Raw genomic sequence first — 288,358 nt, forward strand, 5'->3', positions numbered from 1 at the left:
TTCCACATTTTGTTATGTTACAGCCTTATTCCAAAATGGAATAAATTCATTTTCGTCCTCAAAATTCTACACACAATACCCCATAATGACAACTTGTAAAAAGTTTTTTTGAGATTTTTCCAAATTTAATAAAAAAAAAACAACTTAAGGTTCGTACACACGCATCGATTTTTTTTTTTGAACGAGTTAACTATAACAACGTCGTTATCGTTCAAAAAATTGTTCAGTGTAAAACGAACGATTATCATTCATGCACGGTCACGTTTGTCGATTGTAGTTTGTAGTTCAGTCAGATTGGCCAACTTAACGATTTTCAATAGAAGTTGCAACAGTTTTCCTTCAACACACAGAAAATCATTTATTAAGTAAAGTAAAAACCAACTACTTTGTAAAACGATTTTCGTTCACTTTTTCAAGGGAAAAACTGAACGAAAATTGTTCATTACTTACATCGTTGCGTGTGTACGCACCTTAAGAAATCACATGTACATTAGTATTCACAGCCTTTGCCATGAAGCTCAAAATTGAGCTCAGGCGCATCCTGTTTCCACTGATCATCTTTGAGATGTTCCTACAGCTTAATTGAAGTCCACCTGTGGTAAAATCAGTTGATTAGACATGATTATGAAAGGCATACACCTGTCTATATAAGGTCCCACACTTGACAGTGCATGTCAGAGCACACACCAAGCACGAAGTCCAAGGAATTGTCTGTAGACCACCGAGACAGGATTGTCTCGAGGCACAAATCTGGGGAAGGGTACAGATAAAATATCTGCTGCTTTGAAATTCCCAATGAGCACAGTGGCCTCCATCATCCATAAATGGAAGAAGTTCGGAACCACCGGGACTCTTCCTAGAGTTGGCCGGACATCTAAACTGAGTGATCGGGGGAGAAGGGCCCTAGTCAGGGAGGTGACCAAGAACCCAATGGTCACTCTGTCAGAGCTACAGAATTCCTCTGTGGAGAGAAGAGAACCTTCCAGAACGGACAACCATCTCTGCAGCAATCCACCAATCAGGCCTATATGGTAGAGTGGTCAGACGGAAGCCACTCCTTAGTAAAGAGCACATGGCAGCCCGCCTGGAGTTTGCCAAAATGCACCTGAAGGACTCTAAGACCATGAGAAACAAAATTCTCTGGTCTGATGAGACAAATATTGAACTCTTTGGCGTGAATGCCAGGCGTAATATTTGGAGCAAACCAGGCACCGCTCATCACCAGGCCAATACCATCCCTACAGTGAAGCATGGTGGTGGCAGAATCATGCTGTGGGGATGTTTTTCAGTGGCAGGGACTGGGAGACTAGTCAGGATAGAGGGAAAGATGAATGCAGCAATGTACAGAGACATCCTGAATGCAAATCTGCTCCAGAGCGCTCTTGACCTCAGACTGGGGTGATGGTTCATCTTTCAGCAGGACAACGACTCTAAGCACACAGCCAAGATATCAAAGGAGTGGCTTCAGGACAACTCTGTGAAAGTCCTTGAGTGGCCCAGCCAGAGCCCAGACTTGAATCCAATTGAACATCTCTGGAGAGATCTGAAAATAGCTGTGCACCGACGCTTCCCATCCAACCTGATGGAGCTTGAGAGGTGCTGCAAAGAGGAATGGGCGAAACTGGCCAAAGATAGGTGTGCCAAGCTTGTGGCATCATATGCACAAAGACTTGAGGCTGTAATTGCTGCCAAAGGTGTATCAATAAAGTATTGAGCAAAGGCTGTGAATACTTATGTACATGTAATTTCTTATTTATTATTTTTTTTTCTAATTAAATTTGCAAAAAAACTTTTTACACGTTGTCATTATGAGGTATTGTGTGTAGAATTTTGAGGACAAAAATTAATTTATTCCATTTTGGAATAAAACTGTAACATAACAAAATGTGGAAAAAGTGAAGCATGGTGCATACTTTCTGGATGAACTGTGTGTATATATATATATATATATATATATTTATATATATTTATTTTAAATAGTTTTTTTTATATCTACACCCTCAGTAGCTCCACCCACAGTTCCTGAACCTGTTTTTTTTTTAATAGCCCTGACTGCACCCATCTCTGAACCAAGCCCACGATGCATTAACACTTTAACAGTGACAAAATTATGATGCAAAAACAGGTTTTAGTGCATGTGTACCATGGAATGGATAATACAGTATCTTGCTTGTCAACAGGTTATTTTTAGGCATATGACTTCTCAAGTGTTTCTTGTCAGGTGTATATTCAATCTCCCACAAAAGAAAAAGAAAAATCAACAATACTCTAGTATGTTCCAAACAGGTATTATTCTGTGATGATACATTTGTGTTCTAGTTACCTTTAGAATGATATTAGGGTGCTTTAATAACAATCTAGGAGTTATAACAAACCAGCTCCAAGATGGATGACACCTCTGTTAACTAATGAGTTCCAATATACCCTAAAATTAAGAGAAAAGTACCATAGTATAATATTGTAAGCATAAACCATTTATTTAAGCAAGCAATATAAAAATACCCATACATGTGTAAAATATTCAAAAAGCTTATCTGAGATCTTTAGGATTAACCAAACAAGTGGAAGAGCCTCTGGCCAGAAAGCGTCTCACACCAGCTAGTTTGTGCACATAAATTATCCAGCGGAACAGTATCTCCAGGGAGCAAGAACCACCCAAAGCGTTTTGTCAGTTCAGACTTACTGTATATCTATTTGAAAGTTTTGGTGCAAAATTGGTTCTGTAACAGTCGAGTTCGTTGGTAGGAAATGTCTTCAGTGTACAAGTGATAACCAATCAAAGCTGAAACAAATTAATATATACAGAAAAGAGAGTTATATTTTTTCAGCTAGGCAATATTGGACCAAGATTGTGCTTAGAGTGGAGAGACGAAAAAAACAACTATTTAATATCAAATCTAAAAGAAAAGAAAAATATGCAAACATACTGGAATAAACAGCAGAGGTGAAAAAAGGATAGCGCACAGTTTCTCAAACTCGGTGCTGAGGACCCCAAACAGTACATGTTTTCTAGGTCTCCTCACAGAATCACAAGTGAAATAATTAGCTCCACCCTTGGATCTTTCAAAATGTGTCAGTGAATAATGAATACACCTGTGCACAGGGGTGGATCCAGAACAAAAAGACAGACGGGGCACCACGATAGTGGATGGTGTGGGGTGTTTTCCGAGCGCCTAAGGAAAAGTGCGTGTGGCCTCATAGCAAGGGGCATGGCCTCACAAGGAATGCCATACCTATGAGCCACGTCCTAGTTTTCATCACACTGAGGGCATGGAGTACATACAATAGCCAAGGCCATGACAATTTATGTCCTACCTGCCAGCTGGTGGTCTAAGCTCCGTTGGTCGTTATATAAATCTTGGAAACTGTCAGACCTGTCTGGAAAAGAGATAGGGAATAAATACCTGCATCTAAAAGTGTCACAGAATTTAGATCAGTCCCCCTGAATCTGCAAATGTCAGCCAACATAAAGCATTAGAATGCATGAATCTCTCTCATTGTCCCCTCCATTGTTGTCTCATTGCCCCTTCATAGTTGTCTCTAGTCTTCCCTGCATATATCCCTGATTGCCCCCTCCATAGCCATCTCTCACTGCCAGTTCCTTCCATATAACACTGAACCCTTTGCAGCACGCACTGACCCCTTCACAGCTCATTCATTGACTCCCTCAAACAGCACTCACTGTCACTTTCATTCTCCACCACACAGCACTCCCTCCTTCACTGCCACCTCACAGCACTCTCCTCCCCTGTCCACCACACAGCACCCCCCAGCCCCTTTAACAACCACCTCAAATCACCCCCTCGGCCCATCCAACGTCCACCTCACAGCACACTCCACTGACTAGCACCCTGTGTGAGACATTTTTGAGCGCCCCCTTCCAACTATATCCATAATTAATACTTTTACTATTTTTAATATTCAAAAACACACACATTAGTTCCCACAGAAAAAATAAACAAACACATTGACTCTCACAGGAAAAAAATAAAACACATTTGCCCCATAGGAAAAAAAAATTGGCCTCACAGGAGTAAAACACACAAAAAAAATAATATGCCCCAGCCCAGCCCCTACGCAAAAGACTACCTGACCTGTCAGTAGAAGAAGCCATGGGTGGCACAGGTCTGGGGTTTGGCAGGATGAGAGTCTTTGGGTACAGGTGGATGTCTAGGTGAGTGTGCGGGGACAAGTCTGATAGGTGACAGGGTGAGTGTCTGTGGGGCAGATGTTGTGGGTGACAAAGGTGAGAGAGTCAATAGGCAGGTCTGGACACAGTACCCTTCCCCTTCAATGTTCTCCTCTCACAGCACTCCCCCACTTCAATGCACTCTCCCCCCTTTATCATATCACAGCACCCCCCACCTTCCTTCAATATTCACCACATCAGAGCACCCAACCCTTCCTTCAATATTCACCTCACAGCGTTCCTCCCCACAGGCAGCACCAGCAAGCTGCTTACCTTCAAACTAACGCCCCTGCAGTATCGCTCATAGTAGCCTGTCCTGACGTGACACTGCTGAGGAAGAGGGGAGCTCTGGTTGTTTAGGGCTCCCGGGGGGGACTTAGGGTTAGGCACCCCCCCGTGAGAGTTAGGGTTAGGCTAGGGGGAGGGAGGGTTAGGGTTAGGCACCCCCTGGGGGGACTTAGGTTTAGGCAGCGGGGAAGGGGGTGGTTAGGGTTAGGCACTTAGAGGGGGGATTAGGGTTAGGCACTTGGGGGGGAAGTTAGGGTTAGGCACCCCTAAGGAGGGTTAGGGGGGTTAGGTTAGGTGATACTCACCTATCCACGATCGGGATTTCCAGCACTGTCGGGCTTCCGCTGCTCCGAACTCTGCTCATGTGGCCGGCGGTATTTCATACCCATTCCTCACATACTGCCTCAAGTAATTCTAAGGGGTTGTGGACGGATTGCATAAATTGCCCATTTGGGTATAAAAGATAAATAGCAAACCAGGTGTGCCTCTGAGTAATCCCGAACTTGTAACCAAAACCTGCGTATTAATGGACAATGCCAAAGGCAGTGAAATAGATCAGCATATGGTTACCCACATTTAAAACAGTTGTGCGTGGTGGATTCTCCTATAGGAAGACACCTGTGCGGAAAGAGGTAAGCCGGCCCTATGCAATATGTTTAGAAACATTCCTGAATACATCATAGAGGACAGAAGTTTACATGATCTAACATATGTTTAGGGTCGGACTGATCCAGTGGGGAGATCGCGGTTGCTGACAGCTCCGTTCACTGATTATGCTAAAACCTCTATTTATTGCAAAATATATTGTATATAATTAGTAATTTTTAGTTGTGCACTTGTAATTTGTCTTTTTTGTGTCTGCAATAATAGTCTCAATAAGTAGCACCTCCCATTATATATTTCAGGGTGTGCAGTCTAGGGTCCCTTTTCCATAGGCTCCATTCACTATAGCGGCTGCCTGCTGAGCAGTCACCAGAGACTGTTGTGAGTGACCCATCAGAGGACCCATCTGAGCCATCCCAGAGTCTGCAGCACTGATTGCCGGAATCAACAGGTGATGCCACACGGCATCAGCAGGGGGGGGAGGGGCCCAGTTGCAGGGGCTTCCGAGGAGGAAGACAACAGGGGGTAGAGACCTGAGCCCTAGGTTATTTCAGATATGTCTTTTGAGAGAGAAAGTGTTCTTCTTTCAACTTTCTGACAAAACATAAAAATATACATTTCAATTGATTATCTGAAGAAATGGTAAGTTGGACAGAATTTGCAGAGGAAAATGTTATTCCTATACTACGCATGTGCGCAGGAGAGTATCAAGCATGTATTAAGGGTTAATCTGCTGGGGACCGTATGGTCTATACCCTGCGGTTGGTATCATATATGGGAACTTCCTGTTCCCAGGGTAAAGGTATAAACATTGATGGTTATACTGTGCGCATGCGCAAAGCATTTAGTGTGCATTAGCTGAGCTACGGGACTCCAATTCCAGGACTGCATTATAGGTGTAAGCCATCGGATGGGCATCAGAAAGTTGCATCTGATGGCTGGCAACCATCGAACACTTACAATTTGATTGGAAAAATACTTCCATCATCATTTGGGAACATCGACGGTTGCTAACCTTCAGCTGCGGAAGTTGGAAGAACAGAAGGGGAGTCAGTCAGATCAAATTGGATCTGTACAAGTCCCTAACTGGCAGTACGCCCGGTCTTAGCCTAAGCATCCTGCTCTAGGCTGACAGAGGGCCTGATTCAGAGCCGCTCGTTCGCTCCGAGCGATGTTCGCACATCTGCGCATGCGTATGGGTTGTAATGCGCATGCGCCAACCAGTCAGTGCGGTCGGAAATCGTGTGCTCGCAAAATAGCGAATGCCTGCTAATTTGAGTGACAGGATGAGGCGTTTGTGGGTGGTAACAGGGGAAGGGACTTGAAAACGGGGAGTGGAGATCCGAACGCAGGCGTGCCAAACGGTCAAAACGGGCGTTTTAAGGGTGTGCATAATTAACAAAGCATCATCGACCACGTCACTTGGTTGTCTTTTAGCCTGAACTGCTCGCATGATTGCGGTAGGTAAATGCAACCACAAGAATAGCGAGCAGTTCATAAACCTTTCGATGTACTCGTTTAATCTAATAAATAGCGGAGACGACGTATGATGCGAGCGGCCAAGGGGTGTCTTTACAAAATAGCGAGCGCATGTTTCGTTCGCTCGCTCAGACATAGAGGCATCAACAGACCGCAAAGAGCGAGCGCTCAATTTAAATAGCCAGCCCCTTTTTCTGAACGAGTGTCCGCAAATAGCGTCCGGCTCTGAATCAGGCCCAGAGAGCGGAGCTTGTCAGGACATGGGGATGATCCACTGTAATCAGGGGTACATTTAATATGGTGGCTATCCGTCTGGCTTATACGAACCAGAACAGGACCCACCATGCCAGTACAACTGTGGGTGCAGGATGGGCCCCATAAGCAAGGGGCTTGTACTGAGAACCCCTAACTTTTGAGCCCATGTGTTTTGACCACCCTGCACCCATAGTGGATAGCCACAGAGTGTAGCTGTTACTTACTAAACGACAAAATAGACTGAAGGGACATATACAGTATAGATCTATAAAGGGGCCCAGACTATGCACTCTCTAATTGTTTAGGCTCAGTGACTGCTGGCAACACCACTTAAGCATAGGCCCTTTAAGTCACAATCTGACACTTCATGTGCTTTAAGTAAGTCATCAATCTGTAGGTATGGTAACTTTGAGAGCCAAAGGACAACCCCTGTTTGAGAGGCTGTTACATGCTGTTGAATGGCTTTTGCCATCAGCAACAGCAGCAGCAAAGTTTCTAATTGTGGTACTAATATAGCGTTGGGCTAAGAGAAATGCTACAACCAATATTTAGCACTTCTCCAACCCGCCATAAATTGAATGGGTAGGAAGCCTGTACTTCCTGAAAGTCAGCATTTGAAAGGAGATAGTGGTACAATGATTTATGGGCATTTAAGCCATGTTTATGCCTGACTAAATGCCATGCACTTCTTAGTAGTTTGGAGTAATGGATTATCCTGAAGTGAGACCGATATCTCATGGTCATGAAGATGCAAAAAGGTGATAGGGGCCCTTCCCTCAAAGAACTCCCTCTCCAGAGATGCAATTCTAATGCTGGTCACACACTATACAATTATCTGTCAGATATCTGTCCAATGTGGCTATTTGGAATGAAAATCTGGTAATGTATGGGAGCCAATGACAATCGACCATATGGTCTTAAACACTGGAATATGGGCAAAAATGATTGGTCAAATTGGTTAAATTCATTTGATTTAAGCAATTTATCTGGATGACCATTTTTGTCTGTTTTTCAGGGTTTGTGAGTAAATTGTCGATTGTAATTGGCTCCCATACATTACCAGATTATCATTCCAACCAGCCAGATTGGACAGATGTCTGACAGATAATTGTATAGTGTATGCCCAGCATTAGTAATGTAACCAGATTTTGTATCATGAAAGTAGCACAGACCATTAGGGAAGGTAAGACTCCTGTTGGTTTTGAATTATTGTAACTTCTGCAGACCTATGCATGATTTCTTTCCCTGCCATATAATTCTTCAAAAAAGAAAATTGTCATATTGGATATCCTTGGTCAAGAACAATAGAGGCAATACCTATATATATATATACACACATATATATATATATATATATATATATATATATATATATATATATATAAGATTTGCTCTACCTAGATTAATGGAAGGTTTTTCCAACTCTCCAGCTCAGTTGAGATCACTTGGATATTGGGTGTAAAGGTAAGTCTTTGAAGAAGCCTCGGGTTTCTAGGAATCTGATCACCCAGATACATATAGTGATTGGATTTTCAAGATATAGGGATGCTAATTGATGGGATGTAGTCGGCATCCTGGCGTGCGGGCTGCCGACAACCCAAATACCGGCGATGAAATCCCGACAGGTCAGGATCCCGGCACCAGTATCCTGACCATTGGCACCCCGAAGGTAAGCATCAGGGTGTTAGCGTTAGTTAGCCGGGTTAGGCACCAGGGAGGGAGAGTTAGAGGGGTATTCAATATGAAACATTAACTTCACTGTCGAAGTTAACGTTTCATATCGGAGTTTTTACCTGCGTTAAAGTATCGGGCACGCTCCCGCTTATCCCCGTATTCAATATAAAATTAACGAAAACGGGAAACTCCGAAGTTGGATTTGCGTAAAATTACGATTTTTTCCTTAAAAAAATTGTAAGACCCCCCTAAAGTTGTAAAAACATGGAGGATCACTATGGGTACCCCCGTTTTAGCCTTTAATTGAAAGTTGGGGATTTAAATAGCCGCAGCAGGTGTTTTTTTCCGACATTGAAGAAGTGTTCCAGAAGAGCACTTAGGTTATTTTTTTCGTTTTTTTAAGTGGTCCCATCAAATTTGGGGTACATGAAAATGGGTGCTAGCATATTTTTATGTCCCTAAAGTAAGTTTCTAAAAATTCTGCATTTGTGCACCTGCCGCTATAATTCTATTCTTCAAAACACCTGCCGCATACATGCAGAATAGCCCTGAACCTATTTCCCTATTGTTAAACAATTTTTTCCCATTTTTTTTTTTTCACCCCAATTTTTAAATCAATTTTTTGGGGTGTCCCTATTTTTTTTAAACTTTTTTTTGGCACAGTTCTTTTTTTAAATGTCATTCCCAGGGGTGCAGGCTATTTTTTTTAAGCCTGCACCCCTAAACCCCAATTCTGCACTTTTTTTCGACACCTATTCAATAGTGAAAAGTTATCCCCGTTTTTTATCAAAGACTTTTCAAACCTGCGATAAGTCTTTGAAATTGAATATGGTGTAAAAGTAAAACCTGCGATAATGACGTCATACCTCCGATATTAACGCAAAAACGATGTTATCGCTCCCATATTGAATACCCCTATATGTGTTAGGATGCGGGGAGGGGGAAGTTAGGTTTAGGTACTAGGAAGGGGGTTAGGTTTAAGCACCGGGGAGGGAGGGTTAGGGAAGACATAGGGAAAATACTTACCTTTAGTTCCTATGGGTGTTGGGATTCTGGCTGACGGGATGCCACTGTCGGTATTCTGAACAGCGGCATCCTGACAGCCAGGATTTCATACCCAACCCCTAACTGATCTATAACCATGAGTGTCCTATGCGAAGGGTAACAGATTTGGCCAGGTTGACAACAAACCTTAAGACTTCCCCCAAATAATCTTATGACAGCAAAAATGAGGTCTAGAGACTTAAGGGGGGCATCCACTACACGATTTTAGCAGGCGATTGAACGATAACGACTTCGTTATCGTTCAATCGTTTAAAAATCATTTATAAATCATGCAGTGTTTGGTTGTTAACGATCAACGATGCGCGCTCTCGCTGGGGTCTCATCAGTCGACTGAACGTGCAGGTCAATTTCACATGGTGATAGTTTGCAAATTGTTTAGACTGAAAGTTAAAATTTCAAGGGAAAATCGTTTAGAGATTGGACAGGGAGTAGATCGTCTAGTGGATGTGCCCCTTAAGAGGGATTTGAGACATATAAAAGAATGTAATCTGCAATAGCGGTTAAATTAATTTATGTGTTGCCAACTCTTATTCCCTGAAATTTAATTATTCTATAAAATCCGTACAAGTGGGTCACTTGCTAATTTAAATAGAAGTGGAAAAAGGGGGTAGCCCTAGTGCATACCCCATGTCATAATCCATGAGTCACCACAATAACCATTAATTGAGGGGTGGATTGACACATGACATAATATTGAACAAATCTATAAAAGGTGAGACTAAAACTGCTATGGTGTAATACAGAATACAAAAGTGGCCAGAGTACTGTGTTAAAGGCTTTGGTGATATCTAAGCTTTGTAGGATGTTATGCGAGTTCTTTGCTTTAGAGCAGAGGTTCCCAAACAGTTCAGGTTTAGAGATATCCATGGTTGCGCACAGGTGGTTAAATCAAATTGATTGAAATATTAATTTAAGTCAAGTGGTCAAGCATGGCTATCCTTAATATCTGGACTGTTAGGGTGCCTTGAGGACAGAGTTTGGGAACCTCTGCCTTAGAGGATGCAATTATTGTGGCAATAGTTGCTCTCAACCATTTGACAGAATGTCTGTTGTACAAAGCAATGATTTGTGCAGCAATTTTATGTCAGTGTTGAGCAATGTGATAGGCCGGTAGGAATCAACTGGTTCAGTATCGTGCTGGGGTTTATTGAGTAACACAGCGTGAGCCAAATTGAAATATGGGAAGTGGGTATGGTGTTTGAGAAAGTTATTAAATAATTTCAATAGGGCAGGTGCAACATGGGGTTGTAGTAATTTAGAATACTCATTAGAAAGACTGATCTCATCTGATCCAGGGAATTTGTGCAGTTTGTTTGGTGAAGGCCTTGGTTATCTCTGAAAATTTTACATCATGACTCAAAAACTCAGAGAAAGGGTAAGGGAGGGTAAGTTAGTGACTGCCAGCATCCGATCATGTTTGACAGGGTTCAAAGGAAGGGCACTACACTGTATATAAATTAGCGTAATAGGACTCAAGAAAAAGCATTATCAAATTATTCTGTTTAAGAGTCTTTACTGGTCATAATAAACCGCTTAGGTGACGGACATTGTGGCTAAAAGACAACCCACTTTTTTTTGTCTGGAGATAGTCATTTTATGATCATGCAGGACAGTCTTAGACGCTCCCTAAAACAGAGTTGGTCTGTCCCAATAGCCGGGATTATCATCTACATTGTTCATCCATTTATCAAAGAGGAACTCATGAAAGTCTTCAAAATTAAAAAGATATATCCCACCAGCCTGGACTAAATGAGCAAGCATTACAGATACTGGAGCATGACTGAAATTAGTATGTTATGGATGTCGGCATGCCTAACCTGTGTCACTAAGGAGACATCTATTAATAGTGTCAATACATGACCGGAATAAAAGTTAAAGTTTTGAGGTCCATACATCACTGAGCTCTACAGTGGTTCTTACAAATTGGATTTGTTTCCAAGAAGAGAAGATACTTAAATTTTGTAGATAATCCTTCACAGCTATGTTTTACCATGAGGTGGGTACGTTCGTTCTAGAATTCAGGCATGGATGTATTGGGCGCATAAATATTCACCAAACTGTAATTGGCACCCCCCACTTCCATATCCAGAAGCAGGTAATGACCATTAGTGTCCACCACCTCATTCAGAATGGTGTAATGTATATGTGGAACAAAATTGCTACCTTTTGGTAGTCAGCTGAAATACACTTCCCCAGCCAAGGGGCTCGAAGAGAGGACCAGTGACTAAGTGCCCAGCGGCTCTGTTATAAGAAGGTACTATTGGGACAGAACCACATCTAATGTGTTGTTACCCTTTCTCTTTTCAAATAGGAATTGAGGCCTTCCATGTTTCATAATAGTAATTCACCGCTGATATCTGGAGAATAAGAGACTGCCAGAGATGAATGTGCAAAAAAAACCTGCGGTATAAAAGAATCACCGTCTCAGTGAGTAGGGAAGATGCAACAGCTTGTATCGTAATGTGGTATTGACTTGCGCCAATGGATAACTTGGGGATGACAATACAAGTATGCTACCAAGATCTACAGGAATCAAAACAGTTCCTCAAAGCAGATAAGACAAAAGAAATGGGTGTTTCTGGCGCTTCATAAATGTCTGTATGGGTTTCAGTGTGGTGTCACTCAATGTATATATAAAATAGAATTTAAAAAATATAGAATGACAATAACATATTGTACCATAAAAAGCTACGCATTTCACGGAACATCCATCCACTTCCTCAGGTTGGTGGGTGGAGAATGAGCAGACAGGCTTTAAATAGGGATAGTAGAGTGATCTAATAATTGACAGGTAATTTCACTTAATTTTTTTTAAATTGTAGTAAGACTGAATATATAGGATACATAATATGTGAGCAAGAATAAAAGGGAGAATGTTTAAAACTAAAATACTAAGCTTAGAACATGACACATAATTAGGGAGTGTGTCACTGTGGAAATGTGTGTGCAAGTGCTTAGTGACATAGTAATTGATATAATCAGTGTAAAGTTATAAGCTCCTTGATTTAGAGCTACCCAGTTCATCAGATCACCGCACCAGTTTACCATGGAGGCCACCCACCTATTTGAATTAATAGGACAGTGTAAGAACTGTACCAATGCCTGTATATCATCCTAACAGGGTGAGTGTTTTTATATATTAAAGGTACTCAAATTATGCCTCAGTGTACACTATATATTTTTATTCTGTTGTAATTACACAATGAGTGATGCCACACTGAAATACATATGGACATTCAAGAAGCGCCAGAACCACCAATTTAATTTGGCAACAGCTTGTATGAAAATGGGGGCACCGCTGGACTCCAAATTAAGGAGGGTTGAGTGAGCCAAAGACAAAAAAATTAAGTTAACCACACATTGCCTCTTACAACTTTTCATAATTTTCCAAATTAACCTAGGGAACACCATAGAAAGCAGTAGTGTAAACGAACAGTAGTGAGACACAAGAAATTAAATGTTACTCAGTATTCAGTAGCCCCAACATAATTATGTAACCAATAATAAGACACAGTTTGTCAAAATAAATGTGTTCAACCATTAGGAGATCTATTCGGCATAACACTTGGGTGTAATGGCTTTCAACCATTTCATTGAAGCAGAGTGTTCGGCCATATTCCTGGACTTAGCCTGGTATTTCAGAGCAAATCTTTTATTGTTCTCGTGGAGTAATTTGCATACATCACTCCTTGAACATTTTTTTTTTTTTTTAGACTGAGGCAGAGTTATCAGATTAGTATTGGTGAAGAATCAACACTCAGGTGTGGAATTTTCGATAGGCATTAAGTACGTGTGCTTTAATACAGATATCGAGGAACTTCGGCATGACCGGTCTTGGTCTAGTGGTGGTATCTGATCTATCAGGGCTTAGTCTGTGTGCTTGTTCAATATATTGTTTAAAGCTCTTTAAAGATCTTTGATAGAAAGTGCGGGGTTGTGGGCCCTTGACACTTCCAGGAATGCCTATAGAGCAGAGATTATTTCTCCAGTGTCTGTTTTCTAAATTATCTACCTTACGCTTGTAAGGATTGGAGAGAACTGGCCTGAGTACCAGTTCAGTTTTGGAGGACATGAAGTTGATCTTTGGTATCATGGACTCTTAGCTCTAGGGAGCTCTAAAGGCATTTTCCTATTTTGTCAAATGCTGTGTCAAATAGTGTTTGCAAATTTTCTTCCACCACCGAGGAATACCCTGCTGGAAAGTCCTCAACTAGTAAGGGGGATTACATCTCCCAGCAACTTGCTTTGCCCATCCTGGTGAGGGATTTTTATTGAAGTATCTGTCCATATCACATCCACTATAACATAGTGAAAAAATAAGGAAAATAAACCAAAAAATATGTATTTTACATTCTGACTCTAACGGTTATGTGGTGGGTGGCAATAAAACTTGGTGATGTTATGTAAACGCAATCAATATGCTGCCTGGACTGTAGAACTTGTACACACTAAAAGAAATAATTAGATGGCGGCAAAAGCCTATGTGAGTATAGGAATAACAACTATGCTAGTGAGCACCAAAATAAGTGAATAGCAGAATCCACTGCCAGAGAAAGGACAAATAACAATCCTATACCAAGAGGAAAGGTACTGTACATCATACCTAGAATTAAACCTAAGCATGGTGCAGCAGTGGTTTACAACCACTAGATGGCAGCAGAATGATAACAATACAAGCAGTAATGTGTTGCAATTATACTTCTGAAAAATAGTGTAGAAACTTAGGTAATCTTATGTAGGATTTTTAAAACACAAACATTTAGCCTTTACCTGTGAATAATTAAAAAAAGGTCAGCTTTATAAAAGACGTCCTAGCCATGTGAAACTCTGGGGTATGTTCAGGATTTAACAGACCATACTGATCCTGCATGTTTCGTTGAGAATAGGCTTCATCAGGGATATGGCTCTTTTGGAGTTTTTATAGAGCTTGAATGAACACAAACCTAAAGTCTCCTATATCCTGATAATGGAAAAGGGTTTTCCCAAAATGGATGCGTGTAACGTAGTGTAATACTCTAATATAAATTTCTAAATCTGATTAGTATTCACTACAATTTTGCTAACCTAAATCCTTCATAAACGTAAAATTAAAGTCCCCTATATTTATAGGAATTCCTCTATAAAATTGCGGTTTCAATAGGGCTGATGAAAGAGTAGAAGGCTAGCAGTGTAAAGGCATGTGGACTGTTTAATTGTATGTACTCGTATTAACTGGTTATGTTCCACCATGTATTTGTTAGAATACATTTGAAAATGTTAACACACACACTTTTGTACGAGAATATTTATTTTTATCATAAAGATCTTACAATATGGTGTTTTTCAATTTCATCCAAAGAAATATATATATTCTTTTTCTGAAGCGACACAGTTTTAGGCAAATACATATATATATTTTATATAAAGGCATTTCACTTTTAAGTAACATAACAATCAAAATAACTTAACCAAACTGCTCTCATTCTCTGACACTTGGAAGCATTAAACACTGAGAGACAATGATATAAAGCATAAATAAATGTTTAAAAACAACATTTTTGCTTGCTTGTAAGAATATTGTATTTTTTTTTTTTTTTTTAATTAAATTTTTTTTTTTTTAAATGAGACCAGTAGATGACCAGGTGAGAAATCACACTTACCAGGTAGTGAGAGATGTATCCATATATATTGTATATATTATTTGTGGTCTTTTTATTTTTCTGTTAAGGACAAATTATTCTGAATGTGTGAGTGTGTATAATCCTTATCCCCATAGTATAAACAATGGCTGAATTACTCCAGATAAGAGACAAATCAAACATTGGCCATTGGTAGCTTCACATCCGTGGACTCAAGACAACTGTAGAACAGATCAAACATTGGCCATTGGTAGCTTTATATAAGTGGACTCCAGACACCTGTAGAACAAATCAAACATTGGCCATTGGTAGCTTCACATCCATGGACTCCAGAAAACTGTAGGACAAATCAAAGATTGGCCATTGGTAGTTTCACACTGATAGACTTCAGACAACTGTTGGACAAATGAAAAATTGGTGGCTCCAGGTCAGTAAAAAAAACAGTAATGAGTCTAATATCATGAAACATCACTGTTTGACAGCTCTATATTCCAAGAAAATTGGTTGCATCTTCTTCATCCTAATCCCTTGTGTTCCTTGGGTCCAAGCCATTAAACAATCTCCCCTGAATATATCTCCTTGCACAACCATGGTCCTCAGCGTAGAGCAGAAAGCACTAAAATGGTAATGGGCCAGGTCTTGTTACAGTGCCACCCTATAAGACAAGAAACTTCATCCTCTGCTATATTGGTCAGCCCCAAACAGCATCCGTTTTGGTAAGGCAGTCTTTTTAGTGATATTTTTTCAGCCCCCAGACCAATTATCACTGATATCCAAGAACAACATTTTATGACCTCAATGTAATTAGGATTTACATATAAAAAAAACCACAAAAATCAAGTATTTAAGGAGTCGACGATGAATAATATATTTCTCAATATAGGTTGGTGAAAAATGAAACTTTCCTTTACACGAGCTTAATTCTAATCACAGCATATTCCTGCTCAGAACGGGAATGTCACAGGAAATATCAGTTATAAATTAAGGCGTGTGTTGTAGATTTCTTAAAATGTATATAGCACGTCGTCATTCCTTTTTCTTGACGGTAGAGCCTAAATCATTCCAAAATCACAAAAATGTGAGGGGAAAAAAATTACTTTAAATAACTCAAGATACATAAAATAATTAAAAAGTAATATTTAAATTAACAGGCTTTGCTCATCGAATGACTGGGGCGGAACGGTCATTTGTTACAGTTGGTCGGAGCTTGACTGTAATAAATGGATTTTCTCCACTGCAACAGAAATACAGAAATATTTTATTTTACAAAGCGCGTGGTGACAGTGGCAAGCACAGCAACCAGACTCACTATCAGCACAACTAATAAAATCTACCACATAAAAAGAAGTCTTGCCATATAAGTGTTTGCATACAAGTTTCAGTTTCGTATTTAGGGGCATATGTATCAAAGCTTGATGTGAGATAAAATTGTGAGATATAGATCACCAACCAATCAGCTCCTAACTATAATTTCTTAAACACAGCCTGCAAAATGAAAGTTAGAAGCTGATTGGTTGGTGATATATCTCACAATTTTAACTCACATCAAAATGTTTTTGTTAATTTTTCACACTTTAAAAATATAACATTTACAAGTATATACTCTAATGGAATAGAAATATGCATAGCTTATAATATTATTGTAAACTATCGGAACATCTACGCATTGTACATATTTTACGAAGAAATATTAACAATACAAAAATTATGGGGGCGACACTGCTAAATGTGAAATTCGGTCTTGAAGGAAAGAAAACCTGAAGTCATAAGGTGGCAAAACATTACGTATCCCAGGGGTATTGTACAGTCTGCTATAATGGTAATGGCATTGCCATGTAAGTATTAACCCTCGGGCGCAGGTCGGCTAGATTATCGGTTACTTCATATTAGGACCAATAGTGGTGAAAGGGAATGGTCTGACAAAGGTTTATGTGTGTGTTTGTGTGTATGTATATATATATATTTTTTTTCACACACATACATATATATTCCAAAAATATTTATTTATTCATAAAATGTAGATATTATGAACAGGTAACATCTTATAGGCTTATGTAAATTTCCGTTTTCAATGTATTACGCATTTCACGGATCGCTGCCCACTTCTTCGGATATGGAGACGTGCTGATAATGACAGTGGTAGAGCTGGTTGTGTTTCAGAATTAGGCCAGGAGTTTTCTATTTGTTGCAGTGAAACAACCAGTGTCCTCTCTGCTGGCAGCATTTGGTATAATATTATGGCATTGCTAGAAAGCTATGCGGACTATAAAACGACCTAATACCTGCCTGCCCCAAACATTAGAAGGGCCTCTCCTTAACAAACTGAGGGTGTAATGCCCAGCACAGTAACAAGAACTCCCCATCATAGGATTCCACAGGCTCTCGCAGGTCGGCTTCCCCTTGTCTGAATATATGCAGCTTTTGTGAAAGGCGATGTTTTAGCAATAAATGGTTCACTTTGCACTATTTTATAGCTTGTTATAAATACAAAAGGTCACATCTCAAAATCACTCTCTCGGGGGGCAATTGTAATAGGGTACGATTCGGCAAAATTGGTGATTTTTCGCGAGTTTGCTGCGGGATTTAAAGTGGCAAAACCAATCGGCAAAATTGGCACATGAGCCCTGTTCGAACCAATCCTTTTGTACGAAACTCCACCAACTTTCACATTTCAATTGGGACTGTCCCATCTGTTTGCAACAGGCCTGGATTATTGCTGGCGGAAGGTGGTATTTCCCAGCAGACCTTTCTGTCTCTAGCAAGGAAAGGCTATTACAGACGGAAGTGGGCTTAATCCACTGAGCCAGTCTTTTTCTAACAGAGGATGGTTAGTTATTTGCATCGCTAATTTTGTGTTATGTATGAGCAAAAGACTAAAAAGTGCCGTTTGTGGGTGGTAACGTGGGGGTGGTCAGCCGAACGAGGGTGTGCCAGTGCATTTGAACACCGTTGCAGGGGCGTGCATAAATTATCCACTGCGATTTCCCTGCGCAGCCTGAGGCCTGATAGCGTGCGATGAAGTTAGCAATTTCTGAGTAAGGTCAGACCTTGTGCAAGTGTGCGTGAGGCTGCGATGCTACTCGATTGCACCGATGGTTTCGCAGTCTTGCTAAACATTACGGATGTGTGTACGGTAAAGTGGGCGTCCCTATGTTGTGCTGAGATTGCACTGCGATCGCAATGAATTAGCGTGCGTAATCGCTATTGCATTCGCAGTTGCGTTCTGTAGTGAATCAGACCCTTAGCATACAGTTATTCAGGGCTACTAAGTGCATTATGTCATGGTGATTTTGGTTCATTCTCTGAGCAGATTAAACAAGTGCAATAGTTGGTATTAAACAGTTTTACATATCTATGCTCTCTCTTTTCTTCTTCTCTAGTTGCACATAGTTCTGATTAGTCCACAATGAGTGTTTAATGGATAATTTAAGAAATAAAATTAATGACATACCTTAAAAATGGATGTTTCGCAACCCCATTTGGTGTTGGTTTCTGTAAAAAAAATAAAAATTTATAAAACCCCAGCCAAGAAAGGTTTTTCTGCTTTTGATTAACAATCTGTAATTTTATGACCTATTTGGACACTTGTATAACAGAAATTACTGTAGTTCACACTAATATAGTTTATTAATGATCTATAATGCAAGGTAACTTGTGGTAAAGCAACAGTATTTCTATGTGCAATAAAGCAGTGTGGCCACCAGGTGTCAGTAATGTGCCACATAAATGTGTGATCAACAGATTTTGTGCCTGTTTTACAAGACCAGAACTTCATAGCACAAGTATTCATTGCCTACCAATAATAATGCCTGCGTAAGATCAATTTGTCTCTGCTTATTTTATTTTTTTTCAAATGAGAGTAAGCAGTTCTTTCAGTAATGGTGTGACACAAATCTATAGTATTTACATAAAATGCTAATTATGTAAAAATGAACAAACACTGAAACATTACCTATAAAACGTAGTCTTCGACATAGCTAAAAACGTGTTATGCAATTTTCCATGACAGCTTGGAGACTAAGGTGTTGATTCAGAGTCAGATTTTGCGATTCTTAGCACAGCGCATGCTGCGTAGTGGCGTGCAGGCATGTACGGGCGAATCTGAGTCACATGCAACTCAGTCAGAACGCCACTTGTGAATGCATGGGAGTAACTGAGGGGCACTAGGGTGTTTGATGGCTTAGTTTAGTGATAGCGTGTGTAGGCGGAATTGCAGGCAATGGAGAGATCAGCCTACTTTCACCAAGGATAGAAAGGTGCCTGTGCAAGCTGATAATGACAAGCGTATGGACAGGAGCTGTGTGGTTACATAGATATATGCAATTTGGCATATTGGAGGGGTGCAGTATATTCTGTTAACATGGTCTTACTGTTGACATGACCACATAGTCACTGATGAAACGTCGACATGATTAGAATGTTGAGAATACATTCTTGGTGGTCTAGCGGTAAATTACCTTGTTCAGTGGTTCCAGTTGTTCAGGTCCAGAAGTCAGCAGACGGTGACTTCCAGCTGCTCCTGCTGTGAGTAGTGCTAGTCCCTAAAACTCCCCCAGTACCTAACAATAACCTTCCCCCCTGTAGCATAACCCTAACCTTCCCCTCTGTGCCTAACCCTGACCCTCCCCTCTTGCAGCCTAACCCTCCCCCTCTTGTGCCTAACCCTGACCCTTCCCTCCTGTAGCATAACCCTAACCTTCCCCCTTGTGCCTAACTTTGACCCTCCACTCCTGCAGCCTAACCCTAACCTTCCCCTCTGTGCCTAACCCTGACCCTCCCCTCCTGTAAGGATAATCCTGACCCCTTCCTCCTGCAACCTAACCCTTCCCTCCAGTAGCCTAACCCTCCCCTTTGTGCCTAACCCTGACCTCCTCTACAGCAGCCTAACCCTCCCCTTCCATAGCCTAACCCTAATGCTGGATACACACTAGCAGATATATTGGCCGATCAATTGATCTGCCAATATATCGTGTGTGTGCGTTGGCCAATGTGTATCAGCATTATGTCTGTGAATTACGTCGTTCACAGACCTATATCTGCACATCGTGCTGTGTGTACGGGCGGTCATCTGACCGCCTGTACACTTGCTGCAGAGACGCCGTGATGGTTGGTCAGTGTGTATGAACAAACATCACTTGCAGATATATCTGCAAATCAGTCGATCTGCAGATATATCTTTTAGGTGTGTAGCCTGTGAAGAATGGCGACATTCACATGTCAACACGTGAACATGTCGACATAATAATTGTCAACATAATGACTGCATCCCAAACTGGAGTTTAATTCCAGCTGACTTGCATGAAACTCTGAATCAGCCCCTAAGGAGGAAGTTCTTGTATGCAATCCAACATTTACAGTTACAAACGCTGTGTTCCTTTTATATGCATATACATACTTTTATATAATTCGCTTATAGAATTGAACCCACTGCAGTATAGCAGCTCCCATTCGTGTGAAAGAACACATCGAAAAATTGTGTTCTCAATGCAAAATGGTTATATAGTGAACAGACTTGCATCATGATCAACAGAGGCATGTCTTATCTATGGAGCCTGTGAGTCAAAGTACACTGGGGAGTAACAGGCCATGACTTCTGTGCTGCAATAACCTGTACTGCACATTTAAGCTTATGATCCTTGGAAAACAAACACGTGGCAGTGTCATAAAGGGATACAATGGGGCGGATTTAGAGTTGGATGCCATTCTTTGTATGTGCACATGTGTTCTGTGCTGCTGCTGCAAGATGGGTGGTGCACGTTTTGCCCCTTCCTTGAGTAGGCACACAATTTACATAGAGACACAAATGAAAACACAACAGAAAGGGCGTAACTAACAATCTGAGCCTTAAAGATTCTCATGGGCTTATATTTTTGTTCACGGTACAATACTATTTCTATTGTACTAGATTAACTCCTTCATTGCTGTGGGATTCGCTCACCCGTGTGCTGAGCCTACCTTATGTTGCTTTTTTGTGCTCGTCACATTTAAAAGGTCACTATCAGTAATTTCTTTTATGCAGAACCACACAAACTACTACTTTTTTTTTTACAGAATGAATTTTCAGAAAAAATATCCTTATATTGTTTATAAGATATAGATACAATCTACTCCAATTTTTATTTTTTGAATTGCAACAAACTGAAATTAAAACACATTTTATGTTATTATTTTTTATATATATATATATATAACACCATAAAAAATAAAATACTTTGCAGTTCTTGCTAATGGCATTAATCCATTTTCGCCAAATAACAAGAAGCCACATTCTACACATTGGTTTTCATAATAAAATCTGCAATTGCTAATGTATTATTATTTTTTAAATGTATAGATTTCTGCGTCCAAAGGTGGGTAGACATTAGACAATATGTCAACTGATCTGACGAATTGGGCCGACATATCTCTCTATGACCCCATGCAGCGGGATACGGGTGGTGTCGACATATTGGGCGGTCGGGCACCGGATCGTGTAATGTGTACCGGCCGGCCTATATGTCGGCCTGTCGCATCACTGTGTACACACATCGTTTAGTGTGTACCCAGCTTTAAACTAAACGTATACAATGTGTAAGAATAATACGGTAGCCCAGCAAGGCATACCATTTTTAAAATGAGAAAACCTACTGCATTAAACAAGAAGAATTCAGTCTTTATTTGACACAAGATGGGGGGAGATCTGGGCATTAGACCCATCCAAATCTGTGAACATTTGCCTTTTACTGTGTCACAGCAAATACAAAATATATACATAGAATATACAGGAAATGTGGTGTGCCTAATAACAACTTTACATGAACTAAGTTCAGCTCTGATAAGCTCCGGAAACTTTTATACTGGTTACACAAGGGCCGATCGTGCACCACAGGATTACTGTCCAATTTAGAGACAAATGTGGGTGTCTAAACTGAACAACTCCTAAGGCACAATGATGGCTGAGCTGCCAGATCACTGCCATCTGGAGAAGAGAGCTCACACAGGTGTATATCAGACATGTCTGATGATGAGCGGATTATGAATGCCTATCACGGATTCTCGGGGCAAACACGCACCACAATATTGAGCCAGCCGGGCCATATCACATAATAAGAAAAACAAGCATTTTAGATTTAGTGGCTTTTTAAGTGAATGAACAATTCACCACAAAGTATTATTAGTAAAGGCTGTTTGTGGTAATAAATGTAAAGACAAAACACAATCGCACAATTTCTCGCTTTCTTCAGGTGGCTGTTAGTGGTTGTTTTATGGTTTTAATTGCTGTCATTTCTGATATATCTCACAGGGCTTCCACTGAATTATTATTGGTGCATTTAATCAAAGCTGCTGGGACAAAAGTAGCCGCTTGGTATGTGTGTGCACAATTGTTTTTACTATTCCCAACAAACAATACTAAAAGGTATTCTACGCTGAGTGCAATGACAGCCTGAAGTGCGCAGAAAGGTTACAGTGTAATGTCGGTGATAAATGATCAAAAAGTAAATCTTTGTAGTGTGTGAAGTGACACAGAACACCACTAGGGGGCAGTATCTGTTACTAAGGAATCTGAAGTCCACGGCGGGGTTTTGCACAAAGCTTAAATAGTTAATCCAGCACTACCCAATGAGGATAACCTTCGGTACCTTGTGACAGATGAATGATTAGCTGTGAATAGCTTTGGATCTTTACGTTAAAATCTGTGCAATGGGTGTGCTATTTGCTGCCATAAATACTCCAACATCTGATGAGACTTTAACCCAGGTACTTGCGGTGAGAATTCTGTTGCAGGTGGTTAGGTGAAATTAACATGGTTCAAGTGGCAAATACGGAGCTAATGTTTTGCTTTTATTGGACTCAAAATGTGATTACAGAACTCAATGTACAGTTGCAGTAGATGACTCAGAAATCGCTATGTAAAAATAGGCAGTCACCTGAACAAAATATTTATAGCGCAGAGTCTTTTCAAGAACTTTAGCAATTTCTAGGTATGTGACAAAAAGATCAAATGCACAGTATTCTGGTAAGATTACCGGTCCTCAAAGCATACAACAGGAAAAGGATCGGATGATAGCATGAAGCTCAATTTACTTACCGGAGATCCGTTGTTCGCCACAGGTTCTTTGGCAATATATGGGGTGTATGGAGCTTGCTCCTGGTCAGAGGAACTGCTAAAGGAAGATGTTTCTAAGTAGTCCGGCTCAGGAAGAACCATGTTATGTCTGTCAATTAAGTTGGCTGTGCTGAGACTTCTTACTGAAACGGGGCTGGGAGTCGTACTGAAAAAAAAATAAAAATACAGTAGAGAGCAGATGTAAGCGAGATTAATGCACATTACAGTGCAGTTTGGCACATTCCAATAGCAGTGTCTGAATCACTGCATAAAGGGCCAAGCTGCGCCAAAGATACACAGTCATCATCTCGCCGCTGCGACAACAGTCAGCTTTCCCATTCAAACAGCCACAAATGTTTGGCAAAAAGCCATATCCTGCAGGTTAGCATGTTCTAGGTGTGGTCACGGAACAGACACGCTGCCTATATGTTATTAAATGTCACATTAGTTCCCACATTTGCTGTCTTGCAGCGTGCTTGTGGTTGTGTAAAACAAGGCAGTGTATACACCGATAAAGCCTAGACTGCTTATGTTTGGTCATTAAACTGGGAGTGCTCTGCACCAAACAATAAACAATGCAGCTGAAAGTACACGTAATGTGCCTCAAGCCTCACCTTGGCACCTGCACCAGGTCTTTTCCATTCACTTCCAGGGGTCTGGTGTATGATGAGGGGAACCAGCCTTTTCTGTATAGTGGTAGAGAATGAAAATTAAAGTGATTATTAAACAAAATGGCCAGACTGTGCGTTTTATTCGCATAAATAAACTAGAAGCATAAATAACACTAATATATTTGATGTGCGACATCTGTACATCTGTGTGTGCATGAGTCTGAATCTGTATACAAAGTGCTACGATGCAGCCACCACGGCTTTTTCTCACGCCAAGTTCCCGTGCGCTACATCTACGACTTCGTACATGCTTAAAACTAATCCCTGTGCGGTTAAAGTCGCAGCCCAGTCTCTCTCGTACACTTTGAGTGGTGTTGTGCTGCGTCTGCGATGCAAAATGTAAAGAGAAAGTCAGTAAGCCACACCACCCAGCGCCAGGCGTCTCGTGGCAAATAGACGCTCGGTGTATGAGGACACATCTGTAGTTCTATGAAACAGTTTACAAATGGAATAAGATTATTAAAATAAAATGGTGACATATTTGGGTGTGTTACTTTCTCCGCCGTCATTTTCTACATACAAATGATTTATGAACCAGCTCTGGATATTGGGTCTCTATCCCTTGGGAATAATTTCCAGATACGCGTCAGCAAAGAAACTAATCTCTAATCGTCAAAGTCTTCACAGTACCTGTATTTTGCAATAGGCAATCAGTATAGAAAAAAAATAGTGCCAATAGTGGCCTTGTAACATTACACAGATTTTATTAGATGATTTTAATAAGCTTGGCTTATAGAAATAGACCAGCACTGAAATGATGCATATGGCCCTATCAGTGGCATTAGTTCAGTACACATGCATCTATCTTCATCTAACACCTTTAGGTCACACAGACTGTAAATCAATGTAACTTATGCTTATGTGTTCTTATTCTGGCCCCTCGTACTGCAGTGTCTGTAACTTTGTAGAAAACACTTACAATCCTGATGCGTCGTGCTCCCCGTACAGCCAGCCATCTTTCTCTTCTGGCAGAAGAAGAGTGATAATGTCGCCCTGTGTGAAGCTGAGTAAAGTTCTGCCGTTTCCGGTGTGAGGGAAGATTGTTTTGACTTTTGCCTTTTTCATTAGATTCAATCCTGTTGCAACAGACATGGACCGTGGCAGGCTGCCCTCGTCTGTGGCCTCTGCGGATGAGAAACAATGGAACTGGTGACATGCCTGGCTATTTAGTAGAGTCTGCAGGGTGCTATGATGACTGCACAGCTTCCGGTGTCTGTAAGCAGACCGGTGTGTGGTCTGAGGCTATCAGCAGCTCTTTATAAACTACCCACAGATGCACAGACCCATTTTAACATACACACATTAGTTAGTTGGTTCCCACCTATCTCCACTTCACCCAACCCCTATATCGCAAGGGCTGACCACCAGTAGCTACGTTATGTATTATCTTTGACTGATATTGCAGCTACGGTGGGCCAGAAAGCATTACTACACTGCGGCCTATATAGTCCACATTTGAACCAGGGCTCTGATTAGGCTTTAGGTTTATAACAAGAATCTGTTGTTTGCTGAAACATCTGACTCCAGAGAAGAAGAAAACCCTTCAAGCAGACGTGGTGAAATGAAAAAGTTGTGAGAGAACATCATTATTGTATTTGCTTGGAACAGGTTTCCCTGGAGTGATAGGTGTGAGGTGATCTCATTACACATCGGAAGAAGACATTAGTTTGATTTTCCAGTTTCTCCTCTTGCTCGCTATGCAAGTTCTTTCATGTTATCCTTCCAGGACATCAATCAGGAGCAGGTCGGCAAATGCTAATAAAACCGCCAACTCTAAATGGATGCCATTCCTTTTCCATTCTTCATAAATTTTACGTTCTCCGAAACGGACATTGACAGCGTGCAACATATTCAGGAACTTGAAAACCAAAGTGCTATATCTACAGTTATTGATCTGTAGAGCTCTGTCTCTTGATAGTTTGCCACATAAAACTATGCACAAGCTACAATAGGATGTGAAGTAAAGGATAATGTTTTCCGTTAGTGTAAAGCTGGTCACCGTATATAGAATTGGTTATCCAATGTTGGTCATTTTTGTGGCCTGGTTGTAAACAATCCAGAGGCTAAGCTATTCATCCCCACAGCACGTGTGTGATGTCGCCGGCTTAGGTGGTTGGCGGAGACCTTGCAGATGAAATCAGATCGGGGGGTTTATTTCGCTGGGTTGTAAAACCTGACACTTCTGTTTGTATCTATCCCAGATATTTAAAAGGGCGGTGCTTTTACTAGCAAGACAGGGATACTAAAAGCATTGCCCTTTTAAATATCAGGCATAAACATGAACAGAAGTGTCAGGTTTTACAACCCAACACTTTGTAAATAAACCCCCTGGTCCATGCAGTGAGGCTCTCTACGTGTGGGGCCAAATTCCAGATCCAATGTGATCTGATTGATTAGATCCATAAATAATTCTTAAGTATTCAAATCAAGCCTGCCTTGAGTTATCTGGCAGGAAAAGCCCCACTGAAAGTCAATGTACAAATTAGCAACCAGACAGCCAGATCGCGGAGCCAGGAAAATAGCATTTAATAACATCCATAACATGTATTACTAAGATATAGACACTAGCAGTAATTTGTACGTGCATTGGCTACTTAGCTCCTGGCATTTGAGAGTTACAGGCTATGGTTGCTGCAAACTGACATAACATGTCTGGGGAATACTGCTTTTATTATTAGGTAATATGGCGAGAGTATTATTTTACTAAATGTCCGTTTGTTGGAGACGTCACTTCAGAACCTGATAAATTGACCCCTGTACCTAAAGGCACTGATGTGGCAGCACACACCAGAGTCCTAATGCCACCAATTACACTTATCCCATTACAGCGCAAGTATCACCTGTTTAGTGAACAAGGTATTTTTTATACAATGCCGGCAAAAACCAATGTCGACCAGTTGCTGGCAATGGCTTCCTTCTCATTTTATTACTACAAATGAAACATTTATTTTTTAGATTGCAGTTCCTCGCTCAGCCTTTATATATCATGGATCTGTCAGTCTTTGCTGTTTGAGAGCGGGCTGCTATGGTAATGCAGGTTTAGGCAAGCCAGAGACCTGGTACTGCAAACTCTCTAATGCCTTGCCAGACCTAGCTCCACAACAGCAGACGACCTGCAAACTGCCGACTGTATACACTGTACCAGAATATGTGACTTAACTAGTCCTCCCATATCAGCATCTGTAGTTCTCACTCACCTTGCGATGATTTTAGTCTGTCATATGACACTATTGTAGCAGCTGATGGGTTATTGAACATGTCGACCAGGGGACTTGTCTGTGCACGGCTTGGGGGTGCTGGTGGCATCCTCAGCGTGTTCCTAGAGATTTTGTCATCTGCGGCCATCTGCAACACATTGCCAGTATTAAAGAAAAAACAAAACAGAGGTAGCCTGAACGCAATATCCAGAGAGGTTCAAGCAAAGATCATCAAGCTCCTTACTGCAGTATTATTGTCTTACTGTAGTATTGCATTAATGCATGCCATTCCCCCCCATTACATCTGTCACACATCCTTCTTGAAAAGTATGTATATAAATATGTACTCAGGCTGAAATCGGGACAATTCCATCCATTATTTCCCCAAGGTGGAATCAGTTAGTGCGGAAACAAAAATAGCTTTGGGTTCACCAAATGAACAGTCCTAATTATGGCTGAAAGCTTAATGTAATGTAAAATGGCCAATATTTAGCTCTAAGCCGGCTTTGACTCTGATGTTTTCACCACAAAAGGCGGCCCTTAACAAAATGCATTAAATACAGAGCTTTTTTACACTACTACGCAATGAATACAACAGGACAGAGAGATGTATACATTAAAATGAGGCATGACTCAATGCAGTACAAGGAATTTGGCTCCTGTGGGTAAGGCTTGGACTAATTAAAGCAGGTAATTTTCTTGTGGTGGCTACAACCTAGTCTGGGAGGCATCTCCATAGCACATTCCATTTATCGGGTATCAATACTGACATAACCCATTCCAATTTCTCACAAATAATATTTATTTCACAAAAGAAGGTTATGCTGTATCTACATGGACACAGTAACTGAAAACACAAAACAAAGTGGAGCCAAGTAAGCAAAGGTCTGGCCTGTAATGAATTATGGGGGAGATGTATCAAATCTTGGAGAACGATAAAGTTGAGAGAGAAAGTACCAACCAATCAGCTCCTGTCATTTTTCAAACACAATCTACACAATGACAGTTAGGAGCTGAATGGTTTGCACTTTATCTCTCTACAAGATTTGATACATCTCCCCCTATCATCTTTAAGACCTGCACCTCTCTCACCTCAGCAACACACATCTATATATTTATTATCGCCAATGTCACCAGTATGTGTTAGAAATGCATATAACATTTAGCATCTATCAGGAAGCAGGACAGGACACATCTATTCTGGGGAGAAGTCACCAGCCAATGATGTACAGTGCGTGTTACGGTGGTTCTGTACCAGAGCTTTCTTGTCCATAAGTGGAGATGGTTCGGGGGTTCCAGATATCGGCGTTGTTCCGGGAGTCTTCATATCTTGGATTATACTATTTACGTTTTCCGGAACTTGGGAGACGTCACTGCATGTTTCCTGCCACTTGGGGATTTTAACGGTCAGTAAATCCGCAGCCTGACAGGAAAACAAAACAGCGTTGCATAAACAAGTGAGGATGTCATTTCATAAATGATCATTTCAGGATGGCCATAGGAGGGCATGATGTGCATGCCCAGCTGCAGCTATTCCTCATGGCTCCACCTCCATCAGCCGCCCAGCGCCCCTCACGTGCAGCAGGGACGGTCCAGGAGCTGGAAAACAAGCAGGGGTGGCCACGACTGCCTCCCTGGACCTTAAGAGAGTGAGTCTAAGAGCCCCATTTATTAATGAAGCTAAACACCAGCGGCATTTTTCATTTAGTATCGCAGTGATACAAACGAAAATGTCACTGGTGTTTATCTATACTTATCCCTCCGGAAAAGTCCAGCGATGTCTTCCTCGTGGGCAAGGTCTTCCGCTGAGCTGCTGGCAGCCTAACGCTGCCAGCAACGACCTTCTGTGTAATGCACATGTGCAACGGTCCGTCTGCGCATGTGCATGCCACTTAACCCGACGGGGATCTGGCAGTGTAATGGGGACAGCATGACTGTCACCATCTAAAGATGGCGATAGCGATGCTGTGACATACGGCTGTAATCTTAGATTACCGCTATTTTTTGAATACAGAAAGGATGATATAAGCCATTTAGCGAGCGCTAATGGGTTTATGCATCGTTGATAAATGGGGCCCTAAGTCAGCTGAGCTCTCAGTTGGTAGAGGGGCGCTGCTGGATGACAGAGGTGCTGACTGTGCTAGGAAAGGGGTGCATAGAGGCCATCCTGGCCGGGGGTGCTGACTGTGCTGGGTGACTGAGGGGTGCTGTGCTGAATGAGGGGAGCTGACTGTGCTGGATAAGGGGTGCATAATGTGGTCAAGGGTGCTGTGCTGAGAAAGGGGTGCTGTTTTGGATGAGGGGTGCTGTGCTAAAGCAGCCCATACACGGTGCGATATAGCAGCCGATCCGACGGATTGGATCGATATTGCTGCTGTATCGCACCGTGTATGGGCATGATATCGGCCAGTGTGCGCTCCCGTGGGGTCGTATATCGCACCCCCAGATCTTACTGCAGGTTCAGTTGGTCTGGGGATGCGATGTGCGATCCCATGCAGCGATATATGGGTGGGGAAGGGGGGAGAAGTCATATTGGGTGGTCAGCCCCCGGATCGCTTCGTGTGTGGGGACTGCCTGATACGTCTGATGTCGGATCCCGTCACGTCGCACGGTGCATATTGCACAATGTATATGCCATGTAAGAGGGGAGAGGGGTGCTGTTCTGTGAGGCTGGCAGTGAAGGTGGCAGTATGTGGTGATGTGAGGTGGGTAGTAACTGGATCAGTGCAAGTTCTGTGTTGTACGTACATGTAGTTACATATCTGTCGAGAGAGAGAGATACGATAGATAACTTAAAATGGAGGCAAACGAATCACAATTATATGTCCTCTGCCAGACTCCTAAATTAAGAAAGAAGAGGAAGAAAGAAAAGGGAGGAACACCTAAGAGGTAAGTGAAAATTCGGTATAATGTTTGAAGAGGTGGTGGAGTGTGTCTGAAGAGTGCAGTCTTGTGGGATTATCTGCTAGGGGGCACCAGCCAAAGTCTTGCCTAGGGCACCACATTGGTTAGGGCTGGCCCTGATCATCATGATGAAAATGCCTTCTAGGTACAGATGTGGTCACACAGACTTTGCAACTTGCTGTAGCTGCGCCAGACCACTTTTTCCTAAAATATGCATTTTAGTAGCGACAAAGGTACAATGCAAGGGTACACTACTGGGGCTGGCATTAAATGTTTTTCTGTATGCGACTAAGGGGGAGAGTTATCAAATCTTGGCGAGAGATAAAGTATCAAATCAATCAGCTTCTGACATTTTACAGACTGTGCTAGAAAAATGACAGTTAGAAGCTGATTGGTTGCTAAGGGCTTTATCTCTCTCCAAGTATTGAGAAATCTCTCCCTAAACTGCAAATCTGGGTGCAGACCGCAAAAGACAAGTTCGACATCCAGTGGACGCGCCATGCCTCCTTATTATGCTTAATCTGCGACTTTATAACAATTCCTATGCAGCAAAAGTGTTCTCTCTAGAGTCCCTGGTAAACATCTTTATGTGCGGCTATGACGCAACTCAAGGACATATCGCTACCCGTGGTGGGGCGTCAAAGTAGCTCCATATGGTGTAAAGACACTAGGTGAATGAGGACACATATGTATTCAAACATATTTCTCAATACCCATAAAATATGTATTTCACTCTACAAATTGTGCTCGGTTTGCAAAACACATTATTTGTAAACTTCAGAAAATGTACAGCAATGAAGGGTGTTGGGATATGGGAAGTAATGGTCATTTCTTAAGCTGGGCACACACTATACGATGTATCGTACCGATATATATCGTACACATCGTATAGTGGCGATCATTCATTGCATCATCCCATCTTCTGTGCTGCACAGCAAATTGGGCGCTGCGCTGAACGACGTGGCACTGTAAGATGCAGAGTGTAACAACACATTGCGCCGTCGTACACCACATCGCGCCGTCGCTGGGTCGCACCATCGTATGGCGCGAACCCAGCTTAAAGTAATAAAGTTCTTTTGCCACAAACAAACATTATTAGCCATCTTACCTGTATGTGGTAGTAATGAAGATAATTAGCAAAATTACAATGTTTGTCCACTAGGAAGCAGAAACGCCTCTTCTCCTCCAGCAATGCTTCCCTGCAGCCCTCAGCTATAAATTTCTGGACGTCACTCTGACGGGAAGTAATGGTATTCAAGTACTAAGAGTAGAGAAGATAAAGATTTATAGCTCAACGGCACATCATTCAGAAGTCTAGCTAAGATCTATGCTCCCATACATACAGGGAAGATCAACTAACTGCGAGATGCGGACGCAATACGCGACTGTGCACATTGTGGGTAAGACCTTGCTCTACCAAGTTTACTTCTGGATAACCAGAGTTCTATAGTGTGCACAGTTCTGACGGAACCTTGTTGCTAACTGAATCTCCCTCACTAGTATTCTACATATAACCTACACAATCAGCTTTACCGAGATCAATGACAAGACTGTGGAAGAAAAGGTGATTGAAGAGGTCATATTGATCAGCAAAGTTTTGGTTATACGTGAATGAGTTAACATGTTTATGTCGGTACATGCCCAATGCTGGCCATCTGATAATCACTGATCAGATCTTATTTGCCCTACAGGCAACTACAGCATAGACCTTAATTTAGTAGACTGCAGCTCTCAAGTCCCGACCAGTCGGCCCTTGTACTATACAGAACGTTACAGCAAGGACATGGGGCATGAGTAATCTGCTTCCTCGTACAGGTGAAATATAGCCTCCCTCACTTTCTGTTCTATACAATAGGTGTGTAAGAAAATTAGTTCCTGTATGGAGACTAAATTGTATTTGTGAGGGTTTTCATCATGAGGAATGCCCAGAAAGGGAACATCATCCGTATTAGGTCACAAACCTCTGTTTCCTTCATATCATATTTATTAGCATTTTTCGTCCCTTGGCTCTTTCTCCTGAGTTTCTTCAGTTCTGCCTCCGATTTCTCCAGCGAGTCCATTTTATGTCTATGTTCCGTCTGGTATCGTTTTAGCGTTGCCTGACAATAACAAAATAATAAGCTTGGGTCAGCTGTACAGTTAAAGTGCAGATCCATACCACAAATGTCTGTTTTGGCCCCAGGCATTTTAAAGAGCTTATGTCAACAAGTCCTCTGATGTCATGTAATGGTTTTACTACTTCTGTCATCTGATTCAGTATTGTTTGTGCTAGTTGCTGGACTGACAACAACAGAATTATAGAACAGCCGTCAAGCAGGTACTACAGAGTGTTCTAGTTACTTTCAAAATCAATTAAATTTAAAGAGTCACCAGGGCCTCTGATGGCATTTTATAAAGTGCTCTGTGCAGCATGTAGTTAAAAAAAAACACCCTGACAAGAATCCAGTTTGTTCACCAGAGGGCAGCAAATTCAGTTTGTATAATCTATATTCTCCAGGATTAGCATCACCCTGACCGCACAGCAGAGGAAGGAGGCACACAAGTGACCATAGTGAGGCAGGATCAGCATCACCCTGACAACACAGCAGAGGAAGGAGGCACACAAGTGACCATAGTGAGGCAGGATCAGCATCACCCTGACAACACAGCAGAGGAAGGAGGCACACAAGTGACCATAGTGAGGCAGGATCAGCATCACCCTGACAACACAGCAGAGGAAGGAGGCACACAAGTGACCATAGTGAGGCAGGATCAGCATCACCCTGACAACACAGCAGAGGAAGGAGGCACACAAGTGACCATAGTGAGGCAGGATCAGCATCACCCTGACAACACAGCAGAGGAAGGAGGCACACAAGTGACCATAGTGAGGCAGGATCAGCATCACCCTGACCGCACAGCAGAGAAAGCAGGCACACAAGTGACCATAGTGAAGTCTGATCTGCTTGACTTGGAAGGATGAGTTGGACTATTAGACTAGAGAGAGACAGATTTCCTTTAATATATTTCTCCATAGACAGAGCACCTGATTGATGGGAGACCTGCAAATGCTGCAATTCTGCTACTCACAATATGCAACTTCAAGAATCAATATTGGGAGACAGAAAATAACAACTGTCACCAACTCTTAGGTGTATATTAGTAAGTGCAGGTTTTTAGAAGTGGAGATGTTGCCCATAGCAACCAGTCAGATTCTAGCTATTATCTTCTAGAAGGTGCTAAATAAGTAGAATCTGTTTGGCTGCTATGAGCAACATCTCCACTTGTAAAAACCTGCACTTTAGTAAATATACCCCTTATTATACTATTCAGCTGTACTGTATATGGGCAGGAGCGGCCCAGAGCTGAATCACTGCCAGTCACTGAGGTAGGTCCAGCGTAACCGACGTATAAAATCCCCCAACTGTCAGTGAACATTACGGCACAGACACTAAAAACTGCAAAAATATATTGAGAATCCTTTAACCATTGGAAATGACCTACAAATGAGACCCCCTGCTCCGCAACAACCAGCCGACTCTGCCATAGAGCTAGAACTTCAAGCATTGCTTTTAAATAAAACTGGACACAACACAAAGCTTACTGTAACACAAAGCACTAACATGTACAGCATGGTCGTATAATTCAGCAGCCGGAGAGAAGCTGTTGGAAGCAAACATAATAATGCAGAGAGTTCTATACATATTGAAGGGAATGGAGAGCAAAGAGTCCATGTACTGTTCAGGATAATAGATGACTTACATTCATATATTTTACATCTTGTTCTGTCTTCTTTTCTAACTCTGCAACGATTTCTCTGTGGAACTTCCGGAACTGTAAGAATAGGAAATATCGGCATTATTGCTTCAAAGACTGCATTGCATCTACGACAAAAACATTTACAGTTGTAATAGCAAAGAGCAGGTGAAACAAAACCGGGGAAATGTACTAAGCCTTGAAAAGTGATAAAGTGGAGTGTGGTAAAGTACCAAACAATCAGCTCCTGACATTTTTCAAACAGTCTGTAAAGTGACAGGAGCTGATTGGTTTGTACTTTATCACTCTCCTAGGCTTAGTACATCTACCCCAATGTACTGTACAGCATGAAGTCAGACATTACCTTGGATTTAGATGAGGGCAACATTATAAATAATAAATAAAATATTCAGGGTGTCAAAATGCCACCGTTTTTGGACCCAAGAAGAGGTGTACTGCATACTGTATATGACAATCTGGGGACCCCAAATGTTGCACACCTCTGGTCTAGTGACCGTGTGACTGGTTACTACAGCAATAGCATTAGGGTATGCACCATGCTATTATGTAAGCCTGCTTAGGGAGAGGAACTGACATGCTGTAGAACAGAAAGTTCATAATATAACAACACCAAGTTACGTACATTTTCTTCGAGGCTGTCATTTAACTTTTTGTGTACACTAGAGATTTCCAGAAGGACCAGACCTGTTAAAACAAACAAAAAAATAAAAAATTATATATAATACACACACAAACTGTATCATTCACAAATAAAATAAATCAATAAATAAATATATTTTGTTTTTATCTGGAAACTACAGTAACATATTTATATACATTGTTCCTATAATTCAGGTTACATTTCTATGATGCAAGTAACTAAACCAGCATTTGCATGCCTGCAGTTAGGCTATGCAAGATACAAGTAACCATGCTGCATTAAATGTATATTCCATACTTCTCTGGATTTACATGGGTCATATGATACCCTTATAATGTATACACCGATCAGCCATAACAATAAAACCACCAGCCTCATATTGTGCAGGTTCCCTTCGTGCCGCCACAACAGCTCTGAGACATGGGCTCCACAAGATCTCTGAAGGTGTCCTGTGGGATCTGGCTCCAAGACGTTAGCATCAGATCCTATAAGTTGCGAGGTGGGGCCTTCAAGTCTGCACCTAGAACTCTGTCATGTTACTTAAACGGGGATGCAGTCAGGAAGCCGACAGTCGAAATGCCGACCGCCGGCTTCCTGACTGTCTAATCCCGTCAGGGGTCCAATGATAGGCATCGAAACCCGACGCCTATCATTATCCCTACGCCGGGAGCCCAGCATACCGGACAAAGGTAAGCTGGGCGGCGGGTGTGGACAGCTGCAGGGGAGGGGGGGGGGGGGGGACTTAGTGTTAGGCACCCCCCAGAAGGGTTAGGCTAGGGGAAGGGAGGGTTAGGCACCCACAGGGGGAGGTTAGGCACCCCCCCCCGGAAGACTTAGGTTTAGGCTGCGGGGACCAGGGGTTAGGTACTTAGGGGGGGGATAGGGTTAGGCACTAGGGGGGGAGGTTAGGGTGGGGGACAGGGTTAGTTTTACTTACCTAAATCCCCTTTTGGAATCCTCACAGCTGCCAGTCTTTCGGCGTCGGGATTCCCTCAAACCATCCCTGAACAATGTTTGCAGTGTGGAGGGCGCATTATCTTGCTGAAAGAGGCCACTGCCATCAGGGAATGCATTTACCATGATGGGGTGTGCTTGGTCTGCAATAATGTTTAGGTAGGTGATAGGTGTCAAAGTAACATCCACATGAATGGCAGGACCAGAGATGTTTCCCAGTAGAACATTGCCCAAAGCATCACACTCCCTCTGCAGGCTTGTTTTCTCCCCATCCTGGTGTAATTTTTTCCCCAGGAAAACTAAGCACACACCCAGCCGTCCACATGATGTAAAAGAAAATGTGATTCATCAGACCAGGCCACCTTCTTCCATTGCTCCATGGTTCAGTTATGATGCGCACGTGCCCATTGTAAGAGCTTTCTGCAGTGGACAATGGATCAGCATGGGAAATCTGACCAGTCTGCGGCTATGCAGCAAACTATGATGTACTGTGTGCTCTGTCACCTATCATAGCCAGCATTAACTCTCTTCAGTAATTTGTGCTAGAGCTGTGGGATTGGACCAGATGGTCTAGCCTTCGTCCCCACACGCATCATTGAGGCTTGGGCACCCATTACCTTGTCGCTGGTTTACCAGTTGACCTTCCTTGGACCACTTCATAGGTACTAATCACTGCATACCGGGAACACCCCACAAGACCTGACGTTTTGAAGATGCTCTGACCCAGCCGTCTAGCCATCACAATTGGCTCTTGTCAAAGTCACTCAGATCCTTTACACTTGCCCATTTTTCCTGCTTCCAACACATCAACTTTAAGAACTGAGGGCCTGATTTAGCGAGGAACGCAACTGCGAATGCAATAACGATTATGCATGCAGTTCATCTGCGATAGTATGATAATCCATTGAGATCACTATGCCACCGCTGCACTACACAGAGATGCCCACTTTTCCTTACACACATCCGTAATGTTTAGCAAGACTGCGAAACCATCTGTACAATCGAGTACCATCGTAGCCTCACGCACACTTTCACAAGCCCTGACCTTACTCAGAAATTGCTAACTTCATTGCACACTATGAGGCCTCAAACTGCGTACGGCATCGTAGTGGCTAATTAATGCACGCCCCTGCAACAGCATCCAAATGCACTGGGACATCTGCATTTCGCAGACTACTCCATCACCTCCCCCACACGGCACTTCCTGTCAATCACTCTGTGATGGGTCTGCGTGCGCAGTGGAGCGTCTGCGCACTGCGACGCATGCGCAGTAATTGGCCGTTTGCGTGCATATTCGCAGTTGCGATCCTTGCTGAATCACGCCGAGTGTTCACTTTCTGCCTAAAATATCCCATCCCTTGACAGCTGCCATTGTAACAAGATAATCAACTTTATTCACTTCACCAGTCAGTTATTGTAATGGTATAGCTGATCGGTGTATATAGTAAATTGAAATGCGTGTCTAATAACAGATTCTACAATAGTTCTACGTATATAAATTTGGACTATAGGGCATTGCACTAAAACACAAATGATACTTCCATTTCTGAGATACAATACTGGGGGGGTCTATTTACTAAGCAGTGTTAGGAGACAGAGTGAAAAGTGATAAGGTGCCAGCCAATCAGCTCCCAACTGTCATTTTTCAAACACAGGCTGTGAGATGACAGTTGGGAGCTGATTGGCTGGTACCTTATCACTTTTCACTCGGTCTCCTAACACTGCTTAGTAAATAGACCCCTGGGTCTTGCAGCCTGAACTTAGCCACTATCGGCACTGTTTCATGCTAGCAACAGGTCTCATGATAATAGAAGAGAGGTTAGTAGTCTGTGGCTATCCAGTTGCTGATCAATTATAGTATAAAATAAAAAAGTCTTATTAAATGTCATGGCATCATTATTCTCAAATAATAATTACAGGATTCTAGAAGATACATGTGTGCTCTACAGGAAATAGGAGTGCCCATACTAATGCAAGAGGATTAAGTGAACACTTCCTTTTGTCCCCTGAATCCAGTTACAATAGTTTATGCCTAGAACCAGAGCAGGGACATGCAGTCAGGGTAGGCAAACTCTGTCATACTCCCTGGCAGACTACAAAGTTTTGACTATAAAAATAATTAGAATAATACAAAGAAGATATTTATAACTGATAAGTTTCTTCTTGGTATTATTCTGATCGTTTTAATAGGCAAAAGTCACTAAAATCGCAGCACTCCCTGGAAACACAGGGAGAGATGAAAGATGAGACAGTAAGAGCTCAGCCTCATCTGATAACTCAGACACTGCCTGGAGCTGAGGGCTGGGCCACAAAGCAGCCAATAAAACACAGAGAAAAAGAGCTAGTGGAGGCATGCCTCACTGTGAGGGGGTGTGCATTGAGCTCTAATGGACACCTCTGACGATCAGGTGACCAGTCTAGGAAGTACTCAGGCATCGGGGCTCAGCAGACGCAGCACTGAGGGGGGGAAGGAAATTGGAATATGCAGAGGAAATACACAAAGGAGAATAAGGTGAGGAGGGGGCTTGTAAATCACTGTGTAACAGCAGCTAGCACCGCGTCACAATGCAGGGACCGTCACCTTCTGTGTAAAGCTGGGTACACACTACACGATTTAAACCCAGTACAACATTGCTCTGATAATAGCCAGTGCCTCCTCAGCCATTGACCTTACCACATGTCCCTGAACCAGAGATATATAAGGTATCACAATAGGGTAGGCAAAGCAACAAATAATAAATAACCATGGCTATATGAAAGGATAACTCCACCTAGAACAGAGAATCTTCTGACCTGGCAGGCCCACAATGACTGCAGGGTGTATTTGTAGAATGTTCTCGAAGAGCTCCCCTTTCACCCCACAGCAATGCAGTTACTGTGACATATCCATCAAGTCACTGACTACATGGGCTGGGAATGCACTGCACCCTCTCTAAGACATGGGAACCAATGAGAAAAAATCTCCCCTCCCCCCACCAAAGTCTCCAGAACAGCAACAAAGCAACATACATAGCAAATTATTAGTCACATTGTGAGTCAGTTTGGTGGGGTTTTCACTTTTACCATAAGGTTTTTATTACTCTCTATTATACAAGATCACCCGCAGCAATAGACCGAAGTACACTTCTCTGCTCATTTGACACCTGCTACAACAGTAACAATAGCGACCATTATAACAAAATGTACAAAAGTAGATAGATGACTTCCCCTGCCGCCCAGAGGATGGAATGTGACAGACCCATCACCTGCTTTGTGGCATTTATTTATATTTCCTCTATGACCGCACCTGCTGAAAATGGAAAGGTGTGACCTTGTTGTACTAAAGTGATCAGGAAGTCAAGTTGCTCATACTGGCTCAGCTGCTTCTTGGCTTCTTTTACCCATTATGTATTTTTCCATTCAACTGAATGCAAGACGAATATTTAAGGACATGCTGGCACATGGACAACTCTTGGCGTCCTGTGAGCTTCATTTCACATAAGACATTTCCTAAAGCCAACACAACTATTTATTATATAGAGAAAATGAAGAATACTGCTGTATGTACCTGTCAGGCTACTATCCAAGCATCTAAACACCATTTGCTGTGCACATCAGGCAGAAACCAGGTCATGTTTAACCAGGTGTGTGGCACTAAAAGTCCCAGCAAGCCCTGATAATGTGCTTTTCCTCAGATACTTTGTTCTTTAGGGCAGAATGTATTAAACTCCAAAATGAGCTAAATATCATACAGTAGTACAAATCATCCCATCCCAAATTGCAAAATCACAATGGTCCGTTGTATGGCATCTGTGCACTGTAAGATACTCAAAGAAGCTGATAAAGGTGGCACCAGCCATACCATACCAGGGGCAGGATATAGGGGTCAGCATCCCTCTATTACGCAGTGTGACTGTCAACACTTTAATCAAATTGATGCCCCCAGAATGCCATCTAAATTTTATGGTCAGAATTTTGACAAGAGATGAAGGGAGTATAATCATGATTATTGTCTTTCTGCATTTTAAATACTCAACACCACTTGCTGATAACAGCATAGTGCCTTAAGCATAGTGATGTGTCAATAACCGCAAAAACAACATTTAAAACCAATAAATACACTTATATATCCGTCACTAGTTAGGGCAGCCAGGCCCATAGGAAACTACAGCTTACTCCTGTCCTTCAGGATTGGTCCCAGAAAGAGCTACAACCACCAGACATTAAAGTGGACCAAGAGATCTCTTTGTAGTGTAATAAGATGCTACACTCAGTTGTCCCAACACTATTCGGCCTCTCGCTAGCATCTGACATCAGTATAGGCCATCATTAAATGCATTTGGTCATGGAAGGTACATGACCATTAACTCTACAACTATTTGCACCACTGGAGATACTCTCCCCTAGCATCTGATCAACGATCAATCATCCTGTCATCATCAGAACGCCGATACCATACGTGTCAAGAGTACTGATTGTACAGCAGTCCAACAATTCTCAGAGTACTCTGGAAACCTATCGCTGAGGTGTATGTAGCACTTGAAATTCAGAGGTCTCCTCTTTCCTTAGGCATATATAAAAAAATGTAAAATAATATTACTATGCTACAAAAGAATATGATAATGTGCAATTTTGGTGTCAAGCAGACAGAGAATAAGATATGTTTATGAAGAAAGAGGATACATATACAAACCCCCTCTAGATGCTATCCCGCCGCTTGTCCTCCATATTGTTTTTGTGATTCCCAGCTCCCAGGGAACCTTCAATCATTTTATAACAACTATTTTTTAATGCACATCCAAGGGGACACCACATTGTGTGCATTCATTGCAATTAGAGCTTCATTCATATAATATACGCTGATAATTCAAACACATGATTGCGTAACGGCAATTTCTGTGTTCCAGTCATCCAACAACAATTCACAGTTTAATTTCAGTACTGCACATTCAGAACCTGTTTACCTAGCAACTGAGAAGTAAAAATGGAGGTATAATGCTTTAAGAAGCAAGCGGAGTGATATTTGCTCTTTTATTAACTCAGATATCTTCTTCATTCAACGTCCCAGGCTCACAAGAAACAAAAAGCCTATGGAGGTATCTGACTATACTACATTCTAATAATGGAAATTTAGAGGTAAGCATTGTTTATATCTACAAAGAAAACCACAAAAGTAAATATCTGCTGAAAGGACAATTGTGTGTGGACAGTACAGCATCTGAGTAATCACAGAGCAGAGTATACTTCAGCATCAGACCAGCTGTAGGTTTAATAAAATGTAAATACATCACCTGGGGATAAGCAATGCAGCTTCTTGAGTAACCTCTAGTCCATAATCAGATTAAACAGTTAGAATGGGAATTAAAATCTTTCATGAGATTAACATTATGAGCAGGTTGTAAAAATGTTCCACCGCTTTCTACCCACCTACTTATATACATGCATTTTATTAACCCTTCTAGGTGCCAACATGCCGGTTTAGGGGTCCAGTCTAATCACCAAGACCATAATGAAAGGTGAGGAACCTTCTGTGAGAGATTACTTCAGTCTTATGAATGACCTTTGTCCACAGTTTACTGCTGCCACTAACAGGCCAAGATTCGCTGGGAGTTTTTGTGCTGGACAACATCAATTAAAGTGAAAAAATTATCCGCTCAGTGGAAGCAGCCACTTTGTGGGCTCAGCCAATAGTGACAATGCAGTCTACCGATTCCCTAGAAACGAATGTCACTGAGGCATGAGGCACAAGTGTCTGTATTCTCATGAAAGTTGGTTTAGTAAATAAAAATCTCATGCCCAGTGAGGGTGGCAAGGTACAGACTACCCAAGTCTGTCAGGGAGGTATAATCATTCCCCAATGTGGCATGGTCTCACTCCCACCACACTCAGTGTGCATTCCCGATCCGGGCAGAGTGCAGCTTCTTCAGAAGGAAGGCCCAGTATTTGCAACAGGACTTGGCCACGTCTCCTCTAGTACCAGGGCCTAATTGATCTTTTCCTGGCATAACTGTACTTGTCTCAGTGGATTTCCCTGCAATCTGGTAGCCAGCAATCTCTTGGCTATCGACTCGGGCCACAAAATGTCTGTCTCCATTATTTGTATGTGAAGGATACAACGTAAATCTGGCTACACACATTCATTTTTATTTATTTTTTTCAAATCTCACCTAAGCCAAAAACTAAATAATTGCGTCACACACACATTTCAATTTTGATTTAAAAAAAATATATTTTTAGTGCATATATCCTGTAGGACAAGCCTTCAATCATCCTACAGCAGTGATTCTCAAACTCGGTCCTCAGGATTTTTTAAAAATGTGTTAGTAAGTAATGAGTACACCTGTTGGGTAACCTGGAAAATGTGATCTGTGTGGGGTCCTGAGGACCACTGCTGTAGTATGATTGAAGGCTTGTTATGACTATTACTATTATCACTAATACTAGTACTAATACCGTATTACTATTAGATGCTTGCGGCATATTTTTAGTATATTGTTATAGGGGGATACTATTTTGTCCTGTCCTTCAGGTTTATATTTTGTTATGGTACATGTCCGGGGCTGCCCATCGTCATAGTTGACGCTATCCAGGTGCATCTACACCGTTCGAGGTCAGGTGACGCATTGGTGGTTGCTGGGCTTGATGATGTCATCAGGATGCGACTCGCCCCCGGGCGCTAGACATCACGCGGTAGGACGCAGGTATAAGTAAGTTGTCAATGTATGTATGTATTTGACCTTGATGATAGGGCATTAAAAGGGTTCCGAAAACGTTAGTGATATTAACCTATTTTCCTGATTGATTATTTACCCGAGTGCTGCCGAATTGGTATTGTATTGTGGACCATCAGTTGATAGTCCTAACGGAGGGCACCAGGGACACATTGTGCTACTTGTTGGGAATGCCGCCCGAGTGGATATATATATATATATATATATATATATATATATATATATTATTGAATAATAGGATTAAGACAGTTTCTTTCTGGTCTATATTCATTTTCTACACTTTTATAGGTTTAGACATATTGAGAGAACCTTCAATACCACAGAGCATGACTGTAATCTATACGAATATAATAAGAACGTTGTGTCTGCTATTTGTTCCAAGTTGGCGCAAATACGACTGACCCGATTTTCATGAAAACTGCCTCATTGTGTAGTGGAAACTCCTAGAAATAACCTGCACTTTGCGTCATCTCGATCCGTCAAGTTAAAGCTAAGCAATAAAAAAACCACAACATTTATTAACATAATCAATGCAACTAATAGGTGTGAAATGCGCGCGGCTGGTAAGGGGTGGGGGAGAGGTGCTTTGGGGCTTTGTCCACTTGAATGGTATCCAGATGGAAGATAGGCAATGTAAAGGTCAATGGGTCGACACCAAATGGTCAACATGCAATAGGTCAACTGACAAAAGGTTGACAGGTTCAAATGGTCAACAAAATGGTCGACTTATGGTTTTTCAACATTTAAGGTTAGGGTTAGGCACTCGGGGGAAGGTTAAGGTTAGGCACCAGTTAGTGTTAAATTACAAAAAAAAACAAAAAACGTTGACAATTTGAACCTGCCAACCTATTGCATGCTGACCATCTGGTGCCGACACATTGCATGTCAACCTTTACATTGTTGATCTTTTATACCGCACACCACTTGAACAGGGTAAGCTACATAGCAGCCTGTCGGTGACACAGCTAGTGTATGTATAAATGTCCAGGGCAACTGCTTACAGATGTTGATAACTATGACCAGTAAATCCATTAAAATAAGTAGAGTCCAAGAACTTTCCTGAAGTCATGAAAGCGTTAAATTAATTTTGCGCTTAAAGTGCTTACTAGGAAAGAATATGGATTATCACAAGAGCCAGCCGCACAGCCAGTCATACACTTTGCTAACCATAAACCCTACAGAGGAATGGCAGAAATGACAAGAATGAGTTTTTCCTATTGTTACTTTAAATCTTGCATGAAAGAAATTCACGAAAGCTATAAACATTCAGAGCAAAATAAACTAGTTACTAGTAAACCTTGAGGCGGAGTTAAGAGAGTTTATGACATAATGGAAACAGAAAAAAGTGTGGTACTGTGATCGTATTAGTCAGTGGCAGATGATGAATGCATTGTGGTACCTTGCAGATGTCCGAAAAAGCACTTGGGTGGGGGGTGTATTTATCAAAGTCCTATTGCTGACTAATCGGGGTGTTCTTTCTGGCTCCAGTATGGGCCTGATTCGGAGGTGGGAGTAAAGCAAAAAAAGCGTGATTAAGTTTAAATCCCGGCTGTCGGGATGCTGGCGCTCAGAATGTCGGCGCCAGAATCACTACACAGTTCAGAATCCGGCACCAGCATCTCGACTGTCGGCATCCCAACGGTAAGTAGTGGGGTTAGGCACTAGGGGAGGGGAAGGTTAGGTTTAGGCTATGGGGGGGTGGGGTGGGGGGTGGAGAGTTAGGTTCAGGGGTAGGATACTTACAGACAGGCGCTGGTATCCTAACCCGGTCACGATGCCGGCGTCGGGATTCTGACCGCAAGCCAACTCAAAAGAGCAAGTAACTGTGCATCTGGACAAACCATGTTGCAAAGCAAGGGGTGCAAACACATTTATTGTTTTGCATGCAGGGTAGACACTGGCTATTTTCGCATGTAGCCCACAAATGCTGAGCAGCTTTATTGTTACACTGCAATTTAGATGTGAGTTTAGACTTTCCTCTTCCAAATCAAAATCTCTGTACATTTTACATCTGGCCTACCTGATGCGCAACATGGTTTTACCAAGGTTACAAGTTACTTGCTCTGTTTTTTCTTTATTCCCACCTCTGAATAAGATCCTATAGTTCTTCTCTTTATGGATCAAGGGGTAATCACCTGCGATCAATAAGACTTGCTGAGGATTGCCAGCAATAACTTAGAAATGCCAACCATAGGAAGGCCCATTTACCAAGCCAGGACGTGTATTGCTGCAACACTAGACCTGCATCTCAGGGTGGCGATAACAGAAGAAAATGAATGAAAAAGGAGATTTATGTGCTTACCTGTTAAATCCTTTTCTTCGATTCCATAGGGGACACAGGCTCTACTCTGGTGGGATGGAGTCTGGGCACCACACAGTGAACTTTGTTCATCACAGCCCAGGCTCCTCCCTCCCCTATACCTTGCCCCCAGCCACTTCTGTTAAGTTAACAAGCCTAAAGCAAGAAGCAAAAAGGAAGACCTGCACGCACTTCAGTCCAAACACACAGGAAATGTGAACAGGAAAACCGGAAGCAGCGCAAAGCCCCACAAGCCAGGTGCGTCAGGGTGGGAGCCCTGTGTCCCCTATGGAATCGAATAAAAGTTTTTAACCGGTAAGTACATAAAATCTCCTTTTCTTTTTCCTACAGAGGCTTTATGCTGGGACGTCCAAAAGGTAAACCCCTAAGGGAGGGGACGCTCCTGGGCTGCAAAGCTGCATCAGGGGTGGTGAAGGTGTCAAAGGAATAGAACTTCAGGAATGTTTTGGCAGAGGACCACGTGGCCGCCTTACACAGCTGTTCCGCAGAAGCACCACACCACACTGCCCACGAAGTTCCCACCGAACAGTTTGAATGAGCCCTCACCACGGATGGTGCAGGAAGGTCCACCATAGCATAAGCATGGCGAATAGTCAAATGGATCCATCTGGCCAGCGACTGCTTAGTAGCCGGCTAGCCCCGTTTTGCAAAGATCAAACAGGACAAAGAAACCATCTGTGTTACGCAAGTCCTTTGTCCTGTCCACATAAATCCGGAGAGCCCGCATGACATCCAATGAGGCCTCCTCTGGAGAAGAATCCGGAACCTGGAAACAACTCTAGGAAGGTAGCCTAGTTGTGTTCGAAGGACCGCTCTGTCCTGGTGGAAGATTAGAAATGAAGAGCGACAGGACAATGCACTCAAGTCCGACACCCGCCGGGCAGAAGCTATGGCAAGAAGGAAGACAGTCTTCCAAGTAAGCCAACTAATGTCCACCGTCCTCAAAAGGGGGAGACTGAAGGGCCCCAAGAAACAAAGACAAATTCCAAGAAGCCACCGGCTGTACAAATGGAGGTTGTACGCTGAGGACACCCTGAAGAAAGGTCCGAACATCAGGCAACAGTGCAATCTGTCTCTGATAGAGAATAGAAAGGGCTGAAACCTGCACTTTTAGAGAAGCAAGGCAGAGGCCTCAATCCAGCCCAGTCTGCAAAATGGAGAGAATGAGAGAGAGTCGGAATGACCTGGGGTTAAGATTCTTAGCCGAACACCAGTCAAAGTAAGTCCTCCAAACCTGATGGTAAATTCTAGTAGAAAAGGGCTTTCGGCCATTGAGCATAGCGTTAATAACAGTCCTGGAGAACCCCTTAGCTCTCAAGTCGGATGTTTCAAGAGCCACCCCGTCAAAGCGAGACGGGCCAGATCCGGATAAAAGCACGAGCCCTGAAACAGAAGATCTGGCAACAGTGGAAAACGCAGAGGAGCGTAAATGGAGAGGCCCTGAAGATTTGAGTACCGCGCTCTTTGCTGCCAATCGGGACCCATCAGGATCACCGTGCCGCCCTCCAACTTCAATTTGCGGAGTACCCGGGTAATTAGAGAGATTGGAGGGAAGTTGTACAGGAATGGGAAGGTCCACTGAACCGCCAGAGCATCCACCAGAAAGGTCACCGGATCTCTGGTGTGAGAGCAGTACCTCTGAACCTGGTGATTGTGTCGAGACGCCATCATGTCGATGTCCGTCAAGCCCCAGCGAAGAACCAGGAGTTGAAAGACGTCCAGATGTAGGGCCCATTCGCCCGAATGAACATCCTGGCGGCTTAGTAAGTCTGCTTCCAAATTTTGAACTCCGGGAATGTAAACCACTGACAGGGACAGAAGATGCCTTACCACCCACAGGAGAATGTGACTGACTTCTCTCATGGTGGGGTGACTGCGAGTGTCTCCTTGATGGTTTTTGTAGGCGACAGCCGTCGCATTGTCGGACTTTACCTGGACAGGGTGACTAAGAAGACGCAAAGCCGGACACAGAGCCTAGTAAACCGCTCGGAGTTCCAGAAAGTTGATCGGCAATTGGCTCTCCTGAGCCGACCACTGACCCCAAAAAGTCTGCTGACAAGATACCGCTCCACACCCCCGGAGACTAGGTCAGCGGTGAGGAGGACTCAGTCCTAAACCTAAAAGGGACGTCCCCTGGTCAGATGAGAATCCTGAAGTCACCAAAAGAGGGAGTGACGCACTTCCTGAGCGAGAACAATCATCTGGGACCTGAGCAGTATATGGGATTTGTCCCACCGGTCTAGAATCTCCAACTGGAGAAGCAGTTAATGAAACTGGACATACTACACCATGTAGAAAGTAGAGACCAGAGAGCCCAAAATCTGCATGCAAGAGTGAATAGACACCTGGCGGTGATGCAGAAACAAACAAATTTTGGGCTGTTAGTCCCAAACAATGTCTGCCGGGAGGAACACCTGCTAAGCCCTGGAGTCCAGCAAGGTCCCCAAATGCACCATTTCCTGAGAGGGAGTCAGAGAGGATTTTTTCCAATTAATGACCCAACTGTGAGCCTGGAGAAAATTCACTGTGACCCGAACATGCTCTCTAAGAACCTCCTGAGACTAGGCCAGGAGAAGCAAGTCGTCCAGATAAGGAAATATTTTGATTCCCCTGCTCCAAAGATGAGCCGCCATGACCTTCATGAAGACACGAGGAGCCGTGGAAAGTCCAAACGGCAAAGCTAGAAATTGGAAATAATCCTCCTGGACCGTATACCTGAGGAATCGCTGATGACAGATGTATGGGAACATGCAAATAGGCATCCTGGATGTCTAAGGAGGCCATGAAGTCCCCTGGCTCCATAGCTAGTATGATGGAGCGAAGCAATTCCATGCGGAATTTGGAAATTCTCAAGTACCTGTTGAGTGACTTTAAGTTGAGAAATGGCCAGAAGGAACAGTTTGGCTTCCTCACCAGGAATAGGTTGGCATAGAAGCTCGTGGCCCGCTGAGACAAAGGAACCCGGAACAATGAAGTTGGAGGCCAGAAGAGCATGAAGACAGTCCCTCAGTGCTGCTACTTTTTCTTGATCCAAAAGGAAGACCTGTGGAAAAAAGCTAGGCTGGAGGGTGCTCCCAAAATGTCAACGCGTATCCCTGGGAGACTACCCCTTACCCAGGCGTCCGTCGTACTCACTCTCCAAATTTCGAAAAAAATAAGAAGCCAGCCTCCCACGCTGTTGTCCCCCAGGTGAAGGCCCGTCCCATCATGCAGCAGGCTTGTTGGCTGGCTTAGCAGCCGTGCGCCTGGTAGACCAGGGTTGCTTACTTGCTGGCTTAGAATCTTTAGCAGAAGATCCTTGGGACCTAGTGAATGACAGGCCCTTGGCTTTTCCCTGCAGACAAAAGGAGCAAAAATTAGAAGATCGCCTAGGGGCTGCACCAGAAGGATGACGAGCAGTCTTAGATGCTGCAACCATAGCCACTATCTTGCCCAATTCCGGACCAAGGGCTTTTCTTAAAATCAGCATCAGCACGCCAGGAGCTGGGGTAATGGAGCAGCAGCGCAGGCGTCCTTCAGGATGCCTAGCGCTGCTTGCTCAGAAAAATAAAAAAAAGTAAATAACTTTAAAACTGTCTGCAAAGTTTTCACAGTGTGCCACATGCTGCAGGTACCAACACTAAAATGGAAGTGCCTGTGGCTGGGGGCGGGGTATAGGGAAAGAATGGACTATTTTTTTAAAATTATATTTATTTCTTTAAAAAAATGTTTTAATCTATGCGTCTGATTCAGAGATGGACTCTATTCCGAACTTCATGCAGTTGAGTGATGTTTTGCTAGTGCGCATGAACAAAAAGTCTAGAAATCGCTCATGCGCAGCCTAAGTGTACTATGCCGTTTGCAATTGCATGCGGAATCGCTAACACTTGAGAAGGGGTTTGCGATTCCTGGACGTATCAGGGTGGAGACTGGGAGGTGACCTAAAGTGTTTGCAAAAAGGGGCCGTTTCATGGGCGCATTATGGGAGAGTTACAGGTGTGTTTGCGGACACTGCTGTCTTCCCAATCACAAATACACATATTTAGCTACATTTGAGGAGAGTAGCTAGAGTAGACTCTAGGCTACCACAAATGTTGGTGGTCCGACCGATGTTGGTGTTTTAAAGTGCGTGTCTCACCGCTCGTACACTACATTGCACTGTGGCGCACAAAGGGAAGGCTGAGATTACCATTTGCATATTCCCAAAACCACTATTGCGAGAGCGGCTGTGGCCTCATCTGGATTAGTTACATTCTCTGAGTCAGGTCCTTTGTTATACAACCAAATTTATTGGTTTTTAATTGGTGGAACTAAAGCCTAAGCCTAGTCATTCAGTTCCTTTGCTCATGTAAGAATCAGCTAGCTGGGTCCCCTGCTATCCCAAGAATGGACCAGTGAAGGGATACATTAACCGTTATTGCTCCGGGCCAATTATGGCAGAGGCAGCTTAGTATCGCTTATACCCCTTTCAGATATACATCCCGGAAAATTTCCTGCTCAGACCCGGGAATTTCTCCTGTGCAAATTCCCGGGTATTTGGTCGAGACCCCCCTTTCACACTACAGTGTCTACCCGGGAAATTCCCAGGTAGACCCCTTTCAGACAAGAGCAGGGCTTTTCTGCTCACCTGCCTCTTCTCTGCCGTCTGCTCCTCCTAGCCTAACCCCTCTCTGGGTGATGATGATGTCATCATTCAGCAGCCAAAAGCCGGCCAATCGTAATGCAGTTTTTTTTTTATTATAATTTTTTTAACATTTATTTTAATTCCCTGGTGGTCCAGCGAGAGTGCGGGCGGCCCGCTGTGGCACAGCCGGCCGTTGCTGGGGGTGGTGAGCAGCAGCGCTGAGCGTCCTATAGGACGCTCTGCGCTGTCAACTCAAAGCAGCAGCACTGAGCGTCCTATAGGACGCTCTATGCTGTCAGCTACATGCAAAAGCTACTTGGTGCTGCCCGGGAGTAGTAAACTCCCGGGTAGCACCATTCAGACAGAAGCAGGGTAATTTCCCGGGACTTAAGTCCCGGGAAAAACCCTGGTCGATTGCAGGGACGGCTACCCGGGAACGTGTTCCCGGGTAGGTACCTTTCACACATACATGAGACCCGGGAATTTTGGCCGAGGCAGGCCAAAATCCCGGGAATCAGTATGTCTGAAAGGGGTATAAGTTACCTTGACTATATGCTATCAATAAAATTGTGGCAATACCACGACTTTCAAAACAGAACAGAAACATGTAATTCTGCAAGTGATTGCAGAATTTTCAACCAGAAATTTGTAGATGGCAATCAGTTTTTCATAGGCATCAATAGCGAAACACGTGCTAATAATCACATGCAAGTCTAATATATCAGCTGCTAATTAATAGTGATGATAACTTTAAAACTGTGTGTTGTAACCTTAATCCTTTTGATGGTTAGCTCTTCATCATGTTTCTAAATACGATTGTGCTTTCACATTTGTGAAAATATTACAGTTGTGGAACTATTATTCCCTAGATGTACAACTTAGATTGTTAAAGCTGTTGATGCTATAATTATTATTAAATGCAAAAGTTATGCTAATGTATTTATATACTCCTACAACTAATACCTGTATAAACAATGCATTCTGATGTCAGTGCTTCAGTGTTCATTAGGAAAACTTCTGTATTGAACAAGTTAAAAAAAAGTACCCATTTACATTATTACAGATATTAAAAGCCGCCACAGATTTCTGTGAACTGTATAAAAACAATCAACTTACAGCCCTGTGCTCTGAAGGTGCGTACATACTAGACGATATTTTACACGATTCGCCCGATTTCAACGCATCGTAACGACAAATCGTGTAAAATATGTCCAAATCGTGTCCGATCACGATGCATATACCTGCTGGTTGTACATAACATCTTCAGATCTTACCTACTGCAGGCAAGATCTGCCAATCTCGTACACGATCCGGCAACATATCGTACAGTCTTTATGTCTGTATGATATGTCGTTCGGATCCGCATACAATAGCTGCATGAAGACACAGATGCACGGACGGATCTTCGTCCGTGCATCTGTGTTTTAAAAATGAATAACCGGTGAAAAAAATACGGTGTTTCCCCCCCCACCCCCCCGAAAAAAAATGCATCAACCTGAGCGCTAGTCAGCCCAGGCCCGGGATTTCGTAATTTTTGTCCTTCGTATTTTGCAAAACCAGCACTGGGCCACTAAAGCCCGGGACTGGTTGCTATTTGGGGGAAAGGCACGCTGATTTTTTAAAAAAAATTTCACACAGGCTTTAATTTTTTTTTTAAGACACAGCAGCACAGACGGATCTCACTGATCCGTCTGTGCATCTGTGTTTATTTTTTTTTTTTACAGACAAATGCATGCATCACGGATATCCCTGAACCGTGTAAGTATCTGCTATATTGCATAATCTAAAGATTGGCAAATCTTTAGATCCTACACGATAGATCTTGTGACACATCGTGCAGCTTTCGCTGCAGATCGTGTCCCGGAGTGCCGGGGAGAGTTCAAGGGAAATTGCTCACGATATCGCATTGTGAGCACATCGTCTAGTGTGTACGCACCTTATGATCAGTGATAGGCAATGGCATAACTCCCTGGACCACATGAAGGGTACAGGGAGTGCAGAGATGGATGGAGTGTCCAGGTACAAAATACTGCAGCTCGTGCTGGGAAAATATCATCTTCCCCTTCCCCAGACCCCATTCCCTGCTTTTTCTTACCGCCCGTCTGGGTGAGAGTTCTGCCACTGGTGATAGGCCCCGAAGCACATTACATTTACCCTAAGTAATAGATTAAATCTATACATTTAATAAATGAAACCAACATCCATCAACAAGAATTTTAAACAAGTGTTACCAACTATAATAAACAAATGTGACACCAAAGCAGGAAGGAGCCGGGGGGCCACAGGGGAAGACTTGGGGGTAAATTTACTACAGTGAGTTTTTTTTTAGAAGTGGGGATGTTGCCCATAGCAACCAATCAGATACTACTTAACATTTAACTAGCACCTTCTGGAAGATAATAGCTAGAATAAGATTGGTTGCTATGGGCAACATCTCCACTTCTAAAACTCTCACTTTAGTAAATATACCCCTCAGAGAGCAGGCTTTTCCCATCTCTGTTGGAGATTATGCATCTTCTAACATTCATACAGTTTACAGCGGGAAGAACATTATTCCATATTATAATGACTGTATATCAGATTTACTCTACAATAAAAGACTCAAACAGATCATTTAGAGTAAATGAGTGGATGTTTAATCTCCTATTAGTTAGGCAATTAGATCACTCTGCAGCTCGCTCATTACCCAAGTGTGCATTAGAATCACTTTTGCCAAGCCCCATGTTTAACAGAGAAGCTCGCAGTTTTACAAATGCTCCAGGGTAAAGAATGGCTCATCGGAAAATAAGAACTAATCCCTCTTTCCCGTCAGCAACGCCTACTCCAGTCTATACTCGCTCATCCGTGCATTGTGTGTATGTTACTAACGGTTTCTGTGACCTTTTGTGAACACTAAAAACTGTTTATGCTGCAACAGTCTAAGCAAATATTGGCTCCTGGCCTCCGCCATGTCACACTTTCAGCAGGCTGTGCTGGGCACCATCTGTCTGGCACTGCAGGGACCAAGCAGCTAGAGGTAGAAGTGTGGAGTACAAATCCCAAACACAGGATTACATGAATGATGAGAAAACATCCATATTATACAAGTTATAGTTGAAGATAGATATATAAAATAAAGTCTACTTTATCCTGATAATCATACATTAGGGTGGCATTTATGGAGAATAAAATGGTGAAGAACATATTGTTTTACAAGTGTGCAAAACGTAGATGTTTCTCTTACAGTGTTTAGAATTTGTAAGAGCCAATCACAGTGTGCCGTGATCTATCAGGTCACAACTTGTTTCCTGCCATGGTATCTGTATTGCATGTTGAGCAGTGTGAATTATAAATACAGGGGTGTTTTAATTAAAATGTATTATTGAAAAGTGGCACACTATTACTAATAGCTCACAAGTTAAGTGTATATACAGTATAAATATATGCATAAGGATCTAAGCCAGTGGTGGAACTTCCAACAGGGTACACAAGGGCATAGTCCCAGGTGCCGCCCCTTAACCACCTCATACTCGGACCTTATAGATGAAGTATGGTGAAGGGGCAGCGACATTTACGTGGTGCGGTCTATATAAATGCATCATCTTTAAATGGGCCCGCAATGCCTGTAGCACACAGTCATTTACATAGGCTGCATTTACACTGTTTGCACAGTTTAAAAAAATGCAACTGACCCTCCTGATAATCTCCTTGGCGCCCTCCTGACAGCTCGTGTATGGGGGCCAATGTTTCCATAGCCTCCGAGAGTTATGCAACTGATCTGAGTGACTTTGGCAAGTACCAAATTGTGATAGGTAGATGACTGGGTCAAAGCACCTCCAAAAAGACAGGTCTTGTGGAGTGTTCTTGGTATGCAGTGATTAGTACCTACCAACATTGGCCCAAGGAAGGTGAATTGGCAACGGATCATGGGTGCCTAAAGCCAGTGGTGGGCTGGGCCGGAGGGCAGGTGCCATGTGCCCCCCGGGCCGTCTGTGTGACACAGCTGCACCGCGCGTGTAGCGCTGACCGGACGGAGTTCGGTGAGCACTACACTGACTAACACACAGCCGCCGGCTCCGGCAGCTGTGTGCTTGTTTTGATCAGCAGCCAATGAGAGTCTGACAGACTCTCATTAGCTGCTGCTGCGCCCACTGCGGGAGCCGCTCCATCCTCCGGCTCCCGCAGTGGGTAATGGGAGAGGCGTCACGAAATCATGACTTCTCTCCCATAATGCAGAGTGGTCCGGCCCGGGAGGACAGACGGAGGAGTGGATGGCGGCGGCAGGAGCGGGGATTCAGGTGTTTTTTTTATTATTTCTTTTTATTACGTATGTCTACGGGGGGTGGGGGTGGGGGCTGGCACTACAAGGGGGTGACCACTACTGGGGGCACTACAAGGGGGAGACCACTACTGGGGGCACTACAAGGAGTGGGGGGGGGGGGGACTACTACAACTGGGGACTACTACTACTGGGGGATCTACTAGGGGAGGACTACTACTACTGGGGCCACTACAAGGGGGGGGGGACTACTAGTACTGGGGACTACTACTGGGGGCACTACAAGGGGAGGACTACTACTACTGGGGCCACTACAAGGGGGGGGGACTACTACTACTGGGGGCACTACAAGGGGGGGGGGGACTACTACTACTGGGGGCTACTACTACTGGGGGCACTACAAGGTGAGGACTACTACTACTGGGGCCACTACAAGGGGATGACTACTACTACTGGGGCCACTACAAGGGGGGGGGGGGGACTACTACTACTACTGGGGACTACTACTACTGGGGGCACTACAAGGGGAGGACTACTACTACTGGGGCCACTACAAGGGGGGGCTACTACTACTGGGGGCACTACAAGGGGGCTACTACTACTGGGGGCACTACAAGGGGCGGACTACTACTACTGGGGGCACTACAAGGGGAGGGGACTACTACTAGGGGCACTGTATAGGGGGAGGGGACTACTACTAGGGGCACTACTACTGGGGGCACTACAAGGGGAGGGGACTACTACTAGGGGCACTGTATAGGGGGGAGGGGACTACTACTAGGGGCACTACAAGGGGCGTCTACTACTGGGGGCACTTCAAGGGGAGGGGACGACTACTACTAGGGGCACTGTATAGAGGGAGGGGACTACTGCTAGGGGCACTACAAAGGGAGGGGACTACTACTGGGGGCACTACAAGGGGGGACTACTACTGGGGGCACTACAAGGGGGGACTACTACTGGGGGCACTACAAGGGGGGACTACTACTGGGGGCACTACAAGGGGGGACTACTACTGGGGGCACTACAAGGGGATTGGACTACTACTAGGGGCACTGTATAGGGGGGAGGGGACTACTACTGGGGGCACTACAAGGGGCGACTACTACTGGGGCACTGTATAGGGAGAGGGGTCTACTACTAGGGGCACTACATAGGGGAAGGGGACTACCACTGGGGGCACTGCATCGAGGGACCACTGCTTGGGGCTCTATATAAAGGGCAATACTGGGGGTACTGCATAGGGGGGAGACTACAACTGGGGCCACTATTTAAGGGGCACTGCATAAGGGTTACCACTATTGGGGGCACTGCATGGGGGGTGGACTGCTACTGGGGGCACTATATAAGGGACACTGCACAGGGGGGACCCCCACTATTGGGGGCACTATATAAGGGGCTTACTACTGGGGGCACAAGGGGCACTGCAGAGGGGGGACCACTACTAAGGGCACTATATTAGGGGCTTACTACTGGGGGCACAAGGGGCACTGCAGAGGGGGGACCACTACTAAGGGCACTATATTAGGGGCTTACTACTGGGGGCACAAGGGGCACTGCATAGGGGGGACCACTACTGGGGGCACTGCATAAGGGGGATCACTACTGGGGGCACTACTGGAGGCCTGCATAAGGGGGTCCTCTCCTGGGGCACTGCATATGGGCACCACGACGGGGCTGCCCCTAATCTTTATTTTTACTTTACATTAATCCCATATATACCCGCCTCCTCCCTGGAACACTTGGGGGGGGGGCGTAGCACGCACGTTCTTCGGGCACCCTGGCTACACGCTACTCCTCTGCCAGGGCCGCCTGCATGCATTTGCCCCCCAGGCTAAAAGTTGCCAGCCTGCCCCTGCCTAATGCTCTTTGAATGGTGTGGTGAGCGAATGCTAGCCTGTCTAGTCCTATCCCACAGTAGTACAAATGTATTGCTGGCTATAATAGAAAGGTAACAGAACACACAGTGCATCACAACTTGCTGCGAATGGGGCTACATAGCCGCAGACTGGACAGAGAGTCCATGCTGACCACTGTCCATTGCTGAAAGCACCTACAATGGCCGGAGAGCCAGAACTGGACCATGTAGCAATGGAAGAAGGTGGTCTGGTCTGATTGATCAGATTTTCTTTTATATAATGTAGATGGGCACGTGCGTCGTTTATCTGGGGAAGAGATGGCACCAGGGAAAAATGTGAGAAAAGCAAGCCGGTGGAGGCAATGTGATGTACTAGCAATGTTCTGCTGGGAAGCCTTGGGTCCTGCCATTCATGTTAATGCTACAATGACATGTACCACCTACCTAAACATTGTTGCAGACCAAGTACACCCCTTCATGACAGTGTTCCCTGATGGCAGTGGACTCTTTCAGCAGGATAATGTGCCCTGCCACGCTGCACAAATTGTAAAGGAATGGTTGGAGAAACATGACAGAGATCAAAGTGTTGATTTAGTCTCCAATTCCCCAGAATTCAATCTGATAGAGAAACTGTGGGATGTGCTAGAAAAACAAGCCCTGCTGCTAACGTCTTGGTAAGTGGGTACACACTAGGATGACAGGCAATCGGGACTATGGACGGGATGAATTCCCTTCATCCCGGACCAAGCAAGACTGCCCGTACACACTGTGCAATCCTATGAACGACGGAACGATATGTTGTTCTGTCTTTCATTGGACTGCACCACATTGTACTCGATATCTTCTGATCTGCCATGCAGCACAGAAGATGTCATATACTACCCGTGGGTGCGTGCAATCAGACGCGCACACTGTGTGAACCGCACAATATTTTGTTCAAATTTGCCTAGAAAGGACATATTGTGCCGACATCGCTCTAGTGTGTAACCACCCTTGGTGCCAGATACCATAGGACACCACCCGGTGGAGTCATTGCCTCAATGGGTTACATCTGTTTTAGCAGCATGAGGGGGACCTACACAATATTAGGCAGTTGGTTTAATTGGTATGGCTGATCAGTGTATACATATATATATCTCAGTTATAGCACAAATACCCCCCTTCCCCCTCTGCAAATCCTGCATTTGACCCAGGGTACTATAGATGGTTTGAAAGTCATAGTGCATTATATACCATGCCTGCTTTGCTATATGCTCACTGAGGGTGGGATGTACTAGGCATCACATTAGTGAGGCGGTACATCACGCCTGTCTTCGGGTACATACTGCGGTTGATTACCGCGCTATGTACCTAGAATATTGTGAAGGACAGCTCTCCTGATAAGAACTGTCCTTTGAAATGGCTCTGGACAGAGGGACTCCCGGCTTTAACGCCCAGAAGTCCACCTGGTGTCCTTCTGCGCATGCACAGAAAGACGCGGCCGCAGGGGGTAATGGGAGGGATCCGATGCTTTGTACATATGGTGAATAGCGTAAAACTCCCGAAAATTGCATTTTCGGGGGTTTTACCGCATTTTCCCCTTTAGCACATCTCGGCCTCTATGACATAAGAGTAACCCAACTGGCAGCTCATACTGTTGATATGGAGCTCTATGCACCCAACCTCTGACTCCTGCATGTAAACATGCCTCTCTGCTACTCTACGCTGCCCCCTGTTAGTGCTGAAAATATCTGTTAAATTGGATTTTGGGTGTTCTATCTACTTGCAGGAAAGAAGATTAAATTGACATAAAAATTCTGTTTCAGGTGCCTTTGTTGTACAAGTTAACTGTGTGTAAACGGCTGTGTTAAAAATAATAGTACTTCGTTATACCGTACATATATATATATATTTTTTTTTTCTAACAATTCTCAAGTCAGCTGATAATGGAGTCAATGGAGTTGAACATTGCATCCATCTTAATTTGGAGCACATTGTAGGTGCAGTGAGATGCTGGTAAGGAATGGTTACATATTTGCTTTAATAAGAGTTTGGCTTGAAAAAAAATGTAATGTCCTGCTTTGTCAGATTGCACACATCTTAGCCATTGGGCCCATAAACGCAGTGCAAGTGGCAGTGTACAAGCAGCCTAACAGTGTATAGGCCAAACCTGCACTTCTATACGACTGAATACATTAAAGTCTTCTCAATGAATATCTCACGGATATACAAGGGTTACATATCAACATAATGAGTGCAGTCTCGTGAAGTGGTTTGTTGTGTCCAATTGCCACTAAGACACAGTTTCAAGCTTTAAAAACATGCAAAAAAGACGCCACACCATTTGCGCGGCTCACTCACGTCAGGCGTCTCGCACAGCGTGATGTGTTCAGGGCACATCTGTTTGCTCTGGTGCTCTGATCCCCCTCCCTCCAATACAGGTAAATAAAGGAGCTCCTGGCTAGACTATGCCTAATGTGTAGGCGAGCGTGTACTGGTTGAAGAGAAATTAGATTGCCATCTCTACTTTAGTAGACTGATGCAAATATTCTGACTGTACTGTATACAGTAGTATGTTAACATTATCCCTAAAGACAGTCATTTAAGGCATATTTATTTTTACATTTTTTAATGCAAATAAAACATTATAATTACTCTGTAGAATACATTGCTGCTACTTCATTATTTGTGGGTTAACAGCCAGTTTGTTGATAACCTGCTAGAACATGCCAACCACAGTATACTATAGACTATGACATGTTGGAACTGCTTGTAGAAGATGTCAAGCAGGTTATTTAAGGAAGAGGTGGGAGATTTTATATATATCGAAAGGCAGGCCTTAAGTAATAATAATAATGAATAATTCAAATCAATGGAAACAGCATGACAAATAAGCATTGTATTATTTTGATAACTTGAAATGTTTCCATGTCAGCCAGCAGATAATCCCTATTTTTATGCAAGCGAAATTGCAGGTCCCATTAAAAAAAAAGTTTGCATACTTTTAATAAACTAGTTTTTGCATTACTTAACATGGATCAAGACTGCCTGTCTGCATGCACACCAACACCAAAGCAAACCAACTAGTTTTCTATTTACATATACTTACAATTATATAAGATTTGCCTTGCACAGAACCATGGAAACAATATCAGAAGATTATATTAACACTTCTCTTAAAAGGGAAAATATGCTCAAAACATAATATAATGTATACTTTGACTTAACTTTTAAAAACATGTTCAGCAAAACATGTAACCCATACTATGTAGTGATCTACATCAGGGCTCGACAAATCCCGGGGACCAGGTTGCCATGGCTACCAGATTTTGCTGCCTGGCTACTAGATTTTGCAGTGAGGGAGGAAGCAGATCCTCATCAGCTCTGGCGGAGATTCATATCTATAGTATTGCGGTGTTCATATCATGCACAGGAGTGCACGTGCTGAGTGTCGCCTGCAGTGACTGCTGTGCCTCTGTCCGTCCCGGCCTGCGCTGACGACTCCTCTCCATCCTGGCCTGCTCAGGTCCCTGCTGTCTGTCCCAGTCTACGCTGATCCTCCTGTACGTCCCAGCCGTCTACTGTCTCCTATCTCCGGCTGCATAGAGCTCTCCAGTAGTAGGGTCTATGCATAGCCAGGGATTGCGGAGCGGCTTCAGAAGGATAGTGGTGTGACCAGGAGGGGAGGGGGGTTTTGTTGTACTTTCTGACACCATTATTTTATGTAAAATGTGGTCCGTTATTACTGGGGGGTGGAGCAGGAGAGCTGTATTCATTCAACTGTGACCATTTTGTGGACTAGTATAGTGTATATAACAGTTGCATAACACACAGAGCTGTGCTCCTCACTTTTTTTTCTGGGGGGACGATGGTCTGGCTCCTACACTTTCATCCTGGCTCCTAGATTTTAGAAAAATTTGTCAAGCCCTGATCTACATTTAGCAACATGAGTAGGACCTGTCTCACGTCAAAACATCCAATACAGAAAGTCTAGACTGAGCAAGACTGAATGAATTATCAAGACGGTCTTGATCCTAAATTTACTATAGTCTATATGACGCTTTTCTAAGATGAGGTGTTGTTTGCAATTTTGGCCACTGGACAGAAGGGGGCAAATACATTCAATACAAAACCGGTTTGGTCTTGCATTGAATAGAATTGCCTTTTAAATTAAGCGGGCAAAAAACAGTTGAAGATGCCCTGGCTTTGAAAATCGCCATGTAGTAAACTCACTGCCAGGGAAGAGACGCCAACCCAATCTGTTACAATTTGAGCCCAGGATAACTTCCTGATGTAGTAGTTAGCATTTGCCTCAGATGGGTAGTGCATTTAGTACTCTTAGCAAAGGTTAAAAAATGAATCTAGGGAGGGGGTTATCAAACCAGATAACTTTCAAAATCGGTTTCTCCATTTGATGCCGCACATAGTTTGTGACAATACAGAAGTTCTCTGAAGTAATACAAAATTGTTAGTAGGATATTCATCTTAATTGGCACCAGCCTTCGGAATGATGAGATCATGTGCTGTCGTTATGCAAATCTGGTTTTATCTTGGCAAACAGAAGGGGAAATTCTCTCTATATTGTAGATTATAGCTACTCATAAAAATACCTAAGTACTTATTCTATTCTTGTCTTTTCAGATTATGGCTCGTATTCAATTAGTTTTGCCTCGGCTAAAAAGTTCTGCCTACCTGACTTTTCGCCGCCTTCGCCTGTTTTGGAGGCGAAAACTTTTCGTGCACGCTCCCGATTTACTCCGTATTCAATTCCCAAACAGGCGAAAACGGGACCCGGCGAATGTGAAACAGGCAAAAAGTGCAAGATGAATTGGGGGAATCACTCTGTACCCCAGAAAAAGATGGGCGGACTTCGGAAATCATTATGGTGGTTTAGGATTAGCACTAATTGAACTAGTTAGGGTACTTAAGTGATAGTAATTGCTTGCTATTAGCATCTGGGTAAAAGTGATGTAGAATAGCATTAAGCAGTATTTTTTTGAGAAAATAAGTAGCCCCATCAAATTTGGGGTGCTTGAAAATGGGTGCTAGCATATTTTTATGTCTCTAAAGTGAAGTTTTAGAAAAAGTGAAATTCCTCCTTCATACAATACCTGCAATCCCAATAACACTTGGCTCCTTCCCAGAAGCTTATTTTGCTAGTTTTTGAAGTTGTCCCCCCACTTTTTTTCATTTTCGCCCCAAATTTCAAATACTTTTTTCCCCTTTTTTGGGGTGAATTGTCCTTTGGTATGGAGGTCGGGGGGTACCAAGGGTTCTGGGTGGTTTCCCAACATCTGCACCCCAAAATATCGATTTTGCACTTTTTTTCTCCTGGTATTCTGTGGAGATAAAGTTTTGTCTATTTCAGTGCATTGACTTTTTTGGCTTAGGCGAAAACGGACTGGAATGGAATACGGAGATTACTTTTCAGGCGAAATTATCGCCAAAAAAATCAGCTCTAATTGAATATGGCCCTAAGTTGTCATTATGAGCCAAAATGAGTTTCTCAGAGTCTGTGATATGAATGGGTTATTAGCACTTGCAGGATAACAACCCACCAGGTCTTAATGAATAATTGGCAGGAGAACCTTATTCGCTCAATAATAAACTAAAAGATATTGGTCTATACTATAGTTTGAGCAGCACGGATGGTGTAATGGTCTGCCTCACAGCACTGAAGTCATTGGTTCCATTCCCATAAGCGGTGTGGAGTTTGTATATTCTCCCCATGTTTGCGTGGATTTCCTTTTGGGTACTCCAGTTTCCTCACATAATCCAAAAATATACTGGTAGGTTAATTGGCTCCCGACAAACAAATTTACCCTAGTGTGCAAGTATGTGCATGTACATGTGGTAGGGAATATAGATTGTTATCTCCACTGGGGTAGGGAGTGATGTAAATGGCAAAATAGTCTCTGTGAAGTGCTGTGGAATATGTGTAAGCTATATAAATGACTCATAGTTATAATAGCTATTTGGTGTAAGAGGAGGGATAATTGCTGGCTTCATGAATTAAACTTATTCTGGCCTCATATTTGTAGGAAGAGGGGTTTACCCTTAAGAAGGTCATTAATACCCCTTTTACATCGTCCTGATAATCACGGATTGATTCACGTGAACGCTTACCAACCGGAGATTTTTGTCAGTGTAAATGGATCCACCCAGGTCCAGGGACCCGGGGATCCAACTCGTGTAGTTTGCAGGGTTGACTACGGGTCATTCCCGTGTCACCCTTCAGTGTAAATGGCGCGAGCCGGGTCACAATGGCTCGGATCGTGCCACATGCTGCCCAATTGGCCGGGTTCAGTGGTGCTTGGAGATGACATCATCTCCAAGCTTCCACTGCTACCAGGGCCGGGCCGACCAGCACAGAGAAGTGCACCCCACCTGCCATCCCTGCCTGGACCGCTGCAGAGTGAGGTAAGAGGGGGTGGGGGGGAAGAAGCGATACTCACCAGTGCCGGTGTGGACGGCGCAGTGGTGTAAAAGGGGTCTGTACCGGGTCTGATACAGGTTGGAAATGTGTTCCAAATCCTGGGTCAGACCCGGGACTTTGGTATAAAAGGGGTATAAACAAACTACACAGATATGGAAATATAATATTTTAAAATAATTAATATGTAGCTGAAAAGCCAACTGGACTAGAGGCCTTTCCAGATGTCTCTCTGCCCCCAATTGTTTGTCACTATTGTGTTCTAATCTTGGGGTTGGACTTGCTTTATTCTGTAGGTAGTCCAAGCAATATGGCATGTACAATAATCACTCAACCTGGTTACAATTCTGCTGCAGAGGAGTTACCAGAAATGGTACATTATGTATCATAAAATTGGGATAATTCTCAGAGGTTACCACTGCTGCTTTGCACCATCAGGGCTTCCAACCAATGTGTCTTATAGATTTATAAATGCCTCTGTATATTTTGGGACCATATGTCCCTAAAACAAGAGACACACAACAAATGGCCATTTCAGAAGCTTTATGATAAATGCCTGGAAACATGAAGGACTTCATATTCAGCCCGAGCTGTAGTTGCCTAACAGTATTTTGTTGTTTGGTAACTAAGGACACAGAACATACACACCCATTGTGAGCTTCAATGCACTGCATCTACGTAATCATTACTTTACATGGTTTCTTCTATGGCTGAACTTCACATTTCCCACAAACAAAAAAAAGTATATATCATTAAAAGGGGCCATAACAAAAATGGCACACCCAGAAAACAAACATTCCTTCAGCATTAGATTCTGCACAAAACTAGTGTAAAAAAAAAGTGTACAGAATATCAGAATTATCCAACAAATGCAGAACTACAAGTCTCAGCATATCCTACATCTGTAGGGCACCTGCTTGATTTTGTCTAATTTGTGTTAACAGAACAACCAATAAAAAGTTAAGCATTTCCCCTGTACACTTGCCTTTGCGGCGATTATTTAACCCATAAAAGGTATAATTTCTTATCCCCACATAAAACAAAGTATTTTCAGGACTCTTTATGCAAATTCACGTGCCGAGACAGCAGCTCTGACAAAAGCCTGTCCTGTAAGAGATCTAAAAGTAAAGCAATAGCTTGGAGCTGGCTTATGTGTTGTGCATAAGCGGCCTGTGCACAGTATAGGCTATAAGATCACTTTCCCCTAAAAATGTAGCCAATATAGAACAACGGCTAACAGCTAAGCTTTCAGAGTTTGGTAAATTACTGGAATCTTCTGTCTACACAGAAAACTATTGGGACAGTGGTAGTTAGCAATGGTACTGAGGGAGGAACGGATTACCTAGGCCCAAGCTTGTCTGTCAGGGAGGAGCAGGAAAGCCCCCACACAATCCCCTGTAAATGCATAGTATTCATAGTTAATAGTTTCTAGAATGGTCAGGCCCGCGTTTGGCCACTCCTCCTCTATACCTGGGCATGCACTCTGTCTTGACGTGCCAGGTAGTGAGTGGCAATTGGTTAAAGCTTTAACCTATTGTTACATTTCCCCATTACTGTTTGCCTTATTCATGTGTAAACAGCCATTTCTGCATGATGTAAGACACATATTTAGTTGACAGACAGGCCCCTAAGCCACCTAATACAATTCTCGGTATACACGAGTGATCAATGAAACAAAATCCAACACTCCCTGGGTGAATGGGAACGACTATACACATGGCATCACACCTCCACAATGAGGAGCAGAAGGTTAAACCCTTGCACAAAACTAGACTAATTATAGAGTGGAGAACTTTTTTCAAGACATGAAACCTACAGGAAGTGGGAGATTAACTAAACAAAAGTCATGGACTGACTGTGGAAATCATTACTATGGCTGATGTGTTGAAACCAATTGTTAGTGAAAGACTATATACATGATATGTTTTATGTAATGGTGGGTACACACTACACGATATGCTCCCTGAGCGATATCGTGTAGTGTTGTCCCCGGCAGGCTGTGCTCAATGTCGTTCATGACATTGAGCACAGCCGCTGAACGATATCATTAACGATATCGTTCAGCACCGGGCTCTCTCCCCCATTTCCTGACATGCAGCAACCTGACGAGATCGTCAGGTTGGCCTGCATGTCAGCCCGATGAATGATGACGAATGACCCGCGGGAACGCGCGTCATCGTTATCGTTCATCGTTTTGTTGTTAAAAATGGACGACTGAACGATAACGATATCGTTATCGTTCAGTCGTCCACTTTATCGCCCAGTGTGTACGCACCATAAGTGAATGCCTGATTCCTGCTGTATCCAGTGTGCTGCTTTCCTGCTTCTTGCTGTATCAGTTGTAAAAATGCAGCAACAGCCCTCTAGCACCAGCACGTGTTGATGTAATTGGGTCTCATAATGTATTTCTTTCCTGATGTAGGGAATGGCTACCACAAAACGTGGATGCAGACAGGTGGTCCAAATACATGTTTATAGGTAACATCTGTTACATCACATTGCCCAAGGGCAGACAGCACCATTCTTTCATTCACAATGTGCAAACACTTTAGTTTCACCACTAAAATGTATGCTGCTTCGGCACAGCTACAAAATGCTGAAAACATAGCTGTGCTAGTCTAAAGCCGCGTATCCACTAGTAGACATGTAAACGACATTGTAATCGTGCTGTCGTTTCCATGTCTAGTGATGTGCCTAGACTGAATGTTCATTCGTTCAGTCTAGGCACATCCATCAACCCCGCACATGCTGAACCTGATGGGATCGTCAGATTGACCAGCATGTACGGGCGATGATAGCTGTCGGAAACGACCAGTGGGCACGCGCATCACTGGTCGTTTCCGACCATAACATGCCAAATGCATGCGCAATTTGCAAGCGATTGCACGATAACGACGTAGTTATCATGCAATCGCTTGGTAAAAGCGCTAAGTGGTTACCCCCCTTAAGACAGCACTAGAGTGAGCCTGACCACACAACAGCTCTCAGTAACGAAACAAAGTTATTTTTAAATATTAACAGTGTGCATGTGTGTGTATATATATTATTTATTACCAGTTATTTATATAGCGCACACATATTCCGCAGCGCTTTACAGAGAATATTTGGCCATTCACATTAGTCCCTGCCCCAGTGGAGCTTACAATCTATATTCCCTAACACATGCTCTCACACATACACACTAGGGTTCATTTTTGCTGCGAGCCAATTAACCTACCAGTATATTTTTGGAGTGTGGGAGGAAACCCACACAAGCACAGTGAGAATATACAAACTTTGCACAGTTAGGGCCGTGGTGGGAATGCTAACCATTACACCGTCTGTGCTGATTATATATCTATAAATATATATATATATATATGAGATATATAATATGAGATATGGTAAGAACTTACCTTTGTTATCTCTATTTCTACGAAGTCCATAGGGTTCCACAGGATACCTTGGGGTATAGGTGTGACGTCAGTCATCGGGCACCATAGAGTTAAGCTTTCAACCTCCCAGGACGCACTAGGGTCCCCCTCCTATACCCCGCCCCCGAGCCAAGGCACCTCAGTTAGTTACCAAGCCATGGGCCGGAGGAGGAGAAGGAAGAGAGAAAGAAGATCTGGATACACACAAGAATCACACTCTCACCAGAGGGAGACGGAAAAACCTGTGACCAGAACAAAGCCCATCTGCAGCACAGGTGCGACAGGGCGGGAGTCCTGTGGAACCCTATGGACTTCGTAGAAATAGAGATAACAAAGGTAAGTTCTTACCATATCTCATATTTTCTACTTCAGGGTCCATAGGGTATCCACAGGATACCTTGGGGATGTCCCAAAGCAGTATCCTTTAAGGGTGGGGACGCTCCTGTGCTGAAAGGAGAATCCGCCGCCCGAAGGAAGCATCCTGAAAGGCGAAGGTGTCAAACCTGTAATACCTCACGAAGGTATGGACAGAGGACCACGTAGCAGCCTTGCAGATCTGGACTGCAGAGGCACCACGTCGAGCTGCCCACGAAGGACCCACAGACCTAGTGGAATGAGCCTTCACAGAAGGAGGAACCGGCAGACCTTCATGAAGATAAGCTTCAGAAATAGCCATACGGATCCAGGCTGCCAAAGTTTGCTTTGAAGCAGGCCAACCCTTTTTACGGAAGCCATAGAGGACAAACAAGGCGTCCGACTTCCTAAACGAAGAAGTGCGGTCAACATAAGTCCTTAAGGCCTGCACAACATCCAAAGTGGCCTCACCCACTGAAAGACCAGGTGATTAAAGGCCGGAACAACTATTTCCTCGTTAACATGAAACTGGGAAACAACTTTGGGAAGAAATTCAGGCCGAGTGTGGAGCACTGCCCTGTTCCCATGAGAAATCAAGAAAGGGGGTCTACAAGAAAGAGCCCCTAAATCAGAAACACGTCTGGCCGAAGCTATGGCCAGAAGGAAAACAGTCTTAGCTGTTAGCCATTTAAGATCCACTGAGCCCAGTGGTTCAAACGGCGGTCCCTGGAGAGCCCTCAGGACCACAGCCAAATCCCAAGGCGCCACAGGTGGAACAAAGGGCGGCTGAATGAGAACACCTTGCATAAAGGTGCGCACATCCGGGATTGTAGCAATCCTACGGTGAAACCAGACAGACAGGGCCGAAACCTGTACTTTCAAAGAAGCAAGGCGAAGCCCATGATCTAGTCCCGCTTGAAGGAAGGTGAGTATCCGAGACAGACGAAACTCCCGCGGTGCATAACCTCTCGGACGACACCACTGGAAGAACGTATGCCACACGCAATGGTATATCCTCGCTTAAGACGGTTTCCAAGCTCGTAACATGGTACGCACTACAGAGCTGGAAAACCCCCTGGACCTCAACATGGCTGTCTCAACAGCCACGCCGTCAAAGACAGCCGAGTCAGGTCCAGGTGAAGACAAGGACCCTGTGACAGAAGGTCCGGTCGTAGCGGCAACCGCAGAGGACTGTCCACGGACAGACCCTGAAGGTCTGAGAACCAGTGCCGTCTGGGCCACGCGGGAGCTATCAACAGGAGCATCCCTCCTTCCTGTTTGAATTTCCGGATTACCCGTGGAAGAAGGGAAACCGGAGGAAACAGGTAAGCGAACCGGAATGTCCACCGGACGGACAGAGCATCCACCAGAGACGCCTCTTCGTCTCTTGTGCGAGACCCGTACACCGGCAACTTGTTGTTGTGCCGGGACGCCATGAGGTCGATCTCTGGAAGACCCCACTTGTCCACCAGCAGTTGAAAAACGTCCGGGTGCAGGGACCATTCCCCCGGATGAACGTCCTGGCGACTAAGAAAGTCCGCCTCCCAATTTAGCACTCCCGGGATGAAGACAGCTGATATGGCCGGCAGATTGCGCTCCGCCCATACCAGGATCCGAGACACCTCTACGAGAGCCGCCCGACTTCGGGTTCCTCCTTGCCGGTTTATGTAGGCCACGGTGGTAGCGTTGTCTGACTGGACCTGCACTGGGCGACCCTGGAGAACCCGATGTGCCTGCTGGAGAGCAATGAAGACCGCACGGAGTTCCAAGATATTTATTGGAAGTTCCGCTTCTTTCGGAGTTCACCTGCCCTGGAACAAGTGTGGACCCGAAACTGCTCCCAACTGCTCCCCAGCCCCGAAGACTGGCGTCCGTTGTCAACAGGACCCAATTTGGTACCCAGAACGGACGTCCCTTGCTGAGATGGGTCGTCTGCAACCACCAGGCAAGGGACAGGCGAACCTCCGGGGTAAGCACTATCGTCTGGGACTTTAGAGACTGAGGCAGCCCGTTCCACTTGGACAGGATCAGGTGCTGCAGAGGTCTGGAGTGAAACTGGGCATATTCCACCATGTCGAACACCGACACCATGGAGCCCAGTAACCTCATCGCCGAGTGTAGAGACACCCGGCGGCTGTGCAGACAACTGTGCACCCTCGACTGTAAAGCAGAGATCTTTTCCCCCGTCACAAAGATCCTTTGCTGTCCCGAGTCCAATAAGGCCCCGAGGTGCAGAATCTGAATAGAAGATACAGGCAGCAGCGCTAGCACAGTCACAAACAATGCAAAGAAAATCAATTCCTGCACTAACCAGCGCAGATTAATCAACTACGCAGACAGAGTCTGGTAGGACACAGCGCTGCATACACAGACCTGACCACAGCGGAGGAGAGGTATGCGGGGGACCCAGACCACGATGCCTCCGTCCAGGCTTCCAGCAGCGTTCACTATGCGTTCAGGAAGATGGCCGCCGAGGAGCAGAGAGGAGGCTGGCCTGGGGGAGGAGCGCTGCCACAGGGCCAGTCGGCAGTGTGCAGAGAGGGCTGTGTGCAGGGCGGGAGGCGCCGGCTGTGAGACAGGGAAGGCGCACTCCCCTGGCATGCATTTAACCCCCGGGACGCCGCAGCGCTACCGCATGCTGCGGACCGCTGTCCCAGGGGGGTAGTGGAAGCGCAGGTTACATACCTGGCTCCACGCTGCAGCCAGTCCCCAGGGAGCCCCTTGCCTGGGGACTCTGGACCATGTAACAGCGGGGACCCACCGCGGGACCCCGCTGCTTACCTTGCTGTCCCCCTTGATTCTGGCCATGGTCGGAACATCTGGGGTCACCGCTAGCTGTGACCCCAGATGCTCACCAGCATCCCCGGATCGGTACCGGCGTTCTGGTACCGGCGGGGGTGTAGGGAAGACAGCATGGACGTCAGGACTGACTGTCCATGCTGTACATCCAGATGTGCAGCCACAGCTGCATGCAGGAGAACTTCAGGGGCTCTTCTAGCCCCCACTCCAACAGGATCACCCGACTCCGGCCGGGCACCAAACTAAACTGAGGTGCCTTGGGTCGGGGGCGGGGTATAGGAGGGGGACCCTAGTGCATCCTGGGAGGCTGAAAGCTTAACTCTATGGTGCCCGATGACTGACGTCACACCTATACCCCAAGGTATCCTGTGGATACCCTATGGACCCTCAAGTAGAAATACACACGCATTGTGTATATGTATGTATGTATGTATGTATGTATGTATGTATGTATGTGTATGTATATATATATATATATATATATATATATTATATATACACACACATATACATATATATATGTATACACATACACACCGTACTGTGCAAAAGTTTTAGGCAGATGTGGAAAAAATACTGCAAAGTAAAAATGCTTTAAAAAATAGAAGTGTTAATGGTTTATTTTTATCAATTAACAAAATGCAAAGTGAATGAACAGAAGAGAAATCTAATGCTGGCCATACACCTGCGCGACCAACATCAGATCAGATTAACCATCCGACTCCCGGAGCTCCCTGGCAGTCCCGGCAGCATATTTGTTGTTTTTCTTAGCACAGGATCTGTCGGACGATCGATCCTGTGCCTCACACGCTATCAGGGGAAAAGTCATTGAAATGACTTGAATGAACGCACGATGCATCGCATGCACAAAATAAATGGTCCGATCTACACACGATAGGATGGAACGTATGTGCTACACATCTGATCATAAGATCCGATTATAGGAGCTGCGGGAGCGCTCATCGGATCATATCTTACTCCAAAAATACACGATTTCCACAGGATCCATCGCAAGACTCGTTGAAAATTGGGCAATCAGCCCGAAATCGTGCAGGTGTATGGCCAGGATAAATCAAAAATATATCTGGTGTGACCAGTCTCATGGGGCACATTCACTAGCAGACCAAAAAGTGACTGCACCATTACGACATTGTAATCGTGCAGTCGTTTCACAGTCTGTGCTGTGCCCACACTGAACGATTGATCGCTCAGTGTAGGCACCCTCCATCATCTGTGAACATGCCCAATCTGTCGTTATCGACAGATATTGACCAGCATGTTCACCCGATGATAGATGTTGGAAACGACCAGCGGGAGAGAGCATCGCTGGTCGTTTCCAACATAAAAGCGATGTCGTAATCGTGCAATCGCTCAGTAATATCGGCATGTGGATGTGCGCCCTCAGCCTTCAAAACATCAATTGATCTAGGTACACTTGTAGGAATATAGTCAGCTGTATGATTGACCAATCATACCAAACAGGTGAGAATGATCATTATTTTCATATGTAGGGTGAAACAGCCATTAACTAAAACAGAAACAGCTGTGTAGGAGTGTGTAATTTCTTATCTCATAATTAACCCTTTTTTTATATAAACAATTTTTATTTTACTTTCCATAGCAAATAAATTCCAATACAGTAATACATACATATCAGGGAATAGATATTAGAAATTGATCAACTGAATAAGACAACATTACAGCTACTGGAGTGAATACCACTTACAAAATGACAGTAGTAATTATAAATTCACAAAATAGTATCTAATAATAATCATATCAAAAACATATACAATAACAACAAAGGAAAATTAAAGGAATCACCATTTCAACGACCCGAGTCTCGGTGTGGTATTACAATCATTCTAGCGAACGAAGAAGAATACAAAATGTTCCCTCAAAAATCTTAAACACGTGTCTGAGTGGGTTGGGTATGAAATGCGGATAGCCGGGAAGCCGTCTGACAAAATCCCGATGCCGCAAGCACGAACGCTGAAAATCCCCACTGGGGCTGGTATTTACCCTAACCCTCCCTTAGTGGTGCCTAACCCTAACCTCCCCCCCAGTGGTGCCTAACCCTAACATCCTCTACCTGTACCCTAAACCTAACCCGGCCGTCAGCATTTTGACTGCATCCAGTCTTAGTTTTGTCTCATAATTTTCTTAGATATATCCATCAACACTGTTGATCGCCCACCTATCCTGCACAAGGAAACGCAACTATATTAAGGGTGGGTACACACCTGAACGACTTGTAATTTTACATCCAATTTCCCTTGGGGCCAGAACATTCGAAAATTGAGCGTATACACTGTCCAATATTGTATATGTCCGAACGATATATTGTATAGTTTGATTTTATGCAATTTATCGCTGCTCCCATACACACTACAACGATCACTGGTCGTCCGTACACTCTAAACGATTGGCACCTAATCACATGAGATATCTTCAGGCTGGCCATGCAGCAGGGCCGACCGGAAGATGTCACATACAACCTGCGGGAGTGCGCAATAATGCGTACACCCTAGCCGATATGTAGTGTTCCCGCTAGGCTGTTTTAGCGGGGCGCGGCACCCTGCCATCCTTCTGGAGGGCAAAAACCCTTGGCTGTCCCAATGTTCTTTCAGTCCTGCCTTTTTACCACAGTACTGTGCGCGCTCACATAAGCAGGGCACTTGTTCTTACCTTTTGTTTTCAAAAGTGCCGATAACAAACGTGGTGCTCGGCCAATCGGGCTGCAGTGCTAAAATGTCCTGCGGGAGGCATTAAACAAAAAATGCGGTAAAAACTCAGTTTCCGGGGTATTACCGCATTTTCAAACAAGCCAGATTTAACAGGAAACCAAGAAAAATTCAGCTACCTTCAAGGTTGCCCTTCATCCCCACTGAACACAGTTCCAGAGCGCATCAAAATGAATATATGTTTTCACGGACAAGTAACCATGAGGAAAGATTTACTGTAAGCTATCTCTGGTCCCTTTACGGAGAAGATCTTAAATATAAAATTAAATCAATGTCCTAAGATAAAAGGAAATAATATGGTTATAAAACATTTTCTTCTCCATACAGGAGCAAAATGTATTTTAACTAAAATTTGTTCCCAAAGACAATTTTTAAGTAACACTGTTATGGAACTGTGGGGTAGGTGTACTAATGTCTGTGTGTACCCAACCAATGCACAATGCGATAAACGACATAGTGCGGTCATATGACACCGCACGATCTAGCGAACGACCGCACAACATGTAGTTCACCAGCTGCCTCCACAAGCATGGGGTCATTCATCAAATTGACAGATTGAGCAGCATGCAGGCTCGATCTGTCGATGTGATGAACGATCCCGCGGGAGCACGCATGGTCGTTCATAGTGGGTGCACACTGGCCGATGTGGACGATATGTCGTCTCGATCCGCCAGATCGGGTGATATATCATTTAGTGTGTACCCAGCTTGAGCCTTGGAGAGAGATAAAGTGGGGAGAGATACCAGTCAATCAGCTCCTAACTGTCATGATACAGGCAGTGTTTGGAAAATGACAGTTAAAAGTTAATTGGTTGGTACTTTCTCTCTCTCCAAGGCTTAAAAACTGAAAGATATATCTGCAGATTGACTGATCTGCAGATGATGGTTGTTCATACACACTGAACAATCACTGCAGTTGCGCCCCCCTCTTTGCCGGCCTCTGCAGCAAGTTGTTACGGGCAGTCGGCTGACCGCCGGTACACACAGCGTGATGCACCAATATATCTGCAAATATATTGGGCATCGGCTGTGCAGCACAACCGATGTGATAGGTCTATGGATGACGACTTTCACAGGGAATCGGTATGACATACCGCCGGACCTAAGCGCGGCGGATGAAATACCGACGCTGGAAGTCCGGCAGATGAAGATCCCGACGGCGCCTGGTAAGTATCCTAACCCTCCCCTCCCCCCCCTAACTCTCTCTTAGGGGTGACTAACCCTAACCTCCCCCCTAGTGCCTAAACCTAACCTCCCCCCTCCAGGGGAGCCTGACCCTAACCCCATCCCCTAGCCTAATCCTGGTACACACTGGCCAATGCACACACAATATATAGGGCATTCGATTGAACGGCCAATATATTGGCCAGTGTGTAGCCAGCATTAGTACATCTACCCCTGTGTTCTGCTGTCACTCCACATAAAATCAGCAGAAATTAAAATATTTTAAATGTTGAGTCGGTTCTTAGATTTTCTGAGGCTTCCACACAGAGCAACATCTGAGATAACTCAATTGAATCCATTGAGGCCATTCATGTAAAAGGATAAACAGACTGGAAATAAACTAAGAACAGAGATGGCTCCTGAAAATCGGGTGGTGCTCTTGGACAGTCTCCCAGAGCTGTCCACCACTGCCATCAGCCCTTTACTTACAAGGTGATGTGGGTGGTCAAAGTGCCAGATTGCACGATTCGCGCTGAATCACTTCATCATGGCAACAACTCTCCGCTGTACAATGCAGGTAATCTCTGCATTGTATAGCGGGGACCTGGCTTTGATGATGCCACCACGTCCCCACACTGCCTCCAATGCCGTGCCTCATGTCCCGTACCACCCCCTGTCGCACGACACTCACCGCACTACTTCTCAATCTGCCGACCTGGCTGACCCCCTTCCTATGCCTTAAAACCTGGACTGTAATATCGGAGTATGGGAAATCCTGTATTGCAGACTGTTCTCTTACTGCACACTTCAAATCCTTGGACAACCCAGAGGACCAAGTGTGAAAGATTAAGGCAGTGGTTCCCAAACTGTGCCCCCCCGGCACCCTGGGGTGCCTCGGGACACTTGCAGGGGTGCCTCAGGTTGGTGGTCCAGCACCAAATCAAATTATTTACGATCAACGTAAGTGCAAACTTGTCTACCACTACATAACTGAACCTAAGCATGACAGGTAATCACAATTTACTTCACTTTACTGTTTTACTAGATTTTTTTCTGAATTTCTCAATAACAATCTTAAATTTAGGAGTGCCGTGAAAACAATGCTGATACTCTAGGGTGCAGTGATTCAAAAAAGTTTGGGAACCACTGGATTAAGGGCTTGTCCCCAACCATTGCCGTCACAATTTGAACACCTCGTTCATAATTTCATAACACAGCCTACTTCCAGGGGGATCAGTGTCCTATGAACCTATGTCTGGCGGTTCAAACCCGATGCCGGAAGACCGGCAGCAGTGAAGACCTCCACAGCTAAAAAGGTACGTATTTACTAACCCTACTCCCCCCCCCAAACCTCCTTTATGGGGTGCCTAACCCTAACCTCCCCCGGGTGGTGCCTAACCCCCCCCTTCCCCTAGCCTAACCCTCCCAGGGGGGTGCCTAACCCTAAGTCCCCCCCGGGAGCCCCTAACGGGTTCCGGTCTAAAGATCTACAGTAAAATGGTAGACAATGTCTAGATCATCGGTTTTCAACCGCTGTGCCGCGGCACACCGGTGTGCCGTGGACGTTGTTTAGTGTGCCGCGCCGCCGTTGGAGTCTGCTGTCAGAGCCGCCGATCAGATTACTGCAGTACAGTCATTGCGGCCCGGGCAGCGCTGCCGCTGAGCTCTTCTGGGAAACTCAGGCGCGGCGGCGTGACATCACAGGTCATGCCTGCCCGCTCAGCCAGCCAGTCATCCCGCCTGATCCCCCCAGCCCTCCCTCCCTCCCGCTCCACCTGTCCTCTAGTGTGCTTACCGGCCCGCTCCACCCCACGGCTGCACTATGCTGCACTGACAGCTCTGCACTGTCAGCAGATTAGGCACAGCCTGGTAGGTGCCAATAAATCTTTATTTGTTCTTAACGTGGGAGCAATGTGGGTTTTTTTCTGTAGGGGTCAACCAGTGTTGTTGTATTTTTGTGTGTGGGGAGCATTGTGGTTTATACTTATTCTGTGTGGCCAGCCAATGCAATTGTTTTTTCTGTGGGGAGCAATGTTTTGTATTTTTCTGTGGGGGCCAATGTATTGGTTTTTTTTTTCTGTTTGGGGCCAATGTAGTGTGTTATTATTCTGGGACCAATGTATGTGTGTTTATTCCTGCGGAGGCCAATGTATGTGTTTTATTCCTGCGGGGGCCATTGTAGTGTGTTTTATTCCTGCGGAGGCCAGTGTGTGTGTGTTTTATTCCTGCGGAGGCCAGTGTATGTGTGTTTTATTCCTGCGGAGGCCAATGTATGTGTGTTTTATTCCTGCGGAGGCCAGTGTATGTGTGTTTTATTCCTGCGGAGGCCAGTGTATGTGTGTTTTATTCCTGCGGAGGCCAGTGTATGTGTGTTTTATTCCTGCGGAGGCCAGTGTATGTGTGTTTTATTCCTGCGGAGGCCAATGTATGTGTGTTTTATTCCTGCGGAGGCCAATGTATGTGTGTTTTATTCCTGCGGAGGCCAATGTATGTGTGTTTTATTCCTGCGGAGGCCAATGTATGTGTGTTTTATTCCTGCGGAGGCCAATGTGTGTGTTTTTTATTCCTACAGAGGTCAATGTATGTGTGTTTTATTCCTGCAGAGGTCAATGTATGTGTGTTTTATTCTTGCGGAGGCCAATATCTGTGTGTTTTATTCCCGCGGAGGCCATTGTAGTGTATTTTATTCCCGCGGAGGCCATTGTAGTGTGTTTTATTCCTGCGGAGGCCATTGTAGTGTGTTTTATTCCTGCGGAGGCCATTGTAGTGTGTTTTATTCCTGCGGAGGCCATTGTAGTGTGTTTTATTCCTGCGGAGGCCATTGTAGTGTGTTTTATTCCTGCGGAAGCCAGTGTATGTGTGTTTTATTCCTGCGGAGGCCAATATATGTGTGTTTTTTTTTTCATTGTCTCGCACCCCGCATTGCCGGATGGTGTGCCTTGGCAATTTTAAAATCTTGAGCTGTGTGCCTCAAGTTGAAAAAGGTTGAAAATCACTGGTCTAGATAGACAACAGATGTTAGACAGTCAATAGGTCAACAGGGACAAAAGGTCGACACACTAGAGATCGACATGTAAGAAGTTCAACCGGTACAAATGGTCGACAGGGTCAAAAGGTCGACATGAAAAAGGTAGACACAAAAATGGTCGACAAATGTTTTTTTGTTTTTTAAAGGGTTAGGGATAGGTTTAGGGTTAGGCACTTACCAGGGGGGTAGGGTTAGGCACTTATCCTGACGGTTAGGGTTAGGCACCAGGAGGGAGGGTGAGGCACTTACCGGAGGGTTAGGGTTAGGCACTAGAAGGGACGGTTAAGGTCAGGCACCTACCCCAACGGTTAGGGTTAGGCACCAGAAGGGAGGGTTAGGCACCAAGGGGAGGGTTAGGGTGAAGATTAAGATTAGAAAAAAAAACACGTGTCGACCATTTTTTGTCTACCTTTTTCATGTCGACCTTCTTACATATTGACCTTTAGTGTGTCGACCTTTTGTCCTTATCAACCTTTAGTCCCTGTCAACCTATTGACTGTCTAACATTTGGTATCTATCTAGACAATGTCTGCCTTTTTACTGTAGATCTTAACTAACCTAACCTAACATCTCCCCCTTGCGGCTGTCCGCGCCCGCCGCCCGGCTTACCTTTGTTTGGTATGCCGGGCTCCTGGCGTAGGTATAATGACAGGCGTCAGGATTTCGACGCTTGTCATTAGTACCCTGCCGGGATTTGACAGTCGGGAAGCCGGCGGTCGCCATTTCGACCATTGGCTTCCTGACTGTATCCCATGCACATAGGGTTCAGCTGTGTTATGTAGGTGGACTAATTAACTGCACACAGAGAAAGTTGCACAAATCCAACAATTTGATTTATAAGCCAGTACTATTCCACTTGCCAGCTCACATATATTGTTCAGAGACACTTTACATTACAGAAATACCTATGTGAAAGTAATGGAACATGCCTCTTTAAATCAAAGGAAACAATCCTATTGCAATTTATCAAATAAGCAAATGAAGAGATGATAGGCTGGGATTTATGGAAAGCAGGGGCACCGCAGTACAAAGAGCTTCACCGCAGTACAAAGAAACCAAGAACATACACACATCATATTCTGCCCATTGGTTATGCTCAGTCGCCCTAAACAGAATTCTTAGCTTAATGCATCATTATTTCCTGCGAATATTAAAACCCAGGCATTCAGGTATATGAGGAAACTGCATATGTAAATATTATAGTCATTAGTATCTAGTACAACTTAATCATTTGCTTCCGGTACCACAAGCACAACCTGATTGATCCAGCATATCAGCATGAAAATCTTAAAAGGTGACATTCATTTGCACTTGCAAGAATTCTGGAACTGAGCAGGTTCTCAATTCATAGGCACTTTGCCATAGCAAGCCATTTGCCAGGCAGCGGGTGCTGTCTTTGTTAAAGTGGCAGGATAGTAGCCCATCGTAGGTGCATAACAAAATCTACCAAAATATTTATCATGTTTGGTAAAGTATGTTCCATGGTGCAATGCATGAACCATAAGTTACAATGCAGTTCAGTGGACCAAAGATTATACATAAAAGTCCATCGTTTATTGGTGTTGGCTTTGGTAAACATTTGGCATTATTAAGAACATAGAGTTAGGCCATTTCCTGAAACATTCATTTATTTTATTGGATATCAATAAAGCGAAAGGTTTTAGGTTAACGGATAATTTTCAACAGGCTGAATTTTATCATCTTGAAGCAATTAATTGTTGCAGTGTATACAAGCTATAGGTGGCAATTCAATTGTTTTAGACGCCTCCCCGATGGTCGTATATAAAGTGCATCCGGAAAGTATTCACAACGCTTCACTTTTTCCACATGTTTTTATGTTACAGTCTTATTCCAAAATGGAATAAATTAATTTTTGTCCTCAAAATTCTACACACAATACCCCATAATGACAACGTGTAAAAATTTTTTTTTAGATTTTTGCAAATTTAATTAAAAAAAAAAAAAAACTAAGAAATCAAATGTACATAAGTATTTACAACCTTTGCTCAATACTTTGTTGATGCATCTTTGGCAGCAATTACAGCCTCAAGTCTTTTTGAAAATGATGCCACGAGCTTGGCACACCTATCTTTGGGCAGTTTCGCCCATTCCTCTTTGCAGCACCTCTCAAGCTCCATCAGGTTGGATGGGAAGCGTCGGTGCGCCGCCATTTTCAGATATCTCCAGAGATGATCAATTGGACTCAAGTCTGGGCTCTGGCTGGGCCAATCAAGGACATTCACAGAGTTGTCCTGAAGCCACTCCTTTGATATCTTGGCTGTGTGCTTAGGGTCGTTGTCCTGCTGAAAGAAGTCCCAGTCTGAGGTCAAGAGTGCTCTGGAGCAGGTTTTCATCCAGGATGTCTCTGTACATTGCTGCATTCATCTTTCCCTCTATCCTGACTAGTCTCCCAGTTCCTGCCGCTGAAAAACATCCACACAGCATGATGCTGCCACCACCATGCTTCACTGTAGGGATGGTATTGGCCTGGTGATGAGCGGTGCCTGATTTCCTCCAAACATAACGCCTGGCATTCACGCCAAAGAGTTCAATCTTTGTCTCATCATGGTCTGAGAGTCCTTCAGGTGCATTTTGGCAAACTGCAGGCGGGCTGCCATATACTTTTTACTAAGGAGTGGCTTCCGTCTTGCCACTCTACCATACAGGCCTGATTGGTGGATTGCTGCAGAGATGGTTGTGCTTCAGGAAGGTTCCCCTCTCTCCACAGAGGAATGCTGTAGCTCTAAAAGAGTGACTATCGGGTTCTTCGTCACCTCCCTGACTAGGGCCCTTCTCCCCTGATCGCTCAGTTTAGACAGCCGGCCAACTCTAGGAAGAGTCCTGGTGGTTCCAAACTCTTCCATTTACGGATGATGGAGGCCACTTTACTCATTGGGACCTTCAAAGCAGCAGATATTATTCTGTACCCTTCCCCAGATTTGTGCCTCGAGACAATCCTGTCTCGGAGGTCTACAGACAATTCCTTGGACTTCATGCTTGCTTTGTGCTCTGACATGCACTGTCAAGTGTGGGACCTTATATAGACAGGTGTATGCCTTTCAAAATCATGTCCAATCAACTGAATTTACCACAGGTGGACTCCAATTAAGCTGTAGGAACATCTCAAGGATGATGAGTGGAAACAGGATGCACCTGATCTCAATTTTGAGCTTCATGGCAAAGGCTGTGAATACTTAAGTACATGTGTTTGTTTGTTTGTTTTTTTTAAATTTGCAAAAATCTAAAAAACAAACAAAAAACTTTACAAGTTGTCATTATGGGGTATTGAGTGTAGAATTTTGAGGACAAAAATTAATTTAATCCATTCTGGAATAAGGCTGTAACATAAAATGTGGAAAAAGTGAAGAGATGTTAATACTTTCCGGATGCACTGTAATAGGTGCCCAACGGAGCAATTCAATTGTTGCTCCGTTTGGATGCCTAAAGCTGCAGGGGGGGGGCACATTTCTTCTCACAGCCTCCTGGTGCAAGAAGAAATGTGTGTAAAGTCCGATTTTTTTCGGTGCCCAAACAGCAGCCAAACCACTTCTTTAGACGGGTTTAGCCATGTTAAGTACTAACAGGCGCCCAAAGGAGGAACAACTGAATTGCTCAGTCAGGCGCCTATTCGTATGGAAGCCCAGCAAGGGAAAGCGAAAAACATTTGATTCGCAGCCATATAGTTCATTGCAGATCTAGAATTATGCATGACACTACAGATAAAAATCTCTTAACAGTCAGTGACCACGTGTATGGTATCACATGCCTTTATTGCACTAGCCCTGACCCTTCATATCAAAAGAGCAGATATTGGAGAATACGGTAAGTTAAGGGACACCTAGTTTAACCTGTTGGGTCTTCAAAAGTAACTTGTAATGTAATTCAGGCAGACCCAAAGAAAAACAATGGGATTGATGCAAATATATGCAGACTCTGGACAAACCATGTTATAATGCAAGGGGTGCAAATACATTTAATATTTTCTTTTCACATGCAGGGTAAATACTGCCTGCTTTTGCATTTAGGGCCTGATTCAGAGATGGACGCAACACCGATGTTTACGCAGTTGAGCGATTATCGGTGATCTTTGCATGCAGCAAGTTTCATTACAGCTGTCGCTCACAGTGAGGGCTTAATCGCAGTGATTGACAGGCAGAGACTGTTTATCGGCGGCAATGGAGGAGCTGTGACCCGACCGCTTTCCGGGCTGTGTAATAACCTGCGGCTGCGATCCCATACACAGTAAAAATGGCTCCAGCATATTTACTTCCGATCGCCATTTTGCACAGCTATAGGGTTATCCAGAACTCCAATAATCGACTGATCTGTGACCAATGCTGCATCTTTGTACACAATCAATTGGATTTGGGCAGCCGCCGGAGGGCGTCTCAAAACAAATCCTGGCGGATACCACAGTCACCTATTTTCGCACAGCCACAGAGTACAAATTTGCAGCTGTGGGCGGCATTCGCGTCCATCTCTGAATCAGGCTCGTAGCCCAAATATACTGGAGAGCTAGAACACACCACTCCCAACTCTAAATCTCTCTGCACATTTTAAGGTGAGGTACACATCAGAATGACGTGTATGCCAGCTGATCCGACGCCCGATGGAAGGAAATATCGGCCAGCCGTACACACTGCATGATCCAGTGTACGACCGCTCGATATACCCTTCCATCAAGCATTCACCTACATGCCCTCGTCAGCGTGGTCAGCCCATCTGCCAGTGCAGCACATCAGATGGGACCACCCCACTAATGACGCACGTGAACGCGCGATTCAGCGTACACAATATGCGATGTGTATGATACGTCATTCCAATTCGCCTGAAAACGACATATAGTTCTAAATATCGCCTGATGTGTACCCAGCTAAATCTCCCCTGCAGTTCCTCTTTCCTGCCTTGGGTGTCGCTCTCTGCTCTGTAGCACATTTGAATGGCATTATTAAACAATATCCTCTGACCTACAAACCTCACTTACACATAGTGGAGGCAGCTGTGTTGTGAGCTTGCAAACATGCAAATGCAGCAGGAGGTGTATGACACCCCCTGCTGCATTTGTGATCCCATCACTGCGAATGAGGTCGCAGGCTGGGATAATCATCGGTCGCAACGGTGGACAGAGCTGGACTGCTGGCTGAGTAATGGTGGCCATACACGGCAAGATATAAGTGGCGATCCAACAATCAGGCTAGGCGACTTGCGAGGTCACAGTGTTCTCCCCAGACTGTTTTCTGCGGGCGCATTGCCCGGCAGAAACAGCCTACTGCCCAGCACTTTTTCCCACCGACCTCCGCTGTGGATCGCTGGCCTCTGAAGTGACAGGAGGCTAAAGAAGCCTCCGATCGCTTCAGAGGCAAGCGTTCCCATTGATTCAGTGCGCGGGTGACGTCATGACGTCACCCGCAACGTGAGGAGCCTGCCCCGCGCGCCTGCTGGATCTACTTAGATCCAGTCAGAGCGAGGCAGCGGGAGTGGGAGCACGAGCGGCGAGTAAGTAAAGGTAAGTTCTGTCCCGTGGTGCTGCACTCCCCTATGACACTGCTGCCTGTCTTCTGTGCTGAGCTTGCCTGACTGTGTGTCTTTTCTAGAGGGCTCCCAGTTACTCTGATCACATTCAGCCGGGTTGGAAGTCTCCTGCTCACTGCCATTTTCTGTTCCCGTCCTCTGGTTCTGCTGCTGTTATTTGCTGGGCTTATTCCTGGCAGGCTAGGCTTAGTGGTGCCCCTGGGGACTTGGCTTACTGGCCCCTGCTGCTGTCTCCTATTCATCTGGGAACTTTAGACACTGCATAAGGTACACAAAGCCTGGGGGCACTGCATAAGGGACACCATTTAAGCCTGGGGCACTGCATAAGGGGCCAGTCTGGGGGCACTACATAGGGGCACTACCTAAGCCTGGGGGCACTGCATAAGGGCAAAGCAAAACTACAGGGGGCAATGTATAAAGGGGAAAACTACAGGGGGCACTGCATAGGGGCACTACTTAAGCCTGGGGGCACTGCATAAGGGACACTATTTAAGCCTGGGGGCACTGCATAAGGGGCCAGTCTGGGGGCACTACATAGGGGCACTACTTAAGCCTGGGGGCACTGCATAAGGGCAAAGCAAAACTACAAGGGGCAATGTATAAAGGGGAAAACTACAGGGGGCACTGCATACTGGGCACTTTTGACTGAGAGCCAGTGGGGGAGCAGCCTGAGACCTGTCTGGCTGGAATGGTAAGGGAGATACCCCTTTTCCTGGTGCGCGCATAATTGCAAAGGCCCCCACCCGGCTACTTTTTGATGCCACCCGGCTGGAAAAAAATTCTGGGGAGAACACTGGATCAGGAAACTGCATTAGTGGACACAATCCCTGGCTTTGCCACTCCTGTAAGACGGGACAGACACGCCCACACTTCAGGGAACGCCGGCTGCCCCTGCCCCTGCACCACCCCTTAAATGCCTCTGCCTGTCAATCGGGCAGAGACAAATAAGGGGCTGTGGGCCTGATTCAGAGCCGGACGCTATGACCAGAGCGCTCGCTCTGAATCAGGGCTCTCCTAAATGAAAATGGAGCGGTCTCTTGGACGCTCGCATAGCTGTGGGTGACCACCCACAGCTATAGCGAGCGTCCATGATGATAGTCGCGATGGTCAAGACCATCGCGACCATCGGGCTTGCGACGGAGACCCTGCGGTAGGGTCTCGCTGCCGCAAGCCCTGGAGTGATTTTGGCTCTATCAGAGCCAAAATCACTCCCACTGACATCACTACTGATGTCAATGGGGCCGGCTTCAGACGGTAACCGTTCCCATGGGAACGCCTCCATCTGGCAGCCACGCCCCCGGCACGCCCACCAAAGGTCAAACTCAACATCGACAGCACGCCCCCTTCGGTGCGAGACCCGGAGCGACGGCTATCCCGTCGCTAGCCGGGTCTCGCGCATGCGCAGTAGGGCACCAGCGTCCTGCGCTCGCGAGCGGGTCTGAATGACCCCCGTGTTCAGCATGGCTGAATTAGCCCCATTGTGCCTTATAACAAATGCAGAGAATAGGCACTGATGTTATAATTTGAATGTATATATCTCCGATTTCTTTTTCTTTTTTTCAAGTATATAACAGCTATATAATAGGGCTAAGGTGCAATCAGGGAGACTGCTAGACTCTTCATGGAGGCAGGGAGATTGCTACTATCGCAGGGAGTCTCCCTGACAATCAGCGAGAGTTGGCAAGTATAAGCTGAACCAAAATCTCAATAAGGTACTACACTATTAATATCTTAGTTCTTCCCAATTAGTTAGTAGGGCAGCATTCTTTAGCAATAAGCTCAGCTCACAAAATGGCTCTCTCCATTGTGTGCGGGGGCACGAGGTGCATTTTAAAGTTAGAACAATCCAAACTATTTGCAATATTTGCACTGGTTCGTCAGCCCATGCTTTGAATTACAGGAGTTAATTTACAATCCTGGCAGACTACACTTCACATATCTTGGCGCATCACACCAGAGATACCGGTTTTGTCACCGAGAACTCATCTTCTGCTCAATTAGAGAACTACATTTCTGCAGGAGGAAGGTAACACTGATCACAGCAATTAGGGTATATCCATGCGTGACTGCAGCTGGTTCAATCCAAGGGGCTGAGTCACTGATTCATCCACTTGTAGCCATGAAAACTCAGAGGCACCAAAACACTGCACTGACTAGTCATGTACAAAAGGGGCATGTTTTTATACTATGGATCATGCTCTGAAAGCCATTTTAGAAGTACATTTTGCCAGAAGTTACTCTCATGTATGTTAAGTAGCTTCAAAGAAGGGGTTCAGCATTCTCTGCCATTGGTTGAAAATAACGCAGACCTCAAGAACCAGCCAATGAAATCTAGATGTGTATCTATTGATGTCATTAGGCAGGACTCAAAATATTAGCAGCAAGCAGTCTTTATATGTACATTAGGTATCTGGCTTCTGCAATATGATCAGTTCTAATCTCTGCTCATCTATGCTAAATCATTATCAGTTACCAATATATCCTATTATCCTATAACCTATATGTGATTAGGGAGAAACTGAGTGTAAAGGAGAAATCTTTCATTTTTATTAGATATATTATTCCAAATTTAAGTGTGGCATAATAAGAATTAGCCTCCTCATCTACTGGCAATTTACATCCCCCCAATTGAGAACATGCAGGGTTCCATTTATAGTGGGAAAAGGTCAGAAATACAGAAGTCAGAGAACCAAAAAGGAAAAAAAAAAAAAACACCAACATCTTAAAAATAAATACAATTACTAAATGTACTTCTCACCCCACTCACCCCACAACACAGCTCACCCCTGTAATATAGCCAGCTACTAACCTATAGGCTGGGCTATTTGGAGTACACCGGTCATCTCTTCCCAAAAAACTGTGATAGAACAAATAAAAATACAGGTATAACTAGTTTCTCCTTCCTGCAACTTCACTGACAGGTGATCCATCCAATTCCAATTTGCACATTTAATCATTAAGATAGGGAAAAAAAGCTATACACTGCATTTCAGAAAATAAAGTCAAACATTCCAATGTGATTCAGTAAACAAATGACAAGAGAAGCCCAGACTAATATATGCTATTATAGCACAAATCATATTTAGTCAAATAAATTCATTTTTGTTTACGGAAAATTAGTGGTAAAGAAAATATAATACACAAAGCTCTTCTTAATCCTTCTATTGGAGTTCTACTGACTTGCAGATTTTCCAGACAAATAACAGGCATTAAATGGGATCCTCATGCATGCTCTGAATGGTTCAGGTCACAGTATTTCAAATATTTCACAATAGTACAAAAGGTTCCACAGTAACCACACCTCCGTAGTGTCTTTAGCCCTACAAAACAAGTGATGTCAGGAAAGCTAAAAACTGGATCTCCACTGCAGATAATCTCTTTTTAACTAAATCCCTTTCCCCATAGTAGTAGCATAGTGGGTGCCTTTCCGCTAGGACCGATGCCATTCCCCTTCGGCACTCCTAGGCAGGGGAGATCTGCCCGCAGAGGCTTCAATTGATAGAGCCTTAAGCACTGTAACTGGGAAACATGTCCAGTTTTAAAAGGGAATAAGCCCTTTTATACAATAAGTACATTTATTTATTTGAACACACAGAAAGAGAGCAAAAAATGGCATTAAAATATATGCAAGACTTAAATACCTCAATAATAGGATAGAAGATGGATCATTAAAGAAAAACACTCTCCTCTTCATATGAAATATGATTACTCACAGACATGGCTAAGGCTAAATTATTGTGAAAAATGTCTCCCACAATACGTCAGACTTCAGTCTATAATGTCGGGTACACAGTAGACTATAAGTGGGCGGATCGGACGACATATCAGGCACATCGGCCAGTGTGTACCTGTCATGTCGCTGACGATGGGCGCTCTACCACCTATGGGGACGATTAAGAGGTGGATGCAGAAGCAGCTGCATCTATTGACGGTCATCAGTCTGCGACTTTGTGCGTCCGACCGTGCAAGGATTGAGAAGTCTACTGTTAGCGCCCGTAGACCGATGCATGACTAGATGCAACATGGAAACTTGCACCAGCATTATGGCAGTTTCTCCGTCCGAATATGGCCTATGTCAGTGGTTCAGCATATGGGTACGCAAAAACCACTATTACTGACAAGTCGGCAACACCCCCAATAACAGGCAAATAAGACGGACCATCTCCAAGCATGCTGCCCGTAACCAGCCAGGAATGCCCATCACTTCTCCAAGACATTTCCGATACTGTGCATCTCAATCGCAGCAGCGCCATTGTGCGTACAGTCTGGATTTGTGCGACACATGCACCATAGGAGTTTGCAGGAACTTTCACAGTTACAAAAAAAAAAAAAATAGCTTAACTATATCATGATATAATGTTAAGCCTGAAGTAAGGCTACAAAATGAAATGTGGCCGTATATATATATCTAGTTTAGGACGCTTTTAGCTACCATGTTTCCCCGATAATAAGACCTACCCTGAAAATAAGCCCTACCCTTACTTTTGTAGCCTGGTCTAAAATAAACCCTACCCCGAAAATAAGACCTACCTTATTCTCTTTTTGAGCTGGGAACGCTGCAGAGACCAGCGTTCCCAGTCATGCAGTGCGCGGGTGACGTCATGACGTCACCCGCGCGCTGAGGATCCTGTGCGGCCGCGCCTGCTGGATCATATTAGATCCAGTCAGCGCGCAAGTGAGAGGGACATCCCGGACGGCGGCGACTCAGGTAAGTACCGTACTTGCACTGCAATAAGGGGGCCTGCATAAAGGACACTGCTACAGGGGGGGGCCTGCATAAGGGGCACCGCTACAGGGGGGGGGGCTGCATAAGGGGCACTGCTACAGGGGGGGGCGTGCATAAGGGGCACTGCTACAGGGGGGGGCCTGCGTAAGGGGCACTGCTACAGGGGGGGGCCTGCGAAAGGGGCACTGCTACAGGGGGGGGCCTGCGAAAGGGGCACTGCATAAGGGGGGGGCGTGCATAAGGGGCACTGCTACAGGGGGGGGCGTGCATAAGGGGCACTGCTACAGGGGGGGGGCCTGCATAAGGGGCCCTGCATAAGGGGCACTGCTACAGGGGGGGGCCTGCATAAGGGGCACTGCTTCGGGGGGGGGGGGCCTGCATAAGGGGCACTGCTACAGGGGGGGGCCTGCATAAGGGGCACTGCTACAGGGGGGGGGCTGCATAAGGGGCACTGCTACAGGGGGGGCCTGCATAAGGGGCACTGCTACAGGGGGGGGCCTGCATAAGGGGCACTGCTACAGGGAGGGGGCCTGCATAAGGGGCACTGCTACAGGGGGGGGCCTGCATAAGGGGCACTGCTGTCAATGTTAGTTAAAATAAGACCTACCCCGAAAATAAGCCCTATCGTGTTTTTTGGAACCAAAAAAAAAATAAGACAGTGTCTTATTATCGGGGAAACACGGTAGATGGCAGCGGTTTCTTAGTATCAGTGGGCGGTTTAATGGATATTAAGCCCTTCTTCCCAAACCGATAATGTATATGAATCTGATCCCATCACTGACATCCAGCAGAGGGAGGAAGAAGACTTGCTTTTCAATTTTATGCCATACTGACCAAGCAGACATTAGCCAAGATCCTCCAAAGATTCTGGTGGGTTCTCCCCCTTACGGAGAGGGAGGAAAAATAAGCTAGGTTTATATTTTTAGAAAGTGTTGGAGTGGGCAGATATCTCGTCTTGTAATCCAATCTTCTATGTCAGTGGTTCTCAAACTCGGTCCTCAGATAATTATTTCACTTGTGATTCTGTGAGGAGACCTGGAAAACATGCACTGTTTGAGGTCCTGAGGAGTTTGAGAACCTGTGTTCTATGTAATAGCCAGATAGTTATGTGGTTATACTGTATATGGAAAAGTTTATACCCCTCTTACTTTATTTTCCTGAAGAAATTTAAGACTACTGTTTTTTTTCACCATTCCCCATGAAATCCTTAAAGACTGTAGTAACATTTTTATGCGGTTGGCACTTTCCATATACAGTACAATAATTAAGTGTTGCCATTTTCTAAATGCTGAAACTGCCTCATCAAGAATAGATGCAATGATTAGGTTATAGAAGTTCGCTAAAGGGGTTATGCCACCCTTTCTGGATTTAACAAACAGCCGTAATCGAAGATTACCGCGGTTTGTCACAGCATCACCGGCAATGGAGACCCAGCGGTGCCTTTCTGGCTTCAGCGAGGCCTTCCAGACACTGACGGGTCCTCATGTCATGCACATGCGCATTTTGCTGGCAGTGTTAGGCTGCCAGCAGTCCAACGGAGGACCTCGCAGACGAGGAGGACTTCGCTGGACCTCACCGGAGGGGTAAGTATTGGTAAATACCAGTGGATTTCTTGCTTGTATCACAGTGATACTAAACGAAAAATTCCACTGCGTTTACCTTTGTTGATAAATGGGGCCCAAGGTAGGGATACTTTTTTCACTAACTGTAAGCCATGTGCCTCACCGCACAGTGATTGCATTCTATTTCCTAAAGCCAGGATAGTGACATTTTTTGAGTTATATTTGTGAAAGTTGAAGCATGTGCAGGAGACTGACACTGTAGCAGAGTCTTTGGATCTTCCACGCCCTCTTTCTGAAAATATTGTGCCACACCAGGTGCAGTGGGTGTGGCACAATAACCTAATCTGTAGAGTGTGGGAAGAAACCAGAACAGAAGGAAAGCCACACAAACACAGGGAGAACATACAAGCACCACACATATGGTACCTTGCTCTGGAATAGACATCCTGTCTCCAGTGCAGTAGGGCAGTAATGCTAACCACTAGGCCACTGTGTTGTAGCCCAATTCTGCTGCCTTACAGCATACAGTTTACGCTTCCTCTTATTTTACAGGACTCTACCTTTGTTCTACATACAGTATTATAATATAATATATAGAATTATTATGTAGCATTGCACCATTGAAGACAAAATGCGGAACAGGGATTAGTGTCCAAATGGGACCCACAAACAAAGCAGTTTTATTTCTAGAGAACTGAACCAACTCTACATAAAACAGACACGGAAGTAAGCAATCTTTCATATCATTACAGGGGGTGTAACCAAAGTGAATGGCTGGTTATACAGTCCCTGTTTCACAATCAATTGAAAATATATTGTCTACACTAATTGTGTTACTGTAGAATGACAATCCGGATCTAGTACACTTCCCTCTGCCTTTGTCTGAAAATAACTTCCCAGTAGCCAATACTGTTTTTTTCCATCAACAGAATTACTAATTAATTACATTTCAAATGGACCGAGATGGAATTCTTTACTTGTGTCCACTAAACCACGGCTTTATGCTGCCCAGACTACATGCGGAAACTTGAAAGATCCAGATGTTTGTCTTGATGACCATACCACCGGCTGCATACCTTATGTGGCAACATGTTATGTAGTCTTATAGTTGTCAGAGCCATTAGTTCAATGCATAAAATTAATTAATAAGCTTTCAGGGATCCTTGTTATCCGTCAACCAATGACGGCGCACACAAATTGATGTTGACCTTGTTGGTTTTTGGGGCTCACAAACTTGTAGTGAAGGTAGAATAATGTTTGAGAAATCCACACAAAATTGGGTGACAACCTCCAGGATACTGGAGCACTGAGTTATGGGGTGGTCCTTGTAAGTTTATTTTTGGCCATGGTGGGGGTAACGTAGACATTTTATTTCCTTCAACCCTCAATCTGAAAAATTCTTAACCACTGGATTTCTTGCAAGTTTTTGGCAATCACATTTTGAATGGACTTGAAAACAAAATAAACTGTTTAGTGGTGAAATTCCAGTTAACGTAGAACAAAAAAGAAAGAAAAAGGAAAACTGAATGAAAACTTCTGGATGGACAGCAACAGAGCCACCACTGTAATATATTGAGCGCAAATATAAATGGTGCTTCTTTACATATCTTCAGCTCTGCCAATCGACAAAAATTTGCATTTTCATGTAAAACCCCATATACACTCCAGTACTTGAAAAAGCATTAAAATATCAGAGGATATTTAACCTTGGAACATATTTCCCTGTCTGATAGGTATCTTTCTCTTTCAGTCTGACCAAACCAACCTTGCAAACAGTGATATACAGTTTCTGAATGTGTACTCTTGTCTGTTTGCTCCAAGCCACACCTTCAGCTGGAATGCTTGGTGAAAGCTCTCTATAGTTAAACTGGCAACCATGAACTCTTTAAAACCTGGACCATTGACTGTAGTCATCACAGACATCCACTTTGTTCTATTTTCTTTTTAATGTTTTCTTAATTACCAGTGCTTATTATTTTTATATAAAGCTTAGCACATACAAGGGATAGTTTCATGCATAACTTACCAAGCTCCTTTGAAACAGGAGAGACGGTTGTCATTTCTCCCACCTTGGCCACTCCATCGTAGTAAGCTTTCCCGGCTTGTACCATTGCTGGAAGTAAAGGAAAACATTCAGTAAAAACAGCAATTCAACTGCACATAAAAAAAAGGAAATAAAAGCAATGTTATATGAATGTTCCAATGCAATAATATTTCAAGTCATAGTAAGTGAGCCATATATGAGAAAGATACCATAACGCACTCTACTAGAGACCACAAAGATGATAGGTTAAAGATTCTAATGTTTCGAAACAGTTCTTTCTTCATATATACATAAAAGTATAATCACGTGCATCTCTATTCAATTATCTTCGGACCAAAGTGGAAGTCTCTCCAAAGTCACACAGGCCTCACGTTACATGCATTTTATCAGTAATACATGACACAAAGTTAAACCCGGTCACCAAGTTTAGTTAACAAACTTAAATAAACTTAATAAAGGTTGCAGCAGACTTTGGTAACAATGGGAATACTTTTTGTCAAAGTGCATCACAAAGCTGCTGCAATCTAACCTTTAGCAACCACTGAACATGGTAATTGCGGACTATGTAAAGGTAAAGAAAAGGGAAGGAAGGGGCTTCCTTTTCAAATGAAAGAGGTACTCAGCCATGCGACGTGTGTATAGGATTTTCATACCCACTTCCCTTTTCATTAAGTATTTTTTCCAATGAAAACCCAGTAAAACTCCTTAAAAGTGGATCAATCTCCTACACAAAACAACTGTTTGTGGGCTGATCCAATATTCTGCCAATCAATGGAAAGATCAGTTTGTGCCTCATGCCCCTGTTATGTCACTAGCTTAAATCTAATATTCATAGACTGATATTGATTCATCTACCATACCGAGGGGCCTACCTATTCATCAACGTGAATATATCCATTACACTTGTGGAAATAGAACTGCCCTCCTCCAACCCTTGCAGTGCGCATACATGAACTATGGTCACGCATGTTCAGTAACAATGATGGAATGGAAATGTTTGCCGCTATATTAGCAGCGAAAGTGGTAGTATTAGGGTCATACTTAACAACTTTGTAAAGTTGCTTTATGGGAGAGGACTCGCTTCTGGACAGTTTGAGGGGACGGGGCCTGGCTGTGGACGTAATTAAGCACCGCACATTTCCCCGGAAAAGTCTGCGATTCGTGGGTTCGTGAACGGGGCTAAACACCACAATTTGCTTTGTAGTAGCCCAGCTCACTCCCTACGGACCCACAAATTCCCCATTAAATTCCCCCATCCTTCCCGCTTCACTAGGAAGTGGGCAGAATTCGGGAGATCTGCATACGCTTCCGGGGGTGCAGAGGGATACCCGAAAAATAGGGAGCCTTCCGGGAGTATAGGCAAGTATGATTAGGGTTTGCAGTAGCTTTCAGATCAGCTGTCCCAGCATCGGAGTAATGATAAATTGCTCCAGTAAATTTGAGTTTAGTTTGATCTTTAATTTGATTTGGGCAATCATGATCATCAATGAATAGGCCCCTGAGAGCTGGAAGATAAATGATTTGCACCTATTGCAGGGTGGGTTTTATTCACAGCAGGGTGCTCAGAGAACTGTACAAGTATACAAGTATGGCACCAAACACGTAATAGGAAGTTTGGGAACAGAAGATCTGTGGCTTAAACACTTACCCGATGATTTTTTTTTCGTCAAAACCCCACAGAAATTGCCATTTTTTTTTTTAAAGTTTAAAAAGTACTTTTTAAAGTATATTTTAAAAAAATATACCTAGGGGATGTTTTGCATCCCCTCCAAGCCCTCTGTCCATAGGCCCCCATTGTAATTTACCGTCCCACCACACATCAAAAATAGCCCCCCCAGTGTCAAAAGATCCCCCACAGAACAACCCCCACCCTCCTGGATATGATAGATACCTGTGACAGAGCCGCACCCCCAGGGACAATGGGTGCCAAATTTATTGTCCACCCCCCCCTCCCCATGTGTCATACATTTTATTTATTTATATATATATATATATACGTATATATATATATATATATATATATATATATATACACACACACACACACACACACATATTACAGAAATATATGGATACTGGCGCACAAGTTGTGAGTTCCTTCTGTGAATAGTCTTATGACAAATTGTTTCTTTATGACCCTCGTGAACAAAAATGAGAAAAGGGGGAATAAAAAAAAAACACACTCCTGATAACAGGTGGCAGCAATCTTCTAATGGTCCGTGTGGCAACGGGAAAAATGGGTGCTGAAAAATAAAAGACGTGCGCCTAATAGTGCAGTATTTAAAGTAAAGCAATCTGTGCTCAAATTAAGCAAAGTGCGTACCAAAAAATAGGATTCAAAAAGCTTATCTGATGTCCAGGTCACACTCCTATATATCATTTTAGAGAAACTCACACTTAAAGTACATATGGCGATGCTATTATTAGCTTAATGCGATCGCATATTTCACCATACCCCCATACACACATTAAAATACGCACATTAGCGAATGCATAATATCCCGCATGCGAACGCTATTTATTAGATTCATGCGTACGCATCTTCCCTAACTTAAAAGTCCTCACTACATAAATCTAACTAGCATCTTTTCCCCAACCCCTAATACTTACACATTGCACACTCACATAAAAGGTTCCATAGCTTCAAAGTATAATATTCAAGGTTTATTCATTTATTACTAATGTTGTGAAATAAAGATTATTTGATATCTAAGGTTTAGTACATGATAAACAAACTGTGTTTGGTGTTGTACTGATCTACTCTATCTCAACAGCTTTCCGGTGTCATCGGTGAGAAGCTCGCAACATGCGTTTGCAACTTATGGACTGTAGAAAGTTAAAACACTAAAATGTACTATGTAATGTTAGCAGCTTAGATTTGCATGCGGTGGGAAAAAGGAGACAAAAGGCTGTTGGAGGCTGACCTGTGTCCATTTGAATCGACCTGTTAAATGCCCTCTAACAGAAGCACCGTGATGGAGAACCAATGGAATCATGCCAAACTTGCCTATTGTATTGCTTATCCCTGTAAGGGTATATATGTGCGTTCAGACCCCAATCTGGAGTCTTCTTGCGGATGCTGTTGACTGAGGTTTCTTGTTGATGCCGGTAACTGGTCTCAGAGCGCGTGCCTATGTAATAACTGTACCTTGGGTCTGTATGATTTCTTTGCGCTAAATTGTCTTTAGATCACAGCGTGTAACCTACTGTTTTTTTATGTTGAATAATAACCTTTGTGCGTTAGAAACACATTTCAAAGTCTGAAGGCATTTATTTACTGTATGACTGCGTACGCAAATAGCGACAATTCTAGAAGGTATAGGCAGGAGCGTATAGAGGTTTAAATCCAGTATCGTTAATAATATATATATATTACATTATATATAATAATAGAACTTCAATGCCGGCACTCGCTGAGTCTGATGAAATACTGCACCGGTGCCTCCCTCGATCGATACATCCAAAGATGGAGGGACCCAACATACACATACAGGTAGGTGGCACTCACAGTGTCTAACGTATAAACAGGTACAGGACCCCAGTATTATCAACGTTTCAGAACTTTTAATCACGTTCTTTCGTCAGGATACAAAAGACTAAACAATAAAGACATACCTTTATAGTAACACCTCGTTTGAACGTCCATCTGACGCCCGGAAGCGGAAGATGACTTAAGAGTATCAAGATCAAAGTCAACCATCATCATGGCAACATTAAAAGTGGGTATCACTAAAACCCGTAGGAGTTTGAACACTTTAAACAATGTGTTTGTTACAAAGGACTAAATAAAGCTGAAATATAAACACAGCATTAAACTGCATTAATAAACATGGGATGACAAAAATAAACTCTAAGGTAGACTGGCGTATAACAGTCAGACTAAACGCTGCCCTTTAGTCCTTTAAACAATGTGTTTGTTACAAAGTGTTCAAACTCCTACGGGTTTTTGTGATATCCGTTGAAACGTTGATAATAATACTGGGGTCCTGTACCTGTTTATACGTTAGACACCGTAAGTGCCACCTGCCTGTATGTGTGTATGTATGTATGTGTGTATGTATATATATATATTTATTATTATTTTTTATTTTAAGATAACCCCGCCCCAAACAAATATTATAATAGTCTATATTAAATTCCCCCCCCAGGGCCAAAAAAATGCCCTCCCCTCTCCTCCCTGACTTCGCCTCATCCCCTCACCTTGGCAGAGCGTGAGGCAGGAGTGACCGATCATCGGCCCCCCTGCTCCTGCTGATCTCTGTACACGCAGAGACCAGCACAGGGGTGCACGGAGGAGAACTATATTCCCCTCCTCGCACTTTTACTATTTGCGTCCCAGAGTGCCACTCGCACGGCATTCTGGAAGTAATATCAGCAGTCCCAGATACCCGCATCACTTCCTGGGGGTCCGAGGAATGGATCTCCCCTGTAAAAAGCCGGGGGATGGAGCGGGCTGGCGTGGCCGCATGTAATGCGACCTTACCAGATGAAGCACTTCTAGCTCCGGTAGCATTACATGCCACCACGTCAGTTAAGTGGTTAAAATAAGTTTATGGAACATATCCATAGTATGAAGAGTTTGTCACCTAATCACTGACTACAGTCTGTGATACCATTTAAAACAAAATTATGATCACCTAAAAAGGAGAAACCCCGTAAATGAAAAAAAAAAAAATCTTTAAAACAGTTTTCCACTTTCACTTAAATTTCTGGTTTGTACAAAGTCTCTTACAACTATTACAGAACAGATTTCTTTCTTATCCCTTCTGTGCTTTTCAGCAATGTATTTTTATACACAGACGTATGTTTAACATGTGGATACGATTAAACTCAAAGCAAACAGCGGAGCAGGGCTGTGTTACACACAAGGTCTACGCCTGATGGATGTAAAGGTCTTCAAGAAAAGAAAAAAAAGAAAGAACACTGAAGGAAAACAATGTACTTCAAACAGACTCTCAAGACCCACTTCATTATCATAGGCTCCCAGCTCTCTTCCTAACCCACTACTCCATTCTCCTTGTCTCTGTCCTCTGTGTCACCAACCCTGTCTGTCTGCCACTGCCCTTTAGACTGTAAGCTCTCAGGAGCAGAGCTCTCTTCCCTATGTGATTTTCTCTCCCTCATTTATGCAATCATCTCCTGCCCACTGCCTTTAACGCCACCAAACACTTGGATTCTGGCACCATATAAAGGATGATAATAAATATTTAGCACAAATTGCAGGAGGGCAGGGACCAATCAATGAAACTAGTTTGAAAGCAGATTATCAATAGAAAAGGATTTGATACATTTAAGGCCGTATTCAATTAGCGGCGAAAAGCCGCTTTCGGCTAAAAAGTTTCGCCGATGACGTCATTTCACCAGCGGAAACTTATCCCCGTATTCAATTGTGGAGACTTTTTGCCGGTGCGGAAACTCAATGCAATGAACCCGGCAAAAAAGTTTCACCTATGAATAGCAGTCGAAAAAAAGTGCAGAATTGGGGTTTTGGGGTGCAGACATCCGGAAACCACTCTGCACCCTTGGGACAGCCCCCAAAGGTAAACACTGTAAAAAACAAATGCTTAAAAACACCCCAAAAAAAAGCACTTTCATTTTGGGGGCGAAAAAAACACCAAAGTTGGGGGATAAACTTAAAAACTAGCGAAATAAACTCCAGAGGGGTCCCCAATTATGGGGCAGGCGTTTTTAAGTTTGCAGGTGCTTGCGGCAGGTGGTTTTTTAAAACTTCACATTAGCAACTTTTAAATATGCTAGCACCCGTATTCATGTAGCCCAAATTTGCTGGGACTAGTTATTTTGTTGTAAAAAATATTGCCTAATGCAATTCTTCACCACATCTACAAAGACGCTAACAACAAGCATTGCGGGAAAAAAACCCAGATTAGATTTATTAGGGGTACTAGAAGACCCCTATAGTGATCCGCCTATGTTAATGCAGCTGTTCAGGGGGGGGGGGGTACAGAGTGTTTTCCTCATTTTTGACAGTACTTTTCACCAGGTCCGAATTCGTCGGGTGCCGTTTCAGCTGATTTCTAATTGAATACGGCAAAAAGCGGGGGCGCGCGCGATACTTTTCCACATGGAAAACCAGAGATGACGGCGAAAAGTCCGGCATGCGAAAAGTTTGACTTTTCGCACCTAATTGAATACGGCCCTTAGTGATAAGTAAATGGCATAATGAATAATATGGATAACATGCATTTAATATTAAAAAAAAACAGCGACTTTGAAAACTTGCTGCGTGGTAAATAAAACCCTATGTGTGAGGGACATCCATTATGTTCTAAAAGAAAAAAAAAAAAAAACATGTAAATTTAAAAGTGGTCAGAAGATACAAGACAATCTCAGAGGGCCTGATTCATCTTGGATGGCAACTGCATCTACAAATCCCAACGGAACGCAGCTGCTGAAATATGCAGATGCAGCCACAACCTTATCCGTGCATAGAGACGCCCACTGCTGCCAACTCTTCTGCGAGCGCACACGCAGACCAGCGTACAATCGGGAATATCAACCGCTTGTGGCTAGTCAGACCTGTCTCTAATTCTGCGAGTGTCTGCACGAGAGCTCTTGGAGGTGATCGCACTTGTTAAATTATGGACGCCCATTAAACGGTGTCCAACGGCAAGACTCACCTGTGTTTTTAGGACCATGCCCCCCTCACCTCCCCCAAATGCTTGCTTGCTGTTGATCAATTCTGTGTGTTTGCAGGCTTGCGAGTGCCATTGCAATGTGATCGGCACGCATACGCTATGCTGCATACGCACAGGATAAAATTTGATTGTCTGCGTTGATGTTTGCAATTGCGATCCAAGCTGAATCAGGCCCAGTGTTTTCAGGAGGGAGACCAGACATGGAAACAGGGATATATAGGGCCCCATTTAACAATGATACATAACCCCTTTAGCACTCATTAAAGTGGTTATGTCATCCTTTCAATATTTAATAAACAGCGGTAATCTAGATGGCAAGAGTAATACGGCAATGGGGACCTGGTAGCAGCCTTTCCGGCTTCAGTGAAGCCTTCCAGGCACTGCCGGGTCCCTGCCAGGTGAAACTGTCATACACATGCGCAGACTGACCATCGCACATGTGCATGATATAGTAGCCGGTGCTGGCAGCGAAGGACGCTGATGACGAGGGGGACTTGCTGAAAATCGCTGGCGAGGTAAGTAATACTGAGTACCAGTGGCATGTACATTTGTATCACTGCGATACTAAACAAAATCTGCCGCTGGTGTTTTAGGTTCATTCTTAAATAAGGCCCATAGTAAGGGTCCCTGGCTGGAGCACAGTGCTGAGCCATGACTATTCTTAATCTACCACTGCTTATAACAATGATAATACTGCTCAAATAACATCTGGAAGATCCCGCTGGCTCCTTAATTTGACTACCTGCTCCTATGCTTAGAACTGTGGAATAGACCAGCCACATCCAGTGTAAAATTAGAAAGACAGCTCGAAGATGTAAATCAGCCAAAGCCTGCAATCATATGTCCCTGAGCGGTGGATACTGGCATTGTATCTCTGAAATATGTAATTTGCAGGTTTCGGGTAATTCTGTGACAAGTACTACTACTTATAGATTGTATTCCTAAAGCGCACACATCAAATAACTTTCATTAAGGTAAACCTTCCCTTAGAACACAGACAGTAACTAAGGCTCTGAACAGTGTTGTTTTAGAAAGTCCTGGCTAGCAGCACTGTACATTTAATATAGCTAAACTGCTCAGGTATTTGATACTGCACATCAAATTTCACCCCACTTCCTCTATCTGAGGAGCATAGGATGGTATCAATAATTTAGAGTAACTTTAATTAGACTCAAGCTTGTTCTGTACTGCACATAGGAATTACTGTAAAAGGCTAAAACAAAGACAATGTAAAGCATGCCAGTCACCAGAGAAAAAAAACTGTAGGGGATTTTATAGAATTTACAATGCTGATATTGCAGAAATGCAGACCTAGGCCATTCTCTCTCCTCTGCCTCCTTCCTATCGTTCTGGCACTTCTAGCCTTATTGCCAGTGACTTTAGTATGTAAATGAGAGAAAAGTGGCAGCAGGAATGAGCAAGATATTATGAAGGGGAGATTCCAAATTTGCCTGGTCATATTATATATGCATACATAGCTATCAAAATACAGGTACGCCACAGATTTTCCGGCAAAATATCTTGACGGTATGTAGTCAGGATCCCTCACAATGCCGACTGTCACAATTCACTGTACTGACAGCGGCATCCCATAGCAAAGTACAGAGTTAGGCTGCAGGAGGGTAGTGTTAGTCATCAGGATGCCACTGTGTATTACTAACGTGACCACTGACAGTCCTGCAAAACTGATAATACGGCACAGTGCTGGAACCAAGGGTGCCGGAAAATCGGTGGTGTAGTATCCAGTATTATAAAGACATCTTGCTCTGCAGAAGCCTACAAATCACACAAGTGCTGGCGCAGTTGAGCAAATGGAGTTGGGAGATTTGGTCAGGATTAATGGTGTCCTCAATGCTGAGAAATACAGGCAGATACTTATCCATCATGTAATACCATCTGGGAGACGTCTCATTGGCTCCAAATTTACTCTGCAGCAGGACAAAGACCCCAAACATACAGCCAATGTCATTAAGAACTATCTTCAGCTTAAAGAACAACAAGGAGACCTGGATTTACTACCTTATGCTGATGCGAGTGTCTGTACGTCTAATGCAGGGGTTTGTACGTGTGCAAGCAGTAACCAGCGGCAACCAGCAGCAGTCATCATTAGTATCAGCACTTGCACCAGCCCCATGCTCGGAGCTTTAGATACACGCCACAGCACTCCCACAAGTCAGGGGGTTACATGCGATCACTTTGCCACCAACCAATTCACATCCTATTTCGCAGAAATACAGATCCGGCCAAATTCAGTCAGACTCCGAACAGGACGTAGATACACAAAGATGCAGATTTGCTTCTGCGCATGCGCTGTATTCACAAACTAATCGTATGCGTCTGTGTGACTCAGAATCATTATGCTTATACTGAAGAGAGGAAATAGTGTTATACAGTAATGGGATATACTGCATTTTGTGGTGCACTACTAATTTCAGATTACCAGAACAACTATATACAAGGTGCTTACTGCACTGGGCAAATACATACTGGGTGGCCCACTGGTCCTTAGGGAAGGACTGATAGTTTTGAAAAAAGTTCCCTGTACAGCACTGCAGAATACATCACAGCGATATAATTAATGTATAATAGGACTACTAAAGTCTACATCTGCACAAAATAATATTTCATCCATTTTAAAATTGTCACAATGTTTTTAGATGTATATTTTGATGAAAGAAAGGACAGATGTTATTTAAAAATGAAATCCTGAAAAATGAAGATTGGGATGATATACGCAATTATTTCTATTTGTGTACGGTTAAAAGAAAATGCTTGTAAACATCTTTATAGGTGGTATTTCCTTCGGTATGCAATCAGGAAGCCGACTGCCTAAATACCGGCAGCCGGCTTCCCGACTGTCATATCCCGGCAAGGGTGAAATGCCGGGCGTAGATGTAGACGCCCGCATTTCCCCGACGCCGGAAGACCGACATCCCGATCGTAGTGATGCCGGGCGCCGCGGGGGGGGGGGGGGGAGGGTTAGGTTTAGGGCTCCCGGGGGGGACTTAGGGTTAGGCACCCCCCCGGGAGGGTTAGGGTAGGCTAGGGGGAGGGAGGGTTAGGGTTAGGCACCCCCGGGGGGGACTTAGGGTTAGGCACCCCCCGGGGGACTTAGGTTTAGGCAGCGGGGAATGGGGTGGTTAGCGTTAGGCACTTAGAGGGGGGATTAGGGTTAGGCACTTGGGGGGGAAGTTAGGGTTAGGCACCCCTAAGGAGGGTTAGGGTTAGGGGGGTTAGGTTAGGCCATGCAGCCGGCGATATTTCATACCGATTCCTTTCCTTCTGTAGAGACTGAATAAAGTGAAGAGACCTCTAGCTTATGCTGGAGGATGCGCTACTGATGTACTGTAGTACTGTAGGAACGTTGCTGCATACATAGTGGAGCACCCTGAAGCTCTCCCCCTTTTGGAACGAAATTTGTTCTCTGGTTCACTCAATTATTGACATGAATATCCCCCTAACTTCTAAATACTTTCTCTTGCATCCCCGACACCACTCATCATCAATATAAACTTATCAGACACATACTCTCAGCGGCCATGTGTCATTTGGCAGCAAACTGGAAACAAACAGTAACTCCTCATATATTATAGCCAAAGTATGGCACATATATGCTATGGAATACATTACTAGTATTCTGCACGACTCCCCTGGGTTTATGCAAAACATGTGAAGCATGGGCCGCACATTTTCATGCCTCTCCAGCATTTTCATCATATTTCACCAGCCTCACTACATTTTGGTCTCTGCATTTTCACACCTGTTTTGGTAGTCCGATAGAATTTTTGGATGGGTCCAGTTGAGCCGAACCTGCCATTCTCTTCTCCCCCTTTTTTCCCCCTTCCTTTTCAAGCAGATGGCCACCCCGCACCTTTTCTTTGCTTCCTTATATCATGTGCTTTTATCCATTTCTTTGTTTGTTTTTTTATTACATCTTTTAAAAAAAATAATGGGTGACTCTCTCTCCCGTAATGCCAGAGTGAATTTGACAATGTTTAACGTTTTAATTATTCTATTCCTTACTTTTTGGATTGGCATTATCTAGCTCACTTCACCATGTATAATATATGTTGACTTCTTTATTGTATGTATTGCTGTAATCATAGAACGCTATGTAGATCTGTTTTGCATTGTCTCTCATTAAAATTAAATAAAATTTATCTTAAAAAAAAAATATATATATTATCCCAATTCCTGAAAAGCTCTTCACTAATGAGGGCCAGCTTAGCAGGAGAGTTAAGGGCCTGGGTTTCTTTCCAATTTCTCAAAAAAGAGCGGCTACTCTAACAAGTGGTTACAAAAACACTTCTGTAAAAAAAAAAAAAAAAAAAATCCTCAGAAAGGGCTTGTTTGTACGTTGTACTGATGCATTTTCCATAAATGCTGACTTTTAACAAAATAACCTGCTGTTCTAGGTGCGCACATTAGATATACATCATGCTACATTCTAAAAAGTTTCCATTGTGTCAAACAAGTACCAAAAATACAATATAAACATTGCAAAACAATTGTAGCATATCGTACAATAAACACATCATTTTCTTACAGTAACTAAACTGCGTAATCCCTGTGTTGCCAGTCCTGAGTATATAAATAACCATTCTAAACTTTTAAACACAGACTTAACATTTCAAAAACACAATTGTGAGAACAAGCTCATAATAATCCATTAATCCCAGTTTTAATACACTTTTTAGCCTGTCAATAACGACTGAAAAGCAGAAGTGTGAACAAGCGCTATAGGCAGCCTTATTATAGCTTGTTCTGTGTGAAGGAAGTAATTACAGTGGTCTATACATTGACACTTCCAGTATCTATATCTTAAAAACAATAAATTATGTTTGAATAACATTTTGTCACAGTGCAATGCCCAGCATGGGGTAACTCAGGAAATAAACAAAAATATGCAAACAAGATGTGCCAGATACACAGAGTCATACTGTAATACTGACAGATATGCAAGCCAGGGAGAATATCACTTTTACTGAGGGCCCTTTCACACGTGCATAAACACGTGTATTTATAAATATGCGTACTGCAAATGATGCACATTAATTATAACAATTAGACATTCCTGCATTATAGCTAATGTGCATCTCAGCGCTATGCAGAATGAGGGTTTATGTACGGGTGTCCTAATATATGCAGGATTTCGGAACTTGTCATTTCAGATTTGAAAGTCCCAAAACGGATGAGCTGAGAATGTTGTGTGGTTGAGTGGACGGAGTTGGGGGTGAAAAATAAATACAATAGGAATTCTATTAGCTCTACTATTGCCATACCAGTGTGCATTAACAACAAGAGAAAGCTTAAATAAACATATAAAATTATTTGTTAATTTTTTTTTTTTTTTTTAAATGTATAGTGATATTGTTCCGCCCCTAGAAAATAAGAGTTTTCCAAGGGAATAGAAAAAAAAAAAACAAGACATATATTACATATACAATATGGGATGTGATTCAGAGTAGTACACAAACCTGATGGTTTGCGTACTACTCCGATGTTAGAAACTCGGCGCATGCGCGGGATCTGTACTGTGGATGCGCCGTTCTTCTACTGTAAGATCTCTCGCAGTTCCCCAAAGCCAGTATTAGGGGTGGGGCCGGCCTGTGTTCCCAGAAATGGCAGCGTGTCACACCCGTGGGAGTGCCAAGGGCGAAGCCTGCGCACTCCTATGCAGACGTCCTCAGATGGATGAATGTCTCGCAGATAATCCGATACAGTGTTTAGAACGCTGCAATCGGATCTGCGATGCTGACAGGCGGTGTCCTTTTTCCCTTCTGCAGCATTAGCATATTAGTTGTACGGTATGCGTCCCTGCGGCTATGCAATACCGCACAACTCTAAATCAGGCCCATGGAGCGGTAGAGTGTGACCAGACATCCCTACTGCCCTGAATAGTTATCACTGTGACAGCGGAGCATAGAACTGCCACAGCAATAAAATAGTGTTAAATGCCTGTTTATAAACATGCTCATATGTGTTAAACATGTCCACATTATGGTAAAGGCATTCTGCATCCATGTAATCGTTATATTGTGTTTATGAACATAGACCTTCAATCTGTATAAGTACCAATAACGCTCGTTTCCTGTATTCATCTCTGTTCTGTCACCACTCTATGAGCAACAGAATAGAGGTTACACAGATGCAAAGCTTCTATGTAAACAAGCATCAATGTTTCTTTTTTTTTCCCCATTTACATGATCATCTCTTGCCACCTATGCATTGTACATCAAGCAAGGGCTGTATTACATTCTAGCTCTCGTAAATATTTGTCTATATCTTTTGCACTTTGGCGCTCTGGTCAACTTGGCCGTTGCCCAGAGAGCCGTAGCCTGTGCCCCCAGCTCATCTGCCAGCTCAGACATGGCTTGGAATTCCCCAGACACTCTATAATGAGCAGCAGTGTCCGGAGGGTGGTGGTGCCTGATCGAATCCAAAGGCACTGTAACGGCGATGCCACGGTCAGTATGTCACCGGCCAGACTCTCTGGATCTGGGACTGGGTCAGCTGCAAGATGAGATACCCGAGCGTGAGGCCATGTGGCAACAATTGCGTGAGGCTATGGCGGCTGTGTGTGTTTGAGGATACGGCGGCTGTGTGTGTATGTGAGACTATGGTGGCTGTGTGTGAGGTTATGGCACCTGTGTGTGAGGTTTTGGCGGCTGTGTGTGAGGTTTTGGTGGCTATGAGTGTGGATGGAGGGGGAAAAGGAAATTCTCACTCTGGACTCCAGATCCGGCACTGTCCCACTGTAGCAGAATTCCTCTTAGGATCTACAAAGTGTCTAACAGGGCTGGCCAGTCACTGGAGCATTAGTAGACTCTGGGCACTAAAGTGTGCCCGGAGTCTACTGCGCATGACGCCGGAAAAATGGTCACGGTGGCCATTTTTCCAGCTTTTTGTACAGCGCTGACACCTGGCGCGGGACCTCGGAGAGGTAAGTTTTAAGTAATATGGGTGCAGTGTGGACTCGGGGGCTCGTGTGCACCGCACACCCTGCACCCATTATAGATACGCCCCTGGCTGTGTCGCACTTATGGCTCCGATGGATTCGCAGATTTTTTTTCCGCAGCCTCGCAGGGCTGCATCCAAAAACGTCCTGTGCGAGATCGGGCCATGAGGGGGCGAACTGCAGTGCCAATGCCGGCGTTTCTCTGCTATTGCATCGGCAACTAACACCCTTCACACCTAAATGGATTGAGTCCTTAGAGCAATGTTACAGTATAACAGGGGAGCTGTCCAAATGATATATGAAATCCTACTCATCACCTGCTATGGCAGCAGAAAATCAGCTCATGTCTGTCACTTGGTCATAAAACATTGATCAATTATGGTAGAAAACTTACCAGAAACTGCTTTTTCATAATTTTTTCCCAAGTTAACAAGGTTCCTTAGTCCAGGGTTGAACTGGTCCATAACATTCTGAAAACATATTAAATAGATAAGAAATATAAACATTTAAAATAAAGTGGAAAATTATATTGATATTATGATGACTATATTTAATGTGATATTGCTAAAAAAAACAATGCTACAAAATACAACATAACTCCTTACTACAGAAAGCCTTTTCCACAAGAGAACAGCACAGAACAGCCGATAATAAAAAGGTGATCTATATTTTACCACAGTGGTTATCCACGTTAACTACATGCAGTTCTACATATCCACTTTTTTCTCCTGCGATTGTAAATCATGGAACAAGAAAGGAGCAGTGCATTGTCCTGCCTACTCACCAATAGGCTCTCAGACCGTGTGTGTGTGTGTGTGTATATATATATATATATATATATATATATATATATATATATATATATATATAAGAATGTGGGCGTATTAACAGCCTTAATAAAAACAGAAAAAACCCATGGTCAGGTTCCAGGATTATAATATGTATCAAACAGTAAGACATGTAGAGGTAAAGCCACAAGGATGCATGAGATATACAGAGGTTTAAATATAAAGAAAATAAAGAGGGCTTCAGAGACCCCGACCAAATGAATGTGTTTCAAAATGTTCTTTCCAAACTGAACTGGAGTCCTGCCGCTACCCCTTATACATCAAATTCCCAGATCCAGCCCAGGTCACAGAACACGGGTTTCAAGCCGGGTCACAGTGGCTTGAAACCCATTTACACTGTAGGCTGGGCCCGGGTTATTGGCGGGGCTTCTCCACTGCCAGCACTTGGCGATGACATCATCCCCAAGCGCCGGTGAGCCGGCTCTCCATAGGCTCTTAACAGGACACAGGTCATTCCTGTGTCCAACCCTGATCGCTACCTGGGTTGGCTTGCTGGGTCACTGGACCCTGGAATCCAACCATGGCCCTTTTTACACTGAGCCGTGACCACAGTTGACTTGGCAATAACCCGGGTTATTTGGCCAGTGGAAATAGTGACACCCAACAAAAAGGATTTTGTAATGTGGAACTTCAGCACCGAGCAAGACTTTACTAATTAAACTGAATGGAGGCCTGCTCGAAGCATGAACAGATATCTTTGCACAGCTGGAACCTGGGAACACATAGGGGGAGATGTATCAAACCTTTGAGACAGTAATTAGTTAGACAATATCTAGATAGACACCAGATGTTAGACAGTCAATAGTTAGGCAGGGAAAAAAGTTAGACACAAATAAATGTCAGACACATTAGTTAGACATGTAAAAAAGTTCGACAGGTACAAAAGGTCGACAGGGTCAAAAGTTCGACATGAAAATGGCCGACACAAAAATGGTCGACAATTTTTTTTATTTTTTTTAGCCCTAATCTTCACCCTAACCCCCCTAACCGTGGGGGTAAGTGCCTAACCCTAACCAAAATTTTTTTTTTTTAAATGTGTCGACCCTTTTTCTGTCGGTCTTTTTCATGTCGAACTTTTGACCCTGTCGATCTTTTGTACCTGTCTAACTTTAGTGTGTCTGACTTTTGTCTGTGTCGAACTTTTATCCTTGTCTAACTATTAACTGTCTAAAATCTGGTGTCTATCTAGACATTGTCTGACTCACAGGTTCTCAAACTCGGTCCTCAGGACCCCAAACAGTGCATGTTTTCCAGGTCTCCTCACAGAATCACAAGTGAAATAATTAGCTCCACCTGTGGATTTTTTAAAATGTGTCAGTGAGTAATGACTACACCTGTGCACCTGCTGGGTGACCTGCAAAACGTGAACTGTGTGGGGTCCTGAGGACAGAGTTTGAGAACCACTGGTCTAACCAATTACTGTCTGTCTATAGTCCGGAACCCACTGCACAGCATAAACACACCTTGTGTAACACCTAAAAATAACCTGTCCACTGAGAATTTCAGCAGATTTAGAATATGTATAAAAATTTCAATTGGTCATTCTTAAATGTAGCAGAAAGCTTTTGCTTTAGATTACTAACTGATGGAGATGGATGCTCAGGAACACGGCTTGTCACATAACCACAAAACACTCTAAGATACAGGGAGATGGGTGGACCGCTCTCTGGACAGTGATGTTCTATTGCCAGGTAAATAGATTTTCTCACTATCGACTGCCAAGTGTTTTACGGACACATTTTATAGTGCTGCCCAACCATTACCAGCCTTCTGGACGACAGTGGTATTTAGAACCAATAATAAAGAAGTTTACTATTTTCATCAACAATTTATAAAGCATCAAACCAAGATGATTCTAATTAGTGGAATGCAAAAAACATCTGCTGGTTCACACAGGCATTTTGGGCCATGAAGCAGATAAGTGTTGGCGACCTTTGGCACAGAGAGGCTGACAAGCCCTTGTAAGCATATGTGAGCGCTTCTGTACCGTGGTGCAATGTACATTAAAATCTATCAACCAAATACATAGAAAAGCTGGGTTAAGCCAGCAGCAGTGGCTGTATGACAAAGGCCCTCATCATTAAGAGCTGCCCAGATGTCATCTGGCAAAGTGAAAAGACTAACCAGCTACAACTAATGTTCCATAATCAGTAACATGACAAGCACTATATGATCAGCATGGAGACTCTACCCAACCTCCAAGTAACCAGTAGCACCACTTGCTTGTAGTGAACTTGGCACATTCAGCAAACCAGTTAAATGTACAACCTTTATTAAGCCCGAGGCCATGCATGATGTACACAAAACATGTCATTAGTTTGTGGTATGTGATACATTAAGTATGTGCCTGATGCACTGTGACTGTATGTTCATTTTATTTAATTGCCACTAGGCTTAATAAAGGAAGTTCATTTAATCCAGTTTGTTTGATGTGTCAACTTTCTACAAAGAAGTAGTGCTGCTCCTTGCTTTCATTACATTCCCAGGTGTCAATTGCCCTCCTGCCCGCCCTTTCCTTTGCCTGTGAGCCTTATTCCACCTGGATGCACCTTTGCCAAAACCACAGTAGCAAATAGCTTAAACTTGCATTTGTAAAGAACTGTGCAGAATTTCCAGGTTTCTTCCCACAGTCCAAAAACATACTGTTAACAAGTGTGTGACAGAGAATGAAGAACTGCAAGAATCACTGGGGGCAGTGACTGATGTATATTATTACATCAATTGCTTCTGTGTCTCTTAGCTATGGCCTGGTATAGATGCCCAGGTACTCTGTTAGGCATCAAGGTGTCCCCAGTAGGTGATGGGTCATCTCCTGGTCCAAGTGGCCATTTGCCGGATTCCCAAGGTGCTATGTCCTCCTGGTGGTGTCTGAAAATGCTGGAGTGATGGCCACAGACGCTGCACAGTATAAGACAATTCCTTCTATATACTTTTACTTTTCATGCAACACAATTTTTCTATAGCCCTGTGACCAGGACAAGGACAATTTTATATCCTTGGTTGAAAGCCTTAGGCCTTCTGACATGGTTTACTTATTTATGTGTTGCACATATGTTTTGCATCTAGACTAGGTTTTTTTTTGTCGGGTTGGGGAGACCAGTATGGGTGACCCTCTCACCAAGTTACTGGAGGCTCCTTCCTCCTGGGTGGATTTGAACATCCAGTTTTCAGGTGGAAACTTCATACGACTTCAGGGAGGAAGGGGTACAACTGAGCCTTGCGGCAGAGCTGTGCCAGAAGACCCTAGCCCTGTAAATAGCCTTATGGTTCTGGGGGCTGAAGATGTGAACCTCTCCCCCTACCCTCAGCAACGGGGACTTGAAGATACATTTTCCCCCCTGAGAGGCCTTATGGCTCTGGGGAAGTTGGGAGAAACTGGTCCCTCTCCTTTTGGCGACTGTCCAGAGACCCTATCCAACAGCACATCACTTTAAAACAAACTCTGTAAAGTGCTGCGTAATAAGTTGGTGCTACACAAATAAACTAAACTAATAATAACAACCATTTCAGAAGTCACCGACAACCAGAACACAGTTAAGAAGGAATAACAAACAGAGTGAGACGATACCCAGTGAAAGATCCTACGGAAAACTTTAAAAAGCTCCCAACAAATAGAACATAACAACTTAAACTATTTTCCTGTTTAAGAACATATCATTAGCACTATAAACTAATGCGGTAATAAGGTGGAAAATTGGTCTAAACCCCAATAACTTATACACTTGATTTTATTATCTAAATAGCAATTGATTATATATACACACATACATACATACATACACACTTATTGCTGCTTTCTTGTTTTGCAGAGGTTCTGGAATATTAGTAAATGAGCCCCAGTATCTGATTGAATTTCTATCCAATTCAAACATTATGGAGAGTTGCTTACTTCTCATATCTGGTAGAGCAAGCAGAGAGCTGGTTGCAAAACTTGTCTACTCCAAATAAAACTGGCAGGAACAGTGTTTGCACTATTTAACAGGTAAAACACAAAGCAGCCAACTGCAAACTGCTCATTTACATACCAAGCCCAGGTATGTTTGAATAAAATTAGATATAATAAAATAAAATTAAAAAACTACACACGTTTCATTGTCTTGCCCTGGATAGTATTATGCAACAATTTCTTAACGTTTATACTCATGACAGAAAACCTATTATGGGCAAATAATGCCACTTACAATAGAATGAATGCTGAGCCTCCACTTAGCACCTTGTTGTAAATCTGTCCTGCAGTACTTGCTAGGAACATTGGTTGGCAAGAGGTGGGAGAAACAGGTACGTTTTACATAACACACACAATCAGGTCTGTCATCACTGTCCTAGGGGACCTGGCAGAGATTTATATTTTCAGATTAAGGAGTCAAATAGACCGCAACTAGCCCCCTTCGTGGCCTGATCTCGTCCTGCACTTGTGTATTTTTCTACACAGCCCTATGAGGCTGAAACAAAAATCTGTAAGCCTGAAGAAATGACAAGTCATATAGCCACACTTGTTTGCTGGCGCAAGTAAGTCACGTCTAATTGAATTGACCTCTTAAAGTGAATAATGTCCCTATTAAACAGAAGAAAAAGATAGAAGCATTTGAAAGGTGTTTTACATGGTTGTAAAAACAAAGATATGAAAAAGCAGGTTATATGCGTTGTCATAAAATATTTGCATATATTATGATGGGTAAATTAAACTTGCCAGGCAAGGTTTTAATGCTCACTTGTACAGTACATGCAATGGTCTGCCATACCGCAATTTCAGACTCTTCCTGTCACAACTGCGAAAATACATATTTATAAAACACAGATTTTGACTTGTAACTCACGGACATAATAAATACTAATATATATATATATATATATATATATATATATATATATTCCTTTTTCCAGATGGATCTCTAGCATCAGGGATAGGATTGATTTAATTGTGCACTAACTGGTGCAAATATGAAACCATGCCTATGGACTGGAGCCATTCGGCCATAAAGATGTGTGAAAGTCTGCTTACGGGGGAATATCCATATTTAGTTCCATTGACACATTGCCGCTGCATTGATGGCCAACCCGAGTTCAACGCTACATCTGCCCCTATGTAACATATATATATATATATATATATATATATATATATGTATGTACGTGCAATTCTGCAAAGCTCACAATTCCATCAACATGCCAAACTCAGCCTACGTGTAACTGCCCCTATACACCCACGTATGCTCTTTTACAGATTATACAGTATTATTATTATAAATTTATATGGCGCCACAAGTGTTCCGCAGCACCTTACAAAGTACATAAATAACTTACACTACTATACAAAGCAGGACACGGACATGTATAATAAACATTGCTATATTAGCGACCGTAACACCCACAAAAGCAGCCAAGTGTTAGTTGCCCTAGTGGGGAGTAATAGATAAATTAAATTACAGTAGGGAGAAGCACAAGAGGGTAGAGGGCCCTGCTCAGAAGAGCTTACATTCCTTAAGGGAGGGGCAGACAAACAGGAGTGACACAGATGGGGTAGGTGGGGAGAAAGGAAGATGAAGCAGCAAGTTAGGATGAGAGCTGGAAGGCTTTAATGAAGTAGTGGGTATTAAGAGCTCATTTGAATGATTGTAGAGAGGTTCAGAGTCTGATGGGGAGAAGGAGGAAGTTCCAAAGGTGGGGAGCAGTGCAGGCAAAATCTTGGAGGCGGGAGTGGGAGGAAGTAATCATTTGGCATGAAAGGGGGCGTGTATTAAGTGAACGAAGACGGCGGACAGAAGAGTGACGGGAGAGGAGATCAGATGTAAATGGGAGAGGAATGGGTAAGGGCTTTGTGAGTGAGTGCGAGAACCTTGAATTGGGTTCTGAAAGGGAAGGGGAGCCAGTGGAGGGCTTGTAGGAGAGGGGAGGCAGATGTAGAGCGTTTGGAGAGGAAGATGAGCCGAGCGGCAGCACTGAGCACAGACTGCAGAGGAGAGAGATGGGATATCAGTCTTACACATCAGTTGTTGCTGCTGTTGCAGTAGAGCTTACAATCATTATTCCCTATCATATAAACATCACAGCTAGGGCTTTTTTTTTGTGAGTATTTTTGGAACGTGAGAGCAAACCCACAAAAAAGGAGGAGGACATACAAACTCAACACAGATTGTGCCTTGGCCAGAAACTGAACTCATGACTTCAGTGCTTTTTATCAATTATTTTGTAAATATAAATACCTATGTTTCTATGAGGCCCTAGAGCAGTGTTTCCCAAAGCCGGAGCTCATGGCCCACTCACAGTCCAGGTACTAAGGATATCCATGCATGAGCACAGGTGGCTTAATTATTACCTCAGTTTGTGTTACCCACCCATGCTGAAACAGAAATATCCCTCATGTCTGGACTGTGAGTGAGCCATGAGAACTGGGTGGGAAATACTGCCCTAGAGCATGGTAAAAGTCCCCCTACCACCTAACAGAAATAATGGAAGTAGTATGAAACTACATTCACACTGTCTAGGATCCTTCCATCTCTCCAAAGCTATGGAGTGACCAACAATTACATTGAACAAACTATATAGTCCACCAAGACTTTGGCGAGAGATAAATTGTGAGAGATAAAGTTCTAACCAATCAGTTTCTAACTTACATTTTAACACTCTGTTTGAAAAAGGACAGTTAGGAGCTGATTTGTTGGTCATTTATTTCTCACAATTTTATCTCTCTCCAGGCTTTAATAAATACCCCCTTACTGAAAAGAAACAAAAAAGCAGTAATATCATCCCCACTGACAGTATACTGGGAATGGCATCATATTATGGAGATGATTTGGACTGATCAAGAAACTCCACTCATGTAGCCTCACTAAGCACTTTTTCTATTGCAATCTGAGTCAACCAATATTTGAGATTTAACCTCATATAACAAACCTCTATTTCCGGTACATTGTAAGGTCATGAGCAGCAGGGCCGGATTATAGGGAGGGCGATAGGGGCGATCGTCCTGGGGCCCCCACACATAGGGGGCCCCCACACACTGTCTTCAGCCCCCAGGGCCGGCGCAACCCGCTCTGCAAGTCCTGCACTGCAGGGAGACGCCAGGCTGGAGAGGCGCTCTCCTTGCAGCAGTTCTTGCTTCTGTCGGCTGCCGCTGCGTCTGTCACACTGAGACTGGCAGCTGCAGACTACTGCTGAGCTCTTCATAGATGATGGGGGAGAGGGGTGGGGGGGGCGCTAGAGGCAGGGGGGCTGATTAACAAGCCGATCAGCCTGAACTGAAGGAGGCTAAGCCGCCGGGGTGGATGGCTGAGCTTCTGCTCCTCCTCCTCTCATCAGCTCTCTCCCTGCCTGAGAGATCCTCATGCTGGGAACAGGCAGGGACAGTCTGCAAAACATTTGCCAGTTTACAAGTGTTTTCAGACACTTGATTACACATGTATAGTGGCAAGTAGTTTGTACACTGTCCCTGCTTGTTCCCAGCATGACCCTCTGACCTCCCAGCCAGAGAGGATGTAGAGAAGGGACTGGGAAACAGCATGAGTGCAGCAGCAGCCAGCACAGTAACTATGTTCTACTATGAATGTGTGTCTCTCTCTCTCTCTCTCTCTCTCTCTCTCTCTCTCTCTCTCTCTCTCTCTATATATATATATATATATATATATATATATATATATATATATATATATATATATATATATATATATATATATATATATATATATATATATATATATATATATATATATATATATATATATATATATATATATATATATATATATATATAGGGCCCCCACATGTTTGTTGCCCAGGGGCCCCCACAGACCTTAATCCGGCCCTGATGAGCAGGGCCCCATTACCTTGTTTTATCCTGAGTTTGATCCCATTTTTTAGATGATGGGCATTCATTGGTTTCTATGTTGCGCAAGAAGGTCACCAGTATTTTGACAAAGTTGCAATATGTAAAATTGCCATTGCTCAGCTCAATAGTATATATTATGCTTATGTACGTCATTTGCTCCACTTAGCAACATAACACAGGCCTCTTCCTGCAGCTCCCAGTCACTTACATAAAATTAATATAGTTTGTAAAAATGATATATGACAATAACACAACATATATAAACTTGTGATCAGCACAACATTCCTTAGGCAGATAAATTGCTGCTTTATCTGCCGACCTAGAAAGGTTTCTTAGCTACTTAGCAAGGACAAGTGTGCTGCTTTACCATTAAGTGCATTTCTTTGCTTCACGGTTCAAATTCCAGGTACAAGTTACATGTACAGGAGACTCCTGCTACACACGGCTTTCTAGCTGCAAGCAGACCTGCAAGGCACATGTCCCCTAACTTTCGGGAATTAAATAAACATGAATAGGAGTCGAAGGAGAATAATTTTGGGATAAAAATAGAAAACCTTAAATTAATGAGGGATGGAGGCGAAAAGTGATAGTAGGCAAGGTACTGTGATTAGGTTTCACAAGACAGAACTATATAAAAGCCCCTATACATCTGCCGGCGTTTTGCTGACTTCCAGATTAGACTGGAAACACAGATTGTCTGATATTGATGATCGCCGATCCGTCGGGGAAACAGTGAAATTCTTCATGTTAAAAATCAACGAATTGCTGATCCCCCGGTTTGGGTATTGGGGACTTGCCCCAATATAGCAAAGATATATGGAGGCAAAGATATATAATTTGCCACATTAGGTGCACACATACAGCCCATATAAAATGAAGAATTTAAATTAGTAAAATCATAATCCTCTAGAACATATTCGGATTCAGGCATTATATTTACGTCCTTTCCAGGGATTGGTCAATGTGATTTTGTCTCTCTCTCTCTATTTGTTCAGTACATACCAGTCTTATCGCAGAACAAATCCTGCAAGGGTCATCTATAAAATTGCAAAAGTGCATTTTACGGTGCAGGACCAGTCTCTGGTGTTACCATAAATCCCAGTAGAGAAAGATGCAGAATTATGGGTCCAACTGAAAATGCGTATAGAGTAATGAGTGAAACGTCACTGCAAAGTCCATCATATGACATGGGGTGCAGAGAGGGTACAAATTACCTGGCCAGGGTGCCCATAGGTGCCCAGAAGTGAGGTGTGGTGTTACCAGGCTCCCCTGTGATGCTGTGACCACACTCTCCTGGTGCAAAGCAGCAAAGGAATGCACCCCAGTATAGGGTATATTCACGCCCCCTCCAGTGGCCACACACCGTCTTCAGTACTTGGGTACACCTGATATCTCAGCGGCCCTGCATATGACAGACTACATAAATACCACAGTTAGGCCTCATTTGCTTCCTGCAAGTGAAGGGACTTTCTTTATTACATATCACTTTTGTGTTTTTGAATATTCCCATTACTTTGGTCAAAGTGCACCAACAAAAGTGCAACTGATAACGCAAAATATTTTTCATTAAAAGGATGATGTTTGAAAATTGCATTGGATATAATTTTCAATCTGATGACCATCTATTCCTGTCAATGTGCCTGTCACTCAAGTTTGTAATACAAGAGTTTTTCAATCAAAACACAGAAAAGGATGGTGTTTGGTTGCGCAACTATTCGGCAAAAGGCAAATCGCGATCCACTCAACTCCGACCATCAGAAGGTGAACTGACATGACTTCCTTGAGACGTCTCCTTGCAGGATAGGGAACATTGTGGAGTTAAACTAAGCGGGTTGTGAATGCGCACCTCATATGGTCATGCATAGATCATTGGATTCTAGATTGACCAAAATACGCAATGTCTTACAGGTATACAGAGACCAGTAGATATCAGGAAATCCAGAAACATTGGTCCTACTGTAGAGATAAATGTTACTCCATACAAATGTACAATATCTGCCTTTTTAGTTAATAAGTACAATATCAGTGAGCTACAAAGCAATTACCCAAGCACTCAAGCCATGCTTTAGAGGCCCTTTAAAGCTTGGGGCCCATGGATGTGTTCTTTGGAAATGTCAATGGCCAGTAAGAGCCTTTGGCTGCTTCTGTAACAATAATGTCCGCTAAGTATCAAAGTTAAAAATTCACTAAAAATCCAAAACTTAGTACATGTAAAAGGGAGTAAAGGAAAAGCCATAAAGATTACAGGTACACTCAGGAAATTTGCCCACGCATTCTTTCTTTGTCCTTATCATACCTGGCATTTTTACAATGTCATAACACACTTAAACATCGACAGTTTATTGTACTCGGTTACCAAAACAGCTCAATTTAAAAATACTTAATTGTAGTCCTAACTGTTCAAGTCAGGGGTCTAACTAGCAATCATCATGCATATCTACTTACCTTATTAATTCTTAAAAATCATTACATTTAAACAGAAAGCCCAAACGTGGGCTGACTGTGCATGCGCTGGCCTGGATTCAAGTAGGGCATCCCAAGTGGAAGCAGACAGGATCCATGACTTCTGGGTCCCACAATAGCCAGTTAGGTCTAGTAACGCTGCTGTAGAACACTTACAGATGTGTCCTCATACCCCTTTGCTGAAGTCACGCCAAACAGTCCCTTTTGGTGAGCCAGGTCCATTGAGGCTCTGCTAGTTCCAGGTGTCTACTAAATGCTACAATGCGCCAAGTTCCATTGTGCTTTGTATACAGACTCCGGGCCCGATTCAGAGATGGATGGAATTGCAGAGCCGCACACAAGCCAGCTGTGCAATTCCGTCCATCTAAAATGCTAATGCAGTGGTGTCTGTAGGAAACAGACACCTCCTTGCTGCATCTGCGATCACAGCATTGAGACCAAGGTTGCAGCCTGGAATCACGATCAGGACAATCGGTCGTGATGGTTGCCCCTTTGGCCAGGCTGCGGCAGCTGAAGCTTACTGCAGCCTGACTGGGTTCCCGTTTCTGGCAATGGTGGCCAGCCACGCCCCCAAACGCTGCAGCATGTCAATCTACTGTGACTTGAGAGGAACTGCGGGTGCAATCGAAGGATCCGTTCTGTACAACATGCGCAGACCATTCACCATTGGAGAAGTACCCTAACCATTGGGTTAGCGAACATCTCTGAATTAGGCCCTCGGTCGCACACAGATGTATCGCATATCAAATTAATCAGCAGTCTCCTGGTGCGTCCTAGTCATATCACATTGTGAAGAAGACACATTTTCAGGCGACAAAGACGACTAGCACTATCATAGGCGCTCAGCACCTGGCGGCTCACTCACTCCAGGCGTCTCACACCACATATTGAGGCTAGATGTAGGAGGATACGTCTACATGTCTCCAGAGTAGAGACTTGACCTTCAGTCTACCTTTAGGTTTTTCCTTCTCTTTTCCGGAAACCATCTGTTGTTCTCTGGGCCTGATTCAGAGCCAGATGCTCTGACAGAGTGCTCGCTCTGAATCAAGGCCGGGCTTATGTTTTTTTAGAGCGGCCTCCTGGCCGCTCGCATAGCTGTTGGTGACCACCCACAGCTATAGCGAGCGGCCAGGAAGATGGTCGCGATGGTCAAGACCATCGCGACCATCGGGCTTGCGACGAGACCCTTGTGGTAGGGTCTCGTTGCCGCAAGCCCTAGAGTGCTTTCGGCTCTAACAGAGCCGAAAGCATTCCCTCTGACATCACTTGTGTTGTCAGTGGGGCCGGCCCCAGACGGTAGGCGTTCCCATGGGAACGCCTCCATTTGGGCAGCCACTCCCCTGGCCCGCCCACCACAGGGGGCATGCTGTCACTCAACATCGACAGCACGCCCCCTTTGGTACAAGACCCGAAGCAACGGTTTGCCCGTCGCTATCCGGGTCTCCCGCATGCGCACGATGGAGCCGGCTCAGTCGTGCGCATGCGCACTGGGCCACCATCGACCCGCTTGCGAGTGCACAGTGCTCACGAGTGGGCCTGAATCAGGCCCTCTGTACAGAGTTCATTATCTTAATTTCATTTTAGAAGAATCACGATTCATTAAGTTCTTTACTTCTGCACTCCAGAGGCATACAGAAGGCATGGATACTAATCACAATCTGGCTGGAAAGAATAGAGCGCACACATGGAATCGGACAACATCAAATCTAAAAATATATATTTCATCTAGCAATCCCACTAGAGAAACAACATTAAAGTGGTTTTCCATCTTTAGAAGATTTTCTGGCTTGCACATGGCCCCCTGCCACGTTTACTAAACACATCACTTCTTCTTTCAGCCCGCTGACCCGTCACTCAAAATCCCCTTAATTGCTGAGAACGTAGATTCTACTCTCTGAAGCAGGGTTTACATTTTCTGTTCATTATTCATTTGCAGTATCTTTTGCAAATAGCTTGTGTTTGGCTACAGCTTTGTATGTATAAATACAGATTCATTTCTTTCAGAAACCGAACAAGTTTCCACTACGTGCTAAATCAGATAGATGTCGATTCACCATCATTTTCTCCTAAGAGATAAATAACACACACTTTATGAACTTGCCATTTCCATTAAAAACGATGCATTCATTTGACACTTCACCGAGATAGATTACATGACACAAAGCAATACTGCCTTTATTTGCCAGAAACACTATAGTTACAGATTACACTTACAAATCCAACAATAGTGCTGGTTGAGATTTGAAGAGATTTCTGGAACCTGTTGATAGTGAGAAGGCAATACGATATCTGATTGGTTGTCTGCTCTTTACACTGAAAATTCTCCCCAGCGCAATCTCAGACTGTGAGGCCTTGTTATCAAACCTTAATATGCCGTCAATCACTCACAAGCTCTGACAGCTTACAGTTCAGTATTCATGTCCCTATCAGGAGTAAGTACATTTACCAACTCGCATTCAAACTCAGAAATCAATTTATTTTTGTATTTTTTATCTATGGTTTTCCAAAGTCTCTTAAGCTCCGTACACACGGAGCGATTAGACAACGATCAGATATCGTTGTCTGATCGTCCTGCATGTGCTGGATGTTTGATATCGAACATCCAGCACATGCACCAACCCCCAAACTATAACGACCCGCGATCGATGATCGCGGGTTCCTATAGTAACCAGGCTAAACAGGTCGATATAAACCAGGTTGGCCTGCATGCACAGGCGATGGTCGATATCGACAATACGTGCCCGCGCATCGACCATCGTTTGGGAGTTGGAAGGGCCCAAAAACAGGTCGATATGAAAAATAACGATATGATCAATAACATTAAAGTCCTGTAATAACTGACCGTGTGTACGCACCATTATTTTTACTATTACTAGCTCTGTATTTTTTTTTATTTTTTAGATCAAGTATTTTTTATTTAAAGTTTTGAAAATACACCCAATAAAAAAATAATAATAATAAAAGCAAGTGCGGTAAGTATGAAAAGTAAATTTTGTGGCATATACATACAGACAAAGCAAAGTATAATGTATAGACATATTATTTAGGATATACATACATACGAGTACCCGAAGGCGCCATTCGGGTTCCCGAAGCATGAGCTAGAGATCGAGAACATTAAGCATAAGAGGTGCATAAAAAATATCCCACCATAAGACTGACCACACCCGCAAAAATAATAAAAACAACAACAACTACAAAATACACCCAAAGCAAACCTACCCTATAACCCCCCACCCTGTATAGCCCATCCCCAACTCCAGTATACCTGGATCCCACATTTCCCTCCCCCCTAACTAAACTAACCTACTACTAACAATCCCCCCTCCCTCCCCCCGATTGAAAGGAAAGATATTCGGATAACTGACTGGGGCAAAAACACAAAAATGGTCATATCCAGGACGAAGCAGGCAGCCGGCTCCTCCCATAAACTACTTTCCCACATTTTCGTAAAATGACTAGAAATATATACAGAAATACTGAAATATAATAGGCTAAAAAGCAAACAGATTACGTATAGCTAAAGTGGTCTAACAGAGAAACTACCTTTACCAGGTAAGCAGGGTAATCCCATAAAATAGACAGAAGCTTAGAAACAGCCACAGCAAAATATATATAAAACAGAATATCTAGATATAGCAGGAGTTTCATATAACAAACATATAACCAAATAAAATATAATAATCACAAATTATATTAAATGACATACAAATATGTGATAAAAAGGATATATATAAGAATACTATAAATTACTAGGCAATTACAGAAGAATCTTCAAATATACTATGGCAGGTCATATCTTACTAACAGCTTTCATTTAACAACTGGTAAGGCAAAATAATAGATTGATGCAGATCAGTCCGGCCAAGCTTCGGCCCCCTGTGAAAATGTACCATAATGAGCAGTCCCGTTCCAGCATGCCAGAAAACTGACAGGAAAGTACATAAAATATAACAGCAGCAAGTCCTGGAACCACGGCAGACCCCACAGGATTAAACATCTGAACTTGGCTAATGCAGGAAGTACAGACATAAATCCCCAACTTTGCTGATAAGTCTCTGGGCAGAGGCATTGATAGCTTGCAGGATCTGTTGTAGAGAGGCCTCCATGTTTGTTTTGTACAGGTGCATACCTCCCAACTGTCCCGCAATTCAGCGGGACAGTCCCATTTTTCTGGGACTGTCCCGCCTGCGGGCCGCAGTGTCCTACAGTGGGGGGGGAAGTTGGGGAGAGCACATACCGCTGCTCTGCATAGCAGAGCAGCGGTTGTGCAGGAGAACAGATGCCGTGCGCATGCGCATGGCATCTGTTCTCGTCTGAGAGGACTGCCTGGGGGCTGCCCAGCATCTTGGAGAGTTCTGGGCACGCCCCCAAAGTGACGAAAACTGGGGAAGCAGTGAGGCTCCGCCCCGGTTTCAATAGGCCCTGCCCCTTTTGCAGCATTCAAATGTTGGGAGGTATGCAGGTGTGATGATAGCAGAAATCAGCAAGGACTGGGTAATACGATCTAAAGCAGCAGGTGTGAGAAAGGTGATTGTGTTTTAAAGGTTGGTAATGATCTATCCCTACTGTTAAAGATAAACTCCACCTAGATAGTAGCCTATCGTCTTCAACTAGGGCCCAGACGGGTGAAGAAACACTGATACCGTAACAAAGGCATCATACATAAATATACTCAAGGCACTGAAAGGTTGTAAAAACGGGATGTAGTTAAAAGACCGGCGGACTAAATGCCGCCGTTCTATATCCAGACACCAGAAGACCGGCAAGGGACATAAGATAGGCATCAAAATACCGACGCCTATCTTCATCCTGACGCCGGAGTCCGGCCATCCCTAGCACTTAAGGGAGGGGGTTAGGTTTAGGCAACCCTGGGAGGGTTAGACATCACTGGTGGGAGGTTAGGGTTAGGCACCCCCAGGAGGGTTAGGTTTAGAGTGCGTAGGAGGGGGGGGGGGTTAGGTTTAGGCATCCCCGGGGGGGGGGTTTAGGGGTAGGCAACACCCCAGGAGTTTAGGGTTAGGCACCCCTAAGAGAGGGTTGGGGGGGGGGGGGAGGGTTAGGTGACTTACATGCTGCTGCCGGGATTTCCTCCTGTCAGGCTTACGCCGCTGGCATTTCATTCCGTCAAAACAGCTAAAATAAAAACTATGGAACAATTCTTAATAGAATATATACACAGTGAACAAATCATTTAAATGAAGATATCTCACAAAATGTTCCCATTTTCTGTTATACAGATGTGTCCACATACATCTTACCTCTGTGCGCTACAAGTTACGTTAAGCATGACTCATGAGCGCCGACCATCTTTTCACCATCAAATACGTCTTATTTGCAAAGTGATGCAAATAGGATGCACAAGCAGCTTCTGCTGATTAAAATTATATGCAGCATGTCTATATTCTGTGTGCAACTGCGGGTGTATCTGCATGCGAAACGCTACGTTACAGTGTCAACGGCTGTGATACTGTGACATAGCATTTTGCATGCAGATACAGCCGCAGTTGCACACAGAATATAGCAGAATCAGCAGAAACTGCTTATGCGAATACAACGCATTTGACAGTAAAAAGTTGCACGAAAAGCCGCTTGGCGCTACTGAGTCACGCCACAACACAACATGGCATGACTGGAAGGGCTGTTTAACACGCAAGGAATGTAGATGTATGTGGACACATCTGTATATGAACTGCGTTAGTTGTTTTTAATTAAAAAATGTTTTAAAAATACACATTTTAATTTAGAAGTGATTTGTTTCACTAATGTATACAATCTGTTTAGCGCCGTCCCATTTTTCTTTTGGTGCTTTGCATTCTTTAGGTGGTTTGGCAGCCTCCTAGTTCAGGTGCTGAGGTTTTAGAGTAATCATATTTATTATCTCTGAGTGCCTTTAAGGCTTTTTTTTTTTCTTTGTTTATGTCAAAAACAGTGACTGCTAGACGTCCAATTAGCACCTGGGCAAGTCACGAAGATGTTATTTTTATTAATTTATTAACATTTGCTTATATAGTCTCTGCATATATCATTGAGTTTCAAAATTTTAAGAATGTAAATTATACTAGTTGACCAGAGGGGTTATTCTTAAAATACATTTAGGTCCCCTTTAACTAATCTTACCATAACATCCCTTTAATTCGGGACACACATGAATTACACAGAATCTGTGGCTGTCTGACTTCAAGTCTCCATTTCCCCTGGTTTTAATCAGCAACAGAACCTGTGTAATACATGTGTCCCTACTTAAAAGGGATGATATGACAAGCCTACCTTTAACTGACTTTTTACTTGGACTATACTGTAGTTTCTTTTATCACATTTTAGACATTTAAAGGCCGCAATTCAATTCAAAGTGATGCTGAATAGCCCCGGGAGGGAGCTCCTGGAGCTATTCAAATCAGTGCGATGTTTGATCCGACTAAAGGATTTATTCTTGCACTCTCCTGAGGGTGTGAGGAAAAATCCGACAAAAGTGCCGGCCACGCGGCTGTTTGTCGGTTTAGCGCGTTGCTAACAGCCACGTGGCCGGCACTTTAGTCAGAGAATGCCGGTTCTCGCGACTAAACACCCAGGTTAAGTCGCGAGAACCGTCATTCTCAGACTTAACAGCGCGCTGATTTGAATAGCTCCGGGAGCTCCCTCCCGGAACTATTCAATATCGCGCTGAATTGAATCGCGGCCTTTAATGTTTGGTTGATCTTACGCTAACTTATTTAAAGGGTTAAACGGTTACATCCCTAAATGCCATAGGCCAGAGTTTCCCAAACTCTGCCATTACAGTCCAGGTTTTAAGGATATCCATGCTTGAGTAGAGGTGGTTAAATCAAATTGACTGTGGGACTAATTAAGTCACCTATGCCCAAGCACGGATATCCTTAAAACCTGGACTGTAATGGTGGAGTCTAAGAACCTCTGCCATAGGCAATAGAATATGCATCGATAATAATGATCATTTAGTGAAGCATACCCTTTATAACCATGAGTATCCAAAACAGCCTATACAATATCAAGTTCAACTATTGTTTCACATATAGTTTTTTTTCTACTCCTCCTTGTAATTTACTTCCATTGCTTCCATTGAAAGAACGTAAAAAGTCAAGTGTATAGTTATAAACAGAGAATGGGAAACCATAATCCATGAAACCAAAATTAGAAAATTATATATTGTCCCTGCTCAGCTACATTTACTACAGTTAAATAATATGATAATGTACATGGTCTCCCCTGCCTTCGAGGAGTGAGGTCTTGTGTCATTCCCAAAACAAGGCACTTGTATTATGCACAGACTGTTTCATTCAGTGGGATAGAGGTTGTCACAGGCCTGACCATACCTGCCAATTACAATGCCCATCACATTGACTGAAGCTTTCTAATCATACTACCAGCAGGGGTCTCACTCAGAGGTACTAACTCCGTCGCACACACCCCTAGTGAACCCTGGACATGATCATTCAGCCTTACTCTAACAATGAGCAAAATAGAAAGAAGGCATTAGGAGGTTAAAGACTTGTTGATATGTGACAACGAACTGGATATTCTCTGCACGCAAATAATGTTTACACTTGCCATAATGAACGCCACATATTTGCAATATAGTAAAATATGAGCTTTTGTCCCTTCCTCTTACAAGGATCCTAGGATACAGAGGAAACACAGCAGGGCTTTTATTGTTGTACATAGTATAAATGTTGGCGCCCCGCATTATAGTATCTAGAGCACATTTAGGATATACTGTACAGCATCTCTCTCTCTCTCTGTTATGATTTATAATGGCGCAAAAAGGGATCCACAGCCACTAGCAAAGCACATAAACAAATGAGCAAGACAAGAAAACGGTGACTTAAGGTGCGTACACACTGGGCGATAGAGTGGATGACTGAACGATAACGATATCGTTATCGTTCACTATATCGTCCATTTTTTACACCAAAACGATGAACGATAACGATGCACGTTCCTGCAGGTCGTTCGTCATTGTCGTTCATCTGGCAAACATGCAGGCCAATCTGACGATATCGTCAGGTTGCTGCATGTTGGGCAATGGGGGAGAGCCCGTCACTGAACGTTATCGTTAATGATATCATTCAGCGGGTGTGCTCAATGTCATGAACGACATTGAGCACACCCTGCCGGGGACACACTAGACGATATCGCTCATGGAGCATATCGTCTAGTGTGTACGCACCTTTAGACAATGCATGACAAGCACATGGTATATAAACATTGCTGCATTAGCGGCCATAACACTCAAATAAGCAGCACGATGGCAGTGCTATTGCAGTATGGAGTACATGGTAGTATGAGTAATGAAAGGAATAGCACATGAGGGAAGAGGGTCCTGCTCCTGAGAGATTACATTCTAAAGATGATGGGCAGACAGACAGGGGTGACACAGAACGGGTAGGCAGTGAGCAAGGGGCAGTGAGTTAGGATGAAAGCAGGATGGCTTTGATGAAGAAGTGGGTCTTGAGAGCCTGTTTGAAGTTTAGTAGAGGTGGAGAGTCTAATAAAGAGAGGGAGAGACTTCCAGAGGTAGGGAGCAGCACTGGCAAAATCTTGGAGGTGGGAGTGGGAGGAAGTAATCAGGTGGCAGGAGAGGAGTCATTCATTTGAGGAGCAAGGAGGGCGTCCTGGAGTGTGAAGAGAGATTGGGTCGGAGATGTAAATGGTAGAGGATTGGGTGAGTGCTTTGTAAGGGAGTGTGAAAAGATTGAATTGGGTTCTGTAGGGGAGCCAGTGTAGGGCTTGTAGGAGAGAGGAGGCACATGTAGTTTGGAGAAGATAAGCCGAGCAGCAGCATTGAGGACAGATTGGAGCGGAGAGAGGTGGGAGTTGGAGCGGAGAGAGGTGGGAGTCAGGGAAGCTACATAGGACGAGGTTAAAATAGTCCAATCTAGAGATGACCAGTGAGTGGATGAGGGTCTTAGTAGCATCCAGGGTGAGAAAGGATCTGATCCTGGAAATATTTTTGAGATGGAAATGGCAGGACTGCGAAATGTACTGAATGTATCATTTGAAGGAGAGGGAGGAGTCAAGGATAACTCCAAGAGCTAGAGGGGAGGGTCGTGATGTCAATAGATAATTTAATTGTGAAAGGTGAGGTTATGCAGGAGGGTGGGAAGATGATCAGCTCAGTCTTAAACATGTTAAGTTTAAGAAAGTGATGGGACATTCAGGAAGAGATAGCAGAGAAACAGTTGGAGATACAAGGAGATAGGGGGATAGTTCAGTGAAGGGAAGATAGATCTGAGTGTCACCAGCATAGAGGTGATATTGGAGATAAAAAGAGCCGACAAGCTCACCTAAAGACAACGTATAGAGGGAGAATAGAACAGTTCCAAAAACAGTACCATGGGGGACACCTACTGTTAGTGGATGTGTGTGTGTTTGTGTCATGTGAGAAAACAGAGAAGGAATGGTCAGAGCGGTAGGACAGCCAGTAGAGGGCAGTATCAAGTAGACCCAGGGAGCGAAGGATTTGCAGGAGGAGGAGAGGGTGGTCCAGTGTCAAAAGCAGCAGAGATGTAGAGGAGAAAGAGCAGAGAGTAGTGGCCCTTGGATTTGGTGGCAAGGAGTTAGTAATTGCTGACTTTTGTGAGGGCAGTTTCAGTGGAGAGGACGGAAGCCAGATTGAAATGGGCCAAGCATGGAGTGGGAGGAGAGAAAGGCAGTAAGGCGGTTGTGGACAATACGCTCAAAGTTTGAAGGCAAAAGGGAGAAGACAGATGGGGCGGTAGTTGGAGAAAGTGTTAGGATCTATGGTGGGTTTTTTAACAATGGGTGAAAAAAGGACATGCTTGATAGCAGAGGGGACATGTATTACTGTGCTGAATAATATGAATAAGACACTGAACTAAATATGTGCCTAATGATCTCTTTCATGTCTCAGCAGGTTACCAAATCTGAACAGGCAGAGTGGCAATGACACATTGCTAGATTTGCATACAATGTATGAATGGGTGGATTCATACATAAAAGCAGGGATACTGAGGTCACAACTAGCAGCAGCCCCTACCTTCTTGGATGAGGGGAGCTGCCGCTGTAGAGGAGACTGCACGATCTTTGCTAATCGCAGCCTGGACTGGCAGTCCAAGTGGGAGAAAACACCTCCCCCTGCCTGTGTGACTGGCAGATAGCGCTGCCAATGAGAAGTCACTGACAGTCACAGAGTGTAGTCAGTGCAGTCACGGACTGCAACTGGGTCACTGAGGTGGCGGATTATACTGGTGGGGCTGCACCTGGGTAAAATCTGACACTGGTCACAACTATTGATTTAAATTCACAGCTTTTTCACTGGCATCAGATCCCATGAAGGCACTGTCTCAGAGGTGGGGCAGCTTCAGCTGTCTGTAGTAAAGGAATACTTTACTATGTAACAAATCTGTATTGGGAATGTCAGGGTAATGATAAAACACTGTATAAATCAAAGTATTTTGCAATTTATGATTAATATCTGAAAATGCAAATGTTGGGGTCAGCAGTCTCTTAAATGATGTTACAGACAGGAAGTCTGATCAACAGGGCAAATGCCTGTCCATGATTAGGGCTCCCACGTGCCAGTTTGTCTCTGGAGCCTTCCCATTGTTTCAGAGACGACGACAAATAATTCCTTCATAATTTCCCACAAATAGGAGTCCAAAACGGTTACATTATTTGGGACTCACAAGGAAGCATGGAGAGAGCAGAATTCAAAATGATTGTATCCTTACCCAATCTTACAGATATTTAATTGTGATTTGTTTTTTTTTTTATATCTTCTTTACTCTCAATGTGAATTGTCAAATCACTGTACAGCAGTGACAGGCTACAGGCAAACTCAGGGACTGTACAAGTGTCTCATGTGGTAAATAATCTAGAGATTTACAATGCTCATACTTTGTCTTGTTGTCATATCATTATTCAGCAATGGTGATGCGCTAATAAACAAATAATATACTATGTAGTTCCCGAAATGGCAGAAGAAATTCTCAAGACACCACCTATATAATATTAATAATCTTTATTCAAATGGAAAGTGTCAGTACATATAACCACATTTACACTTAGATATAATCACATTTATCCAATGTAGAAAGACTGAAATGCACTCCTGCCAGTGATTATATATTACAGTAGCTTTGCTGCCACGCTACTGAAACTGGGATCTTGTGCTGTGGAAGCCTAACAGACTGAGGACCTTATTCAGAGTCGGTCGCTAGCGCCGATGCGCTCGTAACCGACTCGATGGTTAGTCCTTCACATGAGCAGCGGCCGCACTGCGCGCGCGCAAGCCCCGGAGCGACAGAAACTCTGTCGCAACGGAGTTCGCTTCCAAAGGGGCGGCTGTCGATGTTTGGTAGGCGGGCCGGGTGGTGGTTTCCAAAACGGAGGTGTTCCTTTACGAACGCCTACCGTTTTGTGGGCGGCCGCACTGACATCAGTGATGTCAGTGGGGAGCTTCCTGCTCCATCAGAGCAGAAAACTCCCTGGGGCTTACGAGTGCCCAGACCCAACCTTAAGGTCTGGTAGTAAACCCAGAGGCTCGCGATGGTTTTCACCATCGCGACCATCAACCTGGTCAGTCGTTAAGCTGTGGGTGGTTACCCACAGCTTAACGATCGACAAGGAGGTGTCCGTTCAGGATGGAAGCGGCCGCCCTGATTCTGTGCGACCGCTTGCATCTAACAACCGCCTCTGAATAAGGTCCTGAGTCTCAAGCAAGGAGCTGGATGGTCCATCAGCACATACTGTATATACAAGCGGCTGTGACTCAGAACAGCTCACTTCGCTTGGGATTGTGCATTGGAAACTCCCTTGGTTATCAGCTGCACACGTGAAACACCGACCAGACCCCCACTACTTACCAGGAGTGCCCACCGTGAGTGTGCTTCATTGGAGGTGTGCACTTCCAAACTCAATGGATTGTTCATGGTACTCAGCAACTAGGTATTGATGTGGTGAGAGACTGGCTTAACAGTGGGGGTCATTCAGACCCGCTCGTGAGCGGCAGTACGCTCGCAAGCGGGTCGATGTTCCCCCACTGCGCATGCGCATGACGGAGGGAGCTCCGTCGTGCGCATGCGTGAGACCCGGCGAGCGACGGGCTCTCCATCGCTCCGGGTCTCGCACCAAAGGGGGCGTGCTGTCGATGATGATAGGGAACGCCTACCTTCTCAAGCCGGCCCCACTGACATCACTAGTGATGTCAGTGGGAGTGATTTTGGCTCTGATAGAGCCAAAATCACTCCAGGGCTTGCGGCAGCGAGACCCTACCGCAGGGTCTCCGTCGCAAGCCCGATGGTCGCGATGGTCTTGGTAACCCACAGCTATGCGAGCGTCCATGAGGATGCTCCAAAAAAAGGTAGGAGGGCCCTGATTCAGAGCGAGCGCTCTGGTCAGAGCGTTCAGCTCTGAGTCAGGCCCAGTGTGCGCACATATATCATACAGAAAGAGCTATATATTTATTATTGGATTTTCCACATGTCATTAATTTGACAAGAAACTGCTCCAGGCATCAAAGATCCAGTGATGCATTTCTATTAGAGACAGTATATTTTATATATTTCAATTCTCTTGAGTGCATTTGAGTCTTTCTACATTGGATAAATAGTGTAAATGTGATTATATCTACTGACATATTCCATTTTTATAAAGATTATTAATATTATATAGATGGTGTCTTCAGAATTTTTTCTGCCATTTCGGGAACTACGTAGTATATTATTTATTTGTTTATTAGCGCATCACCATTGTCTTGTTGTGGTATCTCTATATTAGTAGTGGACAGACACAAACCCATTGGGTGAATTTGCTGCTATTATTTTTAATATTCTATTCATTGAATAGTGGCCAGTCTTTTTGTTTCTCGGTTTATGCTGAATAATAATATGGCAGATCTTTCCTCAATGTCCAGTACACTTGTATGGTCATGGAGCCCAAATGATGGAACCCCCTCAATACAGGTGCATGGGCTTGGGAGTGTTAACAACGAAGGGGGAGATGTCCTCTTTCAAAGGTTTGATACAGGACACGTGAAGAAGCTGCCCATAGCAACCAATCAGCATGTAGCTATGATTTATAGGTTGTAATACAGGGTTTCCCAAAATCAGTCCTCAAGGCACCCTAGCAGTCCAGGTTTTTAGGATATCTTTGCTTGTGCACAGATGGTATAATCAAACTGACTGAGGTACTAATTAATTAGCAATTGGAATGTGCACCCCTCCCAAAATAGAAACAATTCTGTATAAAACACAATTTTCGAATATTCCATGTGTAGAGATTCCCAGGAGTCACAACATCAAATAAAATACAATGAATAAAATTTAAAATTTAATTGAAATATAAAAAATAAGATGAAGAATAAATAGTGATATATGGAAAAAACAAACACCAGCATTAGATTAGTAGAGAACAATGTAACAGGTCCTATATAGCAGCGTTCATTGGAAACAGTCAGTTGTATCTGTTCAAATGCTTAAGCAACATGTAGCAATGTTCAGCAATAATGTTTCAGCTTGTGCTAGGTGGGCTCAAATCACTGTAAGCAGGAAAAATGTGCTGCTGTTCAATAACAAAATTAGAGAGTTGTTCATTCAGAAGCACAGAGATCCGATGTAATAAATAGTGTTATTGACACTGTGCTGGGAAGCTTGGTGTCTTATAGCTATAACAAGCTTATCGGTAGAGTCAACAGTTTTGGTTGGAGCCAGGAGATGCTGCCGTGCCCGAGAATAAGTTTTCTCATGTGCTGGACAAGCCGCGGGGACATAGACCTGTAAGCCGTATTTAATGGATTGCGTCAGGCTTCTCCGTGAGATTCAGCAGGCTGAACAGGTTCCGAAAGGAAGGATCCTCTCGAGAATAGGACTGTCTCATATGTTAAGTGAGCTGTGGGGAACGCTGATCCCTGAGCCGCATGTAGTTGAGATTGTAATGCCGGCGGGCTCTAGCGGTCTCAGGGCTGGTCTTGTATGTGTGGTCTCCGCATACAGCTGAAGCGCTTGGTACTAATTAAGTCACCTGTGCATAAGCATGGAGATCCTTAAAACCTAGACTGTTAGAGTGCCTTGAGGACAGAGTTTGGGAACCACTGCTGTACTAGATAAATGATAGCTAGAAGCTGATTGGTTGCTACGGGGAACTTCTCCACTTGTCCTCTTTAGAAGGTATAGTACATCACCCCATAAATAGAATGTTAATGGAATGGTCCATTAACATAACATTACGCACAACTGAAAGCAAACCCAGACCATATGCCCACATCAAATTAATACCTGGGACGGGATGCACCAAAGCCAGAAATGCGGTCAATGATCACATTTCTCATATGTGCCAAGCCAAGGAATGCGATACATTCCGGGGCTTGGATGCGGTGGGCAACAACATCTTTAGATGGTGTTGCCCAATAGAAGCCAATGGGCTTCTATTCGCAACGCCCCCCTGGGAGGAATCCAAATCGGATCTCTCCCAGAAACCCCTACAGCTCATGCATCCTTCTGCGCAGAGGAACAGCTCTTATCGGGAAAGCTGTCCTTCACGTTTTTCTTCATGCACACCAGCGTAATTAACGCCGGCATGCATGCGATGAGTGCCGGGATGCATCGCAAGCAAATTGCGATGTGTAATGCATCCCGGTCCTGGTGATGTACCAAACTCTTAATGTGGCAACCTACTGTATGGTGAACATACTCAGTTAAGTGTTAACTCGTCAGATATTACATGCTTCTTATGCAGCTCAGTAATGCACAGTATTTGCATAATATAGTAGCTGTTTTTGGTATTTAGATTTTTTTTTATGAAAGGGCCCCATATATTTAGATTCAATTAGCCATGAGTATTACCATGCGTCTTTAGGTCCCAGGTTAAGCGCCCGGAGCTATTCAATGACTGTCCATGATAAGCCTGCGACTAACCCCAAAGGTGAACTTAATGCAGATTTCTCCGCAAGGAATAATCTGCATTAAGTCCACCCTCAAGGCTAATCACAGAAAGTAATTGAATACGTTGGGCACTTAACCCAGGGGTCTGAAGCTATTTGCTGCCTTGGGCAGTATTTGAATAGCTCCAGGCACTTAATCTGGGAGCTAAAGCCACGTGGTACAGCCTGCAGCTAACTGAACCTGCCCCTTAAAAGTATTTGGCTTCACTTATTCCTGAACCTTATGCAATACACAACCAAATTGGCAGATGGATGAGGTGGGTTTATAAAGCTTTCTACATGCTCAGATATTGCAGTGATGTCATGCAACTGGCTAAATATCACAATGTGTGTGACCTCTAAACGAGCTTAATAGTACTTTCCAAATGGATCGGGTTATTTTCGGGTTTGTTAGTAAATATGAACATAAGATGACTGCTTGTTGACCCGAGTGTGTGATCATCTTCCGTCTTGCAGACCTTCAGAAGAGATCTAAATGCTTGGCTTGTGTGCTCAACGCCTGGATCTAATTTAGCCTCCTACATAGGTCTTATTTGAACACTGACCCTGTCCATTGCAGGATCGGTCTGCATGTGCACTGCTCAAGCAGAAGATAGTGGAATATGGCAAACACAACATTTGGTCTTTGTCCCTGGCAATAAAAAATAACAATATTACACAAGGAGATACTGTCATTTTCAATTTCACTTTCTCAAATATGACACAAATACGCCACTATACACTTAGCGAAAGAACAAATCTGCTCATCAGTCCATTTCACAACATATAGAAATCAAACTGCTGTGTTGGCTAATAGACAAATACCTCATTCAGTCATAAAATGTGTCATTTCAAAACCCGTTCTAGAATATTTCAGTGAACAAATGACAGTGACCACAATTTCGGAAATTGCTAAGCAACAGGTTTATGTTCTTTTCTAAATTATAAAATCATCAAATCAACATTTGAGTTTCAAGCGAAAGGCAATTTAACATTGCGAAATATTTCTTTCAGGTAGCATAACTTGTTTTTCCATCTAAAGACTATGCCAGATTTCCAAGATGACCTCTGCAGGATCAACAGAAATGTGCAGAACGTCTTCTACAGAATCTGGTTTCAAGACGCTTGGCACTTAACACCGAGGGAGGAAAGTGGGGGCTTCTGCAAAGGATTAGATGTGGGACAAGTCAGTATATTTCCACTATGTCAAAGAGCAGGAGACTCACATTTTTTTTATTAATAGAGCTTAGATTTGAACAGAAACTACAAAGGAATACACAGAGGTCACTTAGCAATAATAAGTGTAAATGCTGCAAAACAGTTCATTTAGCACAATGTTTGAGGCAGAGTAAGGGCCAGATTCAGCAGTGCACTGTTGTGCGCAGATTCCCGACGTTAGTGAATCTGCGCAGGCCCCATCTTGCGAGTGTTCTGACTCGCTCTCACAGACTGGCAGCAGACTGGCAGTGAATAACAGTCTGTCGCCGTTTGTGGGCTGGGAGGGGGGGGCCATGCCCTCAGTTTTCCGAAACTGAGGCGTGTCGCCGCCTTTGCTTGGGGGAGGGAAGAAGCCAGGATATCTGTCGGCTGACGGAGATTTCCTGGCCTCTTCCTTTAAACTGCGGCGGTCGGCTTCGGGACCCCACAGCGTCCCCCTTCCGCAACTAGGCCAGGCCCCTTCCTCAACCGGGACCCCTCTCTCAACGCCCCTGTGTAGAATATAGTAAGTTATCAGTAATTGACCGCAGATAGTTTGGGAATATATATCAAGTTGCTGTAAAGTGTGGATTTTTACAATTTTCTTGTAGAAATATGGATGCATACAGTTTGGTAATCAGATTGCGTTTAAATCCCAGTAGATATTTTAATTTGCTTCCTGGTATTCTATGTGTTAAGAATGAACACAATTGACAGACTGCCGCCAATTGATCTTGAATCCAATTTTGAAAGTAATTTGTTTCATGATGAGATATCGTAAATGTGACTATGGGGGCATCAAAGTGATGCTGGGCTGCGCACATATCGGCCATATGTGGTAGGGCCGCCGTCTTAAGTTTTCACTCGCACCTCTATGAGGCGAGAGAGAAAACTTACAATGCCTGTGGGTGCCATGTGCTATTGAGGAACAGCACATTGCGTCCATTGCACTGAATTGAATTCCTCCCATGTGTACAAACATTGAGCAGATTTTTAAAATAAACTTAACTGGTTTAAAGAGGCTGGCAAACCCCCTTCTGCGCTGTATTTACTTCATAAATAAACTCAAAAGAGCATCTTGTATGCTGTAAGTTCCCAATACCTTCAATTGGGAATAATTGTCATTTTAGTGGAGCTAAGAAACATTTATTTGCTTCAAGATGCCTGCATCTGCTTGCATCCTGTGACTATCAGATAAGCCAAAAGTATATCAGAGCTCAACATCTCTAAACTCATCCTCTACTCGCTACATAGAAGACTGGTCTACAGTAAGCGTTCACTGGGGAATCAGCAATCACCAACCATGAGGTGTTGCAGTAGTGTGACCACACATACCCAGACGTAACAGGTTCCTGGTACCGGCGTAGCAGCCTTCAGTGGCAACAAGTTAATCTGTTATGGTGCAGAAGGAGGAGTCAGTATCATTTGGTTACTGATGGTGAGAGGGAAACCCTTTATCCCAGGAGTGGTGGAGTAAGAACACTCAGGTTGCTGAGGAATAGAGTAACCCAGATAGTGTACGGGCTAGCAGAGTAAGCCCACCCGGTCACATCAACCTACTAGTCAAAATAATAAATGGTAAAAATGTAAGAGACAACAAGCATCCGTCCATGGTATTTTCACTACAATAGCTTCTCTATAAATTATTGAATTGCATACAAACGTGTTTGTCTATATACAAATACACTATGTCTCAGTTTAAGATGTGGACATTCAAAAGGTCGACAGCAGACATTTCCATGAGCGTTAATCACAGAATGATAGTAAAAACAGTATGTCGACATTTATTACGACCATGTTGATATTTTCATTGTGAAGATCTGATAATACCAAATACCGAACCTGTATTCAAAGCATTTAAACAAATCTAAAAGAGGCATAAAAGAAAAGCATTGAAAATTGTGACAGATCGGTACTAAAGTCTGTATGGTGTGTACCCATAATGCTTTAAATTTTTTGACAGCTTTCACCCTTTCACCACAAGTCCTAAACAGAGGAATCAGTGACTTGGTATTTGTACTTTGTTTAGCTCACAGACAATTCGAAATTAGAAACCCAGTGGAGATTGATTATAATTAAATGTTAATAATTAATATTAAGCGCCAACAGTTTTCAGCACATTACAATTGGGAATATATACAGTAGTAAAACAGGACTACATACTCCACAAAAAAAATAAACAAAACAATCCCAAAGAGGTAAGAGACTGGCTTACAAGCTCACAACTATTGCAAAGTAGATGTTCAATACACAAGGTTAAGCTGCACTACCACCCATATAAGAGATTTTCACAATACGCCCACTCTCTCAATGGCACAGTCCTTAGTTGGTTCTAATTGTTTCTCACTGGTGGGACAGAGAGTGGTAGCGGTGCTATATTTCTTTCCACCTTTCACATGGCTCAAATGCATCTCCAATATTATTTGCAGCATACAAACATCCACTGAGTATAATAATCAGATATAATGGCCTGGTCTGCCACGGCTATGCAGATTATACTCAACTGTGCCTGTCCTTTGCTCAAGGTGCTGAGAACTAAGAACTTGACTGTATGCCTGAGCTCCAGTAGTGGAAGAGTGCAGCTGGCTGAGGCTGAATCCTGATAAAACAGATTTTTATGATAGGAGCTCTCCATCAAATGACACTACTGCAGCCGGGCCAACCAGTTGTGCTTGAGCTTGGAGGTTTCCAGTCTCCTCAGATCATGTACAGAACTCTTTGTTTTGTCCTGGATTGTGGATTGACACTTTGACAGCAGTTGTCAACCATGATCATAGCCTCATTTGTACGTCTGAGGAACATAGCTAGAAGCGAGTATATGATCCTCCAGAGGATCTTTCTGCATTCATACATGCTGTGTGTCCTCATGCGTGGATTAGTGCAATGCCTTGGGATTGGTTAGTTTCCAACAAAACTAACCAATCCGAAACCTACCACATAACACCTGATTTCCATGTCCTTCTCTGGCTGCCAGTAAGATAATGAATCTAGTTCACAAAGCCCTACATAACCAATATTCTAAATGCTATAAGCAGCTTCTGGAAAAAATTATTGCGGCGTGGTCAGTGATGCAAGTAAAACAAAAAAATAATTATGGTACTGCGCACGCAAAATGGGCATGGTCATGTCACAAGGGACATGGCCGCACGACACACTCCGGTTTCTATACACTCTGGGGCATGCCCAGCACTCCGGGAGCTTCTGGGCTCCCCCGGGTCACTCATAGGCCGGCCCGGGCACCAGGGCCAGTCTCGTCTGGTCTTTCACAGGTGGGCCCATGCTCTAAGGCCAGTCTCGCAGCCGAGCATGGTGACTCGCTTGGTGGAATAGTCGTGCAACGGTAGAGTGGTCTGGCAGTACGGCATACCGGCAATTAACTTCTTAATGGTACACCATGCCTCCTTACTTGCACTACTGAGTATGGTGAAAATCTGTTGAAAATTTTAATAACGGAGCTCTCTGTAGGTATGAGGTGACCTGTTTGAGTTATTGTGTCCAAAGAGTTTGAAACTGTAGAGTAGAATGTGTGGATGATGGTCTTGGGTAAGCATAGGAGTGTTAAAGGTAGGAGCTGAACAGCTCTAGTCTGTAAAAAACAAGATCTCAGCACTAGCCATCACGGTGAACAATGCCTTTCTTGTGGTAGCAATTTTTTTTAAATCCTTACAACTATAATTTTTTATTGTTTTAACTAGTTCCAACAAACGGTAAAAAATCAGTGAAATCATTTAAAAATGAATAGATAAATATCTGCACATTTATCCAGAGTGTAGAAGCTACTATAAATCGTTGTATCAACACCTTTTTTCATAGGAAAAAAAAAAAAGTCAGTACACTGGGAGACACCAAGGGGTAGATTTACTAAAGGATGTCAATGGAAATTTGAAAAGGCTGTAGGTGAGAGCAATACTTCTGTTACTGCCAGAAGGCTGAGGCTGTTAGGTTCATTTCTTATAAATAGAGAATACATTCAGTAAGATTTGTGGACATGTATAGTGTGTTGAATGAGAATGGCCCGTACAGTACAGTATGAGAGATATGGGAGGGATTTGTATTTGGTGGTAGATCTCCAGCTTGTAAAAGGTTGAGGTTTTTATGGGTTGAACATATTATCATTAAAGGAACAAAATGGGGTGATTCAATTCAGCATGCTGTGAATAGCGTTGGGAAGGAGTTCCAGGAGCTATTCAAATCAGCGTGCTGTTAAGTCCGAATGGTCCAACTGAAGTTGGAGAATGCAGGTAAGTGCGACTAAAACTAGCTGTTTAGTCGTGAGATCCAGCATTCTACGACTAAAGTGACAGCCATGAGGCTGTTAGCGCCGCGCTAAGTTGGCATTGAGCCTTGCGGCCGGCACTTTAGTTGGATTTCTGCTCGACCCATCAGGAGAAGAAATCCTTTGGTCAGCCTAACAGCGCGCTGAATTGAATAGTTTCGGGAACTCCTTCCCAGCACTAATAACAGCATGCTGAAGTGAATCGCAGAGTCAGATATGAAACAAGTTCAAGAATGTTTGAGGGAAGTTGGGTATTCAGGGGCCATTATGGAGAAAGGGGTTGGATTTATGATTCTAGGATAGCAAGGAAGGATAGTAAGAAAAACAATTTGGTAAATACTCTGGTATTTCAGAAGTGGCAAGGGACTAAGGCAAATACACACAGGACAGCGGGTGGGATGCATCAAGCATTGCAATTTGAATGCGATACATGCCGCCACTCATCGCATGCATAGCGGCGTTTAGTAAGTGCAATTCACTAGCGATTCATCAAGCCCCCAGACCGCCCACTTCACTTGGCAACTGAACAAATCCGGGAGGCTGGCCTACTCTATTGGGAGCCTGGGAGATTCCCCTACATTCTGGGAGAGCAGGTAAGTATGAGATACAAGAGCCTACATGGGACAAATACACTTTTGCACACGGACATCTGAAACAAGTGATGAGCCAGAAACAGACAGAGAGAAGGCATGAGAAAAACCAAGCATGGGAACAGCAGAACATGAAGGTGTGTTAGAGGAGTGACATGAGAAAGCAATTATTTTATCCAACTGTTGTGTCAAATGATAAAATCTGTTGTCCTCAGCTGAGTCATCAGACACAGAAGTAAAGGGTGAAATATATTTCATATACAGCCTCTATTCTTTAGAGAATGACATATGCAGACAAAACAAAAATCAGGCCCATGGCAAATGCTGTTCCTTGCTGAAAACTCAAAGCTATTTATTGTAATCAGACACACCTTTACCTAACAATAGGCAAGCATGCATGCGACCTGTTCTTTAATGTGTCCTGTCACTTCCCATAGAGTGCTTAACCGCCTGTATCCAAGATACGTTTGCAGGAACCTCAAAAGTAGAGTATGAATTTCTATGGGCAACATCACTAAAACAATGCTGTATTTGGGTAATACATTGGCACAGACACCTTGTGAGCTACATTGCAACAGATAATTTACTAACGCTAATGTTATGCTGTAATGAAGGCATAACTCAGAGAAAGAACTTCTTGTACTTATTCCATACAAATGTCATAAAATGTCGCTTCTGTTTTATCCACTTGATGTGCCAAAGTCTAAAGCGCGTACATGCACGCATAGGTTTGTGCCTGTATGCAGGATCATAAAAGGCTCACAACGCATAAGAACATTACATTCACTTACCATGATTTGATAGCTATATTAAAGTTAAATAAAATGTCTACACACACTAATTTATGCAGTAGCCCCCAAACCCTCAATAAGCAGAACCAAAAGGAGCCCTCAAGTTCAGGAAAATCTTACTGGAGCTACTAATGTTTGCACTCTTCTTCAGTACAAAGCCACCAAGGAGAGTATAAATAGCAAACATCAAAAGCCAAATGCAACTCAGAGCATCATAAAACAAAAAAAACATTTAATTAAAAAGTTTAAGAACGATTTCAGACATTTGGCATCTTTTGTAGTCTCATTTTGTTTCTTTTTGCAGTATGTATATTAATTTCCCCTTTAATTATGTGATGTAACTATGTCCCACGAGTCAGTTATTAAATGTGTAATTTCTCTGTGCTTTACCAAACAGGCTATAATTAAAAACAAAGTTTAAAAACATAACAAAACTATTTGCTTGGCAATACTAATTTTTGTAAATGTTGGAAAATGTGAAAACTTTTCAGGCTGTCCGATATTGGTGACTGGTAAAACTGCTATGTGTCCAATATTATACTACTCAATGCAGCCAAGATCATGATTACATTACCGTTCCCTTTTATACCTGGTAAATTAACCTTTAGTTGCAATTACAGCCGTGAGTCTACTTGGCTAAAACTTGGTACACATTGTACAATGGAGTAATTTAGGATCTGACAAAGGATTGTATAATCTGCATGAACTACAATCTTTTTTTAACTCAGATAAATCTGTCTCATTGAATGATCGCATTTTCTAGGAAGCTCATAAGATGCGATAAATCTTGTCATGGTATCGTAAAAATTTTGCAGAGTGTATGCGCTGACGACCGATCTGCCGACAGGTCCTCGGTTAGCTCTGATCGCACATATGTAAATCTGTGCATTGTGTAAAGGGACACAATCTTTCCTGCAGACTCATAGGTGAAATAAATCGGAGGACCAGAAGAGACAATTGTATAGCGTGTACGGATCACCATCGGACCTAATCCTAACAAGGACAAATCAAGAGTTTGTTGATCTGCAGAAAACTTTGTAGTTTCTACCCAGCATTAGTGTCTCAGTTTGGCACATCTGGACATTGCAATTGTCGCCCATTCTTCTTTGAAATATTGAAGAAGTTCCACCAGGATGGATGATGACTGTTGGTGAACAGCCATTTCCAAATCATTCCATTGGTTCCCCTTAGGATTGAGGGGCGAGATTTGTATGGGCCACTCCAGAACAATCATTTATTTTTAGATTTTTGTATTTTAACCATTCAATGTGACCTTTCCTGTACACTAGGGTTCATTGTCTATAGTATAGTATCCTCTACCAAGACCTAGCTCTATTGCAAGCTCTAGCAGGGCTTCCTCAAAGATCTGTCTATGGCCCTGATTCAGAGCCGGACGCTCTGACCAGAGCGCTCGCTCTGAATCAGGGCCCACCTCCATTAAAATGGAGCGTCCTCCTGGACGCTCGTATAGCTGTGGGTGACCACCAACAGCATATACAAGCGTGCAAAAAGATGGTCGCGATGGTCTTGACCATCGCAACTGCGAGTGAAAGCCTGCGGTTGGGTTTCCCAACCGCAAGGCCAGGAGTGATTTTGGCTCTATCAGAGCCAAAATCACTCCCACTGACATCACTAGTAAGGTCAGTGGGGCCGGCTTCAGACGGTAGGTGTTCCCTTGGGAATGCCTCCGTCTGGCAGGCACGCCCCCGGCACGCTCACCAAAGGGGGTGTCACCATCGACAGAACGCCCTCTTTGATGAGACACTCCGAGCGAAGGAAAGTCCTTCGCTCGCCGGGTCTCGCGCATGCGCAGTGGGGAACATCGACCCACTTGCGAGCATACTGCCGCTCGCGAGTGGGTCTGAATGACCCCCAATGTCTTGTTCCATCGATATATATCTATAGCATGTCAATTACCTGACAGCTATTTATCCTTGCGCTTATATGTTTGTTAAAAGAGATTATTGTATTCACACTATATGCTGCTAATCCAATTAGCCAGTACCAGCTGGCTCGATTTAACTACAAATAAAAAACCCCCAAAATAATGGATTGCGCTTATACGTGGATTTTATTTATAAAATAGTATACTGTATTTTGTATCACTTGACCCAAATTCAACTCAACAAGGCTTCTGTCAATAAAAATACATATTTGAAAATGGTTACCCATAAAAGTCCAAAGCTGGACATCCACTAGGTGACTAGGAGACAGTACGATTAAAACATCGTAATCGTACCGTCGTTCCCAATCTCCTGCAGTGTCTACACTGAACGATTAGTCATTCAGTGTAGGCACCCTCCATCATCCCCGAACATGGCCAATCTGTCGTTATCGATGGTAGTTTCCGACATTATAGTGCACGATTTGTGCATGATTAATGAGCGATTGCATGATTACGATGTGGTAACTGTGTAATTACTCATTAAAATCGCCTAGTGGATGTGCCCCACTAGTCCGTTATCTCGCTAATCAGTGAGGCTAATTACAGTCTCCTGCGTGCTTGAGCGATAGATACAATGGGCGGAATTCAATTGTTTCCAGCCCCCATTGCGCCTGACGGAGCTATTCAATTGTTGCTCCTGTCGGGCACGATCAGCTGCCAGCGCTCCATTTCAGTTCGCTGCCCCGAAGGCGGGGGGGGGGGGGGGGGAGCTGAAATCGGCGAAAAGTGACCTGTTTGGGCGCCCAAACGGCACTTTTCATGATCGCACCCGGCACTTTGGTCGGGGTTAGCCGATTTACGCGGCTAAACCCTACCACTTTGTTCACGATCAGCGCGAAGCGTCCCGTGATCTTCCGTCACTTTAGACGGGAGATCCGGGCCGCAAAAACAATTGAATTCAGCCCAATGTATAAAGTGCTCTCCGGCAAGTTGAGATAGTTACTTTGTATACATGGGATCAGATCACAAAGTTCTTAATGCGGTGTGTTGACTCAGTCTTTATATACACTCCGCACTGGTCCTCCCGTGCAGGCTCGTGGGTGAAGACAGGAGCACTCCGCTGCTTAGTGTCTTTCCTCCGACTTTAGGAGGAGACCACGGCGCGTGTATTCCCAGCGGCCGCTGTGGTGTATATAGCACCAATGATCACCGGGTCTTACCTTGCCTTTTAGCTTTAGTTGGTGCGTGTTCAGTTCAGTGTTACAGGCTGACAACATGCTGCGCCAGGACAGGTATATCAGGACTTCCAGAAGCAGCCTTTCAGTATTATTAACCCTTCTGTCGACTAGTTTCACTCCGTATTTGGCGCTTTCAAATCTTCATATCTCTATCTCTCAAGCACGCAGGAGACTATAATTAGCCTCACTGATTAGTGAGATGACAGACTTGGACTTTTATGGTTAACCATTTACAAATAGTACTAAATTGAATATTGCAGCCAAAGTGCTATTATTTCAAACTATTTTCATGTATAATATTTTTTATTATAATACATTTGCATACTTGCTATATGATATGTGTGTTTTAGATATGTTAAGTGTCTGCGTATTAAATATGCATTTTTATTGAGAGAAGTCTTGTTGAATTGAACCGAGTCAAGTGATACGGAATACAGTATACTATTCTATACATAAAATCCAAGTAAAAGCGCAATCCATTGCTTTGTGGGTTTTTGATGTCTTGTTCCATCCTTATTCTCATGTTTTACAGTTTCCGACACAAAAAGTAGCCCATGATATGAAGGCAAAAAATTTTACTTTGTTCTTATCAGACCAGAGAATCCCCCTCTCCTGATATCCAAGCCTCCAACACGCTGCCTGGCAATGTATAGGTGAGCTTTTAAATGGCTTTTCTTCAACTATCTTTATCACCGAGGCACCTCAGACATTGTCCCATAGACAGTTCCTCCTATCTCTGCCACGGAAGACTAAAGGCCCCTACACACTTCACGATATTTTAATGATTTGGCCGTTTCAGACACATCGTTAAAAATGTGTAGTGTGTATATGCACTACATTGTGTAGTGCGCGCTCCCGTGGGGTTGTCAGCCTCATCGCCTGATTTTTTGTACATGCAGAAAGATCAGGCGATGCGGCTGACGATCCCATGCAGCGCTATGCGGGCGCATATTGAACACCTGATCGCCCAGTGTGCACGGACCGCCCAATATGTCGGCCTGTCGGAGCTTGGATGGTGGGCGACATTGCTGGATACCCAGCTGTAGCCTGTCATACTTGCTATAGACCTCTCCATAACACGCTCCCCTCTCACATCGTTGCCGTTTTGCAGGATACACAAAATCACGGTTTGCCATATTCTCCAATTTCTATATGATGGACTTGACATTGCTTAGAGGGATAATAAAAGTATTTAATTAGATATCCTATATCTTTTTCCTCATCACTGATGCTCTTCAGTACAGTGTAGGCTCCAATGAATTGGGCGACTTCTGAAGACAACAGATTGCATCATGGCTTGTTTCAAAAAATTCCAACAAACAGAGCAACTGCTCAAATTTGAATCTTTACTCTATGGAGGGGTTTCTTTATAGCAATTAGGATTTCTTACAAAAATTTCCTTTACAGTTTCACGGTTATAGTTCCCAAACAAATTGATTTTGAATCAATGATACAAAAATAAAAAAAAAAATAAAAAATAAAAACTCCAAAAGGGATTAATAGTTTTTAGTGTTGCTGTAATTAATAGTTTTTAGTGTTGCTGTACATTTATTGGGAGCAAGCTCCTTTGAGATCCCAGGACAATGTCAAACTGGGGTACTACAAGATAAAAAAAAAATGTAACCAAAGGAATCACCATTGATGTATTGGAAGTTTTTCAGCTAATCACAAACCTGCTTTGAGTTATGGCAGATGAAGTCATACAGCTTTACTTCATGAGCAGCAACTGTTCCAATAATCGTATGTTTGTAATCACAAAAGTGGCTTGTGCTCCATAGCCGTATTACATTGCTGGTGAATTCTATTACATTTTTCCATCCCACCGATGCGATCAGTTGCTTCTAATGGGAATGCCTCTTTATCAGCCTTGGTCCCCTTTGGGCATCATTACTTAATATTTGGGTGTATATTAATATATTTGCAAATGTAATTATATATTATGACAATAAACCTACATGCTTAACAACAATTATGAATTATTCCTATGTGATTAGTCAGGACACATAGGCAGCCTGTACAGATACTGTATGTTAGAGGGTCTGCTGACAAAGGTTATGGAAGATATGGTACCGGCTTTGCCCTAACTATAACAATTTTCATTCATTTCTGTTGGTTACTCACCAAAGTTTTATGTAATATAGTTTAATTCATGGATTTATCATGTCTCTATAATCTTTATTTTTCATGACATTTTTGTATATATGTATGTTTATTTTACTTGTTATTTTGAAACCATGACTAAACGTTGAAAACATTGGAAAAATATTTCCATTTTTCTATACGATTGACAAGTTCTGCCTACAAATCCCAGTCCCTGGATAAAAGAGGATTATGGGTTGTGAATAAAAAAAAAAGCAGCATATTTTCACTATACCGTGGAGACAGCCATGTTTTAGCTACACTAATAATGTAGGTTCTCTTTCAAGTCAAATATATAGAAGTACCTCAATGATACCATTGGTTCCTGGGGAATTTATTGGCTGTGTTTTCCTATATATTGCTTCAGCCCACAAAATGACTGCCTCAAATGTATACCATTATGCCATGTAATGTGCAGCCAGACATTTTTATTAAAAAAAAAAGGGTCAGTGATGACAGACAGGTCACAGTGTTGATTGTAATCTCTTTAGTTGGTGCTTTCTGCACCACTGTGGTTTATTTTTTTGATGCAGATTTGCAGACTACTAAGGGCTGGATTCAATTAGGTGCGAAAAGTCGCGTTTGGCTAAATGAATTCGCAGGGCGAAGTTATCACCCCATTCACCAGTTTTGATGCAATCTTTTTGCGTATTTTCACAATGTGAGCTCCCGGTTTTCGCCCCATCCAATTACAAAACACACGAAAACGCATATGTCTGATAACTGCACATGGCGAAACTATCAAAAAGTACAGCACATTTTTGGGAAATCAGTCAGTACCCAATAAAAAGCTTAACTGACACTGAAAATCAATATAGAAATGTATTAATAGCCCTAATAAAAAGTACTTTGTGTTCTTAAATGGAGTCAAATGGCTGTTATGAGCATATTTGGGGGGGGGGGGGAATAATTGCTGTCGTTTTCAAACCCTTTTTACATTTTCACCCCAAAAATTACATGTCATTATTAGGGTGAATTGAGCTATTTTAAAAATAATTTTTGCCTAGTCATTAGGGGGGGGGGGGGGGGGGTTGTCCAAAAGGTTCTGAACCCAGTCCCCACATTTTTTGCCTAAAATAGGGATTTTGCACATTTTATCACCTGCTCTGAGATAGGGAAAACTTGGCAGGTTTCTGCCTATGGAGTTTTCACACAAGCGATACACACTTATGCGCTAAATGTTAGTACCCGCGAACACTTTTTCACCAAACGCAACTTTTTGCACCTAATTGAATACAGCCCTAAGTGACCATTCAGTAGAGGGAGTAGCCCTAATCTTCCAAAACGGTTCAGATTCAGAACTTACTCAGCAGCTGAAGTACTTCTGCTCTTGATTAGATGATTCAGCTAACCTTCCCCTGTAAGCAGTGAAACATTTTACTGCCATACACTATGGCCACAAGCCAACATTGCCCAGGGATAGCCAATGAGCAGACTGCACCAGTGTAAATAGCCCATGATAAAGACATGTACGGAAATCCTAGCGTTTTCTATTCGCGGCTTGGTGCATCTCATATGCACCTACTGCTGTATAAGGAATCTGAGAACAAGGCACAATAAAGAATTAATGCTTAAGATTATAGTTATAGATTAGAGCTATCTGTCCCTAATTTCCAGTGATGTACCTGGGTTTTAGAGATTTGTCCTTGTACATGTCCCTATTTTACAAATCTGATCAAATAAACAGTATAATCACTTATTTTGGATACAATTCCCATAATTGACTCATATTTCCTGGCTAATGTCTCTGAAACATTTCATGAAGGGAATTACGGCGTACTGTTCACAAAGGCAGAACCATGGTACAAATGGTCAATTCAGGAGGGAGCACAGAGAGTGGTGCAGAACAGGTAAAGAAGAGAACTTAATAATATTGCTTCAAGTTAAAAAAAATTACTGCCAAAAAACAAAATTGGTTCAAAATTGGATGTGAGGCAAATAATATACATGAAACATATTGTGAAGTGCTAGTGCAAAAAATAAAATAAAAAATGCCCCTTTGTGTCATCTTTTTGAACCAGAAAAATGTAATGTATTACGCCAGTGGTTCCCAAACTGGGTGCAGTGGTACCCTGGGGTACTTGAGGACATTTGCAGAGGTGCCCCGGGTTGGTGGTCTAGTACCAAATAAATTATATTTAGTCAATGTGATGGGAAAAACCAGTGCTAATGACTAAAAAAATATTTGGACAAAAAGAAGCATAGCCCTGTCAGCCACCACATAACTGACCTTAAGGGAGACATATAAGCATAATTTGCTTCATTTAATGTTTGCTGAATTTCTCTATAAAAATTTTTGGCCCAGGAGTGCCATGGAAAAAATTTTTATACTCTAGGGTGCCCTGATTCAAAAAAGTTTGGGAACCACTGTAAAAAGCAGACTTATATATGCAAGGACAAACATGTTTATCCTCCTCCTGTTGGGATTTTCCCCCCATTTACAGCACATTTTGCCAGGTCCTAAGCAGTCTTTGACCTCCAACTACCAAGTGAGAATTACCTGGTTTATTATTATATTTGCTCCTAGATAAAAAGAGCACACCTACGGGCTGATTCTAAAGCTGGGCACACACCAAGATGACAGATCGATCCACCATCAGAGCGGCCGATTGGTAAGCTATACGCACTTACCAATCAGCTGCTTGATATGTCTGGGCTGACATCACAACTTGACGGGCATTTCAATTTGTCCGCCCAGTGTCGGCGGTCCCTGCAGCCAGTGTACGAGCATTCAACGGGTCGCCCGTACACACATGCAGAAGCAACGATATATCTTTTAGATATGTCGGCTTTGGCTGTCCTGCAAGGCCGACATGATGTGTGTGTGAAAGACGTTGTTCACAGACATATCGGGTGTACATAGCTGCCGATCGACTACCGATATATTGTTTCTCAGTCGAATCAGCAATATATCGACCAGTGTGTACCCAGCATAAGTTGGGAAAAAAAAAAAAGCAAGTAATTTTGCACCTGGAGAAACCATGCTGCAATGCAAGGGATGCACCTAAAGTACATTCCAAAGCAACATGCTGGCTGCTTTTGTTTGTAGCCCACAAATGCTGGACAGTATTTTTTTAAGCTGGCCACACATCTAAAGATTTTCTGTCCAACCAGTTGATTGGTTGGAATGAAAATCTGGTAAGGTGTGAAAGCAAATGACAATCAGCAATTTGCTCCCAAATGCCGGAAAATGGACAAAAACTGTTGTTTGAACGAATTGTTTAGAACAAACTTCTCTGACGACCATTTTCACCTGTTTTCTGGCATTTAGGAGCAAATTGCTGATCATCATTTACTCCCATACGTTACCAGATTTTCATTCCAACCAATCAACTAGCTGGCTGGTTGGATAGATAATCTTTAGATGTGTGGCCAGTTTAACACTGCAATTAAGAGGAGTTTGGCACACCCCCCTCAAAAATAAAACTCTCTACACATTTTTTTATTTCCCCTACTTGCAGGGCAACATGGTAATACCAAGGTGCAAAGTTACTTTTTTGCTTCCAACACACAATCACCCCCTTAAAAACATAGGTATGTACTGGCTTACAAAAATAAACTACAACATGAAATGATGGACATCAAACAGCTACAGTATCAGATACCTGTAATTCCCACTTTCCACCAAAATTCCGGGTCTGACCCGGAGTTGGAACAGGGTCGGGTCTGCATAGACCCGGCTTTCCCGGCTTGAAAGTGGACGCTTGGAGATGACGTCATCTACAAATGCCACTGAAGCCGGACCAATCGGCCACCTTGCGGCGCACTGCAGGTCATCAAGACCCGGAGTGCGCCATACACACAGCAGGGTTTCACGGGCTACGCCTGTGTTAAACCCTGCTATTTACCTGGGTTGGATTGCCGGGTCACTCGACCCGGTGATCCAACCCTCACCCCTTTTACACCAAGGTGCTGCCCGGGTTAACCCTGCAATAACCCGGGTTTTAGCTCCGGTGTAAAAGGGGTATAAGTGACTGAAATTGTATATATTAAAATGAATAAACACTACAAGACAATGGCTCCCAAACTTTCTTGAGTCCTGTCCTAGAGTATCAGCATCTTTTAACGGCACCCCTAGGCCAAAAGTTTCTTATTGAAAAGTCCAGAAAAGAATATTAAATTAAGTAAATTGTGCTGACTTGTCAATCAGTTCTATGGTGGTAGAGAGGGTTGTACTTGTGTTTGTCAACATATTTTATTATAGGCAAAACCGATGCTGGTGGCTGCCAATCACATTGACCATAAATTTGATTTGGCCCTGGACCACCAACCCGTGACACTCCTTCAAGTGCCCACCGGCAAACAGTTTGGGAAGCACTGCTATAAGACTTGGCCAAGTGTGATTGTGTATATTACTACTAAGTGACAGGGATATGTGTAATGTTTCTGATAGCACTGTAAACAAGCCTCTCTGCTTTCACCGGCAATGTCACTGCTCATTACCAGGAACAAGCAAATTAGTACACTTATATACTTCAAACCACTCATTCTGAAATTAAAATGACCAACTCTCAAATCAGTAAACAGTGATTACTCACCATAAGTTACTGTTCTGTATTTATACATAATAACATACAATGCACGTTATGTACAAAATACGCATGTAACAGTCATCCAATGCCTATGAGTACTGCATACATCACAGGTCACAACTATTCTATGAAAGATAACTCATCATTGGGTGATATTTATTCACTACATACTTCCTTGTGCACTATGGACCTGATACAATCGGATCGGTATTGCGATCGCAGATGCGACTATGCACGCAGACCCGCTGCGGAAAATATGCTGTCTGCAATTGCACAGCCAGCAAAGAGACGCCCACTACCGCTTTCGCACATCCGTAATACCTCGCAGTCCAGCATATACAATGGGAACATCGAGTAACATCGGCCCCTCACGCACAATTACAACAGGTCTGACCTTACTCAGAAATTGCAAGTCTCATCGCACGCAGCGAGTACACAAGCTGCATATGCCGTCACAGTGGCTAATTTATGCATGCCCATGCAACGGCATTGAAACGGACAGGCACGCCTGCGTTTCTCCTACCAATCTCCCGTCACCACCCCCAAACGCTGAAGTCCCGTCCCTTGATCTGCGATGGCTTTGTATCTGCATAGATGATCGCAATGCGATCGCAATGGTAACTCATGCACGCGCACTGTGGTGCATGCGCAGTATGCACCATCGCCGTTCTGCATACGCTGTTGCGATCGCTGCTGAATCAGGCCCTATGTGTGGCACCCCCAGGACACAGCTCAACCAGTGGAGATCATTTTAGCCAGTGCACTAGGATATCTCTCCTTGGCATGCTTACTCCATCCTGCACAGCAGCTGGGCTGTGATTTATAGGAGAGAATATAGTGTACTAAGAAAACTGAACTTGGATCTGAATTGCGCTGTCGGGCTTACTCTACTGCGGTGCAGCCTAGTGGAGGCCGATTGTAAGCTCATGTGGGCAGGGCCATATTTACCTTCGCATTGTAGCTTATGGTTCCCTCAGTGTACAGCACTCTGTACTCTGCTTATAATGAGGATAATAAAATGCTCTAAGTGAACATGGTTCCATATTTATCAAATTTTGTTTGCTTCCATCCTCATTAATCTAAAATATTTCTCATATTACTCATTCGTATCATCGACTAGTATTTCACGTTTGGACTATAGAGCCCAAAAATAAATAAAATGGATATATTTGAGAGCTGATTCCGCTTCATTTACATGGTATTAATAGGCATAGAGAAAATAATGCACAAAATAAAATAAAACGTGTAAAGTAAGCAGAGGCCCAGCCCTATGTAACATTTTCACAAACCTTACAACCCTATTTTCTCTCATGTACACAGTCCCTATGCAGATGGGGAAGAATACAGGCAGCTGTAGTTCAGCAACATCTGGAATCTTTAGTTGTCCAATCTTAAAAAGGCACCTGTAGACTAGAAGTCCCTTTACAGATGATAGTTCTCAAGTCGTATGGCCCCTATACATATACAGCTCTTATAGACGTAATCGCCATTATGTCCTTTCAGTTCTATATACAGTATCGGTCGCTGTCATGCACTCTTTATGCCATTATACACACAGATGCAGCAGTTAGAATGTAAGCTTTCATGTATAGGACGTAAAACACTTTTCCTGTGCCCGTTCTGTCTTCTTAATAACCTATAATACTGTACATGCTCTATACTGCAGTGCCAGGATGGAACACTGACTGTAAGCTCTTGGAACACCTAACCATACACACTGACACCACTATAACTCTTCTATAAGAGTACTTGTAAGCAACTGTCACTTTCATTCAACGACAGCATGGAGATTAATAAAAGTTACCCAATATGTGCTATAATGGAACTACAAACCCCAACATGATGTGGCAGGATATGTTGGGAACTGTAGTTCTACAACTGCTGGTAAGCCACAGCACAGGTTGCCCAGCTACAGGAGCTTATCATGTAACTATATAAATAATACAACTTCATTGGCTGTATGACTGCAATGTGCCCGCCTCACCTTGTAGGTGTTCTCGGTGATCTTGGCCACGGCTTCAGGGTCCCGGGACATGGCTCCGGCTGGTCTCCTAGTCACTACACACAGTTACACGGGCAGATTACACAGCTCCCTCCCCCAGGCTCTCATAGAAGCCAGGATCCTGGCTGCAGCTCTCCCTCCACGGGCTCTCCCCAGACTCTCAGCACACCTGGTTCTGCCCTGCGCTCTGCACCATACCCCCGCCTCAGCCTCACTCTCTCCCGAGTCCTCCTCACTGTCACAACTTGCGGGGACCGGTGGCTGCGGAGAGGGCTGGAAGGTGGGGCCGGTGAGGTCAGCAGCATCAGCCAGGGAGGGGCGCACCTGCGTGGTGAGAGGGGAGGAGCAGACACCGGGGGAAACTAGGAGAGGAGACTGGGCTGGGGAGGGGAGCGGGGAGTAATGAGCAGCAACATGCTGCCGGAACCAGCAGGGAATACAGTGTCACCACTACTGCTGCCTGCTGTCTATATCACTTTTCTTATATATGACTATTATTATAGAGTTTTATTTACTTCTAGATTATGCTCTAGCGTCTTCTTATAAAATAAAATATATTTTTTAAAAATTAATCAAGTTGGAACTCTGATAGCTATTACATTGTTTTAACACAAAATAATGTTTCTTACACAAGATTAAATTGTATTTAGCCTGGCCCAAAATGGGTTAGGTCATGCGATCAGGTTGCAAGTGGGCACAAGCACCTCATTTGATCACGTTAAATAAGGCCCAGTTATCATTGTATATTTGCAGCTTACTCCCTAAAAACACAAGTTTTCAGGGGGCGCCTGCAAATATTGAGTTTCCCCCAGATGTATGAAGGAGGGACCGCAGCAGATATCCCCGATACCTGCTGTGATCCCTCCATTCCCACTGGCAGTCACTTCATGTGATGCTGCCAGATTAACCAATTTACGGAATACGATGCATTGTGGAGATTGGCCCCTGCAGCCTATGGGCTACACATTGCATAATTAGCCGGCAGAGGGTACCTCCTGAACCCTCCCCTGCAATGGCGGCCGTGCATGTGCAATCAGCCTGACTGGGCATACACAGTAGCCCTGGAAGCACTCCGGGCACATCGCAGGAACGGGCTTCTTTGGGAGCCCCTGTGCCTGGGTGTGCCAGATGATACAGGGGGCGGTAATGTCATGCCCAGATCGCATTGCAAATGCGATCATTAATAAATGGGCCCCTTGATCACTTTAAATTATAAGCTGTAGAGTTAAATACCACTAGGCCATCAAATTGACAGTGGGAGTCATAGGCGTATTTATAATGCATGGTGTGCGGTTCACCTGGGTCCAGGGGGGCACCGCACCACCTGCACCTATAGTATACTTACCCAGCGGCGTCACTAAGGCGGTGCGGGCCACACCTGGCGACACATTTTGAGGGTGTGACACCAAAATAGCAGAGCTGCTCTGATATTTTGGTGTCACCCCCTCGGATAGTGTAACCAAACAGCGCTTAGGAGGTGATTGATGACGCAAGTATGTGAGCGTCAGCCACACTGTGCTGGGGACTTCCCAGGAGCTACTGGAGCGCTGGGCAAGATGAATGATGAGAAATAACACATCAGGGAGAGTGTCTTTGCGTGCATGAGGCCATTATCTCTTCCATGCGCATGCAAGGGGCTGGTAGGGTGCCCTACTGGGTGTCACAACCTGGTATAGTGGCATCCTGTGTATCGAATACAATGATGCTAAGTGTCAACTAAACAGCATCCTGCAAGGTGCAAGGGAGGTGGGCCTCTAAGACTCTGGGCCACTATAGTTACGCCTCTGCCCATAACAGCCAGATTCTAGCTATCATTTTATAAAATGCATTTGGACGGGATGTACTATGGGCAAAAATACAGTCAAACTCCTCAAAATGCAGTTTTTGGGGTTTCACCGAGCTTGGACCCGGTGGGTAACGCCATGGCATTACCCAATAGAAGCCTGTGGGCTTCTCATCGCATTCCTAACTGAAAGGGACCCCTTCCTAACTGAAAGGGATCTCTCCCACACCCCTGGCGGCGCAAGCGTCATACTGCGCATGCGCAGAAGGATGCCAGAGGGACTTTGGGCCTGATTCAGAGCCGCACGCTGCTGGTGAGCGCTCGCTCTGAATCAGGGCATGCTTTTTTTTTCTCCAGCCCGCTTGTGCGAGCGGCCTGGAGTCTATCGCGATTATCACGACCATCGGGCTTGCGACGAGATCCTCTGGTAGGGTCTCGGCTCCCGCAAGCCCGAGTCGACTTCCTTCTCTAATAGAGCAGGAAGTCCACTACTGACATCACTAGTGATGTCAGTAGGGCCGCCCACAAACGCCAGGCGTTCCTAAGGGAATGCATGCGTTTGTGCAGCCATCCCCCCTCCCCGCCTACAAAACGGGGCGAGCTGTCACACACCATCGACAGCTGCTCCATCTTGTAGCGAGACCCGCAGCAACGGAGCTGCCGTCACTGGACGGGTCTTGCACATGTGAACTCCGGAGGTGGCGCAAGCGCAGTGGGGGACCATCGACCCGCTTGCGAGCGCTTTGCGCTCGCAAGCGGGTATGAATCAGGCCCTTTGTCATAAACCCAGAAGTCTCTTTATCGCAAAGCACAGCTCTTATTGAGAGAGCTGTCCAAATCTGGGTACATACCGACATAATTAACGCAGGTATGTATCTAATAAGTATCAGAATGTATGGTATTGTGGATGCGATGCTTAGTATATCCCGCCCTTAGAGAGATGATAACTATAATTTGATTGGTTGCTATGGTCAACACCTGCACTTGTCCTCTTTAGAAAATGTTATACATCTCCATTATGTGCTACAATCTAAAACATGCATAGGTGGTTTGTAAAGTTGGGGATTCTGCCTAACAAACTACACAGTCGAGTCACATTATTATGACCACATTCTACATTTGACCACGGCACCGTGTAGTCCAGGAAGTACGTCACGTGCCGTGCACTGGCTTGGTGGGTATATTAGGTGTGCAATAGGCCATCTACACACATATCACTCGTTGCCGTCATGGGTAAAAGGGGTGATTTATCCGAGTTGCAAAAAGGGATGATTATTGGCTTTCGGGCCAAGGGTGGCAGTATTTCTGAAATAGCGCAGTTTGTGAAGTGTTCACGTGCTGCTGTGGTGAAGGTGTATCGTGACTGGACAAATGGCACCAATTGCAAATAACCGATGTTGAAACTGTGGTGCACCACGTGCCACTGATGTGAGAGGTGAACGTCGGCTACGAAGGTGCGCGAGTGCCGACCGACATGCTACAGTGGAACAGTTTACCAACAAAATGAACCTGGGGGCCACCAGACATGTGTCTAAAATGACAGTTCAGTGAACCCTGCTGCGTATGGGGCTCCGAAGCAAATGAATGGTCACTGCATCTATGTTAACAAAGGTTAAAAAAGAGTCATCAACTCTTTTTGTAGGTTGAACTTCCTAAGATGCCATAAGAAATACAACCTCTGCTGAGCCCTCTTAACAATAGCATCAACGTTGGATACCCACTTTAAATCCCTGGAGATTATACGAGGGCTGATTGAAAAGACTGCCTTTGTTTTTCTGTCCCATAGGTAGACGTGGCAATGCTATGCTGGTTATTGTGAAGCTCATACATCGATGTATCTGAACCTGTGGTTGGATTGCTGTAGTCTACTTTGTTTGGTCACAGCAAGTGGAAGATCTTTGTTCGTGTCGTGATGGTGGATGAGGAAGATGTGTCTGTGAGATTATGACAGAGATGTGTGATTTAATTTTTTGTTAAACTTGGAAAAAGCGGAAATTAAACTCATTAAATATTACGGCAATCATAAGGTGAAGAAACAATTAGCCGCGGTGCAGTATTTCGGTGGTGGAAGCACTTCAAAGAGGGTAATATTCGAGTGACTGACAAAACGCGTTCTGCGAGACCATCCACCACGGTTACAAATGTCAACATTGTCAAAGCTGAGGAGATGTTGCAAAATGACAGAAGGTTAACTAAGTTCGGCTTCAGTTGGCATCTCATTTGAATGGGTTAGCATATTGTGCCAGGTGAGTGCACAGAAATCTCACAGAAGAGAAGATGCAACGATGAGTTGAATCATGCAAGAACACCATTCGAATGTCGAAGAGGTTACCTGATTTCCTGACATCGATTGTGACGTGTGACGAATCGTGTGTTTGTCATTATGATCCGGAAACCAAACAACAATCCAGTGTACGGAAACACGCAAATTTGCCTCCGCCCAAAAATTCTGTGTGATTCTTTTGGTGTATAAAGTCAGGATCGGTATGAAATACCGCCGGACATCCTGATGCTGGAAGACCGGCAGTGAAGATCCCGACAGGTAAGTATTTAAACTATTACTAACTTTAACCCTCCCTTAGGGGTGCCTAACCCTAGCCTCCCCCCCAAGTGCCTAACGCTAACCCCCCCTGTAAGTGCCTAAACCAACCCCCCCTTCCCCGCAGCCTAAGTCTCCGGGGGTTGCCTAACCCTAAACTCCCCCCCTGGGGGTGCCTAACCCTAATCCCTCCTTACCCTAGCCTAACCCTCCCGAGGGGGTGTCTAACCCTAAGTTCCCCCGGGAGCCCCTAACCTAACCCTCCCCCTCCACGGCTGTCTGTGCCCAGCCCCCAGCTTACCTTCAGTCGGTATGCCGGGCATTGGGCTCCCGGCTTAGGTAAAATGACAGGCGTCAGGATTTCCCAGTTAGGACAACTTTTCTGCTGTTCTCTATGGAGGATTTTTGGGAAGGAATAACTCAGGGTAGGGGGAAAATTTAGACTTGGGGTTTGTTTTATTAGGTAGCTATAGTTCCAGAATAGGGCCTTTTGGTGTTCAGGTAATTGAGATAGTTACAGTTTTTAAACTATTACCTCACAAATCCGCCATTATACAGATAGGAAGTTTTAATTCCTTGCGCAGCCTCAGTAGGAGCCTTCAGCAGGTGTATTCACTGTGGCTTCACTTGGGTGCACCAAGATGGCTGAACTCTGCGGCGGTAGCGGTGGCTGCAACAGGGGGGCAGGAAGCCAGCGTTTGCTGCGGCTGGGATGCGTGGGAGAGGGGGGGTAGGGGTTAGCGGGCGTTAGCTGCGGCCGGGAACCGGGGGCGGTAGCGGCGGCGGTGCGGGTGGCGGTGTAGCAGGCGTTAGGACCCAAGGGAGGTAGCAGCACACAGATGCAGGCTCGGATCTGGAAGATCCGTTATACCTGTATCTGTGTTTAAAAAAACAAACACAGAAGCACGGACGGGATCATTGAGACCCATCAGTGCTAATGTGTTTAAAATAAAACCTGTGTAAAAAAAAAAATGGCATGCCCCCCTCAAAAAAAAGCATCCAGCTCCGGGCTTTGGAGCCCTAGAACTGGTTGTGCTAAATACAGAGGACAAACAACTTGGGGTCCCCCGTATGAAGCACAACCAGCACCAGGCTTTTCAGAACCAGTCCTGATTGCCAAAATACGGTGGAAAAATGACGTAGGGGTCCCCCATATTAAGCGCAACCAGCACTGGGCTCTGAGCCAGTCCTGGTTTTGGAAATACAGGGGGCAAAAATGTGTAGGGTCCCCCTATATTTACCAGAACCAGCACTGGACCCTTTCTAGTGGGGGGGTGATGCCACAGCCAGGGGAGCCCTTTCACCGAGCCCCCCAGCTGAAACATCACCCCTGGCCACTAGTCAGCCCAGGCTGGGGATCCCTGGGGAGCTGGGGAACCCCCCAATAAAGGGGTCCCCCTCTCCAGGGCACCCCAGGCCCAGACTTATAGCCAGGGGCGGTGGGTGCCGGCGTTATTGTGTAAAGTGTGGTTCAAGTAAAGAGCTAAATATTGTCTTTTGCTGTGGAACTACAGTTCCCAGCAAGCCTCCCCCGCATGCTGGTACTTGGAGAACCACAAGTATCAACATGCGGGGCATTACAGGCCTGCTGGTACCTGTAGTTCCACAACAAAAGCAGTATTAAAAAACCACAGAATACACACACCGTAGAGAAGTAAAATTTTTATAAAACTTACATGCACACACACATGTACTCACACATGCATATACACTATCACACATACTCACCTAGTATCCCTGAAGCCAATCTGTCCTCTTCAGCAGATAATCCAATGGAGTACCTGTAATAAAATATCCATACTCACCTCCTCCTATTCGTGGTCTTGGAAAAAAAAAAAAAACGCAATTACGTGAGCCACGAACATTAGTAGTGTCCTCTAAGGGCACTACTACCCGAATGACAGCTCCGCTGCGGGATTTCAGTCCAGAAATCCCAGTGCGGAGCGCTCATTGGCTGAGAAAGGCGAGCCTTCAGCGGTTCTCACTATTGACTTCAATGGCGAGAACCGAGCGTGCCCTTTTCAAAAATGGTGCCTCAGTGCCAGTTTTGAAATCTAAAGATGGCCGCCGCAAGCCAATCACGGCTCGCGACATCATCGCTCCGCCCCCTCGGCTGGCTTATATAAAGCCAGCGCGAGGTGACGTCCAGTCACTCAGCCCGTTGGCTGGGTAGCTGGAGAGAAGACCAGCTGAAGCAAGAAGATGCCGGGAAATCCTGGATGAGCGGCGGCCAGGCAAAAGAGCTTAAAGGCCACCAGCCTCCAGGTGAAGATGCCATGAAAGTCATGGGGGAAGCGACAGCCATCAAAAACAGCTTAAAGGCTGCCGCCCCCTAGGTGAAGTACTATAGGTACCAGCGGGCCCTTAATGCCCCGCCTGCTGGTACTTGTGGTTCTCCAAGTACCAGTGTGCAGGGATGCCTGTGGGGACATATAGTACTACTGCAAAAGACAATATTTATATTTTCATATGCACCACACTACACAATCAACCCAACACCCACCACCCAGGTCTGCTGGGGATAGCCCCGGGCTATCAACCTTGGACTGGGGTGCCCTGAGGAGGGGGACCCCTTTATTTGGGGGGTCCCCAGTTCCCCAGGGATCCCTGGCCTGGGCTGACTAGTGGTCAGGGGTGATGGTTCGGCTGGGGGGCCCGGTGAAAGGCTGTGGTATAACCCCCCTACTAGAAAGGGTCCGGTGCTGGTTCTGGTAAATACAGGGGGACCTTACGCATTTTTTCCCCCTGTATTTCAGAACCAGTACTGGCTCAGAGCCCAGTGCTGGTTGCGCTTAATACGGGGGACCCCTACATCATTTGTCCCCAGTACTTTGGCAACCAGGACTGGTTCTGAAAAGCCTGGTGCTGGTTGTGCTTCTTACGGGGGACCCCTATGTTGTTTGTCCCCTGTATTTAGCACAACCAGTACTGGAGCTCCAAAGCCCGGAGCTGGTTGGTCTTTTATTTTTTTTGGGGGGAGGCACGCCATTTTTTTCATTTTTTACACAGGTTTTATTTTTAAACACAGAAGCACAGATGGTTCTCACTGATCCCGTCTGTGCTTCTGTGTTTATTTAAACACAGATACAGGTATCACGGATCATTCAGATCCAAGCCTGCATCAGTCTGCTGCTACCTCCCCCGGGTCCTGCCGCCTGCACCACTGCCGCCGCTAACGCCCATGGGTCCCAGCCACAGCTAATGCCTGCTATCCATCGGGTTCCCGGGCGCAGCTTCCAGCTGCTTCCTTTCCCCGAGCCCACTACTGCTACCACCCGCATTGAACTGCCATCTTGGTGCAATCAAGTGAAGCCACAGTGAGTACACCTGATGGAGGCTCCTACTGAGGCTGCACATCAAGTTGAAACTTTGTATCTCTATAATGGCAGTTTTGTGAGGAAATACTTTAAAAACTATAACTTTATAACTGAATTACCTAAACCCCAAAAGCACCTACCCTGGAACAATAGCTACCTAATAAAACAAACCCAAAGTGTAAATTTGCTCCCTACCCTGAGTTATGCCTTCCCAAAAATCCCCCCATAGAGAACAGCAGAAAAGTGGTCCTAATTGAGTGTCAGAAAATACTGACAGTTGGTAATTTAAATTACTCCCAAGTCCTACATTTTTATGTTTTTGCCCTGAAATTTGGCATGCAGCACCGAGCGACAGTTATACCAGCCCATGCCAAATTTCAGCGCTGTACTTCCAATAGCTTTTAAGGTGTAGCCCTTTAAACACGAGAGGACCCCCTATGTCGCTCGTCCCCTGTATTTTGGCAACCAATACTTGCTCTGATTAGCCTGGTGCTGGTTGTGCTTAATACAGGGAACCCCTACGTCATTTTCCCCCTGTGTTTAGCACAACCAACACTGGGGCTCCAAAGCTCGATACTGGTTGTGCTGTGGAGGCACTTTTTTTTTATATTACACATTCATTTTTTAAAACAATACATGGATGGATCTCACTGATACGTCCATGCATCTGTGTCTTATTGATTTTCTCAGGTGCATGCCCAACACTAGTGAGTCCCTCTGTCACCCGCTGATTTTTCTTGTCATGCCTGTTTCTGCCACTGCTCTGCACCCCCACTGCTGCCACTGCCCAACACACCTGCAGCCTGTCCCCGCAGCCGTCTCTACCTCTGCACCCTTAAAACACCTCCTGTGTGCTGTCTGCTCCTCCACCCATGTTAGTGTACCTATTTGTTGTCCTTCTGCCCTGCAGGTGGCCCAGTTTGGTCGTCAAAACCCTGATGGTTAATAAATTATAAAAAGCAATGAAATTCCATAGACAAAAATCCTTACAGTTTTACATGTCCCATTAAGGCTTCTTAGACATGATCTGAAATTTCACAAAACCTACTGAATTTGTGCCACTCAAACTAAAAAAAGCAATGAAATTATGATCATTAAAGATGCCTTAATAGACGTGTTCCTTGCGCAATACAGATACGGTATGCCATCACATCCTGTGGTTAACAGCAGATTCAGCCCACTCACAGAATGAGATTGCTATCACTCACAAAATGGTGGAGCTGCTAATTCACAGAAATGTGTGCTCATTGGAATACAATATGAGTCTATGCAACTGAGGTGTAAGTAGAAAATAGAGCTGTGCAGATGGGATAAAAGTGGTGAGGATGGGGGAGGAGACAGAGCAGCGTGGATATAGTGAGAGAAAAAGGCGTATAGAGGAGGGAAGGTTAAGCAGTACATAGGGAGGTAGCCAAAGTGATACAGATGGGTGAAAAACAGTGGTGCGTAGTATAGGGTAAAGGAACAAAGTAATGCAGATGGGTAAAAAGAGTGGTGCAGATGGGGGGGAAACAGAGTGGCACGGTTTGGGGAAACAGCGACGTGGATGGGGTAGAGAGCGGCATGAACATGGGAAGACAGAGCAGTGCAGATGGGTAAAGACAGATTGGTGCGGATAAGGGAATACAGACTAGCACAAACAGAAGAACACACAACAGTAGGAATTGGGGAAGACAGATTAGTGTGGATGGGTATGGAGGCCAGAGTAGTGCGGGTGGGGGGAGGAGACAGAGTTGCACAGTTGGGGTGGACAGATTGGTGCAGAAGGAGGTAGAAAAAGTGCCATAGAGGAAAGGAAGACAGAGCGATGTGGCTTAGGAGAAGGCAGTGGTGCAGAAGGAAACAGAGTGGCACGGATGCAAGGCGGTGCAGATGGAGAAAGACAGATTGGTGCAAATGAGAGAACACAGACTAGCACAGTTTGGAGACCACACAGCAGTAGGGATTGGGGAAGACAGATTGGTGTGGATGGGGAGGAAGACAGAGTGGTGCGGGTGGTGGGGGGAGACAGAGTTGCATGGTTGGGAGGGGCCAGAGTAGTGCAGATGGAGGAAGAAAGAGTGGCACAGATGAGAGAAAGACAGCACCGTGGCTGTGGAGAAGGCATGGATGCAGGGCGTGGCGGCTGGAGAAAAACAGATTGGTGCGGATGAGGTAACACAGACAAGCACAGTTGGGAGACAACACAGCAGTTCGGATTGGGGAATATATAGCAGCATGGAGGCATATAGGGTAAATTAATGGTGCATACACACGATCAGATTTTTCCTTCAGATATGAACGATAACGATTTAAAAATCATTCAGTCGTTCATATCTGAAGGAAAATCATTCATATCTGACATGCCTGAACGATGGACGATCAACGATGCGCGTTCCCGATGGTCAGATAACGATATCTGACATCTGATGGGTTTGCAGTCAGACTTGGACGATTCCATTCATTGTAATGCAGTCAAAAATCGTTCAATCGTTCAAATCGTTCAAAACTTTGGTGAAATCGTTCAAATCGTTCAATCGTTCAGTCGTTCATCTGACAAATCTGACAAGTCTGACAAATCTGACCGTGTGTACGCTCCATAAGCTGCATACACACACAACGATTTTTTTAATGATTATCGTTAAACGATATCGTTTAACGATAATCGTCTGAAAAAATCGTTCACTTTCTGAGTCAAATGATGAACGATTATCGTTCATGCGCGTTCACGTTTGTAGTTTGTAGTTCAGTCAGACTTGTCAACTGAATGATTTTCATTAAGGGAATATGCAAAAATCGTTTGTAGTTCATAAAAATCGTTCATTACACTTTAAAAAATCTGAAAGATAATCTGACAGATAATCTGACAGAAAATCGTTCATAAAATCGTTGGTAACAAAATCGTTGTGTGTGTATGCAGCTTTAGTGTACATGCATAGACAGAGTATGTTAGTTTTAAAAATAAGGGAGCTAAACGTGTATTCTAAATGAGATAAATGTATGCAGTGAGAAGGATGTTGAAAGCTAGTGAGATTGTTGTGGTGATCGAATGGGAAGATTGTGGGCACTGAGTGGGATGTGGGAGCCACATAACCTCTCAAACCTCAGTTGCATAGACTTCATGTGTGTATTCCAATCAGCACACAATTCTATAGCTGCATACACACACAACGATTTTTTTAATGATTATCGTTAAACGATATCGTTTAACGATAATCGTTTGAAAAAATCGTTCACTTTCTGAGTCAAACGATGAACGATTTTCGTTCATGCGCGTTCACGTTTGTAGTTTGTCGTTTGTAGTTCAGTCAGACTTGTCAACTCAACGATTTTCATTAAGGGAATATGCAAAAATCGTTTGTAGTTCATAAAAATCGTTCATTACACATTAAAAAATCTGACAGATAATCTGACAGAAAATCGTTCATAAAAATCGTTCATAAAATCGTTGGTAACAAAATCGTTGTGTGTGTATGCAGCTTTATGGAGCGTACACACGGTCAGACTTGTCAGATTTGTCAGATGAACGATTGAACGATTAAACGATTTGAACGATTTGACCAAAGTTTTGAACGATTGAACGATTTTTGACTGCATTACAATGAATGGAATCGTCCAAGTCTGACTGCAAACCCATCAGATGTCAGATATCGTTATCTGACAAACGGGAACGCGCATCGTTGATCGTCCATCGTTCAGGCATGTCAGATATGAACAATTTTCCTTCAGATATGAACGACTGAACGATTTTTAAATCGTTATCGTTCATATCTGAAGGAAAAATCTGATCGTGTGTATGCACCATTAGAATTAGCAGCTCCAGCCTTTTGTGAGTGACAGCAATCTCATTCTGTGAGAGTGCTGAATCTGCAGTTAACCACAGGGTGTGATGGCATACCATATCTGTATTGCGCAAGGAACACGTCCATTAAGGCGTCAGTCTTAATGATCGTAATTTTATTGCTTTTTTAAATTTGAGTGGCACAAATTCAGTAGGTTTTGTGAATTTTCAGATCATGTCTGAGAAGCATTAATGGGACATATATATATATATGGAATATATATATACAGTATGTTATACATGTCATATGTATATATCATATATATATCTATATTTCATATATAAATCACATATATAGACTTACTTTAATGCTATATATTAATATTCTTTATTATTCTGCTGGTGCCTACCTGGTGCCGCAGCACACTGAGCACAGTAACAATGGGCAGTTCACCGCTGGGCACCGGCAGCCTGACACAGTGCTGCAAGCTGCAATGCATATGCTGCCTGGAGTAACATCTGTGAGGAGGCTGGAGACAGGCCGCGGAGGGACTGGATCGGAGCAAAGGCTTCATCGGCCATTAATTTTGTTTTTTAACTTTACTAAGCTTCAAGTTCTTTGCTTTCACAGAAGCTATGCAGCTGTTTGACCCCGTTAACGGCACTAGAAGTCTGGGGAGGGAGGTCAGTTAGTGAAGGGCGGACTGAGCGGCCACCGCCTTATGTGCAGTTTAATCTCTGTACTCAAAGAGGAGCCTCCTTATAACATTTGTGCGACTTTGAGTACAGTATTGGAAAGGCCAGGCTCACATATGGCACCTGCGGACACACTAAAGCTGGCCACACACTAGACCAACTTACATCCAACCAGCCAACTTGTTGATTGGTTGAAATGAAAATCTGGTAACGTATGGGAGTAAATGATGATCAGCAATTTGCTCCTAAATGCCAGAAAACAGATGAAAATGGTCGTTCAGACAAGTTTGTTAAATGTTTGATCTAAACTATTTGTTCAAACAACAGTTTTGGTCCATTTTCCAGCATTTGGGAGCAAATTGCTAATTGCATTCCTTACCAGATTTTCATTCCAACCAATCAACTAGTTGGCTGGTTGGATGTAAGTTGGTCTAGTGTGTGGCCAGCTTTAGACTCTCCTCAGGGATTTGTGACATTTCTAAGCACACAGTTGGTTCCTGTGTCTTAACAATTATTTTTTTCACACTTCTACAGGGAGAAGGGCTTACATCATCATAAGAGGAAGAACCACCAGTCACAAAGAACCACCAGTCATAAAAAATGTCCAGGGCCTTAGCATTCCCTTGCCACTTCATGTGGTGAATGGCATATTGCCAATTTTATGTGTTTCTGCAGCTAACTTTCCCTTTGATGTTTTTTTTCTTTAGCACTGTAAAATATTGGTTCTTTGATTTTAGATGCCCTGAATTAATTTTAGAGGACCTATGCCCTTGGGCATCAGCTTTAGTAGATGACGTTGACGGACTAGTATCATCATGATGGGGCAGCAGCTCCAGCACTAGTATTTGGTTCCTACTCTCCTCTCAACTGATCGTTCTCCATATCAACAAACACAAATGAAGTTGGGTACAGCACACACCACAATTTGTAAAAATTTCTTTTTTTTTTAAACTTTGTTCAAAAATCACACTCTGGAGTCCCACTGCTTATATGAATGCTCTGGGGTACGACCTACAGTGTCACAATACTTGTATGAATATTACACTGCAGTACAGCCTGCAGCGTCACAATACTAGTATGAATATTACACTGTGGTACGACCTAAAGCGTCACAATACTTGTATGAATATTACACTGTGGTATGACCTACAATGTCACAATCTGTGTATGAATATTACACTGCAGTACGGCTGGCAGTGTCACAATACTTGTATGAATATTAATCTGTGGTATGACCTACAGCATCACAATACGTGTATGAATATTACACTGTGGTATGACCAGCAATGTCACAATACTTGTATAAATATTACACTGCGGTATGGCTGGCAGCGTCACAATACTTGTATGAGTATTACACTAGGGTTTGACCTACAGTGTCGCAATACTTGTATGACTATTAGACTGTGGTATGACCTACAGTGTCACAATACATATATGAATATTACACTGCGGTACGGCCAGCAGAGTCACGATACTTGTATGAATATTACACTGCGATATGATCTACAGCAGGGGTGGGGAACCTTTTTTTCATCCGAGGGCCATTTTAATATATTTAACTTTATTCGAGGGCCCGGTGCAGGCCATGCCCCCTCCGTGTGATGTCACATGGGGGCAGGACCACAATTGCCAGTGATTACAGCAATGCCTGGAGCATCCTGAGGATGCTCCGGGGAGCTGTAAGGGCAGCAGTGTGACCATCTGACGCATCCTAAGGATGCTCCAGACGGCACTGCTGCATAGATTCTGGCTGCAGGGTGCCAATCTAGTTACCCTGCTAGCCAGATGAGGCTAGCAGAAAAAAGCTCAGAGGGCCACACCAAATGATTCTGGGGCCTTATATGGCCCCCGGGCCTGAGGTTCCCCATCCCTGATCTACAGCATCACAATACTTGTATGAATATTACACTGCGGTATGACTTCCAACATCACAATACTTGTATGTATATTACACTTATATTGTTAACTTTTTTTTTTACACTGGAGCAGAGCCCCTGGATGGACACAGCAGAGCCCCTGGATAGACACAGCAGCCCCTGGATGGACACAGCCAACAGCCCCTGGATGGACACAGCAGCACCTGGATGTACGCAAAACAACTCCCTGCCCCCTGGATGGACACAGCAGCCCCTGCCCCTGGATGGACACATCAGCCCCTGCCCTTGGTTGGACACATCAGCCCTTGCCCCTGGATTGACACAGCAGCCCCTGGATGGACACATCAGCCCTTGCCCCTGGATTGACACAGCAGCCCCTGCCCCTGGATGGACACAGCAACCCCTGGATGGACACAGAAGCCCTTGGATGGACACAGAAAAGCACTGACATGAACAACAGAAGAGCCACAGCTGGAGAGAAAAGAATCACCGGGACCTTTATTGAATCCAAAACCCTGCCAGAATCCAACAGCGGGAGGATGACGTTTTGCCTCGTTTTGGATTCCAAGTCAGATGGGAAAACCGAGCCTGACTTGGATCCTACTCGGATCCACTACAGTATGTTTGGGTGGGTCTGGTTCTCTGAGAACCAGACCCGCTCATCTCTAATATTCTCGTTTTTTTCCATTTGGGGCCCAATTCAATTAGTTTCGCACCCACGATACTTTTCCTCCTGACAGACTTTTCGCCTACATCGTGTGTTTTGGCCACGGAATATTATCTTGTGCGCCCCGCTATTCGCCATATTCAATTCCAAAGGACGCGAAAACGCATTCCGGCGAAACTCAAACAGGTGAAATGTGCTGTAATAAAATGGGGAAATCAGCCTGACACCCCCCAAAAGATGTACTAACATTGGGGATCAATATAGATGTCCCCGAATAGCCCTACTGAAGCTATATGGGATACTTAAGTGCTGTTAATTGCTTCTAAATAGCGTCTTTGCACAAGTGGTGAAGAATAGCATTAAGCAGTATTTTTACGAGAAAATAAGTACTCCTGTCAAATTTGGGGTCCTTGAAAATGGGTGCAAGCATGGTTTAAATTTGCTAAAGTGAAGTTTTGAGTGATGCAAAAAACGCACCTTCAGCAAGCACCTCAAACAAAAAAACACCTCCCTCATACATGCAGACCCCCCAAAAGTCTATTTTGCTACTTTTTATGTGTGTACCCCCACTTTGTACTTTTTCGCCCCATTTTCAAATTAATTTTTTGGGGTGTTTCTCTTTTTTTTTTTTTTTTAACGCAGTTTTCCTTTGGGGGGCTGTCTCAAGGGTGCAGAGTGGTTTCCGCACCTATGCACCCCAAAACCGCAATTCTGCACTTTTTTCCACCTGCTATTCATAGGCAAAACTTTTTCGCCTTTTACATTGCATTGACTTTCCGCATATGCGAAAAGTCTTTGCAATTGAATAGGGCGAAAAGTTTCTGCCTGGTGAAATGATGTAATCCGCGATACTTTTTCACGGAATCCGACTTGTTGCCACTAATTGAATACAGCCCTTGGACTGTGGGGCTGATTCAGACCCGCTATGCGCTCGCAAGTGGGTCAATGTTTGCCCCCTGCGCATGCGCCGCATGCGCGAGACCCGGCCAGCGATGGGCGCTCCTATCGCAACTGGTCTCGTACCAAAATGGGGCGGCTGTCGATTGTGATTGACAGCTCGCCCCGTTTTGGAGGCGGGCAGGGGGGGTGGCTACACAAACGGAGGCATTCCCGAAGGAACGCCTGCCATTTGTGGGAGGCACCACTGACATCACCAGTGATGTCAGTGGTGAGCTTCCTGCTCTATTTAGAGCAGGAAGCTCACTGGGGCTTGCGGGAACGAGACCCTACCACCAGGGTCTCGTCGCAAGCCCCGATGGTTGCGATGGTCGCCCACAGCTTAGCGAGCGGCCAGGAGGCCGGCTCCATAAAAAAAACAAAAAAAAACGAAAAGAGCGTCCGGCTCTGAATCAGGGCCTGTGCTTCTATGTTACATTTCAGCAGTATCATAATGCCGAGTATCCCCATGTATACAGGTTACAGCCACAGTTGTCCCCTGATATTTTAAGGATGTCACCAACTCGGCTTTTACAAGAGTAACCAGGCTATAGAATCTAACAGAACCTCTACCTATTTGCCTTCTATAGTAATTATACACATTTGTTTACATGACTCGGCCTGTCAGTATGCAGTGCAGCCTAGCTGAGCAAAGAAAGATACTCTTTGATTCACATAAGCAGTATCACATTGCATAGGTTCAGAGGTAAGTAGACAATTAGCAGTAACATGCAGGGGCATTTTAAGAGAGGAGGGGGCCCCATGTGCAGCCTCCATTTGGGCCCCCTCCTCTCTCTCAGCGCACTGAGTGCTGTAGATTCTGGCCTCATTTCAAAATCTACTGCGCATGCGCGGGACATCTCTTCTGCGCATGCGCAGATCACTGGGAAAATGGCCGCAGCACATCGGAATCTGCAGAGAGGTAAGTATAGTATTAACTATAGATGTAGGGTGTGCAGCGTGGGCCATGTGCACCACACGCCTTGCACCCAATATAAAGATGCCTATGGCACACCACATCTAAAACATCTGATCATATTTTTATTAAATCTTATATAAGACCTTCCTGGCACAGCTGGCCAATTTCCAGGTTCCAATCCTACAGTCTCTGGATGTTTAAGTTCATTCCACAACGCAGCATCCCTTTCCCTTGGATCAGTCTTACAAGAAGTCACTGGAGAACTTTGTTGCAGAACTAGGGACTATTGGGGTCACTCAACAGTTCCTCGGCTGCTACATTCCTCTCCACTATTTCCACAGGCTGTTCTGCCTTGTTGACAACTGGGGTCCACGGCCTCATGGAGTCCGCGCAACACCCGAACCCTACCATCAGCCCGAAACAACTGGAACCGTGACTCATCGTACCGCGCCAAGTTGCCAGTCCTACAGGGTCCAATTAGCAATGTCACGAACCTGCTGTGTCCGGTGTCGTAGTGTTAACAGAGGCACTCTGTGGGTCTTCTGTCCCCATATCCAATTGAAGCTAAAGGATGCTGCACTGACCAGCTGGATATGGGTCTGGTACCTTCTGCATACAATGTGGATGTGATTTGAGCCAATGTCACTTGTCTTTTACCAAGGAAAGTTCTGACCAGATGGCACTGGTCATGATCAATAAACACCCGTGGTCTGTCCATGGTGGGTGGTAATGCATTCCATGAGGTATTCACAGTACACATGTGACACTGTAGATTGAGGAATGATGAATGTCCGCACAACTTCGGAAATACAATGTCCCATCCGTTGGGAACCTACTATAGTGGAGCGTTCGAACTCTGATATAATTCATGTTGCCTTGCCATGAGCAGCCTAGCCGGTGTTCAAACTGACTCACAAGAGTTTAGACTACAACTGAAGCAGATCTGGGCATTTTCAAGGCTTTACAGTATGGTGATGCCACCTACCATTACCTTTACATTAGAGATGAGCGGTTTCAGATCTCAGAAATCCGAACTTACGGGATCCGAGTCGACTTGGCTTTTCCCACCTGACTCGGATCTCAAAACGAGGCAAAACGTCATCATCCCACTGTTGGATTCTTGCGGGTTTTGGATTCTATAAAGGTCCCACGATCGCCGCCATTTTTCATTCCGGCTGTGGAGAGTGAAAAGGGAGGGAGCTGGGAGCTGTGCTGCGCTGCTGTTGTACATTGTGACTTGTGAGATTGTGCTGGGAGCTGTGCTGTGCTGGCTGTTATCCATAGTGGCTGGCTGTTGTCCTGTCCATAGGGGCTGGCTATAGTCCATAGGGGCTGGCTGTTGTCCATAGGGGCTGGCTGGTTGTTTTGAGGTTGTCCTGTCCATAGGGGCTGGCTGGCTGTAGTCCATAGGAGCTGGCTGGCTCTTGTCCATAGGGGCTGGCTGGCTGTTCTGCTGTGTTGTCCAGGGGGTGCTCTGTCCATCAGGGGTGCTCTTCTTCACCTACAGTGTAAAAAAAATTTTTTTTTTGTGTGTGTGCGTGTTAGCCACACCAGTGAATAATTAAAAACTATTTTTTGTGTGTGCATATTAGCCACACCACCAGTGTGAAAATGAAAACAATTATTTGGTGTGTGCGTGTTAGCCTGCCACACCACCAGTGAAAAAATAAAAACATTTTTTTGTGTGTGCGTGTTAGCCTGCCACACCACCAGTGTGAAAAAAAATAAAATTGTGTGTGCATTAGCTTGTCACACCACCAGTGTGAAAATAAAATTTTTTTTTTGTGTGTGCATGTTAGCCTGACAAACCACCAGTGTGAAATAGAAACAATTTTTTTGTGTGTGCGTGTTAGCCTGCAACACCACCAATGTGAAAATAAAAACATTTGTTTTGTGTGTGCGCGTTAGCCACATTTATCAGCAACGTAGGTGCGCAGGGTTGCTGCCTGTGTCATTTATCAAGAGGCTGCTGCCTCATTTGGGAGCTCTACCCTCCCAAGTGCCCCCCAAAAATTTATTCAATCAATCAATCTGTTTTTTTGTGTGTGTATGTGTGTGCGTGCGTTAGCCATGGCATCACGAAATACACTGCTGAGATTTGCATAAACATTTTCAAAGGTGAAATTAAAAGATATGGTTTAAAAAATGGAATAAAGCAGCTAAAACTGCATTCTCTGATTATAGTGTCCCTACTCCCAGTCCCTTCCCATGGCCCCTCTACCTGAATTTCACCGAGTTAGAGCGGTAACTCCATGCTACTGTATTCCAGAGTGCAGCTGCTCCTTCTGTAGCCCTGGTCAGCAGATGTGTAGGGGGTGTGGTGATGATATGGACTAAAATGCAGCTCACATCCACTAAAGTGGACAATGAATCCCCAATCTAACAGGGAGCGCAGCTGTAATTTATACACAACACAAGATGGGATGACGATATAGGCTTGGGTGATGGTATAATCTGGGATGATGTATACATCATCTTCTTCACACAATATTACTTCGTATCCGCTGGAATCCACCATTACAGGTGCCTCTGTAATTTTTGCACGTAATTGACGGTAAAGGTCTTTCTCGTAGAATTTGGAGTTCATTTTGATGGGCATCATCTTTTCAATGTCCCTGTACAGGTTGGGAAATGCTTTTTCGGAAGGTTTGCAAAGGATTATTTAACAGTCAATTGTTTTTGGAAAGCACTCTTCCTGGTCCCCTTCTGGGTTGAAAATCCACTCCTAGCCGCAGACGCAGGCACAGGATTCTCAAGAAAGACACAATGTAAGGCCTTCAATCAGGGGTAGCCAACCTCGGTCCTCGAGAGCTACTAAAAGTTCACATTTTCCAGACCACCTAGCTGGTGCACAGGTGTATTAAATACTCACCAACACATTTGAAAATAATTGAAATTATTGCACTTGTGATTCTGTAAGCAGCCCTGGAAAACATGCACTGTTGGTAGCTCTAGAAGACCAGGGTTAGCTACCCCTGCCTTAAATAATAGATCTTATGCTTTTCCACATATCTGTGCTGGTTAAGTGGCACTATGAGGCCACTAACTATGTTTTTTTTAATGTCCCTGTACAGGTTGGAAAATGTTCAATGTGGAACCTTTGCAAAGAATTATTTTACAGTCAAATGTTTTGGAAAGCAGTCTTCCTGGTCCCCTTCTGGGATGAAAATCCACTCCTAGTCGCAGACGCAGGATTCTCAAGAAAGACACAATGTAAGGCCTTAAATCAGGGGTAGCCAACCTTGGTCCTCAAGAGCTACTAACCATCTAGCTGGTGCACAGGTGTATTCTTTACTCACCAACACATTTGGAAAGATCCACAGGTTGAGTTAATTATTTATTACATTTGTGATTCTGTGAGGAGACCTGGAAAACATGCACTGTTGGTAGCTTTCAAGGACCAGGGTTGGCTACCCCTGCTTTAAATCATAGATCTTACGCTTGGCCACATATCTGTGCTGGTTAAGTGGCACTTTGACGTCACTAACTATGTTTTTTTTAATGTCCCTGTACAGGTTGGAAAATGTTCAATGTGGAACCTTTGCAAAGAATTATTTTACAGTCAAATGTTTTGGAAAGCAGTCTTCCTGGTCCCCTTCTGGGATGAAAATCCACTCCTAGTCGCAGACGCAGGATTCTCAAGAAAGACACAATGTAAGGCCTTAAATCAGGGGTAGCCAACCTTGGTCCTCAAGAGCTACTAACCATCTAGCTGGTGCACAGGTGTATTCTTTACTCACCAACACATTTGGAAAGATCCACAGGTTGAGTTAATTATTTATTACATTTGTGATTCTGTGAGGAGACCTGGAAAACATGCACTGTTGGTAGCTTTCAAGGACCAGGGTTGGCTACCCCTGCTTTAAATCATAGATCTTACACTTGGCCACATATCTGTGCTGGTTAAGTGGCACTTTGACATCACTAACTATGTTTTTTTTTAATGTTCCTGTACAGGTTGGGAAATGCTTTTTCATGTGGCAAACACTACTAGAAGTCTTCCTGGTCCTCTTCTGGGATGAGAAAAACCACTCCCAGCAGCAGCAGGCATGGCCCTCAAGGATTCTTCTGGGGCAAGGACTGATGTGAATGTGTCAAATATTTTTTTGTAAATGTCTCCTCCCCTCCCCTTCTCCCTCATAAATTTTCTTCGGAATCAAAAAAATGAAATTAAATTTACTACCAATCAACCCTTCCTGTCCCTGCCCTGCCTTCAACTACATACATACTCCAACTACCTCAAGCTTCTCTTGAATAATAAAAACATTTATTTCTTGATGTGCCATGTTGGAAGTTGAACTGCCACATGTTTGTGCCGCCCACTGCTGCCTTTTAGCTTAGTCAGCCAGCTAGCTTGGTGCAAATTTTCTGCCTAAACTGGATGAAAACAATATAGTGAGCTGTGAGGTGGTCAAAATTTACTGGAAACGAGTGGAAATAAATGTTATTGTTATTGCTCCAGGGGTCTGAGCACCCTGTGCTGGCCAGGTATGTCGCGTGACTGAAATTGGGGGTGTGGCCTCATTACCATAGGCCATGCCCCCATTTGACATTATTTGGAGGCATGCCCACATGGTACGCCTCCAAATAACATCAGGCTGGGGTAAAGCCCAGCCCTCCGTCACTGACTGGGCTTCCCCCAGCCCTCTTCTGTCAGTGAATGGATGCCGCACGCATGCGCGCTGCATCCATTCACACTCCGGGGGTCCGGCACCGCCACACAGCTGCGGCGGTGGGGGACCTCAACCTCCCAATTTTACCAAAGTGGCCCACAGGTGGAACAGCGGGACAGTACTGTCCTGCTGAAATTGGGATGTTGGGGAAGGATGTGCCCTCTATGGCTGGTGCCCCTGTGCGACTGCACTGGTCGAACACCCCTAGAGCCGGCCCTGGAATGAGATACGGTTCCAGCCAATCAGCTCCTAACTGCCATGTCACAAGCTGTGGTTAAAAAATGACAGTTAGGATCTGATTGGCTGGCACCTTAGCACTTTTCACTCTGTCTCCTAACACTGCTTAGTAAATAGACCCCTAAGTGTGTAATGCATCATGGCATTTGCCAGGCAAGTCTGCAGCAGCAGTCATTGGGTCTGATTCTGAGTTGTACACAATGTAAATGTCGGACGCTGTTGAGCTATTTTTTTTATAGTCCAGAGTCCGTACGCACAGAGTCGCAGTTGCAATTGAGATGCATGCTCCTAGAATTGTCTTGAAAATGTATTAGGCATTCCTGGCCAGTGACAGGGAGGTGGCTACGCGGATACATGGAGATGGTCCATCTTATGGGCATGTTATGGAAGTGATTGTGAACTCAGATCAGGGAAGGGTTTGTAGTGGTATTTGCATAATGTAGCAGTAGCAATACCGGCAAAAGAAACACACAGCAATGCTGCAGCATCCGACTCGGAACAGGTCCATTATGTGCATCGTTGCATCACAGACCACTTGCACATTGATGATGCAGGAATGATTGTTCTTTATAAATACCTCCACTTTGTGCAGGGGTGCTCAGGCCATTATATGTGCAGTCTATAGCTCCCAGGATATTAGGCATTCCTGCAAGACTATAGAACGCTACCTTTAGCTCATGCCATTGTGACTCCTGGGTTGGGAAGCAGATCAATATTACACTGTCTTCAGGTCAACCAGGATTTGGAACAGATATCAGGAGAAAGTGTGCTGGGTAATTCCCACAATCCTGAAGGTAACTGATTGAAGGAGCCTTTGGCGAAACAATAAAGAGCAGACAGCAGCTCGTGCAGACCTGATACAGTCATCTGGTTGTTGCAGATTAGACTAATAATCTGTAAGACCTCACCTTCAGAAGCGCCCTGCAAAAACCTTTACTCGCCCCCCAAAAAGCTAGGTTTAAGTAGACCTGAAACCCAGGCCTGCGTAGCTGGTATAGAACCTGAGGTTGCTGCTCCTCTTCCGTGTCCTGGGCTCCTCTGGCAAGCTGTTGTTGAGATACTGCATACATGCAGTAACTGGTATGCATGGTGTTGCCAAAAACAAGACATTGTCTTACAGCCACAGTAAAGCAGTCCCTTTTCTAGGCATCACAATGAAGCAAAGACCATTTGGCAGTGTCTTTTCCCAAACTCGCCTGTCAGAAGTTACTCATTTATTTAGGCAGCGTTGCAGATGTTTTTATGGTGGTTTCCCAAAGTGGACTGGTTATGGGCCTGATTCAGAGTTCATGTCGCAGCTGCCGGGAGATGTATTGAGACGCCCACCTGCGGCATTGCTAATCCAAGTATCTGCGTAAAATGTTGCAGAATCTGTGTACGAACACGCAGCATCAGTCGCAGATCATTCAATTGTTGCAGTCCTGAGTGAGTCTATGGTCCCGCAGAAAGGCCATATTCCTTGCATACGGGCTCACAGTCACAGGGTGAGACATGTCCCTGAAATGGTCACGGCACGCCTGTGTTTCCTGCTGCCACTCTCATTACCTCCGCGCTCCCTGACTGTTAATTACACTGCAAATAAATAGTCGCTAGTGACTACAGTAATGTACCGTGACGCAGGCGCAGGGCGACTCAGACGTATGCGCAGATGCAGATAATCGTTCCACTGTGGAAATATTGGCATAACCTACTACTCAGATCCTATATCACTTCTATTGAAAAAAATGGGTACATCGATGTGTAGGGGCAGGTTCTATTACATGGTGGTTTAACAGTGATTTGGGGTTGAGTAATTCGGGGATCACTAACCTACAATGAAAACCACCAAAACCTCTGAGTTTCACAAAACCTGCGAATTTCACAAAACAACACTTTGTAAATTTACCTCCAAGTCTGATGCTAAACAAGTAGTAAGAAACAAAACCTTGCTGCTGAAATATTAACACCCTTTGTAAATACAGCAATGTGCCCGGCGATCTTCATTGCTGGACTGATGACCTTTTGTATTGCAAAGTCACATGAATGCTGTTATATTAAGTCTGCAGAAAGGATGACATGACGTTATTGAAGCAATGGCTGAGGCAATGAAGCACAGCGTGAAACAAATTGGAATTATCACTGTAACGTAGCCAATGAAATCAATTCCTACTGTGGACAGAAAAACTATATCTATACTGCAGGTTGTTTGCTCTTCTGGGAGAACATCTGAGACATTTGTTAACATATTGGAAACATTAATAATACATGACATTATTTAAATATTGTGAGTGGGTGTGACATAACACCCAGGGGTATATTTACTAAAGTGAGAGTATTCAGAAATAGGGATGTTGCCCATAGTAACAAATCAGATTCTACTTAGCATTTAACTAGCACCTACTAGAAGATAATAGCTAGAATCTTGTTGGTTGCTATAGGCAACATCTCCACTTTTAAAAACTTTAGTAAATATACCGACTAGAGGTGAAATTATCAGTCTGCTCTAATATGTAGTGCATGAACATGTGGTATTTTACCTGTAGTGGTCACTGTAGAGGCTAGAGCTCTCATGTACTGTATTGATAGCAGCTCACCCTAGAGAATGTGATTTTATTACGTCAGGAATAGGGGACTGGTTCATGAGCAGTCAGGTAGCTGGGCACCAGTCGTGTCCTAAGAACCTCTTCAGACTGCAGGATGTCATTACAGGCACCCTATAAGCCAAAAAGGGTGCCACTGGGACAGCAATGGTGACACCTCCTCAGCCTTGCACCTTGTATGCACCCCCCTTTACTGCCTTATTTTCTAAAATAAAAAATATGAAGAGAACTGTGGAAATTGAAAACTCATTGTGATTCAGATAAAATTTTAAGCAGGAAATTGAAAATGAATTCTAGCCAGGTGTTTACATACTGTAGTGCAATTTTGGGTTGATTTTTGGGGCGTGGGTCCCCTGGATTGCTTTGGTTGGTCTGCTCCAGGACATCGCATTATAACACATTTTTTCTTTTCTGCACAATTTTAATACTTTGTTTGTTTAATTATATTTGTATTTCACCTCTCTATGCTCTTACTATTTTTACTTCACTTTTCTCACTATGGCGTGCCCTGTGGTGGCTAGGCTGCGCTGATTTTGGGGTGTCCTGCGCTCTGGATTTGAACCCTAGTATGGTAGGGACCTACCCTACAGTCGTTACCTGGATATGGTGGGTAGGCCCATAACCTTGGCCATGATTATGCTAAAAACCTCTATTGATTGCCAAATTTTATGGCATTTATACTGTATATTATCAGTAATTTGGAGTTGTGCACCTGAGATCTGTCTGTTTCTGTGCCTGCAATTAGTCTCATCAGGTAGCACCTCCCATTATATATATTCAGGGTGGTGTGCAGTCCAGGAATCTTTCCTATGTTAGCCAGTGTGTTACAGTCTTATAAGGAAAAACAGTAATGCAGTCCATGGGACTTGATCACAGGCATGGACGTATCTGTAGTGGATGCAATGGGTGCCATTGCTAGGAGGCCTATAGACTTAGAGGTCCCTGCACCCAGGTCATATAGTTGTCTACCAAGTCTAACTGCCTGCTAAGCAACTGGATTGAGGGCCCATGGCGGGGCATGAAAAAGGGGACTAGTCTGTGCTCATATAGATGGTGGTTTCTCCCTCTCAGTAAAACTCCACACTGATATAATTAATCTCCTGCCCTCTCATTTGACCCTCACAAGCACAGCTGTGCTAACCAATGAGCGCGGCAGACTTTGTGAAGTGAGCTAGGCAGCAGGGATATATCTCCAAGTTTAGAACTGTCCCAGTGCTGAAATTAATTATATCTAAACACAAAGGCACTGTTTGTGGGTGTCTCAAGGGCTGGTGGAAGGTATCTAAATGCCCTAGATAAAATTACAGAATACTGCCCTTGCTCCCCTGTGGAGCAAGGGTTCTTGGCAGCTTGTTATGTTGCTGGAAGAAAGTTGTGATAATCTATTATAGAATACTTTACCGTAACATCCTGGTGCACACACCTAATGCTGCAGCATAACAGATAAAAGAAAATTGGTGCAAAAGGCACCCACTGGGCCCCTCATATAGCCACCATGTGTTACATACTGATATGCACAATGATGTACAGCATATGGAGTGACAATATAGACAGCATCACAGTGACCACCATACAATACAGACATCATCGCAGTGACTCCCATACAGCACAGGCAGCATCCCAGTGAACATCATACCATACAGACAGCACCCTAGTGTCCACAGTATTGGACAGACATCATCACAGTGACACCATATCACACAGACTGCCATTTAGTACATAGTGCACATAATGTAAATATATATATATATATATCTACACACACATATACGCAGTATATATAAATAGAAAATAGGTATCTCATAGTGCGAATAATATAAAACATGTGATTCTATAAATTAAATACAAGTGACACAATTCAATTGGCTTATCGGGACCACAAAGAACTTCAAGATCTTCAGTGCAAAATGCTATACAGGAAATAATTTATAAATTAAAAACAAGGGGTGAGTATTGCGCATACAAATAAAAAAAACTTTTCAATAATATATATTAGATAGGTATTAGCTTTATATTAGATATATAATAGATTAGATTGATAGTTGACACCCCCAGACTTACAGATCCCTTGTCGGCTCACCTCTAGATGTTGATTTCAAGGAGCAGTGCTCTGTTCATGGACTTTGGGCCTGATTCAGACCCACTCACATGCGCTATGCGCTAGCAAGCGGGTCGATGGCCAGGCAGTGCGCTGTGTGCGCACTGCGCGAGCCCCGGAGCGAGCGAGAAATCACTCGCTCCGGGGCTTGCAAAACAAAATGGGGCGGCTGTCGATGTTGATCGACAGCTCGCCCCGTTTTGTAGGCGGGGAGGGGAGTGGCTGACCAAACAGAGGCATTCCCAAAGGAACGCCTGCCTTTTGAGGGAGGCCCTACTGACATCACACGTGATGTCAGTAGTGAGCCTCCGGCTCTATTAGAGCTGGAAGTTCACTAGGGCTTGCGGCAGACGAGACAATACCACAAGAGTCTCGTCGCAAGCCTGATGGTCGCAATGGTCGCCCCGTTTTGTAGACGGGGAGGGGAGTGGCTGACCAAACAGAGGCATTCCCGAAGGAACGCCTGTTGTTTGAGGGCAGCCCTACTGACATTACACTTGATATCAGTAGTGAGCCTCCGGCTCTGTTAGAGCTGGAAGTTCACTAGGGCTTGCGGCAGATGAGACAATACCACAAGGGTCTCGTCGCAAGCCTGATGGTCGCCCCGTTTTGTAGACGGGGAGGGGAGTGGCTGACCAAACAGAGGCATTCCCGAAGGAACGCCTGTTGTTTGAGGGCAGCCCTACTGACATTACACTTGATATCAGTAGTGAGCCTCCGGCTCTGTTAGAGCTGGAAGTTCACTAGGGCTTGCGGCAGATGAGACAATACCACAAGGGTCTCGTCGCAAGCCCGATGGTTGCAATGGTCACGAGCATCACCTGGCCGCTCGCAAAAGCTGTGGGTGGTCACCCACAGCTTAGCGAGTGGCCAGGAGGACGTTTTTTTTTAAAACAGCATCCGCCCTGATTCAGAGTGAGCACTCGCTTTTTGCGAGCGGCTCTGAATCAGGGCCTTTGTTCTGTGCACTGTATGGAGACCTGCAGGGCAGGATGCTGTAGACAGTATGTGCAGCCTGGAAAACTTGGTGCCCCACTGAATGCTGGCCGGGCATGGTCACATCAATTACATTTTAATACAGCTACAGTGCTCCCATAACTACCGGGAGCTGCGGCCACGCTGGATAAATGTGGAGACTTGTACCATTCGGTGAATGTGTAGCATGCTGCCTGTCAATGTGATGCCTCTGTTTTAATGATAACAGAGGTTTGTTTAGTAAATGTGATATTGGTAAGGGTTGTGTTATAATGTACTGAGGTTCTGTAATATGGCATAATCAGAATTGGTGCACTGTAATATGACAGAATTCTGTATCAACTGAAGGGTACTGTAATGTGGCACAATATGATCTGGAGACACTATAGTGTGTATTGCGTATCATAATTTGAACTGGGAGCATTGTAATGTAGCTTGACATAAACTGGGGCACTTTGATGTTGCACAATATAAACTGGGGGGGCACTACAATGTGGCATAATATGAACTTGAGGCACTACAACATGGCGTAGCACGAACTGGGGTTATGACAGTGTGCAATATTATCAACTGGGGGCACTGTGGCATAATGTGAACTGAGGGCACTGTGTGGTATAATGTTAATAGGGTTCTACAATGGTTCATAGAAATAGCTAGGGTGCTACTATAGGGCATAAAATAAACAATTGATATAGAGGTGTCTCTCTAGAAGCATTGGGGCAGGGGCTACTTAAAAATTTTGTTATCCTGCCCCCCAAGTTCTGGCTACACCTCTGGCTGTCTATCCACTGGCTGTGTACCCACATAACTATGATTAATTATAAATTATTTGTGCCCCAGAAAGTACAGTATGCTGATTTCCTGGAGATGTGGTCCTCATTACAGGGGTCTGTGCTGCACTACAGGGGATCTGTGTCCAATGATCTGTGCTGCATTACAGGGGATGTATGATGAATTGCATGAACCTGGTGGAAGTTAGAGGGGGTCATTTAGGATACTAGAAAACAGTAGAGTGCAGCATATGTTTAAGCACAGTTATACTTATGGTAAAACATCTTGTGTAAAAAGAGTAGACTTATTGCCAATCTGTGCAGCCTCATATCTCCAACTGCCTTGGAGCTCATTTACAGTTGGATGCAAGTCAACTTTTTTACCTACCTCTCAGATGGAGCAGAACACGCTCTCTTCAGCAACGTGCACGTAGGTATTGCTTTCAAAATCTTTTTGATATGGTTTCAAAACTAGGCAAGTACGCTTCACAATCCTATTTAATGCAGCAGAAAAAACTCGGCTTGCTAGTGATGGTGACCATCATTTTAAATTATTTTCTGGATCTGCCCACGATAACTTGCAAATAATTTATCTGGCATATATGGGAAAAGTTGGGGGGAGTGCTGCAGGAGCTTGTGTCCTGGGCGACCGACTTGGGAATGCGCCAGCAGAGTCTCTGAGAGGGCTGAAGGCTTGATGAGGTTAAAATTTGACTCCTCGGATCACTCAGATAGCAGAACTCAGACAAAATGGCCCCACAATCCTGTGCTCAGAGGAAGTGTTATAAGGAGCGAAGGGGCAATGAGAGTTATGGATGGGTAGTGAAAGAAATATGGTGGGTGTTAATGACAGATGCATGCAAAGGGTTCTTGCTGCCTCTGTAATTTGTAAGTCAGGTCAGTGGCAGATTGATCTTTGATTGTAATGCATAACCATATGACTATGGACTTGGAGCCGGCTGGTGCAGGCTTTCAGACTTTATGGTTGGTTGGATGCATACTTTACTGGTTTACATTGTATTACTGTATACTTCACGATAGGGATGTGCAGGCTCGGATAGGTTCGAGTTTGCACGTGGAGTTCGGATTTTTCCCTCCAAAAAAACGGAACTCAGAACGAGGCAAAACGTCATCTTACATGGACGAACATCATCATTCCTGGTCTTTTGTCCAGGAATGATGATGTTCGTCCATGTAAGATGACGTTTTGCCTCGTTCTGAGTTCCGTTTTTTTGGAGGGAAAAATCCGAACTCCACGTGCAAACTCGAACCTATCCGAGCCTGCACATCCCTACTTCACGACCACCTCTGCCAACCCCCATCTTGCTTCTCAAGACACAGTCAGGCATAAGTGTGAAAATCACTGCAAGTCTACATTAACACACATGCGTGTGTCCGATTTCTGAGCATGTGCAGATCGCTTCACATAACATATTCTACCCACACCGGCATAATACTCACTCTGCAACTAACTTTACTTCATTATTTGGGACCCATACACATACTGATATAGGGGGATCAACTACATATCTTTCAAAAAAACTGTTAAAAAATGGCACACTTAGGGACTTAGCTGCTCGCCAGGGGCAAGGCTCAGCGCTGACAAACCCCCCCCACACAAAACATTATCTCCAAATCTACCATCGATGGCAGAAAACCATTGAATAACCTCCATTGATGGCAAAACCATCAACAATTGGTGTCAAACCATCGATAGTTGTTAACCATTGATGATTTGGGGCCATGACTAAGCTACACTCACACAGGCAGAGCAGTAGGGAAGGACTGTTCTGGTGCTCTGGCACTAGAAGAAGTGGTGGCAATCTCTTGAGGCTTGGCTGCATCAGGGGTCAGAAGAGCTGAGCCCTGATTGGAGGAACCCCAACAATTTTGAGAGTAACTGTATTACTTATGGGGGTCAGGGTGTGTATTTGCGGTCATTGGATCTTCTTATTGAAGGAAATACTGGATGACCTCTTCAAGTGACAGCAGCAGAGGTAGTGTAAAAGAGTGGGCTTCCTCCAATTCTATTGTAGGTGGGTTTTTTACAGTGTAAAAAATAAAGTCCATATTGCCAGCTCTCCCCAACAGACTCTACCAAGTTAGAAAATAACAAATCTTGTAAAGTATTTTAAAGGCCCATGCTATTAGATATTTTACATGGGAACTATCTCACTCCAGCTGGGAAGTGTTCATTGTACAAAAATGCAGCTAAAGCATCAAGTTAATTTGTAATGGTGTGTAATTTGATTTTTGTTATGTTTATTGCATAGTTTTATGTTATGTTTAATTGTATTATTATTATTAACAATAATAATAATAGTTACTGATGACTGACGCAGTTTGTAATTGCATGGAGATCCACACAATTCCCATAGGTGTTTATGAGTTGAAAGGAAAATGAAGGCCTCAATGGTACAGAGGCCCAATTGTAGAAAAGGTCTTGTTAGGCCATAGCCAGCCATACCTGGAGAATGAAAATAGAGGCTAGTGGAGTCCACATGTGGGCGTCAGATGTGCAGCTGAATCTAGGAGGCTGGGTCAGATCCTGAAGCAAAGGAGAAGGGGAGTTGTTGGCTAGGTCAGAGCCTAATGTAACATGAGCCTTGGTTGGGTATATCTCTGGTGGAGGTCGCAGCCTGGATGGTCCCTGGAATGGTATATGGTGTTTAATGGAAGGATCCATTGGAAATATGATCCAGGGGGAAGGTGGGAGCCAGGGAAGCAGGCTGGAAGAAGATCCTTGGCTAAAGTCGGTGTCTAGATTTGCAGAGCAGATCTGTGATTTAAGCAGTGCGGGCAGGACCATGTACTCAATTGGAGGATGCCAGGTTCCTGATTTGCAGGATGGGAGCAGGTCATAGAGCCACATGGACACTGGGGCTGAGGAGTCTGGAGTGTGGCATCTGGTTCCTGAGAGGATTATACAATGATTATTGTAAGCATTACACCTGCCAGTATTATTATTATCATTTATTTATATGGTGCCACAAGTATTTCGCAGCGCCTTACAAAGTACATAAACAAATTGGTTGACCAGTGACTTACAGTACTATGCAATACAGGACAAGGAACATGAATAATATAAATTGCTACATTAGCGACCATAACACCCAGATACAGTGGCGTAAGTTCATCCCAGATGCCAGGAGGCAAGTTATAATTTTATGCCCCCCCGTCACAGCCTCTGACACTGTAATGTTGCAATTTGCATGCAGACAGGCTATAGATAGATGAAGGCAGCAGCTGATGGTCTGACACGGAGCTCTCCACTAGTGTATGGTGGCTTCTCAGGTGCCATTACTGTACACTCTGGGTACATAGTTAAAGCTCTAAGTGGGGTGAATATGTTGTGGACAATGGAGGAGGTTCCCCTTCAGAGCTGGAGCCCGGCGGCAGGCGCCTCCATTGTCTCCCATAGTTCTGCCCCAACCCAGATAAGCAACAAAGCAAAGTAACCAAGTGTTATGTGCCCTAGTGGGGAGTAAGAAGTAGATGAAAGTAGAGTAAGGAGAAGTACAAGAGGGTAGAGGACCCTGCTTGTAAGAGCTTACATTTTAAAGACAGTATGACCTAAGGGCCTTAGAGAGTGGTGCTGGGCCCAGGTACTGTTGGAGGTTTGACCTAATCATGCAGGCATGGCCATGCCCCCCTACAAAAAAGTTTGGAAAAATATGAATTGTGGATCCGCGCACCACATGTGGACACTGTGCGCCCCTCACCAGAGGAGGTGCAATCACTCCACCCCTTCCCCCCGCACATCAGGTGCAGGCAGGGGAGACTGCTGCCACTGACAGGTAAGAGGGGGATGGCGTACCCAGGACCCTCCAACATACCCAAGGGTGGATTTTTAGTTACTTTTACAGGGAATATTCCCGGTGGGCCGAACGATCTTTGGGGCCGGTTGTCCAATGTGTCCCACCCCCTTAGCACGTCACCAGTCCTGGCTTTTTTGCATGACAGGCAGCCCGCCAGTTGCCTGTTACAGCAAGCAGAGCGGCTCGCCTGCCATATCGTGAGAGGAGAGTCCCCCAAGTACCCACCCAGCAGAACTGCAGCTGCGCAGCATCACACACGCCAGTGATGTCATGATGCATCTTGGAGGAAGAGTGGGTCCATCGTCCGAAAGTAAGGTAAGTGTTTCCAGAACCGCCATCAGTTGCCACATTTACCAGGGGAGTGGGGACAATTGGGGCTGGCCGGGAGACAGGGCAGCATGGCTGATTGCACTTTTCAGGCAGCACTGTCATCGGCACTTGCGGGACATTTTTTTAAATAAACTGACAGGCTGCATCCAGGCTGCACTGGCTGATAGGGGATGCTCTGTCTCTGGAATATGGGCGGGATCTTCTATACTAGTACCTATGTGGGCACTGCTTGATTATATATTGGCACTGTTGGCATAGCCATATGGACATTGCTGATATTTATATGGGCACTTCTGATATAGCCATAGATATTAGCATGATGATACATGTGTTAGAACAATGTGTGGACACTGCTGTTATGGGTTTGGCACTGTAGTTTTTATACATGGGTACCCCTAGGTGTATGGGCACTACTAGTATTGTACACAAAGTACTGATAAATATATATATGTGTGCCTGAACAGAGCAACAATTGAATTGCTCCACCGGGTGCCAATATATATGAAACAATCATGCTAGCACTCCCACTTTCATTATAAATAAAGTGCCAGTGCCCTCCAGGGAACTGCTGTACAAGCAAGGACCAATATAGAAACGGATGTGATGGCGGCACTCACGGCGACTGGTCACAAATAACAAGAAACTCTCATTAGTAGATCAACTGATCTACTAACGAGAGTCTCTTGTTATTTGTGACCAGTCGCCGTGAGGGCCGCCATCACATCCGTTTCTATATATATATATATATATATATATATTGTGATAGGATCACTGGTAAAGTGGTCTGTGGCAGGTACATTTGTCCCAGATTCCTGTCTTATGTGTTTTAAACCCCCAGGAGAAAGTCTGCAGTGTAGCAGGCTTGAGTCTCGGCTTTTTGAAAAGCCGGTTTGGGACCTGGGGGTTGTGGGTGAGAGGAGAGGGAGGGCTCCACCCATGGCCACTCCAGGTTTTGGTTCTCGCAGCCTGGTAACAGGCTTGTTAGGGTTTCCACCTGAGAATGGCCAATATAAGCCTAGTGTGTTTAGGGCTGAGTGTCTCACCTGGGAGAGCAGGCAAGGAGTTTGCTCAGAGACACTTGGAAACCTAACTGTGAGTGTTGTGCTGTGCCTTTGTTGCTGGTGAAGGCATTAGGCCCTGCCAGGTTCTGGTAGTGAGGGAACCACCTGTGAAGTTAGTGCCCCGACAGGGCTAGGATTTATGTTTATGTTTTCTTTATGTTATTTCTGACATTGTACAATAAAGACTGGCGCCAACCAGCTTGTACTCACATCCAGACTGGTGTGCTGCTTCCCTGCTGCTGTGGGTGTGTGTAAAAAAGGAGTCCTTCTACCCAGGAGAGGGAACCCCTAATCTGACTGTGTCACAATATGGTGGAGAATGCGGGCACCCACACACACTGAAGTTGCAGCGAGAGGAAAACTTTCCGTTTAAAAATTAAAGGGACAGACACCCAATTTGTGAGTGTGGAAATAACACTGTGTCCTTGGAGTCCCATAGAGGAGGCATCAGCCAATGCTCAGAGAGGCAAGGTTCAGCTTGCAACCTACACCCCAGGACAAAATGGAGGACATTATTAAGGCCTTGCTCCAAGCTACAGCAGCTCAGCAGGAATCTACCAGGGCTCAGCAGGAAGCTACAGGAGCTCAGCAGGAGACGAACAAACTTCAGCAGGAATCCACCAGGGTGCAACTGTTGGCCTTCGAGACAGCCCAGAGGCAACAACAGGTCGCCATCGAGGAAACCCGCCAGGCCTTAGCGGAAAACAGCCAGGCCATAAAAGAGGTGGTACAGCACCTGGTCGCCCGGCCCAGAGATGTTAATACTGGTCCTCCCACCACCACTTACTCCGTACGAGCCAGTCACTTCCTCCAAAAGATGACTTCGGGCGATGATGTGGAGGCCTATCTCGCCACATTTGAAAGAACGGCTGAAAGGGAGAGTTGGCCCAAGGAGCAGTGGGCAAGTCTGGTGGCACCTTTTTTGTCTGGGGAGCCACAAAAGGCCTATTTCGACTTATGCCTGGCTGATGCCAAGGACTATAAAAAACTAAAACAGGAGATCCTAACTCGCTTGGGAGTCACCACCTTTGTTCGTGCCCAACGGGTCCACCCTCTGGGAGTTCCATATGGACAAGCCTCCACGTTCACAGATGCATGACCTCGTCCATCTGTCCTCAAAATGGCTACAGCCCGAGACGCTGACGGGACCACAGATCGTGGAAAGGGTCGTGATGGACTGGTACCTGCGATCATTACCTGTGACTCTGCGCAAGTGGGTGAGCCATGCAGACCCTAAGTCTGCGGACCAGTTGGTCGAGCTGGTGGAGAGGTACGTGGCGGCTGAGGAGCTGATGAGTATGCCCCACCGAGCCCCGATGGCGCACCGGCGAACTCCCACAGACACTGGTAAGACTGTTCCAGGGGAGAAGGGTGCTAGGCGGTGGGATGTACCTAAGACTGAGGGTGTAGAACCTGGAGACAGGCCTGCCAGGCCAGGAAGGTTCTTGCCCCGTAAATGACTAGACATTAAAATGATTCAGTGTTTCCGGTGTGGTGACTTCGGCCATATTTCCGCTAATTGTTCACTTACAACTGAACCTATGCAATGTGATACTGCTCATGTCTACCGCAGGGCATCTTTCTTTGCACAGACAGCCTGTATGGCTGACCGGCAGGCTGAGACTGATAAGCACATGTGTGTACTCACTGTAGATGGCAACCGAGTAGAGGCACTGTTAGACTCTGGTAGCTTGGTGACACTTATAAAAGCTGAGCTGGTGAACCCCTTGAGGCATAAGGGGAAAACTGTTGGTGTGACCTGCATACATGGGGATACTCGATATTATGTTACTGCCGAGGTGAACATCGAGACATCATGTGGTTCGGCTATAGTTTCTGTGGGTTTGGTACATGGACTGATGTGCGATGCAATATTGGGGAGAGACTTTGCTCACTTCTGGAAGTTGTGGGAAAGCCGTTTTGTTCCAGAAGTGAACAACCCCGGTCCATTTGAGAGGGTTGTCGATGTAGTGGAGGAGAGAGTTTCTTCTGAGTCAGAGTTATTCCCTTTTTCTACTATGGTTGGCGAACTAGAGAATGCGGAGCGTGACGGTGGCCCGCCAACTGATGTGCCTCCCATTGAGGTGGGAAGTGTTGTTGGGCCAGTTGATCATCTGCCTGATTTAGAGGTCAGAAGAGAGGTCTTTGCCGTGGAGCAGTTGAATGACCCTACTTTGGTAAAAGCCAGGGAGAATGTAAAAGTAGTTGATGGTAAACCCATAGACCCTGATAGTCCTTTGTCCTATCCCCACATGGCCATGTGTCAGGATTTGTTATATCAGGTGACTAAGAAGGGGGAAGATGTTGTGGAACAACTAATAGTTCCCAAAGCCTACAGAAGAACAGTGTTGGATCTGGCCCATGGTCATATAACGGCAGGCCATCTAGGGGTAGAGAAAACCACTGAGCGAATAATGCAGAGGTTTTTCTGGCCCGGGCTTCATAAAGAGGTATCTGACTTTTGCGCATCCTGCCCTGAGTGTCAGTATTATGCTCCCACACCACATTTTAAGGGTCCACTTGTTCCATTGCCTATTATAGGGGTGCCGATAGTGAGAGAGCACCTGGAACAGGCACAGCAGAGGGTATACAACCGCAATGCTCGGTTACGCAGCTTTGCTCCTGGGGACAGAGTGTTAGTGTTGGTTCCCACTGTGGAAAATAAACTTTTGGCTAAATGGCAAGGGCCCTTTGAAATCTTAGAAAGAGTGGGACAGGTCAATTACAAAGTTTACCAGCCTGGGAAAAGAAAGCCGGAACAGATATACCATATAAATCTGTTAAAGTCCTGGAAAGATAGAACGGTACTGTCGGCCGTCCGAGCCCCTCCAGTAAAACCAGGGCCCTTAGTTCCTGAAGTGACAGTGGCAAAAACCCTGTCGGCAATTCAACAACAAGAGGTCAAGGAGTTTCTGATCAGAAATAGGGTGCTGTTCTCTGATGTACCTGGGACAACCTCGGTCGTTAAACATGACATCATCACTGACCCAGGGGTTAAAGTTAATCTAAAGCCCTATAGGTTACCAGTAGCACAAAGAGAATCGGTGTCGAAAGAAATTAAAAATATGCTAGAGTTAGGGGTTATTGAAGAATCACATAGTGAATGGTCAAGTCCCATTGGGTTGATTCCAAAGCCCGACGGGAGTGTGCGTTTCTGCAATGACTTCCGAAAGTTGAACAGTGTTTCAAAATTCGATGCCTACCCGATGCCACAGTGGAGAAGGGGGCATTGGCCATAAAGTGGGCGTTAGAGGCTCTCAGGTACTACTTAGTTGGAAGAAAGTTCAAATTGATCACTGATCATGCCTCTTTGAAGTGGATGTCCAAAAATAAGGACAGTAATGCGAGAATTACGAGATGGTTCTTGGCGTTACAAACTTTTAAATATTCAGTGGAACATAGGCCAGGAAGCCATGGGGCCAATGCAGACGCGTTGTCACGCGTTCATTGTTTGGGGGCTTCAGTTGTTCCGCCCCACAGGTCGAAACAAAGCGGGGGGATATGTGATAGGATCACTGGTAAAGTGGTCTGTGGCAGGTACATTTGTCCCAGATTCCTGTCTTATGTGTTTTAAACCCCCAGGAGAAAGTCTGCAGTGTAGCAGGCTTGAGTCTCGGCTTTTTGAAAAGCCGGTTTGGGACCTGGGGGTTGTGGGTGAGAGGAGAGGGAGGCCTCCACCCATGGCCACTCCAGGTTTTGGTTCTCGCAGCCTGGTAACAGGCTTGTTAGGGTTTCCACCTGAGAGTGGCCAATATAAGCCTAGTGTGTTTAGGGCTGAGTGTCTCACCTGGGAGAGCAGGCAGGGAGTTTGCTCAGAGACACTTGGAAACCTAACTGTGAGTGTTGTGCTGTGCCTTTGTTGCTGGTGAGGGCATTAGGCCCTGCCAGGTTCTGGTAGTGAGGGAACCACCTGTGAAGTTAGTGCCCCGACAGGGCTAGGATTTATGTTTATGTTTTCTTTATGTTATTTCTGACATTGTACAATAAAGACTGGCGCCGACCAGCTTGTACTCACATCCAGACTGGTGTGCTGCTTCCCTGCTGCTGTGGGTGTGTGTAAAAAAGGAGTCCTTCTACCCAGGAGAGGGAACCCCTAATCTGACTGTGTCACTATATATATATATATATATATATATAATATATATATAAATATATTCCATAGACACATGTCCCATTAAGGCTTCTTACACATGATCTGAAATTTCACAAAACCTATTGAATTTCTGCAACTCAGATTTCAAAAAGCAATGAAATTCCGATCATTAAGGCTGACGCCTTAATGGACATGTTCCTTGCGTAATACAGATATGGTATGCCATGACACCATGTGGTTAACTGCAGAGTCAGGACTCTCACAGAGTGAGATTGCTGTCACTCACAAAATGGTGGAGCTGCTAATTCACAGAATTGTGTGCTCATTGGAATGCACATATGCAACTGAGGTCTCAGCAGAACATAGAGCTGCGCAGATCGAATAAGAGTATGGTGGATGGGGGGAGAAGACAAAGCGTTGTGGTGTAGTATGACAAGTCACAGAGTAATTATAGCCTTCTACTGATTTCCAAATGTATTTTACAATGATCTTGACTGAATTGATAAAAAGGAGGGTACTCTGATTTTATCCCATCATCCAAAAACATACTAGTAAGCTAACTGTCTTCTGACAACTTTGGAACACTTGGTTCTGGGGCGCCTATATTTGCATCATTGCTCCCTCTTCTGTCAAAAGCTGGCTACACCTTTATTTACAGTATGTTGATGTGTAAACTAAAAATCATGTTTGGTATAATAGAGCTTAGAATTTGTATTATATAAAGGATTAGTATGTATATTGTCTTATTTTATGATGTTTCCACAAATGGACTTTGGTTTGTTTGCCTTTTTGACTCTGCTGGATAGGCAACCTCTGATCTAGACACATTTTGCAACTAGGAAGAATGATTCACCCTGCCTGTTATCAGTTATATCCTTATAAGATATAGACATTTTAAGATAACACTAAAGCAAAAAGTATACTCATTCACAAAACACGCAACCAATCAGAAAGCTCACTACATATGACACTCAAAGCTGCCAGCCCCTCCCCTCCTTCAACCCTACCTATAGGTGTAATTACTGTAATGGTATCCCATCCGGTTGCGGGGATAGGTACTGGCTACTGGCTCGGGCTTTCTGAAGAGGTATGGCGGGGGTCCAGGTTCGCCGCTCCCCTCACCTCTTCATCCTGTCAGCGGTAGCAGCGCCTGCTGCAGTGAGTACAGGGAGGCTGCTTCTGCTGCTAGCACCTTATAGAAGGAGGAAAGTGCCCGGACCTGGATCTGCCCCTGGCTGAGTGGTACAATGATGACCAATGTGTAGCCACACCTCCTTACATTAGGCCATACCCCTTTCCAGTACCTGGATCTGGCCAGGCTCTCTACAGCCCTTCCTGACGGTGAAGAATGGTTCAGCAATCTGTAGACAGCCCACTCTAGAGGCCCTTGTGCTGGCCTTTTGAGGATGCACAAAGAACCAGGGGAAGATGTATCAAGCCTTAGAGAGTAATAAGTGGAGTGAGATTAAGAACCAACCAATCAGCTTCTAACTATCATGTTACAGGCTGTGCTAGAAAAATTTCAGTTAGAATCTGATTGATTGGTACTTTATCCCTCTCTACTTTATCTCTCTCCAAGGGCTCCATTTATTAACATTATTTTTACTAAAATAAAGTGAAAAAGTTTTTTTAACACCCTTTTTACATTATTTTAGTTTCACCTAAAGTTACTAAAGGGCAATTGGAGTAGAATTCGTAAAAATTCTACTCCAATCCCTAATTATCACATATTTTTAGCAAGTAGATCGCATTCCCCATAATTGTAATGGGAAATGCGATCTTCCTGAGATTTACTAAAAATAAAATGTGAAAAAATACCGGGGGAAGGCCTGTGATAATAATGCCACCTGGAGATGGCGTAATCCAGAGTCTCCCCGGGTTCCCTGACTCCTGCTCTGCTCTAACAGGCAGAGCTTGGAGCCGGCCCCAGTGATCAGCTGTGTGGTCTAAACAAAGACCACAAGCTGATCCCTGCTAAAAAAAAAATACAGCAGAAAAAAAACAACTATCCTGAGTCCAGGGCCGGTGATCAGTGCTACGGTGATGTCCACCAGGGCTCCGGTCAGCTGGTCTCCAGGCTCCTGCACTGTAACCCTGGTCAGCTGCTGCATAGACAGCTGACCGGGTCACAGTACAGGATGGGTGACCAACTGACCGGAGCCCCGAAGGGAGGTAAGTGAAATTAAGGAGGAGGGCTGTGGCGAAGGGGGGGTTTGTGGGGCCTTTGGGGGCGCAATCGCGGGGGGGCCCATCAGCACATGTGCGGCACCATGTCACTGTATTTTTTCAAAAAATTTGCAGGGACAGAGCTTTATCGCAAGCTCTGTCCCTGTAAGGGATTTTTAATAAATCCCTGTGATATTGCCTGAACTCGCAATGCGAGTTCAGTCGGAAATATCACACTACAATCTGCATTCTAAATGTGGATTGTAGTAAATAGAGCTCCAAGGCTTAATACATCACCCCCCAATGTGATGTAACTAAAAATCCTAAGGAGGATCCACACCCATACAGAAAAAGCAGAATGAGTGCCTTTGGAGGCTTTAGCAGTTGTCTCTCCTCAACACTGTCTGCCAGCTGCTACCACCCCTTCTCTAACTTTTAAAGCTACTCTACTTCCTACAGAAAAAAAAAATAGTAATAACATGCCCCACCTAGTAGCCAGAGCCTTAGGGGCTGCTGTATGCAGCCATCTTCCCGGACTCCTCCGTTATGGTATGTAGTCATTATGTCGAAATTCAGAATGTCGATAACAGAATATCAACATGGAGAAAATGTCGACATTTCCAAGACACTTCGGGCAGCTGTACATATGGCAGGGTGCCTGCCTGTAGCATCCAAAGGATGTTCAACAAACCCAGGGGAAACATAAGAGAGAAATATTGTAGAAACATGAGACTACAATAAGGTGAGCACGTGGTGAATAGCCTTACATCATACAATATGTTTTATATTCTACTAGTGCTAAAAACAACTAAATTTATTCTGATATCCAATCCCTAAAATTTTGGAGTAGGCAGAGGCAATGCAGACTTTTAAGTGGTACAGTAGGTGTCTGAATTATATATATACAGGGTGGTCCATAAGTTTGGAAACACCCTTATAAAAAGGAAATGAGTAAGGAAATATTAATCCAGTGTCTACACACATATTATATGAAGTGGGGGAAACTTTTTAATGTATGTCACCAGTATGGCGGCCATCTTGAAGTCTGCTATCTTCAATGCAATGTTAATTTTTCAATTGGTATGGTAGTCATGTGATATCAAACAGATGCAGAATTTCATATGAAAAACAATTGTGTTCTTTGTTTTAATGTGTTTCTATTCATTCTCAAGTTTTTTAACTGAGTTTCCTCAGAGGTGCCCGTCCTTAGAGGACGGTACTTACTGTATGTCTGGGTTTTGTTCAGTTTTTATTTTAAGAAGACCAAGAATGCCTACATGGACAGAAGAGGCCCAAAACCAAGTGTCCCGATCACAAGATTCTACTGGAGAAGGGGACAGACCAGCGCTAGCGACAAGGTAAGTATGTAATGTGAGTGCAGGTGAATGTGAGTGATTGAATGAGTGCATGTGTAGTAAAATAATAAAACCTTTGGTGTCTGTGTCCTGTGGTGTTTTAATATTACTTTTGCAGGTGAACTGGAGGTACCAGAGGACTCTTAATGTTCGTATGCTGGTACTTGTGGTTCTCCAAGTACCAGCATGTGGTTGAGGCTTGCTGGGACCTCTAGTTCTTCTGTAAAGGACATTATTATTTATAATTTTTTTCACACAATCAACCCAGCACCCACCGCCCAGGGGTACCGGGTATATACCTGGGCTATCAGCCTAGGTCTGGTGTGCCCTGGAGAGGGTGAACTTCTTTATTTTGGGGCCTCCACCTCCCCAGGAATCCCTGACCTGGGCTGACTATTGTGGGGTGATAATGCTTTGGTGGAGGACCCCATGAAGCAGGTCCCATGGCTGTGGCATTACACTCCCGCTAAAAAGAGTCCAGTGTTGGTTGTGGATAATATGGGGGAACCCTACTCATTTTGTCCCCCATATTTCCACAACCAGGATAGGCTTAATGAGTCTGATGGTTGATGAAAATACGGGGGACTACATCTTTTTTCCCTTGTATTTTCACAACCAGGACTGGCTCAGAAAAGCCCAGTGCTAGTTGTGCTTTTAGCGGGGGGATCCCACGTCGTTTTTTTTTCCCTTTATAATTTTTAACACAGAAGCATGCATGGATCTCACTGATGTGTGCATGTCTCTGTGTAACTTGCACTTTGTAATAAATGTCTCATTACAAGGTGTGAGTTTACCCGCAGATTTAACTTGCGTGCAAGTCAAAATTTGATCTTCAAACTCACACCCTATTACATTGGTGAGTTTAGGTGCACTAAAACCTCAGGGCCTCATTCAGAGGCGGTCGTGGGATGCAAGCGGTCGTTCTGAAACAGGGCAGCCGCTTGCATCCTGAACGGCCGCCTCCATGTCGGTTGTTAGGCTGTGGGTTAACACCCACAGCTCTAACGACCGCTAAGGGTGATGGTTGCGATGGTCAAGACCATCGCGACCATCAGGGCTTACGACGAGTCCATAAGGTAGGGTCTCATCAACCTTAAGCCCCAGGGAGCTTCCTGCTCTGTTTGAGCAGGAAGCTCCCCACTGACATCACTGATGATGTCAGTGGGGCCGCCCCCAAACGCCAAGCGTTCCGACAGGAACGCCTCCGTTTGGCCGGGCACGCCCCCGGCCCACCCAGCAAACGGAGCGAGCTGTCACTAAACATTGACAGCTCGCCCCGTCTGCTACGAGACCCCTAACGACAGATCACCTGTTGTTAGCCGGGTCTCGCGCATGCGCACGATGGAGCCGGCTCCATCGCGCGCATGCGCACTGGAGCAACATCGACATGGTTGCGAGCTCGTAGAGCTAACGACTGGGTCTGAATAAGCTCCTCAGACCCTACTACATTTGGCCCTATCACTTTTACTATTAGGTTATTATGGTTGTTTTCACACAACATGCACAATCACTAATGCACTGTCTTTACATTTTTCATTCTCATACAGTACTATTGCTAATACATGCACCATTTTTATATACATGCATATTATTTGGCTAAATAGAATAAAATTACACTTTTTCTATCATGGAAGACTCTCACAGACACTCCTTTTTTGATAAGATTTTACATGTTTTATACATCTAATTTTAGATTTTTATTTTATTTCAACATTGTACTGACAAGTCTCTCTTTTATAGATTTTTTTTTTCAATATACACTTTCATAAAAGGACTTCTGCTTCCTTGACCATACTTTATCTGATCTGTGAGAGGGGTCTCTGAGCTGGTGGAGTGCAATCTGTGAGGGAGCAGGCTGTGTGATCTATAAGGGGGCCTGTTTGAACTGTGACATGGGGCAGTGTGATCTCTAAAAGGGGGCCTGTGTGTGGGGACAGTGTGATATGTAAGGGGGGGGGGTCTGTGTGTAGGGGCAGTGTGATTTCTGCGGAGGGGGCAGCGTAATTTTTGAGGGGTTTCTTATGTGTGGGGGCAGTGTGACCTGTGAGGGGGTTCCTGTGTGTGGAGGCAGCTTGATCTATGAGGTGGGTAGCATGTGTGTGTGAGGCTATGGGGGCAGTGTGTGTTTGTATGAGGCTATGGGGGCAGTGTGTGAGGCTATGGGGCAATGTGTGTGAGGCTATGGGACAGTGTGTGTGAGGCTGAAGCAGCATCTCTGTATGAGGCTATGGGGGCAGCGTGTGTGTGAGGCTATGGTGGCAGTGTGTGTTTGTGAGGGACTGGGCCGCCAAATAAAATTCTCGACCTGGGCTCCACTTGGTCTAGAACCGGCCCCGCTATTCAACTAGTGTGTAAGAATTTCTAAATTGTATAAGCAGTAGTGGATTCAGGACCCTTTGCTGTTATGTGGGAAGCTGGGCGTTTTGACCTTCTTTTCCCACAGGCAGAAGTAGGAGTCCAGAATGTAGGACAAGAGACAACCAGCAGCTGTGGCTGTCCTTCAGGGCTTCAACATAGATGGAATAGGAAGAAGCTTCTGGAGTGTGCTCTGCTCCACCTGCAGCCCTCCCTCCCTTCTGCTTCACAGGGATCCATCTAGCTGCCAGCTCTACAGTGACCATTGTAGCAGAACAGCATATGTAAGTGCTAAATGGTCAGATGTTTGATGCCTGTCCTGTCTGTATTCCATACCCAGGGGCCCATTTATTAATGATCACAGTTGTAATGTGATCTGGGCATGACATTACCGCCCATGATCGCATTGCAAGATGTAATTATAGTGCCGGTATGTATCATCCGGTACATGCAGGGACAGGGGCTCCACAAGAAAACTGTCCCTGCGATCATAGCGTAAGTTCATCCCAGATGCCCGGAGGCAAGTTATCATTTAGTGCCCCCTATCCCCCATATTTACAGTCCTAAATGTGGTGAATATATTGTGGGTGATGGAGGAGGTGCCCCTTCAGTGCTGGTGCCCGGCGGCAGGCGCCTCCATTGTCTCCCATACTTCTGCCCCTGCTGCGATGTGCCCGGAGAGCTGCCAGGACTGTGGTGCATGCACAGACCAGCTGACTGCACATGGAGGAGGGTTCCGGACACTAATAAAGCGCGGTGTAGCCCATAGGCTACAGCGACTAATGCTATCATCAATGGCGTTAGCTGTGGGGGCCAATATCCGGAATCGCATTCCGTGTGTTGGTATATTTGGCAGCATCCTACCCCCCATAGAAACCTATGGGGGATGCGGCTGCCTGCGGGAATGGAGGGATCGCAGCAGGTCCCCCTTTCATATATCCAGGAGAAACTTAATATACAGGTGTTTTTGGGTATATTGCCACAAATATAGAATGATAAATGGCCCCCCAGTGGTCCATATCCTGTGTGTGCCTGTTGTGTCTGACTGTCACTTACCATGTGTCTGCCTGTCCTCTCTGTGTTCCTTATATTGTGTCTGCCTGTCCTGTCTGTGTTCCATACCGTGCTTATATTAACTACATTTCCAAGTCCCTGGTTCATGCAGCTGGTACTTAGAGGTCCCTTTGAGAGGACAATAAAATGTGTTCTGTGGCAGGTTGGCAGTTTTGCAGCTGGCCCATAACATTGCATTTAAGTCCTCCATTAAGTTTTCTTAGGAAAAGCCACCTTCTGTACCCTTTCAAGCTTTAATTTCTTTCTACATAGGGACACCACTTCTACCAATTACCTGCAGGAGCTCTACTGCATACGATCTTGTCTGCTAGGAGCAGAGCCGGATTTAGACCTCATGAGACCCTAGGCAAGATACCGGTATGGGCCCCCCACCCTCAAACAAACCTGAGCATATATTACAGTAGGTGTCGCTGGAGCAAGATACACACATCAAGTTATATACACACAGCATGGTTATATATATATATATAAATTATGATGTGTTTGACATGCTCTAATCAATGGCCCTACTGTAATATATGAAGTTATTATAGTAGGTGTAATCAGTGGCGGGCTGGGCCGGGGGGCAGGGTGCCATGGGGGTACTGCATAGGGGGGAGACTACAACTGGGGCCACTATTTAAGGGGCATTGCATAAGGGTTACCACTACTGGGGGCACTGCATGGGGGGTGGACTGCTACTGGGGGCACTGCATAGGGGGTACCACTATTGGGGGCACTATATAAGGGGCTTACTACTGGGGGCACAAGGAGCACTGCACAGGGGGGACCACTACTGGGGGCACTATATAAGGGGCTTACTACTGGGGGCACTGCATAGGGGGAGATCACTACTGGAGGCCTGCATAAGGGTGTTCTCTCCTGTGGCACACGGGGGCACTGCATATGGGCACTACGATAGGGGGCTGCCCCTAATCTTTATATTTACCTTACATTAATCCCATATGGACCCGCCTCCTCCCTGAAACACTTGAGGGGGGGCGCCGCCATAGCACGCATGTTCTTCGGGCACCCTGGCTACACCCTACTCCTCTGCCAGGGCCGCCTGCATGCATTTGCCCCCCAGGCTAAAAGTTGCCAGCCAGCCCCTGGGTGTAATCAAGTACACAGTGGAAACACTAATTTAGAAAATATACGCATAAAGGCCCCCATACACCTACCGATGGATTGCTGGATCCTTGGAAGGGAAGAGAAACACCAATCCACCGGTCATCGATGGCCCCTTGGAACCGGATGGGCCCTAGGCGGGTTCCTAGATTGCCTAATCGTAAATCCGACCCTGGCTAGGAGCTATGCACTCTTAGAAGCTTGATACTACAAACATCACTAATAATTTGTAGTACTTTGTAAGATCGTCTAATAAATAGCTATGGTACCTCTACATGACAACCCTGGCAGGAAAATGGTTTTCCAAGAAGTGCTTGCCCCTGTAATGGAGCTTCTCATTGATTTATTGTCTCCTCAGAACATACTAAAAACCTCGATAACTATTCTCCAGGTTTTGTTGAGGCTGTCAGTACATTGGTTCAGCTGTTATTTGGAAACATAAGGCCTGATTCAGAGTTGTACGCAAACTCAATGATTTGTGTACAGCTCCAATGGCGGGGGGACTGCGCTTGACACTTCCCGCGCATGTGCAGAAAGGGTCCTGCATTATTGCACGCAGTGCCCTGTAAGCTGCAGCCTGATTGACATTTGGGGGCAGGGAGGTGGTGACACCGGGCAGTGTTCCTGAAAATGGAGGTGTGTTGCTGGAAGTGCCAAAGCCAGGGCCTGCATCCTCCAACGCAGAAATACTGGCCTCAGCTATGGATCCGAGTCCTCTTATGCAGCTGCGGAACACACAAGCATGGAGGAGGTGTCTATTAACACAAGACGCTTCCTGCAGCGTCTTGTGTTAATTAGGTCATAACATTTATTAAATACTGGTACAATTTGAATTTGCTGCTCAGGTGGGAGCGGCTACAGGCAGCGCTGTGGGCTCCTGCTCAGAACTGCGTTACAGAGTGAGCAGCGTGCAAGACCACACTCAAAGCCATCCTGTCTTTATCGCCAGTGCCCCCTCCGCGTGAGGCGCGTGCGTGTTGGCCACATGCATTGCTGTGGATACAGATGTAGTGACTTTTCTCGCTGTAGTCCCTCACAATGTAGCTGGCCGCAGCACTTCCGTCACCCCTTGCTGATATAGAATAAGTTTAGCTTTAAAAAAATCACCTTTGATTTCAATTGTTTTAATGAGGTTAAATTATGCTGACGTCAGGAGCCGTTTTAGCTGAAAGTATTTGCACTGAACCCCCAGGATAAGAGAAGAGAACTCTTTGACAAGATTTTGGAGTCATTGTAAATTGCATATTGCTGTAACTGAGCATCTTTATTTTATTTTTATGAATGATTTGGTTATGTATTAGATGGAATAAGCAAAATAAATATTGGGCCCTTTGATTTGCTGGCATAGCTCATATTCAGCTGCATAAGGAATAACATGTAATACAGTAAATATACAGTTATTATTTGATGTGATTAGAGAAGTATTTGTAAAATAATCAGCTTCTTGCAAGTTTATTTAAGAAGTAACAATATCCAAGAAACAACTTAAACTTAATTGCTGGTAAAAATGTTCTAATTGCAGTCTGTATCTCTGCTTAGATTACAGGGATTCTTTTGTAATCTACCGATCAACAAAGGAGCAGCGCCAAGTGTGCACCTGTGTCATAAGTCTGTTATAGGGTGGTGTAGCGCCCAAAGTGCACTCCAAAAAAAAAAAAATATTTTCTGTGTTTGTGAATTGTGTGCGCAGTAGCTGCACGTGCATCAACAAATCAGAAGAGGCAAGCGTGTGCCTGTTTCATAAATCAAGGGCCGGCTGGCTCGTCTGTTAAAGGGTGGTGCAACCCACAAAGTGCACTCCAAAAAAAATAAAAAATTCTTCTTTTCTGTGTTTGTGTGCACCTTAGCCGCACATATATATCAATATAACATAAATGGAGAACCAAACTTTGTCTGATAAAAATAAAATAGGGAAAGATCAAGAACCACTTCCTCCGAGTGCTGAAGCTGCTGCCACTAGTCATAACATAGGTGATAAAATGCCATCAACGTCGTCTGCCAAGGCCGATGCCGATTTTCATAGTAAAAGGCATATAAAATTCCAAATGACAAAGTTCAGGAAAATGACCTTAAAAAAAAACATTTAAATCATCTGAGGAGAAACGTAAACTTGCCAATATGCCATTTATGACACAGAGTGGCAAGGAACGGCTAAGGTCTTTCCCTATGTTCATGACTAGTGGTTCAGCTTCACATGACGATGGAAGCCCTCCTCTTGCTACAAAAATCAAACAAGTTAAGCTGGCAAAAGCACAGCAAAGAACTGTGCGTTCTAAGAAGATATCACAAATCCCCAAGGAGAGTCCAAAAGTGGTGGCGGTTGCGATACCTGACCTTCCCAACACTGGATGGGAAGAGGTGGCTCTTTCCACCATTTGCATGCCCTCTGCAAGTGCTGGAAGGAGCACCCACAGTCCACTTGCTGATATTCAAATTGAAGATGTCACTGTTGAAGTACAACAGGATGAGGATATTGGTGTAGCTGGCGCTGAGGAGGAAGTTGGCGAGGAGGATTCTGATGGTGATGTGGTTTGTTTAAATCAGGCTCCGGGGGAGACAGTTGTCCATGGGATGAAAAAGCCCATCACGGTCATGCCTGGGCAGAAGACTAAACATTCCACCTCTTTGGTCTGGCAATATTTCTATCCAAATCCGGACAACAACTGTCTTGCCATATATACCATATGTAAAGGTGAAATAAGTAGGGGTAGGGACGTTAACCACCCAGGAACATCCTCCCTTATACATCACCTGCAGCGTGTTCATAAAAAGTTACGGTCAAGTTCAGAAACTTTGGCTAAGTCGATAAGCGGTCCATGGACACCTAAATCCCTTTGTCCTGTTGTATCCAAGCACCTGCAAACCACACCGTCAACTCCCTCCTCGTCAATTTCCTCCTTAGTCAGGATCGAAAGTAGTCCTGCAAGCCATGTCACTGGCATGACTGACTCTCCTATCCAGGATTCCTCCAGAGGATCCTGCATTGCTATGCCTACTGCTGCTGCGGTTGCTGCTGGGAGTCATTCATCATTCCAGAGAGGAAGTAGGACCACCACTACTTTTACTAAACAATTGACCCTCCAACAGCCCTTAGCGAGGAGGATGAAGTACGACAGCAGTCATCCTGAAGCAAAACGGATAACTGAGGCCTTGACTGCTATGTTGGTGTTAGACGTGCATCCGGTATCCGCCATTAGTGCAGTGGGATTTAGACAATTGATGGAGGTACCAAATCCTGTAAAGATTTCACGTCACTAGGCAGGCGATACCAAGAATGTACAGAGACATCAGAAAAAGTGTACTCAGTGTCCTAAAAAATGCGGTTGTACCCAATGTCCCCTTAACCATGGAAATGTGGACAAGTGGAACAGGGTAGATTAAGGAATATATGACTGTGACAGCCCACTGGGTAGATGTATCGCCTTACGCAGCAACAACAGCAGCAGTGTCACCAGTAGCAACAGCTCAGAAACGCCTGCTTGTTCCAAGGCAGGCTACGCCTTGTATCACCGGTTTCAGTAAGAGGCACACCACCGACAACCTCTTAGAGAAACTGAGGGAAATCATTGCCCAGTGGCTTACCCCACTTAGACTCTCCTGGGGATTTGTGATATCTGACAACGCCACCAATATTGTGCGGGCATTACATCTGGGCAAACTCCAGCACGTCCCATGTTTTCCTCACACAATAAATTTAGTGGTGCAGAATTTTCTGAAAATGGACAGATGTGTGCAGGAGACGCTTTGGGTGGCCCGAAAAATTTCTGCCCACTTTCGCCATTCAGCGACAACGTGTCAAAGACTGGAGCGCCAGCAAACACTCTTGAACCTGCCCTGCCATCACCTGAAGCAAGAGGTTGTGATGCAGTGGAACTCAACCCTCTACATGCTTCAGAGGATGGAGGAGCAGCAAAAGGCCATTCAAGCCTATACATCCACCTATGACATAGGCAAAGGAAGGGGTATGCACCTGACTCAAGCGCAGTGGAGAATGATTTCCGTGTTGTGCAAGGTTCTCCAGCCCTTCGAACTTGCCACATGTGAAGTCAGTTCAGACACTGCCAGCTTGAGTCAGGTCATTCCCCTCATCAGGCTTTTGCAGAAGCAGCTGGAGAAAGTGAAGGAGGAGCTAAGACGGAGCGATTCTGATCGGCATTTGTGGGGCTTGTGGATGAAGCCCTTCATTCACTTTGCCAGGATTCGAGGGTGGTCAATCTGTTGAAATCAGACCACTACATTTTGGCCACCGTGCTCGATCCTAGGTTTAAAGCCTATGTGGTGTCTCTCTTTCCGGCCGACACAAGCCTGCAGAGGTGCAAAGACCTGCTGGTGAAAACACTGTCAGCTGAAGCAGAACATGACACGTCAACAGCTCCTTCTTCATTTTCTCCCACAACTGGGGCTGCCAGGAAACAACTTAGGTATCCTAAGCAACCTGCTGGCGGTGATGCAGGACAGGCAGGAACTAGTTTGGACATCTGGTCTGGACTGAATGACCTGGCAACAATTCTAACATGTCTACTGTCACTGCATATGATACTGTCACCATTGACAGAATGGTGGAGGATTACATCGGTGACAGCATCCAAGTAAGCATGTCAGACAGTCCGTACCTGCAATTTGGAGGCTCCTGCTCAAACTGACTCTATTTTACCTGAGTTGCCCCCCCTCCAGTGTGTACTCCGAAAGAGTGTTTAGTGCAGCCGGGAACCTTGTCAGCGAAAGGCGTAGGAAGTTGCTTCCACAAAATGTGGAGAAGATGATGTTCATCAAAATGAATTATCAATTCTTCCAGGGAGACCAGCCTCCAGAACGTACAGATGGACCTGTGGTGGTGGATTCCAGCGGCGACGATTTAATGCTCTGTGAGGATGAGGATGTACACAACACTGAAGAGGGTGAGGAATCGGTGGATGAGGAGGACATCTTGCCTCCATAGAGCCATTTTGTGCAGGGACAGATTAATTGCCAGTTTGTTTTGTGGGGGCCCAAACGAACCAATCATTTCAGCCACAGTCGTGTGGCAGACCCTGGAGCTGAAATGATTGGTTTGTTAAAGTGTGCATGTCCTGTTTATACAACATAAGGGTGGGTTGTAGGGCCCAAGGACAATTCCATCTTGCACCTCTGCTTTTTCTTTGCATTATGTACTGTTTGGGGCCTAGTTTTTCAAACTGCCATCCTGTCTGCCACTGCAATGGCACTCCTAGATGGGCCACGTGTTTGTGCCGCCCACTTGTGTCGCTTAGCATAGTCATCCAGCTACCTCGGTGCAACCTTTTGGAATAAAAACAATATTGTGAGGTGTTCAGAATAGACTGGAAATGAGTGGAAATTAATGTTATTGAGGTTAATAATAGCATAGGAGCAGAAAAACCCACAAATTCTGTGATTTTTGCTGTTTTTATGCTTTTTAAAAAAAAAAAATAGAGATCCAAAACACAAAACCCAGAACCCAAAATACGGAAGGGTGGTTTTGCCAAAACCAATCTAGATCCAAAACACGAAGAAAGATCCAGATCCAAAACCAAAACACAAAAAGTGGCCAATGCACACCCCTAGTTTAAACAGATTACCCACCAGGGGCAGCACCAAATTTACCATACTGGAATAAGAGAGTATTCCATCCCTCTTCTACCTTACAATTAATGTTTCACTCTGTGACACATCACAGTGGCCAGATTCCTTACAGGTCGCAACTGTAATTACGCACGCAGACAAACGATTGTTGTGTTGTGCGCATGCGTATGAATTGCAGCCATTGGAGCCTCACGCACAATTGCACAAGGTCTGACCTTACTCATAAATTGCTAACCTCATTGCACACAGTGGGAGCTTAAGCTGTGTATACCATCGCAGAGGCTAATTTATGCACGCCCCTGTAATGGTGTTCAAACACACTAACACGCCTGCATTTCGCTGATCATCCCTGCTCAACACCCTCAAACGCTCACTTCCTGTCAATCACTTTGCGATGGGTCTGCGAATTCTCTGCGATCGCAGTGAGACATATGCGCACTTCGATGCATACGCATGCGCAGAACGCAACAATCAGCTGTCTGCGTGCATAGACGCACTTGCGATCTGTAATTAATCAGACCTTTAGTTTCATAAATAGGCTCCATAGTGTGGTATGAACTACACTAACGAAGTCTTCCTAAAAATATATTTACTTGTTTTTCTTTATTAGCTGTGGTCACTTTTCAGTAGCATCTATAGGGCCAGATGTATGAAGCTCTGGGAAGTGATAAAGGGCCTGATTCAGAGCCGGACGCAATTAGCGCTCGCTCGTCCTGAAAATAGGGGTGGCTATTCAAATGAACCGTTTGCTCTTTGCGGTCTGTTCACGCCTCTAGGTCTGAACGAGCGAACAAAACTTGCGGTCGTTTTTTGGGAAACTACGCCCCCTGGCCGCTCGCATCCTACGTCATGTCCGCTATTTATTAGATTAATCGAGTACATCGACCAGGGTATGAGCTGCTCGCTATTCTTGTGGTTGGTTTTTGCTACCACAATTTTGCGAGCAGTTCTGGCTTAAAAAAAACCCAGTGACGTGGTCAATGACGCTGCAGTTTTAAATATGCACACCCATAAAACGCCCGTTTTGACCTTTAAGCACGCCTGCGATCAGATCTCCACTCCCCGTTTTCAAGCACCTTCCCCTGTTACCACCCACATACGCCTCATCCTGTCACTCAAATTAGCAGGCATTCGCTATTTTGCGAGCACTGACTGGTTCGCGCATGCGTATAACGATCCGTACGCATGTGCAGTTGGGCAAACATCGCTCGGAGCGAACGAGCTGCCGCTTACGAGTGGCTCTGAATCAGGCCCAAAGTTCAGAGTGATAAACGACCAATCAATCAGCTCCCAACTGTCATTTTTCAAACACAGCCTGCAACATGACAGTTGGGAGCTGAGTGGTTGGTTGTTTATCACTCTGCACTTTATCACTTCCCAGAGCTTCATACATCTGTCCCATTGTATTTACTTTAGGTTTTACTATATCAGTTTCAACAATGTAACTAAGCTTCCATCATACTGTACCTATAGATCACTTAACATGATTGTTGGTGAGGCCAGCTATTCTCAATGTATCCTACACAGCTTCTACCTTTTCCAAATAAAAGTCACAATCTAGAGTGTGAATGACTACAATGTCAGTACATACAGAAACTTAGTGACAATGAGACCTTAAGAACGGTATGCGGTCCGGAATAGAGATGAGCGGGTTTGGTTCCATGAGAACCGGGGATCTGAAGCAGATCCGAGTGAGCTCGGGTTTTGAGGCAAAACGTCATCATCCCGCTGTCGGATTCTCACGGGTTTTGGATTCTATAAAGGTCCCGCGATTCGCCGCCATTTTTCATTCCGGCTGTGGAGAGTGAAGAGGGAGCTGTGCGTGTGTTATTGTTAATTGCACGCTGACGCTGTGCACAGGGGCTGGCTACTGTTGTCCATAAGGGCTGGCTGACTGTTGTCTATAGAGGGGCTGGCTTGCTGTTGTCGTGTCCATAGGGGCTGGCTGGCTGTCGTTGTCCTGTCCATAGAGGCTGTCTGGCTGTTGTTGTCCTGTCCATAGGGGCTGCCTGGCTGTCGTTGTCCTGTCCATAGGGGCTGGCTGTTGTACTTGTCCTGTCCATAGGGGCTGGCTGGCTGTAGTGCTGTGTTGTCCAGGGGGTGCTTTGTCCTTCAGGGGCGCTCTTCACCCACCCCCAGTGTGAAGAAAATTAGTGTTAGTCACACTTGTCATCAGTGCAGGGGTGCTGTGCTGCTGTCTGTTCAGGGGCTGCTGCCTCTTTTCAGGGGTTCACCCCAGTGTTAAAAAAATAAAATAAACAATTTTTTTTGTGTGGTATGTTAGCCACACCTGTCATCGGCGTAGCTGCGCAGGGGTGCTGTGCTGCTGTCTGTCAAGGGCTGCTGGGCCAAAAATAATAAAAACTATTTTTGTGTGTGTGTGTTAGCTAAACCTGGCTGTCACTGTCATCAGCGTAGCTGCACAGGGGTGCTGTGCTCATGTCTGTCAAAGGGCTGCTGCCCAAAAAATAAATAAACAAATTTTTTTGTGTGCATGTTAGCCACACCTGTCATCGGCGTAGGTGCGCAGGGGTGCTGTGCTGCTGTCTGTCAAGGGGCTGCTGCTTCTTTCAGGGGTTCACCCCCAGTGTGAAAAAAACAATCACTTTCTTTCTGTGTGCGTGTTAGCCACACCATCACTGAAAAAATAAATTTTTTTTTTTTTAATTTTGCTAAATGTTTTTATTGCATTTTGTAAACAAAACCAGTAATGAAAAAAATCTCTTTTTTACAAAAAAATAAATAAACATGTATATTGCAATGAAAACTTTTTTTTTTAAGTTATTGGCTTACAAAAAGTTGTTTTTTTAATCTTAAACATAGCAGAAATGTTATCCTAACAGCTTATAAAGTTATATGCTCTAAAAAACTAAAGCCTATATTTACAAACCTATATAGAGTGGACATCCTAAATTCTAAAACTGTTCTATTCAAAAACATAAACAAAAGCAAAGATTATAAATCTAGTGTCTTATAGTGTGTTATTATGATGTTAGAATGTAAAAGGCCAAAAATTGGGTGGACCACACATGGCTGATTGATCAACCATGGCGACTAAATTAGTGTCATAAGGAAGAGGAGGCTGCAAACTGGGTGTTATGTTAAGAGTTGGCCATATGGGGTATGTTGCTGTTAAGGGATCAGGCTGGTTATCAGTGGAAACATTATTATAGTTGTTGTTATTCTGGGTTGCCATCTCCTGAAGGGTGCTTACCAACAGGCCGAGACTACCTATCAGCTAAGGCATAGACACTTCCTGAGGAAGAGGGCTCTGCTCTCTGGAGGGAAGCCTCTGTTCCAACATATGAAGCTCTCTCTCCATATCATCTATTATAGATGAAAATAAAATGTCATCGGGGACATCTAGCTCCTCTTTCTGTACCATGCTCACCCTTTTTGGACAGGAAGTCCAGGATGGATGGTTTGGAATAAGAAGGTCTAGCAACAGAAGGGGATGGTCATTATCAAGACCTGGTCCCAACAGTGGGTGTAGTCTGGGAGGTATTGGTTGGCATGCAGGCAGCGGAACAAAGGCCTCCATGTTGTCTGTGCTCACTATTCCGTATTTCAGTTTGCGATTCAGGTAGGCATAAAGTCGGCCACAGAACACAGAATCACTGGATGTCTTAGTGCATTCAGGCCAGATACGATCCATGAATTCCCAGACAGAGGCCCTGATTCAGAGCCAGACGCTCTGACAGAGTGCTCGCTCTGAATCAGGGCCGGGTTATTTTTTTTTTGAACGGCCTCCTGGCCGCTTGCATAGCTGTGGGTGACCACCCACAGCTATAGCGAGTGGCCAGGAAGATGGTCGTGATGGTGAAGACCATCGCGACCATCGGGCTTGCAACGAGACCCTTGTGGTAGAGTCACGTTCCCGCAAGCCCCAGAGAGATTTCAGCTCTAACAGAGCCGAAATCTCTCCCACTGACATCACTCGTGATGTCAGTGGGGCCGGCCCCAAACGGAGGCGTTCACTTGGGAATGCCTCCAATTGGGCAGCCACTCCCCCAGCCTGCCCACCAAAGGGGGTGTGCTGTCACTCAACATCGACAGCACGCCCCCTTTGGTATGAGACCCGGAGTGACGGATTGCACGTCGCTATCCTGGTCTCACGCATGTGCATGACGGAGCTGGCTCCATCATGTGCATGCGCTCTGGGCGACCATCGACACGGTTGAGAGCGCTCATCGCTTGCGACCGGGTCTGAATCAGGCCCAGATTCCGGACAGATGAATCCTTTGCTTGTGATAATCTTTGGTAATTCCTGGCAAAGGTGGGTGTTATAGCCAGACACTTTGAAGGCTGTCACTTTGAACTGCTTTATAGAAAACATGTGAATGAAACTTTCTACACTGCAGAACATGATGGAGAAATCTCTTGAAGTTCAGCACCTAGAGCATCTTTTTTCATGTTCTCTGAAGCCTCTCCTGACTGTGACTAAAGATTCTCCACACTGTAGTCTTCAATTGTGACTTTTTAATGATGATTTCAATGTTGTCCACTGGCTGAGATCCATCTCATCTGAGGGTTGTGTTTTCCTCATGCATATGAGACAATTCACATCCAGAAAGTGACTCTTATGTTTAGCCCCTGGTGTCAGTCTCTCTTTTGGCAGAATTTGCACAATCTTGGTCTTGGGGGCATCATGATGAATCAGACAGATCCTCCAGGGTAAACATCTGATCTGGTGTTGTATCTATTTCTATAAAACCTTTGTGTGTGAGTTTAGTCATCTGTGGTGGAGCTCTTTTTCTGCTTTCTAAATGATCTCCAGACACAACTTAAACTGAAATGTTGCATTGAATGCTCTGTTCCGCTTGTTCACATATCTAAGTAATATGATTAAGTGGACAGTGGGAACAACAGCAATTTGAAGGCCACTAACTCTGTTTTTTTTAATGTCCCTGTACAGGTTGGGAAATTCCTCTACAGAACAGAAGGTTTGCAAAGGATTATTTAAGACAATTGTTTATTTATTTTTGGAAAGAATGCTTCCTGTTCCTGGTCCCCTTCTGGGATGAAAAAAAATCCACTCCCAGCAAGCAAGCATGGCACTCAAGAAAGAATTCCCAAGAAAGACACAATGTAAGACTTAAACCTTAAATCTGAAATTTTGCATTTAATGCTCTGTTCTGCTTGTTCACATATCTGATATGGATAAGTGGACAGTGGGAACAATGGCAGTTTGAAGGCCACTAACTAACATTTTTTTTTAATGTCCCTGGACAGGTTGGAAAATGCCTTTACAGAAGGTTTGCAAAGGATTATTTAAGTCAATTGTTTTTTGGAAGCACTCTTCATGGTCCCCTTCTGGGATGAAAATCTACTGCTAGCCGCGGAAACAGGCACAGGATTCTCAAGAAAGACACAACGTAAGGCCTTAAATCAGGGGTAGCCAACCTCGGTCCTTGAGAGCTCATGTTTTCCAGATGACCTAGCTGGTGCATAGGTGTATTCATTACTCACCAAAACATTTAGAAAGATCCACAGGTGGAGTTAATTATTATAGTTGTGATTCTGTGAAGAGACCTGGAAACATGCACTGTTGGTAGCTCTCGAGGACCAGGGTTGGCTACCCCTGCCTTAAATCATAGATCTTATGCTTGTCCACATATCTGTGCTGATTAAGTGGCACTTTGAGGCCACTAACTAACTTTTTTTTATGTCCCTGTACAGGTTGGGAAATGCCTTTATAGAAGGTTTGCAAAGGATTATTTAAGTCAATTGTTTGTTTTTGGAAAGCACTCTTCCTGGTCCCCTTCTGGGATGAAAAAAATCAACTTCCAGCAGCAGCAGCCATGCTCAAGGATTCTTCTGTGGCAAGGACTGATGTGAATGTGAATTTTTTGGTAAATGCCTCCTACCCTCCCCCCTCTCCTTCATACATTTTCTTCGGAATCAAAAAACTAAATAAAATTTACTACCAATCAACCCTCCCTGTCCCTGCCCTGCCTTCAACTACATACATACTCCAACTCCCTCAGGCCTCTCTTGAATAATAAAAGTGATTCTTGATGTGCCATGTTTGAAGTTGAACTGCCATGTGTTTGTGTCGCCCACTGCTGCAGTCAGCCAGCTATCTTGGTGCAAATTTTGGGCCTAAACTAGATGAAAAAATCAATATTGTGAGCAGTGAGGTGGTCAAAATTGACTGGAAACGTGTGGAAATAAATGTTATTGAGGTTAATAATACTGTAGGAACAAAAAAGGCCCATTTTATGTGATTTTAGCTGTTTTTATGATTTTTTAAGAAAAAAATCCAGATCCAATATCGAAAAACAAAACACGGAGGTGAGGTTTTGGCAAAACCAATCCAGATCCAAAACCAGGAGCGATCCAGATCCAAAACCAAAACATGAGGGTCAGTGCACATCTCTAGTCAGGAAGCCGACAGTTGAAATGCCGATCGCCGGCTTCCCGACAGCGTAATCCCAGCAAGGGATTTAACATAGGCATCAAAATACCAATGTCTATGTTTATTCTGACACCGGAACACTGACCTCTGCCATCCCGATTGTCCACAATGAGTAAGTAGAACACTTAGCCCGAGGATGGGGTGGTTAGGTTTAGGAACCCCCAGGAGGACTTAGGGTTAGGCACCTCCCCAGGAAAGGCTACGGTTAGGCTAGGGAAAGGGGGGCTTATGCACTAGGGGGGAGATCAGGGTTAGGCACCCCCCTGGTAGGGTTAGGTCTAGGGTGCAGAAAGGGAGGGTTAGGTTTAGGCACCCCTGGGGGGAGGTTAAGGTTAGGCACTAGGGGGGGAGGTTAGGGTTAGGCACCCCTAAAAGAGGGTTAGGGGGGGAAGGGGTTAGGAATAGTTAAAATACTCACACTGTCGGGATCTCCACTCTTCTGTCTTCCGGCGTCGGTATTATATCCAGCATGTCATACCGATTCCTCAGCAACTTAGGGCCTGATTCAGAGATGGGTGCTAATGCCACCGCAGCTGTGAATTTGTACACAGTGTCTGTGCAAAAATATGCAAATGTTGGCGCTGCCGGGAATTGTATTAAGACGCCCACTGGCGGCTTCGCAAATTGCATACAATGAAGCAGCATTGGTTGCATTATCGTGAAGTTATGCGTAATCCTGTTTACTCAGAATGGCTGCTGGAACTGAGTTGCTGGAGTATTTATAACTGGGTAAGGGATCGCAGTTGCAGTATGTGACATGTCCCCAGAATGGTTACGACACACCTGTGTTTTCATCACAGTCACTGTGTACACATTTGCAGCAGCGGTGGCCGCATTGGCGTCTATCTCTATATTAGGCCTTAAAATATTTCTAACATTTTAGTCATGTTCTGTAAGGTTTTAATTGTGCGACCGCCCCAGGCTCAGTGACCATATTGTGCAAAATCTCTGTTGTTCTACCTAGGATTTTAGTGAAAACATGTATGTTATTTTTTTTAAATACTTTATTATTACTTACTTTATTATTACAGTAATTAATAATTAATTACTTTATTATTAATTAATGACAATAAAATTCACGCAAAGGGGTATATATACTAAAGTGAGAGGTTTTAGAAGTCGAGATGTTGCCCATAGCAACCAAGACTTTTAGGGAAAGCTTACACTGAGCATGCGCACAGTGTCAGCTTTTGGAGACGGCCGGGGGCTGCAAGGGAGAGAACGAGAGATCTCTCTCCTGCCCATGCTTGCCTACTCTTGAAAAAGCATTTCAGGGAGATTGTGAAAAGCAGCATTTATGAGCATGGCAGTAAAGTGGGCGTGTACTGCTACATCTGAGGGGCGTGTCATAATACTGACTTACATCCAAATGTACACCCAAAGCAGTTAGTAAGATCTATTTGTTAATGAAAACACACTGGTACTTTTCAGAAAATACATTTAGCCATAGGGATCATTGTGACTTATAACCAGTGCAGGGAAATTACACTAATAATCCCATTTGAATGTATATATTTCTGTTTTCTTTATATATATATATATATAACAGCTTCATAATAAGAGAAAATGCAATCAGGGGGATTACTACTATTCAGGGAGTCTCCTTCATAATCAGGGAGGGTTGGCAAGTATGCTCCTGCCCCAGGTGCCTACATAGCATTACATCAGTTTATTACACCATCTTAAGATGGTGGAAACTACCAGGGCCAAACTCTGAAAAGCTTCTCTGTTTGGAGTTTGGTACATAGGGGTCAGATCGTAGTCTTCATTGATAATAATGGGGGGGCTGCGATCTGCATTGTTAATTAGCACTTTGCAGTAAATTTCTGTGAAATCTTTTGCATTATGCTATGAGTACATAGCTACAATACATAAAATTATACAGAAACTGCAGTTTACATAATTTTTTGTAAAAAAAACCTTGATACATAAATAGCGTTCCCGCTAGGCTGTTTTAGCGGGGCGCGGCGCCCTGCCCTCCTTCGGGAGGGCAAAAAGCACCCTGCCCTCCAGGAGGAGGGCAAAAAGTGCCCTGCCCTCACATCTATTCTCCCTGTCTGCAGGGCTTGGGGGCTGCCCGGCGTGTCCGTAAGTGCCGGGCACGCCCCCAAGAGTGACGAAAAGGGGACGCATCTTATAGACACGCCCCCTTTTCCGATGAGCACGCCCCCTTCTCGGGCGCGCGCGTGCATGCCCTCTCTAGCTCTGGCGCCCTGCCTCCCGCCGGAGCTAGAAGGAACACTACATAGCCCCATGTACAGTATGTTATAAAATTATTTTTAACTAATAATATGAGTACAGTATCACCACCATATATATTTTATAGAGTATAGATCTTTTTGGATAGGACCTCAACACTAGTATTCCTCTCCCTTTGCTGACAGGAGTCAGACAGCTAAGCCAGCCCAACCCTGGAAAATATAGTACATTGGGCAGCTAATTTTAGTTCTCTTTTTAATATTTTCTTTATTGCTGAATAATAATATCGAATACACAAAAAAAGGAAAGAGAAAATATTCCAGAATCTCATAATATCTCACATTTCAATATGAGTTACTGTACATATAGGTACAAATTTCTTGCCATCTTATATCTTAACACAATTCCTCAGATGGTGTGTTATCTGATCCACATATATCTGCCATTTACTCCATTTCCTTATCGAAACATTCAAGTTCTCAGAATTTATCTATTGTTTCCATCAAATAACTATAATGTAACTTATTTATTATTAATGAAATTGAGGTAGGATATTTTTGCTTCCACTGTTGGGCAATTGCTGCTTTTGTGGCATTCAAAATATGGCTAAGGATATATCTATAGGATACATGAATATCTGGAGAATATATATGTAAAAGAGCCATCTGAGCTGTTATATTAACACTTAATTCCAAGACTTGATATACTAACCTCTGCACTTCAAGTTCTAACCATATATGACAAATTTTAACACATTTCCAAAAAATATGTAAAATATCACTAATTTCTATTGAACAGGGATGGCCAAATATTATGTATCCTATCTGGAGTTAGGTAGATACAATAAAACAATTTTATATATTTTTCTAAGTATGAAACACATCTTGACATTTTATGTATTGATCTAAGACCATTCCATCTAATCTAATGTTACATTTAGATCTTTTTCCCAGTACGTGATTCCCCCTCTTCGTATAGGGGAGGAAATTCTAGTTGCCATTAACTCAGTAAGAGATCTAAGGATTTCTGCAAAAGAGGGAAAGGAGTACAGCCAATATCTAATACTGCAAGTATTTATAGAATTCCACTGCGGGTATTGCAAACTTTGTTTGTATCTGGGCGAACGATATCAACGTATCATTTAAATATAAATATTTAATTGTATAAATTCCGTTAGATGTCCATAAATCTAGATTTAAATTTGGAATATAATTTGTCAATGCCCGAAGGGATAGATGAACAAAGGTTACTGAAATTTGATCTTGATCGCTCATTAGTTTATCCCATACCTTCTAAGCTACCTTTGTCGCATTTACTGTACTTTTTGACAATATTCTATGCTTAGGTGGAATCCATATTAAATATTTTATTGGAAATCAGCCAGTTTTTCAACTCTTACTTCATAATTCATCCAATCCTTTACAAAAATATTGAATTGATTTAATAAAGGACCATAGTTATAGTCTAGGATATTCTCCTCTTGCTACTAGCTGAATCCATGAATATTTTAATGACTAGGTTTTCCAATTAAATTAAAATTTTGTCTCAAGAATTACCAAGTCTAAAACATTAATATTTATAGGGATAACTTTTGTTTTAATTTAATTTATAATAGGAAACATTTGCATATTCATCTCCAGGACAGCCTGAAGAGAAACTTTTGTGTTGGTAAGAAATAAGAGAACATCATCAGCAAGTAGAAGGATCCTATGCTGTATAGTATTTATGAAAGGTCCTGTTATTAATCGTGATTGACGGATATTCTCTGCTAGGGGTTCTATAGACAGAACAAAAATGAGTGGTGATAATGGACAACCCTGTCGGGTCCCATTAGTAATAGTACATGTAGATGAAATAAAACCATTACAAAAACATTTGCTTCATTCATTGAATAGAGGGCCAAAATTGCATCCAAAAATCTATAATGAAAACCCAATATTACAAGCACTGCTTTCATGTGTTCCCAGTGTAGCCTATCAAAGGCTTTTTCTGCGGCTAAAGATAATACTAATAATGATATTTCCCTATGGGAAAATTGTTCCAGTATATTAATTGTTCCACGAATATTATCAGGGGCTGTCTGCCTTTCACAAATCCAACCTAATCTGAGTTAGTTCAGACAATACTGCAATCAGCTTGGCATACATTTTAATGTCAGTATTTAATAATGCAATTGGTCTATAATTTTGGGGACAGCTAATTTTAGTTCTTTTTGGTCTAATGTAAGTCAGGCTAAATAATGTGATTGTCTAGAGGTTAAAACACATTTTATTATATAAACCTACCCATTACTAAATAAAATTAGAACAGTTGGGATCAACTCTGTGTATGCTGAATCCCCAGGTATTAATTGTGCTATTGTTATTGGGTCCTTATAATACAGGGGTTCCCAACCAAGTTCCTCAAGGCACACTAAAACCCGGGTCCGACCTGGGTTTTTGGACATGGTTCCAACCCAGGTCAGACCCCGTTTACACTGTGCCTTCGATCTGGGTTTCTCCCAGGTCAGCCATGTTCACACTGAACCCAGGTCTGCCCTGCTAAACTTATGAGATCATAAAAAGTGGGAGGTGACTGCTCCACAACCACCAATCAGCTCATTTTAGGCATGACCCAGGTTAGATAACCAGAGTTGCGCCATTTACACTGCACCATTACCCAGGTCCATCCTGGGTATGTCCCTGGTAGCTACCTGGGTTGGATTCCCGAGTCACTTGACCCGGGTTATGTTTCAGGTACCCTTTTATACTGAGCTGCGACCCGGATAGACCCGGCAATAACCAAGGTTTTTGCAGCAGTGTAAAAGGGGTATAACAGTCCAGGTTTTAAGGATAGCCATACTTGAGCACAGGTGTGTTAATTATAGAGATGTGCACTGACCCTTGTGTTTTGGTTTTGGATCTCCCCTGGTTTTGTATCTGAATCTGGTTTTGGATTTTTTGCCTTGGTGTTTTGTTTTTCGGTTTTGAACTGGATTTTGTTTTAAAAAAATGATAAAAACAGCTAAAATCGAATAATTTGGGCCTTTGTTGTCCCTACAGTATTATTAACTTCAATAACATTTATTTCCAGTCATTTCCAGTCAATTTTGACCACCTCACACAATTTTATTCATCAACATAGGCATAAGCCAAACCAACTCACAAGTACATTCAATAGAAAGTAACAATGCAACACAGAAATTTACTAAAAATCAACATTGTGGATGGATTATCCTTGCACAAAACAATTAGTCACCCCCAGCACATGCCTATTCTCACTGCCCAATCTGTATTTTCCTCATGAGGGGTGCTGGGCCACCAATGACTGACCCTTGTAAAGCCCCGATCACTCAGACTTTTCCTTGAACAGTTCCCCAAATTCTCCCTAACCATTAAAAACAGTGCTCCGTACCTTCCATACCTGTGAGTCAGAAACAGTGCAGGTCAGATACAGTGTGAGTTACAGTGCGGGTCTAATATATTGTGGGATACGGTGTGGGTTGGATACAGTGCGGGTCTGATATAGTGCAGGATACAGTGTGGGTTGGATACAGTGGAGGCCGGCTGCAGTGGGTTGGATGCAGTGAAGGTTGGAAACAGTGTGGGTTGGATACACCAAAAGTACACTTACTGTGACAACAGTGTTGGCAGTGCAGGGTTGCTGCCGGTGTCCTCAGTACATGGGATGGGATGGCAGTGCTGCGGTGCTGGCAGTGTCCTCAATGAAGGGTACCGGCAGTGTCAGCAATGTGGGGGTGCCAGTGGTGTCTTCAGTGCAGGTTTGCTGGCTGTGTTCGCAGTGCGGGGGTTGCTGACGGTGTCCTCAGTACATGGAATGGCAGTGCTGCGGTGCTGGCAGTGTCCTCAGTGAAGGGTACCGGCGGTGTTGGCAGTGTGGGGGTGCCAGCATTGTCTTCAGTGCAGGTTTGCTGGCTGTGTCGGCAGTGCGGGGGTTGCTGATAGTGTCCTCAGTACATGGAATGGCAGTGTGGGCGTGCAGGCAGTGTCCTCAGTGCAGGGTACCGGTGGTGTTGGCAGAGCTGGGGTGCCAGTGGTGTCAGCAAGGGGGTGCCAACAGCTGGTGTGTCGGCAGTGGGGTGTGCCAGCAGCTGGTGTGTTGGCTGCGGGGGGTGCCGGCTGCGGGAACTAGCACTATCTTCTTTTAGTTTTTTGCCTGCATTCAATGGGCTTAACACTGATTGGCTGATAGCCGTGACAGATGGCTCTGTCAGCCAATCAGTGCTTTGCCCATTGAAGGCAAAGGGATTTTCAAAAATGGCCGCTCGAGGCAAAACCTCGAGATCCGACAGCAGATCACGAGGTTTTGCCTCAGGAGAGGGATCCGAGGCAGGCAGGGAGATCTGAGCTTTGCTCAGATCGCCTCGGATCCCCGAAATTTGGGTAGATTCGGTTCTCTGAGAACCGAACCCGCTCATCCCTAATTAGTACCATAGTTATTTTGATTTAACCATCTGTGCTCAAGCATGGATATCACTAAAACCTGGACTGTTAGTGTGCCTTTAGGACTGAGGTTGGGAAACACTGCTATAATATAATGTATAGCCTATCTGACAATCTGTAGTTTTCAAAATAGATACAGTTTTTGTCACTCTAAAAGTGTTTTCCCAGGATATTCCTCTTGGATTGGATCCTTTTGGTTTTCTACCCAAAGTGTTTTGCTCACAATGCTGTCGATGTTGATTGACAGCTCGCCCCATTTTGCGGGGAGGGGGGTTGGCTGTCAATGTTGATTGACAGCTCGCCCCGTTTTGTAGGCGGGGAGGGGGGTTGGCTGCACAAAAGCAGGCGTTCCCTTAGGAACACCTGCCATTTGTGGGTGGCCCTACTGACTTCACTCGTGATGTCAATAGTGGACTTCCTGCTCTATTAGAGCAGGAAGTCAACTCGGGCTTGCGGGAGCCGAAACCCTACCACAGGGTCTCGTCGCAATAATTGTGACCATCGCCAGGCTGCTCACACAAGCTGTGGGTGGTCACCCACAGCCATGCGTGTGGCCTGGAGGCGGAAAGAAAAAAAAACGCCCTGATTCAGAGCGAGCGCTCACCAGCAGTGAGCGCCTCTGAATCACGCCCTACGTTCCCAATTTCATAAATTATAATAATGGGATAAATACTGCCTAATAATGGTATACATATTACATATGGGGATAAATACTAAATAATGGGATACATACATATGTAGTATGTGGGATACGTTCATAGCATATTTTTGTGAAAGGGCCCACCAGTCTATAATTTCGCAACTGCCGGCAGCTGCACCCAGAGGATAAGTGACTGTAAGTTTATTGCAATTCTCCTCTCCTTTCATTATTCTTCTTTGTGTTGTGAATTGTTTGTGCAGAATTCCTGCAGATATCCCTGGGGTCTGGTGGTTTCCCTTACCTGAGCTAGACCATTGCACTAGAAGGCGATGGCTAATAATAACCAGGGCGGCAGAACCTCTTTAGATGCCATGCAAAATTATTGATAAGGATGCAATAATTAAAAAGTACATTCGGGGACAAGGGTCCGTGCCATGTGCTGGGAGTGAAGTGACCGCGTCGGTGGTCTCTTCACTCCTGTGCTGGGACTCCTGAGCATGTGTAGTCTACTGACCACACATGCATGGCGGCCATTCCTGGGGAGGGTTCCTATGGTACCCTCTCTCGGCTAGATTTGCGATATGTAGCCCATAAGCTACAGTGGCTTACGCCATCTGAAAATGGCGTAAGCTACAGGGAACAAGTTACAGAATGCTTTGCAGTACCAGTGGAAATGGAGGGAAAGCACCAAATGTCAGAGATATCTGCTGCGATCCCACCATAATACATTAGGGGGATAGTTAATATTTTCAGGCATCCCCTGTAAACAGGTGTTTTTTGGGAAAACACTGCAAATATTATATGATAAATGGGCCCCTTTGTATCTGTAGAGTAAATGATTAATTTGGTAAACAATTCACTGTGACTCTGGCCTATTACCTGCTCATCTTTTTTTCATATTGGTAGGGAGACTGGCAAACTCTGCATGAGTGTAAGGTATACTGTACAATAAAGTCCTAAATGCACACTATATGATTTGGATAGGCATGTTGGTCTATTGTTTAGGAATTGAACAGTATTACTATTGAGCAGAGGCAGATAGGATGGTGTCCTCCAGCTGTTCAGAAACTTCCATGTGTTCCATATGTTGTCTGCCTGTCCTGTCTGTGTTCCATATATTGTGCCTGCCTGTCCTGTCTGTGTCACGATCCTGGCTAGTTTTTACCTTTTGTGACTAACCTCTGCCAGCTGCTCCATGGATCTGTGTTTGTAATTCTCCTGGGACATCTGCTCTGGCTGAATCATGCTGGCTGTAACATCTCTGTGTGTGTCAGACTGCTCTCCTCCCACACTGATTAAACACCTGGACCCTGCTCTGTCTGTGAGCATTGCTAGTCTTAATTGGAATCACAGGTGTGGTCCTGATTCTCAAGGGCTGCAGAGATGATTACTCCCTCTGCATGTTGTGCCTTGCTCCACTCTGAATGCCACTGCCAGACCACCTGTCTGTATCCACCAATCGCTGCCAGACTCTAGGTATATAGATCCTCCTCTAATAGCACTCAGTGCTTGAACATCTAGCTACGTTCCATGGTGTACTACTTGTGCTATAGCTGTACCTTTGTGTACCAGTATGTCCCAGGCTCCTGCTGGTTCCTAGACCAGTGCTATCCGTAAGCCTGCTGCGCTCAGCTATCCTTGCTACCAGCTTCTCCACACGGCTCCCAGGCCGCACCAAGTAGCTTCCACGCTACCATCTCTCACCAACGGCTCCCAAGCCGCTCCAAGTAGCCACCCAGCTACCAGCGTCTACCCACGGCTATCCGGCCACTCCACATAGCCACCCAGCTACCAGCGTCTACCCACGGCTTTCCAGCCACTCCATGTCGCCACCCAGCTACCAACGTCTACCCACGGCCTCCCAAGCCACAACAAGTAGCTTCTACGCTACCATCCATCTGAAAGCCCATCTACTAGTAACCCGACCAGCTCAGTCAGCCTACCCGCCGGTCCCAGTCCGGTCCCTCCAAGTTCCTTCTGGTCTCATTCCTACGTCTCAAGTTTCCAGTCACTCATCACCAAAGGCAGTTCTCACTGCTACCCACTTCTTCTAATAAAAGAGCTATTCATGTTACCCATGGTTCCAGTCCAGCCGGCCTCCGGTGATTCCAGTTCATCACCTGATACAGGTAACTCGCAGACACCAACTGTGACAGTCTGTGTTCCATATATTGTCTGCCTGTCCTGTCTTCCATATATTGTGTCTGCCTGTCCTGTCTGTGTTCCATATATTGTTTGCCTGTTCTGTCTGTGTTCAATATATTGTGTCTGCCTGTCCTGTCTGTGTTCCATACTTTGATTGTACTAACTACATTCCCCGAGTCCCTGGCTCATGCAGCTGGTACTTAGAGGTCCCTTTGAGGGGACAGTAAAATGTGTTCTGCGGTGGGTTGGCAGTTTTTCAGCAGGCCCCTAATACTGCATTCTCCTAGTGAGCCCTTCATGTTCCAGTCCGACACTGACATTAAGTATTTCACTGATTCCCTGAATGATCCTTGATCATCGATGACCGCCTGTCGGCATTTCCAACTGGCAGAATGATGGTTCCGGTCTGATTGTAAATGGCTAGCAGATGTATGGGGCCCTAAATCTAATATAAATACTGCTTAATTTCTTCAGTTTGATATACTCTGTCTTCATAATACTTTCAGTGTATTGAATTTTGAATCTATGCCAACAGGAAAAGAAATAAATATCACCTGGCCAACTGGTTTACTCAGGGTGGTTCTCTCCTAAATGAGCTCTGTGAGCTTATGTTTACCAATCCGTTAACAATCTACAATCCAGTATGAAATAATTTGTGCATAATATTTTATTTGTTATCACAAAGAAACATGAAAGCGGAAGAAAGATCTTTGTCTGCTGTGATCAATCTATCCGTTAACAGGACAATCGCCAGACCATACGATTTTGTCATTTCACAATGTAAATGGCTGTATCTTAAATGTGCCCACATGGCTTTTCAGCCAACTAAATCACTGGCTGCATTTCTGTCTAGAGCAGCTCATAAACATTTGTCGTGAGCCGTGGGGCATCATTGGAATACAGCAGTCCAAGGCTTGGTCTTTCTCTTTAAGGGCTCTATTCAAAATGTTAATTATCAGGGTCTGAACGGACCCCAATAATCATATCCGGATTTAGACCTCATGGGGAGCTAGGCAAAATACCAGTGTGGGCCACCCCTCCCTCAAACAATCCATAGGACTATGGGGGTCACTCAGACCCGCTCGTGAGCAAAGGACGCTCGCAAGCGGGTCGATGTTGCCCCACTGCGCACGATGGAGGGAGCTCCGTCGTGCGCATACGCGAGACCCGGAGAGCGACGGGCTCTCCGTCGCTCCGGGTCTCGCACCAAAGGGGGCGTGCTGTCGATGTTGATTGACAGCACGCCCCCTTTGGTGGGCATGCCGTGGGCGTGGCTGCCAGATGGAGGCGTTCCCATGGGAACGCCTACCGTCTGAAGCCGGCCCCACTGACATCACTAGTGATGTCAGTGGGAGTGATTTTGGCTCTGATAGAGCCAAAATCACTCCTGGGCTTGCGGCAGCGAGACCCTACCGCAGGGTCTCGTCGCAAGCCCGATGGTCGCGATGGTCAAAGACCATCGCTACCATCTTTTTGGCCGCTCGCATATGCTGTGGGTGGTTACCCACAGCTATGAAAGCGGCCAGTGAGGCCGCTCCATTTTCAGGTAGAAGGGCCCTGATTCAGAGCGAGCGCTCTGGTCAGAGCGTTCAGCTCTGAATCAGGCCCTATATTTGCATTCCTGATTCATGCAAAGCATCCCTACCCTAATCTTGACCCTAACAAACCTAACCCCAAACCTCACCGTAACCATAACCCCTAACTTTAATACCCTAACACAGTGGTTCCCAAACTTTTTTGAATCACCGTGCCCGGCACCCCTAAGCCAAAAGTTTGTTTTTGTGAAATTCAGAAAAACATGAAGGAAAGTAGTAAAGTGCAGTAAATTGTGCTTACCTGTCATCCTTAGATTCAGTTATGTGGTGGTGGACAGGTTTGTGCTTCTGTTTGTTACATATTTACATTATATTGACATTATATAATTTGATTTGGTGCTGGACCACCAACCTGAGGCACTCCTGCACATGCTCTGAGGCACCACAGTGCACAGTTTGGGAACTACTGCTCTAACCGCTGAATCCTACCCCAACCCTAATACCCTATCCTAGTACCCCAACCCAAACACCTAAACAAACCCTACTACCCTAATCCAAACTGCTACACCAATCCTAATAAGCTATCCCTAATACCCTAACCCAAACCCCTAAACTAACTCTAATACCCTAACTCTAAGATTTTCCCTCTTAGTAGTATAAAGGCGGGGGCCCTCTCCCCGTTACTCATTATATACAACACATAAGCCTGATCTGAAAGACTGTTAAGGATTAGAAGGTCGCTGCGAGGTGACATCTGCAGTGGGGACTCACACTGGACATGCACAGTAGTAATGTGTGTGACTGTGCCAGCTTAGTGCCACAATGGTAATGAGCCTTCACCATCACCCCCCCATCCCACAACCCTCCCTCCCACCCACCTACCTCTTTAAAGTACAATGTAGGATTTATTTTTTATGGTAGATGGGAAAAACTGCCTTATAGTACAAGTATATTACAAGTACCTAACATAAAAAATACCGTCATCCTCAATTATTGTACTAATAATATCATGATTATCATAATGTATATTACAATATACTTGTAATATAAGGAAGTCCTGTCCACCCCATAGATCCCACCTACCATAAAAATTAAATCCTACATAATTCAATCTATATTTGAATAATTGAGAATAATACAGTAGTAGTACAATACATGCCTGGCTGCTGTGCTTCCCTGAGATCTGGATCCTTGTTCACTGGCTCACTCTGTCCATCCCTCTGCTCCTCACTGTGTGTTGCTGGTGGCAAGCCTGCTAGTCAGTGGCAGAGGGTGCTGTGCTGGGGCAGGCTGGAGCTGGGCAGGGGACAGGGCCAGCCAGAGCCCAATTATTTAGGTAAGATAATATTTGTTTTGGCGCCCCTAGGGTTACTGTTGTCTAAAAAAATTAATGGGTGGCCGCATATGAAAAGCAGTATATATATATTGTGACACAGTCGGGATAGGGGTCCCTCTCCTGGGGTAGATGGACTCCCTCTTTACACACACAGCAGCCATAGAAACAGGACATGAGTCTGGGGTTCTCGTACAAACTGGTCGGCGCCAGTCTTTATTGTGCCAAATTAATATAACAAATCATAAACCAAAATCCTAGCCCGTCTGGGCAATAACTAAACAGTAGATACCCTCACTACCAGGATGGTAGGGCCTACTGCCCACACCGTCAACAACAGCTTTTGCACAGTACTTACAGGGTTGACATAACAGTGTCTCTGGACATGCTAGCCTGCATGCCTACTTCCCCAGGTGTGAGACACTCAGCTACAACTGAACACAGCTTATATCAGCCAGTTCCAGCTGTAAGCCCTAATGAGCCTGCTACCAGGCCCAAAACCTGGGTGGCCTGTGGAAGGAGCCCTCCCTCTCCTCACATCCACACCCCCAGGACCCAAACAGGCTTTTCCAAAAGCCGATACTCTGGTCTGCTTACAAAACAGACTTCTCCTGGGGTTTTTTAGGACACATAGGCCAAAAACCTAGGACAAATGTCTCCCCAAGTGTTTTCACTGCTGCTTTGGGAGCAGTGAATCTTTTGCGCATGTGTAACCTACAGGTCACGCACGCACACAAGAGACCCGGCATCTGGCAGAAGGAGCCGGACAGGGGCAGAGGGATCCAAAAGTATACCTCTTCACAACCCGGGACTCCTTCCCATACTCGCCATCTGAAGATGGTGAATGCTGCCGCAGTCAAGCTTTGAAAATATTGTATTTTTGGAGCTTGATGAATTCTGTCCCCATACTAGTGTATGGGGAAAGCGGGCCATTCCGATCAGCAGGAGATATTACAGGTTGAGTCTCCCATATCCAAAATGCTTGGGACCAAGGGTATTTTGGATATTGGAATATTCCGTATTTTGGAATAATTGCATACCATTTTGAAATGTCTTAGGAATAGGGCCCAAATCTAAACACAGAATGCATTTATGGTTCATATACACCTTATATACACAGCCAGAAGGTTATTTTATACAATATTTTCAATAATTTTGTGGCTCAAACAAAGTTTGTGTAGATACATGAAATTCATTTATATGTCATATACACCTTATACACACAGCCTATAGGTAATTTTATACTTTATTTTTAATAATTTTGTGCCTTAAACAAAGTTTGTGTACATTGAACCATCAAAAATCAAAGGTTTCACTATTTCAGTCATGCTAAAAATATTCTGTATTTTGGAATATTTGGATATGGGAGACTCAACCTGTATTGATATATCCTGCTTTACCTTTTATGATGAATGGTCCAAAAACTTAATTTCTACAATTGCAGGTGAAAATTTTAATTTTAAATAATAAAAAAAATTGTCTTCCTTTCCAAATATTGTACACAGTACCCCACCATTAGAGAATAATTCATCCCATCTCAGTGAAAGCTGTGCGTGCATCTTATTAATCTACAGTATTGGTTATACCATGATAACAACTCGGGCAACTTCACTACTGTACAGTTATGTACAATATGTGTACTGATTTGCGTCCCGTTCTAATAGCTTACTGTATGTATGTGATATTAAAAATATTGATTGTGCAAACATGCAAATACTGTACAGTGAGTGAATGTGATATCCATCCAATTTAAAAGTATGGTATTCAGTACAAATTACAACAGTGGAGCACTCGCCACCCAGCGGTTAAGCGCTGTATTACATGCCGTAGCGTATCCTTAGCTGAAGAAAACCAAGGTAAGCCACAAGTCCAGCCATCACCTAACGTTCCATGGCGCGACTCAGAGCCCTGAATGGCGCGCCTTGAACAACAAACTAGCTGGGCACATCTGTAGATTATTTGATCTCTCTGCAATAAGGTGGACCTACGTCACAGGGAGCGTGCTCTGGAGGGAGATTTGATTTGGTAAAGACCCGTCCGGTTCCATACTTACCTTCTCCTCCTATTGGCAAAGAGCCCATGCAAGTCAATCGCTCACGCTTGCCGGCTGAGGAATGGCAGAAGAGACGTAGAGAGAATCTATGTATGTACTGTGGGTCGGCCCAACATCTAGTAAAATCCTATCCCATTCATCCGGGAAACGTCTCCTCCTAACTTATGACAAAAAGGTTAAGTTAGGAGTTGCCATTAAGTTAGGAGTTGCCACCTAGGAAGTCAAATTCTACCATTCAGACTCAGTTGGATCTTTCTCAAGGTTTAGAAGATGTACTAGCACTTTTGGATTCTGGGGCCGCAGAAAATTTTGTGACCGCAGACTTTGTTCACAAGCATCAAATTCCAATTGAAGTATTGTCTCGAACTGTCATCTTAACTGCCATCGATGGTAGTCACATTTCAAGTGGGACGATTACTCACCGGACCTCGCCACTTAAACTTACTACTGGAGTGCTTCATTCCGAGAAATTGTCTTTCCTAGTGATTCCTAAAGCCCCTCATACTCTAATTCTCAGCCTACCAAGGTTACAAAAACATTCTCCACAAATCAGTTGGTCAACCATGCAGATAATCTTCTGGAGTTCTTTTTGCTTTAAGAGCTGTCTTCATCGAGTAGTTCCTGTGCGATCCTCTGTTCTACAGTCTCCCGAGGGTCTGCCCAAACCCTATTTTGCCTTTCAAGATGTATTCAGTAAACAGAAGGCCGATACATTGCCTCCTCATTGGGTTTGGGATTGTCCCTTAGACTTGATCCCAGGGAAAACTCCTCCCAGAGGATGAACATACCCATTATCCTTAGCCAAGACCTAAGCAATGTCAGGATACATTAAGGAAAACTTGAGTGAAGGCTTCATATGACCTTCTACATCTCCAGCTGGAGCTAGATTTTTCTTCATGAAGAAAAAAGATGGTGGCCTACGGCCATGTATTGATTACAGAGGATTAATTGATATTAAGAATCATTATCCCCTTCCCCTCATTACTGAATTGTTTGACAGAGTGTAGGGAGCTTCTATTTTTACCAAACTCGACTTAAGGGAGGCCTATAATTTGATTCGCATACGAGCTGGAGATGAGTGGAAAACTGCCTTCAACACCAGGGATGGGCATTACGAATACCTCATTATGCCCGTCGGACTTGGCAATGCCTCGGCCGTGTTCCAATTTTTGTGACTGCATTTTTTCGGGACCTTTTTTACAGAAGTGTGGTGGTCTACTTGGACGACATCTTAATTTTCACCCAAAATCTGGAGACTCATCGAATGCAAGTGAAAGACATTTGCAGTCCAATCAGCTTTTTTGTAAACTGGAAAAGTGTCTTTTTGAGGTTCCCAGTGTTCCGTTCCTAGGTTACATAATCTCCAGAACAGGTCTTCAAATGGATCCATTAAAGCTACTAGCCATTCTTGATTGGTCTCCTCCCACATCTTTGAAATCGATCCAACGGTTCTTAGGATTTGCCAACTACTACCGCAAGTTGGTCAAAGGTTTTCCATGCTGGTAGCACCTATTACAGCTCTCACCTGTAAAGGAGCAGACCCTACTAAATGGACCGTAGAAGCCACTGAACAGACTTAGGACCTGATTCAAACCCATTCGCTAGTTGCGGCCGCTCACTCCAAGCATATAGAAATTCAGCTAAGTGACGTCAAGGCATCCGTTCGCACAGCAAGACATAAGTACACCCACTAGGTCTTGGCGAGTGATCACTTTGTGTTTATAGACACCCACCAGCCTGTCTTTAGCTGCCCACTAGCGTATGTCATCTCCAGGAAGTATATACAACCATCGGTACATCGGATCAGATAGCAGCACTTGCGGTTGACTGTACCCTACCACAAGCACTGCAAGCAGTTCTGTGTAAAGATCTCCCAGGTGACGTGTACTATGATGCTACCTGTTAATTATGAACACCTCTGAAACAGAGTTGAAACACTCTGGCACACCTGCGTCCGCAACTCCACTCCCCCGTTACTACTGCCTTGCCCCTGTTACCACCCTCAAATGGATACTCCTGTCACTCATTCCACTGGATTTATAGAAACAGCTGCACGCTGGACGCGGCCGGTTCTATTCATTTTTAATTTTTTATCTTTTTTTTTAAATTTATTATAATTTCTTATGATTTATGTATTTGCATTACACTATGTATTGTACTCATAAATATTGATTTTTACTGCACATTCCCTCATCCTGCTAAATTTACTGGCCCATATAGTAAAGTACCCTATTATTTTTCATTTAAACAACATGCTTTAGTGAAATACAAGCACTTCTATCAATTTACCAATGAGGGGAAATGTTCGAAGTGGAAAGAATCCTAGATTCCCGTTACCGGTACAATCGTCTTCAATATTTCATTGATTGGAAATGGTATGGTCCGGAGGATAAACTCTTCCGATGTTCATGCACCTCGTCTAATCAAGGCATTTCATGTGAAGTTTCCTCTTAAATGAAAAAGGTGTCCAGAGGCCACTCATGGAAAAGGGGGTACTGTCACAACCCTCCGCAGAGACCCCAGAATCAGACCCTGTTACTTACAGCACCATTGTGGCGTCTTCCGACTCTCACGTGATGCTGCAGTTTCTCCGTCCTCTCCGGCTGGTTACTTCAGCATTCTCTCTTCTCTCAGGCACCAGCAGTCTCCTCTGTGCTATGGCTCTGGCGTTCCACATGGTTAGACTACTGCTCTCCAGGTAGATGGGCGCAGCCTTCTTGGATTTTCTCACTTGATGCCTCGTCCACCAATGGAGTAGCTCATTCACAGTTCTCAACCAATCAGCGTCCTGCAGCTTCTATAAAGGGATACCTGCAGCAGTATCAAGTTGCCAGAGCAACAGGACTCATAGCCTAGTCAGTGAGCTTCCTTACTGTGCTCCCTCAAAGTGTATCTGCTGTTTCTTCAGTGAGCTGCTGCTGGGAGTGTCCAGCCATCCTCCAATATACCCTTGGAGTCCAGTTACCCTCCGGTCCTATTCGGTGTCCAGCCTTCCTCCAATATACCTTTGGAGTCCAGTTACCCTCCAGTCCTATCCGGTGTCCAGCTGTCCTCCAATATACCCTTGGAGTCCAGTTACCCTCCAGTCCTATCCAGTGTCCAGTCATCCTCCAATATTCCCTTGGAGTCCAGTTACCCTCCGGTACTATTCGGTTCCCAGCCGTCCTCCAAAATACCCTTGGAGTCCAATTACTCACCGGACCAATCCGGCACCCAATCATTTTGCAAAATACCATTAGTCCAGTCATCCTCCAGTATAAGATTAAACTTCTACTTGTTTGTGCTTTGTCTCCTCGCCATATCTTTACCTGGTACCCAAATCTATGCGCAAAAACTACATTCAACCTAGTAGTTTCCAGCATGCAGCTGTTTGTATAAATCCCAACCCAGGACCCAGCCAGGGTACACAGCCTCAAATCCCTACATCTGTGATACCCTAACTCTGATAAATGCACCCCATCAGGGTGAAAATATTGAGACTGTTTCAGACATAAACTTGGGTGAAGCACCACCAAACCACCAGACAAAACAAGAAACAGCCTTATTAATCTTCCTGTGAGTCTTAACCAAGGCCAAAAGGTCCCTAGAACCCCTCTATACATGGCAAGGGACAATTTCCGACCACACCAAGCCCGCCACAGGTCACCATGACCAAAGGGTTGCCAAGTCAGACTGTACCCGCAAGATCAGATCAACACCCTTAGAATGTCCGACATTGCCTCCAAGGTGAATCACCAACCATGACGGGCGCCCACAGCACTTTTCATGATGAAACAAAAATTCCAAATGAGCCGACCAACGCATACCTTGGACCCCAAACCACCAAACCTGACAACCACCTAATAACATGGACGCCCTGCTTGCCATCCCATGCCTCTCAGCCCAATAAATGAATGGCCCACAAGCGACACTCGCTCAGAAGACATGGACACAGCTGTAAAAGAACAAACAGAATTAAAAACTTCAGTAATTAGAACATTATAAGAAGAAGGATAGAATGGTAACCAAGAAGGAGAATGTTAATAGCAATACCCAAGTGAAGGAGAAAATCCAAAAAACCTCCCATTAGCCATGAATAATAAGCCAATTGAATTACGGCCCCCTCAGAGGAAAAATTAAAAAATCCCTTCACACCCTCAATTTTTAAATGCTAGCCATTCAAAAACTGGCGGGAAAACAACATTCTGGGCAGGAAAAACACAATTTAAATCTTATCACATCTAACATATGACTTAAGGCAGATGACTTCCATCTACCAATAGCTTGAATGGCAGATGGAGGCAACCCGCTGGCAGCCACGGAAGTAGCTGTGCCACTACGAAAAGAGTACCAAATTGAGGAACATCCAAACCCAACTAACCCAAACTGCTCTTAAACACAGCAGCAAACTGGAACTTAGTCATAGGGGAGGAGTCAGCATGCAATAACCATTGCGAGCTGACTGGCAGGTGCATATAAACCAGCCAAGCCCAAAGGGCAAATCACAGCAATATGATGTGGCTTGATGGTAACCCAACACCCATGCACTAACTGATCAGTTTTAGAATGGGGGATTTTGCACAGGACAGCCCCGGTCTGGAGCACCACATGCTTAAATAATATACCGGAGTCAGCAGACTTCATACTAGATGCCACAAGCTTGTTAATCCGAATGCACCAAAAAAAGCCAGCACAAACGCTAATTAGAACAAAAGAAAAAGACTTGTGGAAGGACTAGCCAACCACAGATAGACTCTATAATGAGAGCACACAAAATAGCTTTACCTCACCTCTATAAAACTTAACCTTTATTAGGTATCATATGTAAAAAGGACTCACAGACATACACAACAATCAATATATAAACACATGTAAATCGGTAAAATGGAAGTGTGACGGTCACTTCAGTAGATATTATTACATAATAGGCGAAGATATGTATATATCTATAAATGATATGACATGTAACATCTATAATGTATCATAACAAAAACACAAGGTTCATCAAAGTGAAATAATTAGTCCTCTTGTGGGACATATAAAGACCACCGTTAATTTTTATCCATAAAAGGAAGAAGAAGAATTGAAATAAGGAAGTAGAAATGAAGGTAAGTTGGATGTATCCTTGGATGCAACTGGGCTCTACTATCTTATCTCATACAGTGTAGTGGAGAGAGAATGAGAGATTTCCCAGTGCAGGCATCCCTTGAAAAAAATCAACAGTGAATCACTGCATCAGACCCAATCTCTGCTGTTGATTATTATACGATTCGCATTGGATAACCAATGAGAGGATTGTCGGTTCGGTATGTGAGTTCCTGGGAAAATGAATACTATAGAAACCAGAGATATCTGAAGAAATAAAAAAGTAAGTCTGGGATTAAGATTCTTAAATATGGGCTCTGCTGCTCCCTCTCATGTATATCTACAGAGGAGAGGAAGTGTGAGATCTCACATACACAGTAACCCCATAGAAATCTACTGCATATGTATAGATAATGGTTAGCCAAATGAACCCCAAATCTCCGCCTATTATCGTCTTGCCAAATGGTATTGGATGGTAATCGGGAGGTCTATAAGGTCAGTGTGGCGCCATCTAAATGAAAGAAAAGTAGGGATATCAAAAATGACAGATAGAGAGTGGTTCATCCATATAAGATGTACATAGAGGTTTAAAGCACACAGTACAAGAATTTAATTCATATCTTCCATTTGGATAAATGTTTTAAGATTGTCTGTATGTCCCAAATTTCATTAACTCATTATGGAAAATCGATAATCCTATATGCTGAGAATATCTAACGGAAGAGGGATGAAATTGGTTATGCACACTAAGGAAACTGACAGAAAAAGGTCTTATGTAAAAAATAGGGTAAAACCTTATATCACTGAAAGTTAGGTGCTAAACACGTGAGACAAAGAATTTCAGTTGAATTAACATCCACTGACCTCTAGTAATATCCCTGTTGTTATGTTGACATTCAATGTTGTCAGCATTAAACACATAATAAACACATTGGACCTCACTTATCTTTCTATATGCTGTTATAGCAACAGTCAGAACAGTCAACAGCAGATGATACAGAGCAGTGTTAACTGAGTAGTAAATAGCCACAAATGTCAAAACAATCAATGTGGTACTTTGTAGGGGACTAAATGATATTAATATAAATCATAATCAAGGCTCCATCTGTGGGGCAGGTTAACTGAAGTGGGCTTCGTATATGGGGGGTAAAAAACAGAGACAGTGCTGCTAACCCTCTCGTCGGGGTGTCCGGCACCGTACAGTCGCCGGGCAGCCGGAGTTGTCCATAGAATATGAAAAATAAGCTGACAAAGGGTGATATAACAAGAGAATGCTTGTGTCTGAATTGTAGTCAGTGAGCTGTACCGTATCGTCAGACACTCAGGTCTGCCGCGTCATACAGCCACGGGGTATAAGGCAGATGTCTGATGCGTGTCAGCTCCGTGTGTGCAAACCTGCGGGAGCTAGCAAGAGAAAAGGGAAAGGAGAAAGGGGAAGGGAATGTGATAGCGGTGGTAATGAACCTGGTGTCGAGGTGTCCCGCTACTGCAGTTGCGGGGCACCGGATCCGACGCGCGTTTCGCCTCTAACTGGCTTGGTCACGGAGATCAGCTGTAAGGCTCCCTGGTTGCCTTGCTATTTGTAGCAGGCAGAACCAATCTGGAGTCAAGATTCAAATTGAGTGACGTATCTTTCAGCAAGTAAGGAGAGTTAATCAACATGTGATCCACATGAATCCTAAATTAGCAAGACAAGATAGACACATATGTGTCTCATTAGGTACCTTTTATGAGTAGTTTTGAAACATAGTGCATAGCAGTTAGTTATTACCAAAAAGTGGAAATAAAGAATCTCATATTACTTATGAAGTAGTAAGTTTAAGAAAGAAGAAGGAATTAGAAGAGATATAGCGAGTATAGGGATGAAAATGAGGAAATGAGATACAATATATAAATGTATAAGTAGGAAAAAAGGAAAACGCAGGTGTCGATTTCAATAAACTGTGATCAATTATCACTAGCTTGTTATTTCCAAAGAGAAATCTTTTTATTGCATGATACTTCCACAGTTCTTATCTAGATCACATATGGTGTTTATTAAAATTGTTGTATCGATGATAATGTAGCAAAAGTAATAGTAGATAAGTATTTCATTGGTCTATGTAAAAAGAGATAATATAGAACAGAATCTATAAATTATATAGAAAAATTAGTAAGGAAAAAATTATAATGAATAGATGAAATGGGGGTGAGGATTTATAATAAATCATCCCATATAGGACAGGACCAACTACTATTCTAATAATAGCTGCATATGAATATATAACGTGAGTAAAAAATTAGATAAATTCAAAAAGTCAATAGTCCTAAAAATGTGAAATACATCTATTAATATATCAAGTTGCTAGTGAATAAATAATCGTAAATAATGAATTCAATATAAGTTAAGATAAAACAAGACTAATACTATATTACTAAAAAATTTTTTTTTTTTTATCGCAGTAAGAGAAATATAGAAAAAATTAATGAAAAAGAAATATCCCATCATATTAAAAATGATATAGTGGACTCAAGGGGAAGTTATTAAAATGCAAGAGGGAAAACAGTATACATGTTTGATCATTGTCAATATTGAGTAGAGAAAGAAAGGAAGGGAGAAAGGGAACAGGTGGAAAAAGAAGAAGAAAAAGTGACAAAAAATGAAGACTTATTTGATCATTTTTGACGATTTATCAAGAGACATACAATTAATTTATATGTCGTATTGATCTTGTATTTTTATAAAAATGCACTATAGCTATTATATTCGTTGAGGCCATTGGGTGTCAGGGTTCCTAAATTGAAGATCCATTGGGTCTCTCTTTTCAATAGTGTATTGTTCAGGTCACCTCCTCTGATCCCCATGTTTATTCTTTCAAGGACGAAGGCCTTGAAATGATCCAAATTTACATCATGTTTGAACAGAAAATGTCTGGCTACTGAAGTGATTTTCTTATTCTTCGAGAGATCCATTTTGGCATTTTTTATATTGTTGACATGTTCCAATATACGTATCATCAATGCTCTGGTGGTCATGCCAACATATCTGCTCCCACATGTGCATTCTAAACAATAGATGACACCAATGGCTTTGCAGTTTATACATTTTTTGATGGTTATATCTTTGCCAAACCTGTTCTTCACTGTGTCAGTTTTCTTTATTTAGAAACATGCTTTACAATCCCCACAGGGATAGGTTCCTTTTAGCTTCGATTCTCTCTTTGGAATATCAACAAAGTGGCTGTGAACGAGTTGATCTTTGAGGTTTTTGGCTCGCCTCCAGCTCAACGATATTTGATTCCCCAGGTGTTGTTTTAAATCTGGGTCCTGAAGGAGAATAGACCAATGGCTCTGTAGAATCTGTTTTATTGCTCGCCATTCTTTACAGTAGTCTCCCACAAATCTCACTTCATCTGTACCTTCCTTGAGTTTTTGGGAAAAACTAAGTGTTCCCTGCTTGTTTTTTCTGCTATATGTCTAGCTTTTTTGATGGATCGATTGCTGTAACCTCTATTTTGTATCCATACAGTCAGTTCCTGACATCTTTCCTTGTATAAGCGGTCGTCTGAATAATTTCATCTCATGCGTAGAAATTCACCTTTCGGGAGGTTAGAAATTGTTGGAGGGAAATGGCAACTGGTGCTGTGGAGTAGACTGTTAGTTGCGGTTTTCTTCCTGTATAGGTCAGTTTGAATTATGCCGCCTTCTCCTCTTACAATTTTTATCCATAAAAGGAAGAAGAAGAATTGAAATAAGGAAGTAGAAATGAAGGTAAGTTGGATGTATCCTTGGATGCAACTGGGCTCTACTATCTTATCTCATACAGTGTAGTGGAGAGAGAATGAGAGATTTCCCAGTGCAGGCATCCCTTGAAAAAAATCAACAGTGAATCACTGCATCAGACCCAATCTCTGCTGTTGATTATTATACGATTCGCATTGGATAACCAATGAGAGGATTGTAGGTTCGGTATGTGAGTTCCTGGGAAAATGAATACTATAGAAACCGGAGATATCTGAAGAAATAAAAAAGTAAGTCTGGGATTAAGATTCTTAAATATGGGCTCTGCTGCTCCCTCTCATGTATATCTACAGAGGAGAGGAAGTGTGAGATCTCCCATACACAGTAACCCCATAGAAATCTACTGCATATGTATAGATAATGGTTAGCCAAATGAACCCCAAATCTCCGCCTATTATCGTCTTGCCAAATGGTATTGGATGGTAATCAGGAGGTCTATAAGGTCAGTGTGGCACCATCTAAATGAAAGAAAAGTAGGGATATCAAAAATGACAGATAGAGAGTGGTTCATCCATATAAGATGTACATAGAGGTTTAAAGCACACAGTACAAGAATTTAATTCATATCTTCCATTTGGATAAATGTTTTAAGATTGTCTGTATGTCCCAAATTTCATTAACTCATTATGGAAAATCGATAATCCTATATGCTGAGAATATCTAATGGAAGAGGGATGAAATTGGTTATGCACACTAAGGAAACTGACAGAAAAAGGTCTTATGTAAAAAATAGGGTAAAACCTTATATCACTGAAAGTTAGGTGCTAAACACGTGAGACAAAGAATTTCAGTTGAATTAACATCCACTGACCTCTAGTAATATCCCTGTTGTTATGTTGACATTCAATGTTGTCAGCATTAAACACATAATAAACACATTGGACCTCACTTATCTTTCTATATGCTGTTATAGCAACAGTCAGAACAGTCAACAGCAGATGATACAGAGCAGTGTTAACTGAGTAGTAAATAGCCACAAATGTCAAAACAATCAATGTGGTACTTTGTAGGGGACTAAATGATATTAATATAAATCATAATCAAGGCTCCATCTGTGGGGCAGGTTAACTGAAGTGGGCTTCGTATATGGGGGGTAAAAAACAGAGACAGTGCTGCTAACCCTCTCGTCGGGGTGTCCGGCACCGTACAGTCGCCGGGCAGCCGGAGTTGTCCATAGAATATGAAAAATAAGCTGACAAAGGGTGATATAACAAGAGAATGCTTGTGTCTGAATTGTAGTCAGTGAGCTGTACCGTATCGTCAGACACTCAGGTCTGCCGCGTCATACAGCCACGGGGTATAAGGCAGATGTCTGATGCGTGTCAGCTCCGTGTGTGCAAACCTGCGGGAGCTAGCAAGAGAAAAGGGAAAGGAGAAAGGGGAAGAGAATGTGATAACGGTGGTAATGAACCTGGTGTCGAGGTGTCCCGCTACTGCAGTTGCGGGGCACCGGATCCGACGCGCGTTTCGCCTCTAACTGGCTTGGTCACGGAGATCAGCTGTAAGGCTCCCTGGTTGCCTTGCTATTTGTAGCAGGCAGAACCAATCTGGAGTCAAGATTCAAATTGAGTGACGTATCTTTCAGCAAGTAAGGAGAGTTAATCAACATGTGATCCACATGAATCCTAAATTAGCAAGACAAGATAGACACATATGTGTCTCATTAGGTACCTTTTATGAGTGGTTTTGAAACATAGTGCATAGCAGTTAGTTATTACCAAAAAGTGGAAATAAAGAATCTCATATTACTTATGAAGTAGTAAGTTTAAGAAAGAAGAAGGAATTAGAAGAGATATAGCGAGTATAGGGATGAAAATGAGGAAATGAGATACAATATATAAATGTATAAGTAGGAAAAAAGGAAAACGCAGGTGTCGATTTCAATAAACTGTGATCAATTATCACTAGCTTGTTATTTCCAAAGAGAAATCTTTTTCTTGCATGATACTTCCACAGTTCTTATCTAGATCACATATGGTGTTTATTAAAATTGTTGTATCGATGATAATGTAGCAAAAGTAATAGTAGATAAGTATTTCATTGGTCTATGTAAAAAGAGATAATATAGAACAGAATCTATAAATTATATTGAAAAATTAGTAAGGAAAAAATTATAATGAATAGATGAAATGGGGGTGAGGATTTATAATAAATCATCCCATATAGGACAGGACCAACTACTATTCTAATAATAGCTGCATATGAATATATAACGTGAGTAAAAAATTAGATAAATTCAAAAAGTCAATAGTCCTAAAAATGTGAAATACATCTATTAATATATCAAGTTGCTAGTGAATAAATAATCGTAAATAATGAATTCAATATAAGTTAAGATAAAACAAGACTAATACTATATTACTAAAAATGTATTTTTTTTTATCGCAGTAAGAGAAATATAGAAAAAATTAATGAAAAAGAAATATCCCATCATATTAAAAATGATATAGTGGACTCAAGGGGAATTTATTAAAATGCAAGAGGGAAAACAGTATACATGTTTGATCATTGTCAATATTGAGTAGAGAAAGAAAGGAAGGGAGAAAGGGAACAGGTGGAAAAAGAAGAAGAAAAAGTGACAAAAAATGAAGACTTATTTGATCATTTTTGACGATTTATCAAGAGACATACAATTAATTTATATGTCGTATTGATCTTGTATTTTTATAAAAATGCACTATAGCTATTATATTCGTTGAGGCCATTGGGTGTCAGGGTTCCTAAATTGAAGATCCATTGGGTCTCTCTTTTCAATAGTGTATTGTTCAGGTCACCTCCTCTGATGCCCATGTTTATTCTTTCAAGGCTGAAGGCCTTGAAATGATCCAAATTTACATCATGTTTGAACAGAAAATGTCTGGCTACTGAGGTGATTTTCTTATTCTTCGAGAGATCCATTTTGGCATTTTTTATATTGTTGACATGTTCCAATATACGTATCATCAATGCTCTGGTGGTCATGCCAACATATCTGCTCCCACATGTGCATTCTAAACAATAGATGACACCAATGGCTTTGCAGTTTATACATTTTTTGATGGTTATATCTTTGCCAAACCTGTTCTTCACTGTGTCAGTTTTCTTTATTTAGAAACATGCTTTACAATCCCCACAGGGATAGGTTCCTTTTAGCTTCGATTCTCTCTTTGGAATATCAACAAAGTGGCTGTGAATGAGTTGATCTTTGAGGTTTTTGGCTCGCCTCCAGCTCAACGATATTTGATTCCCCAGGTGTTGTTTTAAATCTGGGTCCTGAAGGAGAATAGACCAATGGCTCTGTAGAATCTGTTTTATTGCTCACCATTCTTTACAGTAGTCTCCCACAAATCTCACTTCATCTGTACCTTCCTTGAGTTTTTGGGAAAAACTAAGTGTTCCCTGCTTGTTTTTTCTGCTATATGTCTAGCTTTTTTGATGGATCGATTGCTGTAACCTCTATTTTGTATCCATACAGTCAGTTCCTGACATCTTTCCTTGTATAAGCGGTCGTCTGAACAATTTCATCTCATGCGTAGAAATTCACCTTTCGGGAGGTTAGAAATTGTTGGAGGGAAATGGCAACTGGTGCTGTGGAGTAGACTGTTAGTTGCGGTTTTCTTCCTGTATAGGTCAGTTTGAATTATGCCGCCTTCTCCTCTCACAATTTTTAAATCCAGAAAATTGATGTAGGTGTGACTTATCTCCCATGTGAAGTGTAAATTCAAATCATTCTCATTCAAGATTTTCATAAAGTCAGTGAATTCTTGTTCATTGCCTTTCCAGATAATCAAAATGTCATTGATATATCTTAACCATTGTTCTATATGTTCTGTGTGCAAAGAATTTTGCTCACAGAACACTATCTCCCTTTCCCACCAACCTAAAAAGAGGTTGGCGTAAGTTGGAGCACAAGTAGAACCCATTGCAGTGCCCCTGGTCTGCAAATAGAATCTATCTTGGAACGTGAAATAGTTTCTTTGTAAAACAAAGGACAGTAGGTCAATCAGAAAATCAGAGAATATGGATCGATCTTTCATGTTCAAAAAGAATCTTGTCGCTATTATTCCATCTTTATGTTGTATGGATGTATATAATGACTCAACATCCATTGCAATGACGAGATGATGTTCATTTAGTTTGATGTCATCTAACCTTTGAAGGACATCTGTTGTGTCCTTTTGAAAGGATGGGAGAGATGTCACAAATTCCCGTAGGTGGATATCGATAAATTTACTGGCCTGTTCCGTCAGACTGCCTATCCCCGAAACAGTTGGTCTTCCTGGGGGATTAACACCATTTTTATGGATCTTTGGGAAGACATAGAAAGATGATACTTTGGGGTTATCCACTTGCAGATATTTAAAATCTTGATTTGTGAGGGCTCCTTTAGAGAGTCCTTCTTTGATGAGTTTAGTATACATAAACAGGAAGTAATCCGTCGGATTAAACATGAGTAATTGATAACAGGTTTTATCTTGTAACTGCCTCATAATCTCCCTAATGTAACAATCCTTGGGCCAAAGAACAATATTCCCTCCTTTGTCCAAGGGTTTAATTATAATGTGTTCCCACTTACGCATTTCCTCCAAGGCCTGTTGTTCTTGTCTGGAGATGTTAGATTGTCTTGACTTGAATTGAGAATTTTTCAAAAAGAGTGTATCAATGTCTTTTGATACCATCCCCATATAGATCTGTACCGCTGGGGAGATATTGTCAGGTGGGAAGAAGGTCGATTTCTTTTTACAGATAGGTCTTTTGTGTGGAAGGCAGGTCTCTATAGCTGGAGCAGATTCCATTGCTAATTCTTCCAAGATGTTCAACGCTATAGTGTCTTGGTCTGAGCTAAGGTCAGCTTCTGTTGTAGTGACTGTGTCTTCATAGGTAATGGCTATCTTATTTGAAAAACATTTTTTGAGAAGTTTTCTACCAAAGAGATTCCGGTCCTTTTCCAAATAGAATCTATTAAAACTTGTAGATGGAGAAAAGCTCATACCTTTTTTAAATAAAGATATTTGGGCTGTCGTGAGAGTTTGATCAGACAAATTGATGACCTGAAGATCATCCGTGCCCATTCGAGAGTCATTTAACGTTTGTTCGTTCTGGTTGACTTTCTCTGTGGGAGGGAGGGGGGAATCCCATATATTCCTTTCTCTTCCTTTTCTTACCCCTCCTCGTGCCCTTCCAATATGATATTTGCCTCTCATATCTCTGGTTTCCTCTAAAAAAGGGACTACTGATTTGTGTAATTGAGAGGTTGCTGCCTTTGGTGAGAAATCAGGACAATCATCTGTGCTTGAAGAGTCGGCTTCTGAGGAGGAGTAATGATATTTGTCATCATATTGTTTGATTGTACTGTTATTACTAGTATAATTCCACTTGAATATTTTCCCTGTGGCAAAATCCTTTTTATCTCTGGTAAATTTACCTCTTTTTCTCTCAATGATGATTTTTTCAAAGTCCTCTAAATCTTTTTTGTTTTTAACGAAACATCTTTGGAATTGGCCGTCTTGTTCCCATTGGGATAATTTTTTGCCTAAGGTTTCTATCTCCTTATCACATTCTTCTAAAACTAGAAGGTTATGTTTGATGAGGATTGTAATCAAATCCTGTGAACATTTTAACAGGCTTGTTTCCCATTCTTTTTGTAGATTTTCAGTGATGAGATTAAAAGTTGGAAAGATCTTGGGTCTTAGTCCTCTAGGTGAGATTTTTTGTTTCTGGTAATTCTCCAAAGTAGTGAGGTCACAAATGACTCTCAGTTGTTTTTGGAGAAACATTTTTAGTTGTTTAAAGTCATCTACCCAATTAGTATTTGGTATATCCTCAATATCTTCCATTGGAAAGATGTTGCTAAGTTCTTCTTGAGTCTTGCGTTTGGTGATTAATTCATTCCTTAGTATGAAAGTTGCCATAATGTCTGCTGTTGCAATTGAGTATTGAAGCTGATCTTAATGTCTCATGAGAAAATTGAATACAAGAAATTTTTTATTATAAGGATGTATATTCTTAATGTTAGCAAATTAATAAGGTATTAGAACCATGCTGGTGATAAGAGAGACTGAGTGACAACTCAGATGACAATATGTGGTAGGAAAAAAGGGGGGGAAAGAGAATTGGAATATCACCACACAGGTTCAATTATTAAACTATTATATAGGTCAATCCTTAAGAAATACTAAGTGTAGGTATAATGCAACAGCCACTATCTAGAACAGAATTTCTGCGACATATATGTGTAAATGTGGTTGTGGAGGTGCTTCTCAGAGTGAAAGTATTATGGAAAGAAAAAGACTTGTGGAAGGACTAGCCAACCACAGATAGACTCTATAATGAGAGCACACAAAATAGCTTTACCTCACCTCTATAAAACTTAACCTTTATTAGGTATCATATGTAAAAAGGACTCACAGACATACACAACAATCAATATATAAACACATGTAAATCGGTAAAATGGAAGTGTGACGGTCACTTCAGTAGATATTATTACATAATAGGCGAAGATATGTATATATATATCTATAAATGATATGACATGTAACATCTATAATGTATCATAACAAAAACACAAGGTTCATCAAAGTGAAATAATTAGTCCTCTTGTGGGACATATAAAGACCACCGTTAATTTTTATCCATAAAAGTAAGAAGAAGAATTGAAATAAGGAAGTAGAAATGAAGGTAAGTTGGATGTATCCTTGGATGCAGCTGGGCTCTACTATCTTATCTCATACAGTGTAGTGGAGAGAGAATGAGAGATTTCCCAGTGCAGGCATCCCTTTAAAAAAATCAACAGTGAATCACTGCATCAGACCCAATCTCTGCTGTTGATTATTATACGATTCGCATTGGATAACCAATGAGAGGATTGTAGGTTCGGTATGTGAGTTCCTGGTAAAATGAATACTATAGAAACCAGAGATATCTGAAGAAATAAAAAAGTAAGTCTGGGATTAAGATTCTGAAATATGGGCTCTGCTGCTCCCTCTCATGTATATCTACAGAGGAGAGGAAGTGAGAGATCTCCCATACACAGTAACCCCATAGAAATCTACTGCATATGTATAGATAATGGTTAGCCAAATGAACCCCAAATCTCCGCCTATTATCGTCTTGCCAAATGGTATTGGACGGTAATTGGGAGGTCTATAAGGTCAGTGTGGCACCAAATAAAAGAGAAGTAGGGATATCAAAAATGACAGATAGAGAGTGGTTCATCCATATAAGATGTACATAGAGGTTTAAAGCACACAGTACAAGAATTTAATTCATATCTTCCATTTGGATAAATGTTTTAAGATTGTCTGTATGTCCCAAATTACATTAACTCATTATGGAAAATCGATAATCCTATATGCTGAGAATATCTAACGGAAGAGGGATGAAATTGGTTATGCACACTAAGGAAACTGACAGAAAAAGGTCTTATGTAAAAAATAGGGTAAAACCTTATATCACTGAAAGTTAGGTGCTAAACACGTGAGACAAAGAATTTCAGTTGAATTAACATCCACTGACCTCTAGTAATATCCCCGTTGTTATGTTGACATTCAATGTTGTCAGCATTAAACACATAATAAACACATTGGACCTCACTTATCTTTCTATATGCTGTTATAGCAACAGTCAGAACAGTCAACAGCAGATGATACGGAGCAGAGTGTTAACTGAGTAGTAAATAGTCACAAATGTCAAAACAATCAATGTGGTACTTTGTAGGGGACTAAATGATATTAATATAAATCATAATCAAGGCTCCATCTGTGGGGCAGGTTAACTGAAGTGGGCTTCATATATGGAGGGTAAAAAACAGAGACAGTGCTGCTAACCCTCTCGTCGGGGTGTCCGGCACCGTACAGTCGCCAGGCAGCCGGAGCTATCCATAGAATATGAAAAATAAGCTCTTTTTACATAGACCAATGAAATACTTATCTACTATTACTTTTGCTACGTTATCATCGATACAACAATTTTAATAAACACCATATGTGATCTAGATAAGAACTATGGAAGTATCATGCAAGAAAAAGATTTCTCTTTGGAAATAACAAGCTAGTGATAATTGATCACAGTTTATTGAAATCGACACCTGCGTTTTCCTTTTTTCCTACTTATACATTTATATATTGTATCTCATTTCCTCATTTTCGTCCCTATACTCGCTATATCTCTCCTAATTCCTTCTTCTTCTTTCTTAAACTTACTACTTCATAAGTAATATGAGATTCTTTATTTCCACTTTTTGGTAATAACTAACTGCTATGCACTATGTTTCAAAACCACTCATAAAAGGTACCGAATGAGACACACATGTGTCTATCTTGTCTTGCTAATTTAGGATTCATGTGGATCACATATTGATTAACTCTCCTTACTTGCTGAAAGATACGTCACTCAATTTGAATCTTGACTCCAGATTGGTTCTGCCTGCTACAAATAGCAAGGCAACCAGGGAGCCTTACAGCTGATCTTCGTGACCAAGCCAGTTAGAGGCAAAAAGCGCGTCGGATCCGGTGCCCCGCGACTGCAGTAGCGGGACACCTCAACACCAGGTTCATTACCACCGCTATCACATTCCCTTCCCCTTTCTCCTTTCCCTTTTCTCTTGCTAGCTCCCGCAGGTTTGCACACACGGAGCTGACACGCATCAGACATCCGCCTTATACCCCGTGGCTGTATGACGCGGCAGACCTGCGTGTCTGACGATACGGTACAGCTCACTGACTACAATTCAGACACGAGCATTCTCTTGTTATATCACCCTTTGTCAGCTTATTTTTCATATTCTATGGACAGCTCCGGCTGCCTGGCGACTGTACGGTGCCGGACACCCCGACGAGAGGGTTAGCAGCACTGTCTCTGTTTTTTACCCTCCATATATGAAGCCCACTTCAGTTAACATGCCCCACAGATGGAGCCTTGATTATGATTTATATTAATATCATTTAGTCCCCTACAAAGTACCACATTGATTGTTTTGACATTTGTGGCTATTTACTACTCAGTTAACACTCTGCTCCGTATCATCTGCTGTTGACTGTTCTGACTGTTGCTATAACAGCATATAGAAAGATAAGTGAGGTCCAATGTGTTTATTATGTGTTTAATGCTGACAACATTGAATGTCAACATAACAACGGGGATATTACTAGAGGTCAGTGGATGTTAATTCAACTGAAATTCTTTGTCTCATGTGTTTAGCACCTAACTTTCAGTGATATAAGGTTTTACCCTATTTTTTACATAAGACCTTTTTCTGTCAGTTTCCTTAGTGTGCATAACCAATTTCATCCCTCTTCCATTAGATATTCTCAGCATATAGGATTATCGATTTTCCATAATGAGTTAATGAAATTTGGGACATACAGACAATCTTAAAACATTTATCCAAATGGAAGATATGAATTAAATTCTTGTACTGTGTGCTTTAAACCTCTATGTACATCTTATATGGATGAACCACTCTCTATCTGTCATTTTTGATATCCCTACTTCTCTTTCACTTAGATGGCGCCACACTGACCTTATAGACCTCCCGATTACCGTCCAATACCATTTGGCAAGACGATAATAGGCGGAGATTTGGGGTTCATTTGGCTAACCATTATCTATACATATGCAGTAGATTTCTATGGGGTTACTATGTATGGGAGATCTCTCACTTCCTCTCCTCTGTAGATATACATGAGAGGGAGCAGCAGAGCCCATATTTCAGAATCTTAATCCCAGACTTACTTTTTTATTTCTTCAGATATCTCTGGTTTCTATAGTATTCATTTTCCCAGGAACTCACATACCGAACCTACAATCCTCTCATTGGTTATCCAATGCGAATCGTATAATAATCAACAGCAGAGATTGGGTCTGATGCAGTGATTCACTGTTGATTTTTTTCAAGGGATGCCTGCACTGGGAAATCTCTCATTCTCTCTCCACTACACTGTATGAGATAAGATAGTAGAGCCCAGTTGCATCCAAGGATACATCCAACTTACCTTCATTTCTACTTCCTTATTTCAATTCTTCTTCTTCCTTTTATGGATAAAAATTAACGGTGGTCTTTATATGTCCCACAAGAGGACTAATTATTTCACTTTGATGAACCTTGTGTTTTTGTTATGATACATTATAGATGTTACATGTCATATCATGTATAGATATATACATATCTTCGCCTATTATGTAATAATATCTACTGAAGTGACCGTCACACTTCCATTTTACCGATTTACATGTGTTTATATATTGATTGTTGTGTATGTCTGTGAGTCCTTTTTACATATGATACCTAATAAAGGTTAAGTTTTATAGAGGTGAGGTAAAGCTATTTTGTGTGCTCTCATTATAGAGTCTATCTGTGGTTGGCTAGTCCTTCCACAAGTCTTTTTCTTTCCATAATACTTTCACTCTGAGAAGCACCTCCACAACCACATTTACACATATATGTGGCAGAAATTCTGTTCTAGATAGTGGCTGTAGCATTGTACCTACACTTAGTATTTCATAAGGATTGACCTATATAATAGTTTAATAATTGAACCTGTGCGGTGATATTCCAATTCCCTTTCCCCCCCTTTTTTCCTACCGCTAATTGGAACAAAACAGATTCAAAGTCAGAAGAAGTAATCAACAAAACCACCCCGACCAGATGCTGTAGCAGTGCCACATGAAATGGCCGGCGAGAATCACCCACCATGGGATGTCTTTAGCCCAACCCTTAAGGGCCTTAGACAGTACAAAAGACTTTGTGGGGTTGTGACCGCCATGAAGGTGAGAGAAAAAAGCAATACACACTAGGGCGGAAGCCATGGCCACCTTAGATCGGCCCCTCTGATAATGGTACAACACAAACTCAACCAACTGCTGATCTAAAGACTTAGCCGCAGAAGGATACCTAACCTGATAAGTCTCCCAGTTGCACCATGCTGCCTCGTAAACCCACAAAGTAGACAGAGGACCTCATTCAGAGCCGGATGCTATCAGCCGTTCGCTCGTACGCATTCGATTATTTTAAACCATGCATGCGTCCGGTTCTCATTGCGCATGTGGGACCAGATCATTGTGGTCATTTCTCGATTGCTCGTATACACAGCGACAAGGAAGTGACCTATGTCATTTGATTGACATAATGTTCCGTTTATGGGTGGTAATGGGGGTGGAGATGAGAAAACGCAGGCGTGGCAAGGCGATTTTTGGGCGTACATGTATTATCTTGTGTGAATGTCCAATGTGGATGCTATTTTGTACACGTCACTGTGTGATCCAATTTCCATTATGACTGCTCGCTCAGCTTTGGGTCTGGTACAGTCTACCGCAATGACGATGGTCTCCTCGTACTTCCCCGGACTCATCGATGGTGTTGCGATTAATCAAGTGAGGCAACAAAAACAATTAACTTTTAATTGCTAAACAGCTTCTAAGGTGTTTCGCAAATAGACCTTTTTTATTAGTTAAAAACCGAACGCAGGTGAACTACTCAGCTGCTAATTTCTGGGGCATACAATCAATTAGTTAACAAATGTTTGGGTTTTTTGAGTGCTTTTTACATATTTGTAAGTGTTTATTTTGTAGACAAACAATATTGTACGCATGTTTTTTTTTTTGGACCAAGAAACCAAACGTCCTTTTTTTTTGGATAATTGTTAATTAAAACTAATAAATTGATTTTAACCCTTATTTTTTAGGCAAAATATGAAATGTTTATATTTACGTTGTAAGTTTGTTAGAGGGATTACCTTTTTTATCCAGTTTGTGAATAAATCAACAATAGATTTTTGCAATTTTGTTTCCAAAGTGTAATAATTTTTTGTTTATTTTTCTGTCAAGTTTTTTTTAAAGTAAACATATTTTTTTTCATGGGACAAAATCTACAAATCATTTTGCACACACACCCACAAAATAAGTGGCATTTGAACAGAATTAAAACAAATAAAAACAATTCACAAGAAAGGAGAGGGAGGTTTTTGCCATGCAGGAATATGGGGCAAACACAGAGATGGATTGTGGGGAAATTAGCCAGTGCTGTCATCGCCTTTTAGGCCGTTTGGCCGGGGGTTTGAGGGAGCCTGAACGGGTCCGGGAAGGCCTTCGGCTGGCCTGGCCAGAGGCAGATGTTGTGGCCTCTGGACTAGGCACAGGGCTAGGCACATTTGGAGGGATGGCTGTTGTTGTGCCAGAGGTGGAGGGTCCTGATGTTCCGGCAGGAAGGGAGGCTGGCTCCAACATGTGCTGGCGAACGAGCTGCTCCAGGGCATTTGCTATTCGCACGTTGGCCCTAGTATTTTCCACAAGGGCCTTAGCAATGGTCACGTTGGCCGCAGCACATTGCTCCAGGGCGTCCGCCACCCGTAGCAGATTGAAGTCCATCCTCAGCAGAATCTCGGTCTGCTGATCCGTTTTACCATTGAGATCAGTGAGGAGGGCCACTGCCTGCGAGGGGGAATGCCCTGGACTGTCTGCCACAGGGTCCCCAGCCGGATCTACTGCTTCCTCCCCTGCAGAGCCAGAAGAAATTCTGCGGCCAAAGCTCACCTCTGGAGCAGACTCATCCGCCTGTGTCTCTGTGAGAAAAAAGTAAAATTATAATCTAGATATTGTCAAAAACACATTTCTGAGTTGGTAACCTTATAACATTTACATGGGGCAACATGAGGAGCCGCAAAGTCTGGCATGTCGGTATCCATGTTCGACACGCCAAACACCTCCTCATCCTGCACACACCCCTGGGCCAGCTCCTCCAAATCTGTGAGCTCAAGCGACACAGGGGTGGGACCCCCACCTGTCCCCCCTGCATGCCTAGCCCTATCAGCCAGTTTTTGTTTAAGCCGATATTTGAAGTCGCTCCATCTGTTGGTTTAAAATTTGGCATTATTCCTGCAGTATTTTGACCTGTAAACACATTTTACTAAAATGTAGTTTTTATGTACCGGCGTTTGACCTCCCGGGTTGAACGTTCAAACTCACCCACACCATTGACACCACTGGCTATGTCGTCCCACAGTTTCCATCTCTGGGTTGCACCCATATTCCTTGGTGCCTGTGCCAGGTTGTCATTGCACATTTGCACCAAAACCTCCATCTCCTTCCTTGTGAATTGTGGCTGCCTTTTTTTTTTGGCCCTAGTTTGCCTACTAGGGCCAGCAGCCTCTTCCATGGCATCCTCCACACCTTTTTTTGAAATGTTAAAAAAGATTTTTAGTTAAATGTTTTAAAATGTAATGTTAAACATACGCATTTTCCCATAAAATAAAAAAACACTTACATGGTGCCTGTTGGCTAGTACTTTGCTGCTCTGTACTAATTTTTTTTGGTCAATGTAGCAGACCGATTTTGGCCTTCAGTGACGTTTTTATACATGCGTCAGCATTATTCGGCCGCATCATTCCTTGTGCGCTCCTATTGTCTGTCCTTAATTTGAGCGGGAAAATAAAGCCTATTTATGGCTTGGTGTGACTTGAGTTGAGGTGGCATGTTTTGATTGTTGGAGGTTTAGCGTTGGAGTTGATTGTTGGCGATTGGTTTGTAGAAGGAGGACTGTTTTTTTTTTATCTTTTGGCTTTTTTTCTTCGTTATTTTCTGTTAGCATTTTTTGATATTTTTCAGCTTTTTTGATTTGCATTTTTGAGTAAGTATTTAAAAAAACCACCGTAAAAATTAATAGTAAATAGTTTACATTTGTTTCAAATTTTTTTTTTGTTTTACAGTTATTTTGGCAGTGACCGAGTGAAGTTTTTGAACTTTGGGATATTTGTCTGTTTTTGGTAAGTGTTTTTGGTTTCACGATTTTACAAATTCGATGTGTTGGTCTTAGTATATGTTTCGCTAAGTAATGTTGTTTTTTTTCTGTGAACAATCATGTCTTACCACTAAATGTAGCGTACTATTTAGCGAACTAATGTATCCTTATTTAACTGTAAAAGTAGCGTACTATTTAGCGAACTAATGTATCCTTATTTAACTGTAAAAGTAGCATACTATTTAGCGAACTAATGTATCCTTATTTAACTATAAAAGTAGCGTACTATTTAGCGAACTAATGTATCCTTATTCAACTTTAAAAGTAGCGTACTATTTAGCGAACTAATGTGTTTTCAATTTTTCTGTGTAAAATCATGTCTTACCACTAAATGTAGCGTACTATTTTGAGAACTAATGTGTGCTCCCTTCTCTATTTTTTAGAATACGAACTTTTTTAAAATCATAGTTTTTTAAATTAATATCTTAAAAAATTTCAAATTTTGAAATGTAGGTTGATTTGCCCATGACATGTCCCAGGCCTGTAAGCATCTTTGGTTTTCTTGGAAAAGATAAGTATATTTTTCTTAACACATTTGTCTAAACCTATAACTACCTTGCATAACATTTCAGGTTGATGTTGGTCGTATTATATTGGCCATGGTTCCAGAACCCGACCAACCTCAACTTCGTCCCAGGCATAGGCCTCGTAGGCGTGCAAGGCCCCAGATATATAGAACACATGTCACCCTTTTCGGAATGCCAGATGATGAGGTGTTAAGGCGCTACCATCTTCCGCCACAACTCATCATAGACACTCTCTCATTAATAGAGAGTGATCTTGAACGGCAAATTGACAGTCCTACAGCAATACCACCACTTACGCAATTAATGTCGGTGTTACATTTTTGTGCCTCAGGATCCTTTCAAACCACTGTGGGAATAGTCGCTGGAATTTCCCAAACCTCCTTTTCAAGGATCCTGAGGGCAGTGATGGAGGCCCTTTTCAAACACCTCCATCATTTTATTCAAATGCCATTGGATATGGGTTCCCTTAATGTGGCGAAGGCTAACTTTTATCAAATAGCTAGCTTCCCACACATCATAGGGGTTGTGGATGGCACTCACATACCACTTCAGCCTCCAGCAAGGCTGGAGGCTATATTTAGGAACCGCAAACACTTTCACTCAATGAATGTAATGGTGGTATGTGATGCCTCCCTCCAGATCCTGTCCCTGAATGCCAAATTCCCCGGCAGTGCACATGATTCCTTCGTCATCCGGCAATCAGGGATTTGGCACAAATTAAACAACCTACAAGCTGGTGATGCGTGGCTTCTGGGTAAGTTGACACCTTCTGTTGAAACCAATGCAAAGCTTGTTACACAATGGTCCTGATGTTTTTTTATGTTTTCACAGGAGACAGTGGTTACCCTTGCATGACCTGTCTGCTCACTCCTTAGTTGGCTCCCACACCAGGGCCACAAAGTCAGTATAATTCCGCACTTACAGCCACCAGGCAGGTGGTGGAGCACTGTATCGGCCTTTTAAAAGGCCGATTCAGATGCCTCCACCGCTCTGGTGGCGACCTCATGTATTTGCCGGCTATGGTTTCGAAAATTGTGGTCCTGTGTGGGATATTTCACAACATTGCCATAAGGAGTGGTGTCCCAATGCAGCCAGAGGATGCCTTGCCTGAGGACGTCCCCCCCGAGGTTGGTCGGAGGTCAGTATGTGGGGGGGCCATACACGATGAAGTTGTGGCCAGATTTTTTAGGTAATTATTTCCTCATAATGTTTAAAAATGCCACAATGTAGACATGTAATATTTTAAAGTACACTTTTAACTGATTTTTTTGTTTTGTTTTTAATCCCTAAAATGACCATAAAAACCATGCCTACTACCTGATCACATGACTTTATGTGGACACATTGGATATAACTTCGGGAACAATGATTTCTTCTCCTCATTTGTGAATTCATGTTCGCATGCTCCTTCTTCAAACAGTTCCTGATTTTGTTTTTTGGGGGGTTTTGACGTGTGTGTGTGTTTTTAATTTTTTTATTTATTGTGTGTATTCACTTGGTGTTTATTATTTGTGTGTATTAAAATTTTATTTTACGTTCACCAACGATTTCCATCGTAAATTACAACCAAGTGTAACCTGTTTCTAAAAATGCAAAGTTGCTTAATGCCTAATACTGTAAGTTCTTATTTGGAAAAGTTTAATACCCTGCTTTGTTGCTAAAAACAAACACCAAAGGTATTACGGTGAATCAGTATGTTTGCAATTGTAGGCCTAAGCAGGTAGCTTTAAATTTAACATTACCCACAACAAAAAATAATCACATTTTGAGGTTACTTCTCCAAACCTATTGGTATTGTTATGTGTTTAATGTGCAAGCTTACATACTTACTTGAGCTTTCGACAAACACATTTACATTTCTTTAAAAATCAGGGACAAATAGTAGACTTATGTAAGGTTCAACAATATAAGATTTACACACAAGGAATGAGACTTAAATAAATCAAATTAAATTTTATATTTTAAAACATTTTAGAAGGGAAACATAAAATAATTAGTGGCGCAGGCGCGCCAAAATGTAATCCAAGGCCACAAGCATGGCAACTACATGGCCCCTCAAATTCTGCAAGCCTGCATAAATTTCTTCGTTACGCCTCTGGTCATCTGTGGGTAAAAAAAATTGGCGGATTACTAAAACGACACCTTAATTTATATGTGAAAAAACAACAAAAAAAATCATACTATACAAAAAAAGGTGACAAAAAAAACCCCTAAAAAACAAAAGGAATGCCAAACGAAAAGATTGTCGAAAAACAAAGACAAAAAAAATTTGGCAAAAATAACATAAAAGAGAGTTACAACTATGCAAAAATACAACATTTGTTGGTACCGTAAACAAGAAAGACACAAGTATGAGTGTTTGGACATGTGTCATATGTGTAAGGGGAAAACATCCTAGACATTGTTTCACAAAGATATATATCAAAAACATTAGAAATACTTTACAATTTTGAACTGCACAGGCAAAAGAACAACATCAACCCAAATCAAAATAATGAAAAAACAGCCATAGTTTTAAAGGGAAACATACCGGTCATAATGGTGCTTGGTCCTGGAGCCCCAAAATCATCCTCATCAGAGGTGGACCAGTGCAGCAGGGATGGAGGAGGGGTGATTTGAGAGGAAGTTGAGGGTGAGGAAAAGATAGGGGGAGTTGAGGGGAGTGTGAATTGGGAGGGATGGGAATGTGAGGAGAGGGAGGGGCCTCACGTTCGGCCAGGTCTGGGTTGGAGGGGGAATTTGGGGAAGGGTGGGCAGAGGAGGTTTGGGTGGGACTGGGGGATAGGTGACGAGCCCGACATCGATGATGCTGGTGACATTGTAGTCTGCACTCAGCCCCTAAATGATGTTGAAAAATGTATATTATTACATATTTAATTTTTTGTTTCAACAATTTACACACCAAAAAAAACAAACAAAAAAACAGGGCTATACAGTAAACATGCACACGCAGGTATGTCCAAAATAAAGAAACAGGGCTATACAGTAAACATGCACATGCAGGTATGTCCAAAATAAAGAAACAGGGCTATACAGTAAACATGCACATGCAGGTATGTCCAAAATAAAGAAACAGGGCTATACAGTAAACATGCACACGCAGGTATGTCCAAAATAAAGAAACAGGGCTATACAGTAAACATGCACACGCAGGTATGCTTACATTTTAAATATAATTAAAAAAAAACACTTACTTTCCTGTATTTGCTGATGCAAATTGGCCAACAGGCGTGGGGATCTGTGCCCCAGATCGGACCACCTTCTTTCCAGTTGGCCGATATTCCTGCGGTAGCCGATCATACGCAGGCGGCGCCGCACCTCCGCGTACGCCAGCCGCTTGCGGAGGTTAGTGATGGGGTGCGGCTGGTCTGTGATTCTCCGGTCCATCACATCAGTGAGGACCAGGAGTTCAAGTCTACAAAAAGCTGCGGCTCTCATGATGGCAATGATTTTTTTTACACAAAACAGTTTTAATAAAGGTCCTAAAAAAATTTTGATTGGCTAATGTACTTACACATGTACATGTACATGTACAATATTCGCCTGCAAACACTTCAAAACCAAGAACCTTAACAGACGCTGCGCCATAGGGGAAGAGGAACGCTGATTATTAATAGCGTGCACAACTGCCCAGGTTGTCACACCAAAAAATTATATTCCAGTTAGACAACGGATCAGCCCACAAATCCACAGCCACTATTATTGGAAAAAGTTCCAATAACAGCAGGTTGCACTGAAAGCCACGTGATATCCATGATGCAGGCCATGAAGCAGCACACCAGTCCCCTTGAAAGAACACTCTGAAGCCAGTTCACCCAGCAGCATCGGTGAACAACTGTAACTCAGCATTGTCAACTGGCTGCAAGGGCCAAATCAACTCCAAATTAGCCCACACCTGTAGGTCATCCAAGAGTTCCCTGGAAAGGCGGACACTGAAATGTGGGTTGGAGATCCCCGCAATAGCATGCTCTAGCTTACAGCAAAACATCCGCCCCATTGGTATGTTCCGGCTTGCAAAATTAAATGAACCTAGGACTGACTGCACCTGGTGCAGTTTTACCCGCCGCAAATCCAAGCAACACTAAATCTGTCCTAGCAATTGCTGCACCTTATCGGCTGGCAACCGGCAGGACCCAGCAACTGTATCCACTTAAATTCCAAGGTAAGAGAAGCAGAAAGTTGGGCCTTCCTTCTTGTCCAAGGAAACCGGCGCGCCGAGCACCCTGAAAAGGGCATGTGCAGAAAACAATTCCTCCCCACAAACTGCGTTATCTGATGGGCCGACAAACAAAAATAAAATAATGTGCAACTCCCACATTGCCCATAGCAGCCTGGATACAGCAATGCAAGAAAGTGCTAAACTTTTCAAAATATGCACACGAGATAGCGCCCTACTTGTCAACTCCGGGAAACATCAGTCCTGTCTCCTGAACCGCCTGTTGGGCCTGATTTACAGTCTTTGGCAGGGTGACTACCATTACAGATGCGGCAGGAGTGACGAAAATGACACCCAGCTCCCCGGGAACACAGAGAATCATTATAGTCAAAACATTTCCCCTTGGCAAGCACATTCACACCCACAAGTGATGGAAGGTTAACCTTCCTGCCCTGCGCCCCCTCCGCAGGCGCCTTAGCATCCTGGGTAACTGCTAACCATACCTCAACATCCTTATGGCCCAGAGACATAACCAGCTGACCATCCTGCTTCCTACGAAACTGTTCATCGTAATCTCTCCAAACAAAGCCCTTGGATTTAACAAACATACCATGCACCAAATGAATATATTTAATAACATTACGGTGCTCCATGGGGTGCGTTTCAAGGTAGCAGGCCAAAAAAAAAAGATTGCCACTAAGCCAATGGTGATAGCTACAGCAAGAATCCTCCCCCACCCCCCCAGGTTTCTTGGCTTTATCTAAAGCTTTCTTCATGTCATCGATTAGCGAAAAAACATCAACAGACTTACCCTTGTGAATCTTGCCCTTAACTCACTTATGCAAACCCCTGTCTACTGCCATATTAGTGAACCATACCAGAATCCTAAACTGGCACCACAATAACAACAGGAGCTGATTGACGCTTAGCCGCCTTCTTAACCAAACACTGTGCAACTAACTTGGCCAATTTACGTGGGCGTGCCGGTGACCCTGATAAAGAGCTACTATCGCTAGACCCTGAACATTCTGTATCAAACAGCAAAAGAGGGACATCAGACTCACCACCAGCCGACCTCTGCATTCTGTCACCGCCAGCTGCAGGCACTGCAACCTCAGGGGCAACGATCACCTCACCTGTGGCAAGACCCGCCACAGCGCTTCCACTCAGATCCCATCACCACCAGAATTCATCATGGGAACACTAGGCGAAACACTACGGTGAGACACAGACAATGCTACATCACTGGTCACCACAACAGGGGTACCTGGAACCATGGCCGGAGGAAGTGCAGGAACAGGGGGAGGGGCAGTGCAAACCGCACTGTGAGGGGAAGGCAATGGTGGGGGCGGGGCTAGACCCTGCTGAGCAGCAAAATGCTGTGACCAAGACGGGGCAAGCGGCAAAAAAAAATGGGTGCAGGATAATGGGGAAGAGGGTAAGGTTGAGAAAAGGAGAGTTTCCAATAAGGGAAAAGAGCCCCGGCTGAAGAATAAAAAGGAGAAGGGGGACCTTGGCCAGAAAAAGGTGGAAAAACAGGGGGTTGAGAAACAGGGGGAAAAACTTGGGAGGACCAGGCAGGGCAAGCAGATGAAGATGACAGGGCAGGGAAAGATGGGTGGACTGAAGACAAGGAAATGAGGGGAGGGAGGAAACAGGCTGGGGATGCAGGCTGGCAGGCAATGGAGGGGCATGGTAAGAGGAGGTGGTAGCCAATGTCCTCCAAGGGAAAAAGGAGCATATGGAAAATTAACACCCATAGCAAACTTTGCCCCCCAGAATTGAAAGGGGCTATCCCTGAGTATGGAGGGGGCAGGGTCAGCGGACAAAATGGCCGCAGTGGTGGACGCAACCCCCACGGGGGGGGGGGCTGTGGAAGCAGGGCACCGAGCCCCCCGCAGCTTGATACAGAACTGCGGGGGGATACCCGGTGGAGGGAGACATAATAGGGCCACTTCCCAGCCTGGGCGCAGGAATCGGGGCTCCATGGGAGGCATCAAGGGAGGCTGGCGGGGTGAGCAGTGACCCCACAGGAGACAGGGACCACTCACTGGAGAAGCAGGGGATATGGCGTGAGGCCATGAAAAACCCACGGTGGAGGGGGGAGTGGCCGAGCTCCAGACCCGTTCGCTAGATGCGGCCGCTCGCTACCAGCGTATGCAAATTCAGCTACGTGACATCAAGGCAGGTGACCGCACGGCAAGGCATAACCATGCCTACTATATCTTGGCGTGCGATCACTTTGTGTTTACAGACGCCCACCAGCCTGTCTTTAGCCGCCCACTAGCGAACATTATCTCCAGGAAGTGTATACAACCATCGGTACATTGGGTTCCATCGGATCTGACCGCCGCACTTGCGGTTGCCTTTACCCTACTTCAAGCACTGCGAGCAGTTCAGTGTAAAAACCAGCCAGGTGACGTGTACTCTGACGCTGCCTGTTAATTATGCATGCCTCTGAAACGGCATTGAAACACTCAAGCACACCTGCGTTCACAACTCCACAGTTACTACTGCCCTGGCCGTTACCACCCAAAAATGGCCGTTCCTGTCACTCATTCGACTGGGATGTCTTTGCTGGGCAAGCGAGCGCTTCCTGATTGCTCAAACTAGTTTGCGCACACGCACTGAGATGCATACATAAATGCATATCATCGGCCGCGTACAAGTGAGCGGCCACTTGCGAGAGGGTCTGAATCAGGCCCCCTGTCCAGAAAGGAAGATGCTGGGCGTACACCATATAGCCACTCCCAAGGGCTCACACATGGTCAAAAACCAAGCAACCATGATGAACCCCCCAAACTGCTCTACCTAGCAACAGTTGACCAAATTCCAGCCAATTACAAAAACTAAGGACTCTTATATAGCCTTAAGCCTATGCAGCTCTCGTCTCATCTAATATCTAAAGATGTGCGGTTCAGTTTTCCTGAAATATGAACAAACTTAGAGCTTCTGAGTCGAATCAAGTACTAGTTTGGAATCACTTTGGAGTGGAACAGAGGGCCTGATTCAGACCCACTCGCTAGGCTGTGTTCACACGCAGCCTGCTGATGTTTGCAATCTGCGCATGTGTATGCATCGCAGTGCATGTGTGCAAACTAGTCCCTGCGATCGGGAAGCATACACTCGCTGCGCATAGCCACCTCGCCAGAATGAGTGACAGGAGAAGCGGTTTGTGGGTGGTTACAGGGGATGGTCGATGGAAACGAGGGGAGTGGTGGTGAAAACCCCGGCGTGCCTGAGCATCTTAACATGGTTGTTTTACACACTGAAGCACTCGCAGTGCTTATGGTAGGGTATTGTCAACCACAAGTGCTGCGTCCGCTTCCGATGGTACTCGATGTTGCCAATGGTTGCATTCATGTCCTGGAGATGATGTTCTGAGGTGGGCATCTTAAGACAGGCTGGTGAGCATCTGCATACACACCGCGATCGCACGCCAAGTCATAGTGGGTGTGCTAATGCTTTGCCGTGCGATTGCGGATTTGCATAATTTCGCTGCGTGAGAACGCATCTAGCGAGCAAGTCTGAATCGAGCCCAGAGTCCCTGTTCGGTTCTGCAGTCAGTTCGGAACTCGGATTTAAAAACCGAACTTGGGTTTTGAATTGCATGTAAACAGGTCCAAATGACATGATTTAGCTGTTTTATCGATTTTTAAAATCGATTTTTATACACTTTTTTTAAATACAGTTTCATAAATTTTTGAAGGAATCCAAAACTGAACCAAAACACTTAAGTCTGTAGTAAGTTTGTTTTCTCTTTTGTAATGGAGATGTGTTAGTGTAAGTTATTGGTGGGTGTTGATGTCTCGGTTTATATAGTGTAAGAGTTTGAAGTCTCTCTATAGTATTTTGTGACATCACTAGTCGGTGCTGAATCATAGTGATAGATATCTGGAACTTGCCAGGAGAACATAAAGTAATTACACATGATGACTGCAATAGTTTAGAGATGGCGCAGGAGTGAAACATACAGAAACCTGTGAGTCTACAGGACAAGGCTGTCTTGTTCTTCAAGATGAGTGACGTCTCTATAAGGGTGGGGGAAGCTGCCTGAGACAGCCTCTAGTTACGTTCTCTCTTACAGAGTTCATAAAGCTATGCTCACACGTCATTACATAGCATTATTCCATCACAGTAAGCATGCCATTGGACAGTCTGTGACTAACTCATGAAATATACAGATAAGAGGTCTGATATCCTGGCAGTGGGACAAATAAATACAATAAAGATAAGTTATGATTAATAATAAATTATTCAGCGTGTCCTGCGAGCCATAAGGGTACTTTATATTGCAAAACTGCAAACTAAAAATAGAAAGTTAATGGCAGGAAATAATAATTACCTGTAATTACTCCTGGTGGCACTTAGCCTGCAGTGCCTTTTAGTATTATTTCCTCCTAGAGCAGATGGCACATGGACATTATTTACCTATCAGCAACATCAACAAAGAATAATGTCTGTGATCGTTTCTGGCCATAAAGAAAAGTTAAATAAAACTAAGCTATTGTGCCACATTTCTAGCACAGTACCCCAGTAGCTGGACCGTGGGCAAAAGTTACATTTGTGCCCCTCATAAAAGAATAAGGGGGAGATGTACCAAGCCTTGAAAAGTGATAAAGTGGAGAGTGATAAAGTACCAACCAATCAGCTCCTAACTGCCATTTTTCAAACACAATATGACAGGAGCTGATTGGTTGGTACTTTATCACTCTCCACTTTTTCACTTTTCAAGGCTTAGTCCATCTCCCCCTAGTAGAGATAACTGAAGATATATAGGGGTATTCAATATGGGAGCGAAAACATCGTTTTTGCGATGTTTTCACAGCTATGACGTCGTTATCGCAGGTTTTGCTTTTACACCGTATTCAATTTCAAAGACTTTTCGCAGGTTCGAAAAGTCTTTGAAAAAAAACGGGGATAACTTTTCACCACTGAATAGGTGGCGAAAAAAAGTGCAGAATTGGGGTTTAGGGGTGCAGGCATAAAAAAATAGCCTGCACCCCTGGGAATGACATTTAAAAGATAACTGTGTCAAAAAAAGTTTTAATAAAAAATAGGGACACCCCAAAAAATTATTTTAAAAATTGGGGTGAAAAAAAAAAAATGGGAAAAAATTGTTTAACAATAGGGAAATAGGTTCAGGGCTATTCTGCAAGTATGTGGCAGGTGTTTTCTAGAATAGATTTATAGCGGCAGGTGCACAAATGCAGAATTTTTAAAAACTTACTTTAGAGACATCAAAATATGCTAGTACCCATTTTCATGTACCCCAAATTTGATGGGACCATTTAAAAAAAATGAAAAAAATAACCTAAGTGCTCTTCTGCATCACTTCTTCAATGTCGGTAAAAAACCACCTGCTGCGGCTATTTAAATCCCCGACTTTCATTTACAGGCTAAAACGGGGGTACCCATAGTGATCCCCCATGTTTTTACAACTTTAGGGGGGTCCTACAATCTTTTTAAGGAAAATTTCGTAACTTTACGCAAATCCCACTTCGCCAGGTACCGTTTTCGTTAGTTTCATATTGAATACGGGGATAAGCAGGCGCGCGCCCGATACTTTATCCCAGGTAAAAGCTCCGATATGAAACGTAAACTTTGACAGCGAAGTTTACGTTTCGTATTGAATTCCCCTCTTAGACTTATTTAAAAAAAAAAAAAGTGCAGTGATATTGCTATAACCAACGGCAACTAATCAAATATCAGATTGTAGAGGGCTTCTGTAGTCACATAAATGAAAGATTTATCTCTAGAGCAGCGTATTTCTACCGCTGTGTCGCGGCACTCGAGCGGTTGAAAAGTGTGCCGCGGCCACGCACACGAGTCAGCGGCAGTGCAGTCACAGCTGACATCTTTTGTATTGTGGTTTCTGGGTAGCGCTGGGCTTTTCTGGGAGGCTCAGATGCGCCCGGGCTGTGACCTATGGAGACGCAGTGGAGTGACATCATAGGTCATGCACGCCGCGTTTGCCCACCTGCCCACCCGTTGACCTGCCCGCCCGCACACACTGAATGGGTTCCAGACAGTAGGAATTGGAGTACAGCACACCCAGGTTGCATATAATGGACAGGGTGCATTTATCAGAAATTGGCCTGGCCTATTCAATATACACATACAGGAAGCAGCAGAGAGGCCCATCAAATGGTTTGTGCACAAGCACACAGTGCTGAGCTCAGTGTGACAACAACAACCCCAGCCGGCGATGAGGGACAGGACAGGGACCACAGTCTCAGCTACTGGCTGGTAGGATCCAGACTGTTTTTTTTTTTTTCCTGTGGGAGCCAAAGTGATTTTTTTTTATGTGCGGAGCAATGTGATTGATTGCCTTTTCTGTGGGGGCCAGCCAACCTTATTGATTTTTATCCTGTGGGGAGCACTGTGATTGTTTTTTTTTAATGTGGAGGCCAGTGTAATTTATTTTTTTTAATGTGGAGGCCAATGTATGTTTTTTTTATGTGGAGATCAATGTATGTGTGTTTTTTTATGTGGAGGCCAATGTATGTGTGTTTTTTTATGTGGAGGCCAATGTATGTTTGTTTTATTCCTGTGGAGGCCAATGTATGTTTTTTTTTATGTGGAGACCAATGTATGTGTGTTTTTTTATGTGGAGGCCAATGTATGTGTTTTTTTATGTGGAGGCCAATGTATGTGTGTTTTTTTATGTGGAGGCCAATGTATGTTTGTTTTATTTCTGTGGAGGCCAATGTATGTTTTTTTTATGTGGAGACCAATGTATGTGTGTTTTTTTATGTGGAGGCCAATGTATGTGTGTTTTTTTATGTGGAGGCCAATGTATGTGTGTTTTATTCCTGTGGAGACCAATGTATTTTTTTTTCCCGTGGGGGACTGATGGTGCGCCTTGGTAAATTTAAAAACTTGGTTCGGTGTTCCGCGAGTTGAAAAAGGTTGACAGTCACTGCTCTAGAGGCTTAGAGAAGCCATACAAGTATTTTTGTACATGTTTATGTACAAAAAACATATAAGTACTCTAGCCTCCCTACATTAAAATGATGAGTGGGAGCAACAGAGTTAGTAAGCCTGACAGTCATTGCCTAGAAGCATTTTATAGTATGACCTAGGGTCAGTGCTATGGTGTTCGGCTCCCACGTGCAAACTATAAATTTGTTCCTTCCTCACCTCCGTCAGGGACAGGCAACTGCCATTTCTCTCCCACTCATGGCAGGTCCTCCTGCTGGTGTTGCGCAGCTGAGGCAGCTCCTCCATTGCTCCTCTTCTTGGGCACTGCATACCACACATATACAGCGCGGGTGTTCCTGCACGGGGGGACGTCATTGTGTACGTCGTGCATGTAAACTGCCAGTCTACATGCTATTGCTGGCAGTTGTGCTGCTTATACAACTTAACAAACCATTAGACAGATCGATGATCTTCCCCAATTCAAATGTAATTTATGTTTGCGGCCACCCGGTCCACCCCCCCGGATCACCTCTTAGTTTCGCCGTGCCAGGCCCGCCCCTGACACTACTGCACTGGGTGCCCCAGCCTGCCTGTCACAGGAGCAGCGAGGGCAGCTGTAAAAGCATTCAACTAGTAAGCAGTGGGGAGGGCGTCTTTCCAGCGCGGCGCCCCCCTGCGATGCTTACCTTGCGTACTGCATTGCACTGGCCCTGCCTATGGTCTGTCCATGGTCACTTGGATTGGATTTGAAAAGCATGAAAGTCATCTGTACCAAAGTTTGCAATGTGTTATGTTGAAAGTAGCCATATGTTTTCGGGGGTACCTCTTCTCAGGTGCCCACAGTCGCTTCAGCTGCCAAGTTTCTGGCATCATCAATGGGAAAGTAGAAAATTTTAAAGTTTGTTTTTAAACTTTTGATCAGCAACACTCAGAGACTTAATGGTGCATTCTGTCCCCTGAGGTATCCTTTCTACCCCCACTTACTGGCAAAGGCCACTCACTGCAAAAGCAATAGAGTGAACTTAGTGACTGTCATGTTGAAAGAAGTAATGGCAGGAGAACAAATATTCTTCCCCTTCTGTCTTGTGCCTACACCTCTCATGCTGCCAGTCACCCCACTAGAGTGATTGCTGGAAGGAACCATCTGTAATTGTGGACACCCATCTGATCTGATGTTTGTTTAGGACGGTCATAATAACATCACATAATGCCCATCCTTTTACATATATTACTGACAAGACTTGCTTCATGTCTGTGATCTGTCCACATCACGTTCAACAAAATAACTTGGACACCAGAGAATAATTCATATCATAGCAGAGTCTGTGATGGTAGGTCCACAAGTATGAGCTTTGCCTAGGCTAGGGCCTGGACAATGCTAACAATTTTTGTTATAAGATGTGCATTGTGTCCTGTGACAACATTAGTAGTGTAGCTCTTGCCATAAAATGGCCAGGCAACTCTATCCCTGTTTCTTTCTATCACTGTGTCCCAAGGTCCTCCAGACGCAGCATAAACTAGAATGGTGATTTAATGATACATGCAATATTCTCTTTAGTATAGTGCTAAGTGTATGCTATTTATAGGTCAGGAGAGGGAGAGGGGAACACCCAGTTACAGAATTGCCAGCAACTCCAGTGAACAAACAAGGAAATGAATGAATAACACTGTGTGTGAATAACGCTCTCAGATTCACAGCCTTGAACTCTATATATAGGGTGATCCTAAAGATATACATCTGGGAAGGAAACTGCCAGTATTAGAGGCATAATATCAAAGTTCTCCCATGTAGATAGTATCAAACATGACAAGATGTGAGGGACAATATCATTGCCTATCTATATTTCCATGCCCTGTGTAACAAAACAGAGTTCTGTCCCCTGTTGTGGAATGATAAACTGCTTATCTGGACTTCGTATTATAAAGAAGAGATTGACGTGTTCTGAGTTAACATTTGGTGCCGTGCTGCCCATTCTGTAACAGAATAACAATGGGCCTAATTCATGCCGATTTTGAGGCAGTTGAGCGATTATCGGTGGTCTGCGCATGCGTCACAGCGGCATTCTCATGCGTGGCGAATGAGTTGTGGTCAAACTCGCTGTGAGGATTCACTCGCAATTGATTGACAGGAAGAGACCATTTTGTGGGTGCTTGCAGGGAGGTCCGGATAAAACGCGGGCGTATCGGGGCGTGTACTAGCCAGCTTCTGCAATTGCGCAAGCAGAGAACAAAGCTCCTGCGTCTCAGTTACCGCGGGCTTACTGAGTGACCCAGGGGCGTTTTAGGACAGGAGGGGACCCGCGTGCAGACTCAATGCGGGCCCCCTCCTCTCTCCGGCGGTGCCAGAATCTACTGCGCATGCGCGGGTCTCATGGAGACATGGAGCCCGCCCTGTTTTCCAGGGGACAGTAGTACTGCGCATGCGCAGGTCATTGGGAAAATGGGCGTCACCATTTTCCCAGTGATTTTTGCTGCTCTGCTGCGCCCCGCACCCATTATACGGAGAGGTAAGTATAAGACTATGGGTGCGCACCCATTATAGATACACCCCTGGATTGACCATAGACTCACTTGAAGAGTCAGTGTTTTCAGGATCTGTGACCAATGCTGCGTTTGTGCACGCAGTTGCAGCAGGATGGGAGGGCTCCGGTGGGCATCTCAAACCATCTCCAAAACTGTCCATGACCCCTATGAGGTGAGACCACACACACCTTTCTCCAAAGGTCACCCTTTTGGTCACCAAATGCCATACTTCTGCAGGAGAATCAGAGGAGTGGTTTTAACCACATCGCTGAACATTAGGCTGGCTTGTGGCTGTGTCTCTTGTTTTCATAGGACGCTGCACTGAGATTGCCTCTCTGCCATTGGATAGTTTCTTAAGCTTCTTTAGCTAATTTGCTTTAATCTTGCCTAGTAATACTGTACTTCCAAATATTTAGGCTTAGAGGTTATGTTTTAAGGTTAGTCTTACGGTTAGGTTTAGGGGTTAGGCTAAAATATGCAAAAAACTGTATGTCAACATTATTTAAATGTCAAATTTATGAACATGTCGACATTCAAATCCTGTTGACTTTTCATACCACACCCCCAAGACTCTCTCCCAACCTACAATCCTTCAATCACTCCCTCAAAATCCATCTTTTCATGCTTGCCTACTCTACCCTCTACTAGCCCCTCATGTCCACTGTACTAGCCCCATACACCATGTCCACTAGTGTCCCATTTGCTCCAACAGTCTCTTACTGCCCCCTCCCTGTATAATTAAATCTCTCACAGGCAGGGTCCTCTCTACCCTATGTCTCATATCGCTACCCTCTATGTCTAACCTTTATGTCCATGTTATGTCTTATGCTTAATCTTTGTGTTAGTGCTATGATGTTTACCTAATTATGTGTTTGTCTTTGTGCTATCTGTAATTGTGCACAACATACTAGTATTTGCACCGTACGTTTATTATTATTATGCTTAATTGTATTCATGTATTTGTTTATATGCTTTATTGTATTCATGTATTGCTTATTATGCTTAATTGTATTCATGTATTTGTTTTTATGCTTTATTGTATTCATGTATTGCTTATTATGCTTAATTGTATTCATGTATTTGTTTTTATGCTTTATTGTATTCATGTATTGCTTATTAGACTTAATTGCCTTCATGTATTTGAATTATGACTGTCTGGCTGGGCAAAATATGTGGAGCCTTACTAAATAAACTTTGATGAAATCATTTGTCACTTTTATAACTTGCACAAATGCAGGAACTTACATATAACAGTGTAACTCATTCCTATTATCTTCATCTCTTTGTTAAAGCCATTTGATTAATTAAAATGTTATTTAAATCTGCCCAGATACCAAACAAGCATGTACCGTATACACTTCTAGCTAATGAGGAAGAGGTAGGGTATAAGCAGGCTATCCATTGCTCTCCCACCTATGAGGCAAGTATATATAGCACTGGGATATAACATGCACCCAGCAGGCCTACTAAGCCATTTTTTGTACCACAGACACAGGGAGACCAAGAACTCCTGTAAATGTAGGCTTACCATTCTATCCCTTTAAACTAGGGATGTGCGGGCTCGGTTCTATCGGTTCCGTTCGTTTTTTTTGCCCCGAATCTTATTGGGTTTCAGCTGTCACGAGTTTTGGATAGCCAATAAGATTCGGTAAAAAAAAACGAACGGAACCGAGTAGAACCGAGCCTGCACATCCCTACTTTAAACCCGGACACTCATGAGTAAAGGCCCCCATACATCAGAGATGGATCACTGCGATCAGATCCAACGGTCGGAAATGCCGACCGGTGGACATCGATGTTCCACGATCTATCACAGGATCGGTGAAATTCTACATGTTAAATTTCACCGATTTGCCAATCTCTAAAATTTTTGGATCCTGATCGGCAAATCTGTGAAATCCAACATGTTGGATTTCACTGTTCCGCCAGCCCGGCATCTCTGAATCGCAGCATCGTGGCGATCCGTGTCTGATGTATGGGGGCCTTTACACGTGTTCTGTGGCTGGGTGACTTTAAGCCTGGATTTCACCTGGTTTTAATGAGCCACAGAACCTGTGTAATCCATTAGTGTCCCGGTTTAAAGGGATGATAGGATGATATGGTAAGCCTATATACTGTATATGTAACACATTATACTGGACCTTGGTTGGTACAGATGTGCTCTCATACACTATTGCCGCAGTCATGCCAAACAGCCCTTTTCGGTGCATTATGTCCCATGTGACTCAGCTTGTGCTCATATATATATGTCTTAAGCTGCATACACACACAACGATTTTGTTACCAACGATTTTATGAACGATTTTCTATCAGATTATCTGTCAGATTTTTTAAAGTGTAATGAACGATATTTGAAACTACAAACGATTTTTGTAACTTCCCTTAATGAAAACGTTCAGTTGGTCAGTCAGAATGAACTACAAACGGGAACCCGCATGAACGATAATCGTTCATCATTAAAACTCAGAAACTGAACGATTTTTTCAATGATTGAACGATATCGTCGTTATAGTTAAATCATTTAAAAAATTGTTACGTGTATGCACCTTAAGTCACAATGCGATGCAACAAAACTGCTTAACGCGACTGCACTAATTAATTTGATATATGACACATCTGTGTGCGAATGAGTCTGAATCTGCATACAAAGTGCTACGAGGAGTGCGGCCGCTCCTTTTTTTCACACCACGTTCCATAGTGCTCCATCTGCGATTTTGTACATATCTAAAATTCCTGTGGGTTAAAGTCGCAGCACAGTGTCTCTGGTACAGATTGAGTGGTGTTTCACTATGACTGCAGTGCAAATATAAAGAAAAAGATCTACACTGCTCGCCGTGGCTCACTTGCGCCGCATGGTGTATTGAGACTGGGTGTATAAGGAAGGGCACATCTGTAAGTTAGTATTTAAGTGAGTCAGAATGAGTAAGACAGATTGACTGGCAGGAGGAAGGCAGATGAATGCAGGAGATTGATGGGGTGCAATGGGGGTAAGTTCCTAAAGGGTTACATGTTGCTATTGGGGGGAATGTGTTGCTACTGGGTGGGAGAGGGGACATTTGTTATTTTGGGGGGTGAACATGTGTTGCTATGCGATGTATTGCTATGGGAGGATGTAATTCTATGGAAGACTGGGACTGAGGGCCTGATTCAGAGCCGCTCGTAAGCGGCCGCTCGTTCGTTCCGAGCGATGTTCGCACATCTGCACATGCGTATGGGTTTTAGTATGCATGCGCGAACCAGTCAGTTCGGTCAGAAATCGTGTGCTCGCAATATAGCGAATGCCTGCTAATTTGAGTGACAGGATGAGACGTTTGTGGGTGGTAACAGGGGAAGGTGCTTGAAAACGGGGAGTGGAGATCCGAACGCAGGCGTGCCAAACGGTCAAAACGGGCGTTTTAAGGGTGTGCATAATTAACAAAGCAGCGTCATTGACCACGTCACTTGGTTGTCTTTTAGCCTGAACTTCTCGCATGATTGCGGTAGGAAAATGCTACCACAAGAATAGCGAGCAGTTCAGACGCCTTTCGATGTACTCGATTAATCTAATAAATATCGGAGATGACGTATGATGCGAGCGGCCAGGGGGCGTTTTTTTCAAAATAGCAACCGCATGTTTTGTTTGCTCGTTCAGACATAGAGGCGTCAACAGACTGCAAAGAGCGAGCACTTAATTTAAATATCCGGCCCCTTTTTCAGAGCGTCCGTCCGCAAATAGCGTTCGGCTCTGAATCAGGCCCTGAGTGAGTTGCTATGGCTGAGTGTGTTGCCATTAGGGATGACAATTGGTGGACAGTCCATTGATAGCCACCATCAATGGTTCAATCGGTGATTGCCATTGATGACACAAAACCATCTATAGTGAACCATCGATGGTTTGCCCCACTAGATGGTCACCTCTGCAGGGGTGCATGGCAGCCCAGGGGGACAATCAGAATAGGGGTGGAGCTTAGCGGGCAGTCGGGGGGACAGGGCTAAGCTCTGTGCTGTTGGGGGGATGGAACCATCGGGTCCTAGTCTACCATTGATGACAGAGAACCATTGGATCTCTGTCACTGATGGCAAAACCATCAGTCATCGGTAGTTAACCATCATTGATTGTTTACTACCCATGGTTAATGGCCATCCCTAGTTGCTATGGGGCAAATGTGTGTGTTTGGATATGGAGGAGAATAAGCTACTATGGAGAGGTCATTGTGTTGTTCTAATGAGAAGAATGTGATGGTTGAAGTATGACTAGAGAGGTGCTGGGGAGGAATGTGCTACTACAGTGCACACATATGGCATAATTGGGGCATAACTTAACCGGACCCTCCTATATGACCTCTTTCACCAGGTACAAAATGCTCTGCTCCTCCACTTCCCTCTTAATTTATGACTGCAATCACCTGTGTGAGCACCCTTTTCATTAATTATCTATTTTTACACAGGTGTCTGTAATCGTAAATTAAATCCAGCAGCAGAGGAAGGACTGCATAACTGCAAAGAGGTTCCTCTTGTCCTGTAGTAAATTCTACACATTTGATATTTATATAAGACTATTAAAATTTATTACAGCTCCTTCAAATCTCCAAATAAAGATTGAGCACTCTTGATCTATATCAAGTAGATAATCAGCTACCACTCTAATTGTACAAGAAATAACGTTTTTCATTATATAATTATTTGCTGATTAGCATACCTCCCAACATGACCCATTCCAGGAGGGACAGAATGCTCCTGGACTTCCTCTTAATTTATGATTGCCACTACCTGTGGTAAACTAGTTCATTGATAAGAAAGGTGTCTCACCACAGGAGATGGCAATCATAAATTAAGAGGGAAGTCCAGGAGCAGACATTTTGTCCCTCCTGGAATGGGTCACATTGGGAGGTATGGAAAAGGTTTTAAAAATATAAAAAGATATACTGAAAGACTTAAGTCATGCCACTTTCTATATTCAACCTACTGGACCAGCTAATACAGTGAAGTCTAATGGGCAGGTCCAAGCAGCTGCGGATTGAGTGACACGTTCTATTATCCAATGTCAATTGAGAGAAGCCTGTCAGGACCCTGAGCGGCCAGCGAGATGCCTACAAGATGGCTGCCACCCCCCTCCTCCCCATCTCTAAAGGCTCATACACACTAGACGATGTGCTGTATGAGCGATATTGGTGAAATATATTGGGTATACACACTGAACGATATCGTTAACAATATTGTTCAGTGACTTCATCCTGCTACATCCCTGAACAGGCACTTTCTGACAATATCATCAGATTGGCCTGCATGTTTGCATGACTGCAAACATCGTTAACGACCCGCGGGAGCGTGCATCGTTGGTCGTTTGGTGCACACACGCTGGACGATCTGAACGATATATTGTTGAACAATATATCTTTCACTTCGCTCTAGTGGGTATGCCCCATTACTGTGACCCCACAGCCAATTCCAACTGTGCCTTTGCCTCCAACCCAAGGATCAATAGTAGGTAAACAGAGTGAACAGAGATGTGACCGCGTTCGACACCTCATAACTGAACATAAAGATAGCAGGTAAGTCAATTTTTGCTTTTTTTTTTAAGGCTTTGGGGGCCTCCTCAAAATTTTTTATTTTAAGTAGATAATACATTTTCAATGTATTTTTATGTGGATCTGGCTTTTTCAATGTGGATCTGGCTTTTTCAAAGTATTTTATATGGATCTGTCCTTTTCAATATTAATATGGATACTGCTTTTCATATATTTGTATATTAAATGTGCTTTCGTATGGATTCTGGTTGTCTGTGTGTGTGTGTGTGTGTGTGTGAGAATTTACAGCAGTTTTTTTCTCCTATATTTCTGCATTTGTATAGTTTTATATATTATATGATTGACATGTTATAATAACACCCATCCCCACATCCCAAAAGTTGCCAATTTTGTAAAAAAAATTGGTTTACGTATCAATTGATGCCCCACCCCAGCTGTAATTCCACCAACACTATACATATCTCTGCCCACCTATGCCCCCCCAGGAGTTCTTGAACCTATTTTTCTAGAAAAACAGCACTGCCCGTAGCCATCTAATAACAGTGCTGCGAGCAGCCCCAAGGCAGCAGTTAGCACTCATTTGTGCTCACACCTCCGGAGGATGCGAGTATAAATATGCATTAACTGCTGCCTTGGGCTGCGTATGAGTTAATCTTTGGAATTAGAATTGAATAGCTCAAGCACTTTACCTGCAGTAAAAAGCTGTGCAGCTCAACTCGTAGCTAATTGTATCTGCCTCTAAATCAGTAATGCTGGGCATACACTACCAGATAAAATGTCTGTCAGACCGACAGACATTTTATCTGGCCGGCTGCCAGCCGCAGAAGTCGCCGGCATACACTGTGAGAGAAATCTCACAGTGTATAGCCCGACATCCACGCTCCGCCCCCGGGGGCGGAGACATTTCCCTGTTCCTTCCGTAGGAAGGAACACAGGAAATGTCTGTCTGTCGGCTGCGCTGGGCATACACTGCCCGATGCGGCCGACAGTTTACCCGCTAAATATCGCATCGGACGGGCATGCTGGACAATCCAGCATGCCCAACCGAGCAATATTTAACTCTCGGTCGCCCCCACTCACGCTACAATTATCGCGGCGATCCGCCGATATCGGGCGGATCGTCCCGATAATTGTAGCGTGTATGGCCAGCATAACTAGTTTACATCACAAGACAGTGTAAATATAGTTACATTTACAAGACAGTGATGGACATTGCTGCAGTACAGTCACAGGTGTTGATGCCCATGATTGCCTCAGTAGGCAACATCTGCAATAACAAAGATAATAAGTCATGAAACCAGAACCAAACATAGGGCCGTATTCAATTAGGTTCGCTCCCGTGATAAAGTTTCGCCTGCCCGACTTTCCGCAGACATTGCGTGTTTTGGACATGGAAAATTATCATGCGCGCCCCTGCTATTCGCCCTATTCAATTCCAAACCACGCAAAAACAGCAAGCGGCAAAGTCAGAACAGACGGAAAGTGCTGTCAGAAATGGGGAAATCAGCCTGAACCCCCCAAAAAGATGCACTAACATTGGGGATCAATGTAGATGTGCCCGAATAGCCCTAATAAAACTATTTGGGATACTTAAGTTGTTTCAATAGCTTCTTATTAACGTCTTTGCACAAGTGGTGAAGAATGGCATTAAGCAGCATTTTTTGGTTAAAATAATAAGTAGTCCTGTCAAATTTGGGGTACTTGAAAATAGGTCCTAACATATTTTAAGTCTCTAAAATGATGTTTAAAAAAACATGAAAAACGCACCTGTTGCATGCACCTGCAATCCCAAAAACACCTGACCCATCCTTGCAGACCCCCCAAAAGTCTATTTTGCTAGTTTTTATGCTTGTTACTTTTTTGCCCCCAAAATGAAAGTAATTTTTTGGGGTGTTCTTAAGTTTTTGGGGGATTTTTTAAAACAATTGTCCTTTGGGGGGGTGTCCCAAGGGTTCTGAATGGTTTCCCCAGCATTTCACCCCAAAATAAAAATGTTGAACTTCTTTTCACCTGTTATTCAGAGAATTGTTTTCGCTTATTACATTGCATTGACTTTCCTCGTATGCGAAAAGCAGCTGGATTTGAATATGGAGATAAGTTTCCACCACGAGAAAAGCCGAGATTGGCTATACTTTTCTGCAGATGTCGGCTTTTCGCGTCTAATTGAATACGGCCTATAGTAGAAGACAGGCTAAAGTTGTGTGCAGGTATCACAGGTTCAATGTCATGAGATGAGCTGAAGGTTAGGATCAGAAGTGGATAGGGTGCTGGAAGACAAGCCAGATCATAAATGGGCAGGGGCTGGCTGGCAACTTTCAGCCTAGGGGGCAAACAAGAGCAAGTGGCCCAGTTTTTCTACCAGTGAATGCAATTTTAAAAATGGGCGTGACAATAATGTTGGGGGTGTAGTTTGCGTAATGTGGGTATGGTTTAAATAGCAAATGAAATCTGAAATTTTTTTATGACAAAAAGCTATAGTATAAATAAATATATCATATACCAGCCCCATATGACTAATGCTGGGTGCACACTGACAGATATATTGCCTGTTCTATTGAACAGGCAATATATTTGTAGATCATGATCGATGAGTGTGTAAAATGATTTGTCTATTAACTATGTCATTCACAGGCATATCGCATCTGCCCTGCAGCACAGTTGATGCCGATATATCTTACAGAGTTATTTACATGTGTACGGGTGACCTACCAACCGCCCTTACCCTTGCTGCAGAGGTCTGCCAGTGACTGATATCTCAACTGGTTGGGCAAATTTAAATGCCCAACCAGTTGTGATGTCAGTGCAGACACATCGGCCTGAACGGTTGGTAAGGTTCTATGCACTTACCAATCGTTAGATAGGTCGACCTGTCGGCCAGGTGTGTGCCCAGCTTTAGCTGAGACATGAACATCAGGGCCTATTTAAGGCTGTTTATTATGGTGGCCAGATTTTTTCTTTAAAAAAAAGCTTACACTGCGCTTGGGTTACAGTGGAAATAAGGGCCTCTTCATGGTAAAGTGCTATCCAGCTGTGGCCACTACAATCTGCCTGTGTCAACCCACCGGTCTGCCCTAGCCTCTGTTTAAGCCTCTCACTAACAATTATAAAATGAGCAACAGCTTGTGTTTGTAGCATCTAATAATGCCTGTCCGGCGAATACTGGCCCAAAGCATTCAGTTTGCTCCATATCCTTCAGATAAAATCATGTGCTGTCTGGTATTTCGCAGTCACAGGGGTAAGCTGTACGTCTGGGTGTTCCTCTCCAGCTTGTGTGGATTGGGCTGCTGGAGGCATGAATTGGGAGCCCTGGGTTCCACCTTCTATTGCGTGTGCCTCCCAGGGGCTGGGTTGAGTAGTTGCGCCAGGCCCTTTGTTCCACCTCCCCTTTTTGCGTTGTGTGTGTCTGCTGTAGAAAAGGCGGGGCGCAAATCATCTATTACAAAACAAGCAGGGTGATTTCACAATTAACAAAATGGACAGTGGGTATACACACATATACTTATATATGCAGTGGTCGAAGTGGGAATTTTGAAGTGGGGTATGGACAATTTAGAAGTGGTGGCAGCGGTGTAAGTAGTAAAAACATGCCAGCCACAATATAAGTGTGCTTGGTCATGCGTCACAAGGGGCTCGTCAGCATGATACACCACCCATTTCTTGTCAATCTGGGAGCATTCCTGTACATTCCATTACAAATACACCTTACCTATATGGTGGTTTCTCGGCAACGGGAATATCTGAAAAACTGATCCACCCTGGGTAGATAGTGTCTTCAGTCGGTATTCACTATTCATGTAGGAGATCACATGGTCTGAAAGATGCCTGTTTGTGTAGGAATATATGTTATAACCAATGTCATCATCATACAATAAAGGTTCAACCAGACTCGTGCCCAGTGTCACCTCCTGCACCCTGTATCCCCACCAGCCTCCTGCCCCTTGTCTTTCCAGCTTCCTGCCACCTGCCCTGTCACTCCAACCACACACATTGTCCCCACAGGAAATAAAAAACACATGGTCTTTGTATAAAAAAATAAAATACATACACATAGGCCCCCACAGGAAATAAAGTAAAAACAAATAGGCTTTGTACAAAAAAAAATACACATTGGCAACGATAAAAAAAACCCACATAGGCCCCCACAGGAAATAAAAAAAAACACATAGGCCCTCACAGGAAATAAAAAAAAAACACATAGGCCCCCACAGGAAATTAAAAAAAAACACATAGGCCCCCACAGGAAATAAAAAAACACACATAGGCCCCCACAGGAAATAAAAAAAAACACATAGGCCCTCACAGGAAATAAAAAAAAACACACATTGGCCCCCAATGAAAATAAAAGATAAAAACACATAGGCCCCACAGAAAATAAAAGAAACACACATAGGCTTTGTTTAGGAAAAAAAAATACACATTTGCAACGGTAGGAAAAAAAACACATAGGCCCCCATAGGAAATAAATAAAACACATAGGGGGAATTAATTTCTTCTGTGTGGTGTCAAAGCTAATGGGCGGATGATGGAGCAATTCAATTGCTGCTCCGTCAGGCACCCATAAGCTGTGGGAGACACAAGTCTGTGGATTAGGTGACCAAACGGCATGGGTGGTGGGGTACATAGGGGTGGTGCAGTGTACAGTTATAATAACTGAAGGTATTATTCACAAGTTGCATCAATCTGACTGAGACGATTATAGTGATTGGGTGGAGTGGGATTTTGAAGCATGATGAGCAGGGAGCAGTGTGGCAGCAGAGAGGAGGACAGGGGGGGGGCGGGTCAATAACTAAGAGACCTTGGCAGCAGGAAGAAGCTCCAGCACCTGCTTTGCTTGGTGCAGGCGGCACTGTAGTGCTCCGCATGTCAGCCTTGCTGCGGGCGGGCATCATCACAGGAAGGCTTCGGACTCGGAGCATCAGTATTGCTGGGGGTAGGCGGCACAGCAAGACTCCACAAATCCGCTTTGCCGGGGGTGGGGGTGGGGGGTTACAGACGACACAGCAGGGATCCACAAGCCAGCATTGCTGCCAGTGGGAAGTTATTCCAGCGGGGCAGCACCTCTGCCCTTAACCTCAGCCCTGCAGTCTGTGTAATAAGTGTGTGGAAGCTGAGACTATAACAAAAAAAAAATATATATATATATATATATATGTACACAGACAGACACAGACCAAGAGACACGCATAAATACATACAGACACACACATATAACACAGACAGACATACACATACATGCAACACAGACAGATGGACACATACAGATAGACACACACATACAGACACACACACACATGCAACAGACAGACACACACACATGCAACACAGATAGACACACACACACATGCAACACAGACAGATGTACACATACAGACACACACATGCAACACAGACAGACACACACACACATGCAACACAGACAGATGGTCACATACAGACAGACACACACATGCAACACAGACAGACACACACACATGCAATAGACAGACACACACACATGCAACACAGACAGACACACACATGCAACACAGACAGATGTACACATACAGACACACACATGCAACAGACAGACACACACACACACATGCAACACAGACAGACACACACATACATGCAACACAGACAGATGGACACATACATGCAACACAGACAGATGGTCACATATAGACAGACACACACATGCAACACAGACAGACACACACACACACATGCAACACAGACAGATAGACACACACAAAGACACAGCACCCACATATTTGAAATAACAAAACAACCCCCCCCTGCAAAATTTATGCCACTGTGACCTATAAATATGCCCCACTCCACCCTCCACTTACCTGGTATGGGTGGAGAAGACAGGAAGCAGAATCTCCCTCACAGTAAGACACTCCTCATCTCTGCCCTCTCTGTCTCTCTCCTCCATAGGTGCGGTGCCATAATTTTTTAGCTCCTCTTCTCACTCCCCCGATTAGCCACGCCCCTTTTCCCATTCTCCAGCCTCTTGGGTTTCTAGGTAGAGAAACCTTGCTCCTCATTGGTTGATAGCGGCCATCTTTTTGTAGCCTGATATGTGGGCAGCCATTTTCTATAAGCCCCTGCTGCTACTTATATCGGATCTTTCTCAAGCTGGGCAGCAGCCGAGGAGCATGAGCATCCTCTGCCTGCCGGCCCTAAAATACATAATTGTAGCGGCACGGGGGGCAGTTGGCACCCTGCCCCCCAGCCCAGCCCGCCACTGTAAATGGGAGATCACATTGATGTATATAAGCACCCAATAGCCAGGTCTATTCATAGCAGCCCAGAAGATGCAGACATGGAAAAATGTGAACATAGAAGAAGCAGTATCTAGTCACATGGTTGACATGGCTCAACATTTACTAGGGGTCTCCGGGAGGGTTGGGGCTAGGCTGCTGCGGGGGGGGAATTAGGATTAGGATGCAGGGATGGGTGGGGCTAGTAATAGGCACTAGAGGGAAAGTTAGGGATTAGGGTTAGGCAGGTATACTAACTGGAATGCCCGCGCAATAGGTCCCTTCTAACGGAACTGACTGTCACATGATCACCGGGGCCTGGAAGAAAATGCTGGAAATGCCGCAACCACAGGGACCAGGTAAGTAGCTGCTGGGTCTTCAGGAACATAAGGTCGACATTCTATTGTGTCAACATGTCATCCGGGTAGATGTGATAAATGCCGACATTCTGCATGTTGATCTAATGCATGTCTACACTGGAAGAAACTACTGTACACTGCTGAAAACCCGAGTAAATGCAACATGTTTGTTTTTGTAGAGTCTTTTTTTTAGCTATCTTTATAATGTATTACTGTGCATGGATACACACCCACTTGTAAGGTGCTACTATTCCTCCATGCATGGATCACAATGATAAACTATTAAAGGAAAGTAAGGGAATTTTGCTCATATTACAATGTAAACATTTGTGAGTTGTTGCAAGATGTAGTCAGAGATACATATTTATTAGGTGTGTCTGGGCTGAGAGCTGTTTGTGCGTAGGGAGAGAATCTATAATTATTAGTGTTGTGTTTGATGAGAAAAGTGTAGAACAGGTTCCTCTAGGCATAAACACAATCTCTGTAAATTGTCAAGTTGGGTACACACTATACGATGTGTGACCCAGCCGACGATGTACTGATACATTGTGTGCGCCGTACACACTGCATGATCCGGTGTACTACAGTGCAATGTGTCGTTACATTCTCCATGTAACAGCAACTGGTCACTCACCACATTGTCCTATCTGTTGTGCAGCACAGCAGATGGGACGATGCAATGAACGACTGCCGAAACACGAGCAATCGGGAGTACACACTGCATGATCTGTGCAATAGATTGTTCTGATCTGCAGGGTGAACTGTAGGTAGCTCTCGAGGACTGAGGTTGGCTACCCCTTGTCTAGTGTGTACCCAGATATAGACACTAAATAAGATTCTCAGGATCACCTCTTATTTTGTCTTGAATTGTTTGAGTATTTTACCTTTGAGAGGTGAGACTTGGTAACCCGGAATTTTCCATGCAGGAATATTAGGAAAACTTAGCCATGGTATGCACATTTCTACATGTTGTGGAAAAATAAATACAACTGAGGTTTGTTATGTTTTATTAAATGTTTATTATCCTTCATTCAGGCTCATCCTCTAAGGTACCTAGTTAGGTATATGCACCTACAGGGGCAGTTTAAGAGAGGAGGGGGCCCATGTGCAGACTACTCTATGCGGGCCCTCTCATCTCTGTGGTGCAGTAGACTTTGGCATGTGCAGGTCTCTGGTAACATGGTGTCTGCATCATGGTCCCGGAGACACCTCTACTAAACAACCACAAATGCCTAGGAAAATGGTTGGTCGCCTCGCCATTTTCCCAGTGATTTGCAATGCTACTGCAGCACCACCATGGGACTCCTGAGAGAGGTGTTTATTAATAATGGGTGCAGGGTGTGTGGCGTGGGCCCCCCCGTGACCCATGGGCCTGATAGCACTGCACACCCTGCACCAAATATAGATGTAACAATGTGCACCTATGCAAATTTGCATGATTCTGAAACTTATTCCTGACTGAGCCTGGAGAGGTGGGATGTGGAAAGGAAGGGATGTTTTAACATATATACATGATATAAGACATGTTTGCAAATTTGCAAACACATGCAGACCAGCATATTGACACATATATATGTTTGTGAAAATTGTACTATTTGCAGGTGGTAAAGGGCAGGTGAAAATACAAAATATATATGAAGACTGTCGTCAGCACTAATGAGTGTGAATTAGTCATTGATGCTGATATGTGCTTTCCTCATTGCTTGTGCTTATATAAAGTTTATGGCACAGATGTAATATTTTGTGAGTTGCGAATAGTGGTGAGATTTCAGCAAGGTAGCAACTAGATTTAAAGCAGCAATATTTTAATGCAAAACCAACCTGCCTTAACAAAACTCTGCTTTAAAACTGTTACATCACGAAATCTCGCCACTGCCCTCAACTCACAGGCTTTTGTGTTAGAAATGTTTCTATATAGTGCACGAGATGGAGATTTGGAGAAGTTTTATTCACTTGCCTGGCATGGTCACAATTTTCCGACCACACCAGACAGTTCTTTATCTGCTCTGGTCGCAAAATTTCAACCAGTCAGATAAACATGAGGGTGGCTGCAGGAAGAGAATCTTCCCGCAGCTGCTGCTCAGAGGGACCTTCCGGTCCCTCTGCTTGCCTGTACCCTCTCCCCCTGTGTCTGCTGTACTGCCGATCACTGCTGATTGGTCAGCAAAGCAGGACCCCCCACCCAGCGGCTGCAAAGATTAGCACCGCTGGGAAAAAGTTAATTAACCTCCCCCTTCACCCCCTTAGTGTACCTGATGCCTGAAACCGGTGTCAAATTGAAAGTCACGATGGTTCCGATGTTCGAAAAAACAGTTTTTTTTAACAAAAATGACCGGGTCCCAGTGCAGGATGGGAGACCAGCTGACCGGAGGGAGGAGATCACCGGAGCACCGATTTCCGGTCCCTGGACTCAGGTAAGTTATTTATTAATTTTTTTACAATTTAATTTTTTTTTGCAGTGTATCAGCTTGCGGTCTGTTTAGACCACACAGCTGATCACTGGGGCCGGCTCCGGGATCTGCTCTGCCTGTTAGAGTGGAGCAGGAGTCCGGTAACTGGGGGAGACCCTGGATAATGCCACCTTCAGGTGGCGTTATTATCACAGCACTTCACCCGTTATTTTTTTCACAATTTATTTTTAGTAACTACCAGGCAGATCACATTTCCCATTACAATGATGGGAAATGCGATCTGCTTACTAAAAATAAGTGATAATTAGGGGTTGGAGTAGAATTTCACAAATTCTACTCCAATTGCCCTTTAGTAACTTTAGGTGAAACTAAAATAATTTGAAAAGGGTGTGAAAGCTAAGCTTAACCGCTAGTGACCATGGAGGCTGAGGGCAGTTGCAGAATAAAGGGGGGGGGCAATAATGTGCCAAGGACCAACCTGAACCTTAATCCGCCTTTGATTTTAGCCAACTCTGCAATGGCTATTAACGGCACACCATGCTTGAACTTAACCATATATGTCATTAACGGGATGTACTCAGGAAGCCGGCAGCCAAAATGCCGACCGCCGGCTTGCCGACAGTGATAGCCTGGCATTGGACTAATGATAGGCGTCAAAATACCGATGCCTATCATTAGCCCTACGCCGAAATCACGACACCCGGCATACTGAAATTAGGCAAGTCGGGCGTCGGGAGCACATAGCCGCGAAGGGGGGGAGGGTTAGGTTTAGGGACTCCTGGGGGGACTTAGGGTTAGGCGCCCCCCCAGGAAGGTTAGGCTTGGAGAAGGGGGTTTAGGGCCAGGCACCACCGGGGTGAGGTTAGGGTTAGGCACTCCTGTGGGAGAGTTAGGTTTAGGGTATGGGGAGGTTAGGTTTAGGCACCCCTAAGGGAGGGTTGCGGGGCGGGAGTTGAGGGTTAGGGTAAATACCCACCTCAGTTGGGATCTTCATCTGCCGGCCTTCCAGCATTGGTATTTCATCCTCCGGGGTTAGGTCCCGCAGTAATACATACCGATTCTATTATTAACAAACAAGCTTCTGTTATAGCTTACTGACAAATAATCTTTGTACCAAATACATATAAAAATAGAGAGCAGCCCCCAAAAGAGGAAACATGAATTCAACATAAAAACACAAATCGTAAAAAAGATACAAAGGAATGAAACAACACACAAATCTTATCCCCATAGGCTTAGACTAAACCCTTAGTATAGAAGATATATATTCCATCCTTATTCACAAATCAATGTACAGGTTTTCTCTATTTATGACCTTGCTCTAACTACATGAAAATAACAGAAAATAAATAAAGGCTAGGGTGATATACTGTATATATGATAGAAAGATTGACTTTCTGTGGAGGATTGAAGGAAAAAGTGGACATTATTCACATGAGGGACGTGACTATACATTATATACTGTTTATTATACATGTTATGGTAAAAGACAGCACCAACAGATTGAGGGCCTGATTCAGAGGCGGACGCTCTGACCAGAGCGCTCGCTCTGAATCAGGGCCGGCCTACCTAAAATTGGTGCGGCCTCCTGGCCGCTCGCATAGCTGTGGGTGACCACCCACAGCTTATGCGAGCGTCCATGATGATGGTCGCGATGGTCTTGACCATCGGGCTTGCGATGAGACCCTTGCAGTAGGGTCTCGTTGCCGCAAGCCCTAGAGTGATTTTGACTCTTATCAGAGCCAAAATCACTCCCACTGACATCACTAGTGATGTCAGTGGGGCCGGACCCAGATGGTAGGCGTTCCCATGGGAACGCCTCTGTCTGGGCAGCCACGCCCCTGGAACGCCCACCAAAGGGGGCGTGCTGTCAATAACCATCAACAGCACGCCCCCTTTGGTGCGAGACACCGAGCGACGGCTTCCCTGTCGCTCGCCGGGTCTCGCGCATGCGCACGACGGAGCAGCCTCCGTTGTGCGCATGCGCATTTGGGTACCATCGACCCGCTTGCGAGCACCCTGCACTCGTCAGTGGGTCTGAATGAGACCCTGAGTCCCTGATTCAAAGCCGGACGCTCTGACAGAGCGCTTGCTCTGAATCAGGGCCGGCTCTCTGGTTTTTTAGAGCGGCCTCCTGGCCACTCGTATAGCTGTGGGTGACCACCCACAGCTATAGCGAGTGGCCAGGAAGATGGTCGCGATGGTCAAGGCCATGGGAACACTTCCGTCTGGGCAGCCATGCCCCCCGGCACGCCCACCAAAGGGGGCGTGCTGTCACTCAACATCGCAGCATGCCCCCTTTGGTACGAGACCCGGAGCGACGGTTTGCCCGTCGCTATCCGGGTCTTGCGCATGCGCACTGGGCCAACATCGACCCGTTTGCGAGCACTCAGCACTCGCGAGCGGGTCTGAATCAGGCCCTGAGCTCTAGCTTTTGTTTTTCAATGGTGTATATCTGAGGAGTGGGGATTCCTTACTTCCACAGTTCTGTAGTGGCTGTTGTCTGGTTGCGCAGGGAGAGACGCACAATATTTGTTTAGGTTCATTGGGATATTTTATGTTACAGAGGGTAAAGTATAATATGTGTACAAATTACTGATAGGTTAATTGGCTTCTAATCAAATTAACAATAGAGGACCGGTGTCTATGTGGTAAGGAATATAGATTGCAAGCTCCTTTGGGGCAGGAACTGTTTTAAATCATGTACTATTCCCTGTACAGCACTGCACATTATGTAGGCAATATATAAATGACTTAGGGCTTGATTCAGCAAGGATTGCAATAGCGATTACGCACGCAGTCCCACTGCGAAGATATGCTAATGATTGCAATTGCAATGTCATACGCAGTCTAACATAAGGACGCCCCCTTACCTTACACACATCCGTAATACTTAGCAAGAATGCAAAACCATCGGTAACCGAGTACCATCGCAGCCTCACGCACACTTGCACAAGTTCTGACCTTACTCACGAATTGCTAACCTCATCGCACGCAGTGGAAGCCCAAGCTGCGTATGGCATCGCAGTGACTAATTTATGCACACCCCTGTAACAGCATTCAAATGCACTGGCACACTTCTGTCTCGCCGACCACCCCCCATCACCATCCCCAAATAGTGCTTCCTGTCAATCACTCTGCGATGGGTCTGCGTAGTCACTGCAATCTCAGGCCCGCTCGCGGCGGAGTCTTTGCGCACGCGCACTAGGAAGATTGCGCATGCACAGAATGCAACAATGGGTCGATTGCGTGTGTAATTGCAATAACGATCTTTGCTGAATCAAGCCCTTAGTAAATAATGAAATGTCAGCATTGTCATTTTGAAAGACTACGCTGCCATCTAGAGGTTATACACTGTATATTTAATTCCTTTAGCAAGCCGTAGGTGTCAAACTACTGTAACCTGATCATGAGAAACTCCTCATCTCATTCTACAATATTGCCCTGAACAAGCTGATTAATGAGCTTTGATGATATATGCATTTTGATCTATTATTTAGCTAAATATGCAAAGTAGATTAAATACCCCAATAATTAAAAAAAGTTGGTTGATAGACTAATTGTTGATTGCATTAAATACATTTCAGTTTCTATACTATCTCCTCCCTGTGAAGCTATAATACAGATGTGTCCACATACATCTTACTTCCTTGCAATGTTAAACAGCCCTTCTAGTCGCACCATGTCGTGACTCTGTAACACAGAGCATCTTTTTGTGCAACTTTTACCTTCAAATGTATCTTATCCACACTGTGAATAGATAGCACAAACAGCTTCTGCTGATTAAAATGATATGCAGCATGCCTATGTTCTGTGTGCGACTGCAGGTGTATTTGTATGTAAAATGCTACGTTACAGTGTCACATACACTAACACTGTAACGTAGCATTTTGCATGCAGGTACACCCGCTGTCGCACATAGAATATAGGTATGCTGCATATCATTTTAATCAGCAGAAGTGAAAGGCGAATAAGATGCATTTGAAGGTACAAAGCCGGACAAAAATACACTCAACACTACCGAGTCGCACGGAGCTCACGCGTTATGTTTAACACGACTTGTAGTGCATGGAGGTAAGATGGATGTGAACACATCTGTAACTAGACGTGATTGAAATTTGAAAGTGCAACATTGTTTTGAGGGTGGAGACGGTGAAACTATAGAAATGGATTAGGAAGAGTGAACACAGAAAGGGTGTGCCAGGAAGCATAATAAATTCCTCAAAGTATGGTTGAAACTACATACAATACATTGTAACTAATATATGGTTGCAATGGTTACAACTAGCTGAACACAATTTTTTTCCTTTCTTATTGTAGAACTATATACACCTGAACCGGTCCTAGGAGGGCATGTCCGGCTTCTCTGCGGTATACACACAGATACAAAGGATATACGTAACAGGACATATCACCCAATTTGCATCAGCGCCTGCCTCTCAGACAAGGACTTTAGTGGTGGGTTTACTAGTTAGAGAGGCTGTAGGCAGACACCAAGTAAGTCATGGGATGGGTTGGGGATGCCGCTGTTAGGATACCGACAGCAGCATCCCGACAGCCAGAATCCAAAAACCCATAGGAAGGCATGTAAGTATTTTCCCTCCCCTCCCTCCCCGGTGCCTAAACTAAACCCCACTTCTTAGTGCCTAAACCTAACCTCCCCCTCCCCGAACCCTAAACATAAGATCCCCTCCCAGGTGCCTAAACCTAACCTACACCTAGTGCCTAAACCTAGCATCCCCCTCCCCGCACCCTAATCCTAACACTCCCTCCCCGATGCCTAACCCTAACTCCGCTAGCTAATGCTAACCTCCCCCTAACACCCTGATACTTACCTTTGGGATGCCGATGGCCGGGATACTGGTGCCGGGATCCCAACCTGTCAGGATTTCGGCGCCGGTATTTGGACCATAGACATCTCGCTCGCCGGGATGCCGACTACATCCCTCATGGGATTCCTCCTCTTTCCCTCCATCTCTCTCTCAGGTGTTGGCCAATTTTTACTGTCAGTTCAATAACACCACTTTCACAACTAAATCACGGGTCTGAGCCAGTTCAACAAACAGTTTCACACGTGCCACAGCAGCTCAGACCCCATTCCCACTGCACGCTGGAACCAGATTATTCTGGTGTTGTTTCTTTAACACTGCACACATGTCTGCCCAGCATGCCACTCTATTGAGGCTGGCCGCTGAATCCACATCCAATCAGCAGCTTTGAATCTTAACCCGGGTCCCCTTTCAGACTACAGTTCTTCTTGGACAGTCCTGGGTATAATCTTTGCTGTGACCATGGTCAAAGACCCGGGAGACACAACCTGGGTTAACCTTTTCACACCAAGACAGGACCAGGGCTGCCCCGATAATATCCCTGGGTAGAGACTCAGTGTAAAAGGGGCATTAGGGACTCCTAAGGAAAATGGGGACTTGTTTACAATATTGGGAGCATCATAGAGACTGAGATAATATAACAAGAGCATACTAGACACAGAATTACAATATGGAAATGATTATTATAGAGACTAATATACAATACAAAGAACATCATAGTAGATATACAATACATCCTAGTGTTTGCAATGCTATACAGGGAGCATAGTTATTAATACCATACAATACAGAGAACACCATACAATACCGTGAGCATCATAGTGATTGCCATACAATACAGAGAGTATGACCATCATACAATACAGAGAGCATGACCATCATACAATATAGAGTGTCTTACTGATCAATAAACAATACAGGAAACATCCAAGTGGCTGTATACAATACAATCAACATCCAAGTGACCAATATTCAATACAGAGAACATCTTTGTGAACATCATACAACACAGAGAGAAGTACTGACAGCAAAACAGAACATATAGCATTCTAGTGTTCACCATACAATATAGAGAGCATTTAGTGTCTGGCATACAATTCGAAGAGCATCCAAGTGACCACCATACAGTCTGAAATTCAATACAGAGCTTTCTATTGATTGCCTCACAATATACAGAACATCCTAGTGACCATCATACACTACAGAGAACATCCCAGTGATTAACATACAACACAGAGAACATCCAAGTGACTGGTATAGAATATAGACAGCGTCCAAGTGATCAATACTAAAGAGAGTTTCCTAGAGATGGTCTTACAATACAGAGAACATCTTTGTGACCATTGTATAATACAGATAGCATCCCACTGACAGCCATACAGCACAGATAGCATTCTAGCATTCAACATACAATGCAGATAATTTAGTGACTTTTATAGAATGCAGAGCATCCAAGTGCTCACCATACAGTCTCATATTTAATGCAGAACATCCTAGCGACCATCAAACACTACAGAGAGCATCCTAGTAATTAATTCACATCACAGAGAACATCTAAGTGACCATTACCATTATACAATATAGAAAGCATTGAAGTGATCAATAATACAGAGATCATTCGTTATTATCTTACAATACAGAGAACATACAGTGTGTATATATATATATATATATATACATATATATATATATATACATATATATATATATATATACATATATATAGTTAGGCAGAAAGACTTTGTGCTATAACATTGGGAAAAACCGCCAAATCAGAAAAAGCCACATTTTCCACCTCAGACCACAGGTGTTTGAGAAAACTCACAAAATTCATGGTTGATAAATGTGAGTGCAATGCTGTTTAGGACTTCAACACTCAAGCAAGATATCTGTATAAAAATATTTCCACTGTGGTGTTCCCTGGAAAATTGACACCACAGTTGGCTCCCCTGCTTAGCTGGATGGGACACTGCTGCTCAACTCCCACTTGGGTGCAGTTCAGCGGTAGCGTTGGCACACTGACCAGTATTCTACCCTGCTGTGGCTACTCGGGAAGTGGTCACTGCCTCCATCCTTCGGCCCTTGGATCTTCTGCCCCTTTCTTCCTGTAGATGCCTTGCCTTGGACACCTCTAGGGCTTATATCAAATTATAAGGAAGGGGATTCAGGAGAAGATTTACGCACAGGATTTTTATATTTAATCACTCTGATTTAGTATAAGTGTACCAACAGTAATGTAGTTTTTCTGGAAAAATATCCTTATCAATAGTACAGTGTTGGTGGTGCTCCCAAGAATTAATATATCACTATATTCCATTTTAATCTTGCACAGGCAAAATAAAGAAAAATTCCCTTTGTGGGCACTCTTTGTATTATTGAACCTATTATATGGTTGTAATTGTTAAAACATACTTTATTCAATACATACATAATAAAATAAATACTGTGGAAAAACAAATAAAATTTGCAAAAATATTAGAGACAAAAAGGGGGGGGTAATCCTAGTATATATTTACAGAATTCTAGAAATAAATTACTACAGAATTCCTGAAATAGATTACTTCCGGTCATCAATGAATGGCAATGTTTAAATCATAAACTGTCATTTATTATTATTATCCTTTATTTATATGGCGCCACAAGTGTTCTGCAGCTCCTTACATAGTACAAAAAAATAGTAAGTGAACAAGAGACAAATAACTTACAGTGCATTACAGTGCAGGACAAGGACACAACTTATATACATTGCTGCAATAGTGATTAAACTTCTTACTTACAATAAATAGTTTGCGACTAATATAACTAAAGTCAGATAGATAGATTGCACATGCCCTTAATTAGCAGTAAAGGGAGATAAAAAATTATAACAAATTGCACATTACGTCGACCAATGACAGGTATCTTATCCAACTGCACTGAAGATCACCTAAAAATGGCAATTCGTTTATACATAATAGTTGGAGTCAAACATATCTATTGCACATTTTAGCAGCAAGGGAAAAAACATTAATTGTAATTATGTGCACAAAGTATGTATAACCAGTATCAGTTGTCCCATTCAGTAACTCTGAAAATCACCTTGAATTAAGACATTGATTAAATAAATCCCGTATTAGTTGACATTAGTTCACTTCAATAATCAATTTACAAGTCTCCAGGGGATGTCTCAATACCGACATTGGAATCTTGACAAGGGACTTAAGATACAATACTGACGCCTATCTTAATCTCGATGCCGGAACACCAGCCCGAACGAGGTAAGTCTGGGGCAACCTTAGCGTTAGGGGGGGGGGGTTAGGCACCCATGGGGGGAAGGGTTAGGCACTAAGAAGGAGAGTTAGGTTTAGGCACATTGGGAGGAGACTTAGGTTTAGACTCTAACAGGGAGGGTTAGGGATACCAACCATAGGGATGGCACTGTCTGTATTTTGACAGGAAGCATCCCAACTGCCGGCATTACATGCCCATTATGCCTCCAGCAGGAACTCACACATGTGAATATATATATATATATATATATATATTATATATATATATATATATATATAGTGCATACGGAAAGTATTCACAGCACTTAACTTTTTCCACATTTTGTTATGTTACAGCCTTATTCCAAAATGGAATAAATTCATTTTTGTCCTCCAAATTGTACACACAATACCCCACAATGATAACATGTAAAAAGTTTTTATTTTTTGCAAATTTAATGAAAAAAAAAACTAAAGAAATCACATGTACATAAGTATTCACAGCCTTTGCTCAATACTTTGCTGAAGCACCCTTGGCAGCAATTACAGCCTCAACTCTTTTTGTATATGATACCACAAGCTTGGCACACCTAGCTTTGGGCAGTTTCGCCCATTCCTCTTTGCAGCACCTCTCAAGCTCCATCAGGACATTTTCAGATCTCTCCAGAGATGTTCAATCGGATTCAAGTCTGGGCTCTGACTGGGCCACACAAGGACATTCACAGAGTTGGCTGAAGCCACTCCTTTGATATCTTGGCTGTGTGCTTAGGGTCATTGTCCTGCTGAAAGATGAACCGTCGCCCCAGTCTGAGGTCAAGAGCGCTCTGGAGCAGGTTTTCATCCAGGATATCTCTGTACATTGCTGCATTCATCTTTCCCTCTATCCTGACTAGTCTCCCAGTTCCTGCCACTGAAAAACATCCCCACAGCATGATGCTGCCACCACCATACTTCACTGTAGGGATGGTATTGGCCTGGTGATGAGCGGTGCCTGGTTTCCTCCAAACATAACACCTGGCATTCACACCAAAGAGTTTAATCTTTGTCTCATCAGACCAGAGAAGTTTGTCTCATCATGGTCTGAGAGTCCTTCAGGTGCATTTTGGCAAACTCCAGGCAGGCTGCCATGTGCTTTTTACTAAGGAGTAGCTTCCGTTTGGCCACTGCACCATACAGGCCTGATTGGTGGATTGCTGCAGAGATGGTTGTCCTTCTGGATGATTCTCCTCTATCCATAGAGGAATTCTGTAGCTCTGACAGAGTGACCATCAGGTTCTTGGTCACATCCCTGACTAGGGCCCTTCTCCCCCGATCGCTCAGTTTAGATGTCCAGCCAACTCTAGGATGAGTCCTGGTGGTTCTGAACTTCTTCCATTTACGGATTATGGAGGCCACTGTGCTCATTGGGACCTTTAAAGCAGCAGATATTTTTCTGTACCCTTCCCCAGATTTGTGCCAAGACAATCCTGTCTCGGAGGTCTACAGACAATTCCTTGGACTTCATGCTTGGTTTGTGCTATGATATCCACTGTCAAGTGTGGGACCTTATATAGACAGGTGTATGTCTTTCAAAATCATGTTTAAATCAACTGATTTTACCACAGTTGGACTCCAATTAAGCTGTAGGAACATCTCAAGGATGATCAGTGGAAACAAGATGCTGAGCTCAGTTTTGAGCTTCATGGCAAAGGCCGTGAATATATGTACATGTGATTTCTTAGTTTTTTTTTATATTAAATTTGCAAAAATCTCAATAAAACTTTTTACACATTGTCATTATGGGGTATTATGTGTAGAATTTTGAGGACAAAAATGAATTTATTCCATTTTGGAATAAGGCTGTAACATAACAAAATGTGGAAAAAGTGAAGCACTGTGAATACTTTCCGGATGCACTGTATGTATGTGTATATATATATATATATATATATATATATATATATATATTCCTTTCCCCAAAGTTTACAGCCTGTTTCTATTGTTCTATTGTTTCTATACTCCAGGCTTTGATTCACAATCACATTTCCCTCATTACTTATATTTCGGTGGACTGGAGCTCCCTCTAGTGGCCTTGGTATCAATTACACTCCATTCTGTTATATTATGGAGAGGTTCGTGGCTAGACCACAGCGTGTGCCTAAAAATCAAATGGCTAAGGGTAAAGACAAAGATTTAACTTCCTCCTCTTCTCCTGGCTCTTCTAAGTCACCCCCCATGATAACATTTTGGATGGGGTCTCTAACTCGGATCAATTTAGTACTGCTTCGGTAGCTAAGGCTTAAGAAATATCTGAGCTTCTCTCTCCTTTGCTAGACAAAAACTAGCTGGCCTCAAAGAAGCCATAGATTCTGCAGTTTCTCAACTTAAGGAACATGGCCGACGCTTCACAGAGGCAGAACAATGTATCTCCAACGTCGAAGACGAGCAAACTGAAGCACAAAGCATAATCCACACACAGGAATCTGCGATTACTGCTGTGCAAGATAAATTAGAAGACTTGGAGAACTGAAATTGCCGTAACAATCTGCGCCTTATAGGTTTACTAGAATCTGTAAAACAAAAAGATCTCATTGATCTGGTCTCTCGTTGGTTGCCATCTGAGCTCAACTGCTCCATCTCCTCTACCACTCTCATCATCGAGCAAGTTCACCGTATAGGTCCTGATAGATCATCTGATCAATGACGACCTCACCCCGTCATAATGAAGGTGCTGAATTACCTGGACAAGACCCGCATTCTCGATGCCTATAGTAAGTCTCTTGTACCAAGGACATACTGTAAATTATTGCTGTTTCAAGATTTCTCATATCAAGTGGCGATGAGAAGAAGAGAGTTTTCCCCTATCTGCAAGGCGTTATTTGATCTAGGGTTAAAATTTGCATTAATGTATCCTGCAAAATTGAGGACCTTATCAGACGGAAAGCAGCACTTTTTTGATTCCCCCAAACCTGCGAAGATTTTCCTAGACTCTCTATCTGGTGCTACTGCTCCTCCTACTTATGCAAATGACTGAGAAGTCATGTTTTGTTTTCTACATCCATTTTTTCTACATCCATATGAAGAGTTTACTCTCGGATGTATACATTTCATATCTGGTTTATTGTTTGTTATTTTTCTTGCTAATTGCTGGATACCTTTGGCAGAAATCTCAAATTACCTGCTGGTTTATTACTTTTTTTTTTTGCTTTCCCACTCCCCCCTCCCCCCAACCTAATTTTTTCCCTACCTCTTTCTCTACTTCTCTTTTGGTCGATTCTTTTACACCCCAAAGTGTTTACGTGGGCCCACTTGGACTCACTCTTGGGTTCTTAAAAGGTTTCAAATTTGTAAGGCTGCATTATGTTTATTATTTTTCTTATATTATTGCTGGTCAAGTTTTTGTTTTATATGGTTGAAATTTTGGTAATTAATTTTAGACTCTTTCTGCTAGCTGGGACTGAGGGCGTCACATTTCTCCTAGGTCAGACTATTCTTTTATTTCATAGGACAGACATAGGATAATATGTCTCACTCTATTACTGATTCCATTAATGATCAGCAAAATCTTAAATTTTTAACATGGAATGTAGAGGGCTTAAACACCCCTGTTAAACGTTGCAAAATCTTACAGCAACTTAAAAAATGTAAACCTGATATAGCGGTTCTACAGGAAACTCATTGAAAACAGGGTGACCCCAATATCCTTCGAGACTCTTGAATAGGAGAATATACAGCAGCTTCTTTCCCATCCAAGAAAAGAGGGGTGGTAGTGATTTTTCTTAAATCCTTAAGATACACAATTATAGACTCCGTATTGGATACAGAGAGAAGATTCTTATTTCTTAAACTGACTTTAGAAGGTGAACTATTTACTCTTGTCACTTTGTATGCTCCCACATGCTCCAGCAATGCATTCTTTTCTGACATTTACACTCTACTTCAGAATTGGGCAGAAGGTGCCCTTATCTTAGGAGGTGGATTCAATACCACTCTCTCTCCCAGTTTGGACAGAATAGGAGCATCAGGTGGGTGGCGAGGCAGCACATCTCCAACATTAAAGTTGCTAATTGACTCCCTAACCCTAGTTGATCCATGGAGACACCTCCACCCCCTAACACGTGATTATACGTTTTGCTCACATCCTCATCATTCCTCGGCTAGATTAGATTTTTTTGGCTGGTCTCTAGTTCTTTACTCACTAGGATTCAATCTTCACATATTGAAAACATAGCCATCTCTGATCATGCTCCTTCATGGTTTTTATTGCAATTATCCACCCCAAAGACTTCTTCCTTTAATTGGAGATTCTCTTCATATTTATCTACTTCTCCAGACTTCAAACAGCACATAAAACAATTCATCACTTACAATAATGATAATATTTCTTATGTTGATGATATTTGCCTATTTTGGGCTGCATCTAAACCAGTGCTGAGAGGACACATTTTGGTCTATGTTTCTTATAAACATCGCCAACTTAATTCACATTTTGTAGAGCTGAGTAAAGCTCTATCGCAGTCATATGCCACTATGTTGCAGATTGATAACGAGGAGTCACGACAGCTCTATCTGAATACTTAAAGATTGACACATTGTGCACTGAGAGAGCCCACCATAATCTTGATTTTCAGAAGCATTGCTATTTCTGTTGGGGAAATAAAGCGGACAAGCTTTTGGCTAATGTAATAAGAAGTCAGATATCATCTCCCCACATTATATCACTTAAGGGTTCTTCAGGATCCCTTTACAAAACTGAAGATATTGCAGACTCCTTCTTACAATATTATACAGATTTATATTCTGCACAAGATGATGATCCCACTTTGGGGATGCATTTTCTAAATGATGCTAATTTACCATCCCTCTCTGAGGAGGCCCATGTTACACTGACAGCCCCTGTTACAGAACTGGAGGTTTCTTTGGCTATTAAATATCTAGCCAATGGTAAATCCCCTGGCCCAGATGGCCTTAGCACCGAGTATTACAAACTATTGACCCCCATGTGACGCCCCATTTAGTCTCTTTATTTAACTCGATATTGTGAGGGGATATGGCACCGCCAGATTTTAATCAAGCCCAAATCATATTTTTACTGAAACCTGAAAGGGATCCTACTTTGACCCAATCCTATTGAATATTCCTACTTAACCAGGACTTAAAACTTTTTACTGGTATTATTGCCCAACGTCTACAATTAGTACTACCCCATATTATACTCCCCTCACAAACTGGATTTATGAAGGGCAGACACTCTGTGCATAATATACGTCATTTAGTTGCAGTGTTAACTAAAACCCACCAGGTAAAAGATAGACATACACTCCTTGTCAGCTGTGATGCTGAGAAGGCTTTTGATAGAGTGTCGTGGCCTCACCTCTTGTGTGTCTTTCAATTGCAACATTTTGGACCTGACTTTATTGCGCTATTCAAGTCATTATATCACACTCATAACAGTAAACAGCCTGAATACTCCTTCCCTTAGACTGCATAGGAGCACTCGTTAGGGCTGTCCCGTCCCCTTTATTATTTAATTTGGCTATAGACCCTCTTATTCATACTTTTATGTTATGTCAACAATGGCAAGGAGTAAATATTGGAGATCTCACTATGAAAGTCTCTGCATATGTAGATGACTTGCTATTATATTTTAGGTACCCACATTCTGCCATACCTAAACTTCACCTTTTGAAAGATTTTCATATAATCTGTTTTTTTTATAAATAACACTAAAACGGAGGCCCTGGCCTTACATCCCGATGCCATCAGAGATTGGAATGATTCTTTTCCTTTTAAATGGGCTAGGACAACTTTAACTGGGCCTTAATATTCCATCCCATCCCTCAGCCTTATACTCAGCTAATTTCCCGATCTTAATGCAACGCACACTCCTAGATTTTAAAACATGGAAACATTTCCCACTTTCATATCTTGGTAGATGTCAGCTAATCAGTATGATATAACTTCCTAGGATTTTATATTTCTTTCAAATGCTTCCTCTACTCCCCTTGGACTCCGACTTGAAGCTGATAAACAGGGCTGTCAACAAGTTCATTTGGGCAGATAAAAAACCCAGGATATCATTATTCAAGCTTAGTCAACCACCCACTTTAGGAGGAATCAACCTCCCTTGCTTAAGATCGTATGCCATAGTGGCAAATTATTGCTGTGCAATTGATTGGATTAAGGGCATGGATGGATTTGACATGCTCTTGGAGCAAGCTCTTAGCACTGATGTTCCATTAGTTAGTTTATTACATACACACCCTTAGTCTTTTCCACCGCATTTAACACAAAATGTAGTACTTCATACTACCTACTTTGCTTGGCGATGCGCCAGAGCGCAAATTAAAGTCTCACATAGCGTCTCCAAATTTCTTCCCATTAGTCACAACTCTGGGTTTACTGCTGTTTTTTTAACAAAGGTTTTTAAAACCTGGAGCTCACAAGGACTTCGGAACATATATCAATTACTAGACCCGTCCACGATATATACTTATATACTCCGAGCAATAAATTTGGATGCGGAGACAGCTGGAGCCACTAAATGGCGCTCTACACTTCTTACCATACCTTTACCCTCTATTTTTCAATCTTTTAGCAGACTTAACAAACAATTAATCTCTGCATTTTACACCGAAATACATTATAAATTATTACACCGTGCTTATTTTACCCCAAAACTAAGATTTATTACTGGCGCTTCCACCGACTCTAATTGCTTCAAGTGTAAACAGCCTGATGCAGATCTAATGCATTGTGTGTGGTCCTGAGCAGCGGTACAGAGGTTCTGGTCCCTAGTTCATGCATAGACTGTATATCCACTATTCTGGGAACTAACACCTGAGTGGGCTATGTGGGATCAATGCCAACATCTGAGTCATCTTGCCCCGATAAGAGTGCTCATCAGCTATTAGCAGAGATTGCAGCAGCTGCAAAGAAAACCATTTTATCTCAATGGATCTCTGCTTATACTCTGATGCTCACTATTTTACATCCTAGAATCTCGTATTTGTGCCATATGGACTGGTTAGAATTATCTCTTAATAAAGGTAAAGGAGCAGAGAATTTTTTTGCCATTTGGCTCCCCTATGTTCGTACATTACCCTCTCAGGTTAAAGATACGCTCCGTACTACAGTCCAATTTACAGCTTGGTATAGTAAAGAAATTCTGTCTACAGGTGCTGCCCCCTTTTAAAAATAGAAATATAAAAAAAAAAAAAAGGAAGAAATTTCTGTAATCCTCATAGTGCAATGACTAAGTGACTAGTTTATTGTGCTGGATGTTACCAACTTTATTATAACTGGTTTTTGGTTTAGTGACCCTACGATCTCCATGGACTTTGATATGGATTATCACTATCTACCTTTTGATGTCTTGTTAATTCTTGACCACTATTATGTAATATTTATTGCAATCTTACAATAAAATATGTAGTACATATGGAAATGTGGTAAAAACCCTGAAAACAGGGTTTTTACAGCATTTTTCCTTTAGTACATCCCGCCCTGTGTATTCTTATTTTACTTTGCAGTCAGTCACATACAAAGAGATGTTCCTAAATGTATATACAGGAGCTATCTGTTTCCTTAGAGGAGATTTCGAATGGGTTTCTCAGGATATGATTCATGTCTGAAATGTGGCCATCAAGAGGCATCTCTCTACCATAATTTGTGGGACCTAGATTAAACATTTTTGGTGCCAGGTACACAAATTTACACACACTCTTTTTGTGGAAACATCCCTCTGTCCCCGGAATGGGTGACCCTGGGGGTGTTTTACACCTTTGCTTCTGTTTACTATGGGTAGTCAAAAGATTCTTACTGTTGTATCAACAGTGGAAGAAGAGATGTATACTTCAATATTGGATCAATACTATTAGTTTATTGCCTATTGGTTTATATCACTTATGAGTATATTTCTACAGCAAAGTACCATTGTTTGCCTTCTCTTTTCCTAAATGTCTGTTTTTCTATTTTTTCTGCTTACTATATTGTCAAGCTGAAGTATTAGCGCTATACATTATTTATGAAATATACAGGGTTAATTTATATAATGCCTTTAGGTTTTAATATTACTTATTACCAATTTCCATGTATTATTGTATGATACAGATGTGACCACATACATCTATCCTCCGTGTGTTACACATAACGTGTGAGCACCTGTGCGACTCGGTAGTGCAGACCGTCTTTTCGTGCAACCGATTCCCCTTACAGTGAGTCTTATTCACAAAGTGAATAGGATGCACAAACACCTTATGCTGATTAAAATGACATGCACCAAGCCTATATTCTGTGTACGACTGCAGTTATAGCTGCATCCAAAATGCTACGTGAAGTGGCAGCGGCTGTGACACTGTAACACAGACAATAAACATGCCGCATATCATTTTAATCAGCATAAGTTGCTTGTGCATCCTATTTGCATCACTTTGCGAATAAGACACACTATAATGGAAAAAGTTGCATGAAAACATGTTCTGCGCTACCGAGTCACACCACGGCATGATGCGACTAGAAGGGCTGTTTAACGAGCAAGGAGGCTAGATGTATGTGGACACATCTGTAGAATCTAGTGTATAGTCTCTGCTATGTTTACATTACTGATGATATATTCTGACTATGAATACCCTGTAGCTTTGTAATGTACTTTGTAATTTACATATTTAGAGATTGCCACATTTTTCCATATCTATTTATAGCTACCATTGCTATGGTGTGTGGGTAGCACTGATGACTCATCACATGGTGTGGTCGCCGTGATGACATCATGATGCAGACGCTGCCAGTCGGGTGCATGGAACAGCGCCCCAGACAATGACGCTCACTGGGTGGATTTTCTTACTTAAGGTAAGCTTGTTTTCTTATTTGTTGTCCTGATGAAAATGCCATGTGAATAAAGGCATTGAAAAGTTGATCTTTACCACCTTTGTCAAGTGAACTTCATTTGGAGATTGGAGTGCTGCACCCCCGCTGTGACCTGTTTTTTTGGTGAGGGCACCCAGCTAAGTATCACATTAATATGGAAGTGCCGGACTCTGTGTTGTTTTATATAATATGGCCCATTAAGATTTGGACTCATGGACTCTACAATACTTCTGGAGTTAGCAGCAGATCCTTAAAGTCCTATAAGTTGTCAGGTGGGGTCTCCATGGCTCATGCTTGTTTTTCCTGTACATCCCACAAATGCTCGATTGGATTAAGATCTGGGGAATTTGGAGGCCAAGTCACCACCTTGAACCAAATGTTGCAGTGTTGCTGAGCACATTATCCTGCTGAAAGAGGTCCCTGCCATCAGAGAATACCACTGCCATGAAGAGGTGTATGTGTTCTGCAACAATGTTTAGGAAGGTGGTACATGTCAAAGTAACATCCATATGAATGCCAGGACCCAAAGTTTCCTAGCAGAACGTTGCCCAGAGCATCGCACAGCCTCCGCTGACTTACCTTCTTCCAATAGTGCTTCCTGACACCATCTCTTCCTACGGTAAATGACACAAATGTACCAGGCCATCCACAAATTCTAAAAGTAAATGTGAGTTGTCAGACCAGGTCACCATCTTCCATTGCTCCATGGTCTAGTTCTGACGGTCACGTGTCCATTGTAGGTGCTTTCAGCAGTGGACAGGGGTCAGCAAGCTGTGATGCACTGTGTGTTCTGACTCATTTCAATCAAAGACAGCATTAACTTTTTCAGAAATTTGTGCTAGAGCAGCTCTTCTGTGGGATCAGGCCAGATGGGCTAGCCTTCATTCCCCATGTGCATCACTGAGCCTTGGGCACTTATGACCCTGCCGCTGATTTGGACCACTTTTGGTACTAACCACTGCATACTGGGAACTCCCCACAAGACTTGATGTTGTGGAGATGCTCTGACTCAGTCACCTAGCTATCACAATTTGGCCCCTGTCAAGTCACTCAGATCCTTACGCTTGCACATTTTTCCTGCTCTATTCTTCTTAGAAGGCAACATTTTGCAAGAAAACAGAATAGAATTGTGTGGCAAGATCAATGCAATACAGTCAGGTGCATAAATATTGGGACATTGACAGAATTTTCATATTTTGGCCTCTATTCACCACCACAATGGCTTTGAAATGAAACAAACAAGATGTCCTTTAACTGCAGACTATCAGATTTAAATTGAGGGTGATTACATCCAAATCAGGTGAACGGTGTAGGAATTACAACAGTTTCTATATGTGCCTCCCACTTTTTAAGGGGCCAAAAGTAATGGGACTATCAACTCAAAAGCTATTTCATATACAGGTGTGGGCTATTCCCTCATTATTTCA

At 43.7% G+C, this 288,358-nt stretch overlaps 1 protein-coding gene across 1 annotated transcript; it reads right to left on the reverse strand.

Moving 5' to 3' along the window:
- Positions 1-14,835: 14,835 nt before the first annotated feature.
- Positions 14,836-147,604, reverse strand: BAIAP2L1 (BAR/IMD domain containing adaptor protein 2 like 1). The gene is made up of 14 exons (XM_088451969.1): positions 147,184-147,604; positions 102,914-102,989; positions 88,888-88,974; positions 34,408-34,469; positions 33,771-33,842; positions 31,991-32,128; positions 31,138-31,290; positions 28,381-28,548; positions 27,126-27,273; positions 24,848-25,052; positions 23,872-23,943; positions 23,240-23,423; positions 18,623-18,663; positions 14,836-16,405 (listed from the first exon to the last, which is right to left on the reverse strand). The coding sequence occupies exons 1-14, from the start codon at positions 147,232-147,234 to the stop codon at positions 16,330-16,332; spliced, it is 1,533 nt and encodes a 510-aa protein (XP_088308095.1). The 5' UTR covers positions 147,235-147,604; the 3' UTR covers positions 14,836-16,329.
- Positions 147,605-288,358: the final 140,754 nt, after the last annotated feature.

The sequence above is a fragment of the Taudactylus pleione genome, unplaced genomic scaffold (genome assembly GCF_031769625.1).
Source record: "Taudactylus pleione unplaced genomic scaffold, aTauple2 ptg000032l, whole genome shotgun sequence".
NCBI classification, from domain to species: Eukaryota; Metazoa; Chordata; class Amphibia; order Anura; family Myobatrachidae; genus Taudactylus; species Taudactylus pleione.

Bases quoted from the DNA above. Each gene is read 5' to 3' on its own strand.
- BAIAP2L1 (XM_088451969.1), bottom strand. From the start codon at position 147,234: ATGTCCCGGGACCCTGAAGCCGTGGCCAAGATCACCGAGAACACCTAC. The intron at 31,291-31,990 runs GTTTGTGACCTA...CTCTACTCTTAG, and splicing joins ATGATATGAAGGAAACAGAG to TACTTGAATACCATTACTTC. The intron at 25,053-27,125 runs GTGAGTGAGAAC...TCTCATCCGCAG, and splicing joins CAGACTAAAATCATCGCAAG to AGGCCACAGACGAGGGCAGC.